This window comes from Dermacentor variabilis, chromosome 1 (assembly GCF_050947875.1).
Source record: "Dermacentor variabilis isolate Ectoservices chromosome 1, ASM5094787v1, whole genome shotgun sequence".
NCBI lineage: Eukaryota > Metazoa > Arthropoda > Arachnida > Ixodida > Ixodidae > Dermacentor > Dermacentor variabilis.
Window position 1 is genome coordinate 182959881 of NC_134568.1, and position 288358 is coordinate 183248238.

The following is a 288358-nucleotide window of genomic DNA, read 5'->3' on the forward strand; positions in this document are numbered from 1 at the left end:
GAGAAACGGGGCTCCAACTCGCGCCGTCGCTCGCAGCGTCGCCTTGAAGGCTGACCACGTGACACCGTGACGTCACGACAGAGGAGAAACGGGGCTCCAACTCGCGCCGTCGCGGCGGTATATAAGCAGCTGCGCTTGTTTCTAGGTGGCTTTGGCTCAACTCTTGCAAGATGGGCTGCACTCTAAGAACAGTTTACACCCTTTGGCTTGCCCCTTCTGCCACACAAAAATAATCGTCATCTGCCTTGATGCGTTTCCTTTCTTTATCGCTGCGAGCCCAGAACTTTCCATTAACGAATGGCACGCGCGTTATCAGCATAGAACAGTTTACACCCTTTGGAGTGCCCCTTCTGATAACGCGCGTGCCGTTCGTCACTGGAAAGTTCCGGGCTTGCAGCGATAAAGAAAGGAAACGCATCAAGGCAGATGACGATTATTTTTGTGTGGCAGAAGGGGCAAGCCAAAGGGTGTAAACTGTTCTTAGAGTGTGGGTGGGAATCGAACCAGCGTCTCCGGAGTGTGAGACGGAGACGCTACCACTGAGCCACGAGTACGATGCTTCAAAGTGGTACAAAAGCGCCTCTAGTGAATGCGGTGTTGCCTTAGAAACGAGCTGTTTCTAAGGCTCAGGCGTGCGTCGCTTGCTCAGGCGCACATTTCGTTGCCGCGCCGAACGCTGCGTTGCTCGACGCTCACCGCGTCCAATGCGGGGCGCGTAGTCGCTGCGCCATAGCCCATTGTCTTACACCCCTTGGCGGGTCGACGGGAACGCTGTCGCGTTCCACTCTTGAAGGTGAAGCAGAGTAACGCATGAGTTGTTTCTTCGTCTAGCCGAACCAAATATAGCCAAGCAACAGCAGTTCACCAGGCTAAACAGTGGTTCAACAACTAAAATAAAGGCTAGTATGCTTCGCATCCTGGGCTTAACCTTAGCTAAGCCACAGCCATTTTTTTTTTCATTTCCGTAATTATGTTCGAAATAAAGACATTTAGTCGCTTTGTAAGATGGGGTTGGTGGTGATGTTGATATAGGCGGGGTTAGCCTTGCCGACTTGGCCGGCAGTTGCTCCGCTGAGCGTCCTTTTCAGCGCCAAATATGCTGTAATGCGCCCAACCAGTCCTATGTCTCGCAGAAATGTATGAAGAATCTGTGGCACTTCCACTGCCATTCTTTGGGCGGTAGTGAGGTGAACGGGCGAGCGAGGTGGCGCATGTCGGCGCTATAGCAGACGCCTGAAAAAGGAAGCTGTCGAAGAGGGGTGTGTAGTGATTTATCCTAAGCATGTAGCCTCAACTATAGAGATGCATGATGTACGATCATGCTATCGGTTTACCGTGCTACTTTCGTTTCTTGTCGTTTAATGCAAGTTCTGCTTTCTCCTCGCTCTCATACGACTCCTTAAGAGAAATGCGTTGCTACTTCAGTTGCACTTTTATATTAGCGTATAAGAACTTTTTGGCTAAGAAAATGCATACGAACAGCGCAGCTCAGTGAATTCCGCCCCTGTTTCTTTTTGCCTACGAGCGGGACCAACTGGAATTAAACATCACTGACATAAATAGAATACATCCCAAAAGGTGAACGTTAAAGCCAGGGCCGGCTTTGAGCACCACTGACTTCGTTAGGGTCTTCTTTCCCTTTCTTTATTGGTAGCGCGAATGAACGCACATCCTAATGGTCCCGATTATATATACTCTTTTCGGGCAACATTAAGTCTCGGGAGGAACGAGCAAGGGCGTCTGGTATGCGGGTGAACAGGGGAAACAGCAAGCAGTTTTTAATAATAGCACGTAAGCGCTAACACGATTCCAACGGTGGAATCCGAGGAAGCCGCGTGGTGCGCCGAGCGCGGGCGCTCGGGGGCCAGGCTACCGTACACGCGCTTCATATACGCTCAAATGGGTCACAAGTAGCCCCGTCTTCGAGAGCTCAAGGCGTATCTGCTCCATGTGCTGCTTGCCTCCACAGAGAAGCCAGGGTGCCTTGGTGCGTGCGATGGCGCAAAGTTTTCCGAGAAAGAGCGACCCTCGTTCTACGAAGTGAATACTTATTTCACAGAGCGTACTTTCTCTCATTTCTACCGTCATTGTTTATCTAATCATTGTCTTATTGTTTGTTCTGGATGATCCGACAACTCCGCGTTGATTTGGGCACGGTACTGGGGACGTGAAGCTAGTCGAGCTGCAAGCACTTAGAGGGTCTACTGGGCACGTCTACACCGAGCGTGTTGCCGAGCATGTTCGGCCCAGGCTTGGTGTTTAGCAACGATTTCGGGATCGCTAGACTCACGTTGTTGTAGGCGGCGCTTCCGTTGCGTCTAAGTCGTAGTTCAGCGACCCGCTCCTCCCATATTACTTCGTAGCGGTAAAGCAATGACTGTTCTTTCGAAGCGCCGATGCAGAACTGATTAGGTGCCTCTCCGAGCGCCGAGTTATGTCGGGCGCTGAAACCATCCGCTCTGCGCCATAGAGAAAGAAATTTCAACAAGAACGGACACTCCCATAGAGCCCAGCGGCCGAATTGACTGTAGCATACCAAGCGGATGTTATTGACTCCTTCCGGTTTCGGTTTTGGGCGCGCGCGTTTTGAACACCAGTTCGTACACGCCGCGCCGGCTCCGCTACTCGGCGCGGCATTCATTTTTCTTTTTTTCGCTTCTGCTGAACCCCGCGTGGCCTTGGCGTGGAATCGTTTCATTATTAAGTAGAAATGATTGCGATTGACCTTTACAAGACTGCGCCGAATCTGTTAGGTGCAATTTCATAAAGAAAACGAAAGACATCTTCTGAAATGATGAAATGTTTATTTTGCTCTATATAAATGCTCGTTCCGGGCTTCTGCATTCATCCAAAGTTGTGGCACCAGGTAAGCAGCAGTCGTTGCCGTACGATGTTTCACCGGATGCCATCAGCTGAAAGAAAGTAAATTACAAGCATGCATCATTTTGGTATATTGACCTAACTGGAGTATTGCGTGTAGAGACGAAACGTGCGTAAGTGGTGAATGAGCGGCATTACAGATAAATTCACTTTTACGTACATTTCGCAGCAAAGACTCCTCCCAAACAATGCCATAAAATCTGAACATCCGATTTTCAAGCACCCCTCCTTTCCCGGGCATTATTTCCTGCACTTTAAGTGCACAAATACACGGGTGACTGCGCGTTTCCAAAATAACTTGGCCTCAGTCGACACGATGGTACGCCAAGTACACAAAAGTGGCTACAACACAGGCTCAGCCAGACCATGTTACACGCTCGCAGAATGCCTTCTTATCGCACTCAAGTCAGACTCGTGGGTGCAAAGCCTGTTTTCAGTCGCTCAGGATACATAAATGTCATGTTCTTGAGCTCCTCCGTGTTTATCTTTTAGGCGTCCTGCCGGCGCATGCAAAACTTCCGTGTTATCACTCTCGGCAATCGCTCGTCGCGTTTTCGAGAAGCGTGAGTACCGAAATAAGGTATATGTTGTTGCAGGGCAATAAAATTCGTCACAAACTAGTCCCACTAAAATTCAGTACACGCAAAACTAACTCCCTATGGCCGGCTTGCTCTTTTGCTAACAGCTTCACAACCCCAGGCGCGGCGAGCAAGCCTCAAGATATCCCAAAAAGTTACCAAATAAATTACAATACTTTTTCGGGTCAGAGAATGCGTCACGAACTTCTACCAGTAAGATTCAGTACAGGCGAAACTAACTGCGGCACACAGCCGAGCTGCTTTTCGCTAACTGCGCCACTACGCCAAGCGCGGCCACTGTGCTTGAAAAGTACCCCAAAAAGTAGTGAAATTAGTTACAATAATGTCTTGGGTCAGAGAAAGCGCCAAAACTTGTCCCGGTAAGATTCAGTACACGCGAAACTGCGTCACACGGCCAAGGTGCTTTTCGTCAGAAAGCCAGGTGCGGCGAGCGCGCCCAAAAATTACCGAAATAGGTTATACCTATGCTTGGGCTCATAGAAAGCGTCGCAAACAGCTCCCAGTACGAGTAATTAACTCATATTAACTAGGCTTGAACTGCAGAGCTGTTTTTCGATAAATGCGTCACTATATAGGTTCAGTTTTGTGCAGTAAGCCTAAATGTGCTTGAAGTGCGTCCAGACTGTCAAACAAGATTCCTCACCTTGCTGTAGTCCACTAGTGCAGCGGTGCCTTGTCGAAATGCAGAGGTAACACAAGAGAACGCCGGGAGCCCGAAAAACGGGCTACATCCAAGAGAGGCGGGTCGCCGAGCACGCGAGCTTCACATGCGCAGCCGGCCTCGCTCACTCCTGCGGCTTGTCTGGCGCATGACGTATGCACGCGCGTCTGGCGTGCCGCTAGCTTGTTGCTAGGCAACGCAACAAAAAGTTGCAAAGTATAGGTTCATTTACACTTTTTCACTTCTCACTTTTAGTGGGAAGGAATAAAAAAAATAAAACGTTGTCTGGAAGTTTATTTCACAGTCTTTTTTTCTGATGCTCGCGTCAACTAACGGATGGTGTTGAAACTAGGCGTGACGTGTTTCCTGTCGCCAGTTTTTGAAGAGTGTCGCCTCTTGTTGAATTTCTTTCTCTATGTCTGCGCCCCGCTACCTGTGCATGTTGGCACCACTGCCAGCTGTGCCGATGACGTCATCTGCAGCACCGCTCGCCTGTTCTTATTTTGGTCACCGTCGTGACAGCTGCGCCGCTGAGCTCATTCTTGGCGCTATGCCAGTTTCTATAGCCGAGCTTCATACACCCGCACCGCGAATCTTCAGAGTGGCGGCATATATGCTCACGTGTGAAAACCAAACCAAAAGCAAGCGTATAATACGAGGCTCCAGGATGCGACCTGCCAGACTCGCTTTTTCCTGTTGCCTAGGTTCTCCCGCTCTGAGTTTTAACTCCGAACAAAAGGCCAAGCAATCCTCTCCTACATCCCTGCGCCTCCTTCTCCCCCCACTCCCCCCTCACTCGTCGAAGCATATTAACACAGTTAACGAGACGTACAAATTAGATGTGTTCTTCCTAACAGAAAACGCGCGTCTGAGACTGCACATGAAGATGAAAATCTTGAAGCTCAAAAGAGAAAAATTTCGTCATTCTCGATGCTGGGAATATTATTGGCAAAAGCGGCCAGCCAGTGGCAAAGAACACTTACGACGAAAGGTTTTCCGATTTCGGCCCCAGATACCGAACACCACGGCTGTAGATTTAGCGCAACGTGATGAACAGAGAAAGAAAAATGTGAATTAACTGGTGCTCTGAGCGGTTTTCATTTTTTTTCCTAGATTGCGGTAGGTTTACAGTTCAAAGAAAGACACCCGTGGAAGGTCCCCTTCGTTAGCCGGGGCTTCGCTTAAGGCTTCCTGTGATACTCTCCCTTCAGGCGTCGGCACTATAGGTTGCCGCGACAGAAACCTGTGTGACGCCATATTTAATTTTTAAGTGAAACAAACAAGCTACCATGCGAATTTTCGCAATGTATATTTTTCTCATGATGACTAACAACATTAATACCACATCTTTAATATATTCTTTAAATTGAAACTACAAGGTTTTAGAAAATTGCGTCCCTTTATTATGACAATCATTAATATATGGGTTTATTATACCATTCATATTTTTTTTATTCACAAAGTTCCTTTTTAGTTATCTTACTTTTTTCCATAACACTACCTGATTCATGGGCTATCCCGAGTAGTGGTTTCAGTAATGGCACCAGACACCATCCAATCGAGCAATATCAAGAAGACCAAATGAACTCTCCTACATACTTCCTGTACGATCGCAGACTACATGTTTACGCGGACATGGCAATTTGCACAAGCGCTTTTGTTGTACGACATCGATGGGTCATCGTCAAGTACTTCACATATCATGACATCCAAGATATACGAACTCGCCGCCGCTCAGGAATATCTTGGAAAAGAACTACCTTGCGAATAAACAACATTCTGTTGCTCAAAGGCCGTCCTTCAATGCGTGCTAAGTTTTCACCATTTAAATTAGGAGCAGCTGGTTTTCCCAAATCAATTGAATTTGTCATTTTGCTCCTGACAGTGGAAACGAACTTTGTGGCATCGTTGGTAACCACCTTCCCGAGGACGCTGTCCGGTGTTGCCACGCCGGAGTGCCGACAGATATTATATAGTTATCAAAACTAGATGCTGCAAATAAGCGTCTCCATCTTGCGCGTATTATCACGTTGGCTGATTGGAATAACCAGTAGAACTCCTACCATCACTTGCACTGACTCAATTAGTCACTGCAATTGCATTTATCACCAAATTTATCACGAAGTGACTCCCCAGTGCTTTGTCGGCTCTGGGTCGGAGTAGCATTCACCAAGTAGTTCCGCTATTGTATTAGAATGACTGACTCACGTATGTGCGCTGAGTGCAGATGAGAGGAAACTATCACTCACCTCCTCTGGCACTATACCCGCTTCCATGAATAGTGTCAGCCTCTCCAGCACACCTTGAGTAGAGGGCTTGCAGTTTCAGTTTATTATTCTTTAAATACAATGAATAGTTAAGAGACAATATACAGATGAGAGGGTCCCAAAGTCAAAGACTGCAACGGGAACATCGGTTCATTATTAATAGCAATGGAGAGATGTATTAAAGATGAGCAAGCGAAGTAAAAGAAACAAGCACAATAAGGTGATCAGTGTTTTACCGAAGCAAAGGCCTTGGGAGCCTGGCCTCACAGCTCATCAGCCCACAAAACCATGGTAGATCTTCTACCACACCTCAATAGTTGAGTGGCCGTCTGTGAAAGCGATGGGCACCGTCCAGTGCACATGCAGAATTCGAACTTTCTCTATATATATTTTCTCTGTCTCACTGAAATCTCCCCTCTGCACGTCAAAATCATCATCACCATCATTATTATGATCAGCCTATTTTATGTCCACTGCAGGATTTTGGCTTCTCCCTGCGATCTCCAATTGCCTCCGTCCTGCGCCAACCGATCGCAACTTGCGCCTGCGAATTTCCCTATTGCCTCACCCCCGCTAATCTTCTATCGTCCTCGGCTGCGCTTCCCTTCTCTGGACAGCAATCCTGTAACCCTAATCTAAACTACGCATTACAAGGCTTGGCCAGTACCATTTTTTTCTCTCAATGTCAATCGGAATGTCTGCTTACCCCGATTGCTCTCTGATCCCCACCGCTATCTTCCTGTCTCTTAACTTCACTGCTGACATTCCTCATTCCATCACTCTTTGCGCGGTCCTTAACTTGTTTTCGAGCTTATATGTCAGTCGCCAAGTTTCTCCCCCATGTCTTAGCACCGGTATACTGCATTGATTGTACGCCTTTCTTTTCAATGATAATGATAAGCTTCCAGTCAGGATCTGACAATGTCTGCCGTATGCGCTCCAAACCATTTTTATTCTTCTGTAAATTTCCTTCTCTTGATCAGGCTCCTCTGCGAGTTATTGACCTAGGTAAACGTACTCCTTCACAGACACTAGAGGCTGACTGGCGATCCTGAACTTTTGTTCCCTTGCCCGGCTATTGATCATTATCTTTGTTTTCTGCATATTTAGCTTCAATCCCACTCTTACACTGTCTCTATTAAGGTCCTCAATCATTTGTTGTAACTGTTCCCCAGTGTTGCTTAATAGAACAATGTCATCTGCAAACCGAATGTTGCTGAGATATTCACCGTTGATCCTCACTCCAAAGCCTTCCAAGTTTAGTAGATTGAATACTTCTTCCAAGCATAGAGTGAATAGCTTTGGAGAGATTGTGTCTCCTTGCCTAACCCCTTTCTTTGTAGGTATGTTTGTGTCTTTCTTATGGAGAATCAATTAATGTAGCTGTGAAATTTTTGTAGTTATTTTCCAACATCTTTACGTAAGCCTCCTGTACGCCTTGATTACGTAATGCCTCTATGAAAACTGGTATCTCTACTCAACCAAATCCTTTCGTAATCTATGAAAGCTATATAGAGAGGCTGATTGTACTCTGCAGATTTCTCGATTACCTGGTTGATGACATGGATGTGGTCCATTGTAGAGTATTCATTTCATTTCTATTTCATTGAAGACCCCTGTAGGGGGTTTTACATAAGGGGTGGGTTTAACATGACAAAGTAAAACATTTTTTTTGATGATGACAGGTGGGATGTAACTTTTTCTAGGAAGGTTGATGGACAGGTGATGGCTGCAATTTCAAGGGGAAGGTCGTTCCAGTCGCTTGCTATTCGGAGGAAAAATGACTTGGAAAATGTAGTCGTACGGGCACGTTGGCGTGAAACTTTCTGCGGATGACCAATTCGGCGAGATGTGCGTGATGGCGGTGCGCAGATGTATGGCTGCTGTTTGAGCTGGGAATAATAAAATTTGTGAAATAGGCACAGGCTAAAAATACGGCGACGGAGGGAAAGACTGCATAATTGGGACTGTAGCTTGAGAGATGAAACAGTAAGATAGGATGAGTATGAGCGGTGAATGAACCGGGCGGCTCGTATCCCAGCCCGGCTTTATTCCACAAGATTTATCCCGACACCTATGCCACTAGTTCTTGCAGGCACTGCAGTGATATCGCTAGCCTAGACCACATGCTCTGGCGTTGCCCCTCGTTACGAGGCACAGAACAAATCAATGAAGACAAGTGGCTCTCCGCTATCAAGAGCCCCGATGCCGGGGCGCAATTATGGGCTGTCCAGAGGGCCCACGATGCGGCGGTCGGGCATGGCCTTACTGTCCCAACGTGGGAGCGGCCCGCAGCGCGCTGAGTCGCGTACCTCAGGACCTTTATTAAAGTTTTGCATCCATCCATCCATCTGTTTTGCACAGCTTCTAATGAGTCAATGAGGTAAGCTTGCTGTGGATTCCAGATGGCGGATGCATACTCAAGTTTTGGCCTGATTAATGATTTATAAGCAAGTAGCTTTACATTTTGAGGAGCGCGTGAAGATGAAGTTTAAGAAAGCCTAGTTTTTTTATTCGCGGATTATATTAGCTTTGTTACGTACTCGCGCCATGATAAGTCATTGCTGATAGTGATGCCGAGGTAAGTATAGGACGGGATAAGTTCGACAGGACAATCGGAAATCTTATAAGTAAATAAATGCGGTTAAGATTGTCACGGCGAACAGACGGACATTACATGATAAATTTTGTGGTAGATCATTAATATAAATTAAGAATAGGAGGGGGCCAAGGACAGTTCCCTACGGAACGCCCGATGTTACCGGTAGAGGATTAGAGGAGTAGTTGTTAATAGTAACGGACTGTGAAGGATGTGTGAGGAATTCTTTTAACCATGCAATAATTTCTCGATGCAAGTTTAGTCTGGAAAGTTTTAAGAGTAGACGTTGATGAGGTACCTTATCGAATGCTTTGGCAAAGTCTAAAAAGATGGCGTCAGTTTGTAAGTTAGCATCAAGGTTGGAATGAAGATCGTGAAGAAAGATGGCGAGCTGTGTCTCACATGATAAGCCTTTTCTAAATCCATGTTGGGATGGAGTGAAAAAATTTATAGAGTCTAGATGTTGCATTATCTGGGAGTAGATGACGTATTCCATTAGTTCACAAGGGGTGCTAGTCAGGGAAATGGGGCGATAGTTGAGTGGAGAGTCTCTGTTACCTGATTTGAAAACAGGAACGACCTTCCCCATCTTCCAGTCTTCTGGGATCATACCTGTGGCGAGTGACTGAGAAAACAACAAGCATAAAAACTTGGATGAAATGTCCTTAGTGTTTTTGAGAAACTTTCGTCGGTTCCGGCTGACGATGAAATTTTCAATTTGTCGATTGCACAAGAAATGCTATTTGGATGAAAAATTATGGCGGGCATTGCTAGTTCAGTATGGAAGGTAGTGAAAAGAATGTATCTTCAGGTTCCTTCGTGAATACTGATGAAAAGGCAGTATTAAATATATCGGCACACTGAGCCTCCCTAAGTCGCCGTTATCATTATTAAGGGTGATGTCGTGCGATTGCTGGGGATTTATCACGTTCCAAAATTTTCTCGGGTTAGTTGTTATCATTTTGGGTAAGTCGTTGTGAAGAAAGAAACGTTTCGCGCTTTTCACTGCTGTCAAGTACGCATCTTAAGCGGTGTAATATTTTTCCCATGCAGAATAGCTGGGTCTAAGTTTAGCTGCACGGTACAGCCGCTGCTTTTTATTTTTTAGTTTTTTGAGCGTTTTGTTGAACCAAGGACTCTGGGAATCAGAGTTAATAGTGCACTTTGGAATATATCTGCTCGTTAGATCACTAATTTTGCGTTTGAAGAATGACCAGTTTTCGTCGACGTATGCTGATGGAAGTGAAGTTCAAAAGTCGATAAGAGGGAGTTTAATTCATTATTTGTTGCTACGTAGTCGGCCTTATCGTAAAGCTTTATTGTTTTTTTGGACACTTTCCTTTGAACGGTAGTAATGTTAAATGAGGCGTGCATAACTTTATGGTCACTGATTTCCCTCAGGTAAGTAATAGAAGCTAAGGTCTCGGGATGACTAGCTAGAATGAGATCAATAATGTTTTGTGAAGTCTCTGTGATGCGTGTTGGCTCAGTTATTAGCTGTGAAAGATTAAAATTGAGGCATAAGTCGACAAATTCTCGAGGCTCTTGAGAAACGGTAACGTGAGGTTGGTGCCAGTTTATAGAAGGGTAGTTAAAGTCACCGAAAAGAATAATTCGTGCGCTTGGATACCTAGTGGTTAATTGTTGCAAAACATTGTTAAACTCACGGGGGAAGTCAGGGCTATTATGTGGCGGTCGATAGCAGACACCAATTAGTGTTGTTATTGGCGCAGTGTGGCAAATGAGCCACATAATTTCAAAGTGAGATGTGATGTTGACAAGCGAGAATGGTAGTTCTAGATTAACGGCGAATAAAACACCGCCCCCTCAAGAACCCTCGTGGTCGTTGCGAAAGAGGCGAAAATTTGGCAAATCATGCAGAACTTCAGAATCGCTGATGTTTTCGTTGAGCCATGTTTCTATTAGTACAAGTATGTTGCCTCTGGACGACGATACAAGGTTAGATACAAGGTCTCGTTTGGGAAGGAAGCTGCGTATTTTGGTGAAAATGACTGAAAGGCAAAGGGTAGTCTGAGAGTTGGTTCTAGCATGACAAGCTGATAGAGGGCATTGTGGGGACCGGCGTCGAAAAGTTATCTGCTATGCGATTTCCTTTACTGTGTTTGTCGTTTCGTCGAAGAAGTAGCGCTTGGGTCCGATATGAAGCGTCTTATAGCGGAGCGAGAATTTATTAGTTGTTTCTTTTGCAAATGCAACCAAGTGCTTTCGAATATTTTGGACGCAGCGGGTATAATCTTCGCCTACGCTGAATTTCGTTCCTTTAAATTCGGGCCCTTTAGATAGAATAGTTTTTTTGTCTTGGATGATATGAATTTGACAATGATAGGGCGTAGATGGTTTGGGGTATGACGGCCAAGCCGATGGGCGCGCTCTATTGCTTTGGGATCCAAGGCTATTTCCAGGTGTTCTAAGCAATAATCGGTGATAATTTTTTCAGACTCGGCATATGTTTCACGGGGGGATGAATCAGGCAGACCGTAGAAAATTAGATTGTTCCTGCGGGAGCGGTTTTCAGAATCGTCAAGACGAAGTTGCAAGTCTTGAACCAAAAGAGCTGTCTGGCCAACTGTTGACTGAATGATTTCAACGTCTGATGTAACTGTAGACAGATTCTGGAAATATTCTTCGAGTTCAGTGAGGCGGGTATTCAAAACAGATGTGTTCTGTCGATTGAAAGCATTCGTCTTTTTATATCTTGCAGGTCAGAGATTAGTGTTGCCTTGCCATCAGACAGCTTTTCCAATTCAGCCAGAACGACATCCAATTTGTCAGGTCCAGGGTTAGTTTCAACATCACCAGCAAGGAGTAATAAGGGCCGTACATTATGACAACATTCGGCACAAATAGCGGTCAAACACTTCGGGCTCGGCAGCTGTATCAGGAAATAATTACTGGATTTCTTAGTAAATAGACTGACCGGTTTACCAACCTGCACGATGAAAAGAGCCAGATTCGATAACCGTGCCGTGGCACAGCTGCCGAGCCCACAGATTGTGCGAGGTGATTGCTAGTCCTTTATAGGTGGCTCGCCGAGTGATGTTGCTGCTGATGGTGTTTCCCAGTTGAAGTCGAGGGTCCAGTTTTCTACGGCCGGTAAATGGGCGGAGTCGGCGATGGGGCTGATGAAGCGGTGGCTGTCTTCAACGGCGCTCCAACAAAACTCGGCTGGGGACCGGGAGGTGTCCAGGAGGGTCCAGGAGGCGTCGAAGAACACGGTAAGCAGAAGGCAAGCGGGGGCGTGAAAGGGCACCTGCATGATGAAGAGAGCCAGATTCGATAACCGTGCCGTGGCACAGCTGCCTGAAGCCTTGACTGAAGTCAAGTGTTGCTCTTATTCTATTGGAAATTATCTTGGTGAATATTTTGTACAATACTGGAATTAAGCTAATGCGTATATAATTTTTCTATGCTTTAACGTCTCCCTTTCTGTGGATTAGTATAACGTTGGCATCCTTCATGAGGGACGTAGTGGCCGAATACTGCACCAAGGAGGTCAATTCCTGTTCTGGTGAGAGAGTGTTTTTTGTTGAAGCTTAGTGGGTCTTCATATTTTCGTTGTACCTGCATTAGTATAGCCTGTTGCGTACTCCAGGGTAGCGTATCGTACTGCTGCCGATTAGTAGCGACGCCTGCCTATCGAAGCTCGACCGACATTACTATTGGGTAGCGTGGCGTTGTCAGCGGGCTGCAGGCATCCGGTAGACCATGGCGACCGGGGCAGCGCATTTACATTCGCTCGCCTGTGCAGCCGGTCGACTGCAGCGCCGCCCCCGCGGCACCAAAGGGAACTATATATCTAGGTAACTTTTCGCCCTAGGGGAGTCTAGGTCCCTAGTTGTTGTGTAAAAAACGCGCCTAGCTCCTGAAACGCCCTAGTCCCCATGCGCGCGCCACGGGGCCCATAGAAATATGCGCTAGCGCAGGGTTTGTGCCAACTCGCCGGAGCAACAGGGTGGGAGTTTCATTGCGCGTGCACGCAAGCAGCGCGACCACGAACGAAGCGATACCAAGGTGGAACAGCGGATTTTACGGCAATCGAAGCTGTGTGTGTGTGTGTGGGTGGGTGGTGTGTTTGTGACGTGCTTGGTGTGTGCAAAGAGCAATTAAGTTGCGTGTGTGACGAATGTGTATGCTCAAAATAGCACGACCACGAACGAAGGTGGAATATCGCGTTTTGGCGTTTGGTGTGCGCAGAGCAGTCGAGTTGCGTGTGTGACGCGTTTGTTCGCGCAAACAGCACGACCACGAACGAAGCGATGCAAGGTGGAACAGCGCGTGTTGCACAATCGAGTTGTGTGTGTGCGTGCGTGTGTGTGACGCGTTTGTGATGCGCAAAGAGCACGACGACGATCGTCTTCTAAAACTGCGCCAGAGCAAACCGATTGTTGAGTACTACATACGTACTGCGCGGGCGTTAAAACTAGAGAAACACGGGATTGCGACGCGACCAGCCGCAGTGTATAGGACTGTACGTACGTACGTACGTTTTTGTAATGTGGTCAATCTTAAAAGGACGATGGCATTTCTGCACCGGCGGAGAAGTGGGAAATCGTGATTAAATTTGGCCGATCATTGTCAAAAGCAAAGGCTTACCCTTAATTAGGGGTTATCCCCTACCTTCTACTGAAACTGCAGCCTCCAGTAGTCTTCATGCACTTTTGTAGTCCTGACACCATACGACGATACCCTCTGACATGGGGCCCAGACTACTGGAGAGCTGGTTGATCAAGCTTGCACTTAACCTTTTGTTCTTTGATTATGCTACAGTGCTAGAGCGTAGTTTCTTGCTATTAGTAAACAGGCAAGACAACAAAGCATTGCTACTCTACTCCTGTTGTGGCTCTTCAGTCAATGACACTAGAGGGGAAAGGAATCGAGATCCAAGCCAAGTGGCAAATTGTGTTTAGTCAGTCTTAAACACCCTTAACTCAATGTTTTAAATGCCTGTGTGGTTGATACCTTGTCTAGTGGAACTTCTTGCCATCCCCAAAATGTGCATAGCACCAGAGGTATAGTTTGACAGCTGTAAGCAGTGCAATTAAGGGAGTGCAGTACCTGTATTGCAGCTTTACACCGGCTAAGATATTGAAGCTTGGGAGTATGTTCATATTTCTCATCTATAGTGTGGCAAGAACTTGTAATCCGCCCTCAAGTTCTGCTGGAGCACAAGCTACTGTTGCTCTTTTGTGCAGCTAGTGTCAGCAGACAAGCTTGCAGTATTGCTAGGTAGAAAAGCACTTAGGCTTCACGACCATCCAAGTCATAAATGAATAAGTGCATGGCTAGAAGTTGTAAATTGCAAGAAACAGTTCAAATGCCATTGAGCATAGTTGCGCTATTGCAATGTATCCTTCGGAGCATTGTACGAGCCATGGTAGTTCCCACATTGTGTTGAAGTGCCACACCAGTGACATACGATAATGATGCTAGCGTGATCCAGTGTGGCTGTACTTTAATGTATAAAAACTTTTCATGTGTTTTAGATTATATTTAGTGCAGTATCTGAAAGTTTATGCGCAGAAGATGATAGCTGACCTTACAGCCATGTTTTTTATACAGTCCTTCACTTTCCATCAACTTCAGCAAATCATTGAAGCCCCAAAATAACACATTTAATATTGGTACTCAGATTGAACAGTTTCAGTTCTATGTCTATGTTTCAGAGAACTGGACCAAACTTGAAGAATGAAAATTTAGCTACCTATTGATGCTGTAGCTTTAGGCTCTGCAGGAACCATTTATCTGCAGCACCCAACTTATCCCGTATTTGACGGATCATGATAGATGTGTGAAGAAGCAAGAGTGTTATGCAGAACAGTTTTCAAGAGGTAATGAACCTCTCCCATATAATTCATAAATAACTGGAAGGTTTCTCCTAAGGAAATGTTCGTGCTCTGCACTGTAACATTGACAAGTACCTCCCTAAGATAAGGTGATAAAGAGAGCTGGTTTTATGAATCTGTTGTATTTCCACAATTTTGACATGGCATAAGTGAGGCCCAAGGCATAAATGGTACTGCGTGCTGCACTTATTGTACAGATCAATAGTAGCCAATCAATAGCCATTTTATTGAAGATGCAAACTGGATCATATCCTAGGGCCAATTCACTGTCAATGAAAACTGTTATACTGGCTTCCTGCACTGTTTCTTGATCATGGACTTCTTTTTGAAGTGCGATTGAAGTCCCTCAATATCTTAAACTATGAATTGCAACTGGGAGAATGTGTCCATTCATTAGGACCACACTTTTTGTCTTTAGCTCTCATCATTGTAAACAGCTTCATAATGAGAGGAACCTCAGACGAAATGCTTTTTTTCCTGGCATCCTTCTTCTGCCTTCTTTGTAAGCACAAACTATGGACATGTAAACAAGGTAATCTTGCATTTACCCTGCCTACAAGTGCCTCTTTTGACATTCATGCCTGTATTGCCTTTTCAGTGCCACTGAACCACTGAACAGTAATGACGAAAGCATTGTGCGTAAAATATGCAAGGTGATCAGGAAATGTAAAATGAGTCATACCCCCGATTGTAGCAAACTGTTGCAGAGAAAACCCATGCACGTTTCTCGGAAAGTCTTCACAAACCTATCACATGCTTCAGACTGCTCCTGTGATTCAGATGTCTGCGATAACACGTAAAAGTAGGTTCTCACGGGCACATCTATTCTTTAGTTCATGAAGTCTTCATTCCAGAGAGCCTCACCATGCCGCAACATGAACCCCCGTATTCATAAATGCATCTTAACTTGAAGCCCATGCTTGACTCGATTTAAATGACGCCTGTCATGAACACACCAAAAGAAACTCAATGAGCATCTTGGGCGCATTCACACCATGCGTCATTTATATCAAGTCAAGCATGAGCTTCAATATGTATTGCTGAATACGGCGGTAAGACTTGATAAAGTTTGCTATTATTTATTTGTCCAATGTTTCAGTTTTCTCATCAAGAATATCTAGCTTTTTCTGAATGCTACCAATTTTTGCTTCATTCTCCTTTTCACCACATGTGCTTCATGGCAATCTCTTTCTCCTTTCCCATGCTGTTGGCCAACGTGCAAGTGTTGTCTATGCACTAGACAGTTACGATGTGGTCAGCAGGCTTTGAATTTCTCTCTTTGCTTTTGTGATCAAGTCTGCCTGACCATTAGATTACTGTATACAATGAAAACAAAGCCTTCTTTTTTTCATAAAATGGGCAAGCACTTGCATCTCTTGCAAAGGATCTTTCAGTAAAGTTTTTCGTTCCTGCAATCACACTGAACATGCACGTACATCATAGTTTTTATGTATCTAAAACGCACCGCCAGAAAGAGTAACAAAAAGCAGCTATATTTTCAGATAGCACTTGTGGCTAAGAAAGCAACCCAAGACCAATTATGGATGGTCTCCATTTTTTTTTTTCAACATGTAGGGAGCATTGTGCACACACCTCTCAAGCATAAAGGCAGCACGTATGAGCCATGATGCCTCAATAGCTCCCATGTCTGATCACCCAAAAGAAGGCAGGCCAAACATAAAATTTGTTTTTTGGAAATTCCGTTTATTATAGCTAAAATTTTATCTTGAAAACACAAAAAGTAGTCTTCATTTCAAGACCGTGCAACCTCTGGCTGTATATTGCAGAGCATGAAAACATGAAAATATTGTTACGTCCAAGCGCGTCAAAGGGACGCGGGGAGCAGAACGTCTACCAGTGTTCGTGAGGCGCGCGAGAGTATAGTTCACTTCGCTGACTTTGTCGATGACAACATACGGTCCATCGTAGTTTGCCAGCAGCTTTTGACACAAACCGCGCTTCCTTGTGGGAGTCCAAAGCCAAACGAGATCACCAGGGTGATATGTAACAGGCCGATGTCGTGCGTCGTAGCGGGCTTTGGAGTTTTCTTGTGATGCCAAAGTCCGCAGACGCGCAAGTCGCCGAGCCTCTTCAGCGAGGCATAGCGTATCGGCGACCGTAGGATTTTCGTGGTGGTAAAAGGGGAGGACAGTGTCGAGCGTATACTGGGGCGGCCGAGCATATAGAAGGAAGAAGGGGCTGTAGCCGGTTGTCTCGTGCTTGGCGGTGTTGTAGGCGTAAGTAATAAACGGTAAAACTTCATCCCAATTCTTGTGATCGGACGCAACATACATGGAAAGCATATTGGTGATTGTTCGATTAGTGCGCTCAGTGAGGCCATTCGTTTGCGGATGATACGGCGTCGAGTGCCGGAGGTGCGAGTTACATAAACGCACAAGCTCTTCCACGATATCCGCCGTGAATTGACGTCCCCGGTCGCTTATGATAACACCAGGCGGTCCATGTCGTAGAACAATAGCGTGAAGTAAGAAAAGCGACACTTCGGTGGCAGTTGCTGATGGTATAGCCGCCGTCTCGCAATAGCGTGTGAAATAGTCGGCGCAGACAATTATCCAGCGGTTCCCCTTAGATGACTTTGGAAAAGGGCCTAACAGATCAATTCCAACTTGCCGAAAGGGTGAGCTGGAAGGCGGCACAGGTTGAAGGAGACCAGATGGGGCAGTGGTTGGGCGTTTCCGACGTTGGCACTGTATGCAGCTGGCGACATAAAACTCAACCGAATGTCGCATCCGGGGCCAGTAAAAGCGTTCTTGAATGCGATAAAGTGTGCGCACAGTGCCTAAGTGACCGGAGGTAGGGTCATCGTGCATAGCCTGAAGGATTGCTGGCCGGAGACGCTCCGGCACCACTAGAAGGAAGCGTGCACCCGTGCTTGAGTAGTTCTTTTTGTACAGGAGCCCGTCACGTACACAGTAGCTGCTTGTTGCACTTGAATGGGCAGAAGTAAAGAGTGGCTCCAATTTAGTGTCTGTCCGTTGTTCTGCTTTGAATGCATCGATATCTGGAAAAGCGGGTGTCACAGAAGCGACGAGATGATCAAAATCGTCTGCGTCGCAGTCCGTCGTGGCAAGCGGCATACGGGAAAGGCAGTCTGCGTCAGCGTGTTTTCGGCCACTCTTGTAGGAAACAGTGAAGTTGTATTCCTGCAACCTCAAAGCCCAGCGCGCAAGGCGACCACAAGGGTCGCGAAGGTTCACGAGCCAGCACAGGGAATGGTGGTCTGTGACGACTTGGAATGGGCGTCCGTACAAGTACGAGCGAAATCGCTGAACCGCAAAGATTACAGCGAGGCATTCTTGTTCTGTCACCGTGTAGTTGCGTTCAGGTTTGCTTAATGAGCGACTTGCATAAGCAATCACGTGCTGACGGTCGTCATAGCGTTGGACCAAGACGGCACCCAGACCAACGCCACTAGCATCTGTGTGGATTTCTGTTGGCGCAGTAGGATTAAAGTGGCGAAGGATAGGTCGGGAGGTTAACAGGAACTTCAGCTGACGAAATGCAGAATCGCACTCGGGTGTCCACTCAAACCGTGCGTCTTTATGTAGCAGATTTGTCAGAGGATAAGCGACGTCAGCAAAACCAGGAATAAATCGGCGAAAGTAAGAGCAAAGACCCAGAAAACTACGAAGTTGCTTCACTGACTGCGGTGCACTGAATGCCTCGACAGCTGCCGTCTTGAGGGGATCAGGCCGGATACCGTCTTTGTCAACAAGATGTCCCAGCACAAGTGTTTGACGGTCACCAAAGTTACATTTCTTGGAGTTCAGAACCAGGCCAGCGTTTTTGATGCAGTCGAGGACAATATCCAGGCGCGTATTGTGCTCATTGAATGTGCGCCCAAATATAACAACGTCGTCAAGATAGCACATACAGATGTTCCACTTTAACCCACGTAGAATGGTGTCCATGAACCTTTCAAAGGTTGCTGGAGCGTTGCACAACCCAAATGGCATCACATTGAATTCGAATAATCCATCCGGGGTTATGAAGGCTGTTTTCTCCTTGTCTGCCGGGTGTATCGGGATTTGCCAATATCCTGAGCGCAGGTCCACTGAAGAAAAATAAGAGGCCGAATGCAGGCAATCAATTGCATCATCAATCCGGGGCAGGGGGTAGACATCCTTCTCAGTCACGGCGTTTAATCTTCGATAATCGACGCAAAATCTCCAGTTACCGTCTTTCTTTCTGACAAGTATGACCGGAGCTGCCCAAGGACTCGAGGACTCTTGTATTATTCCATTTTTCATCATGTCATTCACTTGTTCCCCGATTATCTTCCGCTCGTTAGGCGACACGCGATAAGGCTTTTGCCTGATCGGGCGCGCAGATCCCGTATCGATAGTATGGCGTGTTCGTGACTCGGGGATCGAGAACGCTTTGTCCGGCTGCGCAAAGTCAAACACTGACAGATGCTTAGAAAGCGTATCCACCAAGGTATGGCGCTCCCTTGTGCTGAGTGACTTGTTTATCATAGCCAGAAGCTTTTTGTCTGAGACGTGGCGAAGGTCAGCAGGTTCACACGGCCGATCTGTTAGTACGGCTACGGACGAAGACGTGTATTCTGTAAAGTAGGCGAGTTTCAAGCCGTCTGGAAGCAGGATGGGTTCTGCCGAGCAGTTGGCCGTCCACAAGCCAGCACGCCCGTTGCCGATGGATACCACACAATGAGGGACAAAAACGTTCTTCTTCATACAATTGAGATGCATTGGCTCTACGGAGGCATCAAAACTGTCTGGAACTTCACCGCGACACACAACCGGCACGCACACAGAGGTGGACGCAGGCACAACAGTATCTGCAGACACACAAAGTTCACCTTGACGGCAAGTCTCCTCTAAGAGCCCGGACGAAACATGGCCATCGACGTAAACTTCCCCCGTGCGACAATCGACGGTCGCACCACACTGTCGCAAAAAGTCGATGCCCAAAATCACTTCGTGCGTCGATCGGGGAATAACTACAAACTCCGTCGCGAAAATTCCACCAGCCAAGGATACGTCAGCAGTGCACACACAAACAGGGCGCAACGACTCGCCGCTCACTCCACAAAACGTTGCAGCCTGGTCCCACCGAAATACAACTTTACGCCCCAACCGACCTTTAAAACTGAGACTCATTACGGATACAGTTGCTCCGGTATCCACTAAAGCCATTGTAGGAACACCATCCACAAGTACATGCACTTTGTTCTTAATCATAGCAACTGCGGGGGGCATTTCTGTCGATAGCACGTGTCGAGCGACCTCACCCCCATCGGCCGCGCTAGCTAGTTTTCCGGTTGTGAAGGCGAGGAGGAGCGGCGCACTGGCGATGGCGATTGACGTAAACGCGGTGCACGAGAAGTTGGCGGTGGCGTCAAACTCCTGTCAGATGCCGGCGAGCGGCTCCTGAAGCTTCTCTGCCAGTAATCGTTGCCAGGAGGGACGCCAGCTGACCAAGAGGTGGTGTACGGCTGTTGAGTTGTCCTCGTAGGAGGTGTGGGCCTTGTTGAAAATCCGGATCGACCATTCCACGTTGTTGGGCGACGATTGCAAAACCTCGCTATGTGGCCCGCGACACCGCATTGGAAACACACCGGCAGATGCCTCGAATTGCGATGTTCTTCCATGTAGTCGTGCATGTTGCTGTCGACTGCATAGACAGCAGGTGGGTGACATTCATCATGGCTAGGCATCGGCCGCCGGGAGGCCTGCGTGCGGCGTGGGTGTTGGCCGTAGTCATGACCTTGATAGCTCATGGTCCCTCTCGTTTGTGGGGTAGACCTATACTCCATGGTCGCTGAGTGAACCGTGGGTTGCCATGCGGCCGAAACGGCCGTGTTTCTCATCTCGTGTGGTGAGTACGCGCCAGTGATGCCGGGTGTGCAACGGTACATCTCTTCCTGATGGAGCAACTCTTCGCGAACAATCTGCCGTATAGTGGATGGAAGGTCAACACACGAGCTCGGGTCTACACTCGCCACCGTTGTGACATTAGCCAGGCGACCAAACTTCGGTATTATCCGTCGCATCTTCAACGTCTCAAAGGTCCTGCAGTGGCGAATGACGTCAGACACGGAGTCCAAGCTTTCCTTGCCGATCAAAAAATTGTAGACGTCTTCGGCTATTCCTTTCAACAAATGTCCCACTTTGTCATCTTCAGACATCTGACAGTTGACTATTTTACACAATTTCAGCACTTCTTCGATATAAGTCGTACAGGTCTCGCCGGGAATCTGAGCTCTTTGCGAAAGCGTCTGTTCAGCGCGTTTCTTTTTTGCGCTAGAGTCCCCAAAACACGCTCTGAGCTCCTCGACGAAAAGCTCCCACGAAGTGAGCGTGTCTTCGTGATTCTCATACCAGACGAGCGCTGTGTCGGTAAGGGAAAACACAACATTGGACAACTGTGCGGTCGAGTTCCAACCGTTAGACCGGCTCACCCTTCGGTAGTTCGTGAGCCACTCGTCGACATCTTCTCCGGCTTTTCCTCCGAAAGTGAGTGGCACCCGGTAGTATTGCCACGGAACACCAGGTGTTGGCCTTGAAGCCGCGTCAGATCCTTCGGGAATCTGGCAGGCGTATTCAGGCATGGCAGGTGAGGGTGGCGGAAGTCCGGCAAGTCGACGGCTTCGGCGAAGTTGTAGCAGCGTAGGCTCCGTGATTACGAGGTTTACCCCGCACCGTCCACCAATTTGTTACAAGCACGGGGAAAAGGGGTTTATTTAGGCGTGCGAGGGCAGGAACGGCAGGCTACGAAGAACAGGAATGGCCGCTGCACAGTCTTCGTTCTCCTCTTCCCCTCTCTTCTTGATCCCCGCGTCCCTTTGACGCGCTTGGACGTAACAATATACTAAATTGAAATAGCAACAGCAAAGAAACACTGGCTTCCATCTTCTGCAATGCAGAAGAGAGTGACACTGTACACGGTAATGCAAAGTATGGACCCAACTTGGTCGTAGCATACATGCTCTGTGCTGATGTAACTTTAATTAGAACTGAAGTGTGGCATCCACTACTCGCCTGTGTCATCAAAGGCCATTTCATGTTGCCACACATTCTTTATCTGCTACCTGAAAAGATTACATTACACCATGAAGATGACAAAGCTCACATGCATTAAAGGAAAATTGGTTGGCTATCTTGTCTCCCACACAACTCCGCCAAATACATGCAATTAGTGTAAGTATGCTAGTTCCTTGCACTGTTTCCCATAACATCTTTGTGGAAGGTACTGGGTAACAATATCTCAATCACTTCACAAACTGTGGAGATTATTGTTAATTTTTAAAGCAAACAGCTTTATTTGCCTCTTGACAGCACATGGCATAATTTGTTTAATGTAAAAGGTTGAAGCAATTCATCGGCATGTGCTTCACAATGTGCCTTGCAAAGATTCCTCATTAACAAATATACTGTTTCGAGAGTTTTCATTTCAGTTTGCTGACACAATGACAAGAGACAGGAGGGAAGCTATGAAGCTGCTTGTCTCTCCACACCAAAAGCCAGCACCTATAGACTCTGCTAAAGATGTACTTCTCAAAATCTGGCTACTCCTTGACCAATCCGTGCAAAAATGTTAAATACGTGAGTCAGAAGTTATGTCAATCAGGCTGCTGCCACTCAAAGGGCAAAGCTCCTTGAAACAGCAAAGCCCAAAAAACAAGGAAATAAGAGCATGTGCGAACGTTTCATGCTTTATAATGTAGAATAAAGATTTCACCAACGCCAGGAATGACACGCATTAGTGCCAGCGGGAACATCGTCTTGAGAATGGCTCCTTGATTTGGATTACATATCTCAACTAACAATTCTGCTGTATTGATTTACAGGTTGTATTTATGAAATCAGCAGCAATTCTGCTCGTACAGTTTGAGAAATATGCCAAAATTGATGCATGGTTCTTTCACATAAGAATTTGAAGGACAAATTCTAGGAAGCGTTACAAAGGCAGAAACAGTGTTCGAAGGTGTCAGAATGAGGGCCATGAAATGAGGTCCTTGACTAACCGAACAGTGCCGCTGCTGCAGACATATTAAGCATGAAATGCTTTTAGCTCCTGTTGTCAGCCACCTTCAATGAACCAAAAGCCAGAGCCATTATCCTGGCACTCAAACCAGCTCATCCGGGCAAACAGTCAAGACTGCAATACATATGCTAGTTACTTCCCAAACATGTTAAAAGAATATTGCTTTTGAGTTCTAAATATTTGCTCACAATATCACTCAAGCTGTAACATCTAGTATGCTGAAGTTTTATTTGTCACTTCTAATAGCAACGTTCAGAGGCAGATACAAGGCACTGTACACTTGTCATTTTTTGGCACTGAGACACAGTTGCTTGTGCTCTTTTCAATGCCAGCAGTCCGCGAGGTCCACGGCGCATATGGTGGACCGAGACGAGACTTGCAATGGGGTTCTGTCTTTGACAGGGAACTTGCTTCTATATGGACCAGTGTACAGTTGCGTGATGCGGGGGGGTGGGGTGTGCCATTGCGAATGTGCGCTACACCCATTTCAAGATTGTGGCTAGTAACATCTACAATCAATCTGCTTTGTCGGCAGCCATTTCATGCTTACATCTATTCTCGATTACAGGAGAGCCAGTATTTTTTATTGTCACCAGAACAGCCTGAAAATGCTCATACAAAATTCTCCAAAGAGTGCAAGCGCTTCCGAGCTTTTTTAGTCTGTACATTCCAGCTATCTGAAATGAATCCAAGAAAGTAGTGGATGTTAAGGATATGATCATAGAGCTATGGCATATTACTTCGAGGTAGATGAAGTGGTACACGAAGGTGTCCTGTGTATTCTATTTCAGTGATAACATCATAGTGAACTGTTGGATAGGAGAGATGCCGCGCTAGTGCGGCCAGCATCAAGTGCAATCAAAACGTGGCTTTGCTGTTGTTCAAAGCAGATATTGCATTCACCCTACAGCAGAAAGGAAACGAAGCAACACCTTCAAGAAGGCAGTCCCCAAACAGCAAAAAAAAAAAAAAGGTTGGAGGACACTTAAGCTGCGCCTTTAAGAGTGGAACACGATAGCATTAAAAGATCCCTGGCTGCTTCTCACGCTTCCGGGCAACTGCAGCTTATGCTTCTGTAATGTTTCCCTTGAAATGCTGGTGGCAAACGCTATGCGCGAAGGCGAGCTTTCTGGGGCATGCCACTCCTAAGACATACCTGAAATGGCAGCTGGAAAAGGGGTTTGTGTTTGAGTTTCCGCGCAACAGAATGATGTTTTCTCGCATATTCAAATTACAATCCAACGCTATCATGTCTCAAAGTTGTGTGCAAGCCATACTTTATGAAATTTTGACACATTATACTTTGAAAATTTTAATTAGTTCAGTAACGCCTATATGCCACGTGGAGGGCCTGCACGAATCAGGATGCATGGTTCGGGATAAATTTTCTCATATGGAAAAGGTCGCCAACACCACTGCTGGATTTTCAGCGACACGGGGCCCTGAACGCTATGGCTGTTAATACCATTGTGAATCAGTTCCAGGCCAACAGCACATGTGCCATGCACAAAAAAAAATAAAAGTAGATGCACGTGGGCACTTCCCAAAATTTTTTTACAAGAAAGGCAGAGGAAAAACCTTCGCTGCTAAGGCATCAGATGAGTAATGTGTAAAACATGCAATATAAAGCTTAATTTTACACCCGACAACGATTACATTGTAACGTAGATTGGAGACAAGAGTCTTGCAAGATATACGCTTCTCTTTAATGGCAGGCCAGAACAAGAGCGTGCAGCTTACGCACTTCATCGTCTTTAGTGGCACCGACCTTTGCGTGCGCCGTCCTGCGGTGCGGGAGCCCCACATCTTTGTGTCAATTGCCTCCCATGAGAAGAGCGACCGTCTCGGTTCAAAAAGCTCTTTCAGCTACATAAGAAATGGAGCTCCTCAGGTGCATCTCAGCATTCAGGTATGCGTATAGTAGGGTTTCATGCGCACTACACGAACAACTTCAGCGGGAGGACGACGACGTAGTGAACTGGGCTCAGAACTGCAGGGGACCACTTCGTAGGTCACGTCACTGAGGCGGCGTGTAACCTTGTAGGGACCAAAATACTAGCGGATCAACTTTTCTGAGAGTCCATGGTGGTGGACGGGCGTCCAGACCCACACGCAGCCGCCGGTATTGTAATGGATGTCGCAACGACCCTGGTTGTATCGAAGGGTGGCGGTATGCTGTTGGCTCCGGATACGATGCCGAGCAAGCTGGCGTGCCTCTTCGGCTCTTTGTACGAACTCTTCTACGTGTTCGCTGGTCGGGCTATTATCAGCCATAGGTAGCATGGCGTCAAGTGTTGACCTGACGTGGCGCCTACACAAGTTCGAACAGCGTAAGCTATGTAGTCTCCTGTACAGCAGCGTTATACCCGAAAGTCACATAGGGTAAGATCGCGTCCCACGTCTTGTGCTCTACGTCGACATACGTGGAGAGCATATCAGCCAGTGTTCTGTTCATACGTTCCATTAATCCATTGGTTTGAGGGTGATATGCAGTGTTCTTGCGGTGAGAGCTATGCGTCAGCTGGAGAACATCCTGCATAAGTTCTGCTGTAAATGCTGTAACGCGGTCAGTGATGAGAACAGACGGTGCACCATGTCGTAGGACGATGCGGCGTACAAAGAACTTGGCCACTTCATATAAATTTACTTGCGAAATAGCTTCGGTTTCGGCGTACCGGGTTAAGTAGTCGGTAGCGACGACTATCCATATGTTGCGCGAAGAGGTCACTGGGAATGGCCCAAGTAGATCCATTCCTATTTGTTGGAACGGTGCTTGAGGAAGGTCCACAGGATGGAGAAAGCCAGTCGGTTTAACTGGTGCTTTCTTGCGGCACTGACAATCATGGCAGGTCTTCATGTACCGTTGCACAGAAGAATATGGCCGGGGCCAGTAATATTTCTGTCGTATCCTTGCCTAAAGTCTTGGCGAATCCCAGGTGTCCTGCGCATGGCTCATGATGGCAGGCTCGCAAAATGTTGTGGCGTAGCGCCGACGGCACGACAAGGAGGTACGTATTGGGGCCGCTTCCGCAGTTTTTCCTGTAAAGGACGTTGTTGTGCAAGTAGTATGATGATAAGCCGCACATGAGCAAGCAGGGTAAAACACCTTCAACTCCTTGGAGGTGTTTGATCCACGGCAGCAGCTCAGCGTCAGCGTGCTGGTGCTCAACCATCTTTATGGCGTCGATAACGGCGACAAATGGCAAGTCATGGTCAGGGTCCAATGAAGTCGTAGGGAGTGGTGCACGTGACAAACAGTCGGCGTCACTGTGCTTCCTGCCAGATCGGTAGACAACTGTAATATCATACTCTTATAAGTGAGGGCTCCAATGGGCTAGTTTGCCTGAAGGATCCTTGAGGTTGGCAAGCCAGCACAGGGCGTGGTTGATCGCTCACAGCGTTAAAGGGTCTACCGTACAAGTAGGGTCGGAATTTACCAATTGCCCACACAACCGTTAAGCATTCTTTTTCAGTGGTTGAGTAGTTTTTCTCAGACTTGGTGAGACTGCGGCTTGCATAAGCAACGGGTCGTTCCGCACCAGCTTGCCACTGCACAAGCACCGAGACTCTCATTGCTGGCATCAGTATGGATTTCAGTGTCAGCGTCTTCGTTGAAATGAGCAAGTATCGGGGCCTCTTGCAAACGCTTGCGCATTTCATTGAACGATTGCTGCTGCTCGTCCGCCCAAATGAAAGGCGCATCATCGCATGTAAGCCCTGTTAGAGGCTCAGCAATTCTCGAGAAGCCCTTGACGAAGCGCCCATAATATGCGCACAAACTAAGGAAGCGTTGGACAGCCTTCTTGTCTGTGAGTGGTGAAAACTCAGCGACGGCAGCTAACTTGTCGGGGTCTGGTCGGACGCCTTGAGGACCAACGACATGGCCAAAAAATTTGAGCTCTTGGAATCCGAAGTAGCGTTTTTGAGGCTTGCTGGTGAGGCTGGCAGTATGGATCGCAGGACACCCTCGAGTCATGCGAGATGTTCGTCAAACGTGCTCGAGAACACAACGACATTGTTTAAGTATACGACGCAGGTTTGCCATTTGAGTTCAGCAAGCACGGTATCCATCGTCCGCTGAAAGGTGGCAGGTGCGGAACAGAGACCGAAGGGGAGAATTTTGAACTCATACAGCCTATCAGGTGTCACAAATGCTGTTTTTTCACGATCCTGTTCATCAACTTCGATTAGCCAATATCCTGATTTAAGATCCAACAAAGAAAGAAACTTGGCATGTTGTAGACGATCCGATGCGTCGTCGATGCGTGGCAATGAATAAACATCACGCTTGGTGACACGGTTCAACTTTCTGTAATCTTCACAGAAGCATAGTGTGTTGTCTTTCTTTCTAACACTACAGGGGAGGCCCACGGGCTGGTGGATGGCTGGATCACGTCGTCTTGGAGCATCTCTGTAAGGATGCTGACGGACAGGACATGCAGACTCGTCCGTAATAATGCGGTGTTTTGTGATACACTTGCGCCGCACTTTGGATGACGTTGAAAAACAGTCCACAAATTCATTTGCGAGACTCAGTAGACGGTCTTTCTGATGGTCTGGCAGAGCGGCGTTAACGTGAATCCGTTCTTTTAGGCTGGGGAACCCAGACTGCTGAGACGATGCGGTTTCCAATGTGGCAATGTCAGTAACGTTAGTGATTTCGTGAAGAAATGAGCTCAGTTCGGCCATGTTGTTCCTCGCGGTACATGACGATAATCGTTGCTAAAGTTTGTTAGCAAAACGACTGAACATTTGTTTTGCACCTGAAGAAGCCCTCTGGCTATACAAATGTGGCGCTCAAGAAGCAGGGGCATGTTTGCCTCAGCAATTCCTTCGGCGGCGTCCTCCATGTCGCATTGGACAAGGGTAAGCATGCTGCTCTTGGGTCGCAACGTGATGTGATCGTCAGTTACGCGAAGCACGATGTCACGGTCGTTGTCATTACTGTTCGCTATGGCTTGCGTAGTAGTGAAGCTGACTCTAGACTCTTGCAGGTCGATGATGGACCGTTCGCCTGAAGGAAATCCATGCCGAGTATAAGGTCCTTTGAACATTCAGGAAGATTGACGAAGTCGCCGATGTACGTGAAGCCCCGAATGTTGACTCGTGCCATGCACCGGCCCATTGGAGTTATGAGATGACCTCCTGCAGTACGAATCTGAGTTTCGGTCCATTGCGTCGAAACTTTGTTCAGTATACGCGCGAGATTCTGGCTCATAACAGACGTGTCCGCACCAGTTTCGATTAACGCCATGACCTCGTGGTCATCTGTGGTAACTGGTACGGAACTACACTGCTTTCTTTGCGTCTCAATTACGTCATATCGCGGTCCTTGCAGTGGAGGATCTTCAGCGTTCGCAACATCAGCGACCTCTTCCTCCGTAGGTCGTTGGACTCGGTTTTCCCGGGAGGCTGGGCTGAGTGAGCGACATCTCGTTGCTCTCAGCTTGAATAGGGGGCTGGAAGACCTGTTTCGGGCGGGTGACGATGACCGGGGTTCACGGAATCGTGGGGCAAAGCAAACGAGGTATGCGTCAATCTCCAGGGCGCATTCACCATTGCACGGGCACGGCGCATTCAGTGAAAATTCACGGAGCCCAGCTCATTGGTAGGGACACGCCCTGTAGAGGTGATCGGCTTCACCGCAATGAAAACACAAGGGCCTCCGGTCTGCGGAGCGCCATACGTCGCTCTTGTGGGGTGGGTGTGTTTCAGCCATGAATGGCGTGCAACGAGGCGAGTGTCTTGTTCAACGGCGCGCACACCAAGAAGGTCCAGGACGTCGCTCACATCGCGAAAAATCGGCGACAACGAACTTCGCGCAGCTTCTGTATACGACATGCGAGGTTGTTGCTGCCGTACCTTGTGCTGTGGTGTCTCGCTTCGCTCTGGGACTTGGACTGTCTGCCTGATTTCCTCCCGGACGACCTCAGACAGAGCAGGTCGCTGTACCGATGCTGGAGCCACCTGAAGCTTTTGAAGCTCCTCTCGAACGATAAGCCTAAGGAGCTCCCACAAGGGATTAATATTGTCCAGGGATATAGCGAGAGAATCACGCGATAGGGTCGACACGTCGCGGTTCTGCCTTGTTCGCTGCTGCAGTGCCTTTTCCATCGATACGGCTTCCGCGAGAAACTCTGCAACAATATTTGGTGGGTTGCGTATTAGGGCACCGAATAACTCTTGCTCGACACTGCGTATCAAATTCCTTAGCTTCTTTTCTTCTGGCATGGACGGATCTGCGTGTCGGAAAAGTCGGCACATACCTTTGAGAAACATTGCGACGCTTTCGTTCGGCCTCTGTACTCTCGCCTGCATTGCAGATTCAGCTCGCTCCTTGCGATCGAAGCTGGCGTACGTGCTGATTAGCTGCCGTCGGAATTCGTCCCATGTCGATAGGGCCCTGCCTCACGGTTCTCAAACCAGGTCCGTGCATAGTCCTCAAGGGCAAAGTAGGTGTTGCGTAGTTTGCGCTCTGTAGTCCAGACGTTGAATTCTGCGACACGCTCAAAGTGATCGAGCCAGTCCTCTACATCCTCAAAGGTGTCCCCATGGAAGGACGTGGGGATTCGTGGCTGGTTGAGGACGACCTCGGTCGGGGCGGTCGATGAAGAAGGTGGAACCAATGTATTCATCCTTCTGACTTGATTGCGTAGAGGCTCGTGCTCAGGTGGCAGTCCTTGAAGACGACAGCTTTCCGTACCTGCACGGGAGTCAGCTTGACCGGACTTCGTACTGGGCTTGTAGACGGCGTTCGATCTGCGAGTGGTAGCACGTACCCCACACCTCCACCGAAAAATGTAACGTAGATTGGAGACAGAGTCTTGCAAAATGTATGCTTCTCTTTAATGGTGGGGCAGAACAAGAGCGTGCAGCTTACGCACTTTATTATCTTTCGTGACGCCGACCTTTGCGCGCGCTGTTCTGCAGTGCAGGTGCCCCACACCTTTGTGTCAATATGCACAAATTGCACGCAGAATTGACGTCGACTTGGGGTGAAGGTCGCTTTCCGAGTTCTGCCTGGTGTTGTCTACAGGCAACAAACGCATTGGTGAAGAAGCTTACACAAACATTTTTCGTTGTCCTTCACTGTCTTTAGTCTCTGTGTATTTTCTACATATCCACCAAACCTAAATGTTTTCCTTAGGGTTTTTCATGTTTCATCCCTAACAGTTAGTGCCCATTACAGTGTTGAAGATGTTTGCATGTTTTTTTCTTCTACGCACAGCACTTAAAGAAGAGCCATCCTGTCAGCCACCGAGGTCTACTCCTTTTGCTCAACTACATTTTTTAGCCCAATGATGAGAAAGACTTCTCTAGCGTACCTGAAGGTCATGAAGAAGTAGAACAGGATTGCCGGCTGCGCGAGATATTTGAAGACATACTAATGATTTTTTTTTCAGACAAGATTCAAAACATGTTACAAATTTATTAGCTTTCTTTTACCATTTTTTATAAGGCTATTGAGTAAAACTATCTTCATCCTCAATTACTGACTGAATTCATCTTTGATAGCAGCAACATTCTTGTATCATATAGCGTGTGTTGATGTTGGGCAGTCCTTCCACAATAACAGCCTTTAGGGAGTTTTTATCTATGTGTAGCTGTTCGTTATTCTCCTTCCCAGTAACCCCCACCATACATAGTGGCATGCAGATTGAAGTATTTGGAACTAGGGATACTACATCGAGGTTGATGTGGCTTCAGAAATTTACCACCGGACACTCGCGAGCCATGCAGATGTTGTGGAAGCAAATAAATTATATAGGGTGGTGCCTAATGACATTGTGCCCAAAAAGCTTTACTATGTCACCTGGGGCTGCTTGGCTAAGGCCATAATTGGCTTTTGAGGGTTCTCACTCGTATCACCCCTACCTCCTGGAGGAACTCAACCACTTGAATGGCACCTTGCCACAGGCATCAGTTATTTTTTGTCACAGATGATAATTAGACACGATTGCTTGTCTCACCCTGAAAACAATGTGGTTCGTGACATTTCGAGAAGGTGGTGATCTCCAAGTTACTGTGGTCAGTGTGTAAGGCGACTAGCACAACATAAAGTTCCATCTCGTGCATCAGGCAGAATGCTGCTATTTCCAAATAAATTTGCTAAATAGGTCACAGAGGCGATTGTGAAGCTGAAGTCGAGTGCTTAGACAGATTGAGAATGTTAATGGTTGTGGAGATTCTAAGCCGCATCCTCAAATACTTTGCGCAGCTTGCATGACAATGTTGAAACTGGAACCTGTGTCCTGTGCACTAATATTTCACTGTTTTGTATGGCTGCTTTTATAGAAGACGAAAGCCAAACTTCTCCAGGTTTAAGACTGGTTTTACGACAGCTATGACAGAGCCAACTCCTTGGTGCATGCTTATGGTGACGAAGCCATCAGGAGCACTCCACACTTTTATGGATTACACAAAAACTGAACAAGCAAGCCCTATGAGCCAATTCCTGCAGTAGACCATACCCTTCAGATACTACAAGTCACAGCTTGGTGTATGAAAAATTGATGCCCAAATTCAGGGTTTTGGCAAATCCCTCAAAATTACAGAAAGTTCTTGACCACCTTTACAGCACCGTTCCGTTGGTTTCGATTTAACTGCTCATGCGATTTGGTATCTGGTGTGCCCCAGATCAAACACAATGGTATATGAATGATATTCATCCAGAACTTATATGTGTTGCTTGTCATATGGTAGAGGTTATCAGTTGGTGCTCAACTAAACATGAACACAACGAACTCTGCAGTACATTTGAGGGCACCCACTGTGCAAGAGCTGTCATCCACAAAGAGAAATGTAAGTTTGGCATCACAATAACATCCTACTTGGGGCACATGAACGAAAACAAGCTCAAAGCTGTCACAGACATGCCAAGACCATCCTCCAGAAATACTGCTGCTAATGGGCATGACCACCTATCTAGGTTTATTCGCTCCTAACATGCAAACACTACACCCATTGTCCAGCATGCTGTTTTCAAAGCATGGTTTGTCTGGAACCCACACAGGTTCCAGAATTCTCAAAATGGAAAGAAATACTTTCTTCAGATCCAGCGCTTGGCTGGTGCTCCTCAAAATGAGAGACCAGCTGCTAATCACAGCTGATGCTTTGCGCTGTGGTCTAGTTGCAGTGCTCAGCCAAAAGCAAGACGATGGGCAACGTGTTACTAGATACGCCTCAAGATATTTTGCAGAGACAGAATGCCTGGCTATGCCCAGATATAGAAAGAAGTGCTTTCTTTCTTGCAAGCTCGAGATAAATTCTATAAATGGGGCAACAATCTGTTTCCCAATCTATAAAATGAGCACATGATTGATGCATTATGAGGCATAATGTACATCTTAGGCAAAGACTTTCCCGCAGCTGATACACTGTGAAGTTCTCATGTGAAGGAGAATAACAGGCACCACAAGGGCCTACCAAGATTGAAGGCTATGCATGCTGCCTCTCCCCACCTTCTTTACAACAATTGAAGAAAGAACAAGTGCTAGATTAATGCTGCTGCCAACTTTGCATTTTCACTCGAAAGAGCTGGACAAGGTGTTGCAAACTCTGAAAGAATTCTGGCTTTACAAGGACAATGTAGTCCAAGACATGTTGATATTTTGGCAATAAAACCATCGCGCCCAAGAAGCTACAGGAGCTTACCCACCCAGCACTTCTCACTTGAAGGCCACTTTGAAATCAAAAAATGCCTATCAAGATGACAAAGTGCTGCATCATAAATACATACAAACAGCAAATGTCTTCAAGTCATGTCGTACATGCTAGCACCACAGGGCTAAGAGAAGGGTGACACTCCTGCAATTGGGATTCCGAGAAAAGCTGTTACAGAAGTTCACTATGGACATATTTTCTATTGGAGGGGTGTGGTGGCTCATCGTCACAAAATACTAGTAAGGGTATCCTGAGCTAGTACTGGCTAGTTTGACAGGACCTGTGGTTGCGACTCAATGCCTCTTTGTTATCACAAGGCGTGCAATAGTGTAGTGGTCGTGAACCGCAACAAACTGTAGCTTCCAAAAGGGCGCAGCTCGCTGTTTGCAGAATTCATAAGAATTCCAACAAATGGCGTGCAGTCCACGCTACCAACAGCGCAATGATCTCACAGAAGCCACCATAAACTTATCCAAGAACTCCCTTGAGACGTCAGGTGATGCCTACAAGACACACGATTATAGACTGAGCCTTCTGAAAAATAGCTCCTCGCTAGTGCAAATGCTTACGAGCCAAAGGCTTAGGACTACACTTCCAGCTACTGCAAACAGCTTCTTTCCACAACTCCCGGACCCGAGGAAAATGAAAGTGCATGAGCAAAAGTGCAAGCAGAAACAGAAAACTTACTCTGATGTTGGGCATGGCATACAAGATCTACCCAATTTGTATCCAGACATTAATGTCCGAGTAGTTGACCTGGAAAATGCAGGCACACTTCAGCAGCCAGGAGATAAGCCCAGGTGATAGCGGATAGACACGGACAAAAAGACCATTCATCTCAAACAGGACACAACGAGTGCCGCTGCCTCTGGCTGCATAATCAAGGGTTCGATGAAAGTTCGGCTGGTCAGGCATGGAAAGGAAAAAGAAAACGTGATCTAAGAAATAATAGTCACACGACTATTATTTGCCGAGCATGCGCAGGAACATAGTCACAAGATTGACTGGGACAATGCCACTGTTGTTGCCAAAGAAAAGAACATGTCATCCTGGCGGCTGCTAGAATTGCTAGTCGTTCAATTGACGCCAGCTACGATGAACCGGACACCAGGGACTATGCCTGCCATTTACACATGTTCATTACGTCACATGCTGGCTACATAAGTGACGACGATTTCCTGTCCTACTCAGTGAACAAGGAACCCGTGTGTAGTTCCAAAACGTCGGGTTATACATCAGACTTGGTCAGTGACCGTGAACCCCCCTTCATGCCTCTGGCTAGGGGAGACGAACACAAGCAGCCACACGACTGTACCGAAGAGGTTCCGTTTTGTAGAGATCCTGGGCATCAACACCATAGAAGTGGACAATGCATAACACCAGCTAAGCAGTAAGCAACATGACCCTTTTTATACAGGGAAGGATGTGCTACAAAGATGCTTGTACTACTGTAACGCTAATGTGCATGCTTGTAGAAAATGATCACAATAAAAAACTCACCTCTTGCCTTGTGCTCAATGTTGAGGCTACCATTCTGAATCACAATTACTTTATCCCACCTAGCTAACAGTTTGTCAAATCTCAACGAGGTTTTAATAAGACTCTTGTCTCAACTACCCGAAATGCCAGTCTGTGTAGTAGTGTTACACAGTGTTGGGTTCAAATCTGCCATAATCATGAATCCGAATGAACTTGCCCACATTTCAGTTATTCTGCAAAAGTATTTGGGATCACTTCGTTGCTTCTATATGCACTGCGGCAATCACAGCTGTGAAACACATTTAGGTCGTACTGAAGATGTCAAAGACCATGTAACATATGTGCTGAAAGGAGCAATGACAACTTACGACATTGACAGATGCCATTCAGATGAGTGTTGCTGTGCCAGTCGAAATTGCTGCTTTGACAATGGCTAAACTTGAGACAGAATACCATGAGGCAAAGTGAAAAGAGAACAAAGGTGCATTTTTCAGCTACATCACCTCATTGCTCCAATGCCCATGCATTTGATAATTCATTCATACAATGCGACGGCCTAGGCAAAGCCACGTTTGGATGAACCAATGTCTGCTTTTAAACATCACAAAATTCCACTTTTTCACGCACTAACGAACAATTGGCAGGTTTGAGGATTTACGAGTGTCAAGAAATAGTGAATATGTCATTCATGTGTTTACACTTTGTCTCATTATCTTCGTATGATCAAGTGTATGCTTGAAAGCGCAGACACTACACTGCTGGCCTGCTAGCTAAACGCACTTTCAAGTGGCAGCTGGTGATAGAAATCTTCGAGCATTTGTCTATAAAAACGCTCGCGTAGATTTCGCGGTATGCTCATGCGCTTTCAGTGCAACGCACTGCGTGACACCTGCCTGTCAGGCCGAGCAGGAGAGCGCCAAGGGACGAAACACCAAATTGTTCATTTGGCACTGTAAATACGTATGTCTCTATTATAGTGTGCCTGTATATACACTTCGACGACGGCAATGATGCCACCGCTTGCAAAGTCGGCCAATTTAAAGAATGTGTCACAGCGTTCGCTTTCCATGTGTACAATCTAACACGGCGAGTCTCTTTTTTCATGCGGAAGCAGCCTTCTGGATCTAAAAACATTGATATCGCGAGCGCAACAGAACAAACGGGCGGTAGTGAGCATGAGGTTAAAATCGTAGTCCGCAAAATATGGGCTATAAATAACGGCTCAAACGCGTTACAGATGGGTGTCAATTTAAGGCGTGCAGTGCATTTAAAGCGTACTTTTAGCGAGAACTTCAGGCGGCGTGAAAAATGATGCCTAAGCATGCATAAATAACAAAAAAATTATGTACGTCCCAGATGAGTTGAAAGTGGTCGCGAACAGCTACCTTACCTGTCTATGTGAATGACAGGTACAGCCTCTGAGCTTCTATACGATTCATATTCGGTATTCTATTGGGTACAAGAAAGAGTTATTACGAGGAAATATAAGGAACAGCTGGGGATAACCAAAAAAGCTGAGATGTACCATTGAAGCTCCCATGCTACGCTCACATCCAATTGACAGGAAGCCGCCATGGCACATTTTGACTACCGGAAATAGGTGGCGCTTAGAGCCTTAGAATTAGAGTTACATAAAGAAATGTTGAAACAGTTTTTCGTTTAAAATATTCTACGTGTTGCTCATTTTAATTGCCAGTTTTCGTTTTCATCCCTTGTCTAGAGAATCGCCAACAAAAAGCACAATTTACAAACTGTGGAGAACCGAAACCGAAACCAGGGCGACGCACTCTTTGCGGGTACAGTTTTATTAACCTTGATCAATGCCTTGATGATAGTGCGCCGAAGCCAGCACATGCGTGCAAAGGCGATGGATGCTACGTTCATGAGAACAATATCTCGACATCGGTCAATGCTGCATAACATAAGCTTGCAGCTGTAGTTTTCACACATTTTTTACACATGGTATGCTTCGGTTCTTTTCGGATTTACTCTCCGACACATTTTAAACTGTGCCACTACGCACATGCCAACATTTCGTCACAATTTCTTTAAAGCGGCATTTAGTTCATCGAGTACACCGACAAAACATGCGTGGAAACGCTTTCGAGCACCTGTCTCAGCAATCCCGCCTCCCTCCGCTCCCGCCCCCCCCCCTTTTTTTTCCTATACCGCCGCTAATTAATGCACGTATGAGTTAACCTCCACATACAAATCACTCGTGGCGTGTCCCTTCACTCCGAATTAAGTCTGTGCTGTAAACTTACGTACGTACATGTACAGTGCTATACATCGCGGCTAGTCGCGTCGCAATCCCGTGTTTCTCTAGGTTTAACGCCCGTTCAATACCTATGTAGAATCCAACAATCGGTTTGCTCTGGCGCAGTTAGAAGACGATCGTCGTCGTGGTCTTTGCACACCACAAACGCGCCACGCACACACACACACACACAACTAGATTGCGCAAAACGCGCTGTTCCACGTTGCATCGCTTCGTTCGTGGTCGTGCTGTTTGCGCGAACGAACGCGTCACACACGCAACTCGATTGCTGTTTGCGCACGCCAAAACGCGATGTTCCATCTTCGTTCGTGGTCGTGCTATTTGCGCATACACATTCGTCACACGCGCAACTAAATTGCTCTTTGCACACACCAAGCGCGTCACACACACACAACTTCAATTGCCGTAAAACGCGCCGTTCCACCTTATATCGCTTCGTTCGTGGTCGTGCTGCTTGCGTGCACGCACAATGAACCGCCTACTCTGCTACTCCGGCGAGTTGGCACAAACAATACTACCACTGATACATGCTGATACTACCACATACTATCTGCGCTATGGTATATTTCTATGGGCCCCGCGCGAGCGAGCGCATGGGGACTAGGGCGTTTCAGGAGCTAGGTGCGTTTTTTACACGACACCTAAGGACCTACGCTCCCCTAGGGCGAAAAGTTACCTAGATATATAGTTCCCGTTGGTGCCGCGGGGGCGGCGCTGCAGTCGACCGGCTGCACAGGCGAGCGAATGTAAATGCGCGACCGGGCAAGGACCAGACGATTTCTAGTGCGAAACTTGCACGGTTGATGAAAGATGATGAGAAGAGAATGAAGTGATCAAAAATACATTTCGGAGCTCCTTAAATAGGCTCTCTACAATTGTGGGAGGGATCTTGCTTCCGTCGACGTCACGTGACCGGCACACAAAGAGGGCGCCTCCTCCTCTGGTTATACCGAGTCGGCTGCAAGGAGGAGGGCATCCCGCCTCCTGGAATTGTGGAGGCTCGTCCGGCTCTATTGCGCGTTGCTGGTTCGTGCAAGTTCAGTTTGGCCGTTCGAAGAAAGGGTCCCTCAAAAGTCGCACACACACACACAAAAGAGACCTGTAAACACTGCGGGGCTTCCGCCAGACTGGCAGACACTCGAAATGGTCATGGCGAATTAGGAAGTCACGCTTCATTTTGACGAGGCCTGGTGGGTGAAGGTTGGGTGAGAGAAAGTCTTTCTGCACGAGGTGCGGGAAGCCAACCGTGGCAGGAGAAGTCACGCCTCATTTCGATGAGGCATGGTGAGAGAAGGTCGGGTGAAATTCCTTTCTGCACGTGGTGCCAGACGCCAACCGTAACAAGCCCCACTGGCCCTCGGCATGTTTTGCCGGTGGCAGCCACCACTTTAAGCCTGAAGTTGTAGCGTACTGGAAGTGAAATCGAGCTTACCACTGTCAGATTATGAAAAAACGAGTATTTGAACTTCTGACAATGGCAACCGAGCAATCCGGATAGTCCGGTCAGATAATTCTGTAGGCGGCAAGGTCACTTTATGGCGGAGAAGTCTAGCCCAGCGGATCTAACATGCCTAAAGACTCCCTTGATTTATCCGCGATAGACCGTAACAAATTGAACTCGCCTGCCTTTGCTTCTCTCTCTGTCTTTCCGTAGACATGAAGCGTTGTATTTCGTATTTTGCGTGCCATGCAAAACAGTCATTTTACACGCATTTTTTGTGTTTTTGTCGCATAATGTAATCCACCAACTTTCTCCGTTGCATAAGAAGTTGGGACATGTGATAATCGCGCCCTTGTGTCGTGTCTGCATGTGTGTGTATGCACGCGTGTATGTAGTGAGTGTGTTTGTGGAGAGTGTGTGTGTGTGTGTGTGTGTGTGTTTGTGTGTGTGTGTGTGTGTGCGTACGTTAGTCTGCGTGTGTGTACGTGTGTATGTGGTGCATGTGCGTATACATGTGTGCGCGTGCGAATATGTGTGTGTGTGTGTGTGTGTGCGTGTGTGTGTGTGTGTGTGTGTGTGTGGTGCTAGGGGCCAACGACATCTCGCGTTTAAACGAGTTTCCTGACGCCGGACGACGACACCCTGCCGTTGGCACATCTACGCAGAATCGCGCCTCCGAAGGGGATGGCAAAACAAGGCGTAATAACAACAGCAAAAAAAAGAAGAGGGGGACCGATGCAGGGAGACACTCCAAGCAGTGGGAGCATCTCCTATCGCGCGGGCGACGGGTTCCGCTTCTCAGTTCGCAGCAGAGATCTGATAAGGGGACGAGTCTCGCTGGCCCTCGAAGCGCCGTTCACTTGACAGCAGGGAAACTGGCTCGATCCGCGGGGCTCCACTGCGCGCACAGAGAGACATCATGAAAGGAAGCCGCCACGATCCCGCTGGTGCCCCGGCGCCCCAGCGATCCCTACTGTTGGCCCTCCTCTGTATTGTACCGCCGCTGGCCGTGAATGGCTTTCAGCTCGGTGAGTGGCGTCGTCGTGACATTCGTGATTTCTTCTCTCGTGCGCGCTGCTTGCCGGAACCCCGATTTCCGCCCGAATCGCACTTTTCGCTTTCGCCTGGCTCAAACAGGATTAGGTTTTGGCGCGATGGGCTCCCAACGTAACGCATTATTTTCTTTTTCTTTTTTTGGCCTCCGGCCGCACGAGAGCGAGAAAGGCGCTTAAACGAGGGCGCCTCGCGGTCTGACGCGCCACTCGAGCGCCAATTACCGCCGCGGACGGCGGCGACAGCGCTTGGGGCGCTGTTGCTCGGCGCCGAATGCGTCGGACGCACGAGGAGGTGCTTGGCGGCGCATTACGGCCCCGAAAGACGGCTGGAATTGGTTGGGAGCCGATGTCGAGTTCGTAGCTCTTCCGTGGGGTGGTGAACCCCTCTTGCGTTCTTATTTCAATATTCGCGCCTGATATTGTGCCTCGACAATCTCTAGTTTCAACTATGCCGCAAGAAAATCCGAGCAAACAGCGGCAAAAAGGACGGACCGCAAAATAATCGAGGTTCACCCAACGTATTAACTGACAGCGCGTGCGCAAGTTTCAACCTGTATAAGACTACGAGCAATAGCTCTAGTCAAGGAACGCTGCAATCCTGAACTGTATTGGTTCTCAATTTTCTTGGCTATGCAGATAGAAAGTTTCTTCATTCGGAGGAAATTATATGCAACGCTGCATTTTGATCCGTCAACGACTACAGAAAGAGGATGTTTCCCGGGGGGTATATATAATGTAATGATCCTTTTCGCTCGATTCTCTACCTTTCTTGTCATCTGCCACTCACGGCCGGCTGATCATGGTGATAACGAAAGCGTGAGATGAACGCTGGCTGGTTCCCTGACGAAGCTAGCGCAGAAAGGAATTGCGATATAATCGCTCCGTTGTCCGCGCGTCCTGCTGCCGTAGTCACAAAAATGCTCTTACGTTAGAAGCGTTCATAGGAGAAGCTGCCAGTCAGTCGCAATGTTGAACATAACATTAGTGAAGACAGCCTGTCAATCGCAAACAGCTCCTACCCATACTTCCGAAGGTCTTTGGGAGTTCTACCACTAATAACTGTAGGTGCTAAATCCACAAATCTTTTCGTTCGTAAGGGCTCTTTGCCATTGGTCGGTCGCCTTCCCTAAATAACATGTCCAGCGTCAGGATTGGCGGGAATGATCTCTAGCGAAGAACTCGCGTGTAAGAGCTTTTTGCGACGTAAGGCCCACCTTAGCTAATGTTTCAAACGTGCCAAAGCACTCTTGGAGGACGCGACCACAGGCACGTTGTTAGCTATTGCATGGAGCAAGTGTCACTATTCTTTATGTCCTGCTTAATAGCATAATTATAATCGATAACAATTAAGCAACCTCGCAAGCAATAACTTCAGAGCAAAACTTCCCCTAAAAACGTTGTAGAGCGTTCTGGGAAACATCTAATGTGGCAGTAATTTTGACTTGTTACGTAATTATTTTTTCTGCGTTCAAAGCGAAACCATTGAAATATGAAAAAAACAAAAAACAAAACTTGCCTCATGACACATGTCTGCTTGCGCGCCGCGATGGGAGTGCTCTCAAACGTGCCGCGTATGAAATAACAGCGAATTTAACTAGTGTGCTGTCACTTAAAAAAGTGGCAAGGGAATGACGCAGGGATTGGCACCGCACCATTTGCGCCAGTGATGCTTCCATCGCGGCAGTTGAACCAAGATAGCCCGGTCACAGTCCTGTCATTGGCCCGTAACTTTTTAGGCGGCAGCACACCAGCCTAAATGCGCTCTTTTGAATTCCAATTTGAAGTTGAGAACATTGGTTGATGGAGCCGCTGCCTTACGTCACAGCAGAAATAACTGCCAGCGAACAAACCATTTGGCAATAAAAGCGAACAACATCGATTCACTAATTAATCTAACTACATCAATTGACTTAATAATTACATGCTTTACGGCGCATACTTATTTCTCAAAATTGCAGGAAATCGTCATAAAAGTTCAACTAACTTTACCACGCACGCGGGACCGCGCAGTGCGGCTCTCCGTCCAATTCTTCTGTAACGTAGAATGGTGGTGTAAAATAAAGCATCCCTCTTCGCAAGAGCTGGTGTCGATTGGCGCTTTACGCCGCTTGCGATTCAAGGCACAGTCGCTTAGAAAGCAGAGGACAATCGGGCCGCTTTTCCGCGCGAAATGGCCAAGGTTCGTGTTACGCCACAATACCACGTCACAGGGATGGCTCGACCGCGACCCGCGCTTTGCTGTCCAGTGTGCCTAAGGAGGTGAATTGAGGGAATAACTTCACAACAATCATTTCGGCCTATATGGCCATGTTGTAGTGTATAGACGCGCAACTAGACTTTTATGACAATTCCCTTCAACTTTTCATTGTAAGCATGTGCCGTAAATGTTTTAATGAAGAAGGAAATTGATGTAATTAGTGTGTTTATTGAACGAATTATTTTGGGCTTTCCTTCCAGGTGATATATGTCCGGGAGGGTAATTGAACGGCAGTGGTATAATACAAGTGAATTTTGTAGGCTTCTATAAGATGCACTGAAAGAATATCAGGGTTTAAATATATATGTATATATATATATATATATATATATATATATATATGCGCGCTAATATGGTGGTGATCAATTCTTTGAGTACGGAGTAACGAGGTGCACTGATGAGCACTGTTTTGTGGGTCAAAAGGCCGTGTTATATTATAAGCCCATTTGCTGGGGCCTGGATTGCCTACAGCGTCAGCAGTGCAGCGGCAGTTTTCTTTCTCTTCGCCCAATGGCAAGCGTGAAAACAAACACATAGGAGGCGGCCTGGTGATGGCATGATAACGACGACGACTTGACGTTGATGACGACAGCTGTCGTCATCGCCACCGTTAAAATTTCTCCTTCCTGTTCTTGTCATGTGCATTTCCAGTTATATTAATTTACTTTCAAGCGCAACAAGGACGAGGTTGATGGGCAAAGGAAGCTGCGAAATCTGTCTATGCACAAGAATGGCCTCGGCTTGCGGGTGCATGACCCGTCATGCAGCTTCATACGTAGCACGCTCCTCCTTTTGGTGGGATGCGAATTGTGGATCGCCAGATTGTGTCACCATTAACGGTTTTAATAAATGCTATGCGTGTATTTCTAATGCGCTTACATACAATGTTATTAATAAGGACATGTTTGAAAGCGCTGGACTCATTTATTGTGTTGCTAGCAACCATTGAATAGAAGAATGGCTCACCAGGAACCATGTTTTCAAGAGGAAAGTCGAGAAGCAGCAATTTATCAGCGGAAATCCCGAGAACTCAGATCACGCAGTGCCTACTTACGCCTTTTCTACCATGCCAATAGGCATCCAATTGCAATCTGCGAGCGCAGAACTTGGACCTCAATCGGGCTACGAGGCTACGAGACATTTTGTCTTATCAACCAATGCTACGAACGTAAAAATTCTCGTGTTTCTTCACGGTAACCTCATTTGCGTTCTTTAGCCGATACTACCTCATGACGATATTTACTACGTCTGCCTTACGATTAAAAAAAAGCTAGCAGAATACTGAGTCTCTGATTGGGTTAACTCAATTACAGCCAACAGTAGGTATCAGGTCCCAATTTCTCAGTGCATTTAGACTTCCACTTGATCTTGAGAACATACTATTGCAGGCGGCCCGGTGTTGTCTTGTAACCACACGCGATGACAGACATCCCACACGGTTTGACTGGCGTACGCGCCGCTGCCCATCTGGAGTACTGCTCTACCATCACTCCAACACCACCACGATCTTTCTACACGCTAGCCCTTCATTTTAAGAATCAATATTGATATCCGTTGTAATCTTTTTCTAGAGCCGTGCAAGATCATTCGCTGTATTCCGACCACCCTATTCGCTTCACATTGCACAAACCGGACCTGCAGTGGTTGCTTAGTGGCTATGGTGTTAGGCTGCTCAACACGAGGTGGCACGATCGAATCCCGGCCATGGCGCCCGCATTTCGATGGGGGCGAAAAGACCCGTGTACTTAGGTTTAGGTGCACGTTAAGGAACCCCCAGGTGGTCCAATATTTCTGAGTCCCACACTACGGCGTGCCTCATAATGAAATCGTGGTTTTGGCTAGTAAAACACCGCATTCTTTTTTTTTTCTTGCACAGATTGCACAAAAGAATTTAAACGCTATTATTTTGCTGATTCTGGGCGTCTCTACATGAATACGGCCCTCTACATGAATAAACCAAAAGTCCGGATGGTCAGGCCAGAATGGAGGTAGTCGTACTGCGTAGTGATTCATTAACGGGGTCGGGGACTCGGTTGAGTCGGTGCTTGGTAGTGGCCTGGTGGAAACTCCTAGAACGTTGTCTTACATGGTCCGGAGTTACTACTATGGCGGAGCAGGAAAACGGTGCTGCGACGTTGAAATGCAAGAACCAACTACTTTATTTTTCCAACACCCCAGGGCTCTCGCCTTGGCGGACTTCATCGTCGTCGGCGCATCGACACATCGGTGCTGCGACAAAACTATATAAAGAACAGTGCACGAACCTCGCCTACACTCAAACATGTTCTTTGAAATTCATAGAATTCTCGCTTTGAGAAATTTCTTGGCGTTCTGAATGAAGGTACGGAAGTCGATGGTCGACAAAAGAAATGCCAGACTAACACAAAAGGCAATCCAGGGCTTTCAGATAAGCTCAAGTAAAAGTGGTGAATTGCCTTGTGTGAGTGAGCCACCAGACTCACAGAAGGTAATCACAGACTCGGCAGAAATGCGACAAAGGCTCGAAGCCTTTGTTGCAGTGATCCCCGTTGCACCTATCATTTTCTGTCCAATAACTCAAGGCGGCACGGGCTTTCTGTAGACGTATGTCCTACTTTTCTCAAAAGCTTACATGGACCACCCCAAGCTTCCACCATATATGTTTTTCTTTCAGCTGTGTGGAGCTGTGCTCGGAGCGGCTCTCCTGACACACAGACCACATGATGATGAGATCGAAGGTTCTCGAGGGCGTTGGAACTTACCGCGTACCATAGGTATTCCTTTAAATATGTCTTAGACAGCCTTGCCTTCGTAGGTAACGTAGCCCGTACACTTTTTGCGAAAACTGTACAGCATCTGCAATTTCTTTCTGGCTCCATCGCCACCCACTATACTTCTCTTTCTTTCCCTCTTTCCCTTTCCCAAGCGCAGAGTAGCTGACTAGAGGAGTACACCTCAGGCCTACCTTTCTGCATTTGGCATCATTACCCTTTTTGTTTTTATCGGTGTGATGTAATAGGAGAGGTTAGCGCCTCTAGATAGCACTGGCTACTCCTCATCGCTTCGCAGAGATAAATATTGGCTCAAGATTTGTAACAAAATGCAGCACATAAGAATCATGCGTAATAGGTCCTACAAAATTTTCTGTCCATGTACATCCTCTACAGGGCTTGCATACAAAGCCTTGTGTGATCTTGGTGAACGGGCGAAGCGCCTCCTACTTCATATCTGCAATACTTCATGTAGAGTTGGCCTAGCTAGAAGTCTGGTCGCCTAGTTCTACTTCTCAAGCCCGGCAACTCCACTCGTAGCATACATGATACCGGCCAATCCCAATGTCTAGCTGTGTGAGGAAAGTGATGGAGGGGATGATCCTTGCACACCTGGCTTGTTAGCTTCTCATGATATGATTGCACATCTGTAGTGGCACATGGAGTACCACAATATCTACCAAGGCGCCATGGCAGTCTTCGAGCGTGGCCGCTCACCGATGAGAATGTCATAAATCTGTCAACGTACGTCCACTACCAGAAGAGCTGTAACTGTCTCTTGTTACGACTCGCCCCCAAGTCGACAGCGCTTGGGGTGCGTGCTACATATTCTGTGTGCATTGGCGGTACAACTTGATTGGATTTATCAACGTAATTGAAGGAAGCCTACGTACAATTAGGCTCTTCGATTTCGGCTGGGCTTTCATCGAAGTGCGTTACCAGTGGCAGTTATTGAAATCACTCGAGACCACCTCAACAGGACCAGTTGACGCACCAAGGCTACAGAGAAGACACCTTGCCTGCACTATTTGCTACCATTTAGACTCTTTATCTGCAGAGAGGCCACGCACCTCGTTTTGCAAAACGGTATCAGCTGACTGTGAATAGTTACCATTCTGTTTCACATCCACAGGGAGGCCTCTGACTCCTTTTGATTCCTCATGTAGCGCCTCGTGCATCACAGTATACGAGATTTCCAGAAATATGTAACACGTTTGGGATCGCCGGCGCTCAAGTTCTTTATTTTACTCCTTTTGCATGGTATGTACAGCGCCTACACGCACACATGTACCGTGTGTCCCAGCTAACGCTAGCCAAGACGTTCAACGACAAGAACAAAGAAAACGCACACAATCGAAGGTACAATCATAAGATCTTTGATGATGGCTCATCAGAGGTCTGACAAATGAACACCATAAAGCTTAAAATTGTATCTTGCACGATGTTCTTTAACAGTTTTTTTCTTTGAACACTTTGGCTAACGTTAGCTGGGACACCCTATACTATTGTTACGTGTAGCTTATGTACAAGTCTATTTACAATATATTTACACGTAGACCAACGGTGGCAAAGATGGCGACGCTATATCAAGCAGGGCCACGTCGTCGTCTTTCTCCTCAGTGCAGCCACACTGTGGTGGCTGTTCCGTAGCATCACCACCGGCAGTAGAAGCACCGTCCCGGTGCTTAATCTACACATCCGCGGTGAAAGGTGTGTGGTATGACTTTAGTCTCGCCACGTTAACGATGTCACTTGCAGCCGACGATGACGCTGAGAGGTTGGCGGGGATGACTTCATACGTGACATCGGTCACTTGTCGCACCACATGGTATGGGCCAGTGTAGCGCGACAGCAGCTTTTTGGAAAGGCCCACACGTCGAATGGGTGACCAGAGAAGCACCAGAGAACCTGGACTAAAGTGTACGTCGCGATGGTGGCAATCATAGAGGCGTCTCTGATGCTCCTGCGAGGCCTCGAGACGGGTGCGGGCGAGCTGGCGCGCGTGGTCGGCATGTGCGGTCGCGTCGCGGGCGTATTCAGTGGCTGAACGTGCGGCCGAGGGCAACAAAGTGCCTAAGGGCAACCCGGCTTCTCGGCCATATAGGAGATAGAATGTTGTATAGCCGGCGGTGTCGTGACGCGATGAATTATGCGCGAACGTCACATATGGTAAGTGAAGATCCCAGTCGTGGTGGTCGGTCGCAACGTACTTGGATAGCATGTCGGTGATGGTCCGGTTGAGGCGCTCCGTGAGGCCGTTGGTCTGTGGCTGGTAGGACGTGATGAACTTGTGCTTAGTCGAGCAGGAGCGGAGGATGTCCTCCACGACTGCCGACAGAAAGCTGCGGCCACGCTCAGTGAGTAACTGGCGCGGAGCGCCGTGCACTAAAATGATGTCATAGAGCAGAAAGTCAGCAACGTCAGTAGCACAACTTGTCGGGAGGGCTCTGGTGATTGCGTACCGCGTAGCATAATCAGTAGTGCCGGCGACCCATTTATTTCCGGAGCCCGAGAGAGGAAACGGTCCAAGAAGGTCTAGACCAACATGGAAAAAGGGTTCCGGTGGGATATCAATCGGCTGGGGACATCCAGCTGGAGGTGCGGGGGGCTTCTTCCGGCGCTGACAGGGCTCACAAGTGGCAACGTAGCGCCGCACGGAGCGGGCGAGACCTGGCCAAAAGAATCGACGGGGTACACGGTCGTACGTGCGCGAGACGCCCAAGTGTCCAGCCACGGGAGCGTCGTGAAGTTGTTGGAGGACAGTCGAACTCAGGTGTGATGGAACTACGAGCAGAAGGTCAAGGCCGTGTGGATCGAGATTGCGGCGGTATAGTGTCCTCTCTTTAAGGAGAAACATCCGGAGAGAGGCGTCGCCAGGCGTTGACTCCAGATGGTCGATGAGGGCTCGTAATGAAGGATCGCGGCGTTGCTCGTTGCCGATTTCAACCAACTGGGACACAGAGAAAACGCAAGCGATGGTGTCCGCATCAGCCGGGTCGTCCACGGGGTAGCGGGATAAACAATCGGCATCCTGGTGCAAGCGTCCCGTCTTATATACCACGGAGAAGGTATATTCTTGCAGGCGTAACGCCCCGCGAGCGAGTCGTCCCGTGGGGTTCTTGAGCGAGGATAGCCAGCAGAGCGCGTGGTGATCAGTGATGACACAGAAGGGGTGCCCATACAAGTACGGACGAAACTTGGCAACAGCCCACACAAGAGCGAGGCACTCGCGCTCTGTGATTGAATAATTTCGCTCGGCGGGTGATAGAAGTCGGCTGGCACTGGCTATAACGCGATCATGTCCACGCTGGCGTTGTGCTAACACTGCTCCTATGCCGTGACCACTGGCATCAGTTCGAACTTCCGTTGGGGCAGACGGGTCTAAATGGGCCAGAATTGGAGGCGTGGTAAGGACAGTAGTGAGCTGCGAAAAAGATGCGGCATGGTTAGGTCCCCAAGAAAATAGGGCGTCTTTCTTCAAGAGGTCGGTAAGGGGACGTGCGCTGGTCGCAAAATCCTTCACAAAGCGTCGGAAATAAGAGCACAGCCCTACGAAACTACGAACGACCTTGGTAGACTTCGGAACAGGAAAGTTCGTAGCGGCGCGAATTTTGTCCGGATCAGGTCGCACGCCCCTGGCGTCCACGAGGTGTCCAAGGACGGTGATTTGGCGGCGAGTGAAGTGACATTTTGACGAGTTCAACTGGAGACAGGCGCGGCGGAACACGTCAAGAATCGCTGAAAGGCGGTCTAGATGCGTGTCAAATGTGGGCGAATAAACGATGACGTCGTCCAGATAGCACAAACAGGTGGACCACTTGAACCCCTGAAGCAAAGAGTCCATATTTCGTTCGAAGGTGGCGGGCGCGTTACAGAGATCGAAAGGCATGACCTTGAACTGTTAAAGGCCGTCAGGGGTAATAAATGCAGTCTTCTCTCGGTCCTTGTCGTCGACGGATATCTGCCAGTAGCCGGACCGTAAGTCGATAGAACAAAAATAGGTGGCACCGTACAGGCAGTCTAGAGCGTCATCAATACGTGGCAGAGGGTACACGTCGTTTTTTGTGATTTTGTTTAGGTGGCGATAATCTACACAAAAACGCCACATTCCATCCTTCTTTTTGACAAGTACGACGGGAGAAGCCCAGGGACTACAAGAAGGCTCGATAATGTCCTTTGCAAGCATCTTTTAGACTTCCTGTTGGATAACAGCTCGTTCGGATGCAGAAACACGATGTGGACGTCGGTGAATAGGGTTCGCATCGCCAGTGTTTATGCGATGGGTCACGACGAACGTTTGACCTAAGGGACGATTGTCAAAGTCAAAAATGTTGCGATAGCCTTCAAGAACGCGGCAAAGAGCTTCAGCTGGAACAGGTGTAAGGTCAAAGGAAACTATCTTCTCAATATCGACGTCAGTACCGTGCGATGACGTCAAGGTATGGGCTGAGCTGTGACGATCTTCCACTGTGAACGGCTCGATCTCACCATCCTGCAAAGCGCTAATTATAGCCAATGAAATCCCCTGAGGCAGAACTTGCGCTGTTAGCGCGAAATTGACAAGGGGAAGGCAGGTGCGGTTACCAGTAATTGTCAGCACAGTGTGTGGCACGGTAACACCATGTGTAAGTATAACTGCCGGAATTGGTGCGACCAAGTAATTATACGTCAGGTACAACTGGTGAGGGCAACAAGTCAACGGGTGTCACAGATTGAGGCGGTAGGCGAATAAAATCCATGCAGCTGAAACGGCTTGGAGGCGGGTCCACATGGTCGGCAAGAAGAGGCAAGTCAAGGCGAAGTGAGCCGGCCGAACAGTCAATGAGGGTAGAATGATTGGCAAGGAAATCCATACCGAGAATGAGTTCGTGAGGGTAATGCTCGATGACGGTGAAGAGAACGACGGTTTGTTTCTCAGCAATGGTGAGGCGGGCAGAGCACATGCCAACAATAGCGACAGTCCCTCCGTCGGCGACTTGTAAAACTCGGTCCGGGGCTGGCGTCAGAACTTTCTTGAGCCGACGGCGAAGGGTAGCACTCATAATGGACACATGCGCCCCGGTGTCAGTCAACGCGCACGCAGGAACATTGTCGACGAGAACGTCCAAAAGATTCTTGTTCGTGGGTAAAGTGAGCGAGGATTTCTTGCCAATTTCGTCATTGCAGCTTCACCTCCAGAAGCTGAACTGTCCAGTTTTCCGGTCGGGGGTGCGGCGAGTAGGTCGGAGAAGGAGTACGGCGTGACGGGCTCGAACGAGATTGACGACGGGAGGGAGAAGGCGAGCGGGAGTAGCGGGGTCGTGTCAGAGGTGTCGCAAGGTCAGAGATGATGGAGCGGGCATAGAAGGGGCGAAGGAAAAGTACACGCTAGAGGGGCGAGGGTGGCAATCAGGAGAATAGTGCACCGGAGAAGTCCAGCGGCTGCGGCAGTGGCGAGCGACATGTCCTATGCGTCGGTAGTTAAAACAGAACGGTTCGCCATTCGGAGGGGTTACGCTGTCCATAAGAGGAGTAAGAAGGGCGCGGTGGGGACGTGCGTGGAGAAAGAGGTTCCGAGCCTAAGGAACGAATGGATTGCAGGCCGACATTGGACAACTCTTGACGGACGACGGCCTGGATCAAGGAGATTGTCACCGGAGAATGATCAGGTGACGGGAATGAAGGGGCCGCCGGTTGTGCCGCTTCGACCTCACGACGAATGATGCGGGTCAAGTTGTCACATCGCGACGGTTGGTGGAAGAGGTTGTCACAGGATGACGTAGCAGCTGTGTTGGGAAGTCGTGTGATGGGCTGGGATACCCGGCGGCTTTTAGCATGCTCAAGACGGCGACACTCTTTGAGGATCGTATCGATGCTTGTGAGGTTCATAAACGCCAGTAAATTGAAGGCGTCGTCAGCAATGCCTTTGAGGATGTGATTAACCTTATCGTCCTCAGACATAGTCGGGTCGGCCTTGGCACAAAGGGGCAAGACGTCGAGAATGTAGGACACGTAGGACTCGGTCGACGTCTGTACACGTGTGGCAAGGGCTTTCTTGGCATTGACTTGACGACGGAATTGATTGCCGAAAAGGTCGCGGAGCTTCTCTTTGAAGAGATCCCAGCTCGAGATCTCCTCTTCGTGAGTCTGGAACCATGCAAGTGGAGCTCCGTCGAGGTAAAAAAGAACGTTCGCAAGCATAATAGTTGGATCCCACCTGTGACTGGTGCTGACACGTTCGTATAAGCGGAGCCGGTCGTCAACACCAGGACTGCCGACTCCGTTGAAAACACCAGGATCACGACGGGGCGAAACGGCGATGTAGGTCGGGGCTGCAGGCGGAGACGGTTGCGTAGATGAAGTGCCGCCAGCAGGAGCCGAAGTTGCACTGTCACCGTTGCGACCGCTGCGCAGCTCCATGACGGGTACTGGGAACGTCCACCTCCACCAAATTAATGTTCCGTGTAGCTGATGTACAAGTCTATTTACAATATTAACACGTGTACTTATCTTTATCGGGCGACCACGTTTCGCCGCCTAACAAATGTTATCTCACAGCGCGGGACGCGCCTGCATGTATCCGAAGTTTCTGGAAAGTTATCGATGCTTCCATTCGCTGTCTGTTGTCGCCGAACCTTATGTTATCTGATTTCATCGCCTGACGCGAATGGTGTAGAACTTTGTGGAAGGCACGCGGGTCCCAACGATTAGTCCGGGACATTCGACGATTGATGTATAAAAGCCGACGCGCTTGACCCGTTCATCAGATTTTCGACGATCGCCGACCGTGTTCGCCGCTATCATTGTGCTATATGTGTAGCCTGTTTTGTGGGCACAGGTTCGCCCAATAAAATTTAGTTTTGTCGTTCACAGTATTGCTACTGTGTTCTTCAACGTCACCACCACGTGACAATATATTTACACGTAGACCAACGGTGGCAAAAATGGCGACGCTATATCAAGCGGGGCCACGTCGTCTTCTTTCTCCTCAGTGCAGCCACACTGTGGCGGCTGTTCCGTAGCAGTATATACCGACGGCTCACTCCCACCGAACAATTCTATCAGGACAAGCCACCATTGTCCAGTTCGAAACCTCTCACATGACAACATACAATGCGGCAGAACTTGAAAACCTTGGTTTCGAATTTCGTTTTATTAACGATTAACAGCCACTCCAACGGCCCATTTTCTACGACTCGAAGGCGGCACCGCAGTGTTTACTGTCAACTTTGCGGCGTGGGTCCCCATAGACAGTTCATGTTTGACATTACAGAGGCTACACATTGCCTGGCTTAGGGGGGACTCTGGAATGGCTACCAAGTCATCAGGGTAGTATCGGTGATGAAAGTGCCGATGAAGAGAAAGAGAGAGAGAGAGACAAAAGGGGGAGGAAAAGCAGGGACAAATAACTATTATGCAATTTTAACGTCTTTCCGTAATCGCTCGAAATATCTGCATCCTGTGTCCGTACTTCTTTATTTGGTTATGCTAGGCTTTTCAAGAACTTTGCAATGCTTACAAACATTTCGTTAAAAGAACTTTTTTCTGTACAATGGCAAAGCCTTTAGCGGAATTCAATAAGGCAGGGATGTGACAGAGACACAGGACAGAGCCAGTCTAAGTACCGTCTGGCTACACTGTGCTGGGGAAAGGGCTAAAGGGAAAGAGAAAGAAGAAAACAAAAAGTGAAAAAAAGTGCAGATGAAGCTGTTAGATAATCCCACAGAAAAGACCGGCATTCATCGATCCCGTTTTCAAGCAGGAGCACTCCACGAAAGTTAAGAATATTTGCACTCTAATGTTGGATACCACAGTGGAATGAACCGCATGCATGCCGGCCTACAGTCACTGAACCCTACCTGAAGCTTTCGGTTTCCGTCAAGATTACCCCGATTAGATTATGGTGTTGGGTGTGGCGATCATCAATTCCTACACATCCGCAGATGGACAGCGACACCACAGCTTGTGATCAACGTGGCGACAAGGAAACTATAAGTGTTCGCCATGGAAATACGAATATTCGCCAAATGAAAATTGCGAAAGCTACTGAGAATCTCTTAGTCAAATAAAAAAGCTGAATTAACTATTACGCAATTTTAACGTCTTTCCATAATCGCTGGAAATATCTCCATGCATGGACCTGTGTCCGTACTTCTTTATTTCGTTATGCTAGGCTTTTGAAGAACTTTGCAATGCTACAAGCATTTCGTTAAAACAACTTTTTTTATGTATAATGGCAAAGCCTTTAGCGCAATTCAAAAAGACAGGGACGTGACAGAGCCACAGGACAGAGCTAAGCATATTGAAAAGCGCCCGCTGTAATAGAAATGAAGTTCAACAAGGCTGATTCTTGGGCTAGCTGGTACGGTTTACTCATAATGGCAAAGCCTTTAGCGCAATTCAAAAATACAGGGACGTGACAGAAACAGAGCGCTGTCCTGCGTGTTTTGTCACGTCCCTGTTTTTTTTTAATTGCGCTAAAGGCTTTGCCATTATGAGTAAACTGTACCAACTAGCCCAAGAATCAGCCTTGTTGAAATTTTTTTGTTTTTGTTTTCTTTCGGGCCTTCAACAACTTGGGAAATTTTATATAACTGCCGATATATGAGGATATTATATGGCACAACCGGTCGCTCAGCCATTACAATAAAACACGCGGTATTGTTCCCGAAAAATGTTTTATGCGACTTACTGTCAATTGCGATTGATTTATATTTGAATGGTTTGCTTTTTTTTTCGCGTCACGGTAACGATTACTGAAACTTGCAACTTAAAAGCTCGTATTAACTATCTTCAACTTTATCTCTCGTCGAAATTCTTCATCGTAGATATTTAACATGTTTACAACATTTTTTGCGTGTCCTAATGAATTCAAAATTTTATCTTAGCATGTACTTACGCGAAAAGTATCAGCCTTGCAAACTTAGGGATTCATTACGAGGGTTGCGCATACCAACGACTACTTAGTAAAACATTAGGCAGTGGCAGCGAAAAGCATGCAATGATGTCATGGCAGCTTTTCGCTTAACGAAGGACACGACTGTCTGTGAGAGAGCCCAATGAACGGAGAAGGCAGCGAGTTTAACCGGAACAAGAAATCCGGTTTGCTACCCTTCACTGGATGACGGAGGAGAAAAAAGTGGAAAGTTAAGAAGAAACTAGATACAGAGAGACAGGGAGCACAGACCTACGACTACAACCGGTCACCATCTCCGCAGACTTTACACAGCACAGCAGCGTTTCTAGCAAGCCACTGCAGAAGAGGGTGACAGAGGCACTACGAGCTATTAAGGACAACCGACCTGCACAAACGACTGTAACCTGAACTAGTGTTCAGGAATATGTGAAAAAACGAACTGTTATGCTTTTGAGTGGCAAAGGTATTGCAGTTTGTAAATGCGTGGCAAGGGGATTAAAGCAAACTTTTACCACGCCACCGCTCGCTGCAGGAACGGGCGCCTAAGAGCTACGCTATAAAAAACGTTAATCCATCACATGGCGTCGGAAGGCACCGGGCCTGTGACACTCTGCCTTGCATATGAGCCCTGACGCATTGGCCGTGAGTGGTGCCCCAAGCCGTAAAATGGGGCTGAAACTTGGGGTAAGCGTTTTACTTTACCGTGGCCGTACCACCCAAATTCCATAACAAAAGAAAGAACAATTTTAATGAGACACACAGAGAGAGAGAGAGAGAGAGAGAGAGAGAGGCAAATGAAAGCCAGGGAGGTTAACTACAGTATAACTGCGGTTGCCTACCCTGTAATGAGAAACCGGGAAAGGAAAAAAGGCGAAAGGTAACATACCAAATGAGCTCGCCAAAACGACAGAGATAAATATACCGGGGCTGAAATGCAAAATTGCGCTGCAAGACACGCGGAAAAACTTGTTGAATGAGAAACAGAAGAACATACCGATTTTCTGTCGAGTATCCAATTTCGACCACTGGGCCAACTGGACGGCCTGCGAGGGCACAACAACTTATGTCGACAAACAAACGTGCAGTTTCTGTCCACTGCTCCTGCTGACCTTGCAGCGCGGATATTTACCTAAATGACTGCTCTCGCGCGAAACTCGCCGCGAAAAAGAAAAAGGGAATTTTCGAAGAACATTATTATAGCTCCGGGCCAAACAACCGCTGCGTCAGCTCTCCTTCAGATGCACTATGGCTATGAAACAAAGAAATTAATTTGTTTAAGCTGTCACTTCGCTCACTGCGACCCGGTGCCAAATAGATGGCAAAGCGGCATATAGGCCGGAGGGGTTCTCCATGCGTTCGGCCGTTTAGTGTCTTTCACGTGTACCTAATTCTGCGCTGCTGATTTTTTCCATTTAGTTTCGTGTCGTTTTTCTCGGATCCTTATATTTGATTTCTTCGAATAAAAACAATTGATGTAGAAGCGCTTTAGTATGCCCATGTCCTTTTTTGCCTCTGCGGCGCTGCAAACCCGCAATGTATATTTCAACTATAGCACACGTTCCGTTCGTGTTCAAGTAAATCCGTCTCCAAGTCGCTCTTTGCACGACCCATTTGCTCTCTGAGCAGTTTCCCCAAACCTGGCGACCAAGCGTGTCATGCGTGACGCGTCGGCGCGCTCATGGCTGCAGAGCGACTGGGATTGGGGGTGTGGGGGGGGGCACTGCCTTTTCCAGTCGCATCTGTATAGGGGAAATGTTTTCCTGAAAAGGGGAGGGAAGGCGCACCGTGCTTTCCTTTTCTTTGGGTGTCTTATTTCCCTTCTTTTGGAGGAGCGCGAAATCTCTTCTATGATTTTTTTTTACTGTCACTATAGGATGTCCGAATATTCTTGAAGAACAGCCTTCGGAATATCGGATCGAATACCGAATATTTTCTCATTTCTAAGGAGAGTGAAGTATAAAGTTTTGCGCGGTGTCCATGGGACAAAAAAAGACCCATTTACATTATTTATTTGCGTGGGATGCTCCTCACATCCGGATGTCCGCTCAAGCGCGGAGATCGTAGAGGATCAACAACGCAATTAAGTTCTCTGATGCACCCTGAAGATTAATGAAACAAGATTGCCTAGCATTGTACAGTGATTGACGGGAACTTATCGTACTAACGTTGAATGCTGCATGCGTTCGCTTATAGGAACTGGCAGCTTTCTGCAACGTCCGTGGCTGTCCTGCCAGAACAATAATTGGAAACAATCCCTGCTTGCGTAAGTATTTCTCTTACGAGGCTACACTAAGTGTTGTTAACCCATGTATGCTAAAATTTTTAAGAACCCTACTAATAGACTGAAGTAAACTTCGTTCAAACTGTAACAAGTACACTTTAGGATGAAAGCAAAGTGCCTGACCGGGCCCGTCCCCTTGCAAGCAGTCATGACTTTGACCGTCAGCAGCAACTCCACTTCCCATGAAAGTGGACATAATGTAACAAGATCTTGAACCAATTAGGAAGACACAGATTCAATGGTACCATATTATAGCACTGACGCTCGATACATATACTATTTTCTGTTAAGCAGCAACCCCTCCGTAACACTGTATTTGTAAACTTTAAAACTAGTGCTCTCATAAATAAGATTCTCTATGTGTTTGTTAATGTTAATAAAATGTATCACCTGAAATTAAATCGTTCGGGCACCATAGTTTGTTCTTCCCTGTGGTACTCTACGAGATTCATACCTCACTTAATAGTTTATTTGTGGATGTGATTTCACGTTCGAAATAATTTAGATTTTGTCATTAGCTGCTTACTACGATTATATTGCATACCGGTAGGGTATTAATTCCTTCATATTCATTATACATTGTCAACTGAAACCTCTAGCCGAACTTTTGAAATGCAATATGCAGACGGCAGCTCTTACACTCTTAAAAAAGTTTCCACCCTTTGGGTCTTGTCCTGCCCCACAACAATAATCGTCATCTTCTAGCTTGCGTTTCCTTGCTTGACAAATCTGCGCTCGCTAATTTCCTGTCGAGAATGCTATGTTACGTCGTCAACGCGCATGCCGTTCGGGACCTGGAAATAACGGGCTCGCATGGTAAAAGAAAAAAAAAATAAACGCAAGCAAGGCAATTATTGTTGTTGGACAAGATACACCCCAAAGGGTGCATACTTTTTTAAGAGTGTGGAGCCGTCATCAACAGCTCTAACAGCTGTGCGTAAGAAGCAGCTCTTAGAGGATACGACATATTATTTTATTGATTGCCAGGACGTTGTGCAATCGTTGGTAAGTATCTTGCGGGTGACGTGGCCGGTTTCGATGCGAAAGCCTTAAGTGGCTCATATTTCCGATGGTCTGGAAAACGCGGCGTGCGGTACAGAAAGTCATGCGAGTGCGAGCTCGCCTCGCGCAGACACGCGCCCGTGCCACTGCTCGCGCGTTCATCGTCGTCTTCTTCCACGGCTGGCTCCGATGCCTCTCATTATGCAAAAAAAAAAACGCAAACTAAATACAGATAATTCAGGCACTCTAAGCTGCAACCTTCGGTGGAAGTCAAACCCTCGAGCTTATGTGAAAGTCGAACCCGCGACGTTTGGTGTTAATTAGGGCGAAGCTTATTAAGGAGCAGGCAATGCTTGAATGCCGGTTTATACGGTCGTGATACCAGAAGTAGGCCAAGGTGTTATTGAGGTTTGCATGTTCGAGTGGCGTGTCAGAGAGACTCCGATGCACCTGGGCTTTCCCAACCCCGTCTTTTTTACAGTGAGTTGTTATGGACTAACTACCTTGGTTGCTTTGATGTCCGCTGCTGCCTAATCGGTTGCGAGAAAACTACAAAGAAAAAGAGATTATCAGTGTACTGCGAGGATTCTAACTTACGACCAACAAATCGGCAGTCCAGGATTATACCTCTCAGCCACTCTTTTTTTTGTTTATAGTGCGGGATGCCTTATTGCAAGGAATGTGACAACGTATGCAAGTATTGCACAGGTAAAATACAGTACATCCCACTTTAACGCCTTTAGAAAGGCCCAAAAAGCCCTCAGCCCCTCTGCCGATGCTACAGCAGTGTATATACCGATTCTCGCGTGTAGGAGAACGCCGCTAAAGTGTCACTCGTTCCTTGTGTTTCGTTTACATCATTGTGGCTCCTAACTGCGTTCAGAAGTACTGCGGAAATAGGTTATGCATGTGCCTTACACATGAATATTTGCCAAAGTGTCAGAAGACGACGTGCCCTTATTGGAACCTGACGAATTTCAGTCCCTTTTGAATATCTACTTCTAAATAAAATTGCAACAGCTGTGCCGCTTTAGCAGGATCCAGCGAAACGTTGTGGTCTTAACTTTTCCTGCGGACGCTACGTAAGTCTGCCTGCATTACCACTTCGAAAGAGCAGGCTGGTCTTCCGTGCTTGAAATAGGATGAACTAAAGATCAGGTAACTGTACACATTGCTCACTTTCTCCTTTTTCTCTTTCTATTCCCCCTTTCCTTACCCCCAGTGTAAGTAAAGGAAAGCAGGCACTTAGTCTGCTCGAGATACCTGACTTTCCTATCTTTACTCTTTCTCTCTAGGAGCGGGTATACGGAATTCTAAATTTTATACCTTTTGAAAGAATTACAGGTTCTACTTTTCATGGTTGCTCTTCGAAAGTATTGAAAAATAAAAGCTTTTCAGTATAAGGAACATACGTGCAAGCAGTCAAAGAACGCTGACATGAAGAGTACAGGCAATGCAGTGCTTTCGAAACCTCTCTACAAGCAGGACCACTATAATTATATACATCAAACCGGTTGAAAACAACACGAGAGACACCAGCTCCTTTGAGATACACGCCGCTTCGCTTTGTTTCAAAAGCGTAAGACACGGAATCTATCACCTTCGCGGAGGGGGCCACCGTGTATCAGATGTTGATTTGCGTTCATTGACCATTTCAGCTCTGTACGCGGGGGAAGGAGCGCCGACAGCAAATGCCTGCTTGTCTCAAGTTTTCGGGGTAACCATATAGCATCAATCACAGGAAACCTTGTCTCTAACAGTATTACGCGATCGAGGCCATCGCAGCCATGTTGTCCAATGACATTCTTCTCACCATGTTTCAGGTCTACGGGGCTACATTTGCTCCGGTACTCACGAGCATGGCATAAGGGGGCTACAAAGACAAGGAGGGTTACGTGTTAGAAGAAGGGGATGGGATTTCTCCGCTGACTTACAGCACGCTTGGGTTGTGCTTTCCTGGAGCTGCTTCCCTGGTGATTGTACATTATCAACTCGACTAAACAGTGTCTGACTGTAGTCGGGTTCGGGGTCGAGGCATGTGAAATCGCAAGAGCCAGGCTAAATCAAACGTTCTCGCGTAACTCAACGGCTGAACCACTCATGCACGGGCCCAAGGCAGATTGAATATCTTAACATACAAGTTCATGATGACTGCAGCAGTCAACCTTTATGCATGCTCAAGTTGCACACAAAGGTCGTTGGACAAAGGTTTATTTATGACTTACCTTTCATGATGCCTTAAGAATATAATTGGAGAACATGCAAATCATTTATCCGCAATCGCTATGAGAACTCATTATGTATCTTTGCAGGCTAGCGGTTTGTTTCTACAACGACCTCCTGTATTTGGTTTGTATGCACCGCGCAGCGCCTGAATTTTTTAATGGTTTGAGCCCCGGAGCGCTTGTACTTAAGCCTTGTTTAACGAAGATAGCAGAGTGCTATTTAGAGATTCGAATACACATCACAAAGAATACCAGTCGAGCGAATTGTGATGAAAGAGTGGGAACACCGACTTTGAACACTTGTAATAGTTAAAGTTCAATGAACAGAGACGCTACCTTCTTTCGAATTAGTAATGAACGGGATACACAGGCTCCGTCTATGACTAGTGTTGAAGTTAGAAGGGGCTTTAAAGGCATAACCCAGGGAAAAGTGGCAGGAGAAGATGGAATAACAGTCGATTTAATCAAAGATGGAGGTGATACCATGCTTAAAAAGCTTGCGGACCTTTATGCGCAATGCCTCACGATTTAATGTGCACCAAAGAACTGGAAGAATGGCAAGATTGTACTAATCCACAAGAAGGGAGACGTTAAAGCATTGCAAAATGATAGGCCCACTAGCTTGCTTTCAGTATTCTATAAAATATTCACCAGGATAATTTCCAACAGAATACGGGCAACACTTGAATTAGTCAACCAAGAGAACAGGCTGGCTTCAGTATAGGGTATTTTACAATGGATCACTTTCATGTCATCAATCAGGTAATCGAGAAATCCGAAGAAAACAATCAAGCTCTCTATATGGCTTTCATAGATTATGGAAAGGTATTTGGTTCAGTAGAGATACCAGCAGTCATACAGGAATTACCTAATCAGTTAGTTGAGGAGGAATACGTGAATATCTTGGAAAATATCTACAAACATTCCACAGCTACCTTAATTGATTCTCCAGAAGAAAAGTAGAAAGATACCTATAAAGAAAGGCGTTAGGCAAGGAGACCCAATATCTCCAATGATATTCACTGCATGCTTGGAAGAAATATTCAAGCTATCAAACGGGGAAAATTAGGAGTGAGGATCAACGGCGAATATCTCAGCAACCTTCGGTTTGTAGATGTTCAGCAACACCGAGGACTAATTTCAACAAATGATTGAGGACCTTAACAGAGAAATTGTAAGAGTGGGTTGGAGATTATTATGCAGAAGACAAAGATAATGCTTAATAGCCTTGCAAGGGAACAAGAGTTCAAGATCGCCAGTCAGCCTCTAGAGTCTGTGAAGGAGCACGTTTACCTTGGTCAATCACAGGGAACCCTGATCGCGAGAAGTAAGTTCATAGAAGAATAAAAATTGGTTGGATCACATACGGCAGACATTGTCAGCTCCTGACTGGAAGCTTACTTTATCATTGAGAAGGAAAGCGTACAATCAGTGCATTTTACCAGTGCTGACATATGTGCAGGGCCATGGAGACTGACGAAGAAGCTCGAGAACAAGTTAAGGATCGCGCAAAGAGCGATGGAACGAAAAAGGGTAGGCGTAATGTTAATAGACAGGAAGAGAGCAGTGTGGATTAGAGAGCATATGGGGATAGCCGACATTCTAATTGACATTAGGAAAAAAATGGAGCTGGGCAGGCCATGTAATGCGTGGGATGGATAACCGGGAGACCATTAGAGTCATACAATGGGTGCCAAGAGAACGGCAGCGCTGTCGAGGACGGCCGAAGACTAGGTGGTGCGTTGAAATTATTAAATTTGCAGGAGCAAGTTGGAATCAGTTGGCGCTGGACAGGGGTAATTGGAGATCGCAGGGAAGTGGCCTTCGTCCTGCAGTGCACATAAATATATGATGATGATGATGAACGCGGAACGCGAGTTGCAAACTACATACATACGTGATGTTGAAAACATCACGTATCACTTAGTATTTTCTGTTATTCCTGTGCATCTGTAATAGGGAGCATTCTCTATCTATGTTTCAGCTGTCCGAATATATATAGCTGGGCCAGTGCAATTCATCGGTTACAATAACAACAAATGTTTCCGGAAGGAAGGATAAGAGGGATACATTTTTTTTGTTCGCATATGGAATATAATAACCTCATCTCTTTAACGTGAAATTCGATGACGCAACCGTTGGCTTCAGTAAACTCTTTCAGGCTACTAAATGCATGGTTTGGGGTGCCTTTCTTGCGTAAATAACCTCGGCAATGTTTTGTACTAGAATAAGAAGCACTTCGTGTAGTATTGCGAAATAAGATTTTCTGTAGCTTTTTTTAATCTACCTGGAGCAGATGCAGAAAAATAAAGTGGTGTCCATGTCAAGACTGTATACAAGGCTGTGGACATGTCTGCGCATGTCCACATCCTTGCGTTAGAGTTCCCGAAAGATACAACACAAGAATAAAAGAAACCGTGATTGTGCCGTATAGCCTAACATTAAGCTGGCAGTAAGTGCATTCGCTCGTTACACAAGGTGACTGAATATTTTTCATGTCGGCTATGAGTAAACGATGGTGTATATTTATTACTCAGTCACATCACATGGGCCTAGCTTTTATGGATAGACCATTCGTAATCTAACCAAGCGAGGAAGTGTGACTGGCGAAGTTGTCCAACGCTTGCTTATGTCTAAGCTTGTGGTAACAAAGCCTGCGGCAACAAAATGACGAAGGATTGTTTTTCGACAACAACGACACGCAGTTGTGAACTGATAAAGCTCTTAAGGAGTTCCTTCTAGATTTTTTAATCTTCAAACTGTACAAGTAATAGAGCGCCGCGTGTATTCCGCTGCCGCCTCTGCTGGGGCTGGACTGTTTTGCCTCTTCCGATATAGCCGCCGGTGTCTTCACTCGCTCCTGCAGGAGGCAGCTGCAGGGACTGCCACTCAAAAGTTTCACATAATCTCCTTGCCTACCACCTTCATGAAGTTTGCATGGGTGGCCATTCCTGACTCGTTAGCCCCCATCACGGCAAGTCAATGGTGTTGGAAGCATTCAGTACCCTTCATCTCACTTTGGCATCAAAGTCCTGGAGTTATATCGGAGGTATTCTTCAGGTGTAAATTGTGCAACTAAATGATATGCCAGTGCACCTCAAAGACACACAACATGCACAGAACGCAGAACACACCACAGCACAACATGCTACGTGCAAACAAACTATATCATGGAGACCAGTGTCTATAAGGTAAGTTAAGAGTGCCTTTGTTGCGCGAGACGCACACAGAGCGTTAGTCAATGGGCCATGCACATGTCGTAGCTCAAGGCATGAAAATCTTTGATGCGTATTTAGTGCGGACATAAAGGCTGTTCTTCCTAATGTGAATAGCCTCAGTTTAAATTCGCCATGTCTTTACGTACGTCGCACACAGGGCACATTGACAATCTTAGACGTACAATTTTAAATAGGAATGTAATGAAGAGCACTAGAACAAGGCCAGCCAGATCATCTCTTCCATGCCTGCTGTGCAACCAGTGGGCCAGCCGGATCGCCAGCGCTTAGCAGGAGTGTGAGCCGTTCGGGCAACCAGCTGTTCCTGCTCTGCGTCACCTGCCAGCTCGGTTACGGAGATACGTTACCCTCGGAACTCTTTAGTGCACCCATTACATTTGGTGGAAGGTGCGGGTATTCAAGAACATCTACACCCTGGAACTCCGGTCTCGGACTCTGCCTCCCGTCATGCCTGACTCTTCCCAGCCGACGTCGCCGCCACCCCCCGTTGCCTGCTCTGGCCCTGTCCCGCAACGCCATCCAGTGGTTTTCAGCGGTACGGATCAAGAGGACGTCAATGACTGGTTGGCCACGTACGAACGGGTGAGCTTGCACAATCGATGGGATGATACCGCCAAGTTAAATGCCGTCATATTCTACCTTGCGGGAGTGGCTCACCTGTGGTTTAAAAATCACGAAGCCGATTATCAGTCCTGGTCCGCGTTCAAGACCAGTTTCGCTACAGTTTTCGGTCGCCCTGCCGTCCACAAGTTGCGCGCCGAGCAGCGGTTACGAGAGCGAGCGCAACAACCCGGTGAAACATTCACCTGTTATATTGAAGAGGTTCTCGACCTATGCAAACGTGTGGATGCGTCTATGCCCGAAAATGACAAATTGAAGCACATTTTGAAGGGCATCGCCGATGATATTTTCGAAAGGTTGATCGCCAAGAGCCCGCGGACTGTAGCAGAGCTCATGAACTTATGCCAAAGCTACGACGAGTTGAGGAGGCAGCGCGAGTTGACTAGGCGCCCCTCAGTGGCTGACGAGGCCCTCTCTTCCATGACAGCCTTCTCTGATCGTTCCTCCTTGCTCACACAAATCCAAGCTTTCGTGCGGGAGGAAGTTGCACGTCAGCTTTCTCTGCTACCCTTCGCTGAGCTACAGCAGCTGCTGCTGCAACAGCCTCCTACACAGCTCGCTCCTACGCTCCGGCGGCTTATTGAAGACCAAGTTGTTGAGGCTCTACCAATGCAGCATCAGCAGTACCCTGCCGTCGCGCCGCTTACTTACGCATCCGTCGCCGCGCAGCCCCCTCGTCAACCACTCGTTGCGCTACATCCTCGGCCGCTACCACCCGTTCATAATCCCGTTCATCGACCTGCTCCTGCCTTTACTAATGCTTGGCGCACGCAAGACGACAGGCCCATATGTTATGCCTGCGGTATTCCCGGCCATGTTGCACGACTCTGCCGCCGCCGCATGCTACACTCTGATGAGTGCAGCATGCGCCGACGTGCAGCCTTTCAACGACACTTATTTTAGTCGGCAGTCGAACAGGCCACCAGCCGAGCGCCCGGTCCTTACACGTCGTTCACCTTCCCTGCGTCGCCGCTCGTTGTCCCCCATGCGTCGGCGCCCTTCACCCACGCAAGAGGAAAACTAAGCGCCGCAGTTCAGGAGGCAAGAAGTGCGTCGCCATCGACCTATACAAGTCCTCCATTGTCGCCTTCGAACGTTGTCGACCTTACTGTTGACGGCGTCCCTACTGTTGCGCTAATTGATACTGGAGCAACCGTGTCTGTGCTAAACGAACGCCTCTCTCGCGCTTTACGAAAAGTTACGACGCCACTTTCTGGGTTTGCTCTTCGCACAGCAAGCGCCCAGCCAATTCAGCCTTCAGCAGCATGCACAGCTAGAGTTGTTATTCAGGACGTTCTCTATATTGTGGAGTTTGTGGTTCTGCAGTCCTGTTCTCACGACGTGATACTTGGGTGGGACTTTCTTTCGCGAAATAACGCCGTCATCAATTGTGCACGTGCTGAAGTCGAATTATCGCCTCCGTGTGACGTGCCCCTAGTCGGCACCACTTCTCTTCCCGCTAAGCTAGTTCTTCGAGAAGACATCGCCATACCACCGTACTCGTCTACCGTTGTTCCCGTCTTCTGTGGCGCTGTCTCTGAAGGCGCTGTCCTCTTCACTCCTTCAGAACTCTTCATGACCCGCAAAGGCGTTCCCCTCCCTTTCGCCGCGCTTGACATTTCAGCTGGTTTTAGCGCCATCGTTGTCTGCAATCCGCTTCCTACAGCCCTGATGGCTCTTTGCGGTGAAGCGCTTAGCCATGTTCAGACTCTTGATGGCATGTTTATAACCGACGTGCCGGATGCTTTGTATGAGCTCACTGACTTCTGTGCACTTTCCACTTCTGCTCCGCCATCACCTGACTTATTCACACCTTTCATTGCCGATGACCTTACTTCCAAGCAGCGCTCCCAGTTTCTTCACCTGCTTGCCCAGTTCCGCTCTTCTTTTGATGTCGCTCAGCCTACTCTGAGTCGCTCGTCAACCGTCAGCCACCACATCGACACTGGCTCCAACGCGCCATTGCGGCAGCGCCCGTACCGCGTATCCGTCAAGGAGCGGCAGGTGATCAGTGAGCACGTGGACGACATGCTTCAGCGCGGCGTCATTCGATTTTCCAATAGCCCGTGGGCATCACCGGTAGTTCTTGTCACAAAAAAAGATGGTTCTATTCGGTTCTGCGTCGATTATCGCCGTCTTAATAAAATAACGCGCAAAGACGTCTACCCTCTACCGCGCATTCACGACGCTCTGGACAGCTTGCAAGGCGCTAAATTCTTCCCTTCGTTAGATTCACGCTCGAGCTACTCGCAGGTCCCGATGTCAACAGTTGATTGCCCTAAAACTGCATTCACTACGCCAGATGCTTTATACGAAATTAATGTGATGCCATTTGGCCTATGCAATGCACCTGCTTCGTTTGAACGAATGATGGACAATATCTTGCGCGGCCTAAAATGGAGCACGTGTTTGTGCTACCTCGACGACATCGTTGTGTTCGCCCCTGATTTCAGCACGCTTCTTCGCCTTAGGCAAGTATTGACGTCCTTGACCAACGCAGGCCTGCAACTCAACCTGAAGAAGTGCCAGTTCGCCGCGCGCAAGCTCATGATCCTAGGTCACGTCGTATCACAAGACGGCATTTGCCCCGACCCATCAAAACTTCGCGCCGTGGCAGAATGTCCGAAACCTAAGACACTCAAAGAACTCCGCGCCTTCATCGGCCTCTGTTCTTACTTCAGACACTTTGTTCGCAATTTTGCCTCGATAATCTCACCTCTGACACAACTCTTAAGTGGCGCCAATGACCTATCCTCCTGGTCTCCTGCATGCGACACCGCGTTCGTGACCTTACCTCGTCTCCTGACGTCTCCTCATATACTGCGACACTACGACCCCACCGCCCCAACTGAAGTGCATACCGATGTCATTGGTATTGGCCTTGGCGCTGTCCTTGCGCAGCGCAAGTCTGGCTACTCCGATTACCTCGTTGCTTACGCCAGTCGTGCGCTGACCAAAGCGGAACGAAATTACAGCGTCACAGAAAAAGAATGCCTGGCCATCGTTTGGGCACTCGGGAAGTTTCGCCCCTATTTATACGGCAGGCCTTTCAATGTGGTTACTGACCATCACGCCCTTTGTTGGATGTCCTCTTTTAAAGACACGTCTGGACGCCTTGCCCGCTGGGCTCTGCGAATTCAAGAATACGACATACACGTCATATACCGCTCAGGTCGCAAGCACACTGACGCTGACGCTCTGTCCCGCTCTCAGCACACACGGCCTCCCTCTCCACCATTAAGGCGGTATCCTCGGTCGACATCGACACCTTTGCATCAGAAAAGCGCAAGGATCCTTGGGTGGCCTCTCTTTTGGATCTCCTTTCTGGCTCGCCTGCATCTCCCATCTCCCGCTCCCTGCGTCACCAGGCTGTCCATTTTGCTATCCGGGATAACCTCTTGTATCGACGCAACTACCAGTCCGATGGTCGCAAGTGGCTCCTGGTTATCCCTAGGACTTTGCGTTCCGACATGTGCGCGTCTTTCCTTACTGACCTACAATGTGCACACGCAGGCGTTTTGAAGACGTATGAGCACCTGCGGCAACGTTACTGGCGAGGAATGTTTACTTTTGTGCAAAAGTTTGTCCGCTCGTGCCCGCAATGCTAACGCCGCAAATCTCCGCCTCATCCGGCCCACGGTTTATTACAGCCGCTTCCGTGCCCTTCTCGTGCCTTCGACCGTGTGGGAATAGACCTGTACGGGCCGCTACCGCTCACACCCGCTGGAAAACGATGGATTATTGTCGCAGTTGATCACCTCACACGCTATGCCGAAACCGCTACTCTACCTGCAGCGACCGCCAGTGACGTTGCATCCTTTCTGCTCCATCGTTTCATTCTTCGTCATGGCCCACCTCGGGAGCTGCTGAGTGATAGAGGCCGTGTGTTTCTGTCGCAGGTGGTTGAAGCTCTGCTTGCACAATGCCGCATAGTTCACCGGACCACCACGGCGTACCATCCTCAAACTAACGGGCTTACAGAGCGTTTCAATCGCACCCTTGATGATATGCTCGCCATGTACGTTTCATCGGAGCATACAAACTGGGACATCATCCTCCCATTTGTCACGTACGCATATGATACGGCTACACAAAGTACCACAGGATTTTCTCCATACTTTCTTCTCTATGGTCGAGATCCTTCCCATACCATCGAAACGGTTTTGCCTTATACACCAGACACGTCAGAATGTGCTCCCGTTTCAGCCGTCGCCCGATACGCCGAGGAATGCCGTCAATTAGCCCGAAAGTTCACCTCCGCTGACCAACAACGACAAAAAGCCAATCGTAATGGCGACGCTACGAATCCGAACTTCGCTCCCGGCACCCTTGCCTTGTTGTCCGTGCCTTCGACCACGCCTGGACTTTCGACAAAACTTCTCTCGCAGTATGATGGACCATACCGTATCGTCGAACGCACCTCCGGTCAACTATGTCATAGAGCCGCTTACATCGACATCCGACAAGCGCCGCCGTGTCCGGGATGTTGGTTACGTTCGCCGCCTGAAAAAATTCTATGACCCGCTCGTCTCCACGTCGTAAGTCGCCAGGATGGCTCCGCTTTTGCACCGGGTGTAATTGCAATGAAGAAGAAGAGTACAAGAACAAGGCCAGCCAGATCGTCTCTTCCATGCCTGCTGTGCAACCAGTGGGCCAGCCGGATCGCCAGTGCTTAGCACGAGTGTGAGCCGTTCGGGCAACCAGCTGTTCCTGCTCTGCATCACCTGCCTGCTCGGTTACGAAGAGACGTTACCCTCGGAACTGTTCAGTGCACCCATTACAGGAAGTACTTAGTATTTGCGACATTTAGGTGGATGCTGAGTAAATATCAGGCTACGCGGCATGCGAAACTAACGCATTGGACCGTAAGTGCGAATATGTCCATGCTGCTGTTCTGAGCCGGCTCAGGCAGGACGCTGCGCATGCCTCACAAAGCAAGATACCATCTTGAGCTGATCCATCACGCATAGTGAAATCTTTTGGGACTTTCTCTGAAGAGTTGTATGCTGAACCAGCAGCAAATGAGCGCGTAACAATATATTTTATACATTCCCCTCAGGGGGAGGGCAGTCACTGCAGTGCTGCACGCTTTAGAAAGGAAGAAGGAAGACTGTGCTAATCGCAGAGACTGGCCCCATCGCTAACCAGGTGCCGTCTCTCTACCTATTTGCGATTACTTTCATTGTTCCTGTGTTGCTCAACAGCCTCAGCCTCCACAGGCACCTTGTTTGGTTCAGAAATGAAATAGCCCTATTTTTTTGTGCGCGTACGTCAGTGGGAACATGAGCGAAGATTGATCATTTTTATTGTGATTATTGTTAAAATGTGTAGGACATAGGGACATGGCTTGATTGGTAGTCGGATAGTATACCTAATGTGCAACTGTAGGCACCTTTGAAGTATCCCGTAAAGCCTCCGAACTTTTTTTAAAGGCACTAGCTACACGATACAACCGAAGAGCAAGCGAACAGCGTAAGGGTTCGTAACACGCGAAAGGGCGCCTCTCAAAGACTCTCCCATACTAATACTTCAACTAAAGAAATTCGTTCTGAGTATTTGTGACAGTTCGCGCCGACACATGTGACACACATCAGATATTGTGTCAAAGGACAGTAAATCCGTGTAATGCGCTCGTAGGCAAATTGATCTTGGTGATGTGCTTACACATATGTCTAAGCTGAGAAATAGGCAGCAGTTTATCGTATAACGCAGTTATAAAATTTCTTGCTATGCTTGCATTCACTCTGCGTGGTGCAGCGAGTTTTTTCCACGTCTTGCTACCTGCTGCTTCACGCCGACCGCAGCGCCGACATCTGCAGCGGTGAAGCTCGACGAGTACGTAAACAGGGGTCCCTATGCGTGTCAGAGACACCACTCATTGCCACCGCGGACAGGCAGCCGAGAAACTACGGAAAATGAATTTCGTCCCTCGATGCGGTGCCTAAAAAATTCTGGGCCATATCGCGTTTTGTATATTGTTTGTTCCACCTGCTGCACTGCCTGTTCGTGCAGATCTTCCGTGAAGAGCGTGGCTGCCTAGCAACGTGGGTTTCTCGCCAGCTGGTAACCAGCGAACTTCTATCATGCGCCAATTTGACAGCATGCCTCTTCGACCGCTCACCTTCGCTACCCTCTCCGTAAACTCACGGCAGCAAGGGTATCCTAATCCTGTTATACAGGTGCCGAAGTCAGAAAACTTCTTGTTCGTAAAGTATTTTTGTGCATATGGGCCTTGATCTTGATACTGCAGTCTGAAATCAGACTGGAGTATCGAGACACAACAGCGTCATTTCTGTACGTGTGCGCTTTAAAGTCACATGCGTGCAAGCACGCATGTACAAACTAAGCTTCTACCAGCTGCGCCATCGAAAATTTCTCCAGACCATTGCTTTAAGGGGACAGAAAAACTAATTTGAAGAGAGATAGCGGAAATTTGGTCTGTAAGAAACAAGCCAACCAAATACTAGTCACGGTAAAAGCAGAGGAATTCAGACTGCTTCTCTCGGACACATACGGTAGAAGGATACAACTGGAGGATAACGTTAACACAGTCGTAACGAATTAGGGTTCAAAAAAAACTATTTTATTGAGGTTTCAAATAAGAACGACACAGCATGAAAGTCTCCAACCTAAGAAATCACGTTGGATCGGTTGAACTATCGTACTGATGATCAAAAGGAAAATGTGTGACATTCGAAATCATAACAGTTGAAAGATTATAACAGTTGAACTGGTGCAAGTAGGAAACTTGGCAGTCTGAGGAACAACATTCATCCAGACAGAGACATTCAGAGCACTATCATCATCAGTTTTTGATATAATAAAGGCAGCAAAAGAATTCTATAGTTAATCCTACAGCCCCTCTCTACCTTTTTGTGTTGTACAAAATATTCACTAATGTATTTACAAATAGAATCAGGAGAATACTTGACTTCAATCAACGAAGAAACGAAGCTAACCTTAGCAAGGCATGTTCAGTATTAGATCACATACGTGTCATCTGTCTGGTATTCGATAACTTTTCGGAATATAACGGATTGGCCTTCACAGATACCAAAGAAGCCTTTGATTCAGTAAAAGAAAAACTAGCAGTCATGGTAGTGTAGCGCAGTCAAGGGGTTAAAGTCAAAGTTTCTGTAACATGAGTATTTAATTTAAAAAAAAACAGTTATCGGGTATGCAAACAAAATCACGAAATAGGCTTGACGGGTTTGTATCCCTAAACAAAAAATTCAGATTGGCAACATAATGACAGCAGCATCTATGTAACGCCCACCTGTCACAAACAAGTACATCGCTCATAAAACAAAAAGGATGGATTTTAGCTATCTATTTAGAAGAACCTGTAGCGGAACGTTTGTCACTTGGAGCCACTCGGAGCACTTTGCGTGTATTCGCGGTCTTCATTCACGCTCAGAAAAACACTTTTATGCAGACGTACTGAGCAAGAGAAAACTGTATTGGAGTTTTTAATGTGTCTCTGGAATTTCCTCACTCGCACTTTTCATCGAACTATATTATTTGAGATCCAAAATCAAGGAAGGGGATGATAGATAGATAGATAGATAGATAGATAGATAGATAGATAGATAGATAGATAGATAGATAGATAGATAGATAAGATAGATAGATAGATAGATAGATAGATAGATAGATAGATAGATAGATAGATAGATAGATAGATAGATAGATAGATAGATAGATAGATACATAGATAGATAGATAGATAGATAGATAGATAGATAGATAGATAGATAGATAGATAGATAGATAGATACATAGATAGATACATAGATTGATTGATTGATTGATTGATTGATTGTTTGATTGATTGATTGAGAGAGAGCAAATGATAAATGAAAGGCAGGGAGGTTAACCAGAACTCACAAAAACATGCGCGTGCAAGCAGGTTGAATGACACTCGCTCTGCAATTACCGTTCAAAACACCTGCTGTAATAAATCATTTTATGTTTTAAATTTCACGCTTCTTCAAGTCAGTATGCCCTCCGCTGAGAGGGTGCAAGACCATTTGCTCCAGTCGTGTGACATAACCACCCATCCCCAATGAAAACACTGCTTTAACGCACCACCAATGTTCCGACTAGAGAGAGAGAGAGAGCAAATGACAAATGAAAGGCAGGGAGGTTAACCAGGACTGAGCCCGGTTGGCTACCCTGCACTGGGGAAAAGGAAAAGGGGATGGAAAGATTAAAAGAAAAAGAGAACGTCTACTGGGGATATCGTTCGGCCACTCAGTCCGGATCGCAGACGGTGACTCAATCCGGTAGCTTTCAAGTATCACAGCAGCGTTTTGGTGGCCTTTTGTAGCTAGGATATGCGAGGCCATGGTAACAAGATCTTGTTCAAGATGAGCGGTTTTCTATCTAACTGATTTAGGGCTGTGCAGAGGCGATGTCTTTCATCTTCAAAAGATTGGCAGTAGCACAGTAGATTTTCTATAGTCTCCTCGACACCGCAGGCATTGCACTCGACGCTATCAGCCATTTCAATCAAACACGTATATGCATTGGTGAATGCGACGCCCAAACGTAAGCGGTACAGCATTGTTTCCTCATTTCGCGGAAACCCTGGTAACAGCCGGAGTTGCATAGATGGGTCGAAGGAATGCAATCGTTCTTGGGTGGATTCAGGTGTGTGTCACTTCTCCAATGCCATACGGTGCGCCAGCTTGTTTAGGTGTTGGGCTGCGTCGGTCCGCGATAAAGGTACAGAAACAAGGCTTGCTCCTTCGTGTGCTTTCCTAGCAGCTTCGTCAGCGATGTCGTTGCCGGAGATACCGCAATGGCCAGGCAGCCACTGAAACACGACGTCGTGTCCTTTCGCTATCATACGGTGGTGCATTTCTCGTATCTCCGACACTAGTTGTTCACACGACCCGCGACGAAGAGATGACAGAAGACATTGTAAGGCCGCCTTCGAATTCCAGAATATTGCCCACCGATTAGCAGGTTGGTTGTTACTGTAATCAACGGCACCTCGGAGGGCAACAAGCTCCGATCCGGTCGATGTCGTCATGTGAGAAATCTTGTATCGGATAATTGACCGTGATGGTATAACCACTGCGCCGGTGGAGCTGGTCTGAGTGGAAGAGCCATCCGTATATATGTGGACTTGGTCAAAGTAGAAAGTGTGCTTGCTTCAGGGCCAAGATAGGCCGATCGGTCTTCTTTCTTATCCCTGGAACCGTAAGACGCACTTGAGTTTGTTTTAAACACCACAAAGCTGAGGTTGAACATGCTGAGCGTATGAAGCCCGATGGTAAGGAGGCACGATGGATGCTTACCTCGTTGGAGAATGACGTCTGTGGTCGTTGTTCTAGCAGGCTGACAAGAGAGCCTGATTGCATCCGTGAACCATGAAGAATATTGGCCCTAAGTGTGTCGGTGCTAATGTAAGTCGTGTTCGGATGATCTTGAGCCATTATAATGGTCCCTGCTGTTGAGGCGCTCCGCGGAAAGCCTAGAGAAACACGTAGTGCCTGTTCTTGCATGCTCTGAAATCCTTGAAGGTTTGAGTTGCATGTGTTAGGAAACACGGGAAAGCTATAGCGTAGGAATCCGAAAAAAGTGCTCGGTATAACTGTAGCAAGGAGCCCACTGACGACGCCCATGTTTTGCCGGCGATGAACTTGAAGATGTGAACAATAGATGTGAGCTTCTTCTTCAAGTGGGCAACTTGAGGACTCCAAGGGAGATCCCGGTCAACAATGACAGCCAAAAACCGATGATTTCTCTTGTAGGAGGTAGGCTGGTCATTGATGCGTACTTGATTATGAGACATCGCTTTTCGAGTAAAAGCGACTAGCGCACATTTTTCTGTTGAGATGGTAAGTCCTTGTGTGTGAAGATAGTCAGATGCCTGTGTTGCTGCTTTCTGTAGCCTTGCGCGAACCTGCAGGCGAGTGACCGCTGATGTCCAGATGCAGATGTCGTCGGCGTAGATTGAGACACTGTTTCCGGTAGGGATTCGGCCAGCCAAAGAAGCGCGAGGTTGAAAAGAATAGGGCTTAGAACACTGCTTTGGGGAACGCCTCCGCATGTATAGTTGTTGGTTGTCGGACCATCTTCCGTACGTTCGAACAAGGACCTTTGTGTCAAGTAGTTTCTGATCTATCGATATACAAGCCCTCCTAGTTCAATTGTCAAAAGTACGTCTAGAATGGTTTGATGGGAAATGTTGTCGTAAGAGCCTTTCACGTCAAGAAAGAGTGCTACTTATAATCGCTTCCAAGATTTTTGCTGCTCTACAGATGACGCTAGATCGATGACACTGTCAATCGATGAACAGCCTCGTTGAAATCTCGCCATAAAGTCAAAGTAAATTTTGTGGTGTTCGAGGTGCCATTCGAGACGCATGAGGATCATACGTTCCGTGAGCTTCCCGACGCAGCTGGCAAGTGCTGAAGGCCGATACGATGCCAGTTCGAGCGGTGACTTTGCTGCTTTTAGCAGAGGTACCAGGTGGCTGCGTTTCCAGTCTTGTGAGACGACACCATCTTGCCATGAACTGTTAAAAAGGCTGAGGAGCTCTCTACGTGCTTCTCGACCTAGGTGGTGCAAAGCAGTATACGTTATGCCATCAGGCCCTGGTGAAGACGAACACCTACAGAGCGTCATAGCAGCTTCTAACTCAATAGAGAATGGAGCGTCCATACTTGTATCTCGTGGACCGGGAATGTCGCCTAAAGCCATCCTGCTAGTAACAGCGCAAAATGTAGACAAGAGACGAGACAAGAAGACACCACAAGCAGCGCTTGTGGTGTCTTCTTGTCTCGTCTCTTGTCTACATTTTGCGCTGTTACTAGCAGGCTGGAAAACCAACAAGCCCAAGCTGCAATTCTAGCATAAAGCCATGTCAGGGACTAAAACTGTGCCGCCGGCCACTTTCGCACAAAATTCCTCTGCAACGTCTATCTCACGGCGGTTTTGATAGAGAGCAAGGGCGTTAAAAGGGCGTCGTTGCTGGGGAATTGAGCAAGGACACCGTAGGGTACGCCACACACGAGACAATGGCTTCCGGGGGTCCAGTAACTCGCAAAAGCATTTCCATCTTTGATCCGCTAGCTTATCCATTCGTCGTTGTATCTTCTTTTGCATGTGCCGAGATACTCCAAGGTCAAGAATTGACTTCGTGCGCCTGTACCTTCTTTCAGCTCGGGGACGTAGTGCTCGAAGCCTTTCCAATTCAATGTCATTCTCTGTACGCTTTGATGAATCTGTGACGCAGCGGGTACAATCTTGCATTGCGTCTGCAATTATGTCTTCTAACCTGCGGGCGATATGTTTCTTGCATGCGTCTTCTACACGATCTTCAAAGACTGGCCAGTCGATTTGGCGAGATACCACCGGTAATGCGGCATCTAGTCCATCGATTCTCACATAGGTCGGAATATGATCACTTCCATGGGTTTCAATATCAGTCAGGCAACGTGATTTGGAAGACACAGGTTGTCATTTAGAAGACACAGGTTGTCGCCTGATGCAAAGGATATTAGTGACCTGCACCACGAATTTATCCTGGAGCGTCCCCATATATGGTGGTGAGAGTTCAAGTCGCCTGTTATTATCTAAGGACCGGGAGTAGTAGCATAATATCTTTTAGTCTTTTGCAATCAAACTGACTTGTTTGTGAAAAATAAGTAAGCAAGAGTAAAGAACAGCCTCTTCTTTTTCAGAGTAACTCAGACGTATTGGTTACCGTCGTGTGACGCTACGGGTTGAGAAAAATACGTAAGGTCCTAGCGAATGTAAACCAGAACCGTACTACTTCGGTCACACGTGGTTGAAACGAATGGTTCATATCCTGATAGTCTTATGGAGGCTTATAAGTTCGGTTCACAGATGACCAGTATACGAAAGTGGTTTTCAAACATGAACTGCCGAAAATCCAAAATAGGCGACCTCAGGCCTCTCGCATTCCATTAGAATATGGAGGCGCTTCTGACATCATCCCTGAACGATCGCTGTTGTTGTCGATGAGCCATGGTTCTGCTGTAGAAGTTCGCAAACACTGGATTTCTGAAGGCTTGCTAGAGCTGAGGTGATGGCACCCAGCACTTGCAACGCACTTCGAGCTGTTGGTGTCTGTAGCTTGTCCAGAAGAACACGAATAGCACTCACCAGACAGCAGATCACGACGACAATTTGTTGATCTTGGTTCGTCAATTTATCAGGAGCAGATGAAGTGTCCCTTGCTGTAGAAGTATGATTTCGCTCAGTAGGGGCATGTAGCCTCAAAAGTGCAGGCCAAGCGTCAGCTGCCGTGCTGTTCGATGCACCCTTGTCCTTTGAGCTGACTGCGTTTTGCCTAGGCGGAAGGGTGGGCTCTCGCTGTGCAGAGGCTTTGGAGGTTCTTGATCGACGTCGGCGACTTGATCAATGTCGCTTAATAGACGTTGCTGCTTCTCGGTGAGACGAGTGGTCTCTAACCATTTTCTTCAATATTGCCATTTCCTTTCGAATCAAAGGGCATTCCTTCGAGGATGCATCGTGAGGGCCGCTGCAATTTGTGCAGTTCAACACACTGGCCTCCCACGTGTTAGTGGTGTGGGGCCCAGTGCATCGAGAACAAACGGTCGTGTTATTGCACACACTACTCACATGGCCAAACTTCATGCACTTCCAGCACTGCAGCGGTTTTTGTATAAAGAGGCGAACTGCGTGTCGCAAGTGGTTGACTTTTACATGCGATGGGAGGGATTCGCCCTTAAACATGATCTTAAAACACCGTGACGTGCAGAGACGAAACGTGTTTGTGATGACGGTGTTTTCAGTAGCTGGCTTAATTAAGACCGACAGATCGGAATCGACAATGGTCTCGTCAACATTGTAAATTACGCCAGTACTGACTTGTTTGCCCAGCGGAATATGAGGGCGGACTTTCATCCCGTCAAGTTCCGCGACTTTACGCAAAGAATCCAATGCAGCCGCGTGTTCTACGTCAATCGCTAGGACGTTCTTACGGGTTTTCCCTCTGATGACTTTGATTTCATTCAGAACCAGCGCCTCTAGATGGGAATACACTGCTTGCCTGTTGAGGCGTCTCAGCTTGTCAGTGGCGAGAACAGGCGCGAACAGGATGGTGAGCACCTCGGTTTTCCTAGGAGATCTCACGGTGGACTCAATCGAATTCGATGATGTGCAGAGAAACCTTCGCTTCGCTTTGCGACTCCGCACCAGCTCGGAGGTGTCGTCCCAAGATGCTTCACTGCTGACATCGTATTTCATCGTGTCGTCGCTGTCAGTGTCTCTCTCCGTGCCGTTGCGCTTCCTGGAGGCAGCCGCCGCTGGCACTGCCGAGTCTGGTGGACGCGCCTGATCTGCATCGCAGTTAAGGAGGAAACAGCAGTTCACTGGCAAAGTCTAAGAAATTCGCAAAATGAGTAGAGCTAGATGAAATGAGTAGAGCTAGACAATAGATGGAATAGCACCCTGTGGTATAAAACCTGTTTATAACCTTTAAACCACAGAATATTATTTTAGGAGTTTGTTAATTAATTCAGACTCATTATGTACTTAGGCGGAATGCAAAAAATAGTCTTAGTATCTCTAAGAAACGGCAAAATACATTACCTTCTTTAGGTCCAGCTACGTGGCATTTGCACGTTTTTAAACCTTGGTGCATGATAGTTGAGACAGCCTCTCTCTGTATATTTTTTCTTATCTGCTGTCGACCATTCGCTCATATAGTTAAATCGAGCGCCTCAATTTTGTTTGTTCTTCATATATATATATATATATATATATATATATATATATATATATATATATATGTGTGTGTTACATGTGTGTGTGTGTGTGTGTGTGACACATATATATGGCAGGACGTGGGGCTGGCCTATTCGGGTCCTGTACAATATTGTCGCGAAGAGAGTATACCCCGCGGGGTCCTTTTCTTTCTGTCCACGAATATTTTGGGCTCCTCGATGAGGGGGCATCCTTTGTGCAGAAATAACAGCGACGGCGCCTCGGGAATGTGCTCTCGCCCGGCCGACGCCGCCGCTCCTGAGACGTCACTACGTGCACGTGTCACGCCCTCTTCCCACGCTCGGCTGTATCAGGCGTCAAAAATTGATTAGTTATAGCCGAATTGATTTTGTATGCGGAGTGTTTATGCGACCATTTTTGGGCTCCTAAACTCTGGCTCTTATTCGATGCTGTCGGCCTGCATGATTGGTCGAAATAACCCATTGGTGGAGAAGCCGGCGCCTCCCGCTTGTCCGCGGGTCCCTTGAATGCTGCAGAAACTCATTTAAGGAATGGTTTCAATAGTTTTGAAGAGAGCAAGGAGACAGCAGTTCACGGCACCACTTCCCCAAAGGAGACCAGGCCATGCAGGCAGGCCGTCGACGACGGGTATGACATCGTTTTTATGGAAATATGTGTACAGTTTAAACTAAAAGTAAATGCCAAGTTAACAAACCTAGTTGTTGGAATGCTACTTCTCGTTGTCGTACCTGCGCATCTGGACTTGTCTCTGCCGGACCTCATCCCCCTTCATCTTCGTCTCCCGGGTGAGCTGATGTGTCTGATCTCTAACAGCTTCGTCAATTCGCTACAAAGTGGTGGAGGTACGGGGTAGTGAAGACGCCGCTCTACTATCATGAGCCATGATAACAAATGTCCAGGAAACTCCCTCTAATAACTCTATTATAGTACCGAACCCCCTGCAGTTTTCGCCACCACATCTACCCCTTTTATCGCACCACCAACCTTCAGAGGTGCGCCAGAAGAATCAATCTCCGAATGGCTTCTTTGCTACGAACATGTAGCGTCACTCAGCAAGTGGAGTCAAGCCACAAACATTAAATTTTTGTATTTGGCATCGGATTGGAACGCAGAAAAAGTGGCACACCACTCAAGTTTTAACGGGGGCACCTAATTCATGGGAAGAGTGGGCGACATTACTAAAAACGTCTTTCACCAGTCGCCACTCAATCGAAATCGCATATTTGCGGCTGCAAAACCGGACCCAGCTGCCATCAGAGTCCCCCGAACAATATTACTATGATGTTGTGCAGCTGTGCGCCAAAATTAATCCGTCTATGACTGTAGAGGAGCGGTTGCGGCACCTCATGCGCGTCTTGAGTTCGGACGTGCTGGATAAAATCCTTATTGCAAACCCGGACAGCTGCTCTGCCTTCCTCCAAATTTTAGAGCGCATTGATCTGGCAGCTTTTTCGATGCTGCATGCGTCCCAGCCACTACAAGTCGGCACCCATTTCTCTGCCGGCCAGCAGTCGTGGTACCCATAAGCGTCAGCACCTCATGCCGGAGTGACACTCGCTGTAGCAACAATGCAGCCGCCTTCGACATGTATCGCTACCTGCGCTGCGGCAGAGCATCATTGCCCGCGAGCTTCCACTGACCGCGATAGGGACTTGAGGGCGATCGCGGACACCATCGCCTCATTATCTAACCGCCTGTAGGCTATTGAAGAAGATGCACGTCGTCCTCCAGTGCATTGGCCAGCGATAAATACCAGTGATCATGGCGGGCGACCACACTGCCAGCTATGCGAGCGCATCAGCCACATCGCGCCCCAGTGCCGGCAACTGTGCCAAGAAAACTCACCCCAATGGAAGGAGCAGCGCGACGCTCTGGATGAGCAGCTTGGATCGCCGGGCGTAGGAGACCCGTCCGGCCGAGCATTTGGCAGTTTGCCGAAAAGTAAGCCCCTCGCATCGCCTGTCCGAGCGAACTGGACTGACGCAGAGCTACGGCAGCGCTCCAACTTTGAGCAGAGAAACTCCGGCACGCTTTCCCGACTTCCGCATGATTCCGCACCAGCAAGCGAAGAAAATCCCTTACCGTTGCTCGTGATGCATCACGTGGACATTGGGGAAAAGCAGAGGGAGGATCCGTGGATGAAAGAAGTGATATAGCACCTAGAGCAGCCGAGTGCGCCCATTGTCAGGAAAACGAAAAGAACGGCACGGTGCTTTCGGTTGATCGACGGTGTGCTGTACAGAAGAGCGAACAGGTTTCATTGAGGTCGCATGACACTCGTTGTTCCAGGGTGTTTGAGGTCGGAGGTGTTACAGCACTGTCATGTCGATAGTTCGGCGGGCCACCTCGGCGTCAGGCGCACCTGGGGGAAAGTTCGCCGTCGTTATTTATTTATTTATTTATTTATTCAAAAGAACCTTACAGGCCCTATGGCGGGGCATAAAGTAAGGGGGGCATATTAAACAGTAAAATGTATAAAAAGTACAAATTTCCAACAGGAACAGTGCTATAAAAAGATTATCGTGTTACACAATATTGAAGGCACTAGGAATACAAAGCAATATCTGAAGGCACACGAACACTTGTTACTGGTAACAGAGCAAAGGAATACCGTTTATGAAAATGATATACAACATGGCAAAAATGCACGATAACATACACTAGATTGGTCACTCGTGAACGGTAATAAATGGGAAAAGCATGAGTAACTGAGAGTGGAACGTGTCGGGATTAGATATGGAGGCTTTGTTATCAGGGAGGTCATTCCAGAGACGGATGGCACGTGGTAGTGCCGATGAATTAAATGCATTTGTTTTACCGTATATGCGCATGAAACTGAACTGATTATGTAATCTGTGTGAAAAAGAGTGGGGTATTTGTAGTTGCAACCGGGTTCGTTTATTAGTGTAAATATATTTGTGCAATAAGCACAGAAGAGCGATGTTGCGGCGGATATCTAATGGGGGCAACAGTAGGTCTAGTTTAATTTGTGTAATGCTCGAGTTTATACTGTAGTTACGGGATATGAACCGGGCTGCTCTGTTTTGTATCATTTCCGTCATATGAGAGAACATTTCTGGCCGAAGATGTTCTCTCATGCCAGCAAATACGTCCTATCCTGCTCTGACTGCCACAAACAACCGCTCGCCCCCAGAAAGTCAGCCAGTGCCGCCGCCGAGACCTTCCAGAGCGGAATTCTTTGCCATAATATATCGCAGATTCAAAACACAGAAACAGCTGCGCTCAACATTCGAACTAGGGAGCATCGTAATGGTCGGTTAAGTTTTTTCCTGGTTAATCTCCGTGGTTTTCCTGTGTGTCTACCTTTCTCTTTCTCATCTGCTGTCAACCCATTGCTTATCCTAATTTACCGTCAACTACTAGAGATTACAGCGTCTCCTAGGCGATCACCGAGGTCCACTGGCGTCTTGTGAAACTGGACGGAAGCGCTTTCTCTTCAGCACCCTTATCTTGCGAAATAAGCACTTTGCAGATATACAGCCTGAAGGTGAAGGGTGAGCGCTATCGCTGGATGGCCTCGAGCGCCGCCAAAACGGTTGCGTCTTGACAACCACCACAAGATATATAGCGAAGAGCCACTGTTCGTTCTCATGGATTAAGTGTTGAGAAGGCCTCCTTGTTGCGTTCCTCTTCATTAAATTGTTTTCCTCGCGAAATTCATTTGCCCTTTTGCAAACCAGATCGAGATACACAATAAGATTTAAATGAATATTGCATTAAATATTATTACGCAATAATTGTAATTAGAAAAAGTTATCATTACAGAAAACCATCACCAAGAGATCCCTACGAGCGTGGTTCAGTGTGATTCATACGAATGTTTTATTTAGCGACCCACATTCAATGTTGTTGTCGACTATAACTTTCACTATAACTGCAGATCCTGCTTTCCCTCATCTGGCGTCGAGGAGCGACGCGACGCCTTTGTGCGGATGTTCACCTATTCTGCACTGCCTGTTTCTCTCCCTTTACATCCGCGATGTGGCGATTGACGGGCTGTCACTCACTCCTCGCCCCATTCCGGAAGGGCCAGTGAGCGACGTGACACAATATTGCAATGGCTTCCGGGACACTTCAATATCAGAGGGAACGACCACTCCGATGAACCCGCCCGATCTGCACATGAGAGTGGTCAATGTGGTCTAATTTCGCTTTCACGAACTGTTGCTGCGGCTGGGCTGTGACCAATGTCCCGTGAATGTAAATTGCCCTTGTAGGAGTCGAACGTTTTCATTTATTTATGTATTTCCTCAAAGGTCTCTTGTTGAGACATTACATGAGGGAGTAGGGGGTTAGGGACAAAGAAAGATGCCATAAATTACAAAGGGATATTTTCGATGAGTCGCTTGAATGCAAGTGGGTCAATGATAGTCGCAACTTCGGTGGACAGGCCATTCCAGCCTCGTGTTTAGTGCAGAAAAAAATGATTGCTGAAAAGTCACGGTATGGGCTTGCGGGGATATGCTGGGTTAGAGTGACTGGTGCGGGCAATGCCATGTGCTATTTTTATGTGCGGGTTGTCAAAATGCAAAGAATGGAAAAATTTATGAAAAAGGTTAAGACGTGCTATTCTACGGCGTGAGGCTAGAGAGGGTAAGTTTATTTGGGCTTTTAGTGCTAAGATGCTTGAATTGTACGAGTAAGTTGACAGAATAAATCGTCTCGCACGGTTATGAACCGACTCGAGGGCTTTAATAAGGTTATTGTGGTGGGGGTCAAAAATAGCATCGGCATACTCCAGCTTGGGCCGCACCAAGGTTTGAAACGCAAGTTGTTTAATAGGGGCAGGAGCGAGGAAACGGTTACGGCGTAGATAACCTAGAGTGCGATTAGCAGAATTTATTATGTGGTTAACATGACAGGTCCAAGTTAAGTCACGCGAGATATACACACCAAGATATTTGGATGAATCAGTTGTTGCAATCTGCATGTTATTGATGCTATAATTAGGCATATCGTAATTACGACGGCGATGAATAGACATCAACACGGTTTTAGCTACATTTAATGACATGAGCCAAGTGTTACACCAGTTTTGTATGTGCGATAGCTCATTTTGTAACGCCAAATGGTCGGTGGGGTTAGTAAGTGCTCGGTAAAGCACACCATCATCTGCGAAGAGTTGCATATGAGAAGAAATATTACAAGGCAGGCCATTGATGTATATTAAGAAAAGTACGGTACCTTGAGGTACGCCTGAAAGCACGGATGTCAAGGATGAAGAGTGAGTTAGCGTACACGAACTGCTGACGGTTAATTAAAAAACCCTCGAATCCAGCTTAGAACACAAGGATGAATGTTAAGACAGGATAACTTTATTAAGAGACGACCATGAGGGACCTTATCGAACGCTTTTTCAAAATCTAAAGATATTGTGTCAGTCGGGATGTTACGATCTAGGTTTAAATGTAAGTCGTGCAAGAAAAGAGCAAGCTGGGTGTCATCATTTGTCGATTATGTTTGTCGTCCCTATAACTACAGCCCCATCCACCAACTGGGTTAGCCCGACTCGAAAAGACCATGCTGTACCAATTGTGGCTCGGCACCGCATTTACTAACTCCTATGCATTCGTCATTAGAATAGCCGACAGTCAAACGCGCGACACATGCACCTGTGACGAGACACTCACACACTGCTAGCGCTATAGTGGCGAGAGGCAAGCGATGTGCACAGTGCTGGGCCGACTTTGCAATCGTTCGCTGTAAGAACAAGAAGTTCTAGGCCACTGTCCCCAAAAAGGCCCGCGCAGTAAACTTTATTCATGCTGTTGAAGGTTGGAGCGCCTCCGAGTGTTCTGAGCTCGAGCGCGGCGCTTTAAATGAAGCAGGCGCATGTGTTCCGAGCGCTTGATTTCGACCAGCCGAATGGGAACAGCACCGCGAGAGCGCTCTAGAGCGACTAGTGCAATGCACCATTACTGGCATATCGCGCGGGGAACCATACTATTTATCTAGATAGATAGATAGATAGATAGATAGATAGATAGATAGATAGATAGATAGATAGATAGATAGATAGATAGATAGATAGATAGATAGATAGATAGATAGATAGATAGATAGATAGATAGATAGATAGATAGATAGATAGATAGATAGATAGATAGATAGATAGATAGATAGATAGATAGATAGATAGATAGATAGATAGATAGATAGATAGATAGATAGATAGATAGATAGATAGATAGATAGATAGATAGATAGAGCTTTAGGGACACAATGACCATTACATGTGCACGTCGTATGAGCGGAAGCGTTCTAGAGAAAGAGCACAGCATGCTGTGTGGACATTCTCAGTGACAAGGTAGGCTTATACAAACCCTTTACTTTTGTTTAATTTTTGTTTAAGCATTTTCCTATGAAGGTGCAAAGACACTGAAACAAGTCCATTCTATTGGTGTGCCACTGCAACAAATGTCTGACAAAAAAAAAGCAACTTGCATTCCCTCCATCTTTGAGAAACACGGGAATCAAAGGAACACTGCCAAAAATATTACAATAAATGACGAAAAGTACCTTCGCAGCTCTATTTCCAAGCATTTGACGGTAAAAATGACGGCTGGCCGTCATTTTGCAAGGCATATCACCACGACGTACAGCACACGGAAGACAATCGAATTACGTTATTATCGCAAGCAATTTTTCTCAATGCGGTAATTGTGCGTCTCTACTTCCCTCCTTGTCAACGGAGGAGATGTAAATGTGTTGTCGAAATGACGCCGGTGGCTTGGCGAAAATGATAAAATCATCACGGTTAGAATGACGACTGGTGTAGGGGGAAACGAGAACGCTCTTTGTCCGCAGAAAAATACGTGGAACGTCCGTCACACAAAGTTTCTTATTAGTTATTCAAACGAACACTCACGAATGGCTAGCCATTTCGTGCACAGCAATTTAATTCCAGCAGGAGCTCTTTGCATGGGCGACCGTGGTGCGCAGATACGTTCCGGACATTATAGTTTCGCGTTCACCTTTCACGCTCCTGTCGCCGCGCGGCACTATGTGCTTGGAATTCGCAGTCTTCGCCGCGCTGTCGCAGTGCTCTCCGGAGAAGTGACGCGGGTGGGTCCCTTTCGCGGCTCTTTAGACGGGCCGCCGGACTCGCAGGGGCTGCTGGCCACCGAGGAGGAGGCCCTAGGACGTGCGCGATCCTGGCTCAAGACGCACCCGTGCCACCAGTACACGGTCCCGGCGGGCTCCGGCGAGGCGCATCAGCGGACGCTGGCGTTGGCGTTGGTCGATCCGGCTTTCTTCGACCGCTGCTCGGTGGAGGCCCTGCTGCACGTGCGCGAGCTGCAGCACCAGCTGCTCGTCCAGCTGCCCACGTACGCTATGGGCTGCACAGTCGGCCGTCTCCGAACGCGTGCCTGCGCTGGCCGCCAAAAGGCGCACTTGGCAGAGTGAATAATAGCTGCAATTTGTCATGGGGCAGCCAATAAGCAACGACGCCTCGATAACTCTAGCTCTCTCTTCGCCTAGGTGTTCGCGAAGCCAACTAGGCATCTCGGCGCTCATTCCCTTTTTCTTCGGCCGTGTAGGAGAGCAGCTGTTGCAATGTTGCTGTTGTCGTTATTGTTGTACTAGCAGCCACAACAGCCAGCCTTTCTTGTCTTTGTTCGTGCGAGGCACTAGTCGCGCAGTGGTGGAAAATAATACCACGTGTTTTCACGCAACGACGACGGAGGGCGAAATGGAATGTTTCCTTTGCGCCAAGCATGTCCAGGGAAATTAATCTGGTACAGTAACAGTTTATCTACAGCCAAACGACATCTTTGCACATCAATTTCTATGCGTGAAACGAGGATGTGCCTCGAGTAAAGATCTCGGCGTAGTTATCTGCCGATATATATATATATATATAATATATATATATATATATATATATATATATATATATATATATATATATATATATATACATTGCCAACAAACACTGACACCAAGGACACCATAGGGGAAATTATTTGTGCTTAATAAATGAAATCAAGGAAGATAAATTAATAGAAATTAAAGTAGATGAAAAAACAACTTGCCGCAGGTGGGAACCGAACCCACAACTTTCGCATTTTGCGAGCGATGGTCTACCAATTGAGCTACCGCGGCGCCGTTTCCCCATCCACTTTCTTGGGCATTTATGTGTCCTAGTAGAACCCTATGAGTGTTAGCCAGCGCCACCACTCAAACACCAAAGCGAAATGCGAAGGTTGTGGGTTCGGTTCCCACCTGCGGCAAGTTGTTTTTTCATCCATTTTTTGCAGTAATTAATCATTCCTTTATTTCATTTATTAAGCACAAGTAATCTAAATTTCCCCTATGTTGTCCTTGGTGTCAGTGTTTGCTGGCATCTTTTGATATGACTAATAAAAACCGGGCCCTTCGGTTATATTTATATATATATATATATATATATATATATATATATATATATATATATATATATATATATATATATATATATGTGTGTGTGTGTGTGTGTGTGTGTGTGTGTGTGTGTGTGTGTGTGTGTGTGTGTGTGTGTGTGTGTGTGTGTGTGTGTGTGTGTGTGTGTGTAATTGTGGCTGAGGAAACCACGCTGGCCCCGGTAGTAAAACGAAGAAAACGAGTGTACGACGTACGTTGGATTTGCACAGAATATTTTACTGACATTTCGGCTGGTGAACCAGCCTTTGTCAATGTATATCACGTTTGACCGGCAGCTGCCTTCTCTGTTTCTTACGGGAACTCACTCACAAAGCATACACTTGCCACACCGCAAAAACTTGATCTGCAGTAAACTTGAAACCGGCTTGTCCACTACTTGGTATTGATGCACAGTATTCAAAAAACGAACTGCCTAAAGCTATGTCGGACGTACGTACGAAGAATCCAGTTTGTTGCCTTAAAGGTACGGTGTACTGGCGGGTCCATACAGGTGTAAGGAGAACGCCCATGCACAAGCGCGTTCCGCAAAGGTTCGCACTACTTTTAGAATGCAGTGGTTCGAGTACGCACAAAGCTGCTTCTGATATACACGCATACTTTCCCGTCATCGCAAGTGCCAGCTTGGAACCTGCACGAACAAGATGGAGGAATACGTGCCATAGCCCATTTCGTTGACAATCAGGGCTCGTTATTCTAACGAAATAGGCGTTTACAAGCGAATCCATGTGTTAAATACTTTATGGGACCAGAGGTTAGAGTATAATGTACGTAAAGCGCACAAGAATCGACCTTCGAAACGCCGAAATCAGCAAAAATAATGCGGCAAGGACCTCAGCAGCTTTTAGGCAGTGGTTAATATGACAACTAGAAAAATGTGTTCGCCAGCTTTATCGGTGGCCTTAGCGGTAACGTCTGTGCCTGCCACGCTGCGGTCCAGGGCTTGATTTCTCTTGGGATCTTAATTATTTCCTCAGTTGTCTTGTTTCTTTTTTCTTTATGTATATTTTCTTTTTTTTTAGAAAGTGTCTCTGACGCAGCGAAAACATACTCGCCCTTACATCTGACAACGCCAACTGATAGCAAGCAACGCGTCCTCACGGCCTCTCGACAGCCAGGCCTAATGCACCGTCGAGTCATATGTATGCACAAATACTTTTATTCCGACAATAACGGGGCAAGAAACTTGCTCAACGGCGTGGCCCAATGGTCCCATGCTTGTGGCAGTCCGGCAGCAGTGATCACAGCCTGCTCCCTGTCGTCTTGCCTTGCCAGAATTAAGTGGCGAAAACGCTTCTCCCACATCAGGCTTACTGTTGTAGCCAAAAATAGAAACAAAAGAACAAGACAACTAGTAGTAATCTGGTATCCAATCCAGGTACCCAGCGTTGCAACCAGAGACTTTGCCGTAATTCTAACAAAGCGGACAACTTGCGACAGTTTCTGCACTTGTAATTTATAACTACTGGCTGCAAACTGTTCACCTTTCTGACGCGTGATCTTTGTTGATTTAGGAATTTCTAAAGACAGATTTTTGTGCGTTTTACTCAAGTTCTACTCTAACCTTCAACTTAATGCACTGAACATATAAACAGCCACTGCATGTTTCGTTAGAAACGCGAGCCCTCAGCCGTGTTGGCACTGATTACCAGCGAAGTGAGAAGCTACTGCACGTGTATTGTCGATCACATTTGCGCAGAGCTCCATGAATACAGCGTTCGCTACTTTATGTAGACGAAGCTAGCAGCATCAAAGTGGCAGTGTGTGAAATCTACTGACAATGCCGAACACGCTTTTAAACGTAAGCAGAACCACACTATAAGATATATTTCCTTAAAAGAAGCAGAAATTTTCTGGCGGCTGCCTCGCCAGAAAACTTTTGTAAAGCGTCGTTTTCTATATTAAATTTGTTTTTGTTATTTAAGAAGTTTTTTAAGTTTCACTTCAACATAATTTTTCTTTTGTTTGTTCGAAAGCAGTTGTCTCTTTTATATTACAGGAAAAGATCTTTTTTTTCTGTTTTAAATTTTTCTGGTATTTTACTTTTCTTTCTGTTCCACGGTACTTCATGTGTAACGACTACGTTCTGTCGCCATGAATAGTGCGGTAACAAGGAATGTCGCTGAAGCCAACGTTTTGGCAGGGGCATTGCTCTTCGTGAGGACGAAGAGAACTTCCCTTGTCGAAACATCTGCACCCGACATTCCTTGCTCAACTACTGCTTATTACTTCTAGCCTCCATCTTCCTGTCAACTTCTGTCCTGTTTGGATTTTCTATCGCGCATCACAGAAACATTGTAAAATAACAAACACCATGCAAATATGCAGTTTGTTTCAAAACTAAAATTAGGTCTTTATGGTAAAAGCTGAAAATGTTTAACTGTAGCGCAAAAAGACAATTCACACGTAGCGAAGATTAGTTTTAAACAGCTGAACTTAAAAAAACACTCAACTTAAAAAACGGAGCGCTCGTGTGCATCTTCGTTCTTTTCGCTTTACTCAGTGTTACTGCGCTGCTGGCCAATGTATTCAGCGCTTTCTCTCTGATTGGCTGTGAGAAAGAATTTGTAACTTAGGGTATTGTAGAAGAAAACGGATTTTTGTTTCATTTTACATGGAAAGATCCTTCAGAAGGTAAATATGAAAACAGGAATACTAATAGAACCGCTTATGTGCAGTAGGTTCAAAAAACAAGCAACACCAGTTTTCCTCCAGTTGTTATACCAGCGTAAAGGTCAATTTCCAATAAGCTTCCGCTTGCCATGGATTGCAAGTATATGTAAAAAAGGAAGGAGAAGAAAAAGTACATGCCCATTCAAAGCAAGGAAAGCGAAGTAAATAAATGCGTGCGCTTTTCTATTTTATAAGCCCTGATAGCCAGTTTACTCAACTCATCCAACCCTGTCAATCAAATGTTTTTTGAAAAAGGGACCACGTGCATTCATGCACAATTTTGAGACACACGATAGCGTCAACCTGGGTGTGCGGCATGTATTAGGCTTCAAGCTAGGCATGAAGAGCGTTTCATGTCACAGTGTCTAGATATTGTAAAGCGCACGTTGAAAAGTTATTTGTATTTTCAAAATGCAAATACAATCGAATGCTTTTTGATCTATAAGTAATCTGTTTTTGAAAGTCAGATATCGGTTACGTTTGTCATCGCTGACTGGTGAAATACCAAAACTCTTCTCACCCAAAAATTGCCTTTTTCTATTTTTTTTAACGCTTGTTTTTTTTATAAACCAAGGCATCGGGTATTTCATGGAGCCAGCGTGACAGCGAGTAGGCAGCAACTATAACACTGTGGTAAATGGTGCAACAAAGAAGAGCCAGGGTACAGTTGGTTTCACAAAGAAAATAGAATAGTTCTGTTGGAAGCCTGGGCTCGGTCGTCCGGGTCACCAATTTGTGGGAGGCGACGCGAAGAGGCTGTGGGCCAGGGTTTATTTATGCCGGCCAACCACGGTGCAGCGGGACCTCGACAGCTGTCGAGCGAGCATGCCTGTTCGTTTCTCGCGCTATATCTGAGCCTGAGCCCTCATCATCTTCGCCGGCTTTAGTTCGTCGCTACAGTTCTTTATTGTAAAGCAAGAAAAACTGATGAATGTATAAGCGATATGAAAACAATAGAGAAACAGCGATCTGCTCAGCAAGGTGCGCTGCAGTCACCATAGGATGGTAAGAACTCGAATTAGCCTAGACATGAGGAGGGAGCGGAAGAAACTGGTACATAAGAAGCCGATCAATGAGTTAGCGGTAAGAGGCAAAATAGAGGAATTCCAGATCAAGCTACAGAACAGGTATTCGGCTTTAACTCAGGAAGAGGACCTTAGTGTTGAAGCAATGAACGACAATCTTGTGGGCATCATTAAGGAATGTGCAATAGAAGTCGGTGGTAACTCCGTTAGACAGGATACAACTAAGCTATCGCATGAGACGAAAGATCTGATCCCGAAACACCAATATATGAAAGCCTCTAACCCTACAGCTAGAATAGAAGTGGCAGAACTTTCCAAGTTAATGAGCGTAAGACAGCTGACAAAAGGAAGTATAACATGGATAGAATTGAACATGCGCTCAGGAACGGAGGAAGCCTAAAAGCAGCGAAGAATAAACTAGGAATTGGCAAGAATCAGATGTATGCGTTATCATTACTATTATGGATGGGATATTTGAAGTGGCTAAGGAGTTCTATAGAGATTTATACAGTACCAGTGGCACCCACGACGATAATGGAAGAGAGAATAGTCTAAAGGAATTCGAAATCCCACATGCAACGCCGGAAGAAGTAAAGAAAGCCTTGGGAGATATGCAAAGGGCAAAGGCAGCTGGGGAGGATCAGGTAACAGCAGATTTGTTGAAGGATGGTGGGTAGATTGTTCTTGAAGGACTGGCCACCCTGTATACGCAATGCCTCATGACTTCGAGTGTACCGGAATCTTGGAAGAACGCTAACATAATCCTAATCCATAAGAAAGGAGATGCCAAAGATTTGACAAATTATGGACCTATCAGCTTAGTGTCCGTTGCCTACAAAGTATTTACTAAGGTAATTGCAAATAGAATCAGGAACATCTTAGACTTCCGTCAAACACAGGACCAGGCAGGATTCCGTAAAGGCTACTCAACAATTGGCCATATTCATACTATCAATCAGGTGATAGAAAAATGTGGTGAATATAACCAACCTTTATATATAGCTTTCGTTGATTACGAGAAAGCATTTGATTCAGTAGAAACCTCAGCACTCATGGAGGCATTGCGGAATCAGGGTGTAGACGAGCCGTATGTAAAAATACTGAAGGATATCTATAGCGGCTCCACAGCCACCGTAGTTATCCATAAAGAAAGCAACAAAATCCCAATAAAGAAAGGCGTCAGGCAGGGAGATACGATCTCTCCAATGCTATTCACAGCGTGTTTACATGAGGTATTAAGAGACCTGGATTGGGAAGAATTGGGGATAAGAGTTAAGGGAGAATACCTTAGTAACTTGAATTAGCTGATGATATTCCCTTGCTTAGTACCACAGGGGACCAACTGCAATGCATGCTCACTGACCTGGAGAGGCAAAGCCGAAGGGTGGGTCTAAAAATTAATCTGCAGAAAACTAAAGTAATCTTTAACAGTCTCGGTAGAGAACAGCAGTTTACGATAGGTAGTGAGGCACTGGAAGTGGTGAGGGAATACATCTACTTAGGACAGGTAGTGACTGCGGATCCGGATCATGAGACACAAATAATCAGAAGAATAAGAATGGGCTGGGGTGCGTTTGGCAGGCATTCTCAGATCATGAACAGCAGGTTGCCACTATCCCTCAAGAGGAAAGCTTATAACAGGTGTGTCTTACCAGTACTCACGTACGGGGCCGAATCCTGGAGGCTTACGGAAAGGGTTCCACTTAAACTGAGGACGACGCAACGAGCTATGGAAAGAAGAATGATAGGTGTAACGTTAATGGATAAGAAAAGAGCAGATTGGCTGAGGGAACAAACGCGAGTGAATGATATCTTAGTTGAAATCAAGAAAAATAAATGGGGGCATGGGCAGGACACGTAATTAGGAGGGAAGATAACTGATGGTCATTAAGAGTTACGGAATGGATTCCAAGGGAAGGGAAATGTAGCAGAGGGTGGCGGAAAGTTAGGTGGGCGGATGAGATTAAGAAGTTTGCAGGGACAACATGGCCACGATTAGTACATGACCGGGGTAGTTGGAGAAGTATGGGAGAGGCCTTTGCCCTGCAGTGGGCGTAATCAGGCTGATGATGATGACGATGATGATGATGATGATGACGATGATGATGATCTACTTACTACTCTACAGAGAACCAGCTTACATATCAAGTCATAATTATGCCGAAAAATTACTCAAAGTGGCCTCGGCATCACGTTGCTGAAGACGCTCGCGTTAAAGGTCAATCTTGCATACACCTGATTATGGATGCAGCTCTTGGTGCAATGTCATGTTGCTTGCTTGAGGGCAGTACATTGGTACCTCGGTCAAGGTGCCACGCTGAAACTGACCCGGAAAATAACAGTGCATGGTGCTTTATTATACATATGGCAGCAGCAAGATTGCACGGAGCTCAGTGCGACGCTCTTATAATTTTTTTGCTGTTGTTAAAATTAGTCAACAAAGCCATGCAGTGCGCATGTATCTGAGTACGGTGTGTGAAGTCACTTACAATCAATTTTTATTATACCAGCCAGACGACTACTGATTTTGAGGTAATTGCAGAATATTAGAAGGTGGTTAGTTAGTCAATGAACCGTATACACTTCAAAACAAACAGCACTCGCCGTGGGACAAAAAGTACACAGACCCACACACACAACACCTAAACTACACACACACATGCACACACACACAACACAGATACTACTCCGTGTTGGTGGTCGTTGTTGACTTCAAAAAATGTATAAATACAGAACATTGCACTGACAAGCAAGCTTCAGTTTATTTTTGCCAGTATGCACTAAGCTAGATGAAGTGTGAACCTCAGGTTAATTGAGGCGTCTGTAGTTTTCTTTTTAAATAATGTTAAGCATACAAAAAAGACAGATCAAGAATAGTTCTTGCTTCATTTTAAAGGTGTCAACAATCAATGAAGACAAAGCAAGCTAAAAATCCTTTGTGTGGGGCTTCACCCATACAGCTTCAGGATTATAACTACCACTCTTGTTTCGTTGCTTTGATTTTTGCGCATATCATCTATTCATGTCAAATTAACAAACCATTTGTGCAACTCTGGTTGAAAACTTTTTAAAGCATGCAGTCAGTTAGAATGTGATACTAAGTACGAATATCCACTTCCTCTCAGGACATACTTTGTTACAACTCTTCTAAAAATCTTACTATTCACTCCAGGACACATTTTGATATAGGGGAATAGAAGTCGATTAGCGGAGAAGGAATGCCTGTTTAGTGAAAATAGTTATTCAATGAATGGATTCATGTACTTTCATTTGAATGAAATTGTGCTTTCTCACGTGCCCTGATTTTAGTGTAGTTATGCGGCTCCAATTTGTGTTGCTGCGTTTCTGAGTTGACTTTCAGTTTCAGTGTCGCATTAGTGTACTTATGCGACTGGACTTTGTCTTATTGCAATTAGCAGGCTGCTTTTCATTATAATGCATTGAGTTTAATTTTTTTCTTTTCACCGCTCTATGGGAAAAAGAGAAGCCGGTGCCAAATAAAAGCGACAACATCGCCTAAGTGCCATATAACAATAATAAATAATCGTAAATCTAACACTACATTCGAGGTAAAGATGATCATCGACCATAAAAATCAACATCATTATTATCATAGTTATGTCTACAGCAGAGCGAAGGTCGTGATCGCACATTACCCCTGTTTTGCGCCCCTTGACACCCATTCTATGCCTTTCGAGACTTGAGATATCCGGCCTTAAAGGCTGCAATTCATAGGTGTTCCACCTTACAACTTACCGAATACCTATGCGAACAGTTTCAGGATGAGTTCACCCCCACAAAAATGGGTCTCGAATGTCTGACTACATCTCTATATGTTTCTGATGATCACAAAAGTTGCATCATAAACTTATCACCTAATTACTTTTAACATCATAGATATGTTCTCTAACGCATACACGCACCATTCCTAATTTATATATATATATATATATATATATATATATATATATATATATATATATATATATATATATATATATACATATATATATATATATATATATATATATATATATATATATAGTTAAACGAAGGTTTTTCGAAAATTGCTTGGATAACGCCTAGTTTCAAATTTTCGCATCAAGTGCAACTGACGTGATTTTTGTGGGGAACAGACCGCAAATCAATTATTTATTTATTACGCATATGTGTTCTAACTGCGCCATCACGGTTAATACCAGTACGAGACAGCAGAGCGGCAAGCTTTTTTTTTAGTTTCGCTGAACATGCATGAATTGTAAAGATTGTCTTAATTAATTGTCCTTATAGGTGCTTTTGGCTTACGCCTCTCCATTCACTATGGTTCAGTGCCGCACGCGGCTGCGTGGGCAGCGCACGTACATGCATATACGTATATATGGCGACGTCGCATGTATATTAGTCTTATTGCAAAAAGTGGTCATTCGGAAATCGCGGCTCTGCTGACGTACGCGGGCACGAGCGAATAGAGCGAGCGATAAGCGAGTGCCAGTGTCAAACCTCTGGCCCAAACGGGAGCTACCATATACGAGAAGTGTTCAACTCGGCACCAGCATTCGTGGTCCCCAATCCACAGCGAGACAAACCCGCGTTGGCCTCCCGGCGGCACAAACATAGTCTCGCACAATAACTTTATAGATATAAAAAATATGGGGTTTTACGCGCCGAAAACACGATCTGATATGAGGCACGTCGTAGTGAGGGACTCCGGAATAATTTGGACCAACTGCGGGTTCCTTACGGTGCACCTAAACCTAAGTACGCGGCTATTCTCGCATTTCGCCCCTATCGCGAAAGCGGCCGCCGTGGCCGAGATTTGATTTGAGCAGCCCAACACCACAGCCACTAAGTAACCACGGCAGGTATTCCGCTAGATGAAGTGATTAGTAAATTGCACATTTCGTGGAAAACTATGTCTACGGTCAAGCGTTGATCACCAACAAGAGCTCCGACACTTGTCGAACTCAGCTGCATTGCACGGCTACCTGCGGTACACGGTGAATTGGCTCAACTATGCAGGCATCGCAGTCGACAGCGCCGTGAATATCAGCGCAATTTCTTCTATGTGTGAAATTATTGCAAGGACATGGTAAAGTGGCAACAACGGTAACAAAGTATGGCGGCTGGTCATCATCGGTGCGTCGTTGCTAAGCGCCGTGAGCTTTATATGTCTTCGAAATGAACAGGAAAAGGCCTAGCGACGAGAGAGGTTTAGGTGATCGTCGCGACAGTGCCAATAATAAGTCGTCGCTAAGTTAAGTGTTTTTATATACTGTGGTTTTATAATAACCTGTATGTGTGCAGCTGATGTACCTACTAACTCACTGTATTGCAACAAGCATTCTGTGGAAATTTATACTTTATTAAGGCAGAAAAGAGTGGTTCCCACGGGCATCATGCTGGTGGTCAAACACCGTGGCTATAAACGCAGCTTGGCAGAGATGTTGGCGTGGGCAATTCAAGTGGCGTTTGTAGATAAGTGAACTGTATGCATGTTTGTTCTGCCTTAGGTTTACTTTGTGCATAGGAGTATGTACGTTAGAAGAGACATATGCGGCCATGCTGTGGCTTCCGTTGTCTCATGCTGTAACATGAAAAATATTGCTTTAGTGACAACCATCGGCTCATCATCATCATCATCATCATCATCATCAGCCTGGTTACGCCCACTGCAGGGCAAAGGCCTCTCCCATACTTCTCCAACTAGCCTGGTCATGTAGTAATTGTGGCCATGTTGTCCCTCCAAACTTCTTAATCTCATCCGCCCACCTAACTTTCTGCCGCCCTCTGCTACGCTTCCCTTCTCTTGGAAACCATTCCGTAACTCTTAATGACCATCGGTTATCTTCCCTCCTCATTACGTGTCTTGCCCATGCCCCCCCCCCCATTTCTTTTTCTTGATTTCAACTAAGATATCATTAACTCGTGTTTCTTCCCTCACCTAATCTTCTCTTTTCTTATCCCTTAACGTTACACCTATCATTCTTTCCATAGCTCCTTGTGTCGTCCGCAATTTAAGTAGAACCCTTTTCGTAAGCCTCCAGGTTTCTGCCCCGTATTTGAGTACTGGTAAGACACAGCTTTTATAAACTTTTTTTGAGGGATAATGGCAACCTGCTGTTCATGATCTGAGAATGCCTGCCAAACTCACCCCAGCCCATTCTTATTCTTCTGATTATTTCAGTCTCATGATCCTGATCCGCAGTCACTACCTGTCCTAAGTAGATGTATTCCCTTACCACATCCAGTTCCTCACTACCTATCGTAAATTGCTCTTCTCTTCCGAGACTGTTAAAAATTACTTTAGTTTTCCGCAGATTAATTTTTAGACCCACCCTTCGGCTATGCCTCTCAAGGTCAGTGAGCATGCATTGCAGTTGGTCCCCTGTGTTACTAAGCAAGGCAATATCATCACCGAATCGCAAGTTACTAAGGTATTCTCCATTAACTCTTATACCCAATTCTTCCCAATCCAGGTCTCCGAATACCTCATGTAAACACGCTGTGAATAGCATTGCAAAGATCGTATCTCCCTGCCTGACGCCTTTCTTTATTGGGATTTTGTTGCTTTCTTAATGGAGGACTACGGTGGCGGTGGAACCGCTATATATATCCTTCAGTATTTTTACATACGGCTCGTCTACACCCTGATTCCGCAATGCCTCCATGAGTGCTGAGGTTTCGACTGAATCAAACGCTTTCTCGTAATCAATGAAAGCTACATATAAAGGTTGGTTATATTCAGCACATTTTTCTATCACCTGATTGATAGTGTGAATATGGTCAATTGTTGAGTAGCCTTTACGGAATCCTGCCTGGTCCTTTGGTTGACGGAAGTCTAAGGTGTTCTTGATTCTATTTGCAATTACCTTAGTAAATACTTTGTAGGCAACGGACACTAAGCTGATAGGTCTATAATTTTTCAAATCTTTGGCATCTCCTTTCTTATGGATTAGGATTATGTTAGCGTTCTTCCAAGATTCCGGTACACTCGAAGTCATGAGGCATTGCGTATACAGGGTGGCCAGTCCTTCAAGAACAATCTACGCACCATCCTTCAACAAATCTGCTGTTACCTGATCCTCCCCAGCTGCCTTTGCCCTTTGCATATCTCCCAAGGCTTTCTTTACTTCTTCCGGCGTTACATGTGGGATTTCTAATTCCTTTAGACTATTCTCTCTTCTATTATCGTCGTGGGTGCCACTGGTACTGTATAAATCTCTACAGAACTCCTTAGCCACTTGAACTATCTCATCGATATTAGTAATGATATTGCCGGCTTTGTCTCTTAGCGCATACATCTGATTCTTGCCAATTCCTAGTTTCTTCACTGCTTTTAGGCTTCCTCCGTTCCTGAGAGCATGTTAAATTATATCCATATTATACTTCCTTATGTCAGCTGTCTTACGCTTGTTGATTAACTTGGAAAGTTCTGCCAGTTTATTCTAGCTGTAGGGTTAGAGGCTTTCATACATTGGCGTTTCTTGATCAGATATTTCGTCTCCTGCGATAGCTTACTGGTATCCTGTCTAACGGAGTTACCACCGACTTCTATTGCACACTCCTTAATGATGCCCACAAGAGTGTCGTTCATTGCTTCAACACTAAGGTCCTCTTCCTGAGTTAAAGCCGAATACCTGTTCTCTAGCTTGATCTAGAATTCCTCTATTTTGCCTCTTACCGCTAACTCATTGATCGGCTTCTTATGCACCCGTTTCTTCCGTTCCCTCCTCAGGTTTAGGTTAATTCGAGTTCTTACCATCCTATGGTCACCGCAGCGCACCTGGCTGAGCACGTCCACATCTTGTATCATGCCAGGCTTAGCGCAGAGTATTAAGTCTATTTCATTTCTAGTCTCGCCGTTCGGGCTCCTCCACGTCCACTTTCGGCTATCCCGCTTGCGGAAGAAGGTATTCATTATCCGCATATTATTCTGTTCCGCAAACTCTACTAATAACTCTCCCCTGCTATTCCTAGTGCCTACGCCATATTCCCCCACTGCCTTGTCTCCAGCCTGCTTCTTGCCTACCTTGGCATTGAAGTAGCCCATCAGTATAGTGTATCTTGTTTTGACTTTACCCAACGCCGATTCCACGTCCTCATAGAAGCTTTCGACTTCCTGGTCATCATGACTGGATGTACGGGCGTAGACCTGTACAACCTTCATTTTGTACCTCTTATTAAGTTGCACAACAAGACCTGCCACCCTCTCGTTAATGCGATAGAATTCCTGTATGTTACCAGCTATATTCTTCTTATTAATCAGGAATCCGACTCCCAGTTCTCGTCTCTCCGCTACGCCCCGGTACCACAGGACGTGCCCGCTTTTTAGCACTCTACATGCTTCTTTTGGCCTCCTAACTTCACTGAGCCCTATTATATCCCATTTACTGCCCTCTAATTCCTCCAATAGCACTGCTAGACTCGCCTCACTAGATAACGTTCTAGCGTTAAACGTTGCCAGGTTCATATTCCAATGGCGACCTGTCCGGAGCCAGGGATTCTTAGCACCCTCTGCTGCGTCGCAGGTCTGACAGCCGCCGTGGTCATTTGCTTCGCTGCTGCTGGGGACTGAGGGCGGGGGTTGGATTCTTGTGTTTATATAGGAGGTTGTGGCCAATTACTGCACCAGGTTGGCCAGTCCTGCTCTGGTGAGGGAGTGCGTTAACGGGATGAGGCCACACTCCAGGCCTGTATATGAAATTTTATCAACACACGGACTTTTTTTTTAGTCCGGTGGCACCGGGATTCGAACCACGTACCTCTTGCATGCGAAGCGGGTGTTCTACCTCTACGCCGCCGTTGCACCTCGGCTCATTCAGTGACTACTGCATGCTGCTGTCCTAGGGTTCTAAGCCTCTCCGAGACACTAATTAAGAACGCACCACAAATGGAGTATTCAAGAATGCATCAGAAACATGGTGGCCAAATAGATGCAGAAAGTTATCAAGTACACATCACAAAACACTTTACAATGTAACCACAGTTTCTGGTACATTTGATTAGAATTGTATACAGCTATTAAACAGACCTCCAGCAAACATTTTTATAAAGGTAACTGTGAGGCCAACGCATTTTTAGCAGACTTTCGAGACGAATGTCTCGAAAGTGGTGCTCGTCTTCTAATGTCTGCTATGGAGCAGTGACCTGATTAGTTCTTCGCCTCGATATTGGAATTGGAAGATATACTTTAAAAAGAATAATAGGAGGTTATTCAGTGAAGCATTTTAGTTAGTCACCTGGAAACTGTGATTTGTCGCTGAAGCATACTTCTTCAGGTAATCCACTTTAACAGGCCGAATTGCGTTATATGGGGTCCTATAAGGTAAAACTATTCCAGCCTGCTTTCATTCCAATGTCCTGACGTCAATTACGTAACAACCGACGTAAGCATCAGGCGGTAACCCACAGCGTTGTTTGCAAAGGCCAATCAAACGCGCTTCTCGTATGTGGGACCGGGGGTTGAGGCATTGCGTTGCTGAATGAACGTGTTCCACGTCACCTCTCTGAATTTTCACTAATTTCGTCGATTATTCAACTCGGATCTTCATGAAAGTGCATCGAACCGATGTATGAACCTACGTGGACCACCGGGATACCCAATTCCGAGGTAGGCGTCCATTTCTTCGGTAAGTAGAGCCGATTTTGTGACCCATGAAGAGCGCCCACTGGCCTCGGCTTCGGCCGAGGGAAGCGGTAGGCCTACTCTCAGGCCGCATCGAGCCGTAGCCAATTACCGACCAATCGCTAATTTGGCAAGCGGACAGTGACCCAATATGTTGACCGCTATGAGAATTGAGGTCGATGGCGAAGACATTTCGCCGGATCAGCTCACGAGAGCCGAGGGGTGGAAAACCGCCGGCGAGAAGTTGAAGCAAAGGAGCCACGCAAGCCAAGATGGCACCGAAGCCGCAGTTGACGTCGGCAACAGACGTGGCGATTACATCGACGGCACCACCGACAAGAGCCTTCGTCACAGGATGAAGCGAGTAAACAAGGGCAAGCTGCTCAAGGGCGCGAGAATGCCAGACCTCCCGCGCGAAGATGTGAAGATTGTAATGCGGCCACGCGGCGGGCTTCAAGTGAGCGATGTGGCCCGGGTCGAAATCAGCCGAGCCATTACTGGGGCGGCCCAAGTCGATGCAATTCCAGCAAGAGAAGATATTATTTGTCCAAACCATCAACAAAACATAATCGTCATGAGTACCTCGAAGAGAGAGCACGCCGGCAAGTACGCCAAGGTGAAACACATCGACATTCGAGGAACGGCCCACGAGGGGCGCACTTACGAATCGGCGCCTAACGGAACAGTTAAAGGAGCGATACGGGGCATCCCGCTATAGGACACCGCCCAAGAAATTCAAGACCTAGTGGTGCACAAGTACAACCCGACGGCGTTGCAGGCGAAACGGATTGACAAGACCAGGTCCGTGGTGATCGCCTTGGAGGGACCCAAGATTCCCAATTACGTGCGTTATGGGAACCTGCTCGTTGAACGTTCACTGCACCGCGAGCAGATCGACGTCTGCTACCAGTGAGGCCGCGTCGGACACCTAATGGAAGTGTGCCCCAATCCCCAAAATCACATCTGCCGGAGGTGCGGCATCGCCAACCCGGACAAAGAGCATGCGTGCGTGCCCAAGTGCGGCTTGTGCGGCGGCAAGCATCTCACCGCCGACCGGGCCTGCAAGGCAAAATTTCAGACGCCGTACGTGGTGCGGCGCCGGCGCTGGGAGCGGCGCCGGGCCATCGACAACAGCAGCCAAGAAGAGAGAGGTCCTGCAGGCCGACCCTAACTCAGCACCTCTTCGCGGAGCCGTTCGAGAACGCCGGCCCGCAAGGGCAGCCACCAAAGCCGACAACGATCGAGATCCCGTTCCTGGGATGGCCCGAATGGGGCCGACCAGGCGCCATCGGCTGGCTCCAAGGACGGCCGCCGCTGGGAGACGATGGGGAAAGGAGGCAGTCGTAGCTCGAGCGGAAGACGCCGGGGATACCGTTCGAGGTCCCGGACCAGATCGAGAACCCGGGTCGAGTCCAACCAACTAGGGATACTCGCCGAGAAAAAAGGTGGGCTGGACCAACAGGTCTTCCGTCGTTCTAGGGAACGACAGAGAGTTCCCACCCCTCAAGCCCACCCCACCTCCCCCCTCTAACCAAAACGCCGCAACACGCCAAGAGCGCGGCGAATGTACAGAACTTAAAATACTAGTCGAAAGGCAAAACGCCCAGATTCAGGAACAGAATATGCCGATCAGAGCACTCATGAGTAAAATAAATGCGCTAGCTAGCGGCAGCTCAGCGACTAAAATAACAACGATCATTTACCAGTGGAATTGCAGGGGCATCCGCACCAAGGAAGCCGAGTTACAACTTCACATAGATGGGCTCGACCAGAAACCGGATGTGATCGCGTTGCAAGAGACACACAGCAGACCCAGACTCCCGGGTTACGTGACCTACACGGATCCGACGGATGTCGGGACGGCGTTACTGGTGCGCACCAACATAGCAGCCACCCAGCACCTCACGGCGCAAAAGGGCTGCGAACACACGCTGGTCGAGGTTCACTCAAGGACGATTGGCAGTGCCGGAAACCTGTTTGTGATGAGCGCATACTGCAGGCCGTCACAAAGGCAGTACGACTTTGAAACAACAGTGAGCCAGGCGAAGAGGTTGGCGGGGAACAGGCCGCTCCTGGTCCTAGGCGACTTCAACGGGCGTCACACTACATGGGGTTACAAATACCAATCTAAACGAGGCAAGGCTCTAGCAAAGGCAACTGAGGACCAAGAAATGGCGGTCCCTAATGAACCGGACGTCGTCACCCGAAAGGGAAACAGCGTCAACAGGGACACCACCCCGGACCTGTCGTGGATGGCGGGCTCCCTAAAAGTGGCCTGGCGGAACGAAGACGTAGACCTGGGCTCCGACCACAGCATCATAAGTGTAACGATCAAGAAACCAAGGTTCCGGGCAGCCCTCGGGAAAGCCCGGATCACCGACTGGGACCGAATGCGCAAGCACACGGACGAAGAAAACGAGACCTCCGGAGAAAACGCAGAGGAGGGCAGACATCAAACGTACGCAGAATGGGCGCGAGAACAAAAGATTGCGCTCGACAGATTTACTCAAGAAGTTATGACAAAGATGCAGACGCCCTTCGTCGATGCCAAACTAGCACACATGTGGGAGGCGCGGCACTCGCTCACGCGAAGATGGAAGCGTCAACGTCGAAACAAGAAGCTCGTCAAAAGCATCGCGCTCCTCAACAAACAGATCGCTGAATACGCAACCAAGCTGTGCCGAGAGAACTGGATGAGTACGTGCGACGCGCTGCAGGGAAAGCTGTCGGCGCGCAAAACCTGGTACCCGCTCAGACACCTGATCGACCCGTTGAGCAGCAAGACCGCAACCCACCGCAACCTCACCAAAGTTCTGAACGCTTACGATGGTAACGGCCAAAGGCTCATTGATGACCTCAAAGCGATCTACCTCAAGACGGAGAGAGGGCGATTTGGCGATACCGGAGGAGTACGGGGGACCGGAAAATCCGGCATTGGATGAACCGTTCACCGTCACGGAGTTATTAACAGCCATAGGCGAAAGTAATAAGACGAGCGCACCCGGAACGGACGCCATTACATACAAGCTGCTCAGTAACATGAGTGATGCGGCGGCACGCGGGCTCCTGGGTCACATCAACAGAATCTGGGAAAGCTCGAAGTCGCCCGCAGAATGGAAAGAGGCCGAGGTACGGTTCATACCTAAACCTGGCAAACCTCTGACGATCGAGAACATGCGCCCTATCTCGCTCACGTCCTGTGTGGGGAAGGTCATGGAACGCATGGTTCTCAGAAGACTTCAAGCACACCTGGACGAGACAAATCAGATGCCGGCGACCATGTATGGACTCCGCCAGCACCTGAGCACCCAAGACGTCCTGATCCAATTACACAAACTAGTGATTAAAAGAGCAACGAGGCACGCGCACCGAGGTATACTGGCTTTGGACCTCAAGGGGTCCTTCGACAACGCGTCCCACGCCAGCGTGCTCGAGAACCTGCGCAAGACGGGGTGTGGCCGCATAATTCTTTAACCAACAGCAACTATCCGGATAGGAAATGAACGATAAGAGCCTGTGGAGCTCGGAGACAGGGGTACCCCACAGGGGTCTGTCTGTCCTGTCGCCTCTGCTTTTCAACCTAGCACTCGGCCCCTGCCCGAACTACTCAATCAGATCGAGGGCGTGGACCACGCGTTCTATGCCGACGATATAACGGTGTGGACGAATCTCGCGGAGTCCGATGCCTGGGCGGAGGAAGCCCTACAGAGAGCGGCAACGACCGTCCACGAGTATGCCACGACCTGCGGCCTGAGCTGGGCTCCACAGAAATCGGAGCTGCTCATGGTACAGCCCGGAAGACCAAAGAAAGACCCGCCACCGAACATAATCATCACCATCGACGGCACAGAGATCAAACCAACGCAGCAGATCCGGATACTGGGCCTGCTGTTGCGCAGCGACCAAAATCGACCGTCACCAAAATCAAGACCACATCGGAGCAAGTCCTGAGCATGATTCGGATAGTCACCAACCGGAACAGAGGAATCAAAGAAGAAGACGCACTGTGCCTGGTGCCGGCATTCGTCGTGTCACGCGTAAAGTACTCCGCCGCGTACCTCCAGCTTGCGAAGGTGAACCGCGAGACGCTGAACACGACGACAAGGAAAGCAGTCAAACTCGCCATGGGCATGCCAGTCTACTGGTCAACGCAGAAGCTGCTGGAAATGGGTGCCGACAACACGGTGGAAGAGCTGGTGGAAGCACACCTATCCCACCAGAGAGTAAGGCTGAGCCGGACAGAGCACGGTCGGGCCGTCCTACGCAAGATAGGATGGCAAATTGAACAACAACCGACAACGAAGCCGCTCCCCAGAACGTGGAGAGACATTATTAAGACCAAGCCCCTCCCCCGGAACATGCAATCGGGGAGGAACAACGAGAGACGCTCTACGCGGGCCAAGGCACTGGCTCGACAGCTGGAAGAGGACCCCGAGGTTCTCTACGCGGACGCCTCGCTTCCCAAGCACGGAACCAGAGCAACGGCGGTCGTCACCACCATCGATAAACTGGTCACAGGCGCGTCGATACGGACGACGAATACAGCCGAAGCAGAAGAAGTGGCCGTGGCCCTTGCACTCGCACAACCGGGAGTGAGGACCGTGGTCACAGACTCCCAGACCGCCTACGCAAGCTACTGCAAGGGGAACATCTCTCCCGCGGCACTAGCGATCCTCACCAAATGCAAATCACCGGAACGGGCCGTTGAGCTCGTGTGGGTCCCGGCTCACTCGCAAGTGGAAGGCAACGAACTCGCCGACCACTATGCCCGAGAACTGTCAATCCGGGCCGAGGACGAGCCAGAGCTAACGCACCCGGCGACAAGTTACAAGGAAATCATGCAAATGTACAGAAGCGGCAGATGTAGGCTTCCCCGTCCGCATCCGCAACTCAGCCGAATGCAGCAAACGATCGTGCGACGCACGCAAGCGGGGTCGCAAGCGCATCCCGTGCTCTTGCACAAGATGTTCCCAACAGAGCATGACACTTCATGCCCTTTTGTAGAATGTCAAAACGCACTCTAGCACACATCCTTGCAGAGTGCGCTAAGCTCAAGAACCCCCCACCATCCCCAGCCCCCCCCCCCCGAGCGATGGGAGACCTTGTTGTCCAGCCCCGATCTACCGACCCAGCTCGCGCTGGCGGCTAGGGGCCAGGAACTGCTGGACGCATATGGGACCTGAGAAGAAGGTTCCACCCCATGTGGTGCCAGCGCGCACCAACCGTAACTAGGGGCTCAGTACAAAAGTTGATTCTCTCTCTCTCTCTCTCTCTCGTATATGGAATGTCACTTTCTTTTGCTTTCAAAGCAAATAGCATTGCCTGAATTGAGCAGTTTTTCTGACCTAATTGGCTGAGAAGAGGCGAGGATCGCGCCCAAGTGGAGATAGTTTCGATGGGGCCTAGTCAGCACTATGCAAATAGATGAACGGATGAGGAGGGCGGTGCCAGCGTCTGCGATTGGTCCGCTTCCCATTGTTTAGCTTGCGGTATCTGGTCGAAAATCGCGGTGGCGTGCAACGAAAGGTTAAAAATGCCGCTAAAGGGATCCCCAGCAATGTAAATTTGGCAGAACGATGTTGTATACGTGCAAAAAAGTCTCGATAACGTTACACTGCCACGCAACATGTTTCATTATAGGCAACTAAATCCATGCTCCCGGGCAGCTCCGAGTAGCCAGTGCCACAGTGATGGTCGAGCAGCCATCTTCTATTTCACTCGAAACGCGGCAGACTCCGGCTATTCCGAAAAGCTTTCAGTTTTGTACGGCATATTAATGAATCTTTAACGCGTATACGTTACTTTGACGCAGTGAGTTTTTGGGGTTTTGTGACGTCGCGTCACAGATAGGTAAAGCGGGCGCAGCCTGAAAACGTTTGACCTATCGCAATTGGTCAAACGATGCCTTTTTCGCTAGTGGCGAAAAAAGCATCGAATAAGATTTTTGTTCGTTTGATCTAGTCATGCATAGTCAGCGTGCACATATCATAGATGGGGCGTTCTTGCGCTTTCACTTGCGCAGTGGGCGGAGGTTCAAAAATTTTTTTACCAATCATGGAGGGCTGATTGCAGAATTGAAATAGAAACGTTTGGAATAGCTTTACATTATAGCGCCCATGCTCCATGTGCTTTTTTATTTTCAAACTACTAAAGAAAGGCGAAGAACGCACAGTATATCCGTTGCATAAACGCGAAGGTGGTTTTCATGCAAATGAAATATAAGACTGCAAGCGAAGTTTGCTTCCCGCAACGCAAGCTCGGTGCGCTCAAAGCATGTAACCGTCGACAAGAAAGCAGCATGAGAGAGTTCCAGACGTCACGGCGCCTGTGCGACGCGCGGCCACGTTGGTCGTATACACGCTCCGCAGAGTGCAGCAACATGCGAACGTCTTCAGCCTTTGGATACAGGAGCCCATAAAGTCAACCATAAAAACTATTACTCTATCGAGACGCCTGTGCTATCAGCGGGCTTTCTTTTGGACCACCTCTACTTTCAGCGCTGAAAATGCCGCTCAGACTTACAGGGCATGAAGCGGAAGTATATTCATCGTAAGCACCGTGTAAGCCGAGCTCTCGGGTGTCGTATTTTCTTCGTCTCGTCTATTGTAACGTTGAACATCAGAAACAAAAAAATAGGAACTTATACTTAACTAGCAGATATTTACAGCCTTTACTATACACAACATTTACACAACCCTTCGAATGCACTATGCGTCTCATAGAAATCGCACTTCGGCTATTAAAGCGAAGCTGTTAAGGACTACTTCCCCCACAACCGTGTCCGCGAGCAGAAAAAGAAAGATCCTAAAGATAGTGCAATGCTGAGCCGACCAGCGACGGAAGTGAAGCAGGTATTAAACACTCCCCATACATGAGCAGATCCCAAAGAAAGTGCAATGCCGGGCCGACCCGCGACGGAGGCGCAGCTCTGCCATTGAGGGGCCCACATACACAACTTCGCTGGTCATCTTTCTTCACAGAGTGGAAGGGAACTGAGTTTTCTTTTTTTTTTCCAACAATATTGACATGTGTATTTGTTTATCTTTTTCAGGTGACCGCTTTTAGCTGTCTAACAAACGTTATCGCTACGCGCGGGACGCGCCCGCATGTATCGGAAGTTTCTCGAATGTTATGGATAATTCTGTTGTCCCCGAAGCTTGCGTAATCTGACTGCATTTGCGACGCCAATTGTGTAGAACTTTCTGGAAGACATGCGGGTACCAGCAATTACACTGGAACCTTCGATGACTCATGTATAAAAGCTTGACCGGCAGATCGGATTTCCACGATCGCCGACCGTGGTCGCCGCTATCGCTGTGCTTTGAGTGAAACATGCTTTTGTGGGCATAAGCTCGCCCAATAAAAGGTTAGTTTGGTCATGCACAGTTTTGCCGCTGTATTATTCACCAGCGCTACTACGTGACAATATCAATCAAAATGGCTCAAGGTAGAAAATAGTCCTGATACTGTAAAGTGGTGGACACATTACGGTAACTGCAGAGTATTAGTTGAGTGAAACAATGACACATGCTGACTTTTCTACTTACTTCTACTAAAAGTGTTGCTGTGGTCCAATTTAGGCAAATCTTTGTCTATATATTTCTCATTTTTGCGGTCTGTCATTTATACATTTAGTTATTCTTCGTTATAGTCAGGAAGTGAGACTAGCAGACGACAGGCAAGCGATTCTTTGTGGCCACGGGCGGGATGGCAGCATATCATTGCGGCATGGGTACTAGCATCCTTCACTGTGCTGTTAAAAATCGCAGAAAGTACACCAAGGCACGCAGTCCAGTGTTGCCGCTATTTTCAAAATGAAACGATGTAGTCATCTACCAGGAAAATTATTTTCCCACCGTTAACGCACTAAAACTCTCGAACCTTGACAAACGAAGCAACGAAATCAATACTGGGCGCCATGTGCCCGTATATCCGGCGAATTCGCATGTCAGCATATCACTCGAAAGAAATAAAATCTCACGCGCGTTTACCGTCCGCTCTACTGAAACATATTGCACACATCCGCTGAGCGGTAACGTTAGTGAGCCTGTGCACAACGCTAAACCGGGCCTGTACTAGAATTGTTTGTGAGAAAACATTATAGCCAATCCTGATGCTGGTCCTATTCTTTCCGAAGGTGACAGACCAATTTCAAAGAACGCTTACGCACGAAATGCTTTATGAATTCAGCCCCCGACTGAACGGAGCGTGAGGGTGGCGGTATTTTTGTTGAAATGCGGACAAGCTTACAGCGCGTCGCTTTCTGCTCAAGAGAGACGCGCTTATCAAGAAATCGAAATCAACGTAGTTCTACGAAGTGCCTCAGCGCGTGAAATCTAAGCAGCGTGGATAGTAACTGACGCTCAGATAAAACTGACCAATAACACGTCCAACAACAGGGTAGGCTAAAATTGGCTCTTACAAGCGATTCTAGTGTAAGAGCTTTTCGTGAATTTGGGCCCAAAACGCTTATTCGCACTGCGAAGTGCCGTCCGCGACTGGCAGCCTTCCCGCAGTGCTCACGGATTAATTATTCTCACCACTTTTTTGTCACTTAGTGCCCTCGTAAAATACATGTCCTCACGCTTCCTTCCGGAGCGGTCGAGTGATAGCCCGCGCCATTAGCGAGAACCTTCATTCAATCGAACACTCATGGTGACAGACAGAAAAGCTTCGGTGATAAACTCTAAGATTATTCCTCGCTTGGCAGCACCGTTTCGACATTCAGCGCCTCAACGTCACTATAAGGGCCGATGGTGATGCCTCGCTGAACAAATATTCTTGCGTCCCGCCGACAGGACTGCCGAGAAGGGACAGCTGGCGCTGCACGTTCTGGCGCTATCCGCATCCTGCCAGCCTATCCGGGACCCGAGAGGCCGCAATCTTGCTGCGCTGCTGCGGAAGAAATCGGCCGACCCTGTTCCGCGCAACCGCTTCTCAGAGGCCCTCCAGCTGCTGGCCCTCTGCTCGCTCGGGGACCGTGGCCGCAAGCTCACCGACATGGCCATGGCAAACGTCCAAGAGCTGGCAGCCGAAAGCCCAGGTGACGACACGTTCGTGCTCACACGCAACCATCAGAGTGGCTGGCCATTTGAGCCACGCCAGCGTACTTTTAGGGCCCAGCTGCTGTCTTCTGCGTGGTTCGTGACGGCAGGTCACAAGGATGAGATAAGAGAGCGTCAGTTTTAGGTTTGCAAAGGCGCCGACACTGCGCCGTGATCACCGTGCTACTTTGAGAGAGCTCAGCAGTTTTCCAGACTTGGTTCTAAGTCCTTCGGAAATCCGCGGAACAAGAAATATATGAAAGGGACGTTTTTAATACATCGTGATGTTCATTTTTTCGGGACGACACAGCCGCTACTAGATCTCTTATGGTGATTCCATTATAGCGTAGGCTAAGCTAATGAGGAACCAAAAAAAAAATACACAACTTAGGAAATCACGCGTTCTGTACAGCATGGAAACTTGTACGCTTTATAACCCACATTATATATATTTGGATGATCCACAAACGTGACAGCCTCTAGGGCGTTCTTCAGGGCACGTCTTCTGAAAGCAGTTCGCATGCTACATCGATTTGCAAGAACACGCGCGGGCCAATTGTCGTAGCGAACGTATAATTAGAAAAATGTATGACCCAATGGCGAATAATTTTTAAGAATGACATTTTTTTCTAAATTCGGGCTTTGGTTGCATGGTCAGGGTACTAATTTCCGAACGTAGTGACCGAAATACCCACGGGTCCGAAACGTGAGGAAGAGTGTATGCTGACACTTCGGTTGCTGCCGTTTAAGAGCCAGAACTGAGATTTATTCATCGGGATGATTTCTGTTATTGCACCATTATTAACTAACATGCAGTTATTGAAGCGAAGCTGCCCAATTTTTCGATTAATTTTCTGCAAGCAAGCGTGAATGATCACTAAGACCTCGCTGAGAAAATGCGTGCCCTTAATTCAGTCATAACCCTACTGCTGACATTCGCGTGTTGTTGCAAAGAACCATGCCGGGAGCTCTTGCAAAGCAAACGAAAATGGCAATGAATCGCCCGCTAAAACCTGAAAATGTCGTCAAGTAGCGCCGACCAACCTTTCTGGTAATACGTGCTTAACATCATATTCCGAGTTCTGAATTATTTAATACTCATCAGTCATACTGACGCACTATACACAACCTGTGCGGCCCCGTAGCCAAACGATAGCGCAGGGGTCATTTGCAATAGGTACAGACGACAAACTGTCCATTAAACATTTTGTTTTAATATACAGCAAAGACAGAAACGGCAATCAAATGCAAAGAGGTACAAAAACATGCCGCGGGGCTACAAGAGCAAGGAAAATAAATTACGACATAGACTACAGACGTGTGAATGAGGTTCTTCAAACATAAAAGTTAATAGAATAATAGCAAGATGCAGCGCGTCTTAATAAGGAGTCTGTGAGGTCAAAAATATTTACGCGGTGTTATACACAAAAAATTTCAGTCGTCTCAAACCAACCGCGATATATACGGTACAAATGGCACAAGCGTACCTTTAAGCACACCGTTCCAGTGCTCTATATACGTGTGCTAGACAAGTGTGTGGACGATGTATGTGCATTGAATAAACTGTGGATTGCAGCTGCTGTCATGGACTCCCTTGCTATCAACGTGTTGGCCATGGCCTGTTTGACCGATAACGTACTTGGAGGTGGGTCGGCAGCTGTCCACGATGCACTCAGACCTCTATCCCAGCTGCAGCATCCAGACGGCAGCTTCGGGAACGTCCACACCACGGGCCTTGTGACTCAGGTGACAGATATAAAATTCTCTGATAAAGTGTGTGAATATCAAATAGCAAGCGCGCCCTTCTAACGCAGGTTCATAATGAATACACGTGTGAAGCCGATCGGCTCCTGTTCTAATTCGCTGATAATACCTCACGCAGTATTCGTTGTTCTAGTTGTGTGCGTGCATGTATGGGTGCGTGGTTTTGGTTCCAACTTGATATTTGTTTATTTAGCAGCGTCGCCAAGCGACATAAATGTGACTGAAGAATTGAGGCTGCTACCACAGCACCAATTTTGTCCTGCCTGTGATGCGCAGCCGGCAGAATTCATCAGCAAGATTCGTGATTTTTCTTTCTTTCTTGCAATCTTTCTTTCTTTATTTCATATTTTACTTACGAGTGTGCAAGTATTATGTGCACACTCATAAAGAAAAGTTGGCCAATCAGGCGCCGCCCAATTGTCAGCGCTCACTTACGTATTCAATTTTGTACACAAATAGGAACGCAGGCTACATGTCATTCAGCGCCTTTACTGAGAAGCTTTTGGTTGCTGAACACCGTGCCGAAGCATGCGAAAGGCGTGGTACGGCCATCGGGTGATGAAAGACCACGGCCACACTGCTGTGGACATCCTGAAGCCGCTATACCACTGGCAGCCGATCGGAAATACAAGTAAATAGTATATATTCGCAGGCAGGCCTCCTGCGAATACATTCGGGGCCACCAGTGCGCCGCGTGTGCCCGATTGTGTGGTCGTTGTGCAAGCGAACATCGTACACATCAAGCACAGTACATCGGCGTTGCGCAATCGCATAGTGTTTGTTGCGACACGCGCAGCTGCACACGATGCTTGCGCCGGCAATGCGAGAACGTGGGCGTCGTATGCGCGCGATATCCTCTCCGTCTGTTGCAGCGTCAGAGAATAAAGGCAACCACGCTGCCGCACGCACAGCATCCCCGTCCTGAGACTCGCAGCCCGTTTTATTTTCTTTATTCTCTCCACGACAGCGAAGCAATTTGTGTTATACCTTTCCCAGAACAAAGCATTTGGCGAGAGACGTTATTCTCTGGCTCTTCGACGAACACGTTATTTCAAGCGTTTTGAAAGAAGGAAATTCAGAGTGCGTAAAAAGGGTTTTGAGATAAAAGAAAGCGCTCTCCCGTAAAGAATGTGTAGAGGAGAGAGCGAGAGAGAGCAATAGATTTTTATTTTCTGAATCGCTAATCCGAGTCAGGACCTGGTTCACCCTAGGTGGGAGGATTCCTTATTCCAGGAACCCTCTGGCTTGGGCTGCCACCGTGGCCCGGGCGACGAGACTGTGTTGGTCTTCCAGGTCGTCAGAGGAAAACTTGGCCTCGCACGTACCAGTGGTGCTATAGATCTGCGGTGAGTCGGGGTGCTCTTCTTGTGCTTCTATAAGGCGTCCTTGTTTGGAGTCGCTTTGTGGATCTTGTGAGGTGGGGTATGTGGATATGTCATGCAATGGGCAATCCCGGAGACCATGTATTGCAGGGTGTCTGGGATGTCGCAGTGAGTGCATGTATACGAGTACTACGTAGGATAGAGTCTGTGCATGCTTATTCTATGTACATGGCCGTTTGTAAGCGGCGGAGGATGACTTTTTCCTCTTTGCTCAGATTCCTGTGAGGTGAAGAGTACGTTGTTCTGCTGAGTCGGTGGTATCGCAGAAGCTCGGAGTACTTTAGGGCGATGTCATCAACATTGGTGGCCAGCCTGTTGTGTGGTGGCAGGAAAATCCGGCTGGTATGCTTGCGGGCAACGGCGTGTGCCGCCTCATTTCCTATCATGCCCTTATGGCCTGGAATCCAGTTGACGTCGGTGTCGCGGAGCGGGGCGCGTGCGATGTAATTTCGAAGTATCTTTAGTGCGGATTCTGATATGCGTCCTTTTTGATAGTTGTGAGCTGATGCTTGGGAATCTGTTAGGATTATGGATACTTCAGGGCAAGTTGTTACTGCCAGAGGGATTGCAGTTCCCTCTGCAGTCTTGGCGACTTTTGCTCGGTGACAGCAGCGAGTTCTTTGCCTTAGTGATCCATGATGCTTGGGCAAAGGCGTTTTGTTTCATATACCAGCTAGTATCGGTGTGCCTCGTATCAGGGTTTCTCGCGCATTTCTTGTTGAGTGCGCGGATTCGGTTTGTCGGCGCTCCTTAAGATAGATGCATATTGCGCGGTATACTTGCAACATTGATACAGTCCCGTAATGCGGGTGGGATTCTTGCTTTATGGTCTGTGTCGGCAATGAATCTTTCACTGTAGTTGAGCTAGCGCAAAACTGGACGTCCGGTGGGTGTGAACTTGAGCCGCTTTAGTCGGCTGATTTTATGAGCCTTGGCAAATTATTTCCATGTATTGTGGACGCCGAGCTTGAGGAGTTTCTCCGTTGATGCCATGGGTGGGAGAGTCAAGGAGACTTTGACTGCCTTTAGAATGATAACATTGGGTTTCTTGATTTCAGCCGGCCTGAGTGTGAAGTAGGGAGTTCCGTATGTGATACGGCTAGTTAGGAGGGCTTGAATTATTCTTAGTGTATCTTGCTCCTTGAGTCCACTTCTTTGGTTTGTGATCCTTTTGATTAGGTGCGTTACTTGTGAAAGTGTGCGCTGGAGACGCGGAGGAATGGCCGCCTCAAATCCGTCCTTGTGGATGTGAAGTCCGAGTACGCGAAGAGAGTCGACTGTAGGGATCTTGGTTCCGTTGAGCGAGACGCTAGGATCGGGTTCGATATACTTGTGTTGTTTTCCGCGTGTCCATGCTCTCAAGACGAGAACCTCATACTTTTCGGGTGCGCATTGGAAACCAAAGACTGGGAGGCATCTTTCGATTGTACTGATGGCTGCTTGTAGATTGCGTTCTTCTTGTCCAGTAGCAGGTGTATTGGTCCAGAGCGTAATGTCATCGGAGTAAAGAGTGGGACATAGGTTTGGGAATGCGCTGAGTTTTTTTGATAGCTTGATTATGGCGATGGTGAAACGGAAGTGTGAAATAACTGATCCTTGTGGGGTTCCTTTGTTGGGTAACCGAAATTTATCGCTGCGGAGGTTGCAGACGCCTACTGTAGCTGTTCGGCGTGTCTGTTGATGTAGTCATACATCCGAGCTCCGAAGCCTGTAACTTCGGGGTTGCGGAGGATGGCTTCGTGACTCACGTTGTCGAATGCGCCCTTTACGTCGAATGCCAGGATTGATTATTTGCGCCTGTGATCAAGGTAATCGAGCAGTTTTTCTTTGAGGAGCAGGAGGACGTCCTGCGTGAACAGATGCTGTCGCAGTCCGAACATGTGCGGAATGTGTGCATTGTCCTCGAGGTATGGTGCGAACCAGTCGTGCATCATGTGTTCGAGGAGTTTGCCCACGCAGGATGTGAGGGCGATGGGAAGGAGGTTTTCGATGCGAAGAAGTTTGTTGGGTTTGGGGACCATGGTGACATCCAAATGCTTCCAGGCTGCTGGAAAGTCCCCTTTTTCCCAGCAGACGTTGTAGTACTGGAGCAGTTCAGTGATGGTCGACTGCGGGAGATTGCATAGGACCTTATTAGTGATTCTGTCCTTGTCGGGGCTGGTGTTTCTAGTGAGTTTGGCTAAGGCTGCTTGGAGCTCTGTTTGCGTGAAGGGTCCATCAAGGTCTGGGTTTCGTGTGTCTTCGTATGCCTTTCCGCTCGCCGACTAGTGGGCTTGTGAGTGCTAATTTTCTGCTAAGTTCACGGAGTAAATCATGCTCCGATCCACCATTGTTGTGGATTAGTCTGCGCAGATCTCGCTTCTGTCGCGTTTTGGTTCGAGTGGTAGCTAAGAGAGTGCGTAGGAGCTGCCAGGTTTTTTTGGCGCTGAGTGTTTCTTGTATGCTATCCCAAAAGGTGCGCTAATTTTGTCTGCGAAGTTGCTCCGCGTAATCTTGGGCCTGTATGGTGAGAAGGGCGATTCGTTGCTTAAGTTTTCTATTGAGTTTTTGTCTCTTCTACCTCTTCGGGAGGCTTCTATTGGCCTCCCAAAGATGAAGCACATGCGTGTTGACTGCGGGGTTGTAGGTGCTTAGTTGCATGCTCTTGGTGTGGTGTTCTGCGGTAGTGAAAAGGCCCTTGAGCCACTGCTCGATGACGTCGATTTGTTGTGCTGCCGCTGATGTTGTCTCTAAAGGACCTGCAGTCTGTCATTCGGGTAACTCCAGCCTTGGTCGGTTTCCGGCTGTGGGCGATGTCAAGTTGGAGAATGTGGTGGTCGCTTCCGAGCGTCTCCGAGAGTCGACTCTAGTCGGCCCAGGGGATGTTCGCTGTGAAGGTTCGGTCCGGGTTTATATCCCTGGAGACACTGTTTCCGACTCTCGTGGCTTGTAGCGGGTCGTTCCAGAGGGTAAGCTTCTGTTGTTGATCAGTGTCGTGTACTCGGTCTCCCTTCTTGGTGGTGTTTCGATAAGCCCATGCTGTATGTGGGGCGTTGAAATCTCCCATGATGACAACTTGATGGCCTTTCATGCGTTTCCTGAGTTCACGGATAAAGTGGTCGAGTTCCGGAAGTTGGTCCCCAGGAGGGCTGTATATGCTGGCGATAAAAAGGCTTTTCTGCGTTTTGCTGTCTGAAGTAGTCTGTCTATGAGGATTTGTTGATTTTGGAGTTTGCTCTCGAGTAGTCTTACAGCTATCGCTTCTGCCGATTGGACGCTGGCATTGCCGGAGCTGCCGGCCACTTCGGCGTAATTCACGCGTTTTCGGGAACGCGACCGCGATTTGGATCGTGATCTTGACGTGGGTCTGCTACTTCTTGTGGTGCTACTGGTGGTGTTACTTGAGTTGATGGCGTGTCCATTGGCAGCGCCTAGTTCAGGGAACTCGTCGCGGTTGGAGTTCCATCGACGGTCTCAATCTTGGATCCTATTTTGCAATTGCTGTCTTACTTGGTAGGGTAGTGGGTTACTTGAGGTTTTTTTTTTACATTCTTTCTCAGCCGTTTCTTTTCCTTCTACGCAAATTTGGCACGTGGATTGCAGTCATGGTTTGGGGATTGGTTTGTTTTGCTACATTTGCAACAGAAATTTGGGGTTCGTTTTGGGCAAACGTTTTCACGTTGTCCGAGGTTGCCACAGGTTCGGCAATATTGAACTGACTTGCGGTAGGGTTTCCATCGGTAGTCGCCGCTCTGATAAATGATGCTGTAAGGGACGTGTGGGCCCTCAAAATAGATTACCGCCACCGTGGGCTGTCCGAGAATGCGGGCGTTGGGGACTGTATAGCGCGCTGGCACTGGGATTCCATCCATCAGCTCCGCACTGCAGGTCCTAGGCATGATGCAGAGGATAACACCTTTGCTAACATCTTCAGGTAGACGCAAGTTGGCGTTTACGTTGTAAATGTTGCCTCCAAGCTGTATGTTGGTGATCTTGGCTAAGTTTTCAGCGTAGTTCTCGTTGGCTGTACTTACATTACTGAGGGTGTCTTCTTTTTTGCATTTGTACTCGCACGTTATCATGGGATTCTTTTTGTAGTATACCACTGGCTCTTTCGACTGCGTGAGTGACTGCGACGAGTGACCATTTTGCGCTGACTTACGCTGACTTAGTATGCATTGCGCTTGTTCGCCTGACGTCGCGCCCGTCGCAGTGTTTCTTACTCATCTTAAGCTGTGCCTGTCAGCCGCAGCGCCAGCGAGCGCCAAGCCTCCTCTCCGGCTCCTGTTGCGTGCCTGTTGCACGAGCGGCAGTGAGCGCTGTCGGCCTCCTCTCCCTGCGCACCCTGTGCCTGTTGCACGTGCGACGGCGGTTCTCCCTGTCGGGCCGGTGTGGTCTCGCGCAGTGTTACTCAGCAAGGCGCGGTGTGGTGGATGAAAATGAAGCTTGAAATCTTGAAAAACGCACTCACCTTTAAAGTAGTTGGTACCCGCTGGTTCCTTATAGCTTGCTGATTCTGTCGGTGCAAAATGAAATGGGTCAGTGGCCTTTTCTGTAGAAATGAGTGCAAGACGCAGGAGCCCATGTGAGGCACGTCAGTACTCCATGACCCCTTAGCGGAGAATCATGTAGACGAGATAAAAACAAAACAAGATACTTGTAACGTTGGGCAACTCTTGTTCTACAGAAAATGCCCGGTATTCTACTAAACACGCCTTTTTTTCGGAGCCAGATTTGGAGATTTTATGGCCCGTCACGCGACACTGCCTTGCCGCCGCCTCTCGCATTACTCGAATTGTGCGAGACCGCGCTGGGAGAGACTTGGCCGGAGTTTCAAGTTACAAGGGTTGTTGGCTAACGCAGTTTGGAAGCGAACGTCGCTCTAGTGTCTAGTGTCTAGCGCTTTCTTAGCAGCAATGTAAATGTTCATACCAACCTTGTGGTCTGAAAATCCCCTATAGTACATGAATCACGCTGCAAGGCAAAAACAGCAAAATAAGTTGTTTCAATGACTCGTGCAGCAGCACCTAAACAACACGAAAATGTGATAATAACACCTGGAGGCAAATATAATTCCACAAAACAAAATGTACGCAAGCGAAGCCCGAATTTTAATGCTTTCGATGGTGAAGTAGTTGGATAAGAAGCATTGCTTGGCTTAGGAGAAAAGGAAAAAAAATTAAATATAGGTCAGTGAATAATAATAAGTGAATACATAGAAAGACAAGCGGATATCACATGTGTGAGAATTACAGCTAAATCTTGCATATATAATGACATACATGTCCTTGTAGTATAAAGTTCATGCTGTGTTGTCGTAAGGTTTAAACGAATATGGCAACTATGACAATATGCCACAGGGTATTGCAACTGCCATATACAATTTCCCTCGTCTTCGGGTTGTCGATGAATCGCCCCAGACGATGTGATCTGCTAGCGTCCTGGTTAGCGCACATCATAGAAAGACCGGCCCGGAAAGGCGTTGGTCCCGGATTCTATCTCCGGACCAGGACGAATCTTTCTTCAACTACGAAACTTTCTTTCTCAGATACCCGTATCGGTTTCCTTTGCAGCTTCGGACGCTCGTCTGTTTGACCTCCCTGCCTTTCCTCTCTTTGCTTTCTCGCTCTCTCTCTCTGATGCTACAGTCGAATGTATAGATAATTTTCGCTTTCACACCAACCCCCGCCATTTATCCAATGTGCAAGCGAGTGCAGTTCTTTATGGCGCTCTTGTTTAGGTCTCGTTATCTACAAAACATCAAAATGAAAGTTGTTTTTAAGAAGTATGTGTGTTTGATGTTAAATGGACGCTAAAGCCTAATACTAAGTTGATGCAGACCGTTAAAATACCATTCCAGCAAGCTCGCAGCGCTTGTTTGCTTAGGTTAGGAGAAAATTGCATCTGCAGGGTCCGAATACCTTTATCGCAATTGAAACCTGCCGCGACCCAACCGGGGAGTCATGATGTTGCATACGCCATCACCACCCTTTTCGGCTGTCGGTGAGTAAAACGACGCCCGACATATGGCGGTGCTATTTTTTGCGCAAAATGCATACTCTGGGCCATCGAAAAACCAAACCAGGACAGAGCGATGGATTCACCGCTCCACTTGCTTTTGGTCAAGTGGTGTGGACTGTTCGGGCATTCCGCGACATCACATGGACATGGAAATCTCTGCTACTTGCAGTTCGTGCGAGTTTCGCGAGCCAGGAAAGCCAGCGCAGCACTACGCGATAGCGAAACTACCGAGATGCGAAAGCGCGGGCGACGCAGAGTCGAGCGAAAACGAAACCTTTCGACCGCCCACGTCGTTGTAAAGGGAGTTTTTTTTTTCTAATGATGAAATAGATTTGAAAAAGTAGCATTTTTTTATCTTATAATTCAATATAATGATGTTTTTACAACGAGTGGTTGAGTACTACTGATATTATTTAAATAAGGAGTGCTTTCGTCATCGGACAAGTATTTGAATGTGCCCAGGGAGTACCTAATCGTGTCCTGCATTTACCTCAATTTCTCGATTACTAAGGCTGTGCTCGCGATAATATTGACGCTTTAGAGATTCTCGAGCACTAATCTTTCACTTTAGGTTGACTTAATATTTGGCTTTCGCGTTTGTTTAGGCGAAGTTATTATTACGTTAATAATTTCGTGGAATAATATGGCGGCTCTATTCCGATTCAACTTCATCCTGTGGTTCAAGAGAAACAATAAGAAGATGGGAGGGTAGGGAGGTTAACATAAAAAAATACGGTTGTCTATCTGATACAAAGGAACGAGAAAGAGGGAATAAGACAAAAAACTAGGTGATTCTTTGAACAAATATGCATACAAGGAAAATGTGACGTAGTTCAACAAGACAATACAGGCCAATCAATCCCAAAAAATATTATAGCATTTTGTGCGTTGTTGAATGGCGGGGTCAGTGTTACGGTGTCTTGCAAGCAAAAGTCAATCGTGTGAACGTGTTGAAGTAATATAGATCGCTTATTTAAAAAAAATACAGGAGAACTCATCTCATGGTGACTGTCGACGGTGAAGCTATTAGCATTGGAGCCCGTAGCGACACAGCGTATTTTTGAAGACGTGTTTAGTTACCATGTGTAATGGTAACTCTGAGATTTTCCTTGCTTCGGTTATGTGCGACATACTCCGATATCGTCCCACTTTGCTATGGCACTCGCTTGCCAATATTTCCCGCGAGCATGGCAGCATGACGGCGACTGTAGACGCCGACGCACCGACGACGACGAAACACCGAAGAAGTAATGACGCCGATTGAACTACAAAAGGCGGTATAACAAAGATATCATGACGACAGTAAGGTGTCGATTCTTGAGTGATGGCGATGGTGTGACGACGATATGACAACGGATGCATGACAGCGACTGTCTCAGGACGGCGCAGTGACGACGATGGCATGACAATGGCGGGGTATACCCACGATTGAATGACGATTGAATGGCGTCGATGGATCGACGAAGGCGGTAGGACGATGACTGCCTGACGATAACGCGATGACGTCGCTGAAGTGATGACATGGTAAAACTACAACGTGACGACGTCGGCAAGACGACAATCGTATCACGAGACTGCATGACGACGGTGACTAACAACGACGGCAAGACGAGATCCGGATGTCGAAGTTAGAATCACGAAAGTGGAACAACGGCATCGCGATGATTGCATAACAATGGTTGCATGACGATGGCTACATGAGGACGACGCACTGAGGACGATGGCATGACAGCGGTATGATAACAATAAGATGGCGACGAGTGTACGACGGCAATGGCGCCACGACAGCTGTATCATGATGACTAAGCTACAATGACCACGATACAACGGCCACGGTGCGTGGGCCCCTCGAACACAGCGAGCACCGCTTCTGTTCTCCTTCCTTCGTCGCGTTGCTTGTCCATGACACACACGGCAGTCCCATAGGATGCGAACAAGTGCGCTCACACACAATCACAATGACCACTGTAATACATTACTTCTGAACTTCACTGCTGCTCCCCACAACGATAACAACTTATCGTCTGTTTATTTTCAACTTTCTTTGCGATGTGAATGCCTTCTGCGCCCATCATGCTCTGTGGCTGCATTAGCATGCAGGAATCATTTTTGGCAGTCTCCACTGCCAGTATACGCTTGGCAGCTGAATTGCGTGCCAGTGCGGTCACTTCGAACAGGCGGCGCTGCATCGCCGCGTCATTAATGCCGCACACGAGTCTGTCGCGAACCATGTTAGGTAAAAAAGTTCCGTACTCACAGTCTGAAAAAAGCATATTCAAGGCAGCCACGTATACGTGGCTGCCTTGCAAAACTGCCAAGAAAAGCTGTCAGTGACTATAGTCACAGACGGCTTTTCTTACTTGGTGAGAGTAGCTGTTGAAGTTGAAGCGAGAGACGACCACTGGTGACCTGCGAACGAAGTGGCTGGGCAGCACGCTGGAGATGTCGTCGATGGACACTTGGTCAGGAGTATTGGGTGTCAGCAAGCTTTGATAGAGGGGGTAGGGGTTGACTCCGCAGCAGGGCAGAAAGACGGACCTTTCCCTCAGGAACGCTGTTGGTATTGAAGAGCTTCACTTGCGTGAAGTACTCAGTCCAAGCTGCTCCTTCGCCGTGAAACGGTTCCAACGCTCTGTATAGGTCGGCATAATAGCACAAACGTTACTTATGCCGAATGTTTTGTCCTCGTCGCCAAAATCTGTTACGAGCCACCGTGAGATGTGCTCGAGGGAAACGCGCACTTACGGTGCCTCTACGGGAAAGTCGGCAGGAGGCCTGAAATGAATAGACCGGACTCTTTGCGTTCACGTTTCAGACTGCCCGCCTCAAGTGGGGAGCATTTATTGTTCGTATTTTTGTTCCCCTTCCAGGCGTGACTCCCTGAACACAGCGAGCGCCGCTTCTGTTCCCCTTCCTCCCTCGCATTGCTTGTCCATGACGCACTCGGCAGCCATGGGATACGAACAGTTGCGCTTACACGCACACCCAATCATTAGCACCACTGTAATATTGTGCGTTTCTTCGGTGATTCTCGATCAGTTATGTGAGAAAGAGGCTCATTCGTTCAGACTGCAGAGGTTTGCCTTCTGGCACGCCTAAAATGATACTCCTGATTGATCATAAACGAAACGATCCGCCTTGGCAACACCACAGACACGGAGCATAATCCAACGCGTCAGAATGCACGACATGCAACGCTATAAGTAAAGTATTTCGTTGAGACAAGTTAACGACGGCTGGCTACGGCGGCCGCATTTCGATGGGGGCGAAATGCGAAAACATCCGTGTGCTTAGATTTAGGTGCACGTTAAAGAACCCCAGGTGGTCAAAATTTCCGGAGTCCTCCACTACGGCGTGCCTCATAATCATAAAGTGGTTGTGGCACGTAAAACCCCAAATATTATTATTATTAAGTTAACGACGCTTAAATGCAGCCTCGTAGCGCCAGTCACAGAGACGGCACCAGTCTGCGGCCCCTATACGTCCGGTAGCATGGCATGAAATCGCACGCGCTTCAATTCATCCTTTTCATGACGATCAACCAACAAGTCCACATCGTCACCCTGCATGCATGCTTGCGCAAGCCGTGATCCCTGAAGTACACTCAGTTTGGGCATTAGTGTGATCTTGTGAAATGTGAAAAAAAAATGCAAACGCACACCAGGGGTGCTATGCAGAATGCGCCGAATTTGGCGAAACTCGGTATCTTCGCGAGTTCTGGCGACACCCCAAGATGAAAGCACAAATGGTACCGAGACACAGTTTATCTTTCGACAAGCTTCCAGTTTCATTTGTTTATCTAGATTCACTCTGGGTGGCTATCATTCCTGGGGCGTTGCCTTCTGGGCGGTCGACAAACTGGGGCTCACGTGATCATACCGTCGGTGTATGGTGGTGTCTTCTTTCACTTGTTTGTCGTTCCACCGAGTGCATTGCATGCACAAGCAAGTTATAAAACAAATGCATTTAGTAGAATATTATTAGTTACTTTAATGTGGTTTAGAAGCATTTTAAAGCTTACAAGATATGCACTGAATGTGTATTAGACTAATTTGTAATTTAGTACGCTTAGCATTATACCACGAGGGAACGCTGTGGTGGCGTCATCCCATCCATTCACTGGGCGAGCATGGCGGCTAAACATAGAAGAGGCCCAGTGTAAACAAACTCGTACAACGAGCTTGCAGTGCGCGACGTGGTAATCAGGCTCGACGATGACCACTATTTCTTGGATAGTTCTGTTCCTCCGTGAGCAATCTTTCCGTGAACCCCGTAAGACTGTCAATAGCTTCGGCGATATTACAGATCGCAACGCGCACCTACTGTTCACTGCGCAATGCTGAAGAAACAATTTGTCTGGTGCTGCTTCTGCGAGTGCGCCGAGTTCCTCCACTCAGCGTGACTGCGAGCATCACGAATATTACGTAGTGTGTGCAAAAGGAAGACAGCCTATATAGCTACGATGCGACAAGGAGGTGGTGCCGATGATGGATCTCGCTACCAACACAGTGAAGGAGACGTCGATAAACTGCAGATAAGTATATTTCTACTATTTCATATTTAGCATAATAATAGTGCACGAATTAGGTCACTTTCTTAGTAACGAACTCAATGTCCAGCAGTTTAAAAAAGGCATTGATTACCAATGACTGTTCGTGCTTTTACATGTACGTGGGCCGCGAAAATATGGAAAAGATGAAGGTAACCTTCACTAACTTGGTTAGATAACAGAAATTCATGAGTGACATTAAGCCCGCAGAATCTATGGAAAAGTATCTTTATCCAGGTGAAATATCAATAGCAGGTACTGATATAAAGCAGGATACTTATACAAAAATTTCATGGGTTGAACAGCGCATGGAAGGCATTACTGAATCGTGATCGCCACCTTTCCGATATCCTTGAAAAAAGTTTAGAATCATTGCATTCCACCGGTTATGCAATATGGGACATAAACCTGGAGATTAACAAAGAAACTCGAGAAGTCGAGGACTGTGCAGAAAGCGAACAAAAATTGTTGGAGATAGCATTAAGGCAATAAGACAGTGGCGTAGTAAACCATGGCAAATGATATGCTAGTTGAGATTAAGAAAAAAAAATGGAATTGGCAGGCAGGCCATGCACGTCTTCAATCACTAGTTGCCAATTCATAACAGGTGATTACATAAGCGTGACAGAGTGGATGTCAAGGAGAGAGAACTGCAGCCGGGGATGGTAGAAAATTGCGTAATGGGACAAAAATATGTTGTTTGTAGGCATAGGATGCAATCAGCTCGTATAAGACGGGATTGTAGGGAGAGGCATTTGTTTTGCAGTGAACAAAAATAGGTTTGTGGTGCTGACAGTAGATACTCGTGAAGGTGCGGGGACACCTCAGCTGCTGGCACACTAATGAACATAATTAGCTGTGAAAAAGAGAACCCCAGTTATGAAAAATAAAGCAATGTTGTCCCGACACATTGTTTTATTATGCATACTGCACTAAAGGCTTCTACAGTTGAGGACACTTAGTACCAATAGTGCAACGAACATTTTTATTTGTATATAACGCTTTATATGCGGTTCATTCATTCCAATAATCGACTTTTTTTTTGCAGCAACACATTCTACTGCTGGAGGAACTCAACCGCCTGGTGGCAGTAGGCGAGCGCCAGGCACGTGCTCTTGAGAGTGTGACAGAGGTCCAGAGGGCTGCTCTGCAACCGTAGTATCTTTGCCCTCACTGCACTCCAGTCGAGCCCCCAGAAGACACCTTATAGGAGCTTTCAGTTTATTATTTTGTTTATTATTTAAGAACATGAATAAAATTATTGCAGTAGACATTGTGCTGTGCATATTAGGACACTTGTAACATGCACTTGGTGTCTCTTCAAAATAGGCAAAAACGTAAGACAACCTGTGCCACTCTAGGACCATGTAAATGAGAAATACACTAATGCAGCATACACGTCACTGTGCTGTTTCTTCTTTCTATGTGCAGAAATACAGTGCGTGTTGATTAGCCACAAGATGAACGGTGTGTGTAATTCACTATGCAAAGACAGCAAACAGCAGGAGCCTAATAATGCCATCACCTATAGACTGTGCATGACTGCAACACTCCCCGATTCAAACGTGCCATTACATGCATGTTCGATACCCCATATTCTTTAACAATGACATATATTTGCATGTACTAATTTTCACACAGCTTAAGCCCTTGCATAGCTCACTTCTGATGTATCCATTTCATAGGCCAAACAATAGTACACTTTGTCCTTTTGTGTTGTATGAAAAGCGGCATCCTCTATAGTCGGATATAACCTCAAAAGACAGGAGAGGCCCCACCCAGATGACCAAAGCGCAGCAGCCGATTGCCTCTACGTCTAAAGAAATAGTACCTCTCCAACGAGCGGGTATTAGTGCGTCCGGCGGCACGACGTCAGTCTAGAGTGCGTGCCCATTGGTGCAGGCTTGTATTCACCTGACTTTAAAGTGCAAATTCCGCGGCCTCCTAAAGTTGTATTCGACTACAGAATCACGTAATGCCTTGCACCAGTTGCATAGACTTCAGCAGCTTGATAGCACACAATGATCAGGAACAGAAATCTATAAAGGCATCCAAGCAAAGCTGGCTGGCCACACTTCCATTATGAGGGGCTGTAAAAAGGTCTCGCCAAATATTCCCATGACGTCCTTGAAAAGAGGTGGTGTTTGTCACTTCTTTAGAATCAAAAACAGATTACAGTAAATGGTGTGTACCACGTCAAAACAAGCTGAGCTTGGTTATCTGCACAGAATGAAATGGAAGCTTGTGCTTCACATAGGAAACAAACTCCTCTGTCCAGTACAATTGTTCAGTCCGGTGTGGCACCTATTATGTCAACAGTGTCAATATACAAATTACACTTTTCAAAAGCCATTCATTTCACCATTACTTTTGTATGACGGTTCTTTAAATCAGTGCTTGTATTACATGAGCAGGCGGATTTGAAAGCAAAGCTCTGTTTGCAAACCTTCAGACTTCCATAATTGTGTGACAAGGCACTGGCATGTTGTCGAATGGCTCGCACTTCCTCGGTCCTGCACCAAAGAAGCCCAATGCTCTACTTGAAGTTTGATCGCACAATAATTCGACGGCACACAAAGAAGAGTAACACACACAGCAGAGCGTTCTGCTGTGTGCATTTCTCTTCTTTGTGTCCTGTCAAATTGTTCTGCAATTCAACTTCAAGCTTCTATACCTATACACCCAGTCTTCAACCTCACCAATGCTCTAGTTATTAGGCCACAATGGCGCACATTTTTGGAATGTCCCAACACAAATTAGCTCTCCAAAAAATCACAAGTGTTAAATATTGCAGCACAGATGTGTGCACGTGCCATATTCTTTACCACTAAACTCACAAGAATCAAAGGGGCAAGCATTAACCAGACTTACTGCTGCCGTTACCATCATCATTATGACACCAATGGAAAGACAGTGCCATGTTTCAGTAAAGGGAGTGCCGGAGGGAAAGGTGTGAAAGTGAGGCTTACAATAAAAATAGCGGTCACATGTTCAATGCCAAAATATGCTGCATGTCACTCATCCTACTTTGGCATTGCGGCAAACTTTTACTCGTTTGAGCATATCACGTTTTGTGGAATCATTCCTCTAAAGCTGTACAAAAGGTCTATTTGCTCTGCAATTCTTATTTTTATCATGGCAGGTTAAAGACCCACTTTTCATTAGCATCTGCACATTTGTCCCGATATGCAATTTCGCCTTGGTGGTTCATGACATCTTCACGCACACCGAGTTCTGCAGAGCATTGGATCTGCATTGTACTGCTTAAGCATTAGAGCCCCATTATGAGACGAAAATATATGATTTATCCACCCAGAATAACGCCGCCACCCCCCAAAAAAAAGAAGATACACTGAACCTCTGGCACATGCATCAACAGTGAACAGAGCAAACAATCGGAAGTATTTTCTTCATGCAAGCCAGCACATTAAGAGACTCAATGCATTTTCATTTCGCCACAAATGCATAGGCACAACCGGCTTGGCGCGACATCCACATCTCGCAATGCAACAAATTGTGCAATGCCTCGCTGTTTTATAGTGCGGCTGATAGATGACGCATGACCAAAATTCAGCATTATGCATACAAAGTAACTTCACCAATGAAGAACCCCAAATTCTTTATGAGATTAGCATTCATAGATTACTTCACACAATTTGTGATATCCATTTATCTATTTATACTTAATTAACCTCTTTCCGAAGAAAGTGAGCCATTTGGAAGGCACCCTGACAGACAAGTTGAACAATCGGCAAAAAATCAGCAACCAGCGAAAAAGTCAGCATCATAGGCAGCCGCATTTGAGATGTCGGTAACACAAAATTTAAGTCGGCTACACAGAAGTCACAAATTTGGCAATATCGCGTGTCTAGAAATTGCTTCAATGCTAATCCCAGTAACTCTAAGATTGAAGGCGCCTTAATTCTTACGTACACGGTCGTCCACTTCCGATTTGAACACGGCTCCGGGCGGCCGGCGAGGCCGGCGCTCCGCAGAGCGCCGGCCTCGCCGGCCGCCCGGAGCCGTGTTCAAATTGGAAGTGGACGACCGTGTACATTCTCTCGACACACCCGACTACGTTCGCAACGTTCCCGCGAAGTAGGAAGCATTCTTTTATATATGTCCGCTCAGCCGCATTCTTCTGGAAAGCTAGCCGCCGCGTACGCACTGCTGCATCGATAAGCGCGTCAGACAGATCTCTGAAACAGCGGTTAACAGTAGTTTGATGACGTCCAATGTAACGCTCGGCGCCGACGCTTCCCTGAAAACTCCCAGTCCCGTAGAAACGGAGTGCGCCGAGGACTTGCTCTACGACGACGAGCGAATGAAGCCCGCCACGCTGTCTCCGCAGACGACAGTCTTTGCCTAGCTCGTCACACAGCCAGCGCACTTATGTCTTCGACAGGCGAAAATGACGCTGAAACTCCACGTCGGTCATGTAGGTGAACGAGTCAAGACGGTCATACTGACGCTTGCTGCCGCTGGATGCAATGACACAGGCTGCTGCTGCCGCCACCATGTTCCCGACTTGAACTCGGAGGGTGTTTCACGATGTACGAGTTCGCCTGTCAATCAAAACCAGAGGTCACGCCCCGCGCGAGGCATGCAACTCTTGTGCGGCGTGCACCCACAACGGTTGGGCCACGCCCCACTTATCTTTCGGCAACAGCGACGCGGTGTCGAGCTGAGAGGCATCAACAATCTTGACCGCCGACATAAAACACGCACAACGCATTGTCATCGGTGATGTACTGAGCACCACTATCAAAATCAAAGCGTTGACAGTCGCTGGCTTATGCATACATCTTCTCGGGCTGAGATGACCCCACAACACGGTTTCATTGCCTGCATTGTGGCGACGTAGCGCACAGTAAATAACTAACGGCACGTCACTGTAGCTGCTTGCAAGGCGTCGATGCGGCGAGGGGGACGACGATGCTGAGCAGTACGTATCGCAGCAGTTGTTTGAGGTGGCTGCTCTGTCATCAGTGATGTATCGGAGCCAAAGCGTCGTAAACACGATCAGCGTCCGAGAATCGCTCGCTCTTCTAGACCCAGTGCAATGGCATTTCTTCATCACAAGCACTGCGCACTCAACAGTTCCAACACCTTTCTCCGTTCGAAGTCTCATTTCATAACTGCACACAAGAGCCCTCACCTGCCAAAATGCGACTGCTGCGGTGTCGTTACGATATCATCTGCGATCGCTGCTGGCTCCAGCAGAGGTAATCCGCAAGCACCTTGGACTGCACAACACACTCAAATACTGCGTACCTGCGCTCAGAGGCACCTTCACTGCGCAAGCGATGACAAACGATGCATTGTGTCGCTGGGAAGCACGCACTTCGCAATGTGTCGCAGAGGCTTCGGGCACAAAGATAAACTGGTGCATTTTCACTGAACTGCGTCACTAAGGACCACGGAGGAAGGAAACTGAGGATAGACCCTAGCCCCTCCGCGCGCTAGGAGAGAAGTGCGGAGGAATTTACGTAGTAGGTTCTCCTTTGTTTTGCTGTTTTTTTTTATTTCTTTACTGTAGTGGCCCCGCCTTTCGGGCCACAATGGCGGCTTTGTTATTGTTCTGTGCGCTCACACGTGTTGCTCCGTAGGTTTCGTACCGTGGCAAAGGCGCCGTGCGGGCAGGTTTGCGTTGGTCTCTGTGTTTCGTTGCGCTGCGTTATCTGGACCGTGCTCAACCGGATGTTGCTGTGGCCAGGTGGGACAGGAGGAGCTAAAGTTCGTGAAATGAACGCGCGTGCAACGCTGTACGCAACGTACCGCGCCACAGCAATGGCAACGGACGAAGGAATATCCGCGGGAAATTTTGTCCTCTTTGGCGGAATCATGCTAACGTGCTAACGATTGTTTATTATTGCTGCGGAGCGCGTGAGTCCGAGCAACACGGTTCCGCGCAGCGCGGCGTCGTTTCGCGAGAAATGTAAGCAAGAGAGGAGAGCTGGCCCGATAGGCGGAGCAACGCCATGAGCAACGCCAACTTCCGGCTTCACTTTCGCTTCGCAAAAAGTGACGTCAGGGCCTCTCCTGAGTTTCCTTCCTCCGTGCTAAGGACCCTAAAATAACGTACCGCCATTTTGCAGCGACAGCCGTTGCTCCCGTATCTATGACTAATGTGTCGTTTTTAGTTGATAAAGCGGGGGGCCTTAATAGCCTAGTAAAGCGCCTGCGATGAACAGCCGTACCGTGGCGCTGCGTTTCTATTCTCCTAATAGAGAAAGAGTGGTCATAACCCTCTATGGGTCATGAATGGCTTCATCCGTGGACTTTACTGAGAACAGCACAGCAGCGCCCCTAGGCGACTTCTCACGTATGAACTCCCTCGTGCGTGCGACCCCCTTCAATGTATCCGCTTCTAAGCTTTCGCCTCACGGTCGTCACTCACGGAAAGAAGTGCAAAATTTAATAATTCGCTCGATCTCCGTTTGTCATCAGAAATTTCTAGCATTCAAAACGAAAAACAGATACTTAAAGAAATAAAAATTTTCGTTATTTTATTTGTGGTGTTTTAACGTATTCGTTTGAGCCAAAGTGTAGGTGCAAGAATGCGCCGCATGTACCCTGTTCGCATTCGATGGAGGATAGAAAGATATTGCCCGAAAGAGCAGGCACGCCCTTGACGCGCACGGGAAAGGCGTGGCAAGCGGCTCACGGCAATTGTGTAGACAGACAGCGGGACAGTCACGGTATTGCTAAGTTGTGATCATCCGTTGATAACAATACGCGACGCTGGCACGTTTCGTCGTGCAGCCTTCTGCGCTTGAAACGTGGAAGCAGCGTGCAGCGCAGGATGCGCTCATGTTGTCACACGCGGCTTTTTGTCTACATATTTTTTTGCCTGTAGCTTTTGCGCATTCCGCGCTGTCTCCGTTCACTGACTGCCGTCGAGCAAACTCAGGTAAAACTCGGGTGAACGAGAAACTCGGCGCATACTGCATAGCACCCCAGGTTGGTATGTGCTCTCGCACATTGAAAGCCAGACACACTGTCGGCGCTGTCTGCTTAATTTTAAACAATATTTCGTACTTGCAACGCGCAGATGAATACAATACACTCATGCATGGTGGCGCCTGTCAAGGCCACAAGGCATACGAAACTTGTCCATTGGGCCATAATTGCTAATGCGTGCATACTGCTGGGGCGCTATAACGTAAAACTATTCCAATATGTTATTGTTCCTGTGATGACGTAACGCCAAGTGCATGCCGTGCCACTTCGTCATCACGGGCACTGATATCAGCAGCGGATAAGTAACCGCTGCCTATAAAAAGCGTGTGCAAAAGAATAAACGCTGATTCCTTGTTCTGCACCGGCCACTGTCGTTTTCTGGAGTACGGCTTCTCGGTTGCCGCACGCTACTACAGTTCTTATCTCCTGACGTCAAATTTCCGTAACCCGCCGACGCACGCGTCGGCCGGTCACCCGCAGGGTTGTCTGAACAGACCAAGCTAAATACGCTCTCCTCATTCATGGAAGGTCACTTTTGTTTGCTTGAAAAACGAATCACATTGCCTACACTGAGCGGCTTGTCTAATCTAATTGGCTGACAAGGGGCGAGGAGCCCGCTCAAGTGGAGAGGGATTCAATGGGGTGGAGCCACTGCACTGAAAATCGATAAACCGATGAATAGGGTGGTGCCGGCGTCTGCGATTGGTGCGCTTTCCCTTACTTAGCTTGCGGTGGCTGGTCGAAAATCACAGCGGCATGCAACAGAAGCTTAAGAATGACGCTAAAACAGATCCTCATCAAAGAAAAGTTGGCCTAACGAGGTCGTAAACGTACCGAAAGTGCTCGAAAACGTTACACGGACATGCAAAAAGTTTTATTATACGCAAGTAAACCCATGCTCTCCGGCTGGTGCGAGTAGCCAGTGCCTGAGTGATAGGTGGCAGCCATCTTTTATTCCTTTCGGAATGAGGCAGCCTGCAGCTATTCAGAAGAAAATTGAGTTTTGTTCGGCATAATAATGCATCTTTAACGCGTGCACGTCACTTTGACATGTGCATTTTAGTGGTTTTGTGACGTCACGTGACAGGCAGTTGGAGTGGGTGGAGTCCGAAAACTTTTGGGCAATAGCCGAGGGCTAATGACGAAAAGGGGTCGCAGCAGAAATAACTATTTTTCTCTTTGTTCGATCAAATCATGCATAATCAGTGTGTACACGTCATATCAGATGGATAGCTATCGCGGTATTCGTGACGTCGCGTGACAGACAGGTAAAGTGGGCATGGTCCAAAAACGTTTTTGACCAATCGCGGAGCGCTGATTGCAGAATCGGAATAGAAAATTTTGGAATAGTTTTACGTTATAGCGCTATGAATTGGTCCTCGCAATAGAAGACGCACGTGCTGAGCTGTCACTCTTAAAGGAACCTTCTCAATCTTTATGGTCGCCTCGTAACCAGCCTTCTAAGACGAAATGACTAAGAAGGCCACACGCATCTCCGATGCTTTGTTACTGCACTGGGTCAGCCTGTAGTGCAGCATGACTCTATCGGCATGGCATATCGGAATGCCCGCGTCGCTTTCGTCGGTGGCCTGTGTAACTGGCGCTGCTGTTGAACCTTTCGTGTTAGGGCGTTCTAGGCCGGTATAACGTAACGATTTCTTTCGCTCGCTCAATGCTATTCCTTTTTAATCCTCCACCCTTCACGAACGGCCGATCCTGGCGATAACGTGGGCCACTGCACTGTCGAAGTGCGCTGACGAAGCGAAAAAAAAGAACGAATGCGAATGTGGCTATGGACCCGCTACGCAGCACTTATCACTCGGTGAGGCACTCCGGCGTCTAGGTGTTCAACCATTTAGTGTCGAACAGGTGACGTTACCTGCACATGGAGGAGGGAAGTGGCACCGCTCTTAATTTATTAAGTGATGTAGACTTCGCTTTTGAGTGGCAGCGCTTCGACCACTCCTTTCAGGACGTTATGCAAAGTGCGGGCGGGTCGATGCGGCATCGTGCATAGAATGGCTGACAAGCTGGCGGCTTGCGGCCTGTTCCGCGCTATGCGCTTGTCTTGTTTGCGGCGCTTCGAAATGCTGACGCACTGAACGGCGTGCCCTTATATTTCAATTTTATTAACCAATCCTGAAAGGGGGCGCTCAGGCGGAGCAATTGCCGGCAAGCGTCGCAAGGCCAAGGACGAGGGGCCAAATTCGCAAAGCTTTTCGTTCCTAAGACCTCTGTAAGTATTAGCGTCCGCCTTCGCTATTAATATGTACAATGTCACAACATGCTGGTACTTGCTCTTACAAACAGCCTTAGCGTGCGAACGTTTTTCTGAATAGTGACCCATAGACTTCATAGGTATTATGGACGCCGCCTATAGCCTACTTTATTCCGAGAACGACACGAGTGTGCACGACTTTATGCGCTACTGAATTGTTGTTTCACGCAGTAATTTATCCGCTATTGAACTACACTGCTGTGATTTTGTCGTGCAAAGGTTTCACATCATCCTATATCCTTCAGACGCGAAAGCATGCTTCCTGTTGGACAACATGAAGGTAGCGTCTCGAGCTGCAATACAGGCTCACAGGTTGATTAAGATAACCGAGTGTAACCTACGACGCTCTGCAGGAATGTGCCTGTTTGTCCAGGGATGGCTGCCACTGAGCTCTGATCACGCTACCGAGGCAGTTTTAACCAATAAAATGGAAAGACAAGTGGGAAATACACAATTGTTTAACTCTTGCTTACTCATCAAACCTATAAGTTGAAGTGCGCGCCTTTGCGTTCCTTCTTTCGTAACCCTGTAATGCACAACGTACCATTTTTCCTGATTGCAGTTTGATCCCCTGAAATTTTTATTTAGACCTTAGAAACAACCTCTAGTATATAGCAGCATTTATGATACGTCGAAGCCAGTTTCAATTGTGCATAGTTCAGGAAACCAATGATTAATTAAACAATTACTCGTGTAATTAAATCTTCGCTGAAATAACATTCCATTGTTTTTTCTACAAATGTACTCACTATGGCCCGAACTGAATGTGAACAAGTAATTCAAATTTTCCATCAGTGGAACTGTGTTAGACATTACGGGTTAACTGCGACATCTCAATCCACGGTGCCATCGTCCAATCGTCGATAAAGTGCCGATGTCACCACTGTCATACATTTCAATAGTCATGCCTTTCTATACTGAAGCACTCTAAAGAAGTCGCACTTTCGCCCGAAAAGCGAAGCATAGATGGCGATAGCGAGTTATTGGACACCTATACGAAATAAGGATAGTAGTTTTATCGGCCGTGTAAGCTTTTAAGCACATACATACTAACTAAATTAACAAGCATGGTGTCACATTCGCTCAAGCAAACATGGAACACACTTCACCCGCTGCGGGCTTAGTGGCTATGGTGTTGCACTGCTAAGTACAAGGTCGCGGGATCAAAGCACGGCCGCGGCGGCCGCATTTCCATGGGGGCAAAATGCAAAAACGCCCGTTTCCTGCGAATTGGGGCACGTTAGAGATGTCCAGGAGGTCAAACTCAGTCCGGAGTCCCCCACTATGGCGTGCCTCATAATCAAATGTTTTTTTTTTTTGGCACGTAAAACCTTAGAATTCATTCAACACATCTCACTCGATGACCGCGGAAACTGGCTGTCAAAACGCTGGAGTGAGGAAGCGTGACAGCACTACCGAGCGAATTTACTTTCGCGCTGCCTTTCGCATCAACACTAACTAAGCCGCGAAACCACAGCGCACGGCGGACTCCGTCCCCGTCGCAGATGGCTTTCAAGATACAGTAGCCCAGAGTAAGCCCCCTGTCCCCGTCTCTACCCTTCCCCCCGGAGCCTTGCGCGGGAGGGAAGACGGCGCGCTTCCTCACCGCTTTCCTCCCTTGTGTGCGCGAGATCGAGGCGCGATCGCCAACTCACCCCTCTCACGGTTTCGCTCGCACATTCAGCATGCGGCCCGCGGAGATGATGTTATGGCCCTTGGATTTTATACGGAACCTCACGGCGACGTCGACGCCACAAATGCGCCTGGAGTGTCCATATATAATGATGGTTAAAAACCCGCAGCGCGTGTGGATAGTTTGATTCGCAGAATTGTTTTATTTGTAGTCATATTTATTAGAGTCCCACTGTTCAGAACAACATATCTCTTCAGAATTTTGTATTTCACAAATATGTGGCGGGATGAATATATTTGACCCTTGGATATTTAAGAAGTTAGGATATTGCCTCTTCAGTCAGTCAGTCAGCCAGTGAGTCAGTCAGTCAGTCACGAAATCAATAAATTAATCACTTTTATCTCCTTTCTGAGTAAAAGCAGGGCCTGTATAGTGAGCGGAAGAACAGTTTCATGGAAGTCCTGCATTTTTCTTCTTTTTTTTACAACGAACAGCCTTCACTTGCAAACGGGACACTGCCCGTTTTCAGAAAACGATTTCATGATAGAACTGTTTCTAAGAGCTGGTGCCACCCAGTTTGGATGTTGGTCATTTATTAGCGAAGGCTGAGAAACCGAGACACGAAGGCCTTAGGAAGGAAAAAGTTTGTGAATTTGGCCCCAGTATTTTACCGGAATAAGAGCATGGTGGCTCTGCTCTACTTAAAGTAAATGATACGCATATCCAGCCAGTTTTGAAAACTCGTAAATGTAAGTACATCATAACACAGTGTGCCTATGGACACGATGCATTTGTTGACGCATAAGCCATTGACAAGACAATAAGCAGCAAATACAACAGCTTTAAATAATGAAGCTGTTGAAAAGCGTAACGTAAGGCTTCGCAGAATATGGCTGGACAGAGCGATGAAAACTATGGGGCATGTGGCAGCAGCTTGATTTTGCAGGCATATCAGGCCGCATACTTTTTCGCCAGGAAACGTAACATCAAGCGATGGATATGAACATACGAACATAATGAAAAACTATTGTTACTTTAACACCTTTCATTTACATTCATTGGTTTGACGATGGTTCATCAGTTTAACGAGCTCTGTTTACGATCATGAAAAGTAAACACTGAGCGCCATTCCAAAGGCACAGCAACTGCTTTCTATGGTTTCCTATAGGGAAGCGCCATTGTAGCATGTCCGCGATTGCAATTGAATTGACAAACGCATAGGCAGCTAGCCACTGCAGCGACGTCAATTTCTAGCTACGGTTGCGTCCTCGCAGGCACTGGTTGCCGTCGATCCAGAGACCAGACATCTGTCCTGGCGCCGACAGGATGCACTGAACTTCCTCCGGCGTGCGCAGCACAGGGACGGTCACTTCGGCGGCCTTCTGGCCACCACCCAGGTGGCGCCACTGCTGGCCGGAAGGACGCTCGCCGACCTCGCCTCGCACGCCCGGCGCTTCTGCTCCCCGGCGGACAATGAGTCGGCATCGGCGCGTAAGAACCCAATACCGAAAAGAAAGCGGCAGAGCCGCTCTTCACAGACGCTACTCACCACTGTGAAAGAGCGATCCGGTTTCAGACTGTCAGGAGCCGCGTTCTATAGGTTATCTGAGTTTTATAGAGAAGCTATCAACTTGAAAGTTCCTGGGTAATTGTAATCAACTTCCAATACACCAAATAGCCCTGACAGTACCACAGCTGCAGGCAGTATTCCGAGGCAGTTTTTGTTTTCGCTTGTATGCTTTCATTTTCATAAATCTGGTTGATTGGACGATCCTAACGAAAGGGTGGCACCGGCGAAGAAAGACGAAAAGAGTCGATTCCGAAAAGAAGCACTACGATATATAGCACCATTGCGAGATTTAGAGTGGGAGAAGAAAGCGGAGAGGAGGGAGTGAGGCGTCTTCAGCGCCCGCGTAGCCTGGGCCAGTATTAACAAAACAGTCCGTACCCAAGAGGATTTCAACTGGCGACAGCCAATCGAGATAGCGGATATGAGTAGGGAACGTGACCGGCTAATGACAGGGATTTGGTAGCAATAAAAAAACTCTAAATTGCTTTCTTTTTATGCGATTAGCATTCTTAGCCTACCTCAGCCTTAGCTGCGAGGATTCCAATCCACGTCCCACGGGTTCCTCCAGCACAGCAGCGCGACGCTCTAGCGCTATGCCACGAATACCCGAGAGAAGCAAGGGGCTGATTGTCAGTGTTAGCACACACACATCGGTGCAATATTTAAGGAGCGGCAATCTGAGAATCTTACATCTTACAGCGAATCTTACAACGGAACGTTTTAACAGGGGCGGAACACCCCACAATTCACTTGCTATGTTTTGCACAATAAAGTATTTCTCTCTCTTACTCGATGCGAAACGGGCGTCCGCGAGTGGTCATGACCATGTGGTGAGAAAGTTGCGTTAGCGCAGGCGGTGTTAGCGCAGCCGGTGTAATCGTTCCACAGAGACAACAGCGAATGTTTAGGTTGCGCGAAAACTCAAGTAGGATACTTAAAATGTTCATTGGCTGTTCACCTTTGTTATGGCAATTGTTAGCTCTAAGCAAGTGGCCAGATCACAACTATCCGTGAGCGCGTTAATACAATAAGCCTTCATCGTTTCTATTACTTCAGCGCAAAGAAAAATTTGGAGGACACTTAAGCTTCGCCTTTAAGAGTGGAACGTGATAGCATTGAAAGATCCCTGAATGCTTCTCACGCTTCCCGGCAACTGCAGCGTATGTATCCCTGATATTTACCGGGAAAAGCTCGCGGCGAACGGTATTCACGAGGGCGAGCTTTCTGGTAGAAACGCGGCCTCTTTCTCGGGCCGCGGTGCGACGGAGGCGAGCGTCATCTGGAAGCATTTCAAGGAAACGGGCGCGCCGCTCCGTAGCCTCCGAGATATTCACGCGCCAGCGAGCGCAAATGACGGACGCCGTGGCCGGTCTATGAATGGTAGAAACACTGAAAAAAGGGGTTTGTTTGAGTTTTCGGGCAACAGAATTACGTTTTCTCGTATATTCTAATTACAATCCGACGCTATCATGTCTGCAGGTTGTGTGTCAGTCATACTTTACGATCTTTCTACCTATTTTAGCTTGAGAAATTCAATTAGTTCAGTAACTTCATTGCGCCACATGGAGGGCTTGGGTGTGGATGGATCGCAAATCTTTTTGTCGGCACGACGTCCGGCGCTGGTCGCCGGACCCCGATGCCAGCACCGGATTTTCTGCTACACGGGATCCTTAACGCTGTCGCGTTAAAACTTGTGGAGCGTCGTTGTGTAAACCCCTTGCTTGCATCGCGCAGAGAAGCCTAGCCAGAGGCAACGCACGTGCCCGAACTGCTCTGAACTGAAGCTGCATACTACAATATGGCAATGGTTTCTGGTATTCACCAGTACCACCGTTACTATGTCAAGAATAAACGCCGCTCACGCCTCACTGCGTGCGATAAAATGGGGCCTCTTTGCAGAGCATATCGCTGTGAGAAATGCCCAGGATGTTGTTTTCCACCAACGTTTGGCTGCAGCACCCATATCGAATAAGGCAGCCAGCTTTTTCTTTGAGAGTTAGTGATGCAGCTGTTGGGAATCTATCACAGCGGTGCTCAACGCGGAGATACCTTTCTTTTGTGCGCCCGGAGTCGAATGAAATGTGATCATATCCGCAATAATAGACGCTAAGTATCTTGCAGGTCTCTCGTCGTTCGCCTGTGCGAAATACTCTTGCCGTTAGCCCCTAGGTCGGTACTTGAAGTACTCTTGAAGCACTCGCGCCGTTGGCCTGTACGTCAGTCAGACTGTCAATAGCTCGGCCGTTTCCAGCCACGCAGGCTAAAGCATTTTTTAGCCTGTGCAATGTTCGCTGCAGGGAAATGTGCGGCGGGAATTCTCACTGCAGTAGCTGGAGCGTTGATATGCAGTCCGATAATATCACGAACCCTTCAAGATTTCTGCGTCCAGGAGAAATGCTCAATGTGGGTCTAGTATTGTAGCCATGACAGTTATTCACGTTTACCTCTCTTCCTTTCTTTTATTGTTTCGCTCTCTACTACTACTACAGTTCCGACTTCTGAGCGAAGAGCACTGTCATCAGTGCCTCGCATAGTGTGTTTCACAGGTACTTGGAACACTTGAAACAGTCATGCTGAGCGTGTTTTTTCCTAACCTCCTTAACCACCTTGACGATCTACATAAGCAACTTCCGCCTTTTTTAAATCAGAGTACAGGTTAAAGAATGTGTGTAAGATTGTATAAGCAGAAAGTATGTCCAGTATTTCTCTATGTTTATTAAGCTTTCGCGTATCGAAAAATTCGAGATGACGTGCCTTGGAAGTTTGATCGGCATACGCTCTCCCGTAAAAGTATAAAAGCCACGGTCCCCAACGCTGGAGTGCACCACTTTCAGTACGTTGACTGTGTGCTCGCCGGCGCTGAAAGTGCCGTGAAGTTGGTCTCTAATAATGCTGCAAACAGAAACTGGCGGCGGTAGCCCCGCATACATGCGATGGTACGCCACTGCGACGAGAACGGTGGTCTTTGCGTTTGGGCCGTAAAAATTTAATTCTGGGATTTTACGTGCGAGTACCATTACATGATAATCAGGCACGCCGCAGTGGCGGGTTCCGGAATAATTTCGACCCCCTGAGATTCTTGAACGTGCATCCAGTGCACAAGAAAGGGGCGTTTTTGCATTTCGTCATCATCTAAATGCGGCCACCGCGGCGAGAATCTGATCAGGTGTCTTGCATAGCAGCGCAACGCCAAAGCCACAACGCCCCCACGGCAGGTCATTTTGGTGATAGAGCGTACACCGAGATATTAAAAAAGATTCGGCTATAGTATCTGTTAAAGCGTTTCTTCTGAAATGCGTGTGAGTTGGGAAAAACGGCAGTTAAATATGTCGTTTACCCATTTACATAATTAGAAAGCAATTACATGGATAGCTCTGATATCTCGCATAATACCAGAAAGCATAAGCAGCACAGATGTTCAGTTAATGAACTCGATCACTTGAGCCTTCGCTCCATACCAGTGTCCTCTCATACACTCTAAAAAAAGTTTATACCGTTGGGGTTGTATTTTGTTCCCAAACAATAATCGTCATCTGTATTGACCGCATTTCCCTTCTTTAACGCTGCCAGCCTGATACTTCCTAGTCACGAACGGCTTGCGCGTTATCACCTTGACACAGCCTTCTCGAGAAGAAAGGAGCGCTCCCGCCGTGGTTGCTCAGTGGCTATGGTGTTGGGCTGCTGAGCATGAGGTCGCGGGATCGAATCCCGGCCACGGCGGCCGCATTTCTATGGGGGCGAAATGCGAAAACACCCGTGTGCTTAGATTTAGGTGCACGTTAAAGAACCCCAGGTGGTCAAAATTTCCGGAGTCCTACACTACGGCGTGCCTCATAATCAGAAAGTGGTTTTGGCACGTAAAACCCCAAATATTATTATTAAGAAAGGAGCGAGCGCCGAGTTTCCAAGAGAGGCGACGCAAGCAAGGCAGATGACTATTTTTGGGGGACAAGATAAGCCACAAAGGGTGTAAACATATTTAGAGTGTATCAGACAGCTAGACAAGAAAATACAAAAGTATGCTCACGGCCAAGATTCCTATGCAGGCTCTACTACTGGTGGCACCAAATTGTAGATATCCGTCATGGGGCCTCAGAAGCTATAAAATTCTGCTGTTGAGTACAAGGTCGCGAGCGGGACTACTGGTAGCGACGACCTCATTCCTACAGGGTCGAAATGAAAGGGAGCAAAGCGGCCGCGTACATGAAGCTCAGGATCCTGTAGGTGTATAAAAAACTGTAAGTGCCAAAATTAATTCGAAGGCCTTCATTTCAGCGTCTCCTTTAACCGTTTGTAGCTTTCAGGCTTGAATACCAATACTAGTTTTGATCAGTCATTCACCTTGCTTGAGACTCCATCGACGTGACAAGAGAAGCCTTGGAACTCCGAAGTCGCTTTTCGGATAGACAACTCATGCTAGATATTAGGCGGTCGATACGACTTTGCTTTTTTTTTGTGCGCTAAATTTAGGTCAATGGGAAGGAAGGCTACATTAGGGCCGGCTCGTACAAGGCAGAGTTAAGATATTTAGGCTATTCCTTTCGCCATATGACACGCGCACGCACACTACAGATACGAAAATATGCTCAATATACAAGAATGCGTAAATGTAAACAAAACAAAAACTAAAGCTAACCGCTTTCCAGCCTGTTAGCAACTTGACCCCCTCCCCCAGTCCAGTGCGACCCATTTCCAGGCCCGTCTGAAACAACAGGCCAATATAGTTTGGTTCTGCCCGTCTCGCGTAGAGCATTGCCTGCCATGCATATGTTGGAGAAAATGCTCATGCGCTCCGAAGTTGGCTGCCAGGACCCACACCTGCTGAGACATCGAAAATAACCTATCCTTCTCGTATTCCTCAGCTCGGTTTTATTGTTTGTTGCATTTCTGTGCCACCATTTTGAACACTGGATCCGTAGCCAGCTTGAGGCAGAGAAGACATTCGTCAAAATTTACGGTTGTCTGGCAGGGTGTAAACACTATGGCCCGAACCGGCGGCATACAGAGAGTTCCATGATGAAAAAAAATAACACTGAAAATCACTCTCGGAGACTATGCAGCCAAGAGTAAGCAAAAAGGAGGGGCATTCCAGTTCTCCGGATTGTGAGTAGAATATACGGTTTTTCTTTTATCGCTTTAACTTGAGGAGTGGCTATTTCGAGACTGGCAACGCCGCTAGCCCCGAACGCCGTTATGGGCAAGCTTTTACGGCTGCAAGACACCGAGGTCTCGGAGGCCATCGGACGTGGTCGCCGCCACCGCTCGAACCTGTTTGAGATGCAGCGAGCGGTTTGGATCAACCCGCGTAGCTCAATGACGGTGGCACCTTCGAGAGGTCGCCTCCGAAAAGGTCGTTGCACGAGTGGCGAGGAGAGATTGGAGGACCTTCTTGAAAGGTCGGTATCGGTACGATCCTATATAATGTAAACGGCATCAAAATTCAGCGTTTCTTGTGTGCTTTCTTTGCACGAAGTGAGAAATCCTGCTGCGCTCATGAATGACGCCTTTGTTCAAGGGAGTTGAAGCTTACAGACCCTAACAAAAAATTTCTGGTAGTCGCATCGCCCGACGCCGAGTCGAATGGTCCATTCGAAGCTAGAAAGGGGGTGGGAAATTGTGAGCAGGCAAACCTTTTCTACTCTAGTCTTGAGTTGTTCACGTTGAACATTTGCTCTTCCGGATCAATCGAAGGAGCAGAACCATCCTTGTGGGTGGGTGACCTGTGAAACAGCACATGTGTGCCATCGATAAAAAGGCTGCCGATCTGCTCTGTAAAACACATTCACCGGACATCTTCAAGGGTTTTTTGATGCTAAGCACGCGTGTCTGCTACCTATTTACGACAATGTTCATTACTGCGAACGAGGAAACGGGCCTATCTTGTTCATTCGTTCATTCATTCATTCGTCCCCCTTTTGTTCGCACGGTCCGTAAAAGAAAGACAGAACTTAACCAAGCAGAGATTGAACCAGATGACGGTGTAAGCGCACTGACGATGGTGGCGAGACAACGACGGGAGGACGACAACGATGGTGATGCCCAGATGACACTTCGTTGACTAACAACTAAGGCAGCGATTCGGCAGTATTGTCAGCCTGTCAAGGCCACGTAGGAGGAGCTTGAAAACGTATCAACGAGTAGAGAGCTCATAACTATGATTCACAGTCATTGAGCAAAGCAATAAAGGAGTTACTAAGCTCCGGGCATATTTCTTTATGTTCCATTGGGCTTTTTTCTAATTAGCGCCAGCCAGCTTTGTGAAACACCGCTTTACGTCTCGAGCATGTTGCGTCATTTCACATAGGGCGCCCCTATTTTTATATATTTGATTGTAAAAGTTGCGCTGATCTTTAGAGGCGCCCGGCGATAACGTCAGATGTGGTCCACATATGATTGTTTACTAGGTAACCCTAACTCCTAACGACTGCAGCGCACCAACATGACCTGCCCCGCTTGCGATATATTTGGCACCTCTCAATATTTTCCGGAGTGTCAAAGCGAGTGCCAGTGCCGGTCGATTACTTGGCCTGACTACAATAAAATCTGACGTCAGTCGGATATTGGGGGCCGTATTTTGTAAGAATTCCCTTCCTGCCATCCTTTCTTTATCTCGTTTTCTTTTTTTTTCTTTTTACAGCGATAGCTTATATGGGCTCAGCCCCCTGATTGTTTTGATGGCCACCGCTGTCAGTCGCTAGACATTTCTGGGGTCTTACGTGCCAAAACCCTTCGCCGGGGGGATAATAAGGGTGGAGGAGAGGGGAAAGGCCGGCGTGGTCCCACGTTGTTTTATGCCGGGTATCAGGGGTGCACAGACATTACGGAAAGATAGAGGGGGCACGTGTTCGGTGTCCATCTCCTCCTTGACCCCCCCCCCCCTGTTTTTTTTCCTACGCTCCTCACTAGTTCCAAATGTAGGTCCCAACTACAGTGCCACCCCAGCCCGCAGCCTGTTTAGCCCACCTGCCTCCGCCCTAGTAAAGTGACGAGAGAAGAAGCAGGCACGCGCTGGAATAAGAGTGCGTGTGTCCGGCCAGAGAGAATTTTGGCGGTCGTAAAGTCGGGTGAGGGACTGAGGCTTGAGAGGTGTGGAGGGAGGACCTGGATCGGGGGGGTTGTGTGCGTGCTGGTCTGCAGCAATGTTGCTGCTCATAATGGCCTTGAACTGAATGTACGTTGACACAGATGGTCTTGCGATTAAGTGCATACATCGCTTCGTAGACTTACATTGGGAAATTTCTTTAACTCTTAAGTGAACATTAGGCAATCTAGATTTTTTCCAACGTAATCCGGCGGGATTGGGGCCACGGCTTCGTTAGCGGGACACGGCTTTGGTGGGAACCAGAATTACGAGGGACAGGAAGAATGAAAAAAAGAACAATCCTTAAAGACATGTAGCTTCGATTGCGTTTTCCTGGCAGCTGACCGAAGGCTTCAACTCCAAGAAAACACACTTCATGGAACTTTTAACATGCAAAAATTATTTCTCATTGACTGGCCTCCTTTACTAATGATGTGTTCACCGTCGCAATTGGTTGGCGATTGTTCTTACTACGATATCGTACACGAACATTATAATGTATACAGTCACTGATACCGAAATGAAAGCCAAATCCTGGACGACGTAGTACCAGGGTCTTTCAATACTTTTCTTCTGGTCAGGAACCTTTTTCGAAAGAAGTTTCGTATAGGGACAGAATGCGCCACGACAGGCGCTGACGTAACTGGGCGGGGTTTAGGCACCTCTGGCGTCCTTGAAGCCCTTAGGTTCAGTGAAAGTAGGGGGAAAATAAGCATCTCCGCAGTAGAGATTAGTAAGAGGCGAGATTGGAAGATTGGTGGAACAAAAGTAGGGAGACGGCAATCAAGCAAGGCGTGCAAAAACAAAATTCCCAATAGGGGTTCAGAAACTTTGGTCATGGGAATTCTTCGTGGAGTGTTTTTTCCCGTTTCTTTTTCTTTAACAAAGGGAGGACATTAGGCAATATAATGACAAGAGCTTGGTGGTGCAACCACCAAGATCTCCAAAGGGGACGCTCATAGCATTCATCCATCCATTGTGCCAATAAATGGTCATCTAAAGAGGATGCCAATAAATCATCATCGTCGTTTTCATCATCATGGTATAGGCTGTCGGTTTTAGCTGTCGGTTTTAGCTGTCGGTTTAAGGTCCGCTGGCCTCCTTGGAGCACGTGGGTGCAGGGATAACAGGGGGAAAGTAAACATGTCTGCTGTAAAGCTTAGTAAAAGCAGAGTGAAGGTTTGGGGGCAGTAAAGTGGGGAGACCACAAAATACGGAGGCGTACATAACAAAGTTCGCAACAGTTGTCCAGAAAGTTTGACGCTAGGAATTTTTTGTCTGTTAAAAAATATAGTTGAGATATTAGCCAAAATAAGTAAAAGAGATTTGTGGCGCCACCCCCCGCCCTGTTTAAGGGGACGCTCGCAGCATTCAGCCATAATTAATACGACCAGATCCATTACGGGCATAGGTAGCGGTACAGGGTAGATAGAGAAGTTTTGAGGAAACGAAAAAAAGATTACGAACACGTGTACAAATATACTGGAATGAAAAGCATAGCGAGATATTGTAGCGCGAAGGCACAATTTCAAAGCAGAGGCCCAGACACACGTTACAGCAACTTTGTAATTGCGCCTTCGCGACAGAATATGTCGTTAAGCAAACACTAACTAGCCCAAAATTGCATCTGCTGAATGAAAGGAATGTATAACATTCTTGATTAACTTAAGCAGGCTAAGTGACTATTTTTCATCTCCCCGTTTCAAAGGAGATGCCACTAAATCATCGTCATTATCATGATCGGGGAGGCGCGATTAAGAAAATTTTCTCACCGGGAAAGGTGTCTCATACATTTATTTCAGCATGTTTGCCAAATGAACATGCAACAGGAACTTTAGGTTAAATAATTGAGCATGGAATTTATTAACGCGATAGCGATAAAGGCCCCCGTTCTGCAGAAAATCTGGCGGCGATGTCCGGCGTTCCGCGTGCAGTGTCGACCATCGTTTCGGAAATAATAATTCCGAACCACGCATGCCCAACCACGCAAGCCCTCCGTGTAGCAGAAAGAAGTTGCTGAACTGAGTGAATTTCTGAAAGTAAAATGCGTCAGAAAAATCGTAAAGGACGACTTACACGCAACCTACAGACATGGCAGCGTCGGATAGTAACTCGAATATACGAGAAAACATAATTCTGTTACGCGGAAACTCAAGCACAAACACCTTTTAACGCGATACCGTTTTCCTGCTACTGTTTCAGGTATGTCTTAGTAGGAGCGGCGCAGCCCCTTCGGTTCCTTGCACACCGTCAGAAAAAGAAACACAAAGCTTTCATGCATAGCGTTCGCTGCCAGCGTTTCCCGGTAAACATTACGGCTACATAAGCTGCAGTTGTCGGGAAGCGAGAGAAGCGCTCAGAGCTCTTTGAACGCTATCGCGTTCTACTCTTAAAGGCGAAGCTTTAGCGTCCTCAAAATTTTTCTGCATAAATTATGCACTACTCCAATGTAACGGACGTGGCCCGCCAAGTCGCGTTAATCGCGCGAAATGTTTCGATCAGCCCTGTCGCGCGATAGCCGTCCACTGCGTCCTTCCACCTAATTGTTCATTTCTTACGGAATGTCACCGAGCTCCCGTATATGCGAAAGCCAAGTACTTCTGCACGAGCCGGAGCGACACATAAAGAGCGCGTGCCCGTTCTATGAAGTGTATGCACGGCTTGCATATTAAAATTCTTACTTTCAGTCGGAAGAATTATTTGTGTACATTCATTCATAGATGGCGTTGAACGTCCTGAAAGAGGACTACGAGAGACCGCCTTCAGTGAGGGTGTCGGAGCCCGTTTATCAGCAGAACGGCATAGCCGCTGAGCCACTACGGCAGATAAAGAACGTTGTAGCAGCGAACCAGATGAAGCTGATGGTTAGGAGGAAATAAACTCGCTTATCAACAGAAGGGTGTATCCACTGAGCCATTACCGTGGATAAAGAATGGCGTAGCCGTAAACCAGATAAAGGTGGCGGTTCAAAGGAAATAAACCCGCTTATCAGAAGAACGGTGTAGCCACAGAGCCAATATGGCGGATAACAAAAGTTGCAGCAGTAAACCAGACGAAACTGACGGCTAGAAGGAATTAACCCCGCTTATCAGCAATGCGGCGTAGCCACGGAGCCACTGCAGCGGATAAAGAACGGTGTAGCAGTAAACCAGGCGAAGCTGGTAGTTAGAAAGAAATAAACTCGCATATCAGCAGAACGGCATAGCATAGCCACTGAGCCAATATAGCGGATAACGAAAGTTGTAGCAGTAAACCAGACGAAACTGACGGTTAGAAGGAAATAAACCCGGTTATCAGCAGAATGGTGTAGCCACTAAGCCATTACCACGGAAAAAATAGGGGAAACAGTAAACCAGATGAAGCTGGAGGTTCCAAGGAAATAAACCCGCTTATCAGAAGAATGGCGTAGCCACTGAGCCACTGTGGCGGATAAAGAACGGTGTAGCAGTAAACCAGACGAAGCTGCCGGTTAAAAGGGAAAAAAACCTTATCAGCAGAGCTTCGTAGCCATTGAGCCACTACGGCGGATAAAGAACGGTGTAGCAGTAAACCAGACGAAGCTGATGGCTAGAAGGAAATAAACCCGCTTATTATCAGCAGAACGGCATAGCCACTGAGCCAATATGGTGGATAACGAAAGTTGTAGCAGAAACCAGACGAAACTGACGATTAGAAGAAAATAAACCCGGTTATCAGCAGAATGGTGTAGCCATCGAGCCATTACCGCGGATAAAAAATGACGTAGCAGTAAACCAGATGAAGCTGGAGGTTCCAAGGAAATAAACCCACTCATCAGCAGAACGGAGTAGCCACTGAGACAATATGGCGGATAACGAAAGTTGTAGCATTAAACCAGACGAAGCTGATGGCTAGAAGGAAATAAACCCGCTTATCAGCAGAACGGCATAGCCACTGAGCCAATATGGCGGATAACGAAAGTTGTAGCAGAAACCAGACGAAACTGACGGTTAGAAGAAAATAAACCCGGTTATCAGCAGAATGGTGTAGCCATCAAGCCATTACCGCGGATAAAAAATGGCGTAGCAGTAAACCAGATGAAGCTGGAGGTTCCAAATAAATAAACCCGATTATCAGCAGAACGGCGTAGCCTCTGAGCTACTATGGCGGATAAAGAACGTCGGAACAGTAAACCAGACGAAGCTGACTGTTACAAGGAAATGAACCTTAGCTGATTCATCTTCTTTAGTTGGAAACTCAGGCGCGGTATGAAAAAAATATCTTAAAACTCTTGGGCTAAGAATTAGGATCTGTGCTCTTGTAGAACAGTCTGTTTGCTTAACGAAAAGGCAGTGGTTGCCATCTCCAAGCTCTTATTAGATGACAAATGCGAACAGTTATCCTGTCAATGGACGATGCCATGTCACCGAACGAGGCTGTTCTTTCTGCTAAGAATTTAGCTCAAAGCCTATGGGCCTTGATTAATCCTCAGAATGGCGTCCGCTTTAAGTTTTGATAACTCACATTGCAACGACACATTTCCGTTTACTGTGCACACATGTGGGGCGCTATAACGGGAAGCTATTGCAAACTTCTCTATTCCAATTCTGGAATCAGCCCTCCAAAATTGGCCAAAAAATTTTCGGGCCACCCCCACTTCGCCTGTCTCTCGCGCAACGTCACGAAAACCGCGAAAACCGCTATCTGATATGGTGCATGCACACTGATTATGCATGATTAGATCGATCGAAAGAAAAATAACTATTTCTCATTCGACGTCTTTTTCACCGTATTACTCTGCCATTGATCAAACGTTTTCGGGCTGCGCCCACTTTGCCTGTCTATCAGGCGACGTCGCAAAACCACAAAAACCTATAGCGTCGAAGTGACGTGTACGCATTAAAGACGCATTAATATGCCCAACAAAACTGAATTTTTTTTTTTCTGAATAGCCGGAGGCTGCCCCGTTCCGAAAGCAATAGAAGATGGCTGCTCACCGATTGCTCAGGAACTGGCTATTGGGAGCGGCCGCGGAGCATATATTTATTTGCATATAATAAATACTTTTCCGCGGCACTATAAAGCTATCGAACCCTTTAGCAAGTATTCTACGTCACTCTGCCAACTATAATTTGCTAAGGATCCGTTCTGGCGTTATTTTTAACGTTACATCGAACGCCGCCGCTATTTTCGACCAGGCACCGCAAGATAAGTAAATAAAAGCGGACCAATCGCAGACGCCGGCATCACCCTCTTCAGCCGGTTATCTACTTTCACTGTGCTGTCTCGTCCTCATCGAATCCCTCTCCGCTTGAGCGTGCTCCTCGCCTCTTGCCAGCCAGTTCGATAAGGAAATCTGCTCAATGTAGGCAATGCTATTCGCTCTGAAAGCAAAAAAAAGAAAAGTGATATCCTGTAAATGAGGAGCGCGCTTGAATGGGCTTTTCAAATAACGCTGCTGGTTACGGCCCGGTGCTTGCGTCGTCAGGTGGTTACGTGAATTTGACGTCAGGAGATTGGAATAAAAACAGATTCGAATAGCTTCACGTTATAGGGCCCCTGCACGAATGACATGTTCAGCCTCAAAATATTTTTCAGTTATACTAACGCGTTTCTAGTCCCTTGCCTTGGAACGGCTCCCTTCCTCATTTGTCTCGTAAGTTTGCGACGGTAAGCAGACAAAACATGGTTACTTTTTCGTCGCCAACGGTGTGAATCGGCGCCATCGCTGTTGGCGCCGCCGTCAGCTTCTTTCTGCTTTCACGATGTCGACGTGCATGTGCGGCCCAAGCGTGGACAGTTAAAATGTCCCCAGAGTCGCGTGAGTTGCGCTGTGCGTTTGGCTACGAAAACGAGGAAGCCAAGTGGACGCGAACACCAGGCTCCACTCAATCGACTCTGCAGCGGAGCCAAGGCAGCGTTCCACCTCCCAATGCCGGCACGGGCATGGGGAGCACAAACACTAGCGTTCCTGCTGAGCAGCTGCGTGCGTATACCACACCGTACGCGGTGCATGAGTTGGTGCGAGCGGAACGGACTGAAACACCTTATTCTACAAACGCTGGCCGTTTTCCTCCGGTATCACTTCGTGCGCCATCGCAGTGAGACAGACAAGTGTCCTCATCACGCCCGCGTTGTGAGATGCCGAATAGCAGCTTGGTATTTGCTGCCCAGGCCCCTTCGCCTCACGTGCTGCGTCTCTCGAACATGTCGCTTCCGCGTATTCTTCCAACACTGTGTGGGCAGCTTCTGCGCATCGCTAAATCTTGCTGTCGTTTTCACTGCTTCGCTATTCGGGCGGAACAGCACATTTATGTTTTATCACGATATCAGTTATGTGGGCACTCCAAGACAATTTTTGCCGTCTGCGCCGTCGTGAGCTTCCGTATAGGTTTAGGTATATGTATGCTGTATCCCACGCCATGCTATATGACGTGTGCTATATGCGGGTTATATTGCCACACCATTGTATCCCTGAAGTTGCTCATACCAGGTGTTACATTCTTGACAAAATTATTCATAGGAACTTTGAGAATGGCAGCCCCCAAACAAATGGCATTAAACAAAACATCGACAGCGCATGCCGTTTCTTAAATCTCATCAGGCTTGAATGTTAAAAGTGCGAAACAATAACAGAGCTCAAACCAGCAAATGATGTAAATTTATTGGCGCAGCTGTGCACAATCTCGGGGATCGGCTCACAAAAGAGGTTTGAATCACACCCGATACGGAAAATGGCGGTAAAGTAGCTGAGAAATACCGTGGCTTTAATAAATAAACATAAATGAAATTGTTCGATGGCAGGTGTCAAACAGAGGACCCCTAGCACAACTGCTCATTTTTACTTAGTCAGCTTGTGTTTATTTCAGTGCATTCGGCCACAACAGCTGCGAATCTTAGACTTCGTATAATACTCAAAGATGTTATTGTCGCATTTATTGCTTCACCCTTATATAGCGCAGCTTTGAAAGAAATTCACGTGGAGCTATTGCTCACATAAGCGGATCGTATAATTCTCTACCAGGCACATCCTTCTCTCATGAGCAGTCATCTACACGAGCTTTAGATTTTACTTCACTTTCACTCTGGAAAGCGGAATGCGAGATCATCCGACGACCGCGCTTTTGGATCCATTATACTCCGTTCCATACATAGCAGTCAGCGCTGTGGAGGCTAGAGAGACTTCTTGCAGTGGGCTTCGTTCGCACTTAAATATAGTTCGATGTATGTTTTTTTATTTTTTACTGCAGTTGTGCGCAACTGTTGTTTATATAGGCTCAGTACTGAATGAGTAAAGTTTTAATGCTCAGAAACAAACACGCTGCGGTATACGGCTGCTAATGCGTTGCCGCAGATCATTTTTATTTTGTTGTCTTTTTTTTCGGGTTTTTTATTTGCAAGCCGTCGCGAGGAGCCTCACGTGCATGCTCGCGCGAGCGAGCGCTGTTGGCGAGCAGCGAAGCATGGACGGAACCACCGCGGAGGGATCACTTTCCTTGGCCGAAGTTCTTGCGTAGCTTCCACAGCGTTGACTGCTATGTACGGAACGGGGTACAGGTGCTCCTCATCCGAACTAGCTTTTCCCAGACCACAAACCTAAAGAGGGAGAGTACAAGCATCAGCTCTATATTTAGAATAGCACGACATATTCAACACAGGCTACAGAGGGATGGCTTAAAGCTTAAGCGGCTTAAAGCGGTTTACAACTTGCGGAGGCTTGAACGGCTTTCCGTCATTCTTTTTCATTCGCTGTTGCGTTAGGTATCTGTTTTATCCCTGCTTCTTTTAAATCCTGTTATAGACGGTATTCTACCTAAAGGACAAGCGCTTTCGGCATACCTCCTGCCACGATATTTTTCTGCTCAGTCGCGGCCGCCTTGCACTCTACATCAGGCACTGTAGATAACCCTTTCCTCTATTTGCTTCTGTTCTGTGTTGGTTCTTCCTTAATATGCTGGGCTACTTGTGCTCCTAACGAGAAAAAAAATGGTGCTGCATCAGTTAGTTCTTCCACACCGAACTTTGCCCGGGCTAGCCTCGGCAACAGACGGGCGAAGCAGGGTTCATGTCGATTGTTCAAACTGCGAGGGCCGTCTTCTGTGGAGGCTCATCAAGCAGCCACGTAATCCACTGGCCGAGGAGAACCCCGTGCTTCTCGCCCAGCCCGTGCGTATATACTAAATCTCAGCTACCCATGCACCACTCATGTGGGTGCCATAATCATATACACCCCTTTGCGTTTCCCAGTCCACACGAAGCTCACCGTAAATTGCCTGAATTCAAGAGCTTTTGTTTTCTTGACATGAATAATCGACATCGCTGCCTCCTTTGTATCACTCGCTTCTTGCAAAGGCGCAGAAATTACATTCCTCAAAGTACAATGCTGCCCTGCTGAATAAAAGCAAGGGGCAGGGATGGCTGGAGGAGGGGGTGCATTTCAGAGGCTCGAAATTGGGGCAAATCAGTACTGCCACTACAAGAAGGGCTCGGTGGGACAAAAACTTATTAACAGTATTCTGCCCCCATACAATGTATATTCGTGAGCCTTCCACAAGGATGAAAGCAGGAAAGTATAAAGCATGTAAGAAAGAAAGAAAGAAAGAATGAAAGACAGTATACAACTAGCGCAGCGTATATCAGGCGCTGAGAAAGTCTCAAGGGCCAAACTGTATTATCAAAGGACGGGAAGCCCCAATGAGGGCGCCGAAAATCTCTACGCTGAATAATCCACAGCTTTGGCCGAAGGCGTGTTTAAGGCACCCATTAAATAGTGGGATTGGGCTGACGAATGGTAGAAGGTAACGGGGATTAATTCTTCATTAATGGAAATTAGGAACAAAAAGCGGTCTCGTAATGGATCACTATAGTAAACCTAACCTAAAGACTATGTTCCTATTAGCTTGCACACACTATAGCCGCTTTGTTGGGAAACATCAAATGTAAAAACGTGTTATAGACTCTATAGAAGGACAATTAGGGTTTGCAAATATAACACTTTTAGGGCAGTTCGCGAAAACTACCGGTAAGAGAAAAATGTTGCGTTTAATGTCTCAACGCAAGCTAGTAAAAAAGTTAATGGGATGTTTACCTGGCCGAGTGTGAATTGCAAATTCATAGAACTTTCAGCGCAATATTTACATACGCGGACGGAACGTGGCTAGAACGTAGACGGACAAGAAAGACGAAGTGAGAAACAATTTAAATGCGAATTTCTGTTGTGTGATTTGTTGGTCAGAACCGACTTGACGCCTTTTCTGTTTGATTTCGAAGCATGACTATACGTGGGCTTCCAGGAACTGTCAAGTAGTGTTTCTTAATAATATCGTACAAACTTTATATTTAAAAAATCCCCTTTTAGCAATTACAAGCAGAATGTCACAGCAACGCAGCGACTAGTTGGGTGATAGCGAGCCTTTATACGCATGGTCAGTGACGTCATTTTGATGTAGTGGGGAAGTTCGGCAGCCGATATTCGGGCGTATCGGAGCTGATAAAAAAGTGTGTCCCAAGTACTCAGTAAGCGGCGTTGCGATTGTGTTAGCGAAAACTATTGCCGGATGAATTCTATCAGGTTATTCGGCGGTCAGATAATGGGCGGCCTATTTTCCAGAGTTTTCGAACAGCAGGTCTCGAGAACTTCACATACTATTGCAGAGGAGGAACTCCTTAGCATTTTGTTTGCCATTACGTATGCATGCCATGCAAATGTGCAGGCTTTAAGTCTACGGCAGAAGTTGCTAGCATGGTCAAGCAATAAACGCTAATAATTTCGTTAAACCAGTTTGTGAAGTGGGCGGGGTACGATAGAAGTTCTTAATTTGAGGTGATAAGGTGCCGTAAGCTGTGCTTATCCGTTAAGTCATAAACTTATGCTTCGAAAATATTCAGCAATTTGGTCTGAAGAAGTGTGAAAATCTTTGGAGTGCAATGAAAAGTGATATAACAGTGTTAGTGGCATCAAATTGAGCTTTCTCACAATTACGCTGCACTTCTTAGTTGCTTCTCCAAAGAGCTAGAGCAATAGTAAAAAATGAAACAGAAAATATCAACAAATCGTGGTCGTCGATGCCGCGCAAATGTATACGGTGGCAGGTATAGACGGTCGCGGGGGTCAAGACTAAGTCAACTGCATTACCAACAATAAACAATACTAAGACAGGTTGCTGTATTAATTCCACCAGTGGCACTCGTGGCCTGGGATGGTCTCCCTTGATTAAGGGAGATAAGTCAGAGCAGAATTTCTACAGAAAGGGTTTCCTGTGAAAAAAAAAACGCTACGGTGAGGCCTTGCACAATACGTTCGGAGATGCACGCTGTTTCATAGCAGCACATTCTACGAATATAACTACAAAGATACCATATAATGACATCATCGCAAAGTTTTTTAGGCAATGTTGATAGCAAAGAAGTGAACTATAACACGTGTCTATAATGACTTCCGTAAGATAGAGTGGTAGTAGTGCCATTAGGACGACTAAAAATTGAACAAGTTAGGGGGATGAAGATTACTGAAAGGCAGGCGCGCAAACACGGAGACAACAACGAACAGGACAACCCAAACACCGACTATCAGTCTGAAAGGTCGCGGCGGAAAAGAAGACGCAAAAATTGAACTGCGCATGCCCAAGGGAAGGCGGCTCCAGCCCGTCTTTCATGAACACGTGTAGGCACTCGGGAAAGATAAGTGCTTAGGGATGACAGCTTTCTTTGCGCAAGATAATCGGGAGCTGACTTACGCACGTGCTGCCGCTATTAATGATATGCCCCGCTTCAACCATTAAGTGCACTTCATTCCCATCTCTGAACAGAACTACACTGCCTGCAAACTAACGAGTATGCACTCGCAATCGCGACGATCTAATGAAATGTCAGACGGTGCTCTAGTGGTCAGCGAACGTTTACGTTTAATTAATGTCTGGCTGATGGAACGCCTTGTCAGCCCCACTTTAATGCGACCCAAGCTCAAAGCAACTTTATAAACAACGCCCGTACGGCATTCTGCGAACTTGTTGGTATTAGTAGCAATGCCCACAGCATTTAGAGATTGTTTTTAACAATTGTTTATTAAATTGTGGGGTTTTACGAGCCAAAACCACGATATGATTATAAGGCACGCCGAGATTGTTATTAAGCCCAGTGCGCTAGCAATATAATGTCTTTTGAAATTGCAAGCATGTGAACTATCTGTGGCGCTCAGTTCCGTAGCATCTGTACGCAGCTAAGTGACAGACAGACAGACAGACAGACAGACAGACAGACAGACAGACAGACAGACAGACAGACAGACAGACAGACAGACAGACAGACAGACAGACAGACAGATGGACGGACGGACGGACGGACGGTCGGACGGACGGACGGACGGACGGACGGACGGACGGACGGACGGACGGACGGACAGACAGACAGACAGACAGACAGACAGAAAGACAGACAGAGGACTTTAATTACAAGGTCCTGAGAAGCTTTGCTATAGGGCAGAGCTGCGGGTCGTTCCCACGTAGGGACTGGTAGGCCGAGCCTAACCGCCGCATCGTGGGCTCTCTGGGCAGCCCAGGTTTGACGTGATAGTTCTGAGCTCTGGATGGCGGAACTCCATTCTTCTTCTGTGATGCGATTGGGTCCCTGTAACGAGGGGCATCGCCAGAGCATGTGTACGAAATTGCTAACAGCCCCACAATCGGGGCAAGTAGAGCTTAAAGCCTCTGGAGTGATCGAGGGGAAAAAGGGCCAGGTTCGGATAGGACTTAGTCTGAAGCATGCGTAAAGTGGACGCCAGAGGTCTAGCCAGTTTGCTGTGAGGAGGAGGATAAGTCCTCCTACCCAGGTGATAGTGCGTAGTAATTTCGCTGAAATTAGTGAGAGTGTCCCGAAACTCGAGAACCCCGGAGTCTGAGCTCGATCCTGCTCCCGCGCGGTGGGTTAGTGCACGCGTTTGGGAGTGGGCGATGTCATTGAGATTGGGAAACGAGTCAAGCTGGGGGTCGATGTGAGCCGGAAACCACGTGATGGTGTGCGGAGAGATTATTTTATTCTTGAGAATCTTGTGAGCCTCCTCAGCGATGGATCCTGAATCGAAAGCCCTGAACGCCGATCTCGAATCAGTGAAAATTTGTGATCTGCTGTTGTCTAGGAGTGCTATAGCAACTGCGACCTGCTCCGCTCTGGTAGGTGTTGAGCACTTCAGGGAAGCCGCATTGACTATCTGTCCGTTGTGATTAACGAGGGCAATGGCGAAGTTAGATGACTGTCCATATTGGGCTGCGTCGACAAAACATGCCGAGTAGGGATCGTCCTTGGTACGCTTGAGGAGGGGGAGGGCTATTGCCCTGCGTCTGCCTACGTTGTTTTTAGGATTAAGATTGCGGGGAAACGGTGAAACTCGTATGTTGTTCCTTTGATCTGCTGAAATTTCATATTTCCGCTCTTCCATGAGGATAGGGTTGATCTCAAGAACCACCAGGATCTTCTTTCCAGCTGGGCTACAGGATAGACGGGCCAGTTGGGCTGACTCCTGGGCCTCGATTATCTCGTTCAATGTGTTGTGCACTCCTAGTTGCATAAGGAGATCTGTGGTCGCCCGTAACGGAATGCCTAGTACTTTTTTATACTTTTTCTGATGAGCCTGTTTAATCGTTTCTTCTCGGAGTTATACCAGTTGTGCATGGCTGCCACATAATCTATATGACTCATGAGGAAGGCGTGGAACAACCTGAGTAGGCTGTCTTCCTTTAAGCCTCCACGCCTATTCGAGACTCTGTTGATAAGTCTGATCATGTTCTCAGTCTTGGCTTTGAGCTTGTTGAGCGTCGTATTGTTACTGCCATTGGATTCGATGAACATGCCAAGGACCCGAATGATGTATACTCTGGGGATGGTACAGCCGCTTTTAGTGTGGAGGTTGATGTTTATTTCTGACAACGGTTTCCAGCCTCTAGGTTTGGGACCTCTCCTGACAGGCCTGTAGAGGAGGAGCTCAGACTTGCTTGGGGAGCATCTAAGCACCGTATTTTCCAGGTACATCTGTGTTTGATCTACAGCCTCCTGTAAGGCTAATTCAACAACTTGTTCGCTTCCTCAGGTGCACCAGATTGTGATGTCATCAGCGTAGAGCGCATGATTGATCCCTTCTATGTTGGAGAGCCTTTGTGATAGTTTCTTCATGGCGATGTCAACGCAAGATGTCATGAAGCTCATCAAGTGTCAAATCATTGACAGCACCACAAGAGATATAAGAGGCATCCTAGGCTTAGACCTGGAGAAGGCCTTTGACAATGTATCCCATGCTCACATTCTGAACTCCATCTCGGAGCTCAATTTGGGAGACGCCTTCCACAAATACATAAGCTCGTTCCTACGGGATCGCAATGCCACGCTCAAAATCGGTGACTTCAAGTCCGAAAATTTCAGTTTGGGCCCCAAAGGCACGCCACAAGGAGCGGTAGTCTCACCACAGCTAAGTGACAAGCGTTTTAAAATACCTCATGATCATGCTCATGCAGAAAATTTATTTCTATAAGGGAAAATATTTTGCCTGTGCGTATATTAGACTACAGTTTCTTCTCATGGAGCCTCTTAGTATTATTAAAGAAAGCGCACATTTAAGATGGTGAAGATTGTGAGCTCGGGCGAGAACGCATCTATATTTTCTACGTTCAAGCATGGGGAAGCAGTATGATTACCTTGTGCGTCCTCCAAGTCCACACAACCACCGCCTACGCTGGTGGCGCGATAAGCTATGTTTTTTTTTCTAGTTTTCATCAGAGACAGCTGCGACATTTTTACTCTCAACCGGTTCCAATTGCCTCTGGCTTTACCTGAAGGGCCAACCGAATAGCAGGTAAACATTCAGATAGTAATACAGCTTTGAAAGTGGGATAGCCAGAGGTTTGCTGAGCTGCTGTGTTCATGTTGTGTAGTCATTGTCGCCAGTGCTCGACGCGCAAGGCCGAAATAACCAACATACGGTTACGCAACGCAGTGCTATACGAGCAGTGTGAAAGACATTTCTGCATTTTTTTGTTTTCTTTTTTGTGACTGTGTTCGCGAAATGCGCCTGTGCCGACTTAGCTTACATAATTTTACGCGCGTGTCACAAGTATAGCGCTGTACTTACTTGTACAGCACTTGTACTTCTAATACCGGCACCCGTGATAACACCATAGCAAGAATTTGCTGCCTATTCAGAAAGCATCAGTATACTTCAAGCATTAATAATCAACCAATAAATAAAGAAAATGGGCAAAGGGGACACGCTGTAACACTGCTTTTTTTAAATACCCGTTCACTTTGAGGTCTCCGAAATCATCTGACAAGCGCTAGACACGGTTGATATCACTCAAATTATGTTCTCCGAAGCTGTTTGCAAGCATTAAGGAGAATGTATCTTTAACATATAGTGAACAAGCTAACTTTACTGTTCAGCCGTAATTTTCTGCGTCGTCTTGAGGTCCGTGCCGCAATATGCATGGCCTTGCACATCACGGTGCCGCACAATGGTATTCATCCAACGAGCCAAATGTTTGTAGGACACGACCCATCACCTACGAACACCGGAAACCGTGAACAGCGAGGAAGGGGAAGCACGAAACGGACAATAAAAGAAACACTGACCGCGCTTCTGTGGCTTCGGAGAATCGCTAATGAAAAAACCAGCGAAGCCGCCCTACTTTCTGGCCAGATATGATGAGACGAGGTGACGCACTGAGCGATTCCCGCGACACGCGCTGCTCACATAATCACTCCTCCACAACCACCACTGATTGCATACCTCTCTAATTAACGTGTTTAAGTAAATATTTTTTGTTTCCTTAAAAAAACAACTTGCAGTGATCATATCAGCTCGCAGAGGGATTCAACTACAACTGTGCGAATTTTCAGCTGGCAATCTGCCTATATCCTTGATTACCGTGAATGCGAAAGAAAAATGGCACCCCTTCGCAAGCGTTCTTGCGTGTTCGGAAGTGTTTAATTCTTTGTTGTACATTTGCGAGTGGCTGCATACTGCATAATTGGCCTTCATGGTATTATTCGGTCCCTCGCGTAGCTTCCTGCAGAGTTTATCTTAATATGACGTTAAGTATTTATTGTCTATTATTTAAGTATTTCCATTATCTGTGAGGTGCGCTCCAATTAGTGCGAGGGGGATCATTTGCAGCGTCGCGCAGCTTTGCACCTTCTATAACATGTTTAGCAAAAATGTGTTTGAGGAATGAAGTTAGCAATTGCATTTTTTGATGACAGAGCATCGACAGGGCACAAAGAAACGATCTATCGGATCGGTATCGTATCACACCTGTCCCAATAGAGAGATAGAGTATGAAAGGATGCAAAGAAAGGCAGGGAGGTTAACCAGAGGTAGTTCCGGTTGGCTACCATGCGTGGGGGGGGGGGGGGGGTGTAGGAGGATAAGAAGAAAAAGTGAGTGGAAGGGAAAGAGAGAGACGATCATAAACAAACGCGTACACTACTCTTAAACAAAATTACACCCTTTGGGTGGAATCTTGCCACACAACAATAATCTTCATCTGTCTTGTCCGCATTTCTTTTCTTTAACTCGGCGAGCCCGGTACTTCCAAGGCACTAACGGCATGCGCGTTATCAGCATGACAAAACGTTTTCGACAAGAAAGTAGCCAGCGCAGCGTTTTCGTGAAAAGAAACGCAAGCAAGACAGGCGACGAATATTGTTGTGTGGCAAGATACGACCCATAGGGTGTACATTTTTTTATCAGTATACAGAGCGGTAGGTGGCTGCCTTGTTAAAGTCTGTCGTGAAGGCCCGCAGACCGCAGGAATCTTACTAGCACGAATAAGCTGTCGATAGAAATATCAGTGTTGAAATACGAGAGCAGCCTCGTCATGGAGACAATCCATCGTTCGTGTTTAGCAAAATTCTCCACGCGACGGATGCACAACGCGTCCGTAATCCACTGAATTAAGTCAAGAGTGAGACAACGGTTGCGAGATGACATGCGTGCGAAACCAAGAAGCGTTTTGTCGTTTTACGTGCCCGAACCACGATCTGATTATGAGGCATGTCTTTATGGCCAGGTACGGGCGCCCCTCAGCCAGCGATCAATGAATAAAATGTCTCATAAAATAGGAGTCGCACCAAGCAGTCAGTGATAGTGATGAGTGCAGAGACAGCCGTTTAACCTGCATGGATTTCTTATAATATTCTTTGTTCTATTATCAGCCCCTTTACTGTTATTATGCGGCCAGCTGTTGTTTCCATAACTTCGTATTTATTTATTTATTTACTTATGGCGAGGCAGCTGTGGTGAAAGAAACCAACAAAGCAACACAAACACTCCGAGCTGTGGGCCACGCGGAATATAACAACGAAGGAAGGGCTGCACAGTACAGTGACATTCAGTGACGCGTCGCCCTCGCGCCAGCGCAGTGTCGCAGAGTCCACACTGCCGGCAAAGGCGCAGAGCGAACGAACCCTTCGAAGCTAACATTTCTCTCGAAGTTAACACGGTGAGCTGATGCGTAACATTTTGAGCGAATTCCTAAAGTAAGAGGTTTACGAATTAGCGCCTCATCCCGCCAACAACAAAAAACGAGCAAGAGAGAAAGCATTTCTTTTTAATAACGCTTTTCATAGGGCACACATTGAGGGCCTTATCTAGGCCGCCCCTTTTGAGCGTGTCAGTTGCAACTCTCTTGGGATCAACTCACGGGTACAGCGGCTTCTGGCAACTTTGATGCCCACCACCGCCACGTCCATTATTCCTGCTCCCAGCATCGTGCTACGATACCGTACTTCGAACAGCGCTTGCATAGCCGCTTTCTCAACGCGTGGCGCTTATAACCTGCACGTCTTGCTTTCGCACGCAGTTGCGCTGGGAAGCTTCCGCTGCACAATAAATAAATCTTGCTAGCGAAGCACTGGTTATGAGTAGTGCCTAGTACACACGGTTTCACTCGCGCGATAACAGCAGCGAGAGGGCGGGCCCAAGAAACTTCCGGTCACGGGCCTTATCACTCTACTACGCCGGAACACAAAGCGCATTTTTAAGTTGTTTTACTGTGCGGAAAATCTGTTTTTAAGCTTTCAGATAAAAGACATGCGCATTACGCTTCGAGTCTAATACATAAAATTTTCGTATAACCTACGGCAGTATTCACATTTAAAATTGTCGTTATGTACAGAGGCAAGGTGTTCAAAACCTGCGGGCTTAGATTTTAACGCACTCCTGCTACTCCATATCACAGTCAATGCCTTTCTTGCTCGCTAAATTCAGCGGACTACATCAATGAGCAAAACCGGAAGCCGTCCAGGGCCTCTGTTTGTAAACAGTGAAAGCCTCTTTGCGAAAGTAAACCGCCGAGAAGGCTCCTGCTTTGCACGCTGCGGCACCGGTGCACATCAAGTGGTTGAACACCAAGTTCTGGCATTTCAGAGTTGCAGTATGTTCGCGTTACCCAAGTTCTCAGTAAACAAGTCCTAACACCATTGTTTGTTCCGCAGTTACAGCGTGCTCCTTTGCGTGCGCGAGAGTAACATAGCTGTACAGTAACTTCTAATTGTGATTTCGTTCCACTTTAACGCCGCCATCTGGTCGCTTTCTTGATTATAGGAAGTTGGACGTATTCAGTGTTTCGAACCAAAAGTGAGGCCCAGAGAAACAAGCTGTGCAGTGCGTATCAGTCATGAAGAACCACTTTGCCGACACCCTCTTCATTTCTACTCTGTACTTTCTGCGGCTGCTGCAAGTGGGCTTTGTTACCACAAGGAACCACATAAGGTAAGCTTACACAATCGAGAACCAGATTCTCACCAGTTATTTACAAAATATACATTGTTCTCAAGGGTTTCCGTCCCCGAATCATACGCGACATTTTTTTTTCCGAACACTGCGATATAATGGCGCCTGCCCTTACAATAACTGCGCAAACAATTGACAAAGGTGGTGAAAGCGACAGTGCTAGGGCCAGAAATTAAACTCCCCGAGGTTTAGCATGGCTGACCGGATTTCTGTCGGATAGGCTCAGTAAGGCTTTAACAGAAACTGTCGCTCAACAACAACAACAACAACAAAACAGAACAAAAATTAAGCAACCGATGGTGGAACTCGAACCAGGATTTCTCAGCAAAACATCATGGGCTCCCATTACGCGACAGGCTCATGCATGACGCTACGGAATAGCTGCCTTACCACCCATTCCTTCGTGAAAGCTAGCGCTTTGAAGACGCTTGGCACATGTTTCGCATTACATAGCAATAATTTTGTTTATGACATTGTGTGAGCAGCGCCCGTTTCTCCCGTCCATCCTTCTATATGGCAGCGGAATCGACCTAGGTTGGTGGTACGACAAATGAAAACAGCCACACATCTAGCTCACTGCCACGTCTTCACTGAGCTGTGATGTTCAGGCGTGGGACAGCCGAACGAAGGGATGACGCTTTGAATATATACAAAAGGTAAACACAGCGACAAGCACAATATGGCACAAAACGGTATAAGCTTCACTTAGTCTGACAGTCATCTTCGATGGTTTTTGAACATTTTTTTTCGTTTTCATATTAATCTTCGAACCTACCAGTTACGTTCGGTGCTTCAGGCCATTGAACGTTTGTTAGAAGTCACGCAGAGGTTTGCTCAAACGGACAGCGCCATATGCAGACCGCAAGTTCCTCATCACATGTGGTGGTGGTGGTGGTTATGGTGGTGGTGGTGAGTTGTAGCAACAGGCAGGTTTAGCCTGGCGATCGAGGCCGGCAATTGCTCCGCTCGAGCGTCTCTTATAGAATCACTGCGGTATTTCACCACATCTCCAACAGAACAGTATCTCATAAGAATGCGATAAGGAGACGTGGAGTTCCTTTGCGGGCTATAACTGGACTTTCGGGCAACACAAGGTGTTGCAGGCAGGTACGGGGAAGGTCCTTTTGTTGCAGATTTTCCAGGAGAGCATCCCTTTCATCTTGAAATTTCGGGCGCGACAATTGAAAGTGTTCAATGTCTCCTGTCTCGCCGCATGCAGTACAGTTCGGAGAATCTATACGCTACGCCTTAAATAACCTTGTTAGTGTACTAACAGATCCTGTCCTTATTCGACAAATAAGTAAGGCTTCCTCTCGAGGACATATGTTGGTCACGCATGACATATGTGGTGGAACCCAAAGTGACCGAAAGTGATTTCGAATGTCACATTTTTTAACTTGATTACAGTTTGGGCCCTTGACTTTGGGAGGATGATGAAGCGCTGCTTATGTGAATGTGAATGTGAATGTGAGAGAGAATCCTCTGAAACATTACTGTGAAGCCTTTGTATTAAATGATCTCCAAATTAAATCAATGAATTCACAATATTAGCTTCGTGTTTCGATAACCACTCCCCTCCCTTGGAAATCACATATGAAACATATAACATTTAAAGCTAATCGTATCCTAGGGTACCTGAGAAAGGCATTTTATCTAGCACCGTCGTCACTTCAAAAGCAACTATGCATGCTCGACCTCGAGAAGATGCCTCATCAAACTAAGCTTCTCCTCATACTTTCGTAACCGAAGCACATGACGCACTGCGCAGCCGTTCCCTGCGACTCATCTTAGTTGACCACAACCGCAAAGCAAGCGTCACACATACAAGGTGTTTCAGTGAACAGCGTTAAAAAATTGTTTTAATTGCCTGTGGCAGACAGCACAATTCTTGTCAATAAGCTGGTCTACTTGAAGAGGCGGATATGCACAAAAATTTGAAATGCATGATCAACTCACTATCGAAAATTCACTAATTAAGTTTTAAACTAATTACCTTATGACATATATTGCGAGTTACAAATTCTAGCCAGTGAGGCTACAAGGTACATCAATTTGAAAAGAATTGTGTGGATGACACCATTTACTAGATATGCAACGTCAAACTTGCGGTAAAAATGCACTGTCATTCCACTAACTATCGTAACAAAACTTCTTTTTATGCGTTGAAAACAAAAGTAACTGGAACGCCAATGAATTTCTCCACAAAGTTCGGGAATGACTATCTCCAAACTGCTGTCATCCTGAGAATTCGTTCCAAGTGGATCCGCCTTGCAAACTCCCTGACTAGAATTTGTGAATTGCAATATGTGCCATAAGGCTTTCACTATAACGAAAACTCTGTCGAAGTCACTTACACAACGCTAACACTTGACAAAGAAGCTTTCATTCATTCAGTGATCCAAGCTGATTCGTCTTCTCTAGCAGATATGAAAGATCAACAAATAGCCTTCTCTTTCTTTATATCTGTACTAAAATCGTATTTTGACTGCCACACCCGCAAAGTCTAATGCAAAAAGAAGTTTGCGTCCCTACACAATCCTTGGCTGTCAGATAAGCTTCTAGCCCTGATGCGCAAAAACGGCAATCTGTATAAGAAAATGAAACTACGGCCATTTAACGACAATTTGACTAGAAGGTACAAACACTTTTCTAACTTTCTTGCTATCGAACTAAAAAAAACCTAAGAAGCTTCATTACGAGAAAAAATTATAAGAATGCGGAAAATACATTAGCAAGAAATGGAAGATAGTAAATAATTTTAAATAGGCGAAACAATCGTGATATTTTAAAGCAAATTATTTATAACGACAGAGCGTACGCCACCTCACAAGATTACACTGACACTTATGCAGAATTTTCTTTACTAGCGATTCGCATATACCCACGCAATATAACCATTTACAGCAATGCCTACCTCACTCATTCTTTTTGTTTCCAACACACCACAGGAAATCGAAACATAAATTTAAAAGCAACCAGTCCAGGTCTTGACAATATGCATTCGAATCACATCAAGTTAATTTCCCACCTTACCTCAGATGTACTCGCAATTATTATTAACCTCCCAAATGACTCACTCAATTACCCAATGGTCGGCAGTCCCCAGCAGCTGCGGAGCATCTGACCAAGGCGGCGGTCACACCTGTAACGCAGCAGAGGGTCCTAAGGATCTCTGGGTCCCGACAGGCCGCCAATGGAAATTGACCCTTGCAACATTTAACACCCAAACCCTCTCGAGTAAGGCTAGCTTAGCAGGACTCTTTGAGGAACTGTCAGACGTTGTTTGGGATATCATCGGCCTTAGTGAGATTAAAAGAACTGGTGAGGCTTATACAATGCTGACTAACCGCCATGTCCTCTGCTATAGAGTTCTCCCAGATAAGAAACAATAGGGGGTAGGATTCCTAATCCATAAGGGTATAGCGGGCAACATTGACGAATGCTACAGCATTAATGAGACGGTAGCTTAATAAAAAGCAAACTTAATAACCAAACTTAATAAGAGGTATATATTAAAGGCAGTGCAAGCCTACGCTCCAACATCCAGTCACCATGATGAGGAAGTAGATTAGGTTTATGAAGATGTTGAATTAGTGATGATAAAAGTGCAAACACAGTGTACTGTAGTAATGGGTGACTTCAATGAAAAAGTGGGGGAAAAGCAGGCTGGTGAACAAGCTATTGGCAACTACGGCGTCGATTGTAGGAACGCTAGAGGAGATATGCTGGTAGAATTCGCGGAACACAATAAGCTTCGAATAATGAACACCTTTTTCAGGAAGCGTAGCAACAGAAAGTGGACCTGGAAAAGCCCTAATGGTGAAACAAGAAATCAAATTGACTTCATACTTTCTGCTGATCCCAGCATAGTGCAGGATGTAAAAGTGATAGGTAGAGTGAAGTGTCGTGATCATAGGTTAGTCAGGGTTAGGATTCAGCTCAATTTGAAGAGAGAAAGAGCAAAATTGGTCAAAAAGAAACAGGTCAACCTAGAGGCAGTAAGGGTAAAAACAGACAAATTCAGGCTGGTACTTGCAAACAAATATGGAGCCTTAGAACAGAGAGAAGATGATGACTTAGAGCTAATGAATGAAACCGTAACAAGGCTGACTTCAGAGGCAGCAATTGAAGTGGGAGGCACGGCACCAAGGCAACCAGTAGGCAAGCTCTCCCAAGTAACAAAGGACCTGATAAAGAAATGACAAAGAATGAAAGTGTCCAACTCAAGTGATAAAACTGATCAACAAGGCGAAAATAAGTGATATTCGAAACTATAACTTGACAAAGTCTGAAGAACGCGTAAAAAATGGACGCAGCCTGAAATCAGCGAGAAAGAAATTCGGCATAGGACAAACCAAGATGACAAAGATAAGCATGGTAATATCATCAGCAATCTCGAAGATATAGTAAAAGAAGCGGAAGAATTCTGTACTGACCTGTACAATACCCAGAGGAGTCAGGATACCTCAATTAGAAACCGTAATGAACAGGATACAGAAATTCCTCCTATCAATAGCGATGAGGTCAGAAGGGTCTCGCAAGACTTGAAACGAGGAAGAGCGGCAGGAGAAGATGGAATAACAGTCGATTTAATCAAAGATGGAGGAGACATAATGCTTGGAAAACTGGCGGCTCTTTATACGAAGTGTATATCGACTGCAAGGGTCCCACAAAGCTAGAAGTATGTAAGCATTATACTAATCCACAAAAAGGTAGACGTTAAAGAATTGAAACATTATAGGTCCATTAGCTTACTTCTAGTATTATATAAAATATTTACCAAAATAATCTCCAGTAGAATAAGGGCAACACTGTTCTTTAGTCAACCAAGGGAACAGGCTGTCTTCAGGAAGGGATACTCTACAAGGGATCACATCCATGTCATTAATCAGGTTATCGAGAAATCCGTAGAGTACAATAATCCCCTCTATATGGCTTTCATAGATTACGAAAAGGCATTTGATTCAGTAGAGATATCAGCAGTCGTAGAGGCATTACGTAATCAAGGAGTACAGAACGCTTACTTAAATACCTTAGAAAATATCTTAAAAAGTTCTACAGCTACCTTAATTCTATAAAGAAAGGTGTCATACAGGCAGACACAATCTCTCCAATGCTATTGACTGCATGCTTGAAAGAAGTATTCAGGCTATTAAACTGGGAAGGCTTAGGAGTAAGGATCGACGGCGAATATCTCAGCAACCTTCGGTTTGCCGATCAGATTGTTCTATTCAGTAACAATGCAGACGAGTTACAACAAATGATTGAGGACCTTAACAGACAGAGTGTAAGAGACAAAGATAACGATGAATAGACGGGCAAAGCAACAAGAGTTCAGGATCGCCAGTCAGCCTCTAGAGTCCTTGAAGAAGTATGTTTACCTAGGTCAATTAATCACTGGGAGCCCTGATTATGAGAAGGAAATTCATAGAAGAATAAAGATGGGTTGGATCGCATACGACAGACATTGACTGGAAGCAATGACCGGAGGCTTTCCATTATCATTGAAAAGGAACGTGTACAATCAGTGCATTTTACTAGTGCTGACATATAGGGCAGAGACTTGGAGATTGACAAAGAAGCATGAGAACAAGTTAAGAACCACGCAAAGAGCGATGTAACGAAGATTGCTAGGCATAACGTTAAGAGACAGAAAGAGGGCGGTTTGAATCAGACAGCAAACGGGTATATACGATATTCTCAGTGACATCAAGAGGAAAAAAATGGAGCTGGGCAGGCCATGTAATACGCCGGTTAGATAACCGCTACACCATTAGGGTTACAGAATGGGCACGAAGAGAAGGGAAACGCAGTCGAGGACGGCTGAAGACTAGGGGGAGCGATGAAATTAGGAAATTTGCGAGCACTAGTAGGAATCGGTTGGCGCAGGACAGGGGTTATTGGAGATCGCAGGGAGAGGCCTTCGTCCTGCAGTGTACATAAAACTGGATGATGATGATGGTGGTGGTGATGGTGATGCTGCTGCTGCTGCTGCTGCTGCTGCTGATGATGATGATGATGATGATGATGATGATGATGTTTAAGACTGGAACCTTCCCACAAGAACTTGAACAAGGTAGAATTATTCCAGTATTTTAAAAGGGTGATCGTGCCTTGATTACTAATTATAGGCCAATATGCATTCTACCCTTCAGAAAAGTTGTTGAACGGCTGGTAGGAAAAGCACCTAACTAATTACCTATCTAAATTTAGTATTCTTTCACCATTCCAATTCGGCTTCGTTAAGGGCTATTCAACTGAACTTGCTCTCATCGCCCTAACTGAAGAATTAAAGATAGCAATCGATAAGGGCATGTACGCCCTCGATCAGTGTTCGTGGATTTAACTAAAGCCTTTGATAAAGTCAACTACCGCATTTTATTCTTTAAGCTTGAATCTTTCGGAATAACAGGCGCTCCTTTAACTTTAATACAAGATTACTTAAAAAAAAGAACACAAGGCGAAAGAATTAATGGTGTTCTTTCTAAATCAAGGGTAACAAACATTGGCGTAACACAGGGATCCATACTTGGCCCACTCTTGTTTTTAATATATGTTAACGACATGCTTAATTGCCTGCTTTCTTCTCACTACAGTCTTTATTCAGATGACACAACTATCTTTAACTCTGACATTTCTGTAAGGAACCTAATTTCGAAACTTAATGCTGACTTAAACAACGTGTTAAATTGGCGCAATATTAACCAGCTCAATATAAACTCATTTAAAACTAAATTTGTTTCATTCACGTCCCACCAACGCTCATCCGCATTCATTCCTCCGCTCTACCTTGGTAATACTCCTATCGCGCATAGTACTTCCTGTAACTATTTAGGTGTAAACTTGATTCTAACCTTAAATTTTACCTACACATAGACAACATTAGGCAGAAGGCAACATACGGAATAAGAACACTTTTAAAAGCTCGGTATGTATTTAACCACAAAACACTACTCTCTTTATACTACTCATTTACCCATTCACATATGAATTATTTCATTGCATGCTGGGCAACATTATCGTACCCACTTATATTCATTACAAGTATTACAAACCCAGGCTGTTAGGATAATTGCTTTTAGTCCTAAACATTTCAATCTCAAACAGTTATTACATAACTATGGCATTCTTAATCTAAACGAACTTACATTAACTTTAATCTTGGTACTTTTTTATACCGACAACTTGATAACGCTCACCGCAACAGTCTGATACCTCAATCTTGTCTAATGAATACTAATCTTACGCGATTTGCAATAAACAATAATATTATTCTTCCCGAGGTACGCACAAACTATGGTTAGCAGAGTATCCATTTTTCGTCCGTTTCCGTCTGAAACACACTACCTCCTACTATTAAGTCCGGTAAATCATTTCAATTTAAACGAAAACTAAAAGTCCACATTTTATCATGTTCAACCACGTAGAGAAGTTCTTTTTTCTTTCCTTTTCTCCCTTCTAAATGTACATTTTGTTAATACTTATGCTACACAAATAAAACTTCGGTTGGTTATGTCTCATTATCCATTTACTTTCATAATGGCGTTATAGCTACTTCTGCAACAGTCGAAAGTAATAATAATTATTATACTCTTTACTAGCATGTCTGTAGCTAATTTGTATTAGTACTGCTAAACATGAAGCAATGCTATGTTTGCTATTTTTCTTAATTTTTAAATTATATGTTGCAACTGTTGTTTATATTTTTACTTATACGCTGCACAGGAGGTCCCATTACAGTCTTAGACCTCGGGACCTCCTCGTGTATGATGTTCCCTTGTACTGTATCTTGTCTAGTCTGTTAATAATAAAACCTCATTCAAGGTAATTAGTTAAAAACAGAATTAGCATTTTTTGTTAATTGGTCGATTATGCATTTCAATTTTTTGCGCAAGTAATGGATGCCTCGTCGAGTATACCAGTTCATGGACTAGAAATGTGCTATCTGCCGTGCAGGCGGTTTCATTTGATTTTGAAGCTGTTCCCTGAAACACCCTCTATGAAAGAAACTCTCACCACTAGCTTATGCAGAAATATATCGCGCCGTCTGCCTTATCCCACAAAATATATAACCATAACCCATTGCTCTGATTACTTTGGAACACGGAGTAAGACATTTAGGAGGTGAAACTCCCGTCAGCGCGAGCGAGCGCGGGCGACCAGATAAGGTCACAATTGTTGTATGCGCCGACGGGGCCATATACAGTGGCGGCGCCATGCGGCGCGTCGTAGAAGCCGCAGCGAAAAAAAAATGCAGCGCCAGGGCACCGGCGCGCTCTCAACGGCGGTAATTTCTTTCCTGGCCGCCAGGCGCCACCAGCACGATAACGGCTCCGCGGGCTTGTGACCTTTTCTGGTCGCCGCAAACAGCGGAGTTTCCTCTCCTAAATGTTTCTTGCTCCGTGCTTTGGAATCATGCAGACCTATATGGTTCTGCTCGGCATGATCACTAACCCAATTGAGGTTGATAACTCTTATAACTCGCTTTTTCCCGAGGCACCCTAGCGATTGAAATAAACTCTCCTGTATACCCTTATGAAATAGATCTCTTGTATGTTTGTTCAATATATCTTGAATCTATCTATCTATCTATCTATCTATCTATCTATCTATCTATCTATCTATCTATCTATCTATCTATCTATCTATCTATCTACCATCTTTATCTAGTGCATGACATCTTTACTAATTTGGTTTCGTTTATGTATGTTGTAAGATATGTTTACCAATATGTGCTGCCAATCCCTTCCTTCCTTTGTGCTGTTCTGTTTTCTGTTCTTCTTATTGCCTTCTCCATTCTATAAAGTAGCATTTAACTTGGGGGTAGTACAAAAAACAAATTCTGAAAGATTTCACATTTATCCTTACACCTAGCCATTCCCAACGTGCCATACTGAACACTTCTTACAAAGATGCAATTACTAATGACAAAAGGATTCTGTGTTCTTGCATGGCACACTTTTTAACCGCTATGCCTTCACATTTTAAATAAACAATTGTGGCATCTGTGGAAGAATACTCACCGATATTTTAATGGTATTCGTGCAGCGTGCTTTCCCTGCCCACTCAACAGTATGATGCCTCTATGAGCCTCGGCATCTGTACTGAGTCGAACGACTTTTCGCAAACGACGAAGGATAAATAGCGGAGTTGTTCATATTCCGCTATTTTCTCAATAATCCGAGAGGTTAATGTCACTCACCGTTTCTCAAACAAGAACAAGAACTCAAACAAGCGAGTAGAAATAGTTGGAGCATGGAAAGGGTGAAATATTCTATGATAAAGTACAAACGAACAAATTTTTTGCGGAATTAATTTAATCCTGAATTTGTACAATCTGCTCAATCTGTCGTCAGATCCGTTCAGTGGACCACTTGCAGAACGAATTTTACGAAAAAGTCCTCATTTTCATATTTTTTCAATGTGGTGACTTTCATATATGTGTCCTGCTACGGGTATCCCTAATTTGTCACAGTTACGTACACCTTCTTCAAAAGGGAGCTGTGAGATGCATTGCTGGTGTACCGTACTGTTTCCCAACACGTGACCTCATTCTTCAATATGAAATCTTAGCAATCTCTGCTTTATAGAATTACAGGCTTCTAATGAATTTCAAATGTTCTTCCCAAAGTGATGAAGATTATATTGCTTAGAGTGCGTTGATGCCGGCGCCGTTACAAGTCACTTCCGCGTCGTCTGCTAGACATCAGCGTAGTTTGCTAGACATCCGCGTCGTAATGGCGGCCGTCTGCGACGGCCGCCATTACGCTACCCGCCGCCGCTGGGTCGCATGCGAAATGCGCTACCGTTTGCGGCTCACCGGATACGTTCGGAAACAAGTGCACGTTAGCGAGCTTTCTTTTTTTTAAAGCTTGGGCAGCACTTAATGCTGTTGTTGCCTAACTGCTTACTAAGGGAACGATGTACTTCATATAAGCTGACGGCCTGCGCATGTGTTATGTGCTAGAGGTAGACGTAGACTTCGTTATATTAAAAACGAATTCTCTTCCTTAGACCGGAAACGAAAGATTTTCGATAAGGCTAAACCCTTACTTATTTTTCGCGTAAACTCTGCATTCCAAATACACAAAGAATCGTTTAAAGCACTTATATACATGTCAGCAGCCAGCAGTATATGTATCTCAATACACAAATTTTAGTGTTGCGAAGCTACCTAAGGACGATTATGGTGGCTTATTTTGCTAAGTTTACAAACAATTTACTTATTCATTATAAATGGCATCATACGTATTGTACACAGGATAAAGGGCCGGGGTATGGTGCAAATATCCTAAGATGAAATGACAGCTTCTTTATCATTATTATGCTTGCTCTCCCCAGCCTTACCATTTAAAGCATGCACTGTGCGGGCATACCTGACAAATACCTGTTATCACTCTACCTTTATGAAACGACACCCAGCAATTCCAGCGTACAGGTCATTAATTTGTGTGCATAAATGCTGCGCTGACAGAAGCAATTCCACAAGTACAACGCTAGAACAGCAGCTTGGGCTTGTTGGTTTTTGATCCTGGTGTTAACAGCTCAGAAAAACGTAGATGGGGGCAAGAGACGAGAAGACGACACCACGAGCTCTCGTGGTGTCTTCTTCTCATCCCGTGTTCCTGTCTACGTTTGTTGCGCTGTTAACACCAGGAAATAAAACGCTCCACGGAATAATTTGCTGAGGACTGACACTGGTCGCTTTAGAGTGATCATGGATCAGCAAAAAAAAATGACCAAGAACTTCATAATGATTTAAGACTGGACGAGAAGGCAACCTTGAAACACAGAAACAGTGAAAGATAAAAATACAATATTTAACAACTGCACACGTACGTACATGGGCACACATCCATGTATGGGTACACCAGCACAGAAGGCATACTTAAAACACGGAAATGAATGTACAAAACGAGGAGGATATCATCTGCAGACATACATACATAATATGTTCCGTGATACATTTCACATTACAAAAAATAGCGAAAGCCAAAATCAAAGGCAGATACAGGACCAAGTGCAGTAAGGAATGTTTACGAAGCAAACTATAGGATTAAAAACCATGCACACGTGAACAAAAATCTTTTAAGCGTGCAGGTGATATCAGCGTGTCCATTTCTTAAGAAAGGTAGACACCGGCACAAGTTTTGCTAGCATGCCCATTCGAACTACCGACTGGACACTGCCGAAGAGGGATGCGCAGCCTTATTCTTGCGTACCTCTCAGTGAGCATTCTGTATATACCCTCCTTGTGCTCCGTGCATACACACAGGCTGTGGTGGTCTACTTAGGTATGCTGCAAGTGAACGAAGCGGCGACTTCATCGTGATTATTTTATCCGTGCACCAAGAGTTGATGGCCGTAAAGTGTTCTTCATAGTCCAGCTAGGGTAGATAAGGTTGCCTCTCTCCGAAACGTATTCTTTCAGTGCTGTCAGTGAAGCATACACGTCACTGGCAATTTCAAGGAGAGCATCTTTGCATTTTGCGCACTTCACAGATTTCAGGATTTCCTTCAAAATAAATCTTCCGTGGTAATACAGAATACGGCATTCTGTTGACGACATTCCTTTAATGAACAAACTCTCAGAATCAATCAATTTCTTCAACTTCCTTCCCGACACAGGTCTTCTTCCCATGGGACAGCAGGTCTACAAGGTTCTCCTGGTCATCAAGTTCGTAACTTGCCGTCCGCAGCGTACGCAAAAATTGGCTGACGCTCACAAGTATCGGAGCGCACTTGAGATCATAGGCACCGTTAACCGGCTTCATAAGCCACACCACAGAGAAAAGGTTCTCTAAGCAGTTTTGCAGCAGCCTGCTTGTAAGAAAGAACTTATATCCTTCGTCCTTTAGGAGCATTTCTTGGAGGCGAAAAACAACCGTAATTGATATGAGCAGGCCAGATTGCGACGGTCTGCAGTGTGATGTGGCGCCCATTTTCATAGTTCTGATTGTTTCCATTGGCGTGTGCAATGTCTCTAGGGCTTCAGAGTACTTGGCCTTGTTTCTGTGACTTAAGGCCATTGCTGGATGCCATGAGGACATTAGTGTATAGCACTTTGAAATAAGCTCCATGAACCAAGCTTTTGTTTCCGCTTCCCATTTAAGTAGCCCTTGCTTTATAAGGAAGCGCATAGCTGGGGGAGCTTCCCGATAAAGCTGCAGAACGACACCAAGCTTCATTTCGGTAAAGTGGCCTGTGTTGGTGTGCACTTCGGACAAGTTTGGCGCTACCTTCAGTTTTCTTTTAGAATCGTGTTCAAGTACCGCCTCAATATATTCCAAGTTAACCTCTACAGATGGCAGGCCATTTTTGGCCACTGTGGCCTCACTCAACGTGAAGTGAGGCCACTCACTTTACGGTGAAGTGGCCTCACTCAACGTGAAAACTTTAGAGTTCAAGAGTTGGCCCCTGTGGTTCTTCAGGACGTGAGGCGGATCAGCCATGAAAAAAAGTTCCTTGTCGTCCATGCATGGATTAGGTATGGAACATGCCGTTGAAGAATCTCTGTGACTTGAAAAGCTAAATTCCCTGCCCATTTCGTGGTTCACCGAGCCCATGTCACATGTGACTACGCGAACGTTCAGAGATATTTGGCTGCACAGCGGTACTAGCTCCACTACATAGTCTTTCAGCAAACAGCCAAGACGCTTCTCGCAGTGAACTCATACGCAATAACTTGCTTCCAGCTGTGGTTAAGACCGCCTAACATAAATACAAGAGCATGGTTCGCACTTTCTTCACCCTTCGGGAGAAGAAGTGCTCCTCCGAGAACTGTGTCTTCTGCACAGTCTAGCTTGAACCCCAGCACTATCTCCATTTCGTCCAGAAAAACGGCGCAGTTATTTTCCACAACCTCCATAGTCTCAACTTTGTATTTCATAACATCGATCACTTCGTGAAGAATGCCTGGGAGAAACTTCAAATTTTGAATCCTTCGCGCGAGTGTTCTGTTGGATGGGAGAGGATATCTTATTTTTCTTAGCGTTTCATATCGTGTTGTTCCACAAGCGAACTTAATTTGAAGGCCTTTTTTGACGGTGCGTGAACACCATGAGTTTCCCAAGCTGCGGCTTTTTGAGAGAGCGCGAACTTGACCTTCGTTCAGAAATTTCAAATTCTGCGAAATATACGTTGCGTCACTCTCGAGCTTTCGAACTTCTTTCTTGAGACCTTGAATTGTGGTCTTGGGGGTGGCCATGATGTTGCTGAAGTTCAGTGTACTCTCTGGCAAGGTCAGCAACCTTCTTCAGTTGTGCTGATTCCGCAGTAGAATTTAATGTTTCACCAGCCGTATCATTGACTTCTCTTCAATCTGCATCACTAGAGTTTGCTGACAGTTCTACAACGGCCAATGCTCCGAAAGAACATCCGCGTTGAAGGCCTTACTCGCGTTATTAAGGTTCCTGTGGTCTACGGGGCTTCACGACAGACTCTAAGAATACCGCCCCCTACCGCTCTGTAGTGTACGCGCTTTTTTCGTGCTTGTCTCTCTTTCTATCTCCCCCTTCCACTCTGTTTCTCTTTGTATCCCCCTTAACCATTCCCCCTGCGCACGGTAGCCAATCGAAACTACCTCCGGTTAACTTCCCTGCCATTCTCTGCATTATCTTATCTCTCTCTCTCTCTCTACAACGGCGTCACTGACTTCCACGGCGTCGGGTCCGTAACACGACATTCTTTTCCCTCGAGACTTTAGAACTGCGTGGCTTTGTGGGGCCTCTCGGGGTGTTTCAATTCTAGCTGGATATTGACGCATCCCCACAGCAGATTTGCTGGTCTCTTCACTGGAGGGTGCGGACAGAGTTCTTTCCTATGTTGGCCTTCGTTCCTTGGACAGCGCTGCGAGCAGAAACGTATTTATTTATGAACATATTCAAGTATAATGCCAATTCACATCAAGCCTGTTGTTAGTTTTATAAACGTAACAAGTACAGGAGGTACCGGCATGGTCATTAAAGCTTGGAAGGTCATTGCCCTTCCCCCCAGCCCTTTTGACTGATATAGAGCAAAAACTTGCTTTAGCCTTTTAAATGCGTTGGACCGTGGACTTCATCCTACCCTTCCTACGTGAATAATTTTTGCCTGTTGCATATCTCAGGGAGTTTCCACAATACCATAACCAAACTGTGCTAAATAATGTGTTCCTACGAAAAAAAATTGCTCTTATTCGAATTGGACCTTTATGGGCCAAAGCTACACGTGGGCTATGAGACGCGCCGTAGTGAAGGACTTAAAATAAGGTAGGCCTCATGGGGACTTTTAACGTGCAGTGTGTCTCGTGTACATGATTGTTTTTGTTTTCCCCCTCTTTGAGTAAAATAGTCACTGCACCTGACATTCCAACCAGTGCACGACCGCGTGCTCAGTAGCGGAAAGCTACAGCCACCATGGCGGGTCAGAAATGTCTAGAAACAGTGAAATGCACTCAGACGTTTACAATGTATGAAATAATTTGGGCGCAGGATAATGTTACCTATTTGGTTTTAAATGTATAGAAGTTGCAGGTGCATACTTTGCCTACAATCGATAATGCTTCATGTAATGCAAGATAAAAGTTCAAAACTTACGTCTTAATGCGAACAAAGTTGGAACTGCATTAAGTTTCAAATTTTTCCAACCATCCGCACGGTTTTGCTCGTAGTTCGATTCAAAGTGAGCCTGCAAAGAAAATCAGAATTGGATGTTAACAAGCTGGTAAAATAAAAACGAATGCCTGTCGTTGTCACTGAACCTCCATTTATTCATGCAGTATGATTCGTGGCAAGAACTAGCAGTGACTTGGACAAAAAAAATTAAATCAGCTGAGGTCACGTGCGCTTTCACGTAAGCCGCTTCAATGAGCGTGCTCATGGACCTATCCTGCAGTTAGGGTAACGCTTTCAATTTTTGCACTAAGGATTCGTGCGAACAAAAGAAATCCGTATATTGCGCTGACGAAGGACCAGGTCTATCAGGCGAGATTTTAAAGCGGGTGTTACAGATTTTGTTTCGTCAATAGCTTTGTAGCCGTCTCCGATTTCCTGATTTAATTATCAGGTAAGAATGACACGACACTGCACAACAGCGCTTGCTTTGTTTGTCATCTGAAAGTCCCTGCTTCACAATATACAGAGGCGATACGCACAAAGCAGACACGGGTCCGGCTACGATTTCGTTAGAGGCCGTCAAACGTCGACCGAGTCGTGGGAACGTGTGCACGAATAAATAAGCGCTGCAGCCAGGCTAAAACTTTTCCACACAACGACACTGCTCTGAAACCCGTGGCAAAACTTCTGAATGTATTAGTATACTCGAGGCCCTTTGACCAGCACGAAATGCCGACACGGGTGCTTTTGTATTCCATATAATACGCCTACCTCCTACCTGACGCATTTTCTTACAGCGGGGTCGTTCCCCCGAATGCCCCGGGCAGTGCGCTGCATGACGTTTGACTGCCTGACGTTAGCCTACGCACCTACTAAAGAAATAATGGTGCGCTAAGTAATACTGGCTGATCAAATTACCCCGCATTCTACATCTTTACTTACGCTGCAAATGGATGATGTGTTCGTCGGATGCCACTTGTCACGTTTGGTTTTTACTGTACAAAGAAGCCCTCTTTTCGGGTCTCTTGCAAAACGGTACAGGTTCCAGCCGTTCCTGGATTGATTGCTGCACTGTGGCACGCAACACCCGGGCATGGTGGCGGAAACGAGCGTATGAAACTGGAGGGAAACGGAGCACCGACCTACCGCGCACGCCACGCATAAAGACCAATCGGAGGCGCCAAAAGGGTGGTCACGCTGCCGCCAAGGCCGAGGAGGCCCCTTCAAAAGCTGACACCACTAAGAATCTCTATCTCTCTCTAAGCGAGGGGGACACTCGAAGCGAGCGGTCGCATCGCCCCTCGCTGCGACGACCACGGCTCGACCGTCACCTCTCGCGCGCGCACGTCTCCGCCTTGGACCGCGCTTATGAGCGCAGCCCTTTTCAGGGCTCGCACGGCAGCTGGCACGATTTCCTGAGCCACGCTACTGCACGGAGGCCCCATCTCATGGGTGACCCTCCGAAGAAGCAGCATCGGAAGAGGCCGAAGAAGTCAGTTCCTGGCTTCAACGACGACTCGGAGCACCGACGAGCCCGGCAGCACCAACCACGTGGACAGCAACCACGCACCGGCACATCGCCTCCTGCGTTGCGATGGAAGCGCGGGCTGAAGGCACGTACGCTACGTGCACTGTCAGCTGACTCGACGAGCTCCGCGCCGTCACGCCCGCCTCCTCAAGTAAGCGCGACACCGTCCACGCGCTACCCATCTGCGCTGGATACTCCTTTCCGCGCATTTCCCTTTGATGCGCCGAAAACGACTGCCAGCGACCACCACGCCGCGCCGTCCGCTTCAACGGACACCACCGCGGAGGCCCCCACTTCGGCTGCCTCCACCGAGGACAGTGCTAGCTGCCCGTCGACCGGCGACACCGACGAGAGTGCCGGCACCTTCTTGCCAACCGCAAGAATGATTGGTGCCGACACTACGTCCTCCCGCACGGACGCGACCACCTCGCCCGAGGCAAGTCCTGTCCGGCTGGATTCTCCGTCACTGTCGTCGCCGGCGGCCTGCTCGTCGCCCCCGCTCACCAACATCGAGCCCACTGCACCTGCGGCGGGGGAGGGCTCGCACACGGCGGCGGTGGCTGCTACCGTCGATGACGACGACCCAGCTGACAGCCCCTCGTCCAACGAGAGCCGGCCGAGAGCGCCCACCCCTGCCCCAGCTGCTGAGGGAACAGGGGAGCTCACCCCCAGAAACTCTCCGCTGCTGCTCGCGGCCGCCGAGGACGCCCAAGCCGGCCAGCCGGCAGCGGGACAGCCAAAACAAGCCGCACGAAGGAGACGCTGTTACCGACGGTACGTCGACTTCGAGCCGCACACCCCACCCGTTGACGGCCGTGTCGCTCCGGATACGAACGTGACGGTTCTCTACCGACCCATCGAGCGCAGGGCCACTTTTCTGGCCCTCTCGCGGGACCGTATCGCCGCCCAGCTGTCCGCCGTACCCGGCGTGAGACGCGTCCGCGTCAATTTCCGCCGAAATGGGGTGGCTGCTGACGTGACGCGCGGTGCCGACTTGGCGCCCCTCCTCGAAGTGTGCGACATCGGTGACGTCGCGGTGCGCCCCAAGGCGCTACACAACAACTCCTGTGTGGGCATCATTCAGGGGTCGACCCTTCTTTCGACGCCCGCACAGTCAGAGGCAACCTTGAAGCCCCCGTCACGGTGCTTTCTTGCTCACGGAGTGGCACAAGCGTCACCGTAACCTTCGTCGGGGAGCATCGTGCCGACTAGCGTGCGGCTATTCAAACAGTTGTGCGCCGTTCGTGCTCGTCTGCCCCGATTGCTCCAATGCGACCGCTGCGGCGTTTTCGGCCATGTCGGCGCCACCTGTTTCCGCGACGCCCGCTGCCTCCGCTGCGGTGAGTCGCATGCCACTGGAGACTGCCCCGCAGAGAAGCCACGGTGCATTAATTGCGGCTGCCGTCACTCGACGACTGAGCCGAGCTGCCCTGAGTGGCAGCGCGAGAGAAAGGCAGCCGTGTTGCTGTCATCGTCCGAGCGGCCCCTTTCGCGCAGGAAAGCGTTAGAGCTGGCCGGCGCCGCATCGGCCGAGCCGCATACGGCCACTCCGTCCACATCTCGCACCCTGCAGGGCCGATCTTACAGTGACGCCCTGCGCGGCCGCAACATCCAGACAGCTGCGGCTGAGCCATCACTCGGTCTTTCAACCGCGCCGAGCAGCGACTCCAGGGACGCTTTGATAGCCGCTCTCGCGGCTGCACTCCGTGCCCTCCTTGTCCAGTGCCCAGCGATCGACGGCAACGTACGTCAAATGTGTGACGCGGCTCTCGCCGCGCAGGAAGCACTGCTTCATCATGACTAGGCGCATCACCGCGCCACATAAGCGAAGGTCACGAACTTGCCCGCGCACGCCGTTTTGGCCGCCGCCGCCGCGTCTCTTTCACCCTTCTTTCAATTCCCTCTCCCTCTTGTGCAGCGCGGTTGAGGTGTCCTCATCTGAGAGACAGTTACTGCGCTGCACTTTACCCCATGTTTTTTCCTTCCCAAACCAAGAATCTCTATCTCTCTGAGCAAGGGCGCGCGCATCGAGGCACTCTAATATTGGTCGTCTCGCAGAACTTGCAAAAAACACCTATATTACGCAGACTAGACATAAATAAACCTGGTTAGTTCCGACACTTAGAGCATAGTACATTGAGCAATCTATCTCTTATACTGTGCCGGTGTTATTAAATGAGTTAAACCAAGAAATGTTTGGCCGTTTTGAGGAGGAGGAAGAGGAGATAACTTTATTGGGTCCTGAGGAACCCCTTCCCACCCACTCTTGGTTTTAGAGCGCAGCTCTTTGGCGTCCGTTCCTGGGTTTCGCGTCGTCGTCGTCGTCGGCCTCGTAACCAGCTCCGCCCCCCTTTCATCCCCCCAGCGCTAGCAGCGACCGACTGATACCGCTGGATGCCGCTGACGCCGCTAGAGAGTCAAGATAACGTGACTGCATAGAACACCGTCGCCGCCATGCAGAAAGAGGAGGAAAGGGTCCCCCCCCCTGTTCTTGTGTGGCGGATAGGGTGCTCTTCAGTTGCCGACGCGCCGGTTATTCGTTGTCCCTGAAACCAACTCCGCAGCTGGGGTTGACTCACTATCGGCGTCAGCGGCATCAGTCAGTCGCTGCTATCTCTTCCCTCCTCCCTTTATCGTGTTGTCCGCTTGCTGCGCGCGCTTCTGCCCCCATCGTTTGCCGCTGGGTGTACACGCCGCCCCCCTCTTCCTGCGAGTCTCCGGTTGTCAAAGCGCCGGCTCGAACTTAATTCCTTTCTTCGCTCCTCCTCCAATGCAACCCCTGTGCGGTGGCAATCAGAGAGCCAGATCGGTGGCGGCAGATCTGTATATGTGCACCGCCCGAGCCGAAATTGCCGCTGCCGTTCGCCCTGTGCGGTGGCAATCAGAGAGCCAGATCGGTGGCGGCTTGACATAAAGACAAACAGCAATTTCCTAACACTTATGCGGGAGAACATCCCGTTCCTCTCGCTCGTAACGCGTCCCACGGCTGTGACAACCTCGCGAGGCACTTGTATACATCTCGTCTTTGAGAATCAAGCATTGGTGTACCAAGTCGAACATATATCAGTCTATTTCTCCGACCACAAAGCTTCCTTCATGACTGTCAAGAACTGTTAGTGGAGTCTTTGTTAAAGGAATACGTGTGAAAAATAAAAAAAAAATTCTGTGATAGCGCATACATGTGTTGCTCGATTTCTTTGCCTCAATCTATCGAAAAGGTGAAACAGCTCATTTGCTGCGCTCAAACTTCGCATTAGGAAGTAACGTAATCGTCGGTAATTTTTTTCTGAAGCTACCGCATGCATTTTATAGTTATATTTTTCCTTCCTTTCCCACATCGTATACTTATTTTAATTTGTACTGCAGTGAATAACGCTATTACTTACCTAGTGTTTTCAATACTCTTGTCGCTCGAATGTTTGTTTATATGAAAAACTTTTCGTTTTGGTCTGCTGTGCTGTAAAGTTGAAAAGGGGGGTAGGGCCTCTGTCAAGCTTGCGAGCTTCTAGCCCTGTTTCCTTTCGTATTTCAGAGAAAATAAAAGATTGATTGATTGATTGATTGATTGATTGATTGATTGATTGATTGATTGATTGATTGATTGATTGATTGATTGATTGATTGATTGATATCCTGGTTATTGCTAAACAAGTTGCAACTACAGTAAAGCATACCTAAATATATGATACACAAAAATTAAACAGAAAATCTAGCCGCGTAGTAAACTTTATTTTAGTAATGTTCGATCCGTTTATGGCGAAACTGGGATTGTTTCCTACATAATCTTTTGCTTGGCTACAGTGGAACCTTGCAAAAAAATTATTCCGCCGATTTCCACGAGATCATGGCTCTCACTTTGCTTCATCTTGTGCAGTGTCAGAACCAAAAGAAATCACCGTATGGTACTCACTGTGGGTCGGCGACGACGCCACAAACCGGTCGAGTACCACAGTGTGGGTACGCCAGAACGCCACGCTGTTCGACGCCATGAAGGCTGCCGCAGGAAAAGACGTCCGATTCAGGTACGTCCCAGCGAAAACTACCCGAACGAACCGCATGCAAGTGTGCGTCCCGAAAAGCTTCCATCCGCAATAGTGATTCAAATTTCTATAGGCTTCACCACCACATGACACACGCCTCGGAGAACGTTGCGGCTGTTACATGCCTTAAACGGAAATGCAACCTCTCGTCTGAAAAAGCTGCGTCATAGACGTGAGAGAACGAAAGAAGCCGTTTGTCGTTGACGCAGAGCCTGCTGATGTGAGGTTACGCATGACCCATCGTGAAGATTGCACGGACCTGTCTTTCAGTTTGTGCTTGTTATGTGTTCAAATGAGAATTGCTGCAACATTATCGCACATTCTTTGCCACCTGTCTCTCAAACATATCATGGGAAAGGTCGATCCAAAGCTGTCCTTGCCCAGCACCCCTTCGTTTGTAATGTACGTCGGAATCTATAATGTGCTTCCGAAGACTCACTGCTCTTTAGATATCGGGCGTCCAATTCGATGCATCAATATTGATTAGGAAACCTCCAACGTCTGAAAATCAGATTGTAGCGACCCGCATTTTCAAATCCCCTAGCAGACGGCTAGAGAGGCCTCTGTTTGCGATGCAAATTAATGGAATGAATTCGCAATCGCAAATCGGACTTGAAAGAGGCGCATTTTAATTTGAAGTCTATAAATAAGTGCTGCCTGAGTCCTGTCGTCCTTAATGCGCTCGGAGAACAAAAGAGTGGAGCGTTCTAATGGCATACCGTACCCTGGTCCTCTTTCGGGCCAATCAGCGTCCGCGTGGGCGTCGCTGATCTCGCAACCGACATGTCCTGCGTTTTTTTTTTTTTAGATTCGAATATGACACGGCCAGCAGCCTCGGCCCGTACGTGCTCTCCTTGGCCGGAGTACCGCGCGACGTGGAGACGGGCCACTTTTGGCTGGCGCACATTATGAACTTCGACACGGGGCTCGTAACGCCGTTGTCAGTCGGTAAGTGCTCAGACGGCTACACAAAACGACGCGGCGGTATGCGACTGCCGTCGGCATTGGCCGCTTTATATGAATTCGCTGCACAAACAGGAGACGTATATCATGAAACCCTACACTGGCATTGCGAACGAGCGCTGAGGTCTCGCAAAATTGGAATTGTTATTATTATTTCTTATGCAGGAAAAAATTTGCCAGCTGGCCTGATTTAAAATGTTGTGGATAACTACTCGGCATTGAGAAACCGCAAGGGTGATCGAATTTATAGAGTTTGTACTCAAGGAATGCCCTCCTTTGAGTCCAAAGCGGTCCCGTGTATAGAGTTCGGAATAAGTATCAATGCTTGCGACTACGTGGCGGGGTCAGGCCGCGGGCCTACGGTAATGAACTCGACGAACGTTCTGCTATTCGGCCACAAGTAACATATCTCAACGAAGACGATTGGACAAGCAGGTGCATGTTCGAAGGCTGAGACGAAATTAAGCTCAATAATAGACAACGCCCGAGGAGAGACAGACATGTACAGTCATGTTTTTTTGTCTCTTCTCACTCGTTACCTTTTACTGCGCTTAGTTTTGTCTCAGCCTACGATATAAACCACGCCTGATAGATTTCAAGCGACGTCATTTTCTCGGATACCAAAGGCAGACTCATAATACAGGGTGTCTTTTTTTTTAACAATAACAATTTTTCTATAGTAAGAACAATAACCATGAGATACCTGTCGTCTTCGCATACGAGATGTACGGCGAAGCGGAAACACTTTGCCGCTGCTTAAGTTACGCTGAAAATACTAATTAACAAGAACTTCTTGATTAAGTGTTTATTATTAACTTTAGAGCAGTTGCTTATGTGAAAAACTTGTAGGGCGTCACAATTTATAGCATACCCATTTTATGTACATTCAGAAAAATCGCACCTTATTTGACATATTCATCATCAAAAGCGAATCGTGCCGCATCAGTAGGCGACTGGCCAAGACGTTGGGTTTCCAACGCCCTCGCGATTGTCGTCACGGGGCGTTTCGCTCTCACATATGACCTTTCCTGAGCTCCCGCGGCGCTCGGTTTCGATATTGCCGAGATTTAGCCTTGAAATTCGAGGATACTTATCTCGAATTAGGTGTCATCTTCAAGATCTTTAATATTACGGGTTCATTAAAATGCCACTGCTTTCAAGTTCGTCATTTAAATAACTGGCCCTAAGGCAATAATAAAAAAGGTAATTAATAAATATTGCTAATTAGTCCTTTCAAAGTAACTTACGCAGCTGTAGAGTATTTCCGCCTCGCCGTAGAGCTCGTATGCAAAGACGACGTGTGTCTCACGGTCGTGGCTTTTTATAAAAATTTGTATTGTCTGAAAATAAAAGACCCCGTATTCGCTTGTGATGTATACCCACTGGTAGGCTGGAGGTAATAACGACTGAATGCAACAACCGGTCTTTGCCTGAGCGGTAAGCTTTCGTGGAATCGCTAATCTTTCGTGGCATTGCTAAGGATAATGGCGTTCTGCACGTCTTCTAGAAAACGTTCTGTTCAATAATGCTCGGGATTGGCTAAGGTTTGGCCAAGGGATTGGCCAAACACCTTGAAGCAGCTAAATGGTGGCAAGAGTATTATCATGCACGTGCCCAAGCAGAGAAAAAGACGGCAACAGAATGGTTCTTTCGATCTCTGGGAGCCTTTAAAGCGCAAGCAGTGCCGAGCAATTCGTCTCACGAAAGCTGATATTTCTTTCGCACACATCGAAGAAAAAAAGAAAGAGAAAAAGGAAATGGGGGCAGGAGAGTCGATAAAACAGCTGCCTCGAATCATAAGGCGGAGACACATGAAGCCCTTAGAGTATGCCCGCAACGACCGCTGGCACCTTAAAACGATGTCCACTCTGATCAGGGAAGAGAAACAGAACGCTCGGTTCGGTAAGAACAGGGAACGGTGAGGGCTAAAACGAGGGAAGAACGGGGGCAAGACGGACGGTAAGGTGTATAGGTGAGCGTAAGAGGACCTTAAATCGAACTTTGGATCGAGACCATTCCACCAGAAACACTGCTCTGATTGCCGTGTGCCACCTTGAGCGCGTTCGCTTCTTTGCTTTTGCCCGTTCATCGATTCCTATTGTTTCTCATAACAGTCGTGCCGGAGAGAAACAACGATCAGGCGCGGGACACAGCGGCAGACAACCCCTCCCACCTTCACCCACCAACTAGCTCGCGCCTCGTTCAGAAATCGGAAGAACTGCAGGGATCAGAAAACGAGGAAAAAATAAAATAAACAAGGGGAGCCGAAAGGGGAAGGCGCCGACGGCCGAGGATCGAAGAGGAAGCTGGTCGCGACGCTGAGGCTGCAGCAGCGAGGCAGGCAAGAGGAGCACGATCGAGTCCTTTTACCATTCAAGGCCGCCGCCGTCTAGTGTAAGGCGCTTCGGAAACGCCGGAATAGAGCAGGAAAACGGCCCATCTCACGTTTATCGCCGCGGCTATTCGGAGCGCGTGTGCCACGTACGCGAGTGCGACGACGCTCGCAGTCCGATTGAGGTTAGAGGGAAGGAGGTCAGCGCCGTCGCGTGGCCCTGACAAGAGCAACGTGGTGAAGGGAAAGTGCGAGTGGTGCGACAAAGTTTGGTCCACGAAGGGCCAATCGATCCAGCCAAAGGCTTACTTTCTTCGGCGGTGCGCGATGGATACATAAGCCATAAAGGACGGGCGCGCATTTGGCCTGGCGGACGTAGATGCAGGAGGGGGGCGACGAACTGCGGCAGATGTACGCACGACGGCACCGCGCAGAAAAAGGAAATGTGCGATCCTTAACGGAAAGAATTGGAGAAGGAGAGTGTGAGGGACCAAGAAGAGAAAAAAGAGCGGTCCGCTGCTGTCGCGGCGGTGGGAAATGGATCCGATCGATATGTCTGAAAAACCGCTCGGTCGCCGCTCCATGAATTCGCCGGCAGCCCCGTACACGCGGTTCGGCTGTGGGTGTCCCAGGTCACGGCCGCAACCCCGTCGACAACGGCCACGAGAGCCTTATTGCGGAGTCCCGCCGTTTCCAGCCCCTGGTGCTCCTCGCGCGACAGTAAACGACTGCCCCATGAACTGCTTTACTGGCGCTCGGCGACGACAAACGTGGCGGCGGCGTGGCATACTGCGCGACGCCGTCGAGCGGTAAGATTACGCCGCTTGATCGTTGCCGGAGAATCGCGCGCCCTTTGCGTCGTATTCTTTACGGCGGCACGCGCGCCACTCTCGTGATGCGCAGCAGCGCGCTTCGTGCGAGATGCCTCGTTCCGCCCCCGCGGAGAAGACGACGCGGAAGGAGCGGGCAATCGAACATTTCCGTCGGGAGCTCATCATCGTGGCCTCTATTCGTCTCGTCACCGGTTCGTTTGCGCTGAAATAACGCGCGCGAGTGCAGTGCCCCCTCCGGCTCGTTGTCAGTTTTTTGCGAACTTTTACTTTTGTTGCGCGTGCTTACGTGCGAGCCGAAAAAGCGAGCGAGTGCGGTAATAGATCTTGCCGTTGAGTGTGGGAGCTCGCCGACGTTGAGGAGGATTTTGAGAACTGAAGGTTTATTTACATTATTAACAGTAATAACACAAAGTAATGAACAGTCATAAATTCATCGACGGCCGACAGCAAATCGGACGCTGCGGCCTGTGGCAAGAAGAACGAAAAGACCCTTCTCCCTGTCTCGCTCTTAACCCCTGAGGTCTCTCGGGGTCAGGTCATTTTCGGCCAATCGTCGAGCCAGCTCAGGTGTCGTCATGGTAGGCGCCCGTGCCAGTGCCGTCACATTCGGCCAATGGGCAGGCTCCATGCAAGGGCTCCATTGTCCGAGGGCTGACTTGCCTCCGGCGTCGCCTTCTCGCCTGGAAGCGCTCAGCTGGAGGAGACGGGTTGTTCTCGAACGACCTTCCAGAGCCGCAAAACAGCTTTGCTCGGGGCCAAGATCAACTACCTGGAACCATGCAAGCCTCCCGTTGAACTTTCCGGAAGAGTCATGCAGGGGGGAGACAATAGCTCGACGTGCGGCGCATGAGGTGGGGGTCGCCAACCTGTCTGACGGGTCCGGTAACATCGTAGACGTGCCCTGGCGCACCATAATTGGAATGCGACAGCAATTGGATGTGGTCGGGGAACATGAGTGACGCCAGGAAAAGGGTCCGTATCCAACAGGGGCATGAAGGCTAAACCCCATGAGAGCGATTTTGTGCGCGACAGCGACAAGCGACGACTTCGAGCGACGGATCGGGCCGTCGCTTGAACAGATTGCTCGGTCTTGTAGCTCGATCGCTCGGTTTTGCAAATCTAGAATTTTTCGCTCGTCGCCCAGAAGTGCTATGAGCGACTGGATGTACGTTTATTTATTTATTTATTTATTTATTTAAGATACTTTCAAGGCCCGAAGGCATTACAGAAAGGAGTGGGTGAACATAACAAAAAATTGTGCAAGATACAAAGACATATTCAACGTGGCGTTTCATGAATGCTGGTTTTGAAGGTGTCGGTATCCAGGATGGCTGCAACGGTGGCGGGAAGGTGGTTCCAATCTTTGCTTGTGCTAGGGATGAATGCATTACTACGAAGTTTAGTACGTGAAGACGGCACACCAACTTTGAAACTGTGGTCAGAGCGAGATGATATGTATGACGGTTGGGTGATAAGCTGTTCTTTCAACAAAGGGTTGTGGTGGTAGATTTTATGGAATAGCGAAAGGCGGAAGCATCTACGACGGAAAGAAAGTTCTGGCAAGTGTTGTTTTCATTGAGTTAACGCTAGCATGTCGGGAGTAGTTTGATAAGATGAAACGCGCTGCACGATTTTGAACGGCTTCTATGCTGTTTATGAGTGTAATGTTAGCCGGGTCCCAAATGGCGCATGCGTAACCTAGTTTGGAGCGAACTAATGTTTTGTAGAAAGTTAATTTCAGTGACGATGGTGCGGATGAGAAGTTTCGGCGCAAATAGTCCAACATGCGATTGGCATTGCTACATATAATGTCGACATGCATGTGCCAGGAAAGGTTGCTGGTGATCTTTAGACCAAGGTATTTGTACGTTGAGACAACTGAGAGAGAATGCTATTATTGAGGAAATATGTATGCAAGTTAGTAGTATTGGTAAGCAGTGATACGCGCATCCATTTACATTTGTTTAGGTTAAGCTTCATAGACCACTTGTTACACCATAACAGAACGTTATTAATGTCGTCTTGATGTTTACGAGAATCATTGAGGTCAGTAATCTTATGATAGATAATGCAGTCATCAGCAAAAAGCCTAGTAGTTGAAAATTTCACACAGGATCGAAGCAAGATCATTAATATAGATTAGAAAAAGTAGAGGACCTAGAATAGACCCTTGCGGCACGCCTGACGTTACCGCGAGGGGCGCAGACAACGAATTGTTCGTGATTACGTATTGTGTTCTATTAGTAAGAAAGTTTTTAATCCACTCTAGTACTAGCGGGTCAGTGTTAAGAAGACTAAGTTTATGGAGTAGTTGGTTATGGGATATGGTATCGAAGGCTTTAGCAAAATCGATAAAGATGCAGTCGGAGTCAAATCCTAAGTCGGTGTTAGAAAAGAGGTCGTTAGTAAAGCAAGCTAGTTGCGTTTCGCAGAAAAGGGATTTCCTAAAGCCATGCTGACTGTTGTTAAAGAAAGAGTTCGTCTCAAGAAAATCAACTATGTGGGAATACATTATATGCTCCAGAACCTTGCAGGGAATGCTGATTAGTGATATGGGACGGTAGTTTTCGGGACAATGTGTGTTACCTAATTTGTGAGCACGAACCACCTTCCCCACCTTCCAGTCGCTTGGTAGTGATGAGCAGTGTAATGATTGTTGGAATATTCTAGAAAGAATAATTGATGAATACAGTTCGGTAAACTTCAGTATTTTTGAAGTAATTTCATCTGAACCCGCAGACGAAGATATCTTCAAATTACCGATTAGTTTTCTAATGCCCACCCTATCTATAAGAATTGAATCCATTGGGATATCATAAACTTTCGATGAAGGTGGCAAAAGCCGAGGTGCAGCGTCATGGAAAAAGGAAGCAAAGACATTAAAAATTGTGCAACACTGATCACCTTGAACAGTGGTGTTAGATTGGGACAATTGTATTGTGGCTGGTGTATTACCACGAATAACATTCCAGAATTTACGTGGGTTGACATGTAAGTATGAAGGTAATGTAATGTTGAAAAAGGTTTGCTTAGCTTGGGATATGGCGCTACAATATTCATCGTTGATGCGGTGGTATTCGGACCAACGAATCGGGTTGTTAGATTTTTTTGCGGAACGAAATAGCCGTTTTTTTCTTGTTTCGAAGACGGCGCAAGGCGGCCGTAAATCAAGGCGATTGGAGATTATAGTGTACTTTTCGTTGGGGAACATATTTTCGAATTAGGAATAACAGTTAGCACTTATAAAGGGACCAGTTTTCTTCAAGTGTTCGTTGATCGAAATCGGGCATCATTGCATCCATAAAATGTTTCATTTCTTGCGTAATTGCGGGAATATTAGCTTTGGCATGATCGCAAACTCTTTTAACCTTCTTTGTGCAAGAAAAGCGTGTTTTTAAATCAAACTGCAGCAATGAATGATCACTTATCCCAGGAAGATAAGTTAAGGAGGAAACTAGGTCGGGGGTAGTAGACAGCACTAGGTCAAGTGTGTTAGAAGATGTTGGAGTGACTCGAGTTGGTTTGTGGACCAGCTGTGTTAAGTTGAAGTCAAAGCACAAATTTAAGATTTCAATAGACTCGGCTCAAGTACGCTTAAGATTAACACAGTCAGTCTCCCATATTATATCTGGAAATTTAAAGTCCCCCAAAATAAATATTGGAGTGTTGGGAAACCTAATAATCAATTTGTTAAGGACATTATGGAAATCTGCACAAAATGTGGAGAACGAATTTAGTGGCCTATAACATGCACATAATATAGAGGGACGGTCTGAAATGCTCAGGCGCACACAGACTAATTCTAGGGGTGATGTAATGTCAATAACAGATTAATTTAGGTTATCTTTGATGGCAATCAAAACGCCCCCTCCTGACCGGATATCGCGGTCGCACCTGTAGATGTTATAAGCCCTACAACTGCTACGTTACTCAAATACTACTGATTGTTGCACGTAACGAGCAAACGGTTGAGTTTTTATACGTGCAAGAATAAGAACCTACTGCAGGAACTTCGGAAATATCTTATGCTGCTCTCTACAGTAAAATACATGAACTTAAATTAATAACGCACGAGTCACGCTAGATCCGACGCGTAGTTGCTGCCCTCATGCGAGCAACACAGGGGAGACGTCGCTTGAAATCGTCGCTCGCATGGGGTACGACTTGTAGACAACGAGCGAACGCGACAGCCATCTCCATCGCCTGTCGCTGTCGCGCGCAAGATCGTTCCATGGGATTTATATTTGAAACGGCGAGGTTGTTTGCGTATGTCATCTTCGCGTGTAGAAATCGCTCTGAAAAGCGTTCAGAAGTTCGTTGGAGAAACGAAAATCAGTGCGAGAGCTTTCACCTTGCAGAAACAATTTCCGGCGGTTTTGCTCGCTGAACCGTATGGTAATTAAGAAAAATGGCTTTATCATTTTGCGGGAATATTCGTACCTTTCAGAGTTTTCAGAAGTCCTTAATCATTTGCATCCCGTGCTTACAAAGAAAGCACAGCTGCTACGAATCATCCGCCTCACCCCCACCCCCACCCCCTGCTCCCCTACTTCCTGCTTTTCCCGCCCATAATCCTTAGGCTACGCTATTATACTAGGCTTCCAATGCATTTAATTGTTTGTGGAGCGCAATTTATAATTCGTGCATGGGTTCAAGCTGACATTTATTTCTATTTCTTTCTTTTCTTGCAGGAATTGGAATGCACGTGGTAAAAGACTCCGATCACGTGATTATGTGGTACAAACATGTAGTTTACTGAACACGTATTCTAATAAAATTCAATTATCAGTTCCAGTCGTCGTGTGATTGAGCTGTATTTATCGTGGCATACGTCGCGGGAAGTGAACTTCCGAGCTTATTTATGATCTAAATGGGTGTGAGTTTGTGACACCTGGTGTTCAGTGCTATCGAATAATTTTGTCAGACTGCTCCGACGCGGTAACTATGCTTTTAAGATATAGTTCAGCAAATAAAAAAAGTTTGGCAAACGAGGCCGTGTGTTTTGGGCCTCCGTTCTGAAATAGGGCTTAGTGGGGACTAATTCATAATAAGGAGTTCCCTCACATTCATCCATATATCACTGCAGATCAGGACCCATATCCACAAAACTTCTAGAGCACTTCCTTACTAAGTCATGGCCACTTAGGAAAAGTCACTAGGAAAAGTCACTAAGTCCGCCACTTAGGAAAAGGAGCCTTGTAATAGCCAGACGATCACTGGGGTGATGACCATACGTGGACGGCATTTAAGGGAGAGAAGTGTTTTGTAAGTACGGACCCATATCCGCAGCACGTACTTGAACATGTTGTTCATGGTCTACTTGCGGTTGGGTATAATGAGAAAAGACAGAGAGAGAGACAAGGATAAACGAACGGCAGGAAGGTTAACCAGGGGTGCTAGGGCAGGATGCCCCGATTTTCTCGTCCTCCAGAGATTGCTCGATGGACAGCCAGTCAGCAAGGTGCGGAGCGCGCTCAAGCAGCAGACAATAAAATGTCGAGATAAAGACACGCATGTCCACACGAGTGGAACCCTGCGCACGCCGCCGCTTTTTTTCAAACCCAGAAGACTGGGCAATGTTACGAGCCATCGACGCTTACTATTGCGATAGCAATTATACGGACCCTTCAGGCGCATTTTCGCCGCCATCGTCGCCATGATGTCCCGCATGAAGTCCTAGCGCGATAACACCGTCGCCGTGCGCCGCATGCTGTAGGTGCGAGTGAAAGCGCGCGTGGGGAGCCGACAATTGTGGCTAAATCTTGCGTGCGCAAGTCTAGAAAGCGGGGAAGAAACGCGCTGTAGCAGCACACCACACTTCACAGCCACTTAGTGTCAAAACATATGACTGTTATCGAACAGACCCTCGAAACGTCACCCATACCGCACATACTTCTCGAATTGGTCCTGTGCTCTCGCTCCCATAGCAGTCTGTTTGTGCTTAATATTTACAGCACATCTAATGCCAGGAAGCATGAGTTTGGACATGTTTTTGACCATCTATGCAAAGAGGCTAAACGGATGGTCATTGTAGGCGACTTCAATGCCCCGCACCCGGCCTGGGGTCACCAAACGGAAACACCCAAAGGACGCCGGCTTGCTCAGGTTCTTGTGCTCCATCCCGTGGCTCTGCTCACGGAACCAGATCAATCAACACGATTAGGCAGCAGCGTAAGCAGACACATGTACCCTGACCTCACAATGGCCAGGGGGGTAGGTCTACACTCTTGGAGCAATCTCGTGGAGAACCTGGGCAGTGGCCATTATATTCTAGCCACTGAACTGCAGCTACAACCAGCACGCACTCCTGAACGTACTATTAAGATAACAAATTGGGATTCATTTAGGCTTAACTGGTCCTCCTTAGCTCCTCAGGACACCCCCTCCCTTCAGGAGTGTATCAAACAACTTCAAACAGATGTATATATACGTATGCTAAGCAGAGGCATGCACTGCATGGCAGGCTGTCAACAAAAATCTACATATTTTGAAGACGTGTTCATCACAAGAACTTAATATATTTTACAAACACGTCAGATATTCATTCTTCCTCCCTCCCACAGCTAACATATATTTTTTGACGCTATTAGACAAGAATCTCAATACCATTTGTATAATAATGTCTTTTGCATTTCATTGTCTAGTCCTATTACACGTTTAATTGTCTTGAGTACGCATCTTTGTACATGTATTTGCGAAATAAGGTTCCTTAAGTTGGTTTTATACTGACTAGGCACGAGCTAGTCAGTATAAAGCAACGGTCCCATCCGAGTGTTCGCACAATCTTTCCTTTGTGGGCTCATGATCGTCTTCCCAGAACATAGGTAGAAGAATTTTTGTCGAGACCAATTTTCAGGAAAGGCTTCTTTAAAACCGTACATATTACAGAGGTTACATGCCACGAGGCATGTTTTGTGCAAGAAATTGTACTTAGCATTATCTGTAACATTGTTAAAAAATCAAAAACAAGTTTTTTTTACTAGGCACGCGAGTACAAAAAGCAAATAATTATATAGCAAGCCTTTCTATTGAACTTGGAGGAATGAAATGGGCCAATTCAGCAACTCCAGAAGTGGGAATGGTCCAAGTCTCAACATTCCTAGGAGTCAAAAGGAGTATAATTACGAAGGATTTCCACTGTACGGAAAGGAGTGGGAATGGAATGGAAGGCCCCAGTCCTGGGGCAACTCTGGTGCCAACTGGCTCAAACATCTTCCCTTCTGTTAAGAAAAAGAGGTTAAGGGGAGAGAAAGTACAGTGTTGATATTCACTGGAATAGCCGACCTACTGGAATTCTGAGCGAGGTGTCACAAACCGTCGCTCAGTCCCGTTGAGTTCAGGTATTGCAGCAGCGCTCTTGTGGCCTTCTGTAGCTATGAAATGCCAGAGCAAGGTCCCAATATCTTGTCCAGCGACAAAGGTCTTCCACCTAGCTGTTTAAAGTGGTACGGAGGGCAAGCCGTTCATCTTCAAAGAAAGGGAAGTAGCCCCATAAGGTGTTTTACGGTTTCTTCGCAAACACAGGCATTGCAATCGGCGCTGTTTCTCATTCCTATCATGAACTAATAAACGGTGGAGAATGCAACGCCCTGGCGCAAGAGACAAAGTAATCTTTTTTCACATCCGTGAAGACGAGATAACAGACGCTTTTGAATAGAAGGGCCGAGCGATTGCAACCGATAGTGAGTAAAGTCATCATCATCAGCCTATATTATAACCACTACAGGACGAAGGCCTCTCCCTGCAATTTCCAATGACCCCTCTCTTGCGCAAACCGATTCCAAATAGCGTGAGCGAATTATCTAAATTCATCACCCCACCTAGTCTTTTGCTGTCCGAGACTGCGTTTCCCTTCTCTTGGCACCCATTCTGTAACCCTAACGGTCCAGCAGTTATCTAACCTGCGCATTACATGACCTGCCCAGCTCCATTTTTTCTCCTAATGTCAATTAGAATATCGGCTATAGCCGTTTGCTCTCTGATCCAAACCACTCTCTTTCTTTCTCTTAACGTTATGCCTAGAATCCTTCGTTCCGTCGCTCTTTGCGCGGTCCTTAGCTTGTCCTCCAGCTTCTTTGTCAGTCGCCAAGTTTCATTCGCGTTTATAAGCACCGGTAAAATGCACTGATTGTACACCTTCATTTTGAATGATAATGGTAAGCTTCCAGTTAGGAGCTGACAATGTCTGCCGTAAGCGCTCCACCCCATTTTAATTTTTCTGTGAATTTCCTTCACTTCTCATGATCAGGGTTCCCTGTGAGCAATTGACCTAGGCAAACGTACTCCTTCACAGACTCTAGAAGCTGAGTCGCGATCTTGAACTCTTGTACGCTTGCCAGGCTATTAAGCATTATCTTTGTCTTCTGCATATTCATCTTCAACCCACTCTTACACTTTCTATGTTAAGGTCCTCAATCATTTGTTTCAATTTGTCCTCAGTGTTGCTGAACAGGAGATTGTCATCTGCAAACCAAAGGTTGCTGAGATATTCGCGCTTGATCCTCACTCCTAATTTTCCCAGTTTGATAGCCTGAATATTTCTTCCAAGAAAGCAGTGAATAGCATTGGAGAGATTGTGTCTCCTTGCCTAACCCCTTTCTTTACAGGTATCTTTCTACTTTTCTTCTGGAGAATCAGTTAAGGTAGCTGTGTAATCTCTGTAGACATTTCCAAGGTATTCACGTTTGCCTCTTGTACGCCTTGATTACGTAATGCCTCTGACTGCTGATATATCTACTCAATGAAATGCTTTTTTCATAATCTATAGAAAGCCATAAAGAGAAGTTGATTGTACTAGGCAGATTTCTTGATTACCTGACTGATGACATGGATGTGATGTGTTGTAGAGTATCCCTTCCTGAAGGCAGCCTGTTCCCTGGGTTGACTGAAGTCGTACTTCCCTTATTCTATAGGAAATTATCTTGATGAATATTTTATACAATACTGAAAGTAAGCTTACTGGCCTATAATTTTTCAATTCTTTAACATCTCCCTTATTGTGGATTAGTATAATCAGATTCCTTCCATGTTTTTCTGGTCACGAAACTGCCGTCACGCTATGGGAGAGGTTCATATGCTGCCCAAAGGTGCCGCGACGCGGCGCCACTGTGCCACAGAGGGCATCGTTCGCGATGCCCTCTGTGCCCCTGTGGCACAAAACGCGTGCGCAGTGCGACAGGCCCCGCACACTCTCAAGTTCAACAAATGGCCACAGAGGGCGAAAAAATCGACCGCGCGGCGCTGCTAAGGAAACAGGCATAGTACACCAATTAAAAAGGCTCCCCATTGAGCACATTATCTCCCGCTAGAGGCGCCGTAGTAAGCGCAATTTGAACCTACAAACTTTCTTCAACAATAAACGAAGCGTTTTTATTACATGATAAAGACTACAAAATTATAATTCCTAATTTTACATTGTACTTTTCATTACCAACTTTGTTGTTTTTTGTCATTCTAGAAGCAAAATAGCGTTCAGCATCATCGACCTCCCACGTGACCTCCGGCCTGGATTTAAAATTTTTACCCGTACGTTCGCGTGCACGGCAGGTACGGATACTTTGGTTCGTACATTGGTTGGATATTTTGTGCTAACACCAGTTTATTGCGCTTCGATATCTCGCGTTATTTAACTTGGGGTGTAAGCCCGAAATCTAGGTTTCAGTCGTAAGCCATGTGGAACGCGTCTGCATCGAAATGGGAGCCGGGTCCTGCTGCGACTGGGGACAGCAATACCGGTGAGTCGTTTAACATCGCTGCTTCAATCGCTATGTAATTTATTCGTATCGTTAACTTACAAGCGGAGGCAAGTCAACGAACTAGATGCTGCATTACATATGGGCAGTCAGGACCCTCCGTTGTTGTTTCCGAAATAAGCTTTCAGTTGCGAGGCCACCATTATACACACATTCACGAAAGAGAAAGCGATATCGGAACGCGCGTAACATTTTTCATCTCGTTGTAGCCGTAGCCATAAGTGACTGAGTTGCCTTATCAATATATATTTTTTTCGAGTCCGCCGGCAACTTCTTTTGTTCACAGAGCCGAATAACCTTTTGATAAACTGAAGCTAAAGTACTGAATTTAATGTATTAAACAGTTGCACACATGATAATTCACCCATATTTCGTACCTATTGGTTCCAAATGTTCTTGCTGTTCAGTTTGGCTTACATCAGGACATTTATTTTTGCAGTAGTGAAGCGGTGCATCACGTTCATGCACAAAAAGAATGCATCATTTCTAATAGCTTCATGTCTTTCATCTATTTGCTTGTGAAATCAGCAGTGTGATCTCTTCTAGTGTATAAACGAGTGCACAAATATTCTTATTTGTGATCTTAATAATACTTAAGCCGTTGACATGCATTGTAGTTACGCAGACATCAATTTTACGGAGAGTAGCCATATTTGTTTACCATGCTGCTTAAGTACCCTAGAACAAACAGTGTACATTTGCATGTGTTCTGTAGTCACGAACCATTGTAATGTATATGTCGCACCTTTTCGCATTTTATATTGCAAAATTGTGCTTATTCAATTTCTGATGCAGTCAAAATTTATGTTCCAGAAATGCAGTAATGAGGATGGCACCAGTATAAAGCAACACACTCCATGCACTAAATAGAAGCTGCTGTATGCTACAACAAGGTCATTGTGTGGACTTTGGCTGCTACTACAAGGTAAACAACACCCGGTTGAGAAATAAATATGCTTGATGTATGCTGTATTGGCTTGCTAGTCTTGAGTTACATGTGATTTGTTTGTAGCAGCTGATATGCACGTTTGTTCATGTTTACAGTTCAGCATAATTGGTTCGAATATGAAAGAAAACACTACATGAGTTTGTATAATCTCTGCTGTATCTCATGTGCCATTGTTCTGCCCCAACAGAGTATGTGCCAAGTACATCTTGGTCATCACGGGAGCCCCCATCTACAACAACAGGAAGGGGCTGGAGCTGAATTCGCAAGACCACGAACAAAGAAGCCATTCCAGAATTATTTGGATGAGATATCAAGTCTACGGACGACTGTTTCAAAAGTGAAAAGAGCCTACGCCATCATTCCACGAGCACGGGTATTGGCCGAGTCATCCAGGTACCTCAACAACAAAAATTCTGTCTTCAGATGTACCTTCAACCTCTGAACAAGCACAGACGAAGCTGGCTAAGAGTGCTCTGTCAGCTTGCCCTTCCTTAGTGAGCTTCCTGGCCTTGCCAATTCGTGCCAAGTATAATTTTGTTTCAATGAATGCAAGCTTTTTTCATTCCACATTTTTGTTACAGATCATTCCTATTCCTCATCCAAACATTAAAGGTCAACCGATTCCTTGCTCATACTTAATACCAGTCACTGTCTAGAAGCATAACATATCTGTAGCAGTACTTTCTAGTGTATGTTGCCATGTGAAATTCCTCTCCTGAAATAGCTGATGCGGCATTGGCGTGTGTCTTGCATTATCCTTTACACTGTGCGCTATGTAGCATTTAACTTTTGTTAATGTTTTTGGCTTTCATTGCTTTAAAGGTAGGGTGGCTTCTTTCTTGACTGCAAGCTTTCTCATTCCCATATTGAATTTCTAGTTTTATTCAGGATTGCTATTCTTGCTCGATAGCCTGTATTTTTTTGCAAGCTACATTGAAGTGATCGATTGCAGAATCTGGTTTTGCTGCTGTCTGACTTGGTACTTGTCACTGTGTTACGTTTCTCATATGTGGGAGCCTGGTCACTTGCATTGGGAAACAGTCTCTCGAGGCAAGCACCTGCTCCTATAGTCCGCACAGTGACATAGACTGCGAATTTACACGCACCGTGGTTGGTGGTCCCCGTTCCGTCCTTTCCTGCTGCTGCGTGTGCAAATGTTGCTTGTGGCCTTCCTCGGCCATAATTTGGCATCAACGGAGACTCTCATACATAATTACATGGTTCTAAATGTATGAAGTTGATATCCACATGTGTGGAAAGGCCTGCAAAAGTGGCTGCAAAATGGTGAACTCCCAAAACCGACCATGCCCATATTTATAGAATGTGGGGCACCAAGTGTGAGTTACACATTAGTGGCATGCAAAAGAACAAAAAGAAACTTGCAGGTTCGAAAGGCGGTAACGCTAAAATACCGGGCACTCCATGTCGCTGTGTTGCCTGTGGCAGCAGATGCTTGCGTCACCCGATTGCTTCGCAATGCAAGTTGCTCATATTCAACGCCGACTGTCGGTGCAAACACGTGGGACACACTGCCCAATCTGCTTGCGCTGCTGGTTGTTGCTTGTTGCCAGACTGCTGTGTGCGACGAAGGCAAGCACTATGCCTACAGTCGGACGGTTGAATGTGCCGCAAGCAACCCGTGTGCGTGTATGCTCACTGTTGTCATGTAGATCGTAGCCAATGTATAGTGCCAATGTATAGATTGAGCGTTATGTTAGAGTATGCTGAAGTGATTTGATTCCATAATCTTGTTTCAATGTTGTCCCACTTGGTCATGGTTGCCGTGTTACATTTCTGGGATGTGGCAGCCTGTTCAGTTGCATTGGCCAACGGCCTCTCGAGGTAAGCACCTGCTCCTGCAGTCCGCACAGTGACACAAACTCCCTGTTTATATGTACTGCTATTGGTGCTCCCTGTTTGTCCTTTCCTGTTGCAGCCATGGGTAAAGTGTGCTTGTGGCCTTCTTTGGCCGTGATTTGGCGTGAACAGAGACTATCATACATGATTACATGGTTTGAAGCGTATGAAGTTGACATCCACATAGGTGGAAAGGCCTGTAAAAGTGGCTGCGAAATGGCGATTACCACAAAACAGACCACAACCATATTGAGAGCAGGTGGAGCGACACATTAGCGGCCACCGAAAGAACAAAAAGAAACGTGCATGCAGGAAAGGAGGTAACGCTAGGAGGCCGGGTAGTTCATGTCGCTGTGTTGGCTATGGCAGCAGGTGCCTGCGTCACCCGATTGATTCGCAGTGCAAGTAACGGCAACTGTCAGTGCAAACAGGTGGGGCACTACCCAATCTGCTTGTGCTGCTAGTTGTCACTCGTTACTAGACCACCATGTGCGATGTAGGCAAGCACTGTGCCTGAAATCGGATAGCTGAATGTGCTGTAAGTGACCTGTAGTGCGTGAATGCCCACTGTTGTCATGTGGATCTTAGCCAATGTACACTGTATTGTCTGAACCTTATGCGGTGATTGAATGCACAGTCTAATTTGATAATGGTCGCCGTGTTATGTTTCTTCGATGTGGCGACCTGGTCAGCTGCACGGGTAACAGTCTCCCGAGGTAACCATCTGCTCCTGCAGTCCACACAGCGACAAAGACTCCCAATTCACATGCACCGTAATTGGTGCTCTCCACATTCGACATTTCCTGCTGCAGCCACCGGCAAATTATGCTTGTGGGCCTTCATCGGCCGTGATGTGGCGTGAGCGGAGACCAGCACACGTTATTACATGGTCCGAAGTTGATAGCCACATGGGTGGAAAGGCCTGCAAAAGTGGCTGCAAAATGGTGAAGAGAATGTGGGGAACCAACTATGAGTTACACATTAGTGGCCCCCGAAAGAACAAAAAGAAATGTGCAGGTTGGAAAGGCGGGAACGCTAAAATGCCGTTTAGTCCATGTCGCTGTGTTGGTTGCGGCAGCAGATGCCTTGCGTCACCCGATTGCTTCGCAATGCAAGTTACGGCGACTGTCGATGCAAACAGGTGATGCACGGCCCAATTTGCTTGCGCTACTGATTGTCGCTCGTTACCAGATCGCCATGTGCGACGACGAAAGTGAGCAGTTTACGAGCTCGCGTTAATGGTTTCAGCGCATCTCGACATGCAAATTTTATTTCTGATCTTGTATGAAAAGGTGCACTGCTTTGCTTCTGCCAGTAAAGTCGCACGTCCTGTTCACTCACTTGTGGCTTGTTTATATGGGTGTCAGTAGAGGCTCTTTGTTCTCCTGGCCATTAAAACGCAGCAGCTAGCGAGGCGAGCATGGCGCGTACCCAGCACCCAGCGTACGCCAGCCACCGGTATAAAGCGGCCATATTGGATATTCCACTAAAAAAAAGACATTTCCGTTTCCTGTTTAAGTAGCGCCATCTGCCGGGCCCCCGCTAAGTTCCATGCGCTGCCGCTTCTTATTTTCGAACCACTGTGGAAGGTACAGTTTCCCTTCTCTAAAGTTGTTTCTTTATTCTATGAGTGCGAGGCGAGCTGACTGATCGAGTGCGACCTGTGCATGTGATGTGCTATTTTTCGAGTGTTTGGCTGTTTGGTCGAAGTGGCGGGGTGGGACAACGATGCCGAACACGTGTTGCGTGCCGGGGTGCCGTTCCGGCTACAACGGCACGACCGAAAAGGTGTCGTTGTTCTGTTTACCTAATAAAAAGGAGCAGCGCGAGAAATGGGAGCGGGCCATACCGCGGCAGGAAAGCGGCGGTTTTATTTCGAATCGAAGTATACGCGTGTGTTCGCGAAACACGTTGACGCCTCGGACATCGTCACTGCGTACAATTTCAACATCAACGGCGACGACGTGTCCCTGGAGCGTGAGAAGCCGACGCTGAAGACTAACGCCGTTCCAATGATTTTTGAAGGCCTTCCAGCGTACCTGACGAAGCCCAAACCTCGGTCCCGCTCATCGACAGTTCGACCCTCACGCAAACGACCTCGTGATTTGTCGGGTACGGTTGAAGAGGGCCGATTATCGCTGACGCCGTTTTCAGACTGGACCGATGCTGCATTAGGGAATGACGGTATATTAGTCCTGTTTACGCCCGCGCCATCAGGTGTGGCTTACTCTTTTGCTTTATGATTGCACCCATAAATTGCTGACTTCTTACCGTCAATTTGAAGGGCATCGGCAGTGCCTGCAAAATGTCAAACTACGTAACATCGTTCTCCTTTTTTTTATAGACTTGGCGCTCAGTGACTCGGTGGAAAACCACCACACGGACTCGGCTTCGGACTCGGCACCGCGTGATTAGCTGTGCCAGCTGTGCTGAAGTGCAGACGTTGAGGCACCAGCTTCGAGCTGCGAAACAGCAGCTTCAACAATGCCAAGGAAAACTTTCCAAATTCCGATTGCAGTCTGCCAAGTACAAACGGCAACAGCAGAACCTTCAGAGCCTTTCGGATCGGGAGAAATTGATTATTGATCAGTGTGTGATGAAGGCGAGCGCAAAGTCTGCTCGAGCTGTCCGGTAAGTTCGAAGCACGGCATCACATATATAGTGTTCGTGAAAACGATGGAGTCTTCGTGTGCTAATTTTAGGTACATAGAGGAATGTCCATGACTATCGTAGGACATTGAAAGCTACGTATTTGATGTGTTTTGAACGAATGTTGGTTGCCTTCAAATGCAAATAATTGCGCAAGACCACTCAGAAATGACACTAATTTTTGTGCTTGATTCAACCCATTCTGCATTGATTCCAAAGTATCGAATCATGTAGCAACAATTTTTGTCTATGGTAAATGTAGAATTCTTGACTGCTGGGAGCGGCTTATTCACACCATCATAGCACTATGTTCTTGCTGTTTCCATCTTTCTCAGCACCCTAATGTTATTCTCTGGAGCATGTTTATTAAAAGATGCTGAATGATTTTTATTATGCACTGGGGACTACTACACATTTTAGTTAGAACTTGGGAATGCATACACATATATTTGCTTGATTATTCGGTGTTCTATATTGACAATGCACCACAACCCTGTGTTACTTATAGTGGTCTGCTCTCTTTTAGAGAATGTTTGCCTGCACGTTGGCATGCTTTGCATGATATGCACAGTGCATTATGCATGTTCACATCACCTTTTGGCATACAGATAGCCTTGGTTCACAGCAGTGTGTTTATGCTTCGTAGCATCAGGAATGCCTCTGCTAGCATGCTTGAGCATGTGAATGAAATTTGCACCCTTTCCTCGCCAGGTATAAGAAAGACTGGCTGTATGACTGCCTTCTCTTGAAGATTAAGTCGACGTCTGTATACACATATCTTCAAGAAAATAACTTCTGTCCCTGCCGAACCCACGCACACCGTACGGCTACATGAAGAACTTGAAAGCTGATTTTGGGTTTGATGCACATATATTTACTATACTGAAGGAAAAGCTGCTGACTTCCCCTGAAAGAGAAAGACGAAGTTAGAAAGCGCATCTCTTCAACTGCATGTTGTGCTTGTGCCTTTCTGAAATGATTCGAATGACTTTTTTTTTTCTCAGGTGTGCTCATGTTCGACGAAATGAGTGTTAGGAAAAGCCTGCACGTCAGAGTCTGACATGAAAGTCCTTGGAAAAATTGACTTTGGTGAACACACTAGGCCAGGAGACCATGAAAAAAATGGTGATCACGTGTTGGTCTTCCTATTTCTACCCTGTTTGCATGGATGGTCACAAACTGTGGGAACTTTCTGTGCATCAAGCGCCACCCCTGCATCAGTACTTGCGAAGCTTCTACTGCAGTGTATTGTACACTTGTCGAATTCTGGAGCGGTTATTGATGCAGTGACATGTGATAATTCGACAACCAATCGGTCAGCCTTGAGGTGCCTAGGTAAGTATTTAATAACATACGACTTGTGCTGCAGGCCAGCCAGGAAGACTTAATTTTATTAGTCGCACATTTCTTTGCAGGCATTCGTAGCGACATCAGAGACAAACAGGTGTCATTTCAACACCCATGTGACCCCTCTAGCATGATTTATACTGTCATTGATCCACCGCACATATTTAAGTGTATTAGGAACAACCTGCTGAAAGTCGGGAAGTTTTTCGTAAGTGAAAGAATTTTTGTTCCTGTTAGACACACGCTCGTATGGTTTAATCATAAGTAATTTTTCCTTTTTCCTACAGCTTCCACAAGGTCAGGAAGTATATCATCATCATTATGCAGAACTCCTAGAATATGAAGAGCAGCAATCTGGACTGCGTGCTGTGCCAAAGCTCACAAAGGCACATATATACCCAAATGCTTTCCAGAAAATGAGCGTCAAACTTGCTGTTCAGGTAAGGTACCTTATGTTCAGGTGCTATTAGGACATACAAAAATTGCTTTTGCACGTTACCCACAAGAACTGTGACGAGAAAAATTTCTTATTTCCAGTTGTTCAGTGAATCCACAGCTACAGCGATGAAATTCTACAGTGAGCAGGAAACATGCAAAAAGCTCCATTGGTCTGCAGCAACATATGAATTCAACAGGAGGATGAACATTATTTGACTGCTTGAACTCTCGGAGGCCTGAGCGTGTGCAGTACAACGAAGCTGAACATGTTGCTGTAAGAATTACGCTTTTGGGCTCACACATATCGCTGAGTTCTTGCTAAATACTTTATTACTTTATAGACACTGAAAGAGAGCGTTGCATGGCTCGACAGCTGCTGCAACTACATAGAAAGTCTACCGAAGCAGAGGCAGATTTGCTTTTTGAGCAAGCCGACATGCGAGGCTCTAAGAGTAACCCTGCTCAGTACTATATCTCTTGTTGAGAACCTTCTTAAAGCAGGCTTTCGCTATTTACTGGTGGGAAAGTTTGGAGAAGACCCATTAGAGGTAAACAAGTGCATCTTCCCGCATGCAACTAGGTGAATAACAAAGCATTTTTTGTTTCAGAGATTTTTCGACATTGTCAGACACGTTGCCCATGATGGAGGACAGCCAAGAGTCCAGCAATTCCTATTTATATATAGGATGCTTTCTGTGAAGAATCTTGTCCAGCCGCCCAAGCGATCCTCGGTAGCTGGAGCTGGTCCACAACTGCTCCCCAAGCTGCGAGATTTATTCAACAAAGGAAAACCTACTGGGGCCTGTCATGTGAGCAACAATATATTTGGAGCAATGTTTCCTGAACAGAATGAAATCAAGCAGGCCTTTTTATTTCCTTAACTAAGTGTACTTGTCATAGTTTTTGTTTTGCATAGAATTATGTGGAAGTACCTTCATTTCTGGCCACATTAAGCTGTATGGGCATCGCATATATGGCAGGGCACTGTGCAATGCATGCAGCATCAAGAATGGATGATTTTGCAGCTGTTGATTTAGAAAAGCCATGCCGATTTTTCATAAAGCCTAGTTGTGGTTGTCATGGTAAAGCTGTATAACAATACAAGGCATCCAGTAAATTTGTTGTATAGTGTGCGGGCTGTTGAGCACACCAACAATATGGTATTTGCATTTCAGGCTGATTCTTTGGCTATTCTTCTGGATGAAGTCTTCTTGGAACCTGCAGAAACTGCGGAGGAGGCTTCAGTTCTCTGCCATCAGCAGTCCCCAAAAGAATGCATAATGGATTACCTTGCCTGCTATGTCGCAAAAAAGTTTTCTTCATTGAGCTGCTCGAGCTGTGTAAGAACAATGAGAAGTTTTGAATGAGCGGCAACTGGCCTGATTCTTGCCAAATTCAAAGGTGGTCTACAAGTGCCCTCCAGCCAGCTAGTCGCTCTCCTCCAAATTGTGGAAGATCATTTGGAAGTGTACACAGTTGACAAAATTGCCTGTTCTGATGTGTACGTTAATATTGTGGAGAATGTTTTGATGGACAGTCGTACTGCTACAGCCGATGTCGGCTGCAAATCGCACTTTGTAAGCACCACTGCAGAAGTAGTTCAGTTTTTTCTTAAGCCCCGCTTGCATTTTTTTCACGAGAGAAAAAAAAACAAGCAGGTGCAAGCAAAGGGGCGAGCTTCATGTCCAGCAGGGGGTGGTAGGAAACCAACCAGTTGAAGGGGTACCAGTTAAAGGGGCGCAGTAGGTATCACGATTATCGTGTAAACGCGACCACTTACAAAAAAATGCAATGCTGATGATGAAGGAGAACAAGGGTGTTGCGAGATCTGATCAGGGCATTGATGACAAAAACACATTTTTTTATGCTTTGTTGCAACCTCAATTTGTGTTACACTAGGATAGAGTAGTTCACTGCAATAGCGCCCTCACCCCGACCATCTATGAAAGGTATAGCACTAGAATTCCTTTAAATGCGAGTGTTAAAACAAAATAATATGCATTGTTTTATTTTCCATTGTCCTTTAGTCTTGGCCATTGATGGCTACAATTCTTCAATTGCATGTACTTTTAATTCTATAAGCTGCTATAAGTAAGAAGGTTATTAGCACACTGTTAGCTATATTTGCATTATGATTTGCTGAGCAAGTTTTGTGTGCATGTTTAAGTAACAGCTGAAGAAGTAGAAAGGTGGTATCTCTAACAAGCCATTTAAAAAAATTGCTGTATTTGTGATGTGGCTACTTGTGTTCGTTTGAGAGTTGTTTAGCTGTGTGTTATGAAATGCTTATGCTTTACACTTTCTTGTTTATAGAAACAATCGATTATGCATTCCGTATTTATTTCCATTCGTTTGCTGGTGTTTGTTTCCTGCCCCCCAATGCATACCTCTCACGTTTGATCTTATTTCTTTATGCTTATTATATCGGTGTCATACTTTTAACAAACTTCTTGCATTGTGAATGGTGGACCATTTATGACCGGACGCCTCTGTGCTATCTGTATTTCGCTCCGCTTATTTTACATGATAAATAAATGATCGTGCTTGTATGTTGTTTTTGCACCAACACGTTTTATTTCTTTTCTCAATCGAATTATAAAGTTCTTTTTTTTATTTTTCGACCATGATAAGAATATCAGGACCGGTGATTGCAACATTTAACATATTGTAAATAGTTGCGCATTAAGAAAAAAATACCTATTCTCGTCGTTTCTGCGTGGAAACCACGAGCAGCGTGAATAAGTGCTGGGCTTACTGACACTTCTAAATGACTGCTTGCTAAGGCAATTGCCTAATTGCAATATAGCTAGTTTCAACTGTGCAGGTCCTAACACTTCCCGTTTGCCTTAATCCGTTGCTAAAAGCCGCACCGAAGACATTTAGTAGCGAAGTTTGTCTTGCATTAATCCTACCTAATACTCATTCAGAAATGGCATCGCTTTGCAGAGAAATCCTAAGCACACGGAGCAGCTCAATTCCCTTTTCTTTGTCATTAAGTATTCTACGGTAGCAGCCCTTTGCAATAACAATTTCATTCTTTTGATCTCCTTATAAGATACTGCCCACAGTCAGAGTCCTTCTCTGCCACAGTTTAACAGAAAGTGAACACCTGTGCTCGGCGAACAACTGGCGCTATGCGCAAGGGAGAGTTGGCGCTTACTCATCTGGTGATAAGTGGGACCACTGGCGCATTGTGGCGAATGCGCGGTGTTTAATTTTAGGCAAATATTAAAAAGCGGAGCCCACCGAAGAGTTGAGGCAAACGGCGATGATGAAGAAATCTGGACAGAGACCGCCCGGCCGTGTACAGCGGACGCATTTCGACGGGGGCGAAATGGAAAACACCCGTTTATATAAATTTAGGTGCAAGCATCCCAGGTGGTGAAAAATAATCCCGAGTCCCCCACTACGGCGTGCCTCATAATCGTATTGCGGTTCTGGCTCTTAAAATTCCAGATCTTTTATTTTCTTGGTCTGAGACCGCCGCAAGCTCCATGTTAAGCTGCTTTTTTTTTCGTCCCGGGCGCTCATATCATGCAGAAGACACGCTCAGGCAGTAATTTAATTATATTCAATGTTAAAAATAGTTACGTGAAACTAAAGCGATGGTTGAGGAAGTTGAGAAAGCTAGAATTGGGGGGGGGGGGGGGCCTCGAGCTCCACTACTGGAAAAGCTGGCGCCACCGTCGGCGTGACGTGCTAGGAGGGATCACGTGGACATAGCGGCCGCGTCGGCTGCTTCGGCAGCGCCGAAGCGAGCTGAAAACGAGAGTTTGAATTCCCTCGTACGCTGCGGTCATCATTTAGTGGCGAATTTTTCCGCTTCGGGTGTCTCCTTTACAACAGTTGAAAGCACTACAATAGGTAGTGGCTGCTTTTGAAGGCGCGCAACATGGTAGGCTACTGCTCGGTGCCGCAGGGCCGGACGCACGTAACGGAGGCCGGTGTCAGCCTTATTCACACGTAGCCGCAGGACAAGAGGCTGCGTGAAGCTTGGCTCAGGAAACATAAAACCGGCAAACAGTCATCGGCTACAACTCGGGTATGCAGCAAGCACAGACGCGAGGAAGATTTCTGCTACGACGCCCGGTCTGCGATGTTCTGAAAACGCGCACTGAGACGCTCGCCCGAGTCTGCTGCACGACTAATGTTATGACGGTTTGGTCTATCAACTTGTCGATGCTATAGATACTGGCAAGTTCAGTGGAGTGGAAAGGCAGCGGTAAGAAGCACATTTAAAAAAAAGCATGGCATATGGTCATGTTTGTGTTGTGAATTAATGCACTGGATTACAAAAAAGGAGCAGCGGGAAATTGTACGCTGAGAACACCGATAAACATACAGTGCGACGCAACTCGAAAAATAATATTGAAAAGTCAAAGAATTGACAAGAAAAAAAAAAGATTGAATCGTCGCGACGGCACATCATAGTGCCTGTAGGCGTCGAAGTCTCTACAATGAATTTATTTGTGAACAGCTCTGATAGCTCCCACGCAACAATGGTTGCTTGTATACTGTCAAATGTTCATATTCTGCGGCCTAAAGCTCATGGCACGGTGCAAGAACGCGCGCGCGGAGAAAGCGATACCGTGCGCGGACAAGCATGCAGACGCGCAGTCGGTCGCTGTGAATCTGCGCGATCGCTGCATTGAGGCTTCTTTCTATTACGCTCCATTTAGTTATGCAAACACTATAAGAACATATTTCACATAGTTTGCTCTCAGCCTTTACCTACCTTTCACGCAAGACGCCGGTTCGGGAGACTCCATCGCGGCGACCACGCGCAGTGGCGTTCACTGTACGTATTCGGTAAAGAGATATCGTCTGTAAATGATTGTGTGCTTTCAGTTTGCCCAAGATTATTATTTAGACAGCAAACAACTTCTCTCGTTTCGAAAGTACTTACAGAAATGTCCGGGAGAGCTCGCGCGTGGTGTTTTCAGTGAGTGCTGACAGCAAAACCTATGAGGAGCGCGTCGCGTGATCCCTCATACTAGTCCAGCGAGGCGCTTCCGATAGATGGCGACTCCGTAACTCCTCGCCGCCAATACCGAGGCTGCCCCACACACAACCACAGCGGTAGCGGCGTTCGCATGCCCTCTCATGCACGGTTGCGCCTCTAGCGGCGGGCACTGGCGCTATATGAAACTGGGGCGGCAGTTTCGTGACCAGAAAAAAATGGAAGGACTCTGGTATAATGTTGGCATTCTCCCAGTTCCCTGAAACCTTTGAAGTCGTGAGACATTTCGTGTAAAGGAACGGAGGCTTTTCAAGCATTATATCTCCTCCATCTTTGAATAAATCGGCTGTTATTTCATCTTCCCCTGCCGCTTTTCCCCGGTTCATGTCTTGCAAAGCCCGTTTAACTTCATCGCTGGTTACAGAAGGAGCCTTCGTATATGTCATGTACCTTAATATGATATAGTAGCTTGCTTATTTTATGGACTGCGTCAGTTCTCCATAATGATATAGAAACAAAATGTGTTCCTTTACGTGCTTTTCGAGCAGCTTCATCGGCGAGATTATTGCCGGAGATGTCGCAGTGACACAGCAGCCATAGAAACACGCTTTAGAGCCCTTTAGCGCGATCACATCACGTTGCTTTTACCGAATCTCTCAGACAAGTTGTGCACATAACTCAAGAGCAATAGCTGAGAGAGAGAAACAACTTCATGTAGTCGCCTGCAGAACGACACCATGACTAAATGGCGCCGTGACGCGGGCCCTGACGTCTTCTCAGCGGGTGGTCTCTACTCAACTCCAGCGCGTGTTACTCCCGCGGTCGGTCGCCCTGAGGGGCAGCGTTCCGTCGGTTTCGCTCAGCCTTTGTCTTTCAAGAGCCGCGGAGACCTGCTGGACGGCCCAGGTTTGGCTTTCGTGGTCGTAACATTCTGCTGCAGCCGCGAGTCGCGGCGGAATCGTTGTACTTGTCGAAGCTTCATCGGGAACTTGGTGCAATCCCATAGGATGTGCGTCAGGGTGGCCCTCTCCCGCAGGCACACGCGGCACACATAACTCACATATAATTTCGGGTATAGATGAGTCATTAACACTGGGGTGGGTAAAGAATCAGTTTGCAATTGTCTGAATAGCACCGCCTCCGCTCCGCTCAGCCCCGGGTGCGGGGGTGGGAAATTATACAGTAAGGCTGCCTCAAACTCGAAGAATATTGCCTACCGATTAGCCAACTGTTGAATATTGATAACCGGAGCCTCGGCCGCCTGGAAGAGATAACCAGTGCAGCGGTGGAGTCTGAGTGAATAAACCATAGACGTATGTGCGAACTTAAAGCAGGAAGCGCGCAAACAAGCCAGTTACTTGTTCCAAGGAAAAAGCAGGCTTGTCAGCGTTCTTTTCTTTTTTCCGTACCCCTGGGTCGAAGCGGCGCACTTAGGTTGTTGTAGACACCATAAAACTAAGAACGAACGCACCGAGGGTGTAAGTCGGATAGCAGAGATTCACGGTCAGTGTTCACGACGGTGGAGAATAGCGTCTGTGGCATTCGTTCTGGCAGACAAGCGAGAAGGTTTGACTGCATCTGTGAAACGCGTCGAATATGCGACGTCAGCGTGCCAGTGGCGACGTACTGTCGCGCTCAGTATAAGCTACGCTGAAGCGCGTGATATTTTTCACTTTAACAGCGAAGCTGTTCTTGCTCGGCGTAAAATGTACCGCGTGTCACAAAACTCCACCGACGCCCACCGAAGGAGACTGCGTGCAGCCGGTTTCGCCGCCGCGCCGAGATAACGGTTAGAAAAGCGCATGCCTTCGACCTTGAAACGGATATGAAAGCGTGTGCTCAACGGCGCTCTGGCAGTTAACAAAATTCCAAGATTGGGCTATTAATAGCCGAATTGGGCTACTTTTTATGCTGGTTGGCGTCGAAAATTCCTAGTTGGCTGCATGGCTATATTTGGGATATTTTCGTCTTGAGGACTTCCAAGTCCCGAGGACACGTCGAGACTGACAAAATTTGGGAACGCTGGTTTATGAAAAACCAAAGCTCATTGCATCTACAGAGATATATAGGCAATCTTGAAGGTTGTGTTTATTAGCAATGTCGGCACTGGGAGTATTGCGTTAAGTCATGGCTGCCATGTTCATACGTCATTCCAGCGCTAAGCTCTCTTCTTTTTGTTTTGGTTTCGGCGCCATCTGCTGCCCGTTCACGCGTCGTTCAGTATGAAAAACGGTGGGGCTCACAGCTGTCATGTACGTGTTACGTGCCAGCTGCTGCACAGCAAAATATTATGTCAACACACACAACAGCTCAAGTATTCGCACGCACGTCGTGGCGAGCCACAAATCAACGCGTTATTTATTCACACTGTAACTTTGCGAAAAAATCTTCAAGACGCTTTAAACGAGAAACGCGACGGTTGGAGTCTTTATGTACAGTCACGTGCCATATTGACACGTGTACTTGTCTTCATCGGGCAACCACATTTCGCCGCCAAACAAATGTCATCGCACAGCGCGGGAGGCGCCTGCATGTATCCGAAGTTTCTGGAAAGTTATCGATGCTTCTATCCGCTTTCTGTTGTCGCCGAACCTTATCTTATCTGATTTCATCACCTGACGCGAATGGTGTAGAACTTTTTGGAAGGCACGCGGGTCCCAACGATTAGTCTGGAACATTCGGCGATTGATGTATCAAAGCCCACGCGCTTGATCCGTTGATCAGATTTTCAACGATCGCCGAGTGAGTTCGCCGCTACCGTTGTTCCTTGAGTGTAGCCTGTCTTGTGGGCACAGTTTCGCCCAATAAAAGTTAGTTTTGTTGTTCACAGTATTGCCAGTGGGGCAAAACTCCTCGGTTTCGGTCGCAGAGGTAATTGCCGCCATCTCTGTAATGGGCGAACGCAAAAATCTGTTTCCCTTGAATGGCCTCGTAGATCGTCGCGCGCACGCGCGCCGAATCAGGTAGCCGAGCCCTTCTACCTCCCCAACTCCTCTCCAATCGCCCTCCCTCGTTACTGCCCTCGCAACTCCCTCACCTTCGACACTCTCCACGCGCACGCCATGCGGCCCCGCCGGCCCGGAGCCAGCTCAGCCCGCTGCATGACGTTTCATGTTTCGTTATCTGCTGTTATCGCGAAGCGTGCGCTGCTGTGCGTTGACCGGCGTGGCTAGTTTCGTCAGTTTCGTGGTCCTCGGCAGCTGTGTGCTTGTGCTCCGCGATGTTTCACCCGTTTCACGACTCGTACCGCTCGTGCATCGTGCAGTGGTGCACAAATACCTCAAAAACAAGCCCTGCAAGGTTGTTCCGGGTGCCTAGAGACAACAGGTGAGCGCTCAGACCCGAGGTCATCAGAAGGCCAATGTGCACGAACACAGCCCTGTCCATTTGTCTGCTCCATGAGGCTCCGGACGTCGTTGCGCCTTGATTGTGCTACACGTGCCTCTTCCCGGTAAAGAAAGCTGACAAATAGATGTTCCTCCTAATTGTCACCTGGTCTGTGACTTGTGTTTTTTTGTGCCAAGTCTCATTCAGCAACTTCAGTAACTTGCCCAGCTTTCCATACCGCCATCAGTGCTTTTTCTCTGTATCACGTTCTGCAAACCTACTAACAGCTGAAAAATTACTGTTAGTGTTTGTATACTATCTCGGTAACCCCCGATGGGAAAACCGCGTGAAGAACCTTCATGTGTAGGCATGATACGCTTTTTCTTTCTTCTGGAAAGCATGAGCATTGCAAGTGTCCTACATGCAGATTTTTGCAGTTCGTGTTCATTATACAGAGGAGAGCCCAGTAGGTACGACTTAGTGCCTTAAGTGACGTAATTTTATTGCTAAGCATTGCATTAGGGTCGAAAGAAAAGTCGTGTTGTTGGCCTATTTTACCTGGTCTTTGATTGAGGAATAAGCCTTTCTGCGAATGTTTTCTATGTGCTGCTGCAAAAGCCGACTACCTTCTGTTCCCCCTGCCACCTTTACTCAAGTTGCGGCCAAGTGCAAAATAATGTGATAATGTGTGTTTCAGTTTTTAGTACAATATAATTTTCTTTCTGCCATGTTTTTTTTTTCAATTTGTTCAACAGTAATGAAGATGTCACGCATTTCATATACTTTAGTGCAGATTTATAAGTAAGCTTTCTTTTGGTATGGCTCTCAATCAAACAATCTTATCATTTTATTCTATTTTTCAAGTATTTTGCGTGTCATTGTTTTTGCCATTACCAGCGAGTTTTCCCTTTTTATAGTTGTCATGACCATGTCATACACGTCGTCCAATTTTGTGCAATATCTCAGTGCATATATCAGGAGCTCGTCTACATTTCGGTCTTGAGGGCGTTATATAAAAATCTTGTTTTTTTATGTGTATAAATGAAACGGCCTTCGCGTTTTCTAGCGCTTTCTTTTGTTATTTCACCATCTGTGAAGTTTTCTCTTTAGTACTCTTGTATATGTCATGCACCTTTCACTTTTGGTCATTTTTTGAGCATGTATCACACCACGTTGTAAGAAAAATCTGTTTTCGGAAACGAAGTCAATAAAGCGAGATTAAACATCTGTTGTGTTGGAGAGAGAGAGAGAGAGAGAGAGAAGAAACTTTATTAATGAATGGCCGGCAGTTTCGATGTGGTGGCCTCAGGTGGCGGCTCGAAGTCCTTGGACTCGGGCGGCATCTCTGGCTTGCCGGACGGCCCAGAGCTGGTCTGCCAACTCTGAACTTTTGAGAGCCGCCTCCCAGCGGCGGTGACGTCGATGGAGAAGGTCCTCGGCGGCCCCCGCAGCTGGGGCGGCGTCGGGGAGAAGCGAGCTCGAGGCTTCCCGTACTGTAGTAACGGCCGCGATTACGGACGCGTCGCGAACAGATGTGGTCCCATTACCGTGGTTGCCGGCACATTCCCAGAGCGTGTGTCGCAGCGTTGCTCGCTGTCCGCAAGCTTTACAGGCATCTGTTGGATATAAACCTGGGTAGAAGTGATGTAGGACCGCGGGGCTAGGGTAGCTGCGTGTCTGGAGCAAGCGTAAAGTTACGGCCTCATTCCTGTTTAACTTGTCGTGTGGTGGCGGGAAAGTGCGTCTTTGGAGTCTGTAGTGTTGGGTGAGGTCTCTGAACGTGATCAGGCAATCACCCCACGCCCATTGTGATTCTTGTTGCCGCATTTCTGTTGTAGTGTCCCGATCAGGCAGATCCGATGCCCCGCTCTCGGGGGCGGTGGCGGCGGCCACATAATCTGCGGCGGCTCGGCGTATGAGACCTCGAGCCGTGGCGTGGGCCGCCTCGTTGCCCGCGAGCGGGACATCGGTGTGTGCCGGGGTCCGGAGGAGGAAGACTGTAGAATTTTTGGGTTGCGAGGACGATGGCGAGTCGCCGTCGTCACAAATTTGGAGTATGCGGACCGCTTCCCGCGAGACGCGACCGCGCACGAAGCCGCGGATTGCCGCCTGCGAGTCGCTGATCACGATCGCAGCGCTAGGCACCGTGGCCAGTGCTAGGGCTATTGCGGCTTCTTCGGCCGCCTCCGTGTGTCCCGTGGTCACTGTAGCGCTCGCGAGGCACTTACCAGTTCGGTCTACAACCGCGATCGCTTGTGCGCTTTTCTCTCCTTCATATCGCGCAGCGTCTACGTACACCGCCTCGCCGCTGTTGCCAAACTTCTTCTGAAGGTCTCTTGCTCGTTTGTTGCGTCTCGCGGCGTGGTGCGTCGGGTGCATGTTTTTGGGAAGCGGCAGGTAGTGGAATTTCTTTTATGCCCCGGCACATGCTGGTATAATATAAGTATGGGCAAGACTGCGTGCGTGCCAACGCGTAGCCCACGGCACACCACGCGCTAGCTCCCAAGCAACGCGAATGCGCTGCGTAGCGCGCGCAATGCTTGCGAGCTGGCGTGTGGCGCGCCGTAACTATCGCGGGGGGCGCTGCGAGCGCTCGGCGGCGTCGGACGTTCTTCGCATTGGCTCCACGGATGTTTCCGTATTTTTGCGCACTATCACCGTCATCCCTCTCACAACCGCTTTTATCGTGATCGCCAAGTTCTGTGCTTTGCTCAGATACCACTCTCGTCCAGGTGGGCCAATTTTCGGCACATTTAGAGACTGTTTTCACTCCCGGCTACCACGCCGCCTCGCTAGGCTTTGTCTCATTGCGCCTAGCGCCCTTCGTCGCGGCTTTCAGCCCGACGATGGCGGCAGCCACTGCGGTTACGGGCTACGACCCTGCCTCACTGCAAGTGATTAGGATGGAGACTTCCTGTGCCGACCAACTTATGCCATCGGAGAAAGAATACCTCGAAAATATGGTGAATATCTGGAAACGCAAGCAAGCGAAATGCAAGCCCGCGTCCCTGCACCGAGATGCCGCAGCTGACAGTCATTCCGCAGCTGCGCAAGGCACACATGCGCGGCGTCCCACAGACGCCGCGCGCACCTCTGCTTCTTCGCCGGTGGCGAAGCAACGCAAGTGGCGTACGCGTCAAACTCCTCGCCTATCCCGAGACGACTACATCGTAGTCGTCAAGCCTCGCATTCCCTGCGAGCTCCGAACCTTTTCCTCGGCTGATCGTCTGGGCGACGCAATCCGGGCTTACCTGGGTGACCCGACCACCACACAAGTGCAAGTGTGGCCGTTCCGGGAGCAGAACATCATCATCTGCAGCACCACCGTGCTGCCCAAGCCTGAACAACTCCTCGGAAATTTCCAGCTGCCGGTGGGGGACCAGCTGCTACCCGTCCGAGGTCACGCCAAGCCTATCGGGGTAACTTGCAGGGGGTTATCACCATCAACCCTGCCGAGACCCCTCAAAAGATAAAGCTAGAACTTCACTGGCCCCAAGGTACCATCGTTGCGGTCCGTAAACTCGGCGATTACACCGTGGCCGTGGTTACCTTCGAGGGCACGAAGCTCCCCCGCTTCCACTTTTACCACTGCGTGGCGACGTACATTCGACCGTATAAATAGACAATCCCGGCCTGTCCTCAGTGCGGCACCATAGGCCACCGGCCGTCTGTGTGCCGCCAACCCAGACCGCTGTACCCAGTGTGGGACCCTCGCTCCTGAAGGCCTCACCGACCACGATAGCCAACCCAAGTGCCTCCTCTGTCACGGTGCTCACGAGACCGGGGCTAGAGGTTGCACGGGCAAATACCGGAAGCCCACGGCACCCTCGGCACATCCTCGAGCGCACACGTCACCACCACTCCACGACAAGAAGGGCGCCCACCCGAAACAGCCTGGCTCCCAGCGCCCGGCCGAAACCCAAGAATTTCCGCCGCTCGATGTCTCGACGGCGCCACCACAGGTGAGTAGTTGGGCTGGAATTGCTGCTCCCAAGCCTCTCTCTCCCCCACCTACTGCCCCTCCCTCCCCTGAACTTGCGGCCCTTCGCAAACACAACGTGGACCTTCAGCGGCAAATTGCGTTACTGACCAAGCAAGTTGCATCCCTGCAACAGCACACTTCGCAGGCGCCCGGCCCCGTTGGCCGCCCCCTCAAGCCTAGCCCTCAGGCGGCGCCCACACCGAGTACTCCCCCGGCTACCGTAGCTAAGGCTCCTCTGCCGATTGATTCAACTTTGCCCCTCGAGGAGCGCGTCTCCCGCCTTGACAATCTGCTCCTCCACCACATCTCCTCTTTTTTCCGTTCAACACATTCTAGCTGAGGTAGTGCAGGCCATTCAGGCCTGGGCGATTACTCAGTTCAAATCCAAAACATCACGGTCCCGCTCTACCTCGCGAATTAGTGCCGGTTCCGCTCCACGGCGCCGCAAGGTGGCCACCACCACCTCGACACAGGAAAACCCTGCTTCAATCCCCCTTCCTGTCTCCCAAGGCTCCTAACAGGGCATGGAGGATGACATATAATATCTACGACATTCATGATGGCCACTAATCGTACACCCCATTCAAATCTGCCGTCCCGCTTCGATATCGTACAGTGGAACTCCAGAGGTTTCGGGAACAGGCGAAAGCGCTCACACCTTTCCCTATTTCTCCAATCACTTGACTCTAAACCGGCCGTCATGGCACTCCAGGAATCTGGCTCAACCCCAACCCTTTCCGGCTACTGCCCCTACGTAGGCGGGACCACCACTTCCCTCCTCGTGCATAAGATGTACACGGCGGTTCATATCGATCTCGATCTGGGCCTCCCATATGACTACTGCATGGTCTCAGTGCTCCCTGAACGGAGGGGCCAACCCTCGATTCATATTCTGAAAGTGTATTGCCCCCCTCACCTATCGGGGGTCTCCTTCGCGCAACTCTTCCATCAGGCCTTGCGAACGGCGGCCCGTGAAACCCTGGAGATAGTCGGCGACTTTAATGCCCCCAACCCTCACTGGGGCTACCGCTACGAAAAGACCCGAGGCCGACAGCTTAAGAAGCTCATCTCCTCGCTTACTCTCACGCTGGTCACCGATCCGGTACATCCCACACATTGCGGTAATTCGGGGTCACGTGACACCTGCCCTGACCTCTCCGTCACCCGTATCATCCGCGATGCTACGTGGGAGATCTCGATGAAACCCTCGGTAGCGATCATTTTCTGCTCCGCATTGCTTTCACACCACGACAGAAAATGCGCCAACACTGGGGCCAGGCCCGTCTTACCGACTGGACCAAGTTCAGATCTCAACCCTTCCCCCCGATCCATGATTCAGACGAATACGCGGCGTGAGCATCCTATGCCCTTCATATGCAACGAGCGCACACACAGACCCTTGCCACCTCTAACGTGACTCCTGCTATTGACCTACACCTCCTCCATCTCTGGGATGCTCGCCGCGGCCTCATACGCCGTTGACGGCGAAACAAGCTGAACCGCAAACTCCGCTCCCGTATCGAGGCGCTCACCACACCAGCGGCTGCATATTCTGTGCAGCTTGCCGATTCAAATTGGACCGACCCCTGCACGAAGGCAGCAGGCCAGATGAGCTCCAAGAGCACGTGGCGACTCTTCCGGAGCCTTCTGGACCCCTCCACCACCTGTGGAGAAACACAGAGTCAACTCCGTCACGCCTTGCATGCCTATCAGGGCACGACGGATCAACTCGCGAAGGATCTCTGCGACCGATACATTTGTCGCACAGTCGACCCCGTGGGCCCGGAATACACATATTCTGGTTCCCCCAACTCCAACCTCGACGCTCCATACACGCTTCCCGACTTGCGGGCTGCGCTGGCGAAAATGCGGCGGGGCACGGCTCCAGGCCGGGATGGCATCACAGTGTCGCTCCTAGCCAATCTCTCCGACCAGGCTCTTTTGTCGCTGCTCCACCTTATTAACTCGATATTGTACGGCTCGCCACTCCCATCAGAATGGACCACATCGCTGGTCACATTCATCCCCAAGCCGGGCGAACCGGTTAGAATTGAGGCCCTGAGACCCATCTCTCTCACCTCTTGCGCCGGCAAACTCATGGAAACTATGGTCCGCGACCGCCTTTCCGCCTATCTGGAGGCTAGCGGGACCTTTGCCGACACGATGTTTGGCTTTCGCCCGCATCTCTCGGCACAGGACGTCTTGCTACAGCTCCACCACAATGTCACACAGCCGACTACTATGCGCCAAAATGACAAAGCCGTTCTCGCTCTCGATCTTCGGGGTGCGTTCGACAATGTCAAACGCAGTAGCATTCTCGCTAATGTTTCCACCACAGGCTGCGGCCAGAAGACTTTCGACTACATCCGCGCTCTTCTTTCTAATCGCGCCGCCTTCATCCGCCTCGATTCCACCGAGCACGGCCCTTACTCACTAGGCACGCGGGGTACACCTCAAGGAGCGGTCTTGTCACCTCTACTCTTGAACTTAGCTATGCTGAACCTCCCCTCCCTCCTGCAGAAGGTCGAGGGGATACACCATGCGCTCTATGCTGAAGATATTACAATTTGGACCAACACCGGCTCTCCGGCTCAAATTGGGGAACGCCTACAACAGGCGCCCTTCTAGTGGACAGTTACGCCGCTTGTTGCGGTCTAGAGTGTTCTCCATCCAAATCGGCACTCCTATCAGTCTCCCGCCTACCGCCACCCCAGATTTCTCTCCCGTCCGGCCCTGTCCCGTCGGTCCAGGACCTTAGGAATCTCCGGATTCACCTCTCGTCCTCCCTGGACCCTAAGGGTACCATACCTGCTCTTCGACGCACCAGGGAACAAGTGAGTCCTATGATTAGGCGGGTCTCTACCAAGCGCGGCGGCCTCCGAGGGACCCAGTCGCTCCAGTTGGCCCAAGCGTTTGTGACCAGTCGGGTCCTCTACGCCTCACCATACCTTCGCCTGCGTCGTCACCACGAACACCAGCTGGATATTCTGCTCCGCTCCCTGTACCAGCGCGCGCTGAACCTGCCCATCGCTACTTCCAATCGCCGCTTTGCGGCCCTGGGGGTGCACAACTCCTTCGCGGAGCTGCGGGAAGCCCATCGCGTCAATCAACTCACTCGTCTGTCGCAGACGCCTTGCGGGCGCCGCCTGCTACACAGACTTGGCCTCAGCTCAATCTCTAACCCGGTCCCTCCCTCCCCGATACCGGAACTCTGGCGCCATAAGCTATGGGTAAAGCCACTCCCCCGCAACATGAGTCCCGAACAACATCCCGGTCGCAGGCAAGCGCGTGCCGTTGCTCTCCATGCGCGCCACTCCGAACGCCCCGGCGTATTCTACGTAGATGTCTCGGGCCCTTCCCCCTCAGGTCACTTCACGGCCGCTGTGATCACCGAGGGTCACCACGTCGATGGCCTCTCGTTCAGAGCCGACACTGTAACTCATGCAGAGGAGGTTGCCATCGCTTTGGCCGCCTCCCACCCCACCACTCGCACTATCTTGACAGATTCGCGCTCAGCCTGCTCTCGATACATCCAGGGTTCCATCGCCCCGCTGGCGGCTAGTCTCCTTCGGGCCGCCTCCTGGCGCTTCAACCCCCACTCCATCAGAATAGTCTGGACCCCAGGCCACACAGGTCTTCCCGGCAACGAGGCGGCGAATGCCGCTGCCCGCGCTTCTTTCCTCCGGGCCGCTGCCCCTTCATGTCCTGTGTAGGATCCTGGCAACTCGAGCCTCACACGCTACAGCGATATTGTGGATTATTATCGCGCTTCGCGCCGACTCTACCCTAACCCTGCACGCTGTTTGGCGAAAGCGGACGAACGACTACTACGCCGCCTTCAGACCAATACTTTCCTTAGTCCGGCGGTCGCCCGGCACTTCATGCCGAAAATCTCAGGCACGTGCCCGACTTGTCAGGTCCTCGCCGATACCATTCACGTTGTGGCTTCGTGCCGCGCCACTCCACTTTCCTTTTCATCCGCTTTCCCCATCCTTACTAGAGAGGCTTGGGAGGAGTACCTGCTCGGCTGCTCTACCTTGGAAGCTCAACGTTCCTCGGTGGCGCGCGCCCGGGCAGCGGCCATCTCCAGTGGCTGCCCGGAATAGGGGCTGCCACTCAGACGCGCAGCAAGCAACTCTCTCATTAACTTCTTGAATAAGATGTGTCTACCACAACCACCAACTAGCGCGCAAGCGCGCTATAAGAAAAGAAACGCGCCGCTTACGGGTAAAAACAAGAAAAGTAAGCAGCGCGCGCGGTATGGGGGAAAGGGAGCGGATCGGGTCGGCATAATAAAAACAAAAAGGAAAGGAAAACGTTTGGGAGAGGAGGTGCCGCGCGGCTGCTGTTCCTGATGCCATGACAACGTAAACAATCGTGTGCGCCGCCATTTTGCTTCTGCGTCGCCCATTAGTTAGGGCCGTAACTGAAGGGGACCTTGGCGCTAGCGTCGAAAGAGCGTCTGTTTGAAAACGGCCAATGGGAGCCATACCGAGTCCCCCCCTCCCTGGTATTGCTACTGTGTTCTTCAACGTCACCACCACGTGACATCTGGTGAAGGTGCTTTTTGTTCATGTACCGGGCGCCCCCGACAAGCCGAGATACAAGCCCGGACCGCAAAGAGAACACCAACGTAGTCCCGGACCATCGAGCAAGCCGCCGTGTCTTCAACAGCTGCCCCCGGAGCACGGACTTCTACCTGAGAAGACCAAGAAGACTGTGGCAAAGGCAACCCCCATGACAGCCCCAGCGTCCCCCATCGTGCTGCAGCAGCCCAGGGAACCACCCACGTTCCGCGGTTCCACATTTGAGGACCCGGCAAGCTGGCTGGAAACGTATGAGACGGTCGCTACGTTTAACAGCTGGGCAAGCGACGACAAGCTGCGACATGTCTATTTCGCATTGGAGGACGCCGCCAGGACGTGGTTCGATAATCGAGAAGCCACTTTGACGACGTGGGACCTGTTCCGAAGCGGCTTCCTACAAACATTTACAAACGTCGTGCGAAAAGAGCGAGCCCAAGCTCTACTGGAGACCAGAGCGCAGCTGCCGAATGAGACGATCGCGATCTTCACTGAGGAAATGAGCCGTCTGTTCCACCACGCCGACCCGGAAATGTCCGAGGAGAAGAAAGTCCGCCTACTGATGCGTGGTGTAAAGGAGGAACTTTTCGCCGCAATGGTAAGAAACCCACCGAAGACCGTCGACGAGTTTCTTCGTGAGGCGACGAGCATCGAGAAGACACTGGAATTGCGGAACCGGCAATTCGACCGACCGTGTTTGGGTTTGGACCCCGATACGCCGACGAGGACTCCGTGAGGAACTACTGCGACGCTATTTCGGACCCTACAAGGTCATCCGACGTATTCGCGCACTGGACTATGAGGTCGTGCCAGACGGCATTTCGCATTCACAGCGGCGCCGCACACGATCTGAAGTGGTCCACGTGGCGCGCCTTAAACCCTTTTACGGACGCTGAAGAACTTCCTTATTTTGTTTTCTTTGCTACGAGTGCTTTTCTTCATTACTTTGCAGCATCGGGTCGATGCTCTTTATAAGGGGGGGGGGGGGTAATGACACGTGTACTTATCTTTGTCGGGCGACCACGTTTCGCCGCCTAACAAATGTTATCGCACAACGCGGAACGCGCCTGCATGTATCCGAAGTTTCTGGAAAGTTATCGATGCTTCTATCCGCTGTCTGTTGTCGCCGAACCTTATGTTATCTGATTTCATCACCTGACGCGAATGGTGTAGAACTTTGTGGAAGGCACGCGGGTCCCAACGATTAGTCTGGAACGTTCGACGATTGATGTATAAAAGCGGACGCGCTTGACCCGTTGATCAGATTTTCGACGACCGCCGAGTGTGTTCGCCGCTACCGTTGTTCTTTGAGTGTAGCCTGTCTTGTGGGCACGGTTTCGCCCAATAAAAGTTAGTTTTGTCGTTCACAGTATTGTTACTGTGTTCTTCAACGTCACCACCACGTGACAATATGACCTCTAACACGGGTGCCCAGGTGTTGAAGGGGCCCCAAGACTGTGCGGCTGCGCACACACAAGTGAAAGTTCCAGACCTAAACTTAGCGGTATTTATTAAACCGCTATTTCGCATGTCAGAGCCGCCGCGCATCCCTGAGGCCTCTTCGACCACGAACAGGGGTGTTGCAAGCGATAATGCACGTGACTGTACATGCCCAGCGAAGGGCACTACTATTGTCTCGAGTGTCGATCAAAAAATATTCTGCTTTGGTATCACCAAGCGCCACAGGAATGCAAAAAGCAGTGACGGGAATCCAACGTCTGAGCTTCCTTTGTCTCTAATTGCGATGCCTGTTTGGAACGCACCCGTCAAACTCGCGTTCAGCCAGGTTTCGTTGAAAAAGAATGATTTTAGAATACACATGTCTAATTAGACACTGCAAGCTCTCCTTCACGTGAAGTTAGGTCTGGCAGAGAGTGGGGATTGCTGCAAATATATTGAGCCAGATGAACAGTTTCGCTCGTGTTTGAACTCTGCAGTTAAATATGGTGGAAGTGGCAGTAGAAGTTAATTCAAATGGGGCTAGATTGTATGTTTAATCAATTGGCATAAATTCGCAGTGTGAGCAGTATGAACTGTAGGACTCGGCGCAATGTGTTTTTTTTAGTTATTTGTTTTAGTCAAACAGCTGCGTATTGCGTGATAGTTGCGATTGTTTCGTGGTACTTCTTGAACGGCGCGTACTATTGCAATGATGAGCTCTGTAAATATATGAAAAACTATATTCGTCTACAGAGAAGAAGGCCGTCAGGATGATAACTCGTCGGTTTCGACACTGTACTACTGTGACAATTTTTTCCATTAAACTTTGTGCGTACGAGTAATTACGATGATGGCTTACTTTTTATATGCACATACTTTATCATTATTGTAATTCCTCTTTGTAAGTTTTACTAGTCATTGCATTGTACTTTGCTCACGCGTATTTCCAGCTGTGATGAGAAAAAAAACTGTGTCAGAATGCACAATAGGCGCCTGTGGTACTGTTACGTCCATATTTTATTATTTATTGCACACACCGCCATACTGGTTATGAAAAGGGTTCTTGCCAATCTGTAAAGGTATAATAGTGTTTTACTGACTTCCTATTCTAATATATAATGCTTGAATTTGTTAGACAAAGTTTACTTCGTGCTTCATGACAGCCGTACGCGACCCATATAAATCGACTGTCAGTGTTCCCTAGCGGAATTACATTTTTTTTTCAAGTCTCACTGAAAGTAAGGTACACAGCTCAGTTTGGCAACACACGCATTCGTGCCTACATTCACAGAAACTTGCGTACACGTTTTCATATTACACGGATCTTGCCAGCGAATCCCTGTTTATATATTGCGCCGTCAAACTCTTTTCGATACTAATACCACCTGGATTATTGTCAGCGCCGTAATCCAGGTGGCAATTAAAACTATACACTTTAAATGACCTATACACTTTAATTGGCCTCAAGCCAAGAAGGTTACAGTAAAATTCAAATCGTCGCACACGAAAGCCAAAAGAGAAATGCGTCGTATTTTGTGACTCTAAGGCAGCCCTTCACAGCATCAAGTCTGCATTACGTCCAAGAACTTACGAGCAGATGATATCTGACATCAGGGAAGTGCACCACCATGCTCTGCAAAGAGGGTATACAATTATATTTTAATGGATTCCGGCTCACTGCGGCATCGTCGGCAACAACATAGCTGGCAAGGCTGCCCGGTCTGCCCACAAAGATATCCAGACGCGTTCAATACCTTTGGCGAGGTCGGACGCTGCCAGGGAACTTCGCCTACATGCACGCAAAAAGTCGCAAGATCTCTGGAGTTCAAGTGCCTTCAATTGCCGATTATATAAACTGGACCCCATGCTACGGCTACAACTGCCATCTAGCCTTTCCCGCGGAGAAGCAACCTTGCTGTACCACTTGTGGCTGGGAGTAGTGTTCACGAACTCATACTCCTATCGTTTGGGAATGGCCGAGAGCTCCATGTGCGATTCCTGTGGGTGAGAGGAGATCATCGAGCACCTACTGTGTACCTGCCCCCGCTACGATATACAACGCCTCTCTCTGCGGGAAACATTACACCGACTGGACTTAAGACTGTTCACTGAGTCAAAGATACTCGGACCGCGGCCACACCCGTCACTGGCACGAAAGGCGAATCGTGTATTAGTGCAATACTTGAAGTGCACCGCCTTAAGAGACCGTTTATAGTGTCCCTGTGCATAGTGTCCCACCCACATGCACTCAGTGCTCACTCTCTCCCTTCTTCCTCTTTATATTCCACTTTTCCCCACCCCCAGTGTAGGGTAGCAAACCGGAAGTTCTTCTGGTTGACCTCCCTGCCTTTCCTGTCCTTGCTTTCTCTCTTTCTCCATAATGGGCCAGCAAGTCGTTCTGTTTGTTCCCAATCAAAGGCGAATTGTAGTCGCAACGGCATGCTTCTTCACACGAGGAAAACGCGAGAAGGTTTCAAATTTTCACCGGAGTCCAGTGTTCTTATAAGCGGCAGCATTTACTTACTCGGCGTCGAGCTGCTCTCGAGTAAATTGAAAAAGAAACACAGTGGGAGAGAAGTAACATATTTGTTTTATCAATCAAGCTTAGGCGTCCCTATTTTGATTCCTTGAGCGCGGGCGGCCTCCTGGGCAAACGATCGGGAACAGCCCAATCTGATCCTCGAGGTTGGAACTGGCAATAGTTTGCTTGACTGTTATAGAAAAATGCCTTAGGCACAGCGAGGCATGACCTAAAGTTAGCTTAGAACGTGGCTCAGTAAATACCAATAATGTCATGAGTAAATCGTAAAAATAATCCTCGGTTCATGGTAACAATAAGTGGTGTATAAATCTGCGTCTGAGGGGCAGCTCTCACTAAATGTTCTTTACGTAGACCTTGAGGCCAGTGTTGTGCTGGTTGCCTGCGGCAGAAGTAATTTTGGAGCCAGAAGTACGCGGTGAGATTTTGAGACCATTTACACCATATACATATACGGCACCTGCAGAACAACATCACAGGTTTAGGCTATGTTTTTGGCTACTTCTCGCTCATAAAATATTTGGGTCTGACTATTTTTGGCTTGCATTTTGAGATCATTTGTCTATTTTTTGTTAGGGCCATCTAGCAATCCTGTCAGTTAACCCCATGGGGCGACCTAAGAACGTTCGTACTGCCGAAGAAGAGGCTGCGCATCGCGAAGCTAGACTTGCTGCGATGCGGGAGAAACAATGGCAACGACTGGCCGATCCGACTTACTTGGCCAGAGAGGCCAAAGCCAAGAGGTGGTGCCTAACCAAGACCCAGAATACGCCAGTCGAGAGAGCGGCAGGATCGCTGCGAAGCATCGATGATCACGCCAACACCCTGCAGCGCGGTAGCCCGAGTACGAGGTACGCCGAGCTCGCGCTTCAATCGGGGGTGCCAACGCTTGGTTTCAACTTGAGTTCTTCTCATTGGAGTTTGGACATTCCTGCCGCGTGTGCGATCGACTGTGCTGTGACTCGAACCTATCGACGCTCAACATGATTCGGTCTGTCGAGAAACGTGCACAAGGTATGTGTGTGCTGCGAGACATCTTCCTGGAGGCCAGCGACTACGACGAGATGCGGCTGTGTAGAACCTGTCGAGAAACGATCTTACACGGGAAGGTGCCGTAGTTCAGCGTGACAAACGGCTTCAAGTATCCACCCAAGCCAGCGGGACTAGCGTTTGAGTGAGGTGGAGGAACGAATGGTATTCCGTCGAATACCGTTCATGAACATTCGACGACTAACACATGGATATGGTCAATAGGGTATTCACGTTGATGAGTCTACGTCGCTCAATAAACGGGCAAGCTCGCACTTGGTCGCACGAGCTAGTCGATCATAGGGGCGAATAATTGGGGAAAACTACTTGAAGCCAAGTTTCATCTAGCAGGAGCCAAGTTTTAACCATAGCAGCAGCCATGTTACAACCTAGCAGTAGCCGGAAAAGCCCCTACTCGATCAGCTTCGCTGTTTCAAACCTCGCGCGACCGAGTGTGAGCTTTTTCGTTCGCTTTCTTTATATAAAAATAAACATGCAAAAAGTACCTGGCTGGAAACTCGCTAGCCTTTCAATTTCTTTCAAAGTCTTCATTGATAGCAAGATGGCATGAGAAGGCAACGTTTCGACAAACGGATTTGTCTTTTTCAAGGCGACATATGCTCTACTCTGCACACTACATATAGGTAAGCTTCTTATAAAAGGGAGAGACGATGAGGCGGGTGGGCGAGGCAACGGCCGAGGGTGTGTTAGCCGCGAAGGTGTCTGAAATTTAACGTTAAAATATCAGGCATTATAGTATTCAGTGAAAACAGTTAACAGACATTGCGGATACAGGGCCAGGAAATACCTCTGGTTGTAGCTTACGCGCCCCCAGCGGGAGTAATAAGAAAACGTCTGCTCTCCGTGATGTTTGGGACGAGACCGCTTTATTTCAAAAAAGAAAGAAAAGACAACATGCAGGGGGAGTGTTAGCTACGTTCTCCCACGGCTCGCGGGAGGCAACATACGGAGGCATGTTGGCAGCGTACGGCTGCGGGGGCGCAGCCGGCGCACAAATATACACAAACACGCGAGCGGGGGGAGCAACAGGTCTCGTTGGCTGGAAGTCAAGGTCCCGGGTAAAAGAATAAGTACCTTGGTATATGGATACACAGGAAGGAAGGAAAAAGTGGATAAGGAAAGGCAGGGAGGTTAACCAGTTTAGCACGACCGGTTTGCTACACTACACTTGAAAGCGGGATGGGGAGGATGAAAGATGGGGAAGGGAGGGAGAGAGAGAGCACATAACAAAGCACAAACATCGTCAGAGTCCATCACTCTTGCGTGGTACGTGACATCACTGTCACAGCCGCTTGTCCAATCCCGTGTCTCTTTCAAAACCCGAAGTAGTCCCTTCGTCGCCTTCAGCTGCGATGTCGGCGACATGTGATAATCGTTTAAAGTGAGAATGGTCTATTGTCAAGGTGCGCTAGAACGGACGTCAAGGACTGTCACTGGACATTATATTCAGGGTAGTCACACACAATGCGTTCTGGCGTCTCCTCGCAAAGACAGGCATTGCAGAGAGCGTCGTCGGCCATTCCAATTCGAAATGAGTAAGATTTTGTGAATGCCACCAAGCCATAAACCATAAAGCAGAGTGGCCTCTCTTCGGTGGAGTCCAGTTGGCATAGAGAAATGCATCAAAGAGGGCAGGTGGTATTGACGATTGCTCCGGTTGGTCTGGCTGTTTGGTGTGCACCACAGAGAAAGTGTGATCTCTTGTGCAGGCACTCGAAGTCTACTAGCTGCGTCGGATCGTGCAAGTGGTATGGCCTCTTCCTGTGTGTCTTCAAGAACTGCCCGAGCGGCGTTATCGGCATGTTCGTTTGCTATGACGCCGCAGTGACTTGGCAGCCACTGAAACGTCACGTGGTGTCCTTTCTCCTGTGATGTATGGAGTAGGCATCTAATATCGAATACGAGCTGTTCGTATGGCCCGCGACGCAAAGCTGATAGCACAGATTGTGGGGCTCCCTTTGAGTCACAGAAGACTAACCATTGTCGAGGTGGTTCCCGATTGACGAAACAGAGTGCAGCGCGAAGAGCAGCTACTTCCGCAGAAGTCGATGTCGTTGGGTGGTCATTCCTAAAGCTGATGGTCATGGCTCTTGCTGGGACAACCACAGCACCGGACGAACACTGTATCTTTGTGGAACGATCAGTATAAGTGTGTACACTATCCGCATACCTCTCGTGTAGAAAAAGCAGAGACAGTTGTTTCAGCACAGGCGACGACAGCTCAGACTTTTTCCCGATTCCTGGTACACTGAGATGTACTGTGGGGCTGATAAGACACCAAGGGGTATCAATGGTTTAGATGCAGCGGTGAAGCCAGAGGGAAGTTTGTCGTTGTAGTTGACGATAGTTTTAGAGAATGATGCTTGGTGCCTGTCTGAAGGTAGTCTTGCAAGGTGGTGATAGGGGCCACGTGCAAAATGTCTGATGTGCGTTCTCAGGGTTTCCACCGTTATGTGAGTTTGCATTGATGGTCCCGAGTAATCGCAATAGTGGCCTTTGTTGACATGCATCTGGGCAAACCAAGGCAAACTCTGAGTGCTTAAACTTGTGCTGCCTGCAGAAGACGTATATTTGTCTTGCAGGGGTTGTTCAGTACAGGTAGACTATATCTTAAGAAACCGAGAAAGAGGGCTCTGTAGAGTTTCAGCATTGCGTCTACAGTCATCCCCCACGTCTTTCATGTCAAGTATTTAAACAACTGGGAAGTTGCTGTCAGCCGCCGTTTCATGTAGGCCACGTGCGGGCTCCAACAGAGGTTTCGATCAATAATTACGCCAAGAAGTCAGTGTGTCTTGACATAGGAAATGGTGCGCCCATTGATTGAGATGACATAAGGCGTCATTGGTTTGCGAGCAAATGCCACTAGTGCGCATTTTCCTGGTGATATGCTGAGACCTTGTCTACACAAGTAGCTCGCAGTCAATGTTGCCGCTCTTTGAAGCCGCGCACGAATCTGAGGACGTGTAACTGCCGAAGCCCAGACACAGATGTCTGCGTATATTGAAATCTTGATGGTACTCGGCAGGTATTCAGCAAGTCCAACAAGAGCGCGGTTGCATAGCGTCGGGCTGAGAGCACCGCCTTGATGTACGCCCCTGCTTGTATAGCGTCGCGTAGTAGGGCCATCGTCAGTTAACATAAAGAATGATCTTGCAGATATGTAGCTTTCAATCCACAAAAAGACTCGACCACCTAGGCCAACCGGCGCAAGAGTGTCGACAATGGCCTCATGTAATGCGTTATTGTATGCGCCTTTCACATCTAAGAATAAAGCTGCAGATAAACGCATACGGGACTTTTCGTGCTGGACATGTGAAACGAGATCAACTACATTGTCGATGGAAGAGCGGTCACGTCGGAAACCAGCCATGGAATTCGAATAAATCTTGTAATGTTTAAGGTACAATTCCAGGCGGCCAAGGATCATCCGTTCTATTATCTTTCCTACACAGCTGGGCAGCGCTATTGTGCGGTAAGAGGTGAGCTCTAGTGGGGATTAGTCCTGCTTCAAAAGTGACACCAGGCGGCTTACTTTCCGTTCGTGAGGAACATTTCCCTCCTGCCATGAGGAGTTGTAAAGACTCAACAATTCTATACGTGCGGTTTCTCCGAGGTAGCACAAGGCTCGGTATGATATACCATCTTGACCCGGAGATGAAGAGCGCCTGCAGAAAGCTAGTGCCACCTCGAACTCGTCCATTATAAAAGGAAGGTCCATACGGCAATCACGGGAATGGGGGACGTCGGCACGGGCTGGAGGATCTGGACGAGTTGCTTGGTCTGCAATCCGCGCACAAAAGTCTTCTGCGACATCGATGTCTTGCCGCCCATGGAAGAGCGCAAGCGCCTTGAATGGAAAACGCTGTTGCGGAAGGCAACGCAGACCTTACACCGTTTTCCAAATGTGAGACAGTGGCTTGCGGGGGTCTAGTGTCTGGCAAAACGTCCGACGTTCTGACGCTAACCTATCCATACGACGTTAAATCTTCTTTTGCATTCTCCTGGATGCCGTAAGGTCATGGATTGATTTTGTACGCCGATATCGCCTTTTCCGCCCAGCGACGAAGTGCTCGAAGTCGCTCTAACTCCATGTCGAAGTCGTTTCGCGTGGAAGAGATCGTCATCATGCGAGTGGCGTTTTGCATCGTATTTTTAATTGTTTGCTCTAACCCAGAGGGTAGGCCCTCGCGGCAGGCATCTTCCACATCAGATTTTAGGTTGGCCCATTGAATCGTCTGAATGGTATTCCCTGGACCAGATCTAGACGACAAGCCTTTGATGTTTAGACAGGTGGGAATGTGATCACTCCCATGTGTCTCAATATCTGGAAACCACTTCACACACCTGGCGAGATAGTTGGAGACGAAAGCAAGGTCGAGGCCGCTGCCGTATGACACGCCTCGAAGAAAGGTGGGGCTACCGTCGTTCAGGAGAGTAAGGCCATAGTTGTAGACGATGCTTGCTAATTTTCGTCCTCTTGCATTTGTCCTTGTACTTCTCCATGCTGGATGCTGTGCATTGAAATCTCCTACGATGGCGCATGGTGCGGGACAAATACTCAAGATATCCGCTAATCTTTTAGTATCAAAATTGTTGGAAGGCGATATATACACGCCTATGAGAGTAAACAAGAGTTTGTTCTTTTTAACTGTGATGCATATATATTGATTGTCGTCGTGGGGCGGAATTGGTTGCAAAACATCGGTAAGTTCACGACGAACACAAACGATAATTTTGCTGCATGCACCATTTGTTGGAGAGATGATAACTTCGTACCCTGGCAGTCTGATTGGTTTCGACAAGTTGGGCTCACAAATGACAATGAGTGGAAACACATTGGTGTGTACAAACTGGCGAAAATCTGAAAGACGTGATTTTAGCCCTCTGGCGTTCCATTGGATGACGGACGCTGCCTTGACTTCTTCTCGGAAGGATGGGGTATGGGTAGCCATCTTTCTAGTTGAGGGATTCAAGCACTGGGCTTAAGGTTTCCAGTACTTTAAGTGGGCTTCAAGCAGACGTTGTCCCCATGTCCAGTAAGCTCGCTCGGATGGCTTCCATGAGCGAATGTAGCAGAGATGACTTGACGGTCTGTTTTAGGTGAATCATCCATGGCCGGAGAAGGCTCCGGTGCGGCCACGACCTTCTGAGGTTCCTCAGCAAGAGAGCGGCTCGGTAGCGTAGGCCGTTCCTCTAAAGAAAGCGTCTTAGCTGCTTCCTTCGTGGAAGTGGTAGGCCTTTTCGCGGCGCGGCTAAGTGGTGCCGCCGTGGAGTAGGTACTATCACTTCGCGCATTTGCCGTCTTAGAAGAGGTACGATGCTGCCGACGTCGACGCCGACGCCAGACTACGGCTGCCTCCCTGTCGGCCGAATTGTCTCTGGCCATTTGCTTGAGAACCGCGCGCTCCTTCTTGATGCGGGGACAGTCTTTCGACGAAGCCACGTGAAGGCCGCTACAGTCGGCGCACTTCAGGACCGTGGAACCGCAGGTCTGTTCTGCATGAGGTTCAGCGCAACGGGGACACAGTAGCGAGTTGGGACACACGCCCTTGACGTGTGCTAGCCTGAAACACTGATGGCATTGAAGCGGCTTCTGGATGAAGGGTCGAACTGGATGTCGCAAATGTCCGACTTTAAGTGGGATGGTATACAATCCCTCTTGAAAATTACTTTTACGCAGCGCTTATTCCCAAGGCGGCGCACTTGCGTAATGATCGTGCCCTCGTTTGCCGGCTTGATGAGGCTAGGTAAATCCTCATTCGGAATGGCAATGTCAATGTCGTAAATTACACCGGCTATAGATGTATCCTCGATCGGCATAAAGGGGCGCATTTTGATTACGCCTAGCTCCGTGATTTCTTGAAGTTTTCCAAGCGCACACGCGTTGTACACGTCTATGGCGAGTATATTCTTGCGTGAATTTATTCTGACGTCTATTAATTTGATCTCACACCGCACATTCCATAAAAATGGATTGGGCTTGCCTGTTCAGCAATCGTAGGTTGCTTGAGGGTTCGTCCGGCATAAAGATGATCACGTGTGGCCAGCACGCAGGCCTTGACTTCATAGTCGTTGTATTTGCAGGAGTTGACGGCGCAGGGTTGAGGATCTTTCTCTTCGCCCTCTTACTCCGGACGGGTATGAAGCCGTCGTCGGATGAGTCGCCTTCCGACATAGAGTACAGCTCGGTGTCTTCGGTGTCGCTGGGGGAGCCAATTCATTTCCTTGCGGTTGACGGCCGTGATGACTTCTGGCCAGGCGGGCCTCTGGCATGCTCCGCGTCCATGGCCGCAAGACGGGGAGGCGAGGCACCTCGAAAGGCAAAGATTTCACCGAAATTCACAGAGTACAGGAACAAGTGTTCTGACAAGAAGACACTTCCGATACACAGAAAAAAACAATAACAGCAAAGGCGAAAAGAAATGCGCCCATAATGAAACAAAGAGCGCTGCGGGGATACAATAGGTACGAGGTGCTCCTGGCTGAGTGGAAAGGTGTAACAGTTCCAGGACTTGCATTTTAAAACACGGGTGTTTGCTTGAAATCAGGGGTGCAATCAGGACTTCACGACAACCAAAGGTCAATGGGACTCCTAGTATCGGGCGCTCACGGGAAGACTGCAAATGAAGCTATGCAGGGTGATATGGGCCGGAAAAGTTTTGAAGTGAGGGAAGCTCAGAGTTAAATTGATTACGAATAAGGACTGAAGAATATGGAAGAGAGTAAGTGGGCGGGAAGAGTGTTCAGATATTTGTACAGGAAAAACATTGATTCGCAGTGGAGGAAAAGAACTATGAAGCTTACGAGGAATCAACAAGGCAACAAAGAACGTCAAGCGGAAAGTCAGAGAGCTTGACACAATCTCATAGGTGACGGCAATGGAAAAGAAACCTGCTATGAGTAACTACTTAAGAGGAAAAAATGAAATGAGGAAAGAGATAACTTATGATAACTTAAAGTTCATTACTTTTCGAAGCGAGATAAGGATGCCTTAGAATGCGCACTTATAAAGCGAGATACAACAAGGAAGAAGAAGCATGCGCTTGCTGCAGTAAAGCTAGGGAAACGATGGAGCATGTTTTATCAGAATTTGACGATATCTGCCCAGCGTTCAATTGAGGCACTTCTAACCTCTTTGAAGCCCTTGGGTTCAGCGAGAGCAGGGGGAAGGTAAGCATGACCTCAATAGAGATTAGTAAGAGGCGACTGGAAGATAGGTGGAAGACAAGTAGGGAAACGGCAAACAACGGAGGCGTACAAAAACAAAGTTCCCAATAGGCGTTCAGAAAGCTTGTGGCTAAGAATTATACCTTTTTCTTTCCTTTTTTATTCTTTTTTAAGATAGGTAGGACATTAGGCAATATAAAAACAAGAGCTTGATGGCGCAACCAACCGCCCTGTTCCAAAGGGGACACTCATTGCATCCATCCATCCATCCATCCATCCATCCATCCATCCATCCATCCATCCATCCATCCATGTAAAATTGAAAAGATGGATGTGCTACTCAACGTCGGAGGAGGAAAGTATAGTGGCACCACAGTGTGTCAGCCGGTTGACTGTTCTCAGACGCTCGTTACTTGATAATATCGGGTGGTATTCTCATAGGATGCTTGGAAGGACGTTAGAATATTTTCTTATGACGGCTGGTGGTCTCTCAGATACTGGTGTAGGTTGTTACTTAGCTAATTCTGACTGTCTGTCTAATCTTGACGTGACGTCATAAGCCCGGTTGAGATGTATTTGTGGATAGTTTCTTTTCGCTAGCGTTACTTCGAGGTCATTTAGGGGGCGTATATAATCGTTGTCTTCGCTACAGATTATTCTTATTGGTTTGGCTTGTCTCACAAAAATTCCTCACTTGCAGTGTCGCGGATGATGACTGGTGTAGTCGAAATATTTCTGGCTCTCCGTAGGCTTCCGGTAAACGTCGTTCTGAGTTTTACATTTTGTATGTAAACCGCCGTGTCGAGAAAGTTGATTTGACTAGGAGAGTGGCTATAGCCGCGAAGTGAAAACTAGCTTTACTTGCACTAGTTCCGATGTGGTTTATATGCTTGAATATTCCTGCTGTAAGAAACAATATATCGATGAAACGGGACAACCAATGAACGTTAGGTTAAACGGACATCGCGTGAACACACCTAAAGAGCTTCCCAGAACCGTCGCCGAGCATTTGAAACAACCAGATCATCACTCTGACGAACTTATACTCTATATCCTACAGTTACAGTTCCTTTCTGCACGAGACAGAAAATACAGGGGATCAAACCTCATCAATAAGTTCAAGAGATCGCAACCAATATGCATAAGCGTTTCAAAAGGAGCTTTAGAATCTATCCATTATGCTAAATTTCAAACTATGTAGGCAATAGCACTTAGTTATTTTTCATTATGTTGCTTAATTTCTGTGTAATTGGGCTGTAAATGATATTCCAACGTTACCACCTGCCTTTTCTTTCATTCATTCATTCATTTCTTTTGTTTATTTAATGATTTATTTACTTTCTTTTTTCACAAACGTGCAGTGACCCGTCAACCGGCTGACACACGGCCCTACCACACTTTCCTCCTCCGACGTTGAGTACCGCGTCCTTCTTATTAATTCTACACCTTCGCCGCTAACAGACCCTCGGCCTTTGCCTCGACCACCGGCCTTGCCCCTTCCCATTTTTAGCAGAACATTACCTATATATACTGTGCCGAGAAGAGCGTATGTCGCCTTGAAAAAGAGAAGTCCACTCATCGAAACGTTGGCTCTTGCTTTGATCTTGTTCTCGTTTTGCTCATCACCTTGAATTTCCATCTCCCGCATTCCCCGTGTTTTCATTCGTAGCACAGCATTCGGAGCATTAATTCAATAAATTCAGTAATTGCAATTGATTATTAAATTGAATGGCATCAAGAAAAAGATTACTGGCGGCCACTGTACTGGACTGTTACCAACATGCTCTTCGTTATCTTCGTGTATAATGGCCCGTCTTTTTTAAATATGTGACACATGATTGTTGAATACCTTATAGGAGCTTTAAGGAAGAGAAAAAAGATTAAGGAGATGTATACACAATGCTAGAATGAAAAACATGTAAAGCATACCTTATTAACTCAAGCAGGCTGGGTGAATGTTTGTCAACGCCCCGTTTCGAAGGGGATCCCAATTAATCGTCATCATAATCATTCCCGCCTTTCTTGGTAGCATATTAGGCTTGCAGCTTTGCATTGATACATTTGTTTAGAGTTATGACGCTGAAAGCAGATAACTGCCCTCGAAAGCTTATAATATAAATAATGGAAGGAAGTCTACTATAGCATGCAAACTATAATCTCCAAGAAAGTGCACGCAACATATTGAGAGAACGCGCCACCTACCTAAGTTGAGCTAACTGGGGCTACAAACGATTAGATCAACGTAGTTATCATACTAGAATTGTTTAAGTATGATCGGTCCGATCCGCCGCGCTGGCTTAGTGGCTACGGCGTTGCGCTGCGAAGCACGAGGTCGCGGGATCAAATCCCGGCCGCGGCGGCCGCATTTCGATGGGGGCGAAATGAAAAAACCATCCATGTCTCGTTAATTGGGGGCGCTTTAAAGATTCTCTGGTGGTCATATTTATTCCGGATTCCCCCTCTACGGCGTGCTAGATAATCAAATCGTGGTTTTGGTACGTAAAAATCCAAAATTCAATTAAATTCAAATCATTCAGTCGCCTAGTCCTAAATTCGAAAAACCTGACGGATGTGAAGCTTCGGTGATTAAAAGCATCGTTCACGTATTCAACCCGCGTATGAACAGCTGCGCTGTTAATACGCGCACTTTGGCGCTCAATCCACTGCAACAACGTGAAAGATGGAAGCGTTAAGTAGAGCTCGGAAGCCATTTTTTTTGTGCCAGTTTCGGTAGAAGAAGTGAGGAAGACGTAAATTAAGGAACAAATGCTTCTTTAAGCCTCTTATTCGGCATGTACTAGTTGGCCATCATGCCTCTTGTGATCGTCCCCTTTTCTCCTTGCCTGTCCTTAGTGTTCCCTGGCGCCGTTTCCGAGTCAGGACAAGGAGGAGGAAAAGAATGAAAGAAAGGTACGAAGCGCAACCATACGCATGTCTGGTTTCCTACCCTGCACGGGGCGAAATGGTCTAAGGGACGAAAATAAAGAATTGAGAGGGAGGGAACGAGGTATTTTAATTGTGAACAGGTGCGATTGTCCATCATTTCAAGTCTTCAATGGCTCGCTGAGTCCGGTCCATTTCATGAATCGTAGCAATGAGTCATCGAAAACCAACTAGCCCGACAATACCTTTTGACTATCGGGTATTTTATTTTGAGAAAGTTGTTGAATTGGCAATGCTTCTTGGTATAAGAAAATAATGCGAGAAACCTAGCGCAACCGAAGCAACGGGCAGTGGTAATTACGCGGCTGTCGGCTACATAACTGCGTGTCCGAAGGTATCTAGGAAGCGCATCTAGAAGGCAATTGAACGTAGCAAAGTGTTATCATGTTAAATTTACGAACAAAAAGAAAAAAGGTGCCCACTTCATTCTCAATAAATAATGTTTTAGTACAATGCGTTAACGAAGTCAAATACCTGGGCGTCACGTTAACTGCGGGATTAGACTGGACGTCCCACATTGACACAACAAGCGCTAAAGCGTGCCGGACCCGCCGTGGTTGCTCAGTGGCTATGGTGTTAGGCTGCTGAGCACGAGGTCGCGGGATCGAATCCCGGCCACGGCGGCCGCATTTCGATGGGGGCGAAATGCGAAAACACCCGTGTGCTTAGATTTAGGTGCACGTTAAAGAACCCCAGGTGGTCAAAATTTCCGGAGTCCTCCACTACGGCGTGCCTCATAATCAGAAAGTGGTTTTGGCACGTAAAACCCCAAATATTATTATTAAAGCGTGCCGCCTTTTGCACCTTTTCCACAGAAACTTCAAGTATGCGCCAAAACCATTGAAGGAAGCTTTATATCTTACAAATATTAGGCCGGTGTTAGAATACGCCTGCGCAGCATGGGACCCCTTCACAAAACTTCTTTAAGATAAGTTAGAGCGTGTTCAGAAAAGGGCTGCAAGATTCGTCACGGGCATCTACGACTACACAATTAGAGGTTTGCAAATCAGGGAAAATCTAGGATGGATGTTGCTGTCCACACGCACAAATATAATCAGGTTAAAGCTTTTACACAACATTAACAGCGGTAACACAGGAATCGATAAGAACATATATTTAAAACCACCTTATTATCAATCTAAAAGACGCGACAATTCCAAGAAAATAAGGGCCTACCAAAGTCGTATTAATGTGTTTAAGTTTTCATCCTTTCCGCGAACAATTGCAGAGTGGAATTTGCTCCCGGATGAGATAGTGTCTGCACCCAATTTCTCATCCGCTATAGAGTACTTTATGTGAATCTGTTTTAGGCAATATTTTCAGTGTGCCATTTTATGTATTGTGTAACAAATTTAATAATTGGATGTGTTGTCTTTCTTTACTAATTACGATTATTGTGTTTCTAATACCACAGATGATATGATGCCGTTGTTCGCGAAGTTGACCTTTATGTTTGTAATTAACCCCCCTACGATAATGCCCAACTCGGGCGCTGTAGGTATTTGTAATAAATAAAAAGGCAATGGCAAGGCGTGAAATAGATATAAGCTCCGGAAATGCAATTTTGTGCTGCGTCAACGCACTCGTGTCTAAACGCATATAAAGTTTTTTTTTAGATTATCCGTTTCCTTCCTGTTTAACAAGACCGAGGGCGGGAACATGCTATAATATCGCTCGCTGCACCATCCCTAAACTTTAACAAAATGGTAGGGTTCAACATCTGTTGCAGGTTAACTTCACGGCCGTGCACTTTGGCGCATAAAATCTCTTTCCCGAGATTTCGAGTGAGTGGCACGGACGACAGCATTCCTGCTAGATTTTATGTTGTTGGTGCGTTGCACTAAAAATCCTGTCTTCTTATCTGCCATTTTCTGCAACGCCTCGGTGCCTGCGATAGACAGAATGCTCATATGTCACGCATCGGTGACTCTTAAATTGCTGGAATATTTTCGGCATTTAACCGGAAGAGCAACAGCGTATGCCCTCCTGAGGAAGTCATGTGATAACAGAGTACAAAAAAAAGAGAGAGAGAAAGAGAAAAAAATTGTAGAGAACGCAATTCTTTCGCGAATGTTTATGCCCCTATGGCATACTTTATCGATCTCTTTTCACAGAGCCCACAGCTCAGCGGCTTTGGCATTGTGCTGCTGACTACAATATGGAGGTTTTATTGCCAGACCAATCGTAGCCCGATCGGGGTGCGTAGGCAAGAATGCTATACTACTTTATTTTAGTTAACTTTTTGAAAAAGTCGCATTTTCGCCCGAATGGCGAAGCATCGATTGCGATAGCAAATTACTATACAAAATAAGGATAGTAGTTTTATTGGCCGTATAAACTTTAAGCATAGGCATACTAACTAAATTAACAAGCTTGGTTAAAACGAAAACATGTCCAGTCAATATAATGTTTGTCAAGCATATTTTTTGCCTTGCATTGAAACCTATAAAATGAAATATGATCTCGCCGTTACGTTACGCTTTTAACCTTGTATATTCATCATCATCATCATCATCACCACCACCACCACCATCATCATCATCATCATCATCATCAGCCTACTTTAAGTCCACTCCAGGACGAAGGCCTCTCCCTGCGATCTCTAATTACCCCTCTCCTCCGTCAACCGATTCCAACTTGTGCCTGCGAATTTCATAATTTCATCACCCCACCTAGTCTTCTGCCGTCCTCGACAGCGTTTCCCTTCTCTTGGCACCCATTCTGTAACCCCAATGGTCCAAGGGTTATCTAACCTACGCATTACATGACCTGCCCAGCTCCATTTCTTTCTCTAATGTCAATTAGAATATCGGCTATCCCTGTTTCCTCTCTGATCCACAACGCTCTCTCTCTCTCTCTCTCTTAACGTTACACCTAACATTGTTCGACCCATCGCTCTTTGCGCGGTCCTTAACTCGTTTTCCAGCTTTTTTGTCAGTCTCCAAGTATCTGCCCTATATGTTAGCACCGGTAGAATACACTGATTGTGCAACTTTCTTTTAGTGATAATGGTAAGCTTCCAGTCAATATCTCATAATATCTGCCGTATGCGCTCCAATCCATTTTTATTCTTCTGTAAATTTCCTTCGCATGGTCAGGGTCACCTGTGAGTAATTGACCCAGATAAACGTATTCCTTCGCAGACTCCAGAGGCTGACTGGCAGGGCTGAACTCTTGTTCCCTTGCCAAGCTATTGATCATTACCTTTGTTTTCTGCATATTAATCTTCAACCCCACTCTTACACTCTCTTTGTTAAGGGGACACTAAATTAAAACAACAAATCAGTTTAGACTAATAAAGCGTTGCTTGAGAACCCTGCAGGCAGTCATTTCAATATAATAGTTTGATTATTAGATGAGAAAATGAAGGTCAAAGTATCAGTATTTGAATTTTGCGCCGAAAACCCGACGCCGGTATGTCACTGTGAAGTCAGGGATTCCAAAGTACATTTTCGCATTTGGGCCGCGTTGGCTCAGTAAAGGTTGCTGAAGCTTGCCGTGTTTAATATTTGGTTCCTTTAGAGCACAATGTATTCAATCTGTACAGCTATATAATGAAATAGGCCCTAGAAGATGCCATCAAAATCCATGACGTCAAATCGACACGGTGCGGGAACATTAAGGTGGCGTCGCCACACGTCTTTGCTTCTTGCGCTTTTTCTGGCTTACCAAGAGTCTTATTATAGTAAGAGTGGTGTTTTTGGCGTCGTGGAAAGGCAATTTACTGATGCAGAAGAAATCATTTTTCTCTTCAGTGTCCCTTTAAGGTCCTCAATCATTTGTAGTAACTCGACCCCAGTGTTGCTGAAGAGGACAATGTCATCGGCAAACCGAAGGTTGTTGAGGTATTCTCCGTTGATCCTTACTCCTAAGCCGTCCTAATTTAATAGCTTGAATACTTCTTCCAAGTATGCAGTGAATAGCATTCGAGAGATTGTGTCTCCTTGTCTTGCCCCTTTCCCTGTAGGTATCTTCCTACTTTACTTATGGCGAATTAAGGTAGCTGTGGAATCTTTGTAGATATATTCCAAGATATTTATGTAAGCCTCCTGTCCTCCTTGATTACGTAATGCCTCTATGAGTGCTGGTACCTCTACTGAATCAAATGCCTTTTCGTAATATATGAAAGTCATATATAGAGGCTGACTGTGCTCTGCAGATTCTTTGATTACCTGATTGATTACATGGATGTGTTTCCTTAGATGATTGAAGTCAAGTGTGGCCCTTATTGTATTAGAAATTATCTTGGGGAATATTTTATACGATACTGGAAGTCAGCTAATGATCCTATAATTGTTCAACTTTTGAACGCCTCCCATTTTGTGGTAGACGGTAAACTTTTTGGGCCTATTAGTGCGCATCAATTCATCGCGCCGATACTGAGATATTTATGGCACTCTACGCATCCAGAACTTTAGGCGTGGTTACACCCTCCCCGCCGATTTAGCGCCATGTTTACGAAAGTGTGTGTGTGTGTGTGTGTGTGTGTGTGTGTGTGTGTGTGTGTGTGTGTGTGTGTGTGTGTGTGTGTGTGTGTGTGTGTGTGTGTGTGTGTGTGCGTGCGCGTGCGCGTGCGTGCGTGCGTGCGTGCGTGCGTGCTTGCGTGCTTGCGTGCGCGCATAGTTCATGGTCCTGAAATAATGATTGCGCCCTGGGCCCATTGTCTAGCAAGCGTACGTACATGCTGGTGTTTTCACGTGCTCACCTGCAATACCGCCGTCGTTGCGAAAGGTTAGGCCAGTCATGTTTGAGCTAGCGAGAAGAGTGCAACCAAAGGTCTCTTCAGGGCCGCTGCTGAAGATATTATCCATTGACGGATACCAACGAACGCCGAGCGACGCTGAGTTGACAGCAAGTGCGCAACGTGGCAGCTTTCGAGAACGTTGCGGAGGTGCTCGCACCTATTGCCTAGGTGCTTGCACCAGATTAGAGTTTTATAAACAGAGGACCCAAAGTTATGGGACGCTGTTAGCTACACGTAATAGAGAACGCGGAATACCTACAATGGAATTTCATTTATGAGATACGCAAAGTCGCTTGGTGACGCAATTTCTAAATATCCCTGTTATAGTAAAAGCGCGGTACTCTCATAATTAAGAGTTACTTTTTTGTGTAAGGTGCTTAAATATTTGAACGTTATTACACGTTTTAATATATAATGGCGAATAAAACATATAGCCGATTGTTCAGCATTAATTTGGCAGGTTTGGTCTGCACATAAACAGCTCCTGAGTACCCGGTAATAAAATCTGTAAATGAGCAAGGCAGAATCAAAGCTCAGAACCAGGCGGCACTGCTGCTCGGTGCTTTCCGCGCTCCTTGCTTTTGTGAGCGCTGGGAGGTAGTTCACGTAAGAGTTACGCCCATTCGCGCTTTTGGTTTGCCAAACCGCAGTCTCTGACCTTTGGCTGTGTCTCCCTCATTACCTTGTCGCCCGCCTTTACTTTTCCGTGCACTTACTTAACGCACAGTGTAAGCAAAGTTAAGCAAGATTACGCAAGAAGGGAGAGCAGATGTGTTCAATGAACATTGCTGGTGGCTTATCATACTAGAACCGCCATAAGGATTTGGCAAAGCGGTAATTAGTCGTGTCTGCTGGCGAAACGTCTTTAGTTATTCCTCTCTAACGTGGCGGCTCATCATCATTAGTGCTCGTCGGGTCTGGAATCTGCAATGAGCTTTCATTTCCTTTCCGTAGATTGTTTTCGTTAAAAAGGTTCTTTCTCACTCTCAGAATGCATAAGCCCACCTACTTAATTTGAACACGGAAATTATACAAGACGCGACTGTCTTTCGCATGATATGCGACTCGCTGAAAATAATTATGAAGTGGTGCATCTTTCATTCATTATACTTTCTGAAAATGTAGCGAGTAAATTTATTGAGTATTTATTTAGTTTATTTATTTATTTATTTATTTATTTATTTATTTACATGTACCGTACAGGCCTTCGAGAAGGCATTATGTAAGGGGGAAATACAGTAACATATTATTATGAAATTGGAAAATTGGGAAAAACACATCAGTACAATGAAATAAATATTCATGCAACACGGAAAATTAATACGACATTTCCAAATACAATATGTAGAGCAAAAAAAATAAATCGTAAACAAAATAACATAATAGCGTAATAACATTATAAACGTTTTTGCATGTATACAGTAGTAAGCATAGTAAAAAATTATGATTACTGACATTCTTTTATGAACTCATATTAGCTGTGATGTTAGCTTTCTTACCTTTCTTTATAGAATGTTCATTACTTGTCAAGACACTGCGACAAAGATATCAACACTAAATTACTACCTACTATACAACGTTATATTGCGCACATTTCTATATCACCCGCACTATCAATCAGGTGATAGACAAATGTGCGCAATATAACCAACCACTATATATAGGTTTGATTGATTAGGAGAAAGCGTTTGATTCAGTCGAAACCTCGGCAGTAAGGCAGGCATTACGGAATCAGGGTGTAGACGAGCCGTATGTAAGGATAATAAAGATATCTATAGCGGCTCCACATCATCATCAGCAGCAGCAGAAGCCTGGTTACGCCCACTGCAGGGCAAAGGCCTCTCCCATACTTCTCCAACTACCCCGGTCATGTACTAATTGTGGCCATGTTGTCCCTGCAAACTTCTTAATGTCATCCACCCACCTAACTATCTGTCTCCCCCTGCTACGCTTGCCTTCCCTAGGGAATCCAGTCCGTAACCCTTAATGACCATCGGTTATCTTCCCTCCTCATTACATGTCCTGCCCATGCCTGTTTCTTTTTCTTTATTACAACTAAGATTTCATTAACCCGCGTTTGTTCCCTCACCGAATCTGCTCTTTTCTTATCCCTTAACGTTACACCCATCATTCTTCTTTCCATAGCTCGTTGCGTCGTCCTTAATTTAAGCAGAACCCTTTTCGTAAGCCTCCAGCTTTCTGCCCCATACGGGAGTACTGCTAAGACACAGCTGTTATATACTTTTCTCTTGAGGGATAGTGGCAACTGGCTGCTCATGATTTGAGAGTGCCTGCCAAACGCACCCCAGCCCATTCTTATTCTTCTGATTATTTCAGTCTCATGATCCGGATCCGTAGTCACTACCTGCCCTAATAGATGTATTCCCTTACCACTTCCAGTGCCTCGCTACCTATCGTAAACTGCTATTATCTTCCGAGACTGTTAAACATTACTTTAGTTTTCTGCAGATTAATTTCAGACCCACCCTTCTGCTTTGCCTCTCCAGGTCAGTGAGCATGCATTGCAATTGGTCTCCTGAGTTACTAAGCAAGGCAATATTATCAGCGAATCGCAAGTTACTAAAGTATTCTCCATCAACTTTTATCCCCAATTCTTCCCACTCCAGGTCTCCGAACACCTCCTGTAAACACGCTGTGAATAGCATTGCAGAGACCGTAGCTCCCTGTCTGACGCCTTTCTTTATTGCGATTTTGTTGCTTTCTTCATGGAGGACTACGGTCGCTGCGGAGCCGCTGTAGATATCTTTCAGTATTTTTACATATGGCTCATCTACACCCTGATTCCGTAATGCCTCCATGACTGCTGAGGTTTCGACCGAATCAAACGCTTTTTCGTAATCAATGCAAACTACATATAAGGGTTGGTTATATTCCACACATTTCTCCATCACCTGATTGATAGTGTGAAGATAGTCTATTGTTGAGCAGCCTTTACGGAATCCTGCGTGGTCCTTTGGTTGACAGAAGTCTAACGTGTTCCTGATTCTATTTGCGATTACCTTAGTAAATACTTTGTAGGCAACGGACAGTAAGCTGATCGGTCTATAATTTTTCAAGTCTTTGGCGTCCCCTTTCTTATGGATTAAGATTATGTTAGCGTTCTTCCAAGATTCCGGTACGCTCGAGGTCAAGAGGCATTGTGTATACAGGGTGGCCAGTTTTTCTAGAACAATGTGCCCACCATCCTTCAACAAATCTGCTGTTACCGGATCCTCCTCAGCTTCCCCTTTGCATAGCTCCCAAGGCGTTCTTTACTTCTTCCTGTGTTACTTGTGGGATTTCAAGTTCCTCTAGACTATTCTCTCTGACATTATCGTCGTGGGTGCTACTGGTACTGTATAAATCTATAGAGAACTCCTCAGCCACTTGAACTATCTCATCCATATTTGTAATGATATTGCCGGCTTTGTCTCTTAAAGCATACATCTGATACTTGCCTATTCCTAGTTTCTTCTTCACTGCCTTTAGGCTTCCTCTGTGGAGAGCATGTTCAATTCTATCCATATTATAGTTCCCTATTACAGCTGTCCTACGCTTGTTGATTAACTTCGAAAGTTCTGCCAGTTCTATTCTAGCTGTAGGTTTAGAGGCTTTCATACATTGGCGTTTCTTGATCAGATTTTTCGTCTCCAGCGATAGCTTACTGGTATCCTGTCTAACGAAGTTACCACCGACTTCTATTGCACACTCCTTAATGATGCCCATAAGATTGTCGTTCATTGCTTCGACAGTTAGGTCCTCTTCCCGAGTTAAAGCCGAATACCTGTTCTGTAACTTGATCCGGAATTCCTCTAATTTCCCTCTTACCGCTAACTCATTGATTGGCTTCTCATGTAGCAGTTTCTTCCGTCCCCTCCTCAAGTCTAGGCTAATTCGAGTTCTTACCATCCTATGGTCACTGCAGCGCACCTTGCCGAGCACGTCCACATCTTGTATGATGCCAGGGTTAGCGCAGAGTATGAAGTCTATTTCATTTCTAGTCTCGCCATTCAGGCTCCTCCACGTCCACTTTCGGCTATCCCGCTTGCGGAAGAAGGTATTCATTATCCGCATGTTATTCTGTTCTTCAAACTCTACTAATAACTCTATCCGGCTATTTCTACAGCCTATGCCTTATTCCCCCACTCACTTGTCTCCAGCCTGCTTCTTGCCTACCCTGGCATTGAAGTCGCCCGTCAGTATAGGGTATTTTGTTTTGACTTTACCCATCACCGATTCCACGTCTTTATAAAAGCTTTAGACTTCCTGTTCATCATGACTGGATGTAGGGGCGTAGACCTGTACGACCTTCAATTTGTACCTCTTATTAAGTTTCACAAAAAGACATGCCACCCTCTCGTCAATGCTATAAAATTCCTGTATATTACCAGCTATATCCATATTAATAAGGAATCCGACTCCTAGTTTTCGTCTCTCCGATAAGCCCCGGTAGCACAGGACGTGCCCGCTTTTTAGCACTGTATATGCTTCTTTCGTCCTCCTAACCTCACTGAGCCCTATTATATCACATTTACTACCCTCTAATTTCTCCAATAACACTGCTAGATTCGCCTCTCTACATAACTTTCTAACGTTAAACGTTGCCAGGTTCAAATTCCAATGGCGGCCAGTTATATAGTCCTTCATAAAGAAAGAAACAAAATTACAATTAAGAAGGGCGTCAGGCAGGCAGATACGATCTCCCCAATGCTATTCACAGCGTGTTTACAGGAGGTATTCAGAGACCTGGATTGGGGAGAATTGAGGATAAGAGTTAATGGAGAATACCTTAACAACTTGCGATTCGCTGATGATATTGGCTCAGGGTACCAGTAACTCAGGGTACCATATGCAATGCATGCTCACTGACCTGGACAGGCAAAGCAGATGGGTGGGTCTAAGAATTTACCTGCAGAAAACGAAAGTAATGTTTAACATTCTCGGAAGAGAACAGCAGTTTACGATAGGTAGCGAGACACTAGAAGTGGTAAGGGAATACATCTACTTAGGGCAGGTAGTGACCGCGGATCCGAATCATGAGACTGAAATAATGAAAAGAATAAGAATGGGCTGGGGTGCGTTCGGCAGGCATTCTCAGATCATGAACAGCAGGTTGCCATTATCCCTCAAGAGAAAAGTGTCTTACATATCAGCTGTGTCTTACCAGTACTCACCTACGGGGCAGAAACCTGGAGGCTTACGGAAAGGGTTCTACTTAAATTGAGCCTGACGCAATGAGCTATGGAAAGAAGAAGGATGGGTGCAACGTTAGGGGTGGGGGATGTGAAGAGAGCAGATTGGGTGAGGTAACAAACGCGAGGTAATTGCATCTTAGTTGAAATCAAGAAAAAGAAATGGGCATGGGCAGGACATATAATGAGGAGGGAAGATAACCGGTGGTCATTAAGGGTTACGGACTGCATTCCAAGAGAAGGGAAGCGTAGCAGGGGGCGGCAGAAAGTTCGGTGGGTGGACGAGATTGAGAAGTTTACAGGGACAACATGGCCACAATTAGCACATGACCGGGGTATTTGGAGAAGTATGGGAGAAGCCTTTGCCCTGCAGTGGGCGTAGCCAGTATGATGATGATGATGATGATGATGATGATGATGATGATGATGCTTCAACGTTAACATCACCATCTAATCCAGAACTGACTAATATAACCGGCACAGCCTAAAAATTGTCAAAGTTGGATCCTTTGAAGACAAATCTTACGAAATTGGAGTGTCGGAGGGATTATATAACCGGCTGTAAGAAATTGGCTAGTTTGATTAAAAGGGATAAGCACCGGCGTTTGGTGCACTTTTTCACGAAACGATTTGTCATACAGCACTCTGTCTCCCCCTCCCTCGGTTAGTTAGAGTAGTAAAACATAAATACCCCACAAAGTTGATGGGAGAACGCTACCGCGGTAGCTCAGTTGGTAAGAGCATCGCACGCGTAATGCGAAGACATGGGTTCCTGTCCCACCTGCGGCCAGTTGTTTTTTTTTCATCCACTTCCATGTCCATTACATTATCATTTCTTTAACTCAATTAGTACGTATAAGTAATCTCCCCTATGTTGGCCTTGGTGTCTTTGTTTGTTGGCTTCTTCTGATACGATTAATAAAAATTGGGCCCTTCGGTTCCCTTTCTTCGAAGTCACAAAAAGCTGCCTTTGCGGCGTCCGTGCATGCCGACACTTAAAACCTACGCTCGGCAATTATTCGTTTCTGCGAATGAGCATGCTGCTAAAATGCATGCTGGAATTTACGGCGCTTAAGAAAAGTGCGGCTTGAAATGGACTCACGCTACAAGCAGCAAATCACGTTTAAGAATACCCACCGTCGTTTCGTAGTGGTTTTGGCCTTGCGCTCCTAATCCCGGTAAACGGGATCAAATCCAGACAACGGCGGCCGCATTTCGATAGGGGCCGCACATTTAGCTAGAACCGGTTGCGGCGCATTGGATGAACGTTAAATAACATTAGAAAGTCAAACTTATTCCGGAGTCCCCACGGTGGCGTGTTTGATAATCATATCGTGGTTTCGGCACATAAAACTTCAGAAACTATTTCTTTATATAATGAATCCTTACTAGATCATTCAATCATTCTTTATTGATATGATATAAGGAGATGTTGACGCACAATTTAAGGCGCCGGCTACTCCTGATCTCTTAAATGGTTTTATCACACAACATATAGGGTTTAAGATTACATATCAAATCACCTTTTTCACACAAGCACCAGCACTTATCACGCAACGATTTCACAGGAAGACTATGACGTAAGAAACACATGGTACAAACAATATACAAGGTAAATGTCCCCACAGTTATTTAGATAAATGTCTCAAAAATACAAACGATACTGCCGCCTAATAACACAGTCTCTAGTTAGCAGGTGGTACATACATCGTGTAAATCCATTATCACATATTGTCACAACAGAACAGTAAACATAACATGAATTACAAACACATGCATATATACAGCGACATTGAAAATAGAGGAACAATAAAAGCGTTAATGACGTCCAACAATGCCGCTGTCTTCAAGAAAAGTATTTAGTGCTTTTAAAGTGCTCTTCTGCAAGTACGTTGTTGGCAAAGGATTCAAAATTTTCTTTAAACTGAAAGGTCTGGGGTCTAATTTAATTAGGGTTGACTGAAGTCGGCATCTTGGTGTGTCGTGATGTGGGCGATCTAGAAGCATGTGATATACGTCTTCGTCTACAAATCCACAATCACATTCGGGGGTTTCCGCACGGCCAATTCTGTGTAAGAAGTGCTTTGCCCAGCACAGCCTGATATCGGGCTGTGCTGGGGACGGCACGGATCACGGATTGGAACAAGATGAGAAAGTTTACCCAAGAACAAGAAGAGGCATCCAAGGAAGAAACGGGACAAGCTGAAGCACAAAGGACCTACACCGAATGGGCGAGGGACCAGAAGAAGGCCCTCGATAAATTTACCCAAGAAATCGCAACGACGTCGCAGACACCGTACGTGGACGCCAGACTGACCCACATGTGGGCGGCCGGACACTCGTTGACGCGGTGGTGGAAACGTCAGAGGCACAACAGAGAGCTGGCCAACCGCATAGCAGTCTTGAACAAACAGATCGCCGAGTACGCGGCCAAATTATGTAAGGAAAATTGGCTGAAGACCTGCGATGGCCTACAGGGCAAGCTCTCGACGTGGAAGTCGTGGTGTCTCTTAAGGCATCTGATCGACCCGCTGAGTAGCAAAACAGCGACCAATCGCAACCTCACCAAAGTATTGAACACATACGAGGGAGACGGCTGCAGGCTCCTGGGATATCTGAAGGTCAAGTACCTAAAGACAGAGAAATGCCAGTACCCGGTGCCCGAGAGGTACGAAGGACCCGACAACGAAGAATGGACCGGCCGTTTACCACGACGGAACTGTGGACAACGATAGATGACAGTAACAAGAGAAGTGCACCCGGCAGGGACGCCATAACTTAGAAATTACTCGCTAACATGAGTGGTACAGCGGCCCGCGGCCTCCTAGAGAACATTAACGAAGGCTGAGAGAGCTCGCAATTGCCGAAGGAATGGAAGGACGCCGAGGTCCGCTTCATTCCAAAGCCCGGCAAGGCCGTCACGATAAACATGCGGCCCATCTTTCGCACATCCTGCGTGGGGAAGGTGATGGAGCGCATGGTCCTTCGCCGGCTGCAGAAGCACCTCGAAGAAACGGATCAGATGCCAGAGACGATGTACGGCTTCAGGCAACATCTCAGCACCCAAGACGTGATGATCCAACTCCACGAACTGGTCGTTAAGCCGGAAACGAGGCACGCGCCGCGCGGGATACTCGCCCTCGACCTGAAGGGAGTGTTTTACAACGTCTCCCACGCGAGCGTGTTGCAGAATCTAAACAAAACCCGGTGTGGCCGAAAGACATTCGGCTACATAAAAGATTTTCTGTCAAACCGAACGGCGACCATCAACATAGGGGAGGAGAAGTCGGACCTTGTCGAGCTCGGCGATAGGGGCGCCCCTGAGGGATCGGTCTTGTCGCCCCTGCTCTTCAATCTGGCCCTACTGCCCCTGCCCGATCTACTCAAGCAAATCGAAGGCGTGGACCACGCGTGCTACGCCGACGATATTACGGTGTGGACGGCCCGAGCCGGATCCGATGCCTGGATGGAGGAAGTCTTGCAGCGGGCGGCAACGACCGTGTACGAGTACGCAAAGTCGTGCGGACTGAGCCGCGCTCCCCAGAAATCAGAGCTGCTCATGATCGAACCGGGAAAATCCAAGAAGGAGCTGCCGCCGAACGTGATTATCACGATCGCCGGAACGACCATCAAGACAACACAGCAGATTAGGATTCTCGGCCTATTACTTCAGAGCGACGGAAAGGCACATGCCGCCATCACGAAGATCAAGACTACAACCGAACAGATACTTGGTATGATTCGGAGGGTATCCAACAGAAGCCGAGTCCTTAAATAGGACGATGCCATGCGCCTGCTACGCGCGTTCGTCGTGTCGCGGGTTACCTACTCCGCCCCGTATCTCCAGCTGACGAAGGCGAATACAGACACCCTAAACACGATGCTTCGTAAGGCAACAAAACAAGCACTGGGCATGCCCATATACTCGTCCACGCAAAAACTGCTAGACATGGGTGCCCACAACATGGTGGAGGAGCTCATCGAAGCCCACCTCTCTAATCAGAGAATCCGGCTCAGACACACGGAACACGGACGAGCCATCCTACGCAAGATAGGATAGCAGATCGAGCCAGTACCCATCAACACGGCCCTTCCGGAAGACTGGAAAACGATCATTCAGACAAAACCCCTTCCCCGGAACATGACGCCGGGCAAGGACGACGAGAGGCGCACCGCGCGAGCCAAAGCCCTAGCCCGGAAGCTGGAAGAGAACCCCAGGGTCCTCTACGCGGACGCCTCGCTCCGAAAACACAGTGACCGTGTAGCGGTGGTGGTTACATAAAAAACAGGCTTATCGTCGGCGCGTCCCTGAAGACAACAGACCCCGCAGTTGCCGAAGAAGCGGCCGTGGCCCTTGCACTCGCACAGCCGAGCGTGGACACCGTAGTCACCGACTCAAAGACAGCCTACAGAAGCTTCCGCAGGGGGGTAATCTCCTCCGCGACCCGAGCCATTCTAGCCAAGCACAAGCCTCCGGGAAGAGCCATAGAGCTTGTGTGGGTCCCGGCTCACTCGCAGGTAGCAGGCTACCATCGCCGAATACCATGCCCGAGAAATGTCAATCCGGGCCGAGCACGAGCCGGATGAGTTACCGCACCCAGTTACCAGCTTTCGGGACATTACCCGGATGTACCGAGAGGAAAGGTGCAGACTGCGAGAACCGTAGCCCAAACTCACCTGGCAACAACAGACGATCCTGCGTCGAGCGCAGGCGTGATCGCTCGCGCATCCCGTACTGATGAACCGCATGTATCCTGAGCATGTATCCATGCTCTGTCCTTTTTGCAGAAGAGAAAAGGGCACCCTGCCGCACGTCTTGGCAGAGTGGACAGAACTCAAGAGCCCCCCTCCTCCCCTTCCCACCAACACCCCCAATCCCCAACCTCTTGAGCGATGGGAGACCTTGTTATCCAGCCCCGCCCTACCGATTCAGCTCGCACTGACGGACAGGGGCCAGAAGCTGCTGGAAACGTGTGGGTCCCGTAACTTGGGAACCACCCCATCTGGTGCCTGCGTGCACCACCGATTTATTTCGGGCACAGTAAATCTTGCTTTATCATCATCATGCTTTCCGAAGGCAGTGCCTAGCCTTAATCGATGAATGAGGGTTTCCATATTTCTTTCTATTGACAATGAAAATTTGAATTCAATAAACGGATCAATATGGTATAATCCGAGCTCTTAGAGTTCTGGTCAAACCATGAGTTTCTACACATTTTAAAAGCCGTTGTTCTTATAATGCAGCGTAATTCATTCTTTGTTATTGGGAGCGGAACCGCATCATCTTTGAGGTGTGCTTGTCGTGCTGCTTCATCAGCTGCTGTGTTGCCAGGGATGTTACAATGCCCTAGTATCCACTGGAAGGCTATTGTATGTTTCGCTTCGCTTGCCTTTGTGAGGTGTTTAAGTGTTTCGTATATTATACTATCACTGAATATTTTCCCTTTTGTGCTGCAGAGTAATATTAGAGCCGCCTGTGAATCGCTGAAAATTACCCTTTTTTGGGCATCTCTTACTGACAATATAAATTTTATCGCACATAGGATTGCGAACAGTTTGGACGAAGTCGCACGAGGTAACTTAAATGATTCTTGTTTGTTGAGGTGCGGTATAATGAATGATGAAGTTGAAGAGGTCGCTGTACAGGAGCCATCTGTGTAGACGTGTATGTATCCTGAATACCGCATATATATCTGGTAAAGTGCTAGTTGTTGAGCAGCTTGAATGAGCATGTCTTTTTTTCTGAATACCCTGTCTACTTACAATTCGATTTTTGGAAGCGTAAGCAGCCATGGAGGATATTCGACGTCTGAGTTCCAAAATTCATTTCTTGTCAATATGTGAAGATTTTCTCGAATTTTTATATGAACATAACTTCTATCTCGTTTGATTTTGTCTAGAGCCAATGGGTGGCTTTTATGCTGTGTTTGAAGACAGAAATAATGTCCGCATTTTACTGTAGTTCGGATAACTGGAAATGGTGATTGGCGAGCCTCAGCTATTACAAGAGAGCTAGAAGTCGCTCGTGGAACTCCTAGACATATGCGTAGTCCTCTAGCTAAATGTCTTTGAAGCCACTCTTCTGACGTGTGTGAAAGTCCGTGTAAGATGGGCTCGGAATACGAAATTTTTTTTGTCGTATTAATGCATTGTGAACAGCATGGACGATACTGATCCGCCCCATGATGTGCCTACAAGTCTGTGAAGTAGTCACTATGGCATTGACCCCATTTTCGAGTTTTTTTTATGTGGGGTGCACACGATAGCTGCCTATCAAGTATTATGCCAAGAAATCGATGTTCTGTGACAATAATTAGCGGGTGTCCTTCCAGGTTAAGAGTGAAATTTTTTAACTGCCTCTCAGTGAGGGGCAATACAGCTGTCTTTGCGTGGGATAGAATCATTCATCTCTCTCAAAAATTGGTTAATGATATTTATGCCGTCTTGCAATGTCATCTAAGGTAGTTGAGCATTCGACCCAGATGTCCAAATACACACATCATCAGCATACAGTGAAAACTTTAACTGTGATGGCAGTCTTCTTGTTAAATCAGCCATGATGCAGTTAAAAAGAAAGGGGCTGAGTACGCTTCCCTGTGGTACTCCTTGTTTGGCAACATGTTCAGCACTCTTCCCTTCACCTGTCTGAACAAATATTTTTCGACCTGATAAAAATTTAGAAATCCATCGCAAGGACCTGCCAGATAGTCCAAGTTACAACATACTTAGAAGAACGTGAACGTGACTAACAGTGTCAAATGCTCTCTTGATGTCTAGGAATACTGCTATCGTCACGTTTCCTCCGCGAGCACGCTCGTGTTCCACACAGGTTACTATATCTAATATTGCATCCATTGTGTATCTATGTTTTCTAAAACCTACTAAGTAGTTGGAGAACACATCCATTTCATTACACCACCATTAAAGCCGCGCGTCAATAATTTCCTCCATTACTTCGCAGGAACAACTTGTCAAACTAACTGGGCGGAAGGATTCAAGGCACAAGGGCGTCATACCCGGTTTGAAAATTGGTATGATTCGGGTGACTTTTTAAGAGTCGGGTACAGTTTGTTCTATCCATAAATTATTATAGATGTCTAAGAGAGCATTTGTACCTGTCGGTCCGAGGTTTCTTAGCATATTGCAAGTAATGCCGTCCGGCCCAGCAGCGGACTTTTGGCGACATGATGCAATTGCACATTGAAACTCGCTTAATGTGAATGTATAATCTATTTGAGGATGCTGGGCCCAGCAGCAAGCAGTAATTTTCTGCTTAGCTGACATTACTGAAATATCAAATTCGGCACATTGCGATGAAAATGCAGGTCTGTACATAAGCTGACAAAAATCATCTGTAACTATTATCTCACACGTGTCCCGAGCTACAGCGACAGCACGAAATGGGAAGCTCTGTGTTACAAGTCCGCTTAAAGAACAAATTACTTGAAAAATTCGTGGGACAGACGTGTTAGGAGACAGCGTGCCGCAAAAATCGCGCCAGCGCCGTTTGCCTAAATATTCCATGCGTCTGCGCATTACTTTGTGTATTTTCTGAGCGTTTTTACATGCTTATAAACTTCCGCTCCGTCGGTACGCTCTTTAGGATCGGCGCCTGATGGCTCTTAGGTGTTTATACTCTCTATCAACTCCAGCATAATCTTTTGGAATTGCAACCTTCTTTGTGCATATGTTCATACTATTCCGCAGAAATTCTGTAAATCTTACCACCGTTGAATGTATTGACTAATTTGATCCGTTAGGCGGTACCGAAAAGCTTGCCAGTTGGTTAGTCTGCTGTAACGCCTGATATCATAGTGCATGCTAGGATGATTTACAAGGATGGGAAAATGATCACTTCGGCGTGTTTCCATATCTGTTGTCCATCCCACACCATTCACTAGATCATGTGAACACAGGGTAACATCTATACAGCTTGAATAATTATATCCACGAAGGAATGTTGGCGACCCATCATTTAAAACAGTCAAGTTGCATTTATCTGTCGCGCACTCAATAACGTTACCCCGTGCATCACAATGATCACTGCCCCAGATGATGTTGTGTGCATTGAAGTCGCCACATACAAATACATTAGAATGAGCTAATTTGAAGATATCCACTAGCGCTTCTACTGAAATCCGGGTTGAAGGTTGTAGATATAGATTAATCACTGTTATACAGAGCTTTCCAAAGGATATTTTACATGCGATGAATCCCGGGAAGCCTGAACCACTGGACTGAATTTGATAAGATGGTAGGTGCTTCCTGACGCACAGGAGCACTCTGCTAACAGCACCTTGAGGAGAAGTCTTCTATATGACATAATTGGAGAGGCGAAAGTCGTCATTGATTCCCGCCTCTTAAATGCAGAGTATTGGAAAGTTGTTTTGCACAAGCAGTTTGCGAAAGTCAGCGCACTTCCTTCGAAGACTGTTAGCATTCCACTGAAATATGGAGACATTTTTGTAGCGGTTATTCGTGTACTGCTTGCCGCAGCTTCCGCCCGGATTGTTGAAACAATAGTGCTTCCAGAGATAACAAGGCTTTCACTTCTGGTAGGTTGTTTGCTTCCGGCAGAGCAGGTAGGATTGCCTTAAGAGCTGCGAAAAGCATTGGCAAAATCAGTTGTCACCGAGGCGATGGTATGTTCGCTATTAGCTGGCGTTACATCTGCAGTAGGTGCGTAAGGTCGCTGAGAAAAATGTGTGCGAATATTGGAGCTTTCTCGTGTATTACTTTCTGCTTGTTGTCGTCTGGGTTTCCGTAGCATTGATGCATAAGACTGGGCGCTTGACTGTGATCCTCTTGATTCGTCTCTTGATTGCACTGTTGGTTGTTCTCTTGAGGAGGAATAACTTGTTGGTTCTCTTGGGTGTGGTGGTTCCGGTGCCCACTGAGGTGGGTGATCTTGCACTGGATGAACAATCTCAAGGTTTGGGGCGGGTTCATTGCGTCGCGGTTGTCTTCCATGGATAAGTTCATGTCGACGCATTTGTGTCGCTGCCTTTTTCTGAGGGCAGCCTGAGAAGGAGGTGGTATGGTTCCCAGCACGGTTCGCAGATTTAGGTTGAAGAAGTCAGTTGCACTCCATGTGGTCATGATCTTCTGAGCAGATTTTGCTCCGACGTGGGCTGCGGCAGGTTTTTATCATGTGCCCAAATCTCTGGAAATTATAGCAACGATGTGCTGGTCCTTGGCAATTGCCAAGGACCAGCACATGAGAGGCAATTGCCAAATTCTTGGCAATTGCCTCTGAAAGTCAGAATTACCTTCTGAAGTGTATGTGACTCTACTGCTCAATCTTCTTGGCGGGAATACCTTATCTGTCTGCTTGCCGATATAACTCCTGCGTCTTTCAAGAAGTCTAGAAATTGTTCGTCTGTGTACTGCCCAGACACATGTCTTACTTTCCCAACATTTCGCGTGTATGACTCTGGGATAAAGGGCTTGACTTCCAGGCCGCCTACACTTGAGAGCATCAAAAGGCGTTTTGCGGATGCTAAGGATGCAACGCTCACACTGAAACTTCCATCTCTGGTCGTCCTGAAAGACTAATTTTTCTTTGACAGCGGAAACTATTTCGGCAGACACTCGGTTTGGATTTACTTGCGTAAAAAGTAGTACCTTCACTTGTTGGGCGAAAGACAACCGGAATGCCTTCGGCTCGCTTTTTCTTATACGTGACCAAAGTAAATGGTGCATCTTCACCCGTCTCTTCTTCATCACTTAGCTCATAATTCGATGCTGTGTCATCATACTTGCTGTCTTCTAGGCGAGGTTTCTTGCTCTCGGCTTCACCGTCAGCCATTATTCCTGAATTCGCCGGAGTTGATTCCGAGTTGTGGAGAACCAAACGTGCCGGCTTTATGAAGCTTTGTGACGCTTGCAAGCCCCCAGGCTTTTCATTACGGCCTGTAGCATCATTCATATGGCTTGCTACACTTTGACGAGCATACAGCTCGTGACGATGTTCTCGGCTTCCGACGCCCGTAGTGGCAGGGTAATAGCCAGGTCCTCAAGAAAGAAACGGCGTACCTGTAAGGCGCCTGGCTCGCGGAATCTTCACCTGACGTCTTGTTAATCAATCGTCGTCAATGGTAACCGTAAAGGTCCAAAAAACCAGAGAAATCAGAGCACCACACAAAGACAGCGACCGAACAGATACACTTCTTTTTCGGCTACGCCCAATAATTATTTACCTATACCTTAGGTCGTCAAGCAATCATCTGCTTCCTTTTCGATTACTGTATTTTTTTTACCTTTGAAGATTATGTACTCCGAGTTTGGAAAACAATTTTGACAAGGAAGAGCAGCCACCGCTAAATCTATAAAGGATTTCTGCGAGATGAGAATTTTGCATGAACTCCAGAAAGATTGAAATTCGGATTCGTTGTCAGGTGCTTTTCAGTTTATGAAAACAACGCGAACTGATCAAAGCACAATGAGTGTATGGTCTCAAAAACCAACGCGAAAGGAGAGCGTGGCACGCCCGACTATACGATGTGTTCTGTCTTTCAAGACAGAGGTTGTTGCTATGCTGGTTGGGGCGTCAGTTTGGCACACTCTGGCGCGAAATAAGGAGAAAGTAAAAGACAAACACAGAATAAATAGCAGGACGAGCAAGAAGACTGCTTTTTGCTCGTCGTCTACACTCACGGAAACGCCTGTTTTGCGTCGCTCTCTTTGTAAAGAACCTCGGCTTGAACCACTGTTCTGTTTCTACGCCGTTTGTTCAAAGCTCTCTGAGCTATCGAGTCAAACACCCTCGCTTGTGCAAATACAGTGCTTCATTCTTGTATTTTTCCACACTGGCAGTATTTGGAAACCTGCTTTCGTTAGCGAGGTCTAGACTGCAGTTGCTTTTTGCAATGCGACATGTCGGCAATGCAGGTTCTGCGATGTTCTTTTGATGCCTTTGAAGAAAGTCATTCGCGCAACTTGGAATCGGCCGGACTGCCGAGCTTTCTCTGATAGAGCTAACAGCGATCAGTGCGAGAAAAAAAGGAAGTGGAAGAACAAAGGTGAACGACCCCCGGCGCTGACGAACAAACACCATGTAGGTGTTTAGGTTTACTCGTCAGCGCTTCTGTCGGTCACCCTTAGTTCCTTGTCCACTGTTTCTGCTGTTTGCTTTTATGTCAAGGTACTGTGCAGCGGCTCTGCAGCGAAACTGTGCAGCTCAATAGAGAAAGCAAATTATTTATATAGCAAATTGCTTCCTTCTTCTGATCTAAAAGATAAAGATGAAGAGACAGACACGTACATTCGTTGTGATGCTTCGCTTGATTCCGGCCATTTCTACAGTGCGCATCTTAAAGCTCCTACACAGCTTATATGCAATGAGTTGAAAAAGGACTTGCTCAGCCAGGCACCATGCATGCACAGCCACTGGAATATTGGAGCGTTCTGCGCCTAAGTTAAATATTTTGACAGTGAACGCGGGCGAAAGACACGAGCATAAGGTGCACGTGCCTTTCGCGAGGTATCCCACTCTTCAATCCTGAAGCAGGTCCGCGATATTTTTTAATTGCTAGCTATTTACGTCTTCTGTTTGATGGCAATGCGCAGTTTTTTTTCTTTCCTGCGCACCGGTAACATATATGACCCGACGCACCTGCCACAATGAAGTGCCTAGTGAACACGTCCGCCCTCCGACCCCCCCCCCCGAAAAAAGAACAATTGATGAGCTCACTACCACTTGTTTTTCCTTTTGTAATTCTCACATGGTGCTTAACATTGAGCATCCAGAACAAGATGAGGATTGCCTTATGGGATTCTTGGTTCATCTTGTCCAAGCGAGTTATCGTACAAAACACGATGAGGACACTGGAGGACATATTGGCGCCGCGTGCATCCAACGTGTAATCGTGTGCCATCGTGGTATTGTAGCGCAGTAACTCACCTTGATAGAACGAGACGGGACCACGTTTAACGCCGGAGTCGAGGACAATTATCAAAACGAAGGTGCTATAGAGACCGGCGTTGTTATCTTAGGACAAGGGCCCATTGGCGCCTGCGAGTCACCTTGTTTTGAGAAATTTTGCAAACATTTACTATTATTCAAGCATCACGCGTATGTTTTTTACAATACACATCACCGCGCTGGGTAAATGTTGCTTTTAAATATTCGCTTTATTTTTTTCATAGACTTTCGGGTGCAAGTAGGTTGAACAAGGTTCAAGCTCACCGACGAATACTAAGACCATGGCAGGGCGATTGCGTACATAATATTCTAATACTATTTGGACAGCGCCACAGCACAAAATATAAGTCTTTTTACTGGCCCCTTTTTTCATAGCAGCATACGAAACTAACAAATTTTTGACATATGTAAGCCTGATCGGACCCATCATCCAGCAATCAACGACATCCTTCTCGACATAACGCTTTTTGTTCGTGAGCACATGAGCTGGTTGTGCTACTAAAGTAAAAGAAAATCGTAACCGCCCCTGTACTTCGATATCTTCTGTCACAAATTGTTAGCCGGACAGGCTTCCAACGAGAAAGTTCCTCCGTAATTAATTAATCTTAACGCGTATGCACTAAGCTCGCACTTACGAGGAAGCGTTAGCTCGGACCCAACTCCGACGCGGCCTATGTAAATACATGTAAAACGCAGAAACGCTTTTATGAGAGAACCTCTGCATCGATATTAATGAAATTTGTTACATTTAACAGATAAAGTTACATTCTAGTCACTTTTGGGAGCGTAATTTCTATTTAGGGCCTGAATTTCCATTAAAATATTTTGAAAAATTTCAAATCTCGAACAAAATAAAAGCACGAACTTTTCAAATTATTAGCTCTGCATCAAGGACAGATATCGCGGTTCTGTAAACGACATCTATTAGAACATTCAAAGCGGACAAGTTAGATATGTCAATTTACGTGAATTCATTACGTTGTGCACGAGCTGCATTTCCGTATTACTTAATGGTTTTCAGAATCATGTGCAACATATCAATTTTCTCCGCTTTCGATGTAATATTAGATGCAATTCACAGAATTGTGACATCGTTTTTCATTGCTGAGTTACGCAGTTCTAAACTTGATAGCTTCTTTTTCTAAAGGATTTGCGATTTTGCCAATTCTTTATAAAAAATTGGCAACCTAACTGAATATTTAGAAACATGCATTCGCTAGTATTTAAATTTTTCTTTTAAATGCAACCAACCTCGTCATATTTAGTGCAGTGGTTGCCGAAAAAAACGAATTCTCCTTTTACATATATTTAGATGGGAGCACCCGAGCTCAGTAAAGTGCCTGGTGTAGTCTGGTGCGGACGCCGTCCTCTCGGTAAGCGCGGAGGCTATCCTATATTTCCTCATCTTGTAAAATGTTCAATACTTAGAAGCATTTCTCTCGGAAACCATACTCAATTCAAGGGAATTTTCCAGGTCTCAATAATTTCTCTGGTCGTATTCGGGTGCTGAGTGCAACGTTATCTGTTGATAACGTAACGTTTTCTCAAGTTTCTAAATTTATTAAGGCACTTTTTCGCGTGCGTACCATGGCCGCGTGCGTTTATATCTCCTGCCGTTTCTCTACCGCGGGTGCGCTTTAGAAACACGGCGCTGCAATTATGCTTCAATAATTTTCCTTTTCCTTTCTTTTTTTTTCCTCCCTTATACTCGCTCTCTTAACGGCTACACGCAGAAACAAATGAACAGCGCTCGCATTCGATCCCATAAATGAGAAGAAAAAATACATGTATATATGTATATAGAAAATTATCAGTCATAGCACTCGTAGTACAGCCCTCTGGGCCGTTCTCTTTCCGAAAGTAGTCATATTACGGTTATTATAATTAGACAAAGGCATTTTGCTCTCGCGAGCAGTGGTCTTTGGGATAAGTTACTCGGGCTAGCTTCCCACGCTAAGCGTGCCGCGCTCGGCTCGCACCTGCTTAAGCTTTTCATAGTCTCTAGAGCCGCTCGAGTTCCCTCTCATCGACGGGCGGCCATTTCTTTCCAAGAAAGTATGCCTTCCAACCACATCAGTTTCAGTTTCTTACCACGTAAGTACGAGGCTCTGGACAGGAGCTATGCCGCTTCAATGTAACCTGAGGCCTGACGGACCAACCGGCTGAGCTATCTCTCCGGGTAACATCCAAGGGTCAGGAGTTCAAATCCCCTGTTCTCTTCTTTCTTTATCTGTTTTATTCTAGTTTATCACTAAAAAATATTTTCTCCTCTATTATTTATGGCCACTCATGTCCAGGTCGTAAACTACCAGGTCTCTCCAGTTTTGTGCCATCTGTGCGGTTTAAAAGAGATCAGATTGGTCGACCTTGACTGTTCGAAGAAGGCACCACTGTAGGTTAAATGAGACTTACAACTCCTGCGGTGGCGCAGAGGTATATCCGCCTCGCATGCAAGAGTACCGCGGTTCGAATCCCGGTGCCGCGCAATTTTCCACCGGAAAAACAGAAAGAAAAGAAAACCACGTGTTGATAAAATTGCATAGACAGGCCTGGAGTGCGGCCGATCCCGGTGACCACAACAGGTAAAGCACTCCCTCACCAGAGCAGGATTGCCCACCCTGGTGCAGTACTTGACCACACCCTCCTATATGAATACAACAATCAAACCCCGGCCCTCAGTCCCCAGCAGCTGCGAAGCAACTGACCACGGCGACGGTCAGACCTGTGACGCATGAGAGGGTGCTAAGAATCTCTGGGTCCGGACAGGCGACCATTGGAATCTGAACCTAGCAACGTTTAACGCTAGAACGGTATCTAGTGAGGCGAGCCTAGCAGCGCTCTTCGAGGTATTAGCGGCCAGTAAATGGGATATAATGGGGCTGAGTGAGGTTAGGAGGCCAAAAGAAGTATATTAAAAAGCGGGCACGTCCTGTGCTACCGCGGCTTAGCGCAGAGACGAGAACTAGGAGCCGGATTCCTGATTAATAAGGATACAGGTGGTAATATACAGGGATTCTATAGCATTGACGAGAGGGGGGCAGGTCTTGTTGTGAAACATAATAAGGGGTACAAATTGAAGGTCGTACAGGTCTACGCCCCCACATCCACTCATGATGACCAGGAAGTCTAAAGCTTCTATGAAGACGTGAAATCGGCGATGGGTAAAGTCAAAACAAAACACACTATACTGATGGGCGACTTCAATGCCAAGGTAGGCAAGAAGCAGGCTGGAGACAAGTCAGTGGGGGAATATGGCATAGGTTCTAGGAATAGCAGGGGAGAGTTATTAGTAGAGTTTGCAGAACAGAATAACATGCGGATAATGAATACCTTCTTCCGCAAGCGGGATAGCCGAAAGTGGACGTGGAGGAGCCCGAATGGCGAGCCTAGAAATGAAATAGACTTCATACTCTGCGCTAACCCTGGCATCATACAAGATGTGGACGTGCTCGGCAACGTGCGCTGCAGTGACCATAGGAAGGTAAGAACTCGAATTAGCCTGGACTTGAGGAGGGAATGGAAGAAACTAGTACATAAGAAGCCAATCAATGAGTCAGCGGTAAGAGGGAAACTAGAGGAATTCCGGATCAAGCTACAGAACAGGTATTCGGCTTTACCTCAGGAAGAGGACCCTAGTGTTGAAGCAATGAACGACAACCTTATGGGCATCATTAAGGAGTGTCCAATAGAAGTCGGTGATAACTCCGTTACACAGGATACCAGTAAGCTATCGCAGGAGACGAAAGGTCTGATCAAGAAACGCCACTGTATGAAAGCCTCTAACCCTTCAGTTAGAATAGAACTGGCAGAACTCTCCAAGTTAATCAACAAGCGTACGACAGCTAACATAAGGACATATAATATGGATAGAATTGAACATGCTCTCAGGAACGGAGGAAGCCTAAAGGCAGGGAAGAAGAAACTAGGTATAGGCAAGAATCAGATGTGTGCGTTAAAAGACAAAGCCGGCAATATCATTACTAATATGGATGAGATAGTTCAAGCGACTGAGGAGTTCTATAAAGATTTATACAGTACCAGTAGAACCCACGACGATAATGTCAGTGAGAATAGTCCAGAGGAATTTGAAATCCCACAAGTAACGCAGGAAGAAGTAAAGAACGCCTTGGGAGCTATGCAAAGGGAGAAGGCAGCTGGGGAGGATCAGGTAAGAGCAGATTTGTCGAAGGATGGTGGGCACATTGTTCTAGAAAAACTGGCCACCCTGTATACAGAATGTCTCACGACCTCGAGCGTACCGGTATCTTGGAAGAACGCTAACATAATCCTAATCCATAAGAAAGGGGACGCCAAAGACTTGAAAAATTATAGAGCGCTCAGCTTACTGTCCGTTGCCTACAAAGTATTTACTAAGGTAATCACAAATACAATCAGGAACACCTTAGACTTCTGTCAACCAAAGGACCAGGCAGGATTCCGTAAAGGCTGCTCAACAATAAACCATCTTCACACTATCAATCAGGTGATAGAGAAATGTGCGGAATATAAGCAACCCTTATGTATAGCTTTCATTGATTACGAAAGAGCGTTTGATTCGGTCGAAACCTCAGCAGTCATGGAGGCACTACGGAATCAAGGCGTAGACGAGCTTTATGTAAAAATACTGAAAGATATATATAGCGGCTCCACAGCCACCGTAGTCCTCGATAAAGAAAGCAACAAAATCCCAATAAGGAAAGGCGTCAGGCAGGGAGATACGATCTCTCCAATGCTATTCACAACGTGTTTACAGGAGGTATTCAGAGACCTGGATTGGGAAGAATGTGGGATAAGAGTTAATGGAGAATACCTTAGTAACTTGAGATTTCGCTAATGATAGTGCCTTGCTTAGTAACTCAGGGGGCCAATTGAAATGCATGCTCACTGACCTGGAGATGCAAAGCAGGAGGGTGGGTCTAAAAATTATTCTGCAGGAAACTAAAGTAATGCTCAACAGTCTCGGAAGAGAACAGCAGTTTGCGATAGGTAGCGAGGCACTGGAATGTGTAAGGGAATACATCTACATAGGGCAGGTAGTGACCGCGGATCCGGATCATGAGGCTAAAATAATCAGAAGAATAAGACTGGGCTGGGGTGCATTTGGCAGGCATTCACAAACCATGAACAGCAGGGTGCCGCTATCGCTCAAGGGAAAATTATATAACAGCTGAGCTCCAGAACACCAGTACTCACGTATGGGGCAGAAACCTGGACGCTTTCGAAAAGGGTTCTGCGTAAATTGAGGACGACGCAACGAGCTATGGAAAGAAGAATGATGGGTGTAACGTTAATGGATAAGAAAAGAGTAGATATATAAGAAAAGAGTAGATTGGGTGAGGGAACAAACGCGAGTTCATGTCATCTTAGTTGAAACGAAGAAAAAGAAGTGGGCATGGGCAGGACATGTAAGGAGGAGGTAAGATAACCGGTGGTCATTGAGCGTTACGGACTGGATTCCAAGGGAAGGGAACCGTAGCACGGGGCGGCAGAAAGTTAGGTGGGCCGATGAGATTAAGAAATTTGCTGGGACAACATGGCCACAATTAGTACATGACCGGGGTAGTTGGAGAAGTATGGGAGATGCCTTTGCCCTGCAGTGGGCGTAACCAGGCTGATGATGATGATGATGATCCGAGCGAAAGCTTACTCTAAGTCATAGCATTAACATGCACACGCGGCTGGAGGGTGTATTCCCACAATTGGTGTTACCCATCTCGATGTTTCTTTTTGACAAAAAACACTATGAATGGGGCCTTCTGACATCGTTTCTACACTGTATTTTGATCACAATTTTTCAATCCACAGCGCGCCACGTCGTATTACAGCATACTCAATCCTGGTTATAACAGCTTGATTACGGATTAACACTTCCATCAAAACAAGGCCTCCCTTATATGGCTTCTAAAAAATATGCTAAATGGTCAGTGCAGGGAAGTGCTAATAAATGTAGCACTATCCCGACTAAAATGGTCGTTTGTACATTGCACTGTCTCAACATTTACTCATTGTGGTGTCATTTGGAATGGATGAATACATGGACACGAAGATCTTGAAGTGGGGAATGGCTCGAAAAGAGAGGAAGCTAAGCACCTAGTATATATGTTAATTTATGTTGCCCCAGTACACCACTGAATCATTATGGCACAATCGTGAACTTACGTTCATACAGCCGCGGGAGTAAGCCATTCTGCCGCTGAGTTTGGTGAAAACTGTTGTAGTGCGTTTGCTCTGACATAACTATAGTGTTTTCGGAGCAATAATTATTGCATGAACGGAAAGTTAACTCAAGTGGCGCTGCGCAGTAGAAGTACAGTAATCAGCGATTGATACTTCTACCGCTTGACCGCTATCGTTTTATGCGTCACCGAAGAGCACTGGTGGACCGCTGGAGAACCAAATGTGTCACAAAGGCCTTCGCCTTCATCGTGCAGAGGAATTATTGGTCTTGGTGAATCCACGCTCAGCAGTGGCACGAAGAGCGCCGAGAGACACGCGCTCCTGGTACCGCGTTTCAGTCACTGAGCATTGTACATAGATGCGTCCGTCACTGGGTTTATTTTTACGTTCGTATGCAGAACCTTCTTTGAAGTAATGGTTAAATTGGAACAGTTCCACAACAACGAAATGTGAAATTGAACGCCAGGCTATGTGCAGTGAAAGAAGAAACAAAAAGGAAAGCGTAGGATCGGCGTTTCGAAGTCGATAGGCTTATAATTATGATATTGCTTTATGGAAACATTGTTTCTCAAATCGTGATTTTGGTAAACATAAACCCAAATTCGTCACATCATTCAATAAGTGTGAAACAAAACAACGAAACTACTCAGCGAGTAAGCAAAGTACGAACTAAGCACTGTTGTGCCAGCGACCCTCCAGTTAGGGAAAGATGCTACACCTGCGACATGCAGTTGTCACGCTTAGATTCGTCACACCTGTCACCAGCATGTGGGCACGGTGGCCCTACAGATTGGGGAAGATGCTACACCTGCGACATGCAGTTGTCACGCCTCCATTCGTCACCCCTGTTAGCAGCATGTGTGCCTGGTAGCCCTACAGATCGGGTAAGCTGCTACACCTGCGACATGCAGTTGTCACGCCTCCATTCGTCACACATGTCAGCAGCATGTGTGCCCGGCGGGCCTAAGAATCGGGGAAGGTGCTACACCTGCGGCATGCAGTTGTCACGCCTCCATTTGTCACACCGGTCAGCAGCATGTGAGCCCGGCGGCCCTACAGATCGGGGAAGATGCTACACCTGCGACATGCAGTTGTGACGCCTCCATTCGTCACACCTGTCAGCACCATGTGTTCCCGGCGGCCCTACAGATCCGGGAAGATTCTACACCTACGACATGCAGTTGTCACGCCTCCATTCGTCACACATGTCAGCAGCATGTGTGCCCGGCGGGCCTAAGAATCGGGGAAGATGCTACACCTGCGGCATGCAGTTGTCACGCCTCCATTTGTCACACCGGTCAGCAGCATGTGAGCCCTGCGGCCCTACAGATCGGGGAAGATGCTACACCTGCGACATGCAGTTGTCACGCCTCCATTCGTCACACCTGTCAGCACCATGTGTGCCTGGTAGCCCTACAGATCAGGGTAGATGCTACACCTGCGACATACAGTTGTCACGCCTCCAGTCGTCACACCTGTCAGCAGCATGTGCCCCCGGCGGACCTACAGATCGGGGAACATGCTACACCTGCGACATGCAGTGGTCACGCCTCCATTCGTCACACCTGTCAGCAGCTGAAATTGGCCTTTTCACGCCGGAGTAAAGGTCGGTGCAAGGCTACGACATTGCACGCCTGTCAGCAGCCCAAATTGGTATGAGTACGCTGGGGCTACTTTCCTTCTTGAAGCCCAGGGAAGGGCGTGCGCTTCCGACCCGGCACATCGAAAGGGGTAACCAGCTCACCGTCGCCGGGATGGGTCTCCTGACTCCATCTGTCTCCCGACGCCGGATTGGTGGAAACCAGGAACCATGACGACGCAGGCATAGAAAACGGATCCGACGCCTGAGAGAGGACGCTTGGAAATAGTGACTCCGACATGCTAAGACGCTACCATCGCGTGCTCCGATAGTTGGAGCCGTTTTGTATTCTCAATCATGTAACCTTTTTGAATATATTCCTTTTTCTTCATTCTCCTTAAAGTCACTCAGAACCTTTTCCCCCGGCACCTGGCACGGCACCATCGATAGAACAGCGTCGGCCGCGCGGAGCTCCGACTTCGCTACAGTAGTAGTCAGCAGTGAGATTGACCTCCCGGAACTTGGGACCTCCTGGGCAATCGCAACAGTGGCTGGCAGCTTATGGGTTCTGTTGGTGTTGGCTGCATCAGTGTGGTCAGTGCTGCGTGTTTGCTTCTCTTTTCGTCAGACTAATTAGCGCAGGCAGTCGGAAATGATGTTCGGTGTTATTAGTTATTTTGTCTCGTAGACCAAGAATCGCGTGTCTCGCCGGCTAAGTTGCTAGTGGGGAAGAAACACAGGGTGCATGGTGAGGAGGGAGAAGTTGAAAACCCAAGAACTCCTCAAAATTCATGAGCAGATATGCATCGGTTGCCCTGCGAAACAAAAAGAAGCAATTGCAGCTTTTGCAGTATGAGGAGAGAAATTGGGAGGAGGCCGGGGAGGCCAGAAAAAATATCTTTTAAGTAAAGAGTGCGACGAACGAGAAATTCTGCAGTTTCCCGAGAATAGCGGTAAGGGTGGGCCAGCGAGTGCCGAATGTTTGCTCGTTGTGCCGCCAGAACTCTCTAGTACAAGAAAGCAGACGCTAGGGTAGTAGGAGTGTTTTCTGGTGGGCACCGCGTCGGGAAATTCACCGTATTTAAGTAAGGATTTCAGTTTTATGGAAGGGTGGATATGAAGGCAAACGAAAACGCTAGGGAGAACTTGGAAGCGCATGACGTACTTCTAATTTGCGACGAATTAGGCATTTCCGTCGGCTCCGCAAAAAGAAAAGCTGGAGTTGTCGACATCCTGAACCTAGAAGATGTGACGGTCGAAGAAGCTGACGAGGCCTGGGAAACCATTGTTGAAAGCAAACAAAAGGGAGTGGAGCGCGAGAGACGCGAGCGGGAAAAAGTAGAGAGGCGCGAGCGTGAAGTAATAGAGAGGCGAGAAAGGCGCAAGCTAGAAGCAGAAGAATACGAGACGCGAGCAAGAGCCAGCGCAACGGCATGCTCTTAGGATGCCTGAACTTGAATGCTAAAGTCAGATAGTCAGATGGTAGATAGCGTGACGCTAGGTTCGCTGTTTCGAGGCAGGCGACGATATAGTTAATTTCCTCGCTGATTTTGAGAGTGTGTGTCAGAAAGAGGGTGTCAGGCCGGGACTTGCGGACGGATTGGTTACCAGCGTTAATCCCGTTGAGTGTCGCTAAGTGTTTCATCAACTGCTTGTCCGAAGAGCAAGCACGTGACTACGATGGGCCAAGAAGGCTTTGTTCAGACACTTCGGTCTGGAATTTCGCACCGACCTCGAAGGCCAAAAAGAGAGAGCGGCAGAATTGGCCGACGATAGCTGCACGCGACAAAGTTTCCACAGTACGCCGCGACAACCAGAGAGAAGCGAGAAAGCGCGATATAGTGCCGGGGAGCAAAAAGGGCAGGAAGTCCACCCGTAAGAAGTTTAAGTCGGAGACTTCAAATTCTCTGGCCGACGCACCTCAAGCACAGCAAACCAGCACGAAGGCGGCAATTTCGGCCAGCCTGCAAGAGCAAATCAACTACGGCTCTTCGAATAGGTCGGAGCAAACGCTGACGAAGCGACGAGAACCCTTCTCCGCTATCAGGGCGAACACACCGGAGGAGACTCACAGGCTCACAGGCGTGTTCCTTATTGAGCAGCAGTCAGAGGACCGAGGAGCGATTCCCGAGGCAGCTACTTGCAGTGACGAGTCTAACGTGTATATAGCGGGAAGCGAGGAGAAGGCGGCAGGGAGCGGCGGTTTTCCCGCACAAGCAACGGAGGACCCGTTAGGCAAAGTGTGTAAGGAGGTGGCAAGTGTGGTCAGCCGGCCAAAACAAGCACAGGAAACCGAGGGCCTGTTAACAAGTTTGTACAGAGGTGGCAATTTCGGCTGGCCTGCCGTAATATGTCACCTATGGCTGTTCGGATAGACCAGAACAGATGGTGACGAGAAAGAGTAGGCACAGGAGGAGAAAGACAGACGGGGTTGAGGCGTCTGGAATCAAATGTTCGAAGCTCCAAGACGACAGAGGCAACGGCGCGAAAGTCAAGATCCAGCCGAAGACTGAAAACGCGAAGCACGGTAAAGCTTAGGCGTTGGCAGAGATCGGGAATCGGCGTGACGCATGTCGCGAAAGAGTTTCGCGAAGATTCAGGCGTAATAACCACTGCTTAAAGGCATTGAAAGCGTCTCGTTGTAAGCAGAGGAACAAATGGAAGCGTCCTGTAGGCTGCTACAAGAGCTGGTCACTCGCGAGGGCAAAGAAGGTCATTTGCCTGGCACCTGAGGGAACACTGCGCGCGCGGGTCTGAATGTAGCCTTCTACTACGCGGAGGCTGTTGTTCTAAAGTCGCAGCTACGAGGAGCGTCAGGCGAAATAGCAGCTTTCACCTTCTTCGTGACCGCACTTTGCGAGAACACCGGAAGGCGTGGCCCTCTCGAGCTCGTCTGCAGAGATTTGTTAAGGCCTGAAAAAGAAATCAGGAAGAAGCCTTGCAAATTGTTTTCTTCTTTTGTATTCATTTTGTAACAAGGTTAGTTGCATGCGGAACGTTTGACAATGCGTAAGGAATACCACAATGTTTTTTTTTGTTTATTAGCATTTTTGGCTCAGGTTAGTTCCGCAGTTTGAATTCGAAAGTTTTCTTGACGATACGTGGAGAACTGTAAGTCAAACAAGTTCAGTGTTGCATACATTTTGGAAGGTCACGCGCAAGTTGCGCAAGTTGATAAGTGATGCTTTAGCAAGAGTGGATAACGAGTTATGCTTCTTTTCGCAGGAATGCTTTTGGAAGCGCGTTTTGCAAATTGCGTTGAGGAGCTTTAATTTCTTCGACGACATTAATATTGTGGAATGCTTAAGTTTGAGGAACCTTTGATAAACAGAAAGCATCGTTGGTCCCTTCTGCTCGTGGTATGGCAGGCTTATTTTATTGGTTTGTTTACTTTTATGAAAACGTGACAGCTGAACGTTGGAGAAGGGAAAGCGTCAGTGTTTAATTTCTTTTCTTACACGGAGATGAAGGCTGAAGATAAAGGGAATCAGTGTAATTTTAGTTGCAACTTGTTTTGGATAATCCGCACAAATTTTTTGGAAGTTTTGTTATTATTGGTCGGATTTAGCCGGGATTTTTTCTCATCACGCTGCGTCGTATTAGCATCATTTAGAAGTGCGCTAGAAGAAAAGCGGAAACAGTGAGGCCTTCTGAGCCAATTAAGGAACGTGATAAGGTTTTCAGATGATTTTCCCTTTGGTGAGTACACAATCTGACGTTATGTTATGATCATGTAGCTATCGGGGGCTAAGTGACGGACATAAAGTAATCTAGGCCAGTTCTCCCTTAGCCTTCCTGACCTGAGGAAGCTCTAATTTATGATTAGTTAGCTTGATTACGTAAACCCGTTTGTGTCTATCTGAGAGGACACATATGGGAAGTTTGTGGGTAACTTGTTCAAATCAATGTCAACCTTGTGTTTCAGGGTTTTCTTTTCTGTAGGGGGTTGTCAAAAAAAAATTTTTTTTTTGCATTCGTACAGTCTGGCGATGAGAGTGGCGCGCACGTGGCGCTTGAGGCATTGTGTTTGGCTGACAACGGTCGCTCCTTGGAGTTTGTCCCCTTGCAGCTATGCAGTCCAGTCAGAGCCCGCCTACCAAGATGTCCTGGGGGAGAGATCGTCATTTCTCAGAAGCGGCGGTCCATGAATTCGAACAATGCAGGCATCAAGCCAGCCGAGCTGCATCGAACAACTCGACCTCCCAATGCAAAATCTGGCGGTGGGGTTGCTGTTGTGCCCGGCGGCCCTCCAGATCGGGGGAGATGCCACACCTGCGACATGCAGTTGTCACGCTTCCATTCGTCACACCTGTCAGCAGCCTAAATTGGCCTGTCCACGCCGCCGTGAAGGTCGGTGCAAGGCTGCGACTTTGCACGCCTGTCAGCAGCCCAAATTGGCATGACCACGCCAGGGATCAGAGTCAGCGCGCGTTTCTCCTACTTTCCTTCTAGATGCCCACGGAGGGGCGTGCGTTTCCGACCGAGCGCACCGAAAGGGGCAAGCTCACCAACGCCGGGATTGGTCTCCTGACGCCATCTGTCTCGCGACGCCGGTTTGGTGGAAACCAGGAACCATGACGAAGCAGGCATAAAAATCGGATCCGGACGGCTGAGAGACAGTGTGACTCGGACATGCTAAGATGCTACCATTAGGCAAGAAAAGGTGAAGCGCGCAGACAGGACACAAGAAAAGAGAAGTGGACAACGCCAACGCTGACTATCAACTGAAGAGAACACTGAGGCGAAAAAAAGGAAAGAAGACACAAAACTACCATACCAGGCACGCTACCATAGTGTGTTCCGATAGTTGGAGCCGTTTTGTATTGTGAATTATGTAACCTTTTTGAATGTATTCCTTTTTCTTCATTCTCTTAAAATTCGCTGAGAATCTTTTCTCCCGGCACCTGGCACGGCACGATTGGTGGAAACATCGTCGGCCGCACGGAACCCCGACTTCGCAACAATGTTAGCGGTGCGATTGACCTCATGGAACTTGGGACGTACTGACAATCACAGCAGCACCTATACATTGTTCACACTAAGGTCGCCATTCACGTTCCATTTATGCGCAGAGTAATGTTTTAGACTTCTTCGCACGAAAGCAAAACTGAAATGAACCTGTTTCTTTGGCTATCAACCACAGTCGGTCATAGAGAACCGCTACTACATTGTTCTACACCACGACACCGCGTATGCTTCTATGCGAACCACGTGCTCCATATATCGACTGAACAAAAAATTACGGGGTTTTTTGTGCCGAAATCACGATCTGATTATGAGGTGCGCCGTAGTGGGGGAATACCGGAAATGTGGACCACCAGGGGTTCTTTAATGTGCGCCTAAACTAAGTACACGGGTGTTTTCGCATTTCGCCCTCATCGAAATGCGGCCGCCGTAGCCGGGATTCGATACCGCGACCTCGTGCTTAGCAGCCCAACGCCATAGCCACTAAGCAACCACGGAGGATCCACTGAACGACGCACGTCCATTTCGTGTTCTGTGCGGGACCTATATGCTTACGCGACTTTCCACTGTGTAGGTAACACACGCACTAGATTTCGAAAACATTCCTCCCGGATTATTTCTGCCCTGATCAACTAAGTTTGACGTGATCTAGCAGTACGAACAGGCATGGATGTCTAAGAAGTGACACTTGCACATGTGCTCGGGAGTGTATAAAAGCGCTCCGCCCTACTCCACCTCGGACAATAGGGTGAAGACGTTACGAAACCCGCTACTACAAGACCAGCAATGGGCCGTGCTGCAGGCCCGCGCAGCGGTCGCCAGGTACTTCCTGTCGTTCCCTGCGTGAGAGGTGACCGCTGCGTGCTGACGCGTGTCCTCCAGAACCTTTAATAAAGTTTATCCAATCCAATCTGTCTGCACACGTTGGTCCTCGCACACACACGATCGCTACGCTCTCGTCCGTTTCTCTCATATGACTCCACCCTTGTCTTCCCCAGCTCTGACCTAACTTGTCATTCGCTAAAGGTCTTTATCCGTGCAAGCGCAGATGCTCACTCTGCTTCGGCTCCCATGAATGACACGTTCCGCGTGTGGAACGCGCTGCCCAGTCTTTTGCAATCATCACCAGCTCCCGAGAAACCTCACTGCGACCGACAGGCAGGAGCTGCCGGGCCCATTTCTGCGCTGTCATCTCATCATTCAAGGCTAAACATCTCTCCCTCTCATATTTCTATTCTTATCTATCTATCTATCTATCTATCTATCTATCTATCTGAGTCCGACTCCGAGAGGGGTCAAGGCCACAGGCTAGTCTCAACGGGCCAAGAATTGGTAGGACTGCCACTCTTTCGCTGTTTTCCGTCTGAGGGCAAGTGAGAGAGGAGCGCTACTGCTAATTTTAAGTGAGTGAGTTGTGTGGCAGCCAAGGGCATAAAAAATGTTTTTCGTATTTTTTTTTCCACCAGGCTCCCAGCGAAACCATCGCAGAATGAAGGGCCGCGCGAGAGGCCTGCAACCGACGAAAGCTTTTAGGTCCTCAAGTCAAGGCTTCGTCGTTACGGCACATAAATCGTTCCACGAGGGAAAAGTAGCTCAGTTCTTCGTCCCGACAATGCGGATAGATTTCGCCATTACACAGACGTGATGGAGTTTGGCTGATTCGGATGCGGATCGCGATTTCCGGAAATCGGATGCTTCACCGCGCTCATCCGGTATAGGTGCGGGTGTGCAAGAGGCGCCAGCGGCGCACTATAGAGTCAGCCTAAAACCATCGTCGCATATTTTTTCGCTTGTTTCTTTGTTTGTTCATTCGTTCGTTTCTTTGCTTCTTTGTTTTTTTGCTATCTTTCTTTACTGCTTTCTTTCTTTTACGTGTGCCTATGACCGTCAGATTTTCTGCTTCCATAAGAACGAAAAAGTTGGAGGTGTAAAAATGCTCAGCGTATACCTCCTCACGCGACCGACATTGTCGAAATTTCCCTCGATCAGTTCCGTGTTTCGTCTTGCACAGCATATAGGCCGAACCGAGTTGTATGTGGCCGCAGGGTCCTATATAGAAAACAACACTAAAGAAATACATATATATGGGAGTTAGTAGCGATCTGTGGCGCCCCGGCCGCGACAAGGCGACGCCTCGTTGCCACGGGACGAGCACCGGTACCTCCGATAATTGCTATAGAGCTTGTTTCTAGGGCGCTACGTTTGAATGCGGCCGGATGGTTAGTCATGTATTTTTCATCGCTCGCGGAGGAGACGACGATGAAGGGTCTTCTTGTTAGAACGCTTCTATCTGTGTTCTCTGGTTTCTGGCGGAATCTTCCGAATTTCCTGGTGCCTCGGCTCCCTTTCTTGTGGCCATGGACGCGGACGCCCTCCTGGCCAGAGGTCATCAAGGCCGTCCTTCACGAGGAAGAGAGGAAGCGTGCTCAGTGACACCGAGGACACTCAGCTGTACTCCGTGTCGACTGAAGACTCATCGGATGATAGCTTCATCATTTTCCGCAGAAAGAGGGCCAAAATAGGACTATCAATGCGAATACGCCAACGCAAGCGAGCACGGCGACTCTGAAGTCAAGACCTGAACGCTGGCCTCACGTCATCGTGTTCGTACCCGAAGAACCATCAAGCAACCTCAGACTGCTGAACAGGCAAGAACTATCTGTTTTCTTGGAAGGTGTCGTGCCGAATGAAATTAAGGAGATTCGGATAAATACACAAAAGATGTCCTAGCAATTGATGTTTTCAACGGGAGTGCGCTCGAAAAACTGAAGCAAATGTCGAAGCTAGGGCGCATCAAAGTGCGTTCCTATATCCCGATGGATTATGCATCCACAGCAGGTGTAATTTATGGTATTGATGTCGCCATTCCCAACGCGGACTTGCCTATCCTCGTCAAACCACCAAGTGAGCGTGCTGTCATCACGCGTGTGAGCCGCCTTGGAACTTCGCGCTGTATCAAACTGATTTTCAAGGGAGACTGCCTACCATCTCAAGTCAAAGTCGGTCACTTCCGACACCCTGTTCGGCCCTTCGTACAAAAGTCTCTTCAATGCCATCAGTGCTTTAGGCTTGGACATGTCAAGGAGGTCTGTCCAAACTCTTTATTGTGTTCCCGCTGTGCTGAACCTCACGCGGAGGGCACGTGCCGGGCTACTGTCCTTAAGTGTGGCAACTGTAATGGTTGCCATGCTGCCTCGTCTAGGGACTGCCCTCGCATCAAGAAAGTGTTCGCTGTTCTCAAGCAAATGTTTCGAGACAATTCGACACACAGGGAGGCAGCTGAAACGATCCGGCGTCGGCGTCGGCATCACCGAACCTTCTCAAAAAAGGCAGAGACACGAAAGGAGAGGGGCCTTTCCATTGTAGCACCCACATTCTCCAATCAGGCCAAAAATGGGCTGAACAGCACAAGAAAGTCAGCTGATAGGAATCGTTCTCAGGAAGAATGGCCTGCGCTTCCGAGCCAGCAACTTGCCACAGAAACACAGATCGTCAAGCCCGCTCAGGAGCCTACGCCTGCCGCTGATGACACACCCAAAGCAGATCGTCAAGTCATTTCAATGCTACGTCCCCTCATAGATGCCATTCGAGTGATTCTGTCGAACCTTGGAATCACGTCTGCTCGAAGTGCATTGAAAGTACTTGACGCCTTAAGCGCAGTGCTTCAGTCTCTCGAATAGAGACATGGCCAACCATCGTACATCCTTTTGAGAAGAAGTCAAGGCAGCGCCAATGATCTAGTGGAACGCAAGAGGACTAAAGTCACGTCTTCCAGACTTTCGTCAGTATATATATATATATATATATATATATATATATATATATATATATATATATATATATATATACGCACTAATTTGTTCCAAATCATTGTCATATGTGAGCCTAACGTGTCAAAAGCAGTCAGATTATCGGGATACGAAGCGGTTGTATCCGCAACAACTGAGGCATGCAGCAAAGTCATCGTTTTTATTCGTCGAGAACTGACCTATGTTCGCCAGCCGATTCTGCCTCATGATAACAATCAATATGTTTGCCTAACAATTAAAAATGGCAAACTCATGTTTACACTTGTAAGCGTTTATATGTCGCCTTCAAGCAATTTTGATCCCAAAAGAGTAACAAACATCTTGTCGGTGTGCCCTGCTCCATATGTCATCATTGGAGATATTAATGCGCACCATATGGCTTGGTGAAGCACAAGGACAAATGCAAGAGGGCAAGCCTTGCAAACTTCGCCTGCAACCACGACCTTTCATTCCTGAGTGGCGGTATTTATACATTTATACGGGGCGTGAATTATGGCAGCTGTCTTGACCTAGCTTTTGTCTCCAGCTATTTCACAAGATCCGTTAAATTGTTCTCGGATATCGAGACACACGGGAGTGATCATATTCCCACGTACCTTGTCGTCAAAGGGATGCCCAGGTCCTTCCCACGGAACACCATTCGGTTAATTGAGTGGACTAATTTTACATCCCCCATGGAAGATGCTTGTCGAGAGGGCTTGTCCTCTGGATTAGGGGAAACAATCAAGTCTGCAATGCGAGCGCCACGCGCACGGTCACGGGTTCGTCGAAGCACACGAAATTGGATATAGAGTTGGAGCGACTTCGTGCGCTCCGTCATCGTGCGGAGCGGCGTTACCGGCGTACAAAATCCATCGAAGACCTTAGGACAGCCAGGCGACTACAAAAGAAAATTCAACGTCGCATGGATAGATTGGCATCTCGACGTTGGACAATGTTTTGCCAGTCACTAGACCCCCGAAAGCCACTTTCCCACATCTGGAGAACCATACGTGGTCTACGTTCCCTCCCTGAACAACGTTTCCATTTGAAAGCGCTGGCGCTCTTTCAGGGGCGACCAGAGACTGATGTTGCAGAAGACTTTTGTGCAAGGATCGCCGGCCAAGCAACCGGTCCAGACTTTCCAGCCCCCAGTCACATCCCTGTTTCACCTGACTGCCGCATCGATCTTCCTTTCATAATGGAGGAACAAGAAGCGGCTCTTGCTCTATGCAGGCGTTCTTCATCCCCGGGACCAGATGGAATATCTACAGCGCCTTGAACAACCTGAGTGATGGTGCATGGAGAGAATTGTTCCATCTATACAACGTATCTTGGCAAGATAGCATGGTACCCGAAGAATGGAATAAAATCCGCTTGGTCCCTCTCCTGAAGCAAGGCAAGTCCCCACTTGAACTCACCTCATACCTCCCAATAGCGCTGGCCGGCTGTGTGGGAAAGATAACGGAAAGTATTATCCTTGCCCGCTCGGAGTTGTACCTGGAACACTACAACATGTTATCAAATTGCCTGGCTGGTTTTCGTCGAGATGGCTCATCAGTAGACAGTGTTGTTGATCTCGCTACGTATGTCCAGCATCAAAAGTCACCCAAAAGATTATCTGCAGCTTTGTTCTTGGATGTCATGGGGGCATACGATAACGTATCTCACGAGGCTATCCTCGATGCTCTCGAGATGGTTGGCCTAGGTGGTCGAGATTTCCAATGGATTTCTCATTACCTTTTTATGAGATCTTTCTTTGTGTGTATCGGCGATGGTAAAACCGCACGACACTACACCTACCGAGTTGTTCCTCAAGGTGGTGTACTAAGCCCTACCTTATTTAGCTTCACACTTATTGGTCTCGTAGATCATCTGCCAACAGCGATCGAAATATCAATGTACGCAAACGACATATGTATATGAACTTCAGGTGTGACACGTCCTCAGATACGTGCAAGATTTCAAAAAGCTGCTACTCTAACAGCAATATACCTCCGCAACCAACGTCTTGAAATCTCGTCAGACAAATGGGCACTGATGGTATTCACTCGCAAACCAATGACACCCTACGCCATCTCAATAAATGGCCACATAATTTCTTATGAGAAGACTCACAGATTTCTCGGCATAATTATTGATGGAGATCTCTCATGGAGCCCGCACGTGACCTACTTGAAACAATGTCTGACAGCAGTCTCCAAGCTCTTCAACTTTCTGGGCGAAAAGACTTGGGGAGTGCCAGTGCATGCAATGCTGGAATTGTACAGGGCTCTTTTTCTGGACTTTTTGAAATACAGATTGCCCGTACTGACCAACACTTGCCAGACAAATCTTAGTGCTCTACAGGCCATTCAAGCTCGGGCTCTCATGATTTGTCATGGTTTGCCAAAATGCACATTGACAGTAGCGACTATTGCTATCACCCGAGACCAAGCCATACAAACACACATTGCGGTAAAAGTGTTGAGACTGCGCATTAGGCACGTTGCCCGTGCCCGTTCCCACCATCTGGTAACACTACCATCAGAAAGGCCGCTGGCATCATTTTATACTACGATTTAGATTATTACACCTGCCTTACATCAGGCTTCACCCCCGCAACTAAGCCTTCGATTCCTCCGTGTGTTTGGCTCGACTTGCAGTGCACCTCACCGTACCAGGAATCAGGAAAAAATCTGAGCTGTCATCGCCTGCTCTTAAACAACTAACTCTGCTACTTTTGCACAAGAGGTACGCCGACCACGTACATATTTATACCGATGGATCAGCAACTCTCCAGTTTTCCTCTGAAGCCGTGGTTTTCTCAGCGAAAGCCACCACCATCAGTTTCAAGACATGTCACCCAACGACACCGATGGCTGCGGAACTTGCAGTTCTTCGCGCTGCACTTCGTCTAGTCAGCCAAGAACAACCTCGAAGATGGTCAATACTCAGAGACTCGAAGGCAGCACTGCAGCCTTTGCTATCAGCCCTGCCGCGTGGACCACACGAACAACTAGTATTCGAGATTAGAGAATTAATCCATACCGTGACTGAAAAAGGACACCAGGTGACGTTTCAGTGGCTTCCAAGTCAATGCGGCGTCATAGGGAACGGACACGCCTATAACGCTGCTCCGTCGGCTCTTCAAGGAGACGAAGAGGAGCCGATACCATTATGAAGGACAGATGCCGCTAGAAAACTTCGAATGCTCAGCCGTGGTATCACGTTCTCCTTGTGGAACGCAGGAAGTTTTCACCACAACAGGCTGCACAACCTAGACTCTCGTCTGCGCCTCTGCATTCCAGCAGGACTCTGCCGCCATGAAGCTACCCTGCTTTGTCGAATATGTCTAGGGATGGCGTTCACCAAGTCTTTCGCTTTCCGAATTGAATAGGCCGACGACGCCTCGTGTGATGACTGTGGTAACGAGGAGACTCTTCAGCACCTTCTCTGTGACTGTTTTGGCTATAATTTACAGAGACGATCGCTGGTAATCGCGATAGCGCGCTCTGACTGAAGACCTCCAACAGAGGAACTTATTTTAAAATGCCGTCGTCACAAGGCCATCGCAGCAGAGGGCGACGAGGGCACTATTGCAGTTTTGAAGGGCAACAGAATTGGACAAGCGGCTGTAGCCTGAACATGTGTTTATAGTGCTGCAAGTGTTAGTGTGCTGTGCGGTGACAGTATGCGGTGACAATGAACGACTGTGATTGTGTGTCTAAGCGCCTTTCTTTCTTTATATCTACTTTGTTATCACTTTACCTCCCCCTCTTTCCCCAGCGTAGGGTAGCAAACCAGATCTTCCCCTCTGGTTAACCACCCTGCCTTTCCCCTTTCCCCTGTCTCTCTCTCTTTCATCGCTCGCGGGCTTTCTTGATCATCCGTGAAAATATAAGGAGACAAAAAGTACCTGGCGAAATACACGTCAGCGTTATGGTTCTTTCAATTTCTTACACATTCTTCATAACATCACGGCATTCAGAGCAGTTATTAAAAATGTTTAATTGCATAATTGTTAAATTGAATGGCATCAACAAAAAGGTACTGGCGGCTAATCTGCTCGACTTCGAACAATATGCATGTGGTTATCTTCACATTGAATGGCCCATGTTTTTTAAGCCACTCACTACGGTGAGGGTCTTAAAGTGTGTACGCTACTATGACAAGGCCCCTCAGCGTATGCTTGCTAAAATGAGGGGGTCTTTTTTTTCATCGCATTTGGTGTACACAGAGTTTCGCTAGTTTGTGGTTGGCCCGTCTCACTGGGACGCACAATGATAACATAACAACGCGCCGTTATTCATTTGTCTGCGGCCGCTAAAGCGGCATCTCCCTAAGGCACCCACTCCCCTTTTCCTGGGCTACACAATGGGTCGCTTCGCTCCCCTTTGCAGGAGCCCTCTGTGTCAGCCGTAGTGCTTAAGTATAGGACAAAAAGAAACACAAGTACGTCCGAAGTCAAACGAAACGAATGATAATCCGGCAACGAAAAAATAACCACCATGCGATTCCAACCTACGACCCCATTATGATGAACAATCGTTTCACCGCGGAGCCATAACACCAGACAGAAATGTTTGCGATTACGCAGGTTCTGGATCGACTGCAATTATTTCGTCACTACAGTGGCAGGGGTATAGTGACGGGCCCTCTCACTACATTCAGTTCCTCTTATTAAAGTGCGATGGATGATAGCTTTGACACCTTGTATATATATATATATATATATATATATATATATATATATATATATATATATATATATATATATATATGTTGAACCATCTGTAAGAGTAGTAGCGAACGATTGTTCTCTGCCCCGTCTTTGTTCTCTTTCGCGAAGTTGGTCTTCCTCCTTTTCTGTTTGTTGCACGTATATAAATCGCGAGGCGGATGTTACAACATTTCAAAAATGAACCGCGTTTAAGTTCTCGTATATGGTATCTCCCATGCAGTATCACTGAACCTTGTTTCTTCTTGTATTGGCACCGTTAGTGACTTAGAACTGGTATAGGCCGAACTTTTTATATCGTTTGGAAAAATGATCTTGAATGTTTGTTATCGTTCTCGGTCTAGCAGTAATAACATTGTGACTGACCTTCATGATCCTGTTAATTGAATTAGAGTATCCTATCCAAATGTTCCTGTATTAGTTGCTGAGGATTTTATTTACCTGAATATTATGTGGTCAACTGTTTTTCCATCCTCAAGTTTCTTTTCTGCAGAATGCAGCAATTTTTGAGCCGCTGTTATGATTTCAAATTTATTTATGTATTTATTTATTTATTTATTTATTTATTTATTTATTTTAACCAAAGTTCAACAGAAGTTACAGAGTTTTCAAAACACGGTAAGTGATGCATAGGCAATTCCATCTAAAGGTAAAGGAAACGGGCTAGTTGAGTCACTTCAACAGGGCTAAAAATACATCATTTGACACGACGTTGACGACACTGGCAGGTAACCTATTCCATTCTTGTATAGTTTTTGGAAAAAAATGTTTTCTTATACAGTTCTGTCTTGCATGGAACTTCTCGTACCTTTAGCGTATGGTCCAGGCGTTGTGATCGGTAATAAGGCGGCATTATATATTTGTCCATTTCTATACCAATTGTACCATAGAATATGGAATGGAAAAGCTTCAATAGCAGCCGTCTGCGTCGTACCTCCAAGGTATCCCATTTAAACCCTTCCTTAGCACTCGTAACGCTGAAATCAACTTTGTATCGACCTGACAAGTACAGCACACCTAGATTCTGTAACCTCTGAAGTTTATTAATGTCACGTGCCGTCAGAGGGTCCCACACTACACGGGCGTACTCAAGGACGGACCTTACGTACGTTTTGTATAGCAGCTCTCGTGCAGACATGCGGAATGCTCTGGAGTTCCTACGAAGAAAACCTAACATTCTCCCTGCCTTAGCGGTTACATAGTTAACCTGTTTCTGCCATGATAATTCTGGGGTGTACCAAACACCTAGGTATTTAAACTGTGTTAATTTAGCTATCAAATTTTTTATTCAAGGTATAAGAGAAATTTATAGAGTTCTTCGTTCGGGTGAATGTCATGTTGACGGTTTTAGTTAGGTTTATCTGCATGCGCCACTTCGTGCACCATTCAATAATTAGACTGAGGTCTTCCTGAATCAGACTGGCGTCATCCATACTGTTAGTCACCCTATATAACAAGCAGTCATCTGCAAACAGCCTTAGCTGCGACGTAAGACCTTCACCAATATCATTTATATACAACAAAAGAATTAAAGGCCCCAGGACGGAGCCCTGGGGTACACCGGCTGTAACTTCTTGCGGGCGCGACTGAACCCCGTTTACAACCACGACCTGGCGGCGCAGGGTAAGATATTCTTAAACCCATGCGACAACCTGTGGGTGAATTTTATATTTCCGCATTTTTTCTATGAGCAATGAATGGGGTACCGTGTCGAAAGCCTTTCTGAAATCGAGGAAGAAACATTCAACTGAAAGCCGTTTATCCAAAGCAGAAGCAATATCATTTGTGAATTCTAACAACTGTGTAATACAAGAAAATCCCTTACGAAATCCGTGTTAGGAGGACGTAATCACTGAATTAGTATTGAAATGAGCTACAATGCTCGTGAATAGAATATGCTCTAGTATTTTACGTGCGATGGACGTCAATGATATTGGACGATAGTTTGAAACGTCGCTTCTAGGGCCAGACTTATGAACAGGGACCACAATACCTGTTTTCCAGTCATCAGGCAGGGAGGCTTCGAGCAGCGACTTGCCAAAAATTAATTTCAAGTACTTAGAAAGCGGTTCAGCGCATGATTTGAACAGGAAGTTTGGTAAGTCATCGGCACCACAGGCTTTAGAAGTTTCGCGTCCTCGAAGCAACGATTCGATGCCGCGCATGCTGATTACAGCATCATTCATGTCATTTGTCGTTTCGAACAGGGTTAGCTCGTCCGCAGAAGGCATTCCTGCAGCAGTGAACACGGAACATAAGTAGGCGTTGAAGCATTCTACTTTGTCAGTGTCGTCATGAACTGTGACATCACCGGACACGAGAGGGGGAATATTTACTACATTCTTTCCGTTATCTTTAACGTGTCTCCATAATTATTTTGGTTTATCTTTTAATCGTGATTGAATAGTTTTCGAATAACTGTCTTTAGCAGTGCGTGTTGCTTCTTTAACTTCTCGAGTTACTTCTTTCAGTTCTTCCTCTGTTTCTCTTGACGGTGTTCTGCAAAGGGCGCGATAAATTCTCCGCCTGTTTTGTGCGAGCTGGCGCCACTTTTTCGCGAACCACGATTTGTTTTTGCCTCTTCGCGTCGTCGGCACCCGAGATGGGACAAACCGCTCGCGCACTTCCAGTATCTTTTGCTTCAATAACCACCACAACTTTTCCACACTCCTACAGTCGGCTTCTGTTTCAAACACAATAAAATAGGCGTCTAACGCTTGATTAATGCAATCTAGATCTGCTTTTTTATAATTGTACACTCTTCTGTTAACATGGGTTGTGGTTTTAACATAGGCTAGTGACATCGTCGACACGACAGCCTGGTGGTCACTTATACCAGGAATCACGAGTGTTGAATGCACAAGATCAGATCGATTCGTTAGCAGCAAGTCCAGAATATTGTTTCCCCGCGTTGGCGAGAGGACTAGCTGGTGCAGTGCATACAGATTCACCATATTCATCATTTATGTACTGCTTATTCCAGTAGCTGTGATATTATTCGATGTATCCCATTTAATATCCGATAAATTGAAGTCTCCCCCAATTACCATGATATCTGTATGCACTGCATCAATTATGCCTTGAAAACACGTGAGAACGTCTGGTGATACATTTGGAGGTCCATAAAAGCTACATACTGTAATGATCATGCGATTCGGAAGTTCTAATTTGCACAATACGGCTTCACATATGCCAACATCCACTTGAATCTGAGAAGACCTAATGCTGTTTTCTATGAGTATAAATACACCTCCTCCATGACAAGTTCTGTCCTTCCTGTAGCAGGTGTATCCTGTTGGAAATACTTCGTGATCACTAATGTTTGCTTCTAACCAGGATTCTGTGCCAAGAATGACTGAAGGCTTTACTGCATCTATGAGTGCACAAAATTCCTCTTCTTTATTTTTTATGCTCCTACAATTCAGTAAAAGAAAAGTAAGGTTAACAGGGCTAGACTGGCATCATCCCCTCTGTGAAGTTACCTGCATTGTTACGTCATCGCAAGCAAACTTCTGCCCGTTCAAAAGTAGGTAATCATACCTAAGGGTAGCCTTAACGCCGTCGCGTTTATGTACCTGTGCATAGTCCCATAAAATATTTCTTTTCTTTCGCATTCCTTCCGAAAAGTCTTCAGAAATAGCAATTGCAGTACCCTTTAACTTTTGTGCGTTACTTAGCACGTGCTGTTTTTCCTTAAACGAGGCAAATTTCGCAATAATAGGTCTACTCTCCCCAGCATGAAAGCGTCCTAACCGGTGAGCCCTTTCTATTTCAACAGTGGAAATTCCCAACTTCGAAGAACATATATCCAAATCCTGTTTCTCATAATCGACATTTGTCTCGTTAGCCTGCTGGTCGGGTATGCCATGAAAAAATAGATTGCCCCTTCTACTACGGTTCTCAAGATCGTCAACCTTTGACGTTAAAGACCTCAAAGCTCGACCCTGCGTCTAGTATTGTTGGGCGCACTCCGTCACGGACGATTTTAGTTCGTTAAGTTTGGTTAACATTGCTTCAAGAGATTTGATACGACCCCCTAGTTTGTCTAAAGCGAGCCTGTTTACAGCCTGTACAGATTCAATACTGTTTAGTTTCTCCTTAATCGTGTTCTGGCCTGCCAAGAGCTGCTGCAAGGTCCCCTCAGTTGAAGGTCCGGGATTCAGTTCAACGTCGCCACATAATATCAAAAGCAGCACATAAAACAAGAAGCGGCGAAACAGGCGAAACTGTTTCCTTGAACGGTGTTGCGTACATGAGTGCGACAGAACACAGTGAAACAATTTCTGGGGTGAAACTGGCAAGCTAAACAACGAAAAAAATAAGAGGATTCCTTATTACCAACCTGCATAAGAAGTAGAAACATCGTGAATTGCACTGTTGCCGCCATGCCGGTTCCACGCCCCGTCGATGCACTGAAGAGAGCTGCTTTATGAAGCAGACTGATACCGTCCAGCCGGTAATCACTCAGTTGGTTGTTGGCAAGCATCGCACGTGCGCCGAAATCCGAACCGTCACCCGATGTCATCCCGCTGTCGTCATCAAGTTCCATGTCAGATTCAAGGGTTGTCGGCGCTCGTAGTCCTTGCGAAGTGGCTCCTTCCAATGTTGGAAGAAACGTCGATGTTTTCCTGGCACATTTATCGCGTACACTCTAAAAACAGTTGCACCCTTTGGGGTGTTTTTTTTTGTCCCACAACGATAATTGTCATCAGTCTTGCCCTCGTTTCCTTTCTTTAACGCTACGAGCCCGGTACTTCCCAGTCACGAACGGCATGCGCGTTATCAGTGTGACGCAGCATTCTCGACAGGAAAGTAGCGAGCGCCGAGTTTTCAAGAAGTGAAACGCAAGCAAGGCAGGTGATTATTGTTGTGGGACAAATATACACCCCAAAGGGTGCAAACCGTTTTTAGAGTGTAGAAGAAGCGCACGCGACCTGCCTAAGCAGTAGAAACATCACTCTAAAAACAGTTTGCACCCTTTGGGGTGTATATTTGTCCCACAACAATAATCGTCATCTGCCTTGCTTGCGTTTCCTTTCTTGAAAACTCGGCGCTCGCTACTTTCCTGTCGAGAATGCTGCGTCACACTGATAACGCGCATGCCGTTCGTGACTGGGAAGTACCGGGCTCTCAGCGTTAAAGAAAGGAAACGCGGGCAAGACAGACGACGATTATTCTTGTGGGACAAATATACACCCGAAAGGGTGCAACTATTTTTAAAGTGATCTTGAAGTGCACAGTTGCCGCCATGTCGGTTTTTGCCGCCGCTAGTTAATTATTGCGTCATTAAAAGCGGATTACATCATCTACTTCGAGGGCGGTACACATTGTCCTTACTACGGCACCTGATATGTGCAGTTCCGTTCATTAGCTTCTGGGTCTTAGTCACCATGCCTTCCTTCAGTCTGCAGTAGGTGTACCACAGTTAAGCATCATCGTAATCATACCACAAGTATCTGAGATTGTGGAGCTGCTGACTTTGACACTATTAATCGTGATTTACGTGTACTTATGGATGAAATCTTGCACGGATTCACAGAGTGGTCTGTTTACATCACCTGGAAGCTATTTAAAGACAAAGTTTCGTTCCTCATAGAAGCGTTTGGTCCAATAAGCACGCGCCTAGGCTTAAAACCAGTCACTGAAAAGGTTAGCGATTAAGAAGAAACGAGTTTCTTGTTCTGATAAAGTTCTTAACTCATTGTCATGCTGGGACGCCTATCATTCATTAAATGCAGAATATCAAAAAGAGCTAGAATCTTCTATAATATACCCATTTAAATGAGTCAGCATAGGGACCGTCAAACAAAAAGGGAATGTGTGTGATGTTTCAAGTGTGGGACGCGTGTCACGTGGTAAAGGTAGAGAGGGGATGGGAGAGCGTAAAAAAGCGTATATATATATATATATATATATATATATATATATATATATATATATACATATATATATATATATATCATCAGCCTGGTTACTCCCACTTCAGCGCAAAGGCATCTCCCATACTTCTCCAACTACCCCAGGCATGTACTAATTGTGGCCATGTTGTCCCTGCGAACTTCTTAATCTCATCCGCCCACCTAACTTTCTACCGCCTCCTGCTACGCTTCCATTCCCTTGGAATCCAGTCCGTAACCCTTAATGACCATCGGTTATCTTCCCTCCTCATTACATGTCCTGGCCATGCCTGTTTCTTTGTCTTCATTTTAACTAAGATTTCATTAACTCGCGTTTGTTCCCTCATCCAATCTGCTATTTCTTATCCCTTAACGTTACACCCATCATTCTTCTTTCCATAGGTCGTTGCGTCGTCCTCAATTTAAGCAGAACCCTTTTCGTAAGCCTCCAGCTTACTGCCCCATACGTGAGTACTGGTAACACTGATGGTTATATATTTTCTCTTGAGGGATAGTGGCAACCTGCTGTTCATGATTTGAGAATGCCTGCCAAACGCACCCCAGCCCATTCTTATTCTTCTGATTATTTCAGTCTCATGATCCGGATCCGTGACCACTACCTGCCCTAAGTAGATGTATTTCCCTACCACTTCCAGTGCCTCGCTACCTGTCGTAAACTGTTGTTCTCTTCTGAGACTGTTAAACATTACTTTAGTTTTCTGCACATTAATTTTTAGACCCACCCTTCGGCTTTGCGTCTCCAGGTCAGTGAGCATGCATTGCGATTCGTCCCCTGAGTTACTAAGCAAGGCAACATCATCGAATCACACGTTACTAAGGTATTCTCCATTAAATTTTATCCCCAATTCTTCCCACTCCAGCTCTCTGAATACCTCCAGTAAACACGCTATGAATAGCATAGGAGAGATCATATCTCCCTGTCTGACGCCTTTCTTTATTGGGATTTTGTTGCTTTCCTTATGGAGGACTACGGTGGCTGTGGAGCCGCTATAGATAACTTTCAGTATTTTTACATATGGCTTGTCTACACCCTGATTCCCTAATGCCTCCATGACTGCTGAGGTTTCGAATGAATCAAACGCTTTTTCGTAATCAATGAACTCTCTATATAAGAGTTGGTTATATTCCACACATTTCTCTGTCACCTGATTGATAGTTTGAAGATGGTCTATTGTTGAGTAGCCTTTACGAAATCCTGCCTGGTCCTTTCGTTGACAGAAGTCTAAGGTGTTCCTGATTCTATTTACGATTACCTTAGTAAATACTTTGTAGGCAACGGACAGTAAGCTGATCGGTCTATAACTTTTCAAGTCTTTGGCGTCCCCTTTCTTTTGGATTAAGATTATGTTAGCGTTCTTCCAAGATTCCGCTACGCACGAGGGCAAGAGGCATTGTGTTTACAGGGTGACCAGTTTTTTTAGAACAATGTGCCCACCATCCTTGAACAAACCTGCTGTCACCTGATCCTCCCCCGCTGCTTTCCCCCTTTGCATAGCTCCCAAGGCGTTCTTTACTTCTTCCGGCATTACTTCTGGCATTTCAAATTCCTCTATACTTTTCTCAATCACGTTATCGTCGTTGGTGCTACTGGTACTGCATAAATCTCTATAGAACTCCTCAGCCACTTGAACTATTTCATCCATATTAGTAATGATATTGGCAGCTTTGTCTCTTAACGCGAGCATCTGATTCTTGCCTATTCCTAGTTTCTTCTTCACTGCTTTTAGGCTTCCTCCGTTCCTGAGAGCATGTTGAATTCTATCCATATTATAGTTCCCTATGTCAGCTGTCTTACGCTTGTTGATTAACTTAGAAAGTTCTGCCAGTTCTATTCTAGCTGTAGGGTTAAATGCTTTCATACATTGGCGTTTCTTGATCAAATCTTTCGTCTCCTGCGATAGCTTACTGGTGTCCTGTCTAACGGAGTTACCACCGACTTCTATTGCACACTCCTTCATGATGCCCATAAGATTGTCGTTCATTGCTTCAACACTAAGGTCCTCTTGCTGAGTTAAAGCCGAATACCTGTTCTGTAGCTTGATCCGGAATTCCTCTAGTTTCCCTCTTACCGCTAACTCATTGATTAGCTTGTCATGTACCGGTATCTTCCGTTCCCTCCTCAAGTTTCAGCTAATTCGAGTCCTTACCATATTATGGTCACTGCAGCGCACTTTGCCGAGCACGTCCACATCTTGTATGATGCCAGGGTTAGCGCAGAGTATGAAGCCTATTTCATTTCTGGTCTCGCCATTCGGGCTCCTCCACGTCCACTTTCGGCTATCCCGCTTGCGGAAGAAGGTATTCATTATCCGCATATTATTCTGTTCTGCAAACTCTACTAATAACTCTCCCTTGCTATTCCTAGAGCCTATACCATATTCCACCACTGACTTGTCTCCAGCCTGCTTCTTGCCTACCTTGGCATTGAAGTCGCCCATCAGTATAGTGTATTTTGTTTTGTCTTTACACATCGCCGATTCCACGTCTTCATAGAAGCTTTCGACTTCCTGGTCATCATGAGTGGATATAGGGGCGTAGACCTGTACAACCTTTATTTTGTACCTTTTATTAAGTTTCACAAGACCTGCCACCCTCTCGTTAATGCTATAGAATCCCTGTATGTTACCAGCTATATCCTTATTAATCAGGAATCTGACTCCTAGTTCTCGTCTCTCCGCTAAGCCCGGTAGCACAGGACGTGCCCGCATTTTAGCACTATATTTGCTTCTTTTGCCCTCCTAACCTCACTGAGCCCTATTATACCCCATTTAATGCCCTCTAATTCCTCCAATAACATTGCTAGACTCGCCTCTCTAGCTAACGTTTTAACGTTAGACGTTGCCAGGTTCAGACTCCAATGGCGGCCTGTGTATATATATATATATATATATATATATATATATATATATATATATATATATATATATATATATATATATATATATATATATATATATATATATATATATATATATATATATATATATATATATATATACCCATCCTTCTTTTTCCCATAGCTCGTTGCGACGTCCTCAATTTAAGTAGAACCCATTTCGTAAGCCTCCAGGTTTCGGCCCCGTAGGTGAGTACTGGCACGACACGGCTGTTATACACTTTTCTCTTGAGGGGTAATGGCAACCTGCTCTTCATGATCTGAGAATGCCTGCCAAACGCACCCCAGTACATTCTCATTTGGATTATTTCACTCTCATAATTCGGATCCGCGGTCACTACCTGCCCTAAGTAGGTGTATTCCCTTACCACTTCCAGTGTCTCGCTACCTATCGTAAACTGCTGTTCTCTTCCGAGATTGTTAAACATTACTTTAGTTTTCTGCAGATAAATTCTTAGACCCACACATCTGCTTTGCCTGTGCAAGTCAGTGAGCATGCATTGCAAATGGTCCCCTGAGTTACTAAGCAAGCCAATGTCATGAGCGAATCGCAAGTTGCTAAGGTATTCTCCATTAACTCTTATCCCCAATTCTTCCCAATCCAGGTCTCTGAATACCTCCTGTAAACACGCTGTGAAGAACATTGGGGAGATCGTATCTCCCTGCCTGACGCCCTTCTTAATTTGAATTTGTTTCTTTCCTTATGGAGAACTATATAACAGGCCGCCATCGGAATCTGAACCTAGCAACGTTTAACGCTAGAACGTTATCTAGTGAGGCGAGCCTAGCAGTACTGTTGGAGGAATTAGGGGGCAGTAAACGGGATATAATAGGGCTCAGTAAGGTTAGGAGGACAAAAGAAGCATATACAGTGCTAAAAAGCAGGCACGTCCTGTGCTACCGGAGCTTAGCGGAGAGACGCGAACTAGGAGTCGGATTCCTGATTAATAAGGATATAGCTGGTAACATGCAGGATTTCTATAGCATTAACGAGAGGGTGGCAGGTCTTGTTCTGAAACTTAATTAGAGGTACAAATTGAGGGTCGTACAGGTCTACGCCCCTACATCCAGTCATGATGACCAGGAAGTCGAAAGGTTCTATGAAGACGTGGAATCGGCGATCGGTAAAGTTAAAACAAAATACATAATACTGATTGGCGACTTCAATGACAGGGTAGGCAAGAAGCAGGCTGGAGACAAGTGAGGGGGGAATATGGCATAGGTTCTGGGAATAGCAGGGGAGAGTTATCAGTAGAGTTTCCAGAATGGAATAATATGCAGATAATGAATACCTTCTTCCGCAAGCGTATAGGCGAAAGTGGACGTGGAGGAGCCCGAATGGCGAATATAGAAATGAAATAGACTTCATACTCTGCGCTAACCCTGGCATCATACAAGATGGGGACGTGCTCGTCAAGGTGCGCTGCAGTGACCATAAGATGGTAAGAACTCCAATTAGCCTAGACCTGAGGAAGGAACGGAAGAAACTGGTATATAAGAAGCCGGTCAATAAGTTAGCGGTAAGAGGGAAAATACATGAATTCCGGATCAAGCTACAGAACAGGTATTCGGCTTTAACTCAGGAAGAGGACCTTAGTGTTGAAGCAATGAACGACAATCTTATGGGCATCATTAAGGAGTGTGCAATAGAAGTCGGTGGTAACTTCGTTAGACAGGATACCAGTAAGCTATCGCAGGAGACGAAAGATCTGTTTAAGAAACCCCAATGTATGAAAGCCTCTAACCCTGCAGCTAGAATAGAACTGGCAGAACTTTCCAAGTTAGTCAACAAGCGTAAGACAGCTGACATAAGGAACTATATTATGGATAGAATTCAACATGCTCTCAGGAACGGAGGAAGCCTAAAAGCAGTGAAGAAGAAACTAGGAATAGGCAAGAATCAGATGCTCGCGTTAAGAGACAAAGCCGGCAATATCATTACTAATATGGATGAAATAGTTCAAGTGGCTGAGGAGTTCTATAGAGATTTATGCAGTACCAGTAGCACCAACGACGATAACGTGATTGAGAAAAGTCCAGAGGAATTTGAAATGCCAGAAATAACGCCGGAAGAAGTAAAGAACGCCTTGGGAGCTATGCAAAGGGGGAAAGCAGCGGGGGAGGATCAGGTGACAGCAGATTTGTTCAAGGATGGTGGGCATATTGTTCTAAAAAAACTGGCCACCCTGTATACGCAATGCCTCATGACCTCGAGCATACCGGAAGTTTGGAAGAACGCCAACATAATTCATAAGAAAGGGGACGCCAAAGATTTGAAAAATTATAGACTGATGAGCTTACTGTCCGTTGTCTACAAAGTATTTACTAAGGTAATCGCAAATAGAATTAGGAACACCTTAGACTTCTGTAAACCAAAGGACCAGGCAGAATTTCCTAAATGCTACTTAACAGTAGACCATATTCACACTATCAAACAGGTGATAGAGAAATGTGCGAAATATAACCAACCCTTATACATAGCTTTCATTGATTACGAGAAAGCGTTTGATTCATTCGAAACCTCAGCAGTCATGCAGGCATTACGGAATCAGGGTGTAGACGAGCCGTATGTAAAAATACAGAAAGATATCTATAGCGCCTCCACGGTCACTGAAGTCCTCCATAAAGAAAGCAAAGAAATCCCAATAACGAAGGGTGGCAGGCATGGAGATACGATCTCTCCAATGCTATTCCCAGCTTTCTTATAGGAGGTATTCAGAGGCCTGGATTGGGAAGAATTTGGGATAACAGTTAATGGTGATCACCTTAGTAACTTGCGATTCGCTGATGATATTGCCTTGGTTAGGAACTCAGGGGACCAATTGCAATGTATGCTCACTGACTTGGAGAGGCAAAGTAGAATGTTGGGTCTAAAAATTAATCTGCAGAAAATGGAAGTAATGCTTAACAGCCTCGGAAGAGAACATCAGTTTACGATAGGTACCGAGCCCTGGAAGTGGTAAGGGAATACATTTGCTTAGGACAGGCAGTGACCGCGGATACAGATCATGAGATTGAAATAACCAGAAGAATAAGAATGGGCTGGGGTGCGTCTGGCAGGCATTCTCAGATCATGAACAGCAGGTTGCCATTACCTCTCAAGAGAAAAGTGTATAACAGCTGTGTCTTACCAGTACTCACCTACGGGGCAGAAACCTCGAGGCTTACGAAAATGGTTCTACTTAAGGGGACAACGCAACGAGCTGTGGAAAGAAGAATGATGGGTGTAACGTTAAGGAATAAGAAAAGAGCAGATTGAGTGAGGGAACAAGCATGAGTTAATGATATCTTAGTTGAAATCAAGAAAAAGAAATGGGCATGGGCAGGACATGTAATGAGGAGGGAAGATGGTCATTAAGGATTACGGACTGGATTCCAAGGGAAGGGAAGCGTAGCAGGGGGCGGCAGAAAGTTAGGCGGGTGGATGAGATTAGGAATTTGCAGGGGCAACATTGCCACAATTAGCACATGACCGGGGTAGTTGCAGAAGTATGGGACAAGCCTTTGCCCTACAGTGTGCGTAAGCAGGCTGATGATGATGATAAGGTGCCGTTCGCCAACTTCAATTGGGCATTACGCTTCTTGTGATACTGTCTCTTGGGGCGTCGGAACTAGGAAACTGCAATAAGAACGTATTCGATGCCATATTTAATTTTGTAAGTGAAACAAAGGGACTGCCATGCTAAGTTCATTGCTATACATTCCTCAATATGAACGCAAAAATATTAACTTCAAATTTTAAAATAACGCAGCCTGAAATTTAATAATATCGACTAGTATTTATTTATTATGATTTATAAATTACAAAATTCTATTTAAGTTTTCCTGCCTTCTAACATACTGCCGTCCCAATCATGGCCGATCTCCCGTAGAGGATTGAGCCTTATCCATGGGCACCAAACCAAACAAGCGCGTACCTAGCGTCTACTCAGTCAGTCGTCGAGCACGATCTCGTAGGACGCGCCGACTGAAAGGAATTAATTTGAGAACTCGATTATGTATACAGGACCCATTTGCACCCTATATGCTGAAACTGTTTCATGCCGAACCCGCAATCGCTATTATTATTTTTTTTTTGGTTCAAGTTCGTTTGGGGTTCAGGCACGTTCTAAGAATATCGGTTCGGGTTCGGGTTCAGTTTCGGCTAGAATTTCGATTCGGGTACGGGTTCGACACCCATATTATAAGTTACCGTACGCTGAGCCTTACAGCGCTCCTTTATTTTGCAAATATTACGCGTATCGATATCGCAGGCCATGTCCGAACAGCTCCCCCTTATCTCCGCCTGCTCTGCCACGACAGTATGGACAGAAGTTGTGCTACCATGTCTCTGAAAGAGATGTGTTTATTGGTGTATTAAATTTTAGACGGCAGCTTCCATGCTTCCAGCTCATGAGTTAACCCCTTTGTTTACCACGTGGCGACATAGCTGACCCGGAGACCCTTCATTAATTTACTGCGCCGCCGGCCAAAATGGAACGTTCCTCTCTGGTCGTCTGTCGTCGCGGGTGTTTTCTTTATTACTTTTTTTAGGGCATACGAGTTGCAACTAAATATGCGAGGACGTATTGTTTGTCTCATGAAAGCGCAGAAGAGTATGGTGGGGCTGACCGAAGTTTCAACGGCAGTTGCGTCAAGGAGGCTTTGGTGCGTGCGCACTTTAGGCAGAAAAATTCTTGATATTCACGCTCGATGAGCTTAATCTGCGCTAGTCCACAGTGACAGCATAACAACATTCGCTGTGGCACCCGGTATAACGAAGAAGTGGCAATTGATTAGTGATGAGGGTCGGTAGAAAGCGTTCCAGATTAACCCTGAGAAATGAAGCTTTCAGTAGGCGCTAAAAGTGTTTAATTCTCAAAAAAATATTTCATCTTGCTATCAAGAGGACGTCATTTTTTGACGAAATGCAACAGTACTTACGCAAGCCATAAATGTAGGATCTGGAGTTGGGGCCAGAAGTACTAATGCCTTGCTTCTATGCTTCTACAGCAGTTTTTACGACACTGCTAATGTGTATAAAGCTTCGACAAAAAGAATATCGAGTACACCTAAGCACTTCTTATTCGTTGCAATTGCGAAAACATAAATGTTCAGCCGAACGCCGCTTAGTGGTCCTTCGAGTTAGGAACTCCTCGCGGGCAAGCGAGCACATTGATACGCTTGGCGAACGCCTCCTAGACCGCACAAGGCCGTTGCATTTCCATCCGTGACGTCATACTACCTTGTCCGAATGCCATAGAACATAATGGGGACGCTCCCGAGTAAGTCGCGATAATTTTGACGTCACGAATTTTGTCACTGCATGCTTGGCAATGGAAATTGCGGTCCAGGTAGCATGACGTCATCAAGCGGAGTGCACAGGCCTGGTATTTAGGTGGCGCTGGTTTAGCCTAGTGAGTAAGACACTCGGCTTCTGAGCGTGGGGTCGTAGGTTCGAAACTCACTACCACTTACGTTTTTCCTTTCGAACTTAATCTCTTCATTCAAACATCAATTTCTTTATAGCGATTACCGAGGCGCAGCAAGAACGCAGGCGAGAACTTGCGCGGACAAGGAACGCATGGATAACACAGGCCTCCGAGAGCG

General features: G+C 47.1%; 1 protein-coding gene and 2 long non-coding RNA genes across 5 annotated transcripts; 2 read left to right on the plus strand and 1 right to left on the minus strand.

The window, feature by feature from the left end:
* Nucleotides 1-23453: 23453 nt before the first annotated feature.
* LOC142588617 (uncharacterized) lies at nt 23454-35201 on the minus strand. 2 transcript variants are annotated; one of them, XR_012829739.1, is made up of 3 exons: nt 34409-35201; nt 33249-33317; nt 23454-23575 (listed from the first exon to the last, which is right to left on the minus strand). It is a non-coding gene; the product is annotated as an uncharacterized LOC142588617 (long non-coding RNA). The 2 variants fall into 2 exon arrangements; XR_012829738.1 differs by having other exon boundaries at nt 34062-35201.
* A 3349-nt stretch (nt 35202-38550) lies between these two features.
* Nucleotides 38551-186678, plus strand: LOC142588625 (uncharacterized protein CG3556). Of its 2 annotated transcripts, none has more exons than XM_075700463.1 (8): nt 38551-38787; nt 82963-83180; nt 106395-106639; nt 108217-108386; nt 132484-132700; nt 177591-177738; nt 178565-178704; nt 186576-186678. In XM_075700463.1, the coding sequence occupies exons 1-8, from the start codon at nt 38773-38775 to the stop codon at nt 186641-186643; spliced, it is 1221 nt and encodes a 406-aa protein (XP_075556578.1). In that variant the 5' UTR covers nt 38551-38772; the 3' UTR covers nt 186644-186678. The 2 variants fall into 2 exon arrangements, with proteins under 2 accessions (XP_075556578.1, XP_075556576.1); XM_075700461.1 differs by having other exon boundaries at nt 38552-38787; nt 82943-83180.
* An 11832-nt stretch (nt 186679-198510) lies between these two features.
* On the plus strand, nt 198511-199144 carry LOC142588641 (uncharacterized). The gene is made up of 3 exons (XR_012829740.1): nt 198511-198646; nt 198726-198878; nt 198976-199144. It is a non-coding gene; the product is annotated as an uncharacterized LOC142588641 (long non-coding RNA).
* The last annotated feature ends 89214 nt before the right edge of the window (nt 199145-288358 follow it).

What these genes read in the sequence shown, in the direction of transcription:
- LOC142588625 (XM_075700461.1), top strand. Translation starts at nt 38,679, where the DNA reads ATGAAAGGAAGCCGCCACGATCCCGCTGGTGCCCCGGCGCCCCAGCGA. An exon ending in GCTGGCAGCCGAAAGCCCAG is followed by an intron (nt 106,640 to 108,216) that starts GTGACGACACGT and finishes TGTGGATTGCAG; the next exon opens with CTGCTGTCATGGACTCCCTT. An exon ending in GGAAAAGACGTCCGATTCAG is followed by an intron (nt 177,739 to 178,564) that starts GTACGTCCCAGC and finishes TTTTTTTTTTAG; the next exon opens with ATTCGAATATGACACGGCCA.